Genomic DNA, 288,358 nt, shown 5'->3' on the forward strand with positions numbered 1-288,358 from the left:
TTTTTTTCAGGAGATAATCCAGATTATGTAATTAAACTTCATGGGTGCCAATAACAATGAGCAGGACTGTATGCTTAGGTGACAAACCGCACACCATTGCAGAGTTATTGAAAGCTGTAACAGAGAAGGCAGATCTGTAGCTCTCACCGCTGAACCTACAGCCAGGCATGGTCATGTGTGACAATGGTCGGAACCTGGTGGCGGCTCAGAAGCTAGGCAATCTCGCATACGTACCATGCCTGTCCCATGTGCTCAACTTAGTGGTTCAGCGGTTTCTCAAAACCTACCCGGATCTGCCAGAGCGGCTTGTGAAAGTATGCTGCGTGTGTGCCCATTTCAGAAAGTCAGCTACAACTTCTGCCACCCTGGCAGTGCTTCAGCAGCATTTGCAGCTTTCAGCTCACCAACTGGTGTGCGATGTGACCACGCGTTGGAAATCAACGTTGTAGATGTTTGGAATGATTTGTGAGCAGCAGAGGGCAGTTGTTGAGTACCAGCTTCAACACGCCCGTCGGCATTCAGGTCTGCTTCCGCACATAAGAGCTGATGAGTGGGCATGGATGTCTGACATCTGTGCCGTCCTCCAAAACTTTGAGGACTCCACCAAGATGGTGAGCGGCGCTGACGCCATAATTAGCGTCACCATCCCACTTCTCTGCCTACTGAAACGCTCGCTGCTCACAATTAAAAAGGAGGCACTGCAGGCGGAGCAAGGAACTGTACAGGGTGATGCTAATCAGACCAGCCTCATCTCAACGCGGATTGGGTGATAATGAGGAGGAGGAGGAGGAGAAAAAGAACATGGACAGTCATCCTCTTGCTGAGGACAGGGAAGTCTTGCCTGTTGGCAGTCTGGCCCACATGGCTGACTATATGTTCCGCTGCCTTTACCGTGACCCTCGCATTGTACGCATTTTGGGCATTACAGAAAACTGTTGCGGCAAGAGAGAAGTCTTGGAGGTGGAGGTATGAGGTTCCGATTAAGGAGGATGTTAGTCTTAGATCAGGTGCAGAACGGAGGCCACATGAGGAGTGATACACAGAAATGAAGGATGAGATATAGGCAGGTGCAGAACTGTGGACAGCTTGGTGGGTGAAAGAGATGAGTTTGTATTGTATTCTGTAGTGAATGGGTAACCTAACCAATGCAACGACTGGCACAAGGTAGAGGCGTTGGTGAAGCGGCTTGATAGAAATACGACCCTGGCTGCTGCATTCAGAATGGATTGGAGAAGAGAAAGATTGTTTACACGGAGACCGATTAGAAGAGAGTTGCAGTAGTGAATAAGAGTGACAGTAAGAGTTTTTGCAGTATCAAAGGTGAGAAAAGTTTGGATTTTGGAGATGTTTTTAAGGTGCAGGTGATATGAGCAAGTGAGTGATTTTCCATGGGGAATAAAGGAAAGCTCTGTGTCAAATATGACTCCAAGACAAAAGGCGTGCCAAGTGGCTGTTATGGTGGCAGCACCTAAAGGAAATTGCAAAGTCAGGTAAAGGTAGGTTAGTAAAAGTCAGGTATAGGTAGGTTAGTAAAAGTCAGGTATAGGTAGGTTAGTAGAGGGAGGAAAAAGAAGAAGTTCATTTTTGGAGATATTCAGTTCAGGCTCTTGTTGAAGAATTATAAAAAAATAAAAAAAAAATCCCATCTGACAGCGCTGGCGGCAGAGGTCACAGACAGTTCATTGGACAACCAAGGAGTACAGGCGAGGAAGACACAAACCAGATGCGGCAGAGGCAGGGGCACGCTGTCAAAGGTCTGGGACAGTTTTCTCAGACCCTTCCAGTGCCCAGACCCTGAAACACGGGGTACTCTGACAAGGAAGGAAAAGTTTTGGAAGATGCTGAAGGACTAACTTGGTGACCCTACCAGCGTCCTCTATGATTACTCTCTATGCATTACAACTGTTGCGTATCCAAGCTGGACATGTGGAATGAACTGTCTCTGTATGCCTTGGAGGTCATGACCGCTAGAGTTTTGTCAGAGATGGTTTGTAGTGCTGCCGGGAGCATTATAACTGATAGGTGCCTCTGCCTGTCAACTGACAATGCTGACAGGCTGACTCTTATCAAAATGAACAAGAGCTGGATTGGGCCAGACTTCTCACCACCACCAGATGACAGAATCGGAACATAAACTCAAACTCAAAGCCAATGTTTGTTTTTTTTGGGAGGGGGGGGGGGATCTATTGCTATGCACCCCTTCACACCCAGACATGGGTATACGCTTCAGGAATTCTTCTATGTTATGACGCCCTCCTCCTTCTCCTCATCCTCCACCACCATATCACCAGGGTGACCATCATGCCATGCCTACATAATTTTTTAAGGGTGTTTATGATTAGAGACAAGCAGATATTTCAATATTTGTTTCAGATTACGATCGCCGGTTTTGCAATATTCACTGATGTATTTGTCGAATATTCCCCGAACATTGCCGAACGTCATTGGATTCAATAAGGGGCAAAGCCAAATGCATACACAACACCTTCAAATGGGCCAAACAGCTGTCAAAACACATCAAATTAGGGGCAGACACCAGGAAAGTGCCATCAATTGACCCAGAGTACAATTAGTATAATTATTATTTATTATTATAGCACCATTTATTCCATGGCGCTTTACATGTGAAAAGAGGTCACCAACTGGTACAAGAGGAGAGAGGACCCTGCCCGTGAGGGTGCACACAGTGTCAGTCTATAAGGAATGGGTGAGGATACAGTAGGTCAGGGTAGAGCTGGTCGTGTGGTGGTATGGTGGAGTGAGGGTTGCTGCAGGTTGTACGCTTGTCGGGAGAGGTGGGTCTTCAGCTTCCTTTTGAAGGTTTCAACAGTAGGTGAGAATCTGATATGTTGGGGTACAGAGTTCACAAGTAGGGGGGATGCACCGGAGAAATCTTGTATGCGATTGTGGGAACAGAAGGTGAGAGGAGTAGAGAAGGAGATCCTGTGAGGATCGGAGGTTGCATGCCGGTATGTACCAGAAGACCAGGTCACAGATATATGGAGGAGACAAATTGTGGATAGCTTTGTATGCCATGGTTAGGATTTTGAACTGCAGTCTCTGAGCAATGGGGAGTCAGTGAAGGAATTGACAGAGAGGAGAGGCCGGGGAATAGCGAGGGGGACAGGAGGATTAGCTGGGCAGCAGAGTTTAGGATAGATTGGAGGGGTGCAAGAGTGTTAGAAGGGAGGCCATAGAGCAGGAGGCTGCAGTAGTCGAGGCGGGAGATGATGAGGGCGTGCACTAGTGTTTTTGCAGATTCATGGTTGAGGAATGTGCGGATCCGGGAGATATTTTTGAGTTGGAGGCGTCAGGAAGTGGAAATGGGTTGGATATGTGGTTTGAAGGAGAGATTAGAGTCCAGGGTTACCCCAAGGCAGCGAGCTTGAGGGAATGGGGAAAGTGGACAGCCATTGACGTTGATAGATAGGTGAGGAATGAGATGGTGGAAAAATGATGAATTTTGTTTTATCCATGTTAAGTTTTAGCAATCTCACAGAGAAGGATGAAATAGCGGACAGACATTGTGGGATTTTGGTTAGTAGTACCTGATCCTCTCCTTCCTCTCACCATGCCGAGTGCCCGGAGACAACTCATCCCACACTTAGACACTCCGAATTGCTGTTCACTTTTCCATTTATAGATTTGGGCCTCTCGCCCTGCCCGCTTCAAGCAGGGCAACAGAAGATCGCATGCAGTGATGCTCAAATATTTGAGCAGCCATGGTCACCCGAAGGTGACGGTGGGAAAGTGCAATTACTGTCGCCAGAGGTGGATGATGATGATACACAATAGACAGAAAGTCAGGAGGAGGACCAGGGTGCAGCCTCCATCCATGATGTAGGCGAAAATGCCTCCCACCCTGCACCTGTCATTGCACATTTGCAACCATCACTATCAGCAACCACATCCACATCCTTGTCCCAGCGCAGTGTACAGTTGTCCCTACCCCAGTCCTTTGAACGCAAGTGCAAATACGCAGCCAAACACCCACAGGCCACAATACTAAAGTACCATATTTCTCAACTGCTTGCACTAGAAATTTTGCCTTTTAGGCTCGTGGAGGCGGAAGCTTTCCGCAACCTCATGGTGGCGGCTGTCCCTCGGTACTCGGTCCCCAGCCACCGCTATTTGTCCCGGTGTCGTCCCTGCCTTATACAAGCACGGATCCCAGAACATTTACCATACCCTCACCAGCGCAGTTAGTGGGAAAGACCGTCTAACCACAGACACGTGGACAAATGCTTGTGACCAGGGATGGTATATCTCACTGACGCATCACTGGGTTAATATTGTGGAAGCCGGGACCCAGTCAGACCCTGGGACGGAACACGTCTTCCTGACGCATAGGATTGAGGGCCCTGGGTCAATCAAGCTTCAACACAATGTTCACAAGGTAGACAGCAGCAGTGGTCGGTCTCCTAGACAACGAGCAAATTATTCATGATGATAGAGGCCACCATCTCCTTAGCTTTCTGGTACTTTTCTGTAGGAATGAGCTTGTCTCCAAACAGCCAGGAATATTCCAGTGAATTATGGCACACCATGGTATTAGCAGTGCACCCAGTACCAGAAGCGAAGCCATCCACAATTTCCTTCTCAGGAATTTTATTTAGTAGACAGAGTGGCTGCCCAAACATTAGTTTCTCACAAAGGAGCTGAAGACACTAAGTGGCAGGTGGTGCAATTTTCTCCAGCATGACCTGTTTGTTATTGTTAGATATCGGAGAACAGAATTGGGCTTTGCCAAGGTGCTATTTTGCATCTTAAGTCTTATAGACCTTGCCCTTGCTGGCTTACATTCTTCAGGATGGTGGGGAAGGATACAGTAGGTTGGGGGGTTGCAGTAGCTCCGGTGGTGTTGAGGTGGCAGCGAGGTAATGGCAGGCTGTAGGCTGTCTTGAAGAGATGGGTTTTCAGGTTCCATCTGAGGATCTGAATGTGGTGGCTAATCGGACGTGTTGAGGCACAGAATTCTAGAGGACGGGGCATATTTGGGAGACATCTTGGAGGCGATTGGGTGAGGAATGAATAAGTGTGGAGGTGAGAAGGGGGTCTTGGGAGGACCGGAGATTATGTAAGGGAATATATCGGGAGATTAGTTCAGAGATATATGGAGGAGAAATGGATGGCTTTGTAGTTTGTTAGTAGTTTGAACTGAATTCGCTAGGCAATTGGGAGCCAGTGAAGGGATCTTAAAGATTGCAATCTTATTGATTGCTGGAGTCAATCCACACTAAAACAGCCATACATTGTCCGGGAACCATCACACAGACGTTTCTTAGCCAGGGCTGCTTCTTGGCGAGAGTTGTATTTCACCACAGCCATATTCTTTAGGGCGGATGAAAGGACTGGCATAGAGGGAAACAGTATCTACTGCGGCTGTCATTTCTCCACCACCAGGTTCCAGCCATTGTCACACACGACCATGCCTTGCTGTATGCTCAGTGGTGAGAGGATCTGCCTGCTCTGTTACAGCTTTCAACAACTCTGCAGCGGTGTGCAGTTTGTCACCTAAGAATAGCATATTAGCTTCAGCACAGCCTGCTGCCGCTTGGCTGAGGCAGTGCTGCAGTGCTTCCAGCTTGCGTCTGATGTGGTCATTTCAGAGATGGAGGCCGAAGAGGAGGAGGATGTGGTGCAGGAGCTGTACAATATGATTACATTGAGGCTACATTGGCAAGAATGGTTTTTATTCTAAAGATCCTGCTGTGTTTTTATTTTTTACGTCTCTTCAAATGCGTATTGGAGTTTGTCCTAATTTTTGCCAGCCCTTCTAATTGCTGCATATACAGAATAACAGTAAAGGAGACCCACTCTTCTATAATGGGAAGGACAATTCAAATAGATTCTATATTCTAGAATATTACCTGTCTTATCTGAAATTTGTTTACAGATGAGGTATCGCAGCATGAATAGCGTATTATACCGATCCAGCCAGGTATTATTGCCTTACACTGCGTGTTGCTGGTGCTGCCGAAAAAAAAATAAAAATCTATTCTATTCCCGATTGATAACGCTGTTAGATTTACAGTAGGGACAGGTGCTAGGTGGTATCATTATCTCGATATGAGTGTTCATTCTGGTCGCATAAATCTCTTCCACAGTCAATAACTTTTTTTTTTATTATGTCTATGGCCCTATATACAAGTCGCTACCCTGGAAAGAATGTTTCTTAACATCTTTTCCAGGAAAATCCATTTTATCTTGGTTTTTGTATGTTTTATTGTCAGTCCATAAAAGTGGCTTAATACTCTGACAACATTGTTCACAGATATGCTATTTGTCAGCGTCCAACTGTTCCAATTGTGAATAGGTTTGAACACACAACTGCCATACTTTAAATGGAGTATAATATCTGACACGTTCCCAAAAATTTCTGTATTATTACGGCAGTAATATGGGATCATGTCTCATGGCCATTGTGATGAATGGCACCAGAGAGATCCCACAGAATCCCACCGCTGCCACCACTTGTAACGAATCCACACCTCGCCACCCGCCTGACGTCACAATTACGTCAGAAGGATTACATGATATGGATCTGCCTTTTGCACCAACGTGATGTTACACATCCCCTCGGGGACGCGTAAGGTCAGATTGGTACAGCTCTACACAGACGCCCCCTGTCCACATGGGTACAGGAAGGCACAGGGAGTGAGAAGAGGTGGCCCACTCAGTCACTGATGTGGCACCACACTCGCTCCCACCCCTGACAGGCTGAGAGATCCCTTCACTAGCCCCAGTGATACAGAACCTTGTCAGCCTGGTAGAGCTGCCACCAGTTCCTATTAAATATAATTCCCGCTAGCAGACCGAGGGATTATATCGGGCCAGGAACCAGCCCCGGTAGCGTGTTCGTTGGACCGAACAATGGACGTAAGAGTTCGTGAATCGAGAGCAGCCCAAGGTTAAATTATATATTTAATCGCCTTAAGGGCACACTAGACAATACACTATGTACATAAGGGTTATACATACATAAGGGTCAGAGATGCAAACACAATAGTAGTGGTACAAAAGATATAAGCAGTTATTGAGAGTCAGTTACCAGTCAGATGGAAGTCCTGGCTTGCGAGGGAGGGGCTGCCACATGGGAGGCTGGTGGTCCCCTTTGTTGCAGGACTTCTCCCACACGATGTGTCGTCGCGACCTCCCAGGGGAAAAAGACACTGGGCTATAGCTGCTGGAGCTCTTAACCCCTCTGGGTCACTCTCCCTCCTGCCCACTGGCTGGACCTAAATCTCCACCCCTGGTCTCTCTCAACTAAAAACTCTAAACACTAAAATGGGCTATACTTCCTTAATGGACGGTCCTAGAGAGCCAGTTTTGGTGTCATCGGATCCAGCCGGGTCCCTGCTACGTGGGGAGACCAAACACAATGGGATGTATCATATTCCGATAACTCAGTATTGAATTATACTTGTCTGACACAAAGGACATGCTGCATGGCTGGGGTCCACAGGGGGTCTTCCTGTGACAGCTCCAGAGCAGAAGGTGGGAGTTTTGTAACTCACTGTCCCTCATTACCCCTCCCTTCTTGTTTAAGTGCAAAATTGTCCAGTTACAGCTGTACATTGTACACCTCTATAATCCCCTGCAAGGGCACAATGATCGACATTGGATTATATCTTCAATATTCTTCACAGCCATGGTTTCAGTCAGTCGCCTAATAGTATTGTATCTGTCAGCGACCAAGTGTCAGCAGGTTAAACAAAACACAGCTGGCTGACTTTAAATGGAGTGTAATATTTGACACGCTCCACAAAATGTCTGTATTATTACAGCAGTAATAAGGGATCACGTCTGATGGCCACGGTTTCAGTCAGTCGCCTAATACTATGGTATATGTCAGAGACCAAGTGTCAATAGTTTGGAACAACATACACCTGGCAGACTTTAAATGGAGTGTAATATCTGACACGTTCCCAAAACTTTCTGTATTATTACGGCAGTAATATGGGATCACATCTGATGACCATGGTTTCAGTCAGTCGCCTAATAGCATGGTATTTATCAGGGACCAAGTGTCAATAGGTTAAAAAAAAACACAGCTGGCTGACTTTAAGTGGAGTGTAATATTTGGCACGCAACACAAAATGTCTGCATTATTACAGCAGTAATATGGGATCACGTCTGATCATGGAAAAGTTTCTATGCTTCCACAATACAGTAATGCGAATATAATAAAAAGTCTGTCTGTACTCTGCTAACAAGCAAATGGTGCAGTAAAATGGTGTACTCTGGATTGCTTTTTAAGCAAATAATCAGGATTAAGAGCGAAAAAAAAAAAAAATAGCCCAGATACATAGGGCTATATGGATATCCGTAACAGCAGCAACAGACAGAACATGCAATGGACCTTATTGCGCTGTATTCACTGTCACAAACTCTGCCTGCCTAACTCCTGCTATCAGGATTAATATATGCAGCTGGATTAGTTTTCAGAAGGACTGTTAGTTCAGATGGATATTAGTGATGAGCTAGCGTGTTCAATTAACCCTTTCGGTGAGCACGCTTAGGTGCTTGCCGAGTATTTTGGCATGCTCGGCATTTCTTTTCCTGTCTGACAGGCTCTCTCTGCATGTGTCACAGCTGTCAAACAGCCGTGACACTTGCAGGCGCGGTGACATTAAAAGAAATGCCGAGCATGCCAAAATACTTGGTGAGCACCCGAGCGTGCTCGCCGAAAGAGTTAATAGAACATGCTCGCTCATCACTAATGGATATATATCTTGCTGTGGAATACCTATACCCAACTAATAAACTGCCAATTCTCTCCCTAGCTCAGCAGCATCTCGTCCTACTCTGCCTTAGACTGTCACGAGCATAGGACCACCAGGTCTTATATACAGTGGGTAAGGAAAGTATTCAGACCCCTTTAAATTTTTCACTCTGTTTCATTGCAGCCATTTGGTAAATTATAAAAAGTTCATTTTTTTTTCTCATTAAAGTACACTCTACACCCCATCTTGACTGAAAAAAAAAAACAAATGTAGAAATTTTTGCAAATTTATTAAAAAAGAAAAACTGAAATATCGCATGGTCATAAGTATTCAGACCCTTTGCTCAGACACTCATATTTAAGTCGCATGCTGTCCATTTCCTTGTGATCCTCCTTGAGATGGTTCTACTCCTTCATTGGAGTCCAGCTGTATTTAATTAAACTGATAGAACTTGATTTGGAAAGGCACACACCTGCCTATATAAGACCTCACAGCTCACAGTGCATGTCAGACCAAATGAGAATCATGAGCTCAAAGGAACTACCCAAGGAGCTCAGAGACAGAATTGTGGCAAGGCACAGATCTGGCCAAGGTTACAAAGGAATTTATGCACTATTCAAGGTTCCTCAGAGCACAGTGGTCTCCATAATCCTTAAATGGAAGACGTTTGGGACAACCAGAAGTCTTCCTAGACCTGGCTGTCCAGCCAAACTGAGCAATCGTGGGTGAAGAGCCTTGATGAGAGAGGTAAAGAAGAACCCCAAGATCACTGTGGCTGAGCTCCAGAGATGCAGTAGGGAGATGGGAGAAAGTTCCATGAAGTCAACTATCACTGCAGCCCTTCACCAGTCGGGCCTTTACGGCAGAGTGGCCCGAAGAAAGCCTCTCCTCAGTGCAAGACATATGAAAGCCTGCATAGAGTTTTCTCAAAAACACACGAAAGACTCCCAGACTATGAGAAATAAGATTCTCTGGTCTGATGAAACGAAGATAGAACTTTTTGGTGATAATTCTAAGCGGTATGTGTGGAGAAAACGAGGCACTGCTCATCACCTGCCCAATACAATCCCAACAGTGAAACATGGAGGTGGCAGCATCATTTTATGGGGGTGTTTTTCAGCTGCAGGGACAGGACGACTGGTTGGAATTGAAGGAAACATGAATGCGGCCAAGTGCAGAGATATCCTGGATGAAAACCTCTTCCAGAGTGCTCTTGGCCTCAGACTTGGCCGAAGGTTCACCTTCCAACAAGACAATGACCCTAAGCACATAACTAAAATAACAAAGGAGTGGCTTCAGAACAACTCTGTGACCATTCTTGACTGGCCCAGCCAGAGCCCTGACCTAAACCAAATTGAGCATCTCTGGAGAGACCTGAAAATGGCTGTCCACCAAAGTTCACCAACCAACCTGACGGAACTGGAGAGGATCTGCAAGGAAGAATGGCAGAGGATCCCCAAATCCAGGTGTGAAAAACTTGTTGCATCATTCCCAAGAAGACTCATGGCTGTACTAGCTCAAAAGGGTGCTTCTACTCAATACTGAGCAAAGGGTCTGAATACTTATGACTATGTGATATTTCAGTTTTTCTTTTTTAATAAATTTGCAAATATGTCTATGACGCGCCCCCTGGGCCAGTGCTGTTTGGGGATACCCGGAACCGGATCAGATGGGGGTTGTAGTCTCCGAGTGGCGGCGACCCGGTCCGTGCCCAGGGTGTCAAACTCAGTGTGTGGCAGTCTTGATAGATGTTATTGGTGTTCTTAGTGTCGACTACGCCACCCGTTGATTTGCGGTCAAAAGGCCGCCGCTGCAGAAGGGTCCGCTGAGGCTGGTGGTGTGTGTGCAGCTGTGATAGTATAACCCCCAACGGGAGGGGTATTAGCCTCAGGGGGTCAGATGTAGAGGATGGTGGTTGTGAAGGTGCAGGATGAATCAGCAAGAAGACTCAGAGTCGGGCTGTGCAGTTCAGGGGTTTTTACTTACGGGTGTTCTTATGGTCACTCTGGCCTGAAGCGACCACCCGAGCCGTGCTGCGTCCACCAGGTCCTGGACTCGGCCAACCCTCAAGTAATTCTGGAGCGTGGTCCTGAGCTCCCTTTCTGACTTTCCCTCTCTTCTGGCCGTTCTCACTAGGGGTCCACTTATGTCCGGCTCCCTCGGGTCTCTTGGTGGGTACACCTCTTCTGGGTTCCCTGACCCTATACTTGGTATGCCTTCCTAGTGGATTTAATGAGGGTCGTGGCAGATCCTGCCCACAACCTCCGGTCTCTGGCTAAGGTGTGCTTTTCTCTCTGCCAGCTTGGGATCCGGTACCCTGGGTGCCAACCCTTCACCCTGCTGTTTGTATTCTGGGGTCTTGGGGTTCCTTCTTCTTCTCTCTGGGTCCTTCTGACTCCTCTCTCTCTCTCTGACTTGGCCTTGGAGCTGGGCCCAGCCGGAACCACAACTCCCTGTCAGCCCTTCTGGATGAGCTTCTTTGCTCTGCTCCTCTGACTCTACAAAGGCTGACTCACTCTACAAAAGACCCTGTCCTAAGATGGTGCCCACCTTATATACTCCCTCTATGTGTGAGCTCAGGTGACCAGCACCCAATGAGCTCCTAGCATTACCCAGACTGCTCCCCCTATCTGCCCCTACACTACTGGGATGTTCCACCCCCCTCCCACTCCAGCCAGGGACAGACACTATCGTACCTGCACATATATTGGTGGGAGTACCGTCGATCTGTCCCCCGGAAATGGGATGTATGTAGTGCATGCAGCTATCTGAGCCCAGTTCCACACTCCATCCTTACCCGGGAGTGGAATACCACACCTCTGGCTTGAGGTGTAATACCCCTGTAGCAGCCGAGTCCTCAGGGTGCTACATCTACATTTCTGTTTTTTTTTCAGTCAAGATGAACTTTTTAGAATTTACCAAATGGCAGCAATGAAACAAAGAGTGAAAATGTAAAGGATTCTGAATACTTTCCGGACCCACTGTAGACCCGATGACGCTATGCGGTCTTCCAATCACTGTAATGCTACAAACAACATGGCTACGGCATTACAGTGCATGGCAAGCAATCCCTGCATGTTAATTGGTTCTCTAAAGAGTGCCAAACATGCAGGGCGGGGATCAGAGCTCCCGCCCGAATATCCCGGAAATACTCTAGGAGCGCCGAGCATGTCGAGCAGTGAGATGCTCAGGCGAGTACCGAGCATGCTCAGTTTATCACCCGGACTTCTAACAAGTCATCTGTGAAGCAGGTCTACACTGGCTTACAGCCAAACTCTAGAGAGGCGTGGACAGAAATGCATAGCCATCATCAGAGGTGGAAGAACTAAAGGATGCAGCGCCTTACCGGAGAAAAAGGAATTCTAGTGATTGAAGTGATCAGGCTCCTTGCATCCTCTCGCCCTACTATCTGCACCAGTGACCCTATTCCCTCACATCTTCTTCAGTCCCTTTCCCTGGCTGTCACCACTCACCTAACTAAAATATTTAACCTCTCTCTCATCTGGTATCTTTCCCTCCTCATTTAAACACTCTAGTATACATCAATTACTTAAAAAACTATATCTCTAAACCAAAATTGTGCTGCTAACTGCAGACCTGTGTATAATCTTCCATTCATCTCTAAACTCCTGGAATGCTTGGTCTCCTCCTGTCTAATCCGCTTTCTCTCAGCTAACTCTCTTCTTGACCCTCTACAATCTGGTTTTTGCTCTTTACACCCCACTGAAACTGCCCTTACTAAAGTCTCTAATGATCTACTAACAGCTAAATCCAATGGTCACTACTCCCTGCTGATTCTCCTGGATCTCTCGGCAGCATTCGACACTGTGGATCACCAGATCCTCCTCACAATGTTCCGGTCTATCGGGCTCAAGGACACCGTTCTCTCCTGGTTTTCCTCCTATCTGACCGCTCCTTCACTATCTTTTGCTGGCTCCTCTTCCTCTCCTTTTCCCCTTACTGTCGGGATTCCTTAAAGGTTCCATCCTAAGCCCCCTCCTCTTCTCCTTATACACCACCCCTATTGGACAAACAATCAGTAGATTTGGTTTTCAGTACCATCTCTATGCTGATGACACCCAATTATACACATCAGCTCCTGACCTCACCCCTGAATTATTACAAAACAGCACCAGTGATTGTCTTTCCGCTGTCTCTAACATCATGTCTTCCCTCTGTCTTAAACTGAACCTGTCAAAAACTGAACTCCTTGTGTTTCCTCCCTCCACTAACCTACCCATGCCTGATACTGCCATTTACGTGTGTGGCTCCACCATTAGTCCCCAGCAACATGCACGCTGTCTTGGGGTCATACTTGATTCAGATCTTTCATTCACTCCTAACATCCGATCACTCTCTCGCTCATGTCATCTACACCTCAAAAACATTTCTAGAATTCAACCTTTTCCTACCTTTGACTCTGCAAAAACCCTTACTATCGCTCTGATTCATTCTTGGCTGGACTGCTGCAACTCTCTACTAATTAGTCTCCCGCTTACTAAACTCTCCCCTTTCCAATCTGTCCTAAATGCAGCAGCCAGGATGATATTCCTCGCCAACCGCTAGCTCCAACCTGTGCCAGTCATTGCACTGGTTACCCATTCGCTACAGACTTCAATATAAACTCATCACCCTCACCCACAAAGCGCTCCATGCTTCAGAACCACCCTACATCTTCTCCCTTGTCTCAGTCTACCAACCTACCCGTGCCCTCCACTCTGCTAATGACCTAAGATTAACATCCTCAATCATCCAAACCTCCCACTGCCGTCTCCAATAATTTTTGCGTGCTGCGCCAATTCTTTGGTATGCACTCCACAGGACACTTCAATTAATCCCCAATACCCACAATTTTAAGCGTGCCCTAAAAACGCATTCCTTTAGACTGGCCTCTTGCCTTACCTAACTATCCCTGTTTTTTCCATACAAAATTCCTTGCAAATAAAGGACCCTCGTATCATCTGTTCATAAACCCCCTTAATAAACCTCTATGTCTGTATTTATTCACATACTGGTTGGTGACTTGTTCATTCAGCTTTATGTGATTACCCTATTTATTACATTGATGGTTGACCGTACAATACAAGCAATTGTTACCATCCACCTTTCGGGTCTCCCCTATTTCCTCATAGATTGTAAGCTTGCGAGCAGGACCCTCTCTCCTCCTGGTATCTGTTAATTTATGTGACTACTGTTATTCTGTAATGTATTTTATTGTCTCTACAAGTTCCTCTAAAACAGTGGTCCCCAACCTTTTTTGCACCAGGGACCGGCTTGAAGCAAGATCATTTTTCCATGGCCCAGCAAGGAGGGGGGGTGGGTGGGCGGGGCTTTGGTCATATGGGGGCAGGGTAATGGAGGGATTTGGAGTTTAGTGCATACTTATCATATAGTGTAGACCAGGTCCCCGCCAGGAGCTATGCCAGGAGCCCCACATAATGTGCTGTGCCAGGAGCCGCATCACTGAGGCCCCATCACGCCCTGCAGCAGGACAGGGCAGCTGTCCTGACAGCTGCTGTTCAGCTGCATTTACTTCATCCCAGGGGCGGACACAGACTGTAGTGGGCCCCTGTGCAAGAAATTTTTGGGGGCCCCCCCCGCCCTTCATAAGGCAACAAAGTTATGTAAACATAACCCCCCCATGTGCATCTCTCACCCCCCCATGTGAAGCTCACCCCCGTGCATCTCTCATCCCCCTCCGTGCATCTCTCATCCACCCCCCGTGCATCTCTCATCCACCCCCCGTGCATCTCTCATCCCCTCCGTGCATCTCTCATCCACCCCCCGTGCATCTCTCATCCACCCCCCGTGCATCTCTCATCCCCTCCGTGCATCTCTCATCCCCCTCCGTGCATCTCTCATCCACCCCCCGTGCATCTCTCATCCACCCCCCGTGCATCTCTCATCCCCCCCGTGCATCTCTCATCCCCTCCGTGCATCTCTCATCCCCCCCGTGCATCTCTCATCCCCCCCGTGCATCTCTCACCCCCCGTGCATCTCTCATCCCCTCCGTGCATCTCTCATCCCCCCGTGCATCTCTCATCCCCCCCCGTGCATCTCTCACCCCCCCCGCGCATCTCTCATCCACCCCCCGTGCATCTCTCACCCCCCCGTGCATCTCTCACCCCCCCGTGCATCTCTCATCTCTCCCCTCCCCCCATGTGCATCTCATCTCTCCCCTCCCTCCCATGTGCATCTCTCATCTCTCCCCTCCCTCCCATGTGCATCTCTCATCTCTCCCCTCCCCCCCATGTGGATCTCTCATCTCTCCCCTCCCCCATGTGCATCTCTCATCTCTCCCCTCCCCCCATGTGCATCTCCCATTCCCCCCACTCCTAGTTAATTGTATTTAAAAAAAAATAAAACTTGTTATACTTACCCCCATGCGATCCCTGCAGAATCCTGGCGCTCGTCCAAATCGCTGACACCAGGTTCTCCTGACTTCCGGCCATGTGACGGCGCCGTCACATGACCGGAAGTCAGGGGAATCATGAAGGTGCTGCCGCAGCAGCGCAGCGCTAAGATGTCCCGGACCCGGCGCTTAGCATGCGGCCGGGGGCCCCATGAGGAGAGAGACGCACAAGAGGGGGGCTCCGAGGGGGCTCCTACCGGCCGGGCCCCATACTGGAGTCAGGGCAGTCATGCCCTGATGGCGGCCCTGCTGGAGGCTGGAGGGGCCCCCTCTCCCCGCGGACCGGCTGAAAAACCCCAAAGGCACGGTACTGGTCCGCGGACCGGCGCTTGGGGACCTCTGCTCTAAAACGTTAAGTGCTACGGAATATGTTGGCGCTATAGAAATAAAAATGGTTATTCTTCTAGTTGCCAAAATTAAAGGGACGGAATCTTGGTCGTGTGAGTGCTGGTCTGGTTAAAGGGACAGAAACTCAGTCGTGAGAGCGGAGGCCTGGTTAAAGGGATGAAGTCTCGATCGAGCGGTCTCTTAAGAATTGAGGACAACTAGAACATGTCAGTGACAGAAGGAACCGTCTGCTGCCTACAGTACGAGACTTGCGGCTTAGCAGGAGCGGGTAGTGTGGCTCCTGTGTCTAGAGCGGTAACCGCTATTGCAAAGTAAAGAGGCCAGGAGGAGGCCCCTACAGATTCTTCTTGGACTGACAATTAACGGGTCGGTGTATTTTTGTTTAGTGTATAATACTGCCAGATTTCATAGATTGTGAATTATGACAGACAGTGGTTTTCAGAAGCTACTGTTCATCTGGCTCCAGGGGCACGGGTGGGTTGCGACGCACATCTTTGTGAAGGGAACATTCCTGGAGCTCCACAGCCGTCAGAACAAAATGGCAGTGCAGCTCCAGGGGAGCTCCCTCCACCTTTTTGTGACGTGCTGGTGACGGCGCCTACGCAATAATGTCATCACACAGGTGTCGGCATGTACATGCTGGATACCAGAAGTGGAGCTGCAGAGGATCAGATGAGAGGTAGCTTTGATAAACTTTTTTTTTTAATAAAATGAATTAAATGGGTGTGGGGAGAGCAAATGATGAATTGAGGGTGGGGACAGGGGACAATAAATGATGATGTATTAACGTGGGGAAGCGCAAATAAAGATGAATTTGTGGTGGGGGGAGCAGATTTATTGAAGGTGGAGGATGAGGAACAGCAAATGATGAATTGAAGGTAGGGGGTGGGGAGAGCAAATGATGAATTGATGGTGGGGGACAGCAAATGATGAATTGAAGGTGGGGGTTGGGGAGACCAAATAATGATTGAGGGTGAAAGGAGAGTAAAGGATTATGTCTTCAAGATGAGGGAGAGAAAATAATGCTGTATTGAGGGTGGGGTTGGGGAAATGATTATGAATTGAGATTGGGGGGTGGAAAACAGCAAATGATGATGACTTAAGGGTGGGGGAGAGTAAATGATGATGAATTGAGGGTGGGGGAAAGCAAATAATGATGAAACGGGGTTCGGGGTGGAGGAGAGTAAATGATATATTGAAGGTGAGGGATAGCAAATGATGCTGTATTGGGGATGGGGAACAGCAAATTATGATGAATTGAGGGTGGGGGAGCTCAAATAATGATGAATTTAGGGTGGGGGAGCTCAAATAATGATGAATTGGGGCTAAGGGAGTGCAAATGATGATGAATTGAAGGTGGGGGAGAGCAACTGATGAATTGAGTGGTGGGGTCCTGTTACTATGCAGGGCTGCACTATGTCGCATTTTTCTTTATCTGACTGTGTAGATGTGGCGCCCCTGAGGGTTCAGTCACCACAGAGGTACTGCACCTCAGCCTGAAGTGTGGTGTCTCCCTTCTCTCAGGTAAGGAGGGAGTGCTTCACGGAACCCCAACACCTACATCCAACACTACACTACCTCAGGCCAGCAGGAGGGGCAAGAAGCAATGTAGTTTTCTGCTGAGCCCTGACCCTGGCTGGGGTGGGGGGAACCCAAAGGTAGGGGGAACCAGTAGTGGGTGTGGGTGGAGGAAGTAGTTTATGGGAGCACTTATACAGTAGATATATAAAAGGTAGACATCTTAACAGTAATAGGTTGTTGAGTAGGGACAGTTCAGAGGAACAGTCTGGGAGCAGAGTCTCTGTAGGAGCTCTGCTCCACTACAAGGGTCCAGGACTGAGGCCCAGGAGGGGAGCAGGGAGTAAGCTCCGTTCTACAGAAGGGATCCTAGGGGAGTACGGCGAGTGCAGGCGGCACCCGTACACCCCGAACCTGCCAAGTGTCAGGAGGATCTAGGCCGCAAGAAGGGGACTGGCCCCTGGCCCAGTCGTGCAGCTTCAGGCCTCGGCTGGAAAAACCGGAGGCTTCTGACTTCTACAGCCAGAAGCCAAACCCCCCACTCCAATCCAAGTAAGGTCAAGCAGGTCTGTGCAACTCTGACGGACAGGGGGGACCTCGCAGCACCCGAACAGGATTCACAGTGGGAAGCGCAGGGTAGGAGGGAGTAAGACCCAGAATGAAGTCGGTCTAGAGAGGTACATAAGAAAGTGGGGTTCTGCCAGGTACACCCGAGCTGCCTGAGGAAGGACTGAACCCCTGCCCGGTGAACGCAGTGCAACGCGGGAGCTTGCACCAGTACAGTGCACCTGTGGACTGTCTAAGTACTGTGAGTAAATCTTGGATGACTGCACTGAGCTGCCTCCGCTCCTTTATTTCGCCGGTGCCATTTCCCTCCCTGCACTACAACGCCCAGCGCACCTCCTCCATTATTTACACTGCCCTGAGGCCTACTCCACCTGTGGGGAGCCGTTCCATCTCAAGCTGCCCTATCATCTGCCTCAGAGGACTGTTGCAGCGCTGGTGATCCTCACCAGACACCACAGGTGGCGTCACGAATAATCCCAAAAATCCCATATAATAGAAGTTTCCCCTTTTCACTGACCGCCCTTTGTCACGGACCAGGCCAGCCAATGTGATATTCCCTGGCAACCAGAGGCCCGGCTGCCGAGTACCCCACAGCCCTGGGGGCGCGTCATAGAAGTTGGGGAAAAAGTGGGGAATGTGCTCTGGAAGTGGTGCTCTAGACAACTGTGTGTTATTTTCTGCAGAGACGAGTCCTGGCTGAAAGAAGTGATGGCGGTCTGCTCTGGATGAAAAGAGAAGATGAAGGACTTTAACTAGAGACGTCACTCGTGAGTCAGTGTGTTACCTGTATGCCGACACTATATACTATGGTCAGAGCTGCTGTGTATAATATCACTGATGAGTCACTGTATTACCTGTACACTAACACTATATACTATGTACAGAGTTACTGTGTATAATGGCACTTATGGTAATATTAGTATTGTGTTTTTTTTTTTATTAATGATTAGTATTGTAGTATTCGGTCACTATGTGGGGGTAATATCTAGTCTGGTCACGGTGTGATGGTATTTCTCCCCTGTATGTGGTATTTGTTCCTTGTATGTGCTATTATTTGGTCACTGTGTGGTGGTAATATGTAGTCTGGCCATGGTGTGGTGGTATTTGTTCCTAGTATGTGTTATTATTCGGTCACTATGTGGTGGTAATATGTGGTCCAGCCATGGTGGTACTTGCTCCTTGTATGTGGTATTATTCAGTCACTATGTGGTGGTAATACATGGTCCGACCATGGTGTGACGATATTTGTTCCTTGTATGTGGTATTATTGGTCATTTTAAAAAATGTATGTGACACATTCCCTTAAAGAAAAATAAATAAAAATATAGCTAAAAAGAGTATTTATTATCTGTATTGAAGTATAATGGATATACCTATAAAAACCTTGCTTTATCACTTCTACACTGCTTGAGAAAGGTTCTCAATAGAACCGAAGCGTTGCGGAGCCTCAATGGGCCATTAAATCACAGCTTTTCCTAAAATCTTGATGGAGTGCTGCTTTTATTTTTTTGAGCTATAAAAAGAGTATTGGATGTTTTAACTAATTTTTAATAGGTTAGAGTAGAGTAGAATTTTAACCCCTGCCAAAAGAGTCTACCTTGTCATGGAGGCAGGCTTAAATTTTTTTTTTGACCAAAACAAAAGCTGATGGCTATGTATGTGATGTGATGTTCGATGGGAACTGTTAATGTCTGATCGGTGAGGATGTGGTGCAGAAGTGGAGTTTTTCCAAGAGTGGGCGATGGGACTGTGGAAAGTTCGAGGGGTTGAGTTGGAGCTGGGGGTGGAGCCTTGGTAGAGCCTCAAGGGGGCCCGAAAAATTTGCCAGTATGGGGCACTGAAATTCCTGGTGGCAGCCCTGTCTGTGTTGGGGAAAGTTAAGGAAACGTAGTCGAAGAGTAGCCTATCAGTGATACACTTCTAAGTGCGGTAGCACCAGATTTATTATTTTATACGGCAGTGGTTAAGGTAGCAAGAACAGAGTTCGAGACAGATGGTAGCCATTCGGTAAACTAAGAATTGTGTTTTATTTTTTTGTCATTGTCAAAGATGTATATGCTGCCCCAGCCGGCCGCTGCAGTCATTGTATTGGTGCAGGGCGGTCCGAGTGCCGGTTAAGTCCGACCGGGGGCGCGCGCTAGTCTTTGTCAATTGTGGGGTTAATAATAAAAAGTTTTGTGATGCCAGTTGGGATGTTCGGCCTAGTATGACCGGGCACTGATGAAGGTCCCTGGGAGTTAGGTGGTGATGAACAGTGCCAGATGATTAACCCTGCCCAACCAGGGCTGGCTCCCAGGGGAGTTTGAACAGGAATGGTGCAGCAGAGAATAATCAGCATTAGATGAGGTAATAATCAGTATACATACAACTCACACAAAGGGTTTTGCTCGGACCTGCACGGTGAGGGTTCAGTTTCTATGCTGTTATATAATGTACCCTTCCTGCTGCTAATTATACTTCTGGTAAAAGATTCCTTGGACCCCAGGGATTCAGGATAGACAGGTTCTGGATCAGCGATCCCTTCCAGTGAGCAGACTGCTTGAATCTTGTGGAAAACACTTACTTTCTCTTGCAGCAGTGTCCCTGATTCAATGCGCTGCTGAGCTTCGGGGCAATGCACTTCACTGATCGTTATATGAAGACCGAGCAGTCTCTCAGTTTCACCACGGATTCTGGAAGTCTCTGTGGCTCTAGGGACTGACACCTTGCCTCATGAAGCTGGTCTTTGAAGAGAGCACACTGCCCATCTTTATCCGGACCTCCATGTTGCTACCTCTCCTCACATCTTCAGTGCTCAGAAGCACCTCTTCTCTCCCGAGGGATTGTCAACACTTCCTAGATCAGGCAAAAGTGCACAATCCTTCAGTAAGGAATCAGGTACAATGTGTGGATGCAGTTTTCCCAGCACAGAAACTAGCCCTCACCATAGCTGGCAATATATATTAAAGTATATCACACATGCAGGCATTTTGTGGCGCTACACACACGGGCGCCACATGTACGAATTGCCATCTTATTGGTTTTGCACCTTGTCTGGCTAAACTGGTATATAGTTAATAAATAGCTTGTTTTACTGTATCACTGAGTCTGCATTCTCTGTGCCGCAGCATCCTCAGACCCGTTTACACTGGACCCTGGCAGAGAAATTAAGTTCAGTATAATTGCTTCTGGGAGCCGTTATTTAAAAATTTCTGGGAGAGTGGAAAACTAATTTATGGGGAAATGCTTAAAGGGTTGCTCTGGCACCAAAAGTGTATTTTCTAACACTCTATCTTTACACCCTAATCACTTTTGTAATTTCCTTTATTACACTTCTCCCTATCTAGCTGATCTTTAAATGTGTTTTTTTTACTGTACTTCCTGTGACATTTTAACACCAGTCACAGACGGGATGTCAGAGGAGGCTGGGTCTGCACTCATTTCCCTGTACTCATCTCTCCTAGAACAGGGCATCACAGCGCTGCAGTTGCTCACTAGTTTCTTGTATTGCTGCCATAGGCGGATTATAATGAGGGCAATCTGGGCTATTGCCCGGGGCACGAGGCTCCTGGGGGGCACATGGCCTGATTGCCCTCATAATATGTGCGGCGCCAACGCGGCACATACCGGCAGGCAGAGGTGGGGGGTCCCCGGATCGCTCCCCCAGCAGCTGCACAGGGCCGCTGCTTCTTCTTCGGCCAGGCCAGCACTGCACCTGTTAACTTCCCTGTGTGCTGGCCCAGCCGCATCACAGCTAGGAGACACGGCCCTGTGTACGGCCGTGTCTGCTGGCATGACGTCATGCATTGTGCGCCCTGCACTGCTGCAGCGGAGAGGAGCTGGACGACTGGAGCCGAGGGATGGTGTGTGATTGTATGTGTGAGTGTGTGCAGGCAGATATTGTGTGATGTCTGTTTATATGTATTTTTGTGTTTCAAATGTGTTTATGCGTGTATGTATATGTGTGTGCGCGTGACTATGTGCGGCCTCCCACGGTCTCTGGGGGGGCGCCGTGCGGCTTCCCGATGTATCTGGGGGGGGAGCTGTGCGGCGTCCCGCTGTATCTGGGGGCGCCGTGTGGCCTCCCGCTGTGTATTGATGGCGCTGTGCGGCCTCCCGCTGTGTACAGATGGCGCCGTGCGGCCTCCCGCTGTGTACAGATGGCTACGTGCGGCCTCCCGCTGTGTACAGATGGCTACGTGCGGCCTCCCGCTGTGTACAGATGGCTACGTGCGGCCTCTCGCTGTGTACAGATGGCTACGTGCGGCCTCCCGCTGTGTACAGATGGCTACGTGCGGCGTCCCGCTGTGTACAGATGGCTACGTGCGGCCTCCCGCTGTGTACAGATGGCTACGTGCGGCCTCCCGCTGTGTACAGATGGCTACGTGCGGCCTCCCGCTGTGTACAGATGGCGCCCCGCTGCCCCCCGCTGTGTATAGATTACACTATAGCCACCATAAACTGTTTTATTAAGTGTTCATTTGTATATAATCTTTAATGCATAACTCCTGCCTTACCAAACTAGTACAGAGAGACGAAGAGATCCATAAATATAAGAATTAATTTTATTTCATTAACAACTCAAATCAATACATACAATACTAAAAAACATGTAAAGCTAAAAAGCAGAGTGCACACTAGGAGGACAGTCTCCTAACAGAGGGTCCACAAGTAGTATAGGCTCAACAATAATTATTGATAGCCTCGTATAATGAAATACACTTATAAACCCCAAACTCCCATTAAAACACATTCCCAAATTTAGTATTAGTAAATAGACGGCTTTCAATAATGTAGAGGATATTATATGATAATCTTATAATGGGCTAGAAATAGACCCCAAGAATAGATCCAAATATCTTATGCCTCAACAAATTAAGACATAGTAAAAATGGTAACAATAAACAGCAGATGTTGGAATGATAGTAAGTACCTGGTAAGCAGTTAGTGTGAGGAGGGGAGCCAGGAAGGAAAATCAATGACCCAGAGTAGGACGCCATCTCCCTTCACCCCGACACGCATTTCGCCCGCTTACTTCTTCCGGGGGCGTCCTGGAACATCTATCATTCCACCATCTGCTGTTTGTTACCATTTTTACTATGGCTTAATTTGTTGAGGCATAAGATATTTGGATCTATTTTAGGGTCTATTTCTAGCCCTTTCTAAGATCATATATCCGCTACGTTACTGAAAGCAGTTTATTTACCAATACTACATTTGGGAATGTGTTTTAATGGGAGTTTTAGTGTTTATAAGTGTATTTCATTATACTAGGCTATCAATAATTATTGTTGAGCCTATACTACTTGTGGACCCTCTGTTAGGAGGCTGTCCCCCTACTGGACACTGTTTTTTGGCTTTACATGTTTTTAGTATTGCATGTATTGATTTTAGCTACTGAGGACATAAAATTAATTAATTTTTATATTTATGGATCTCTTCGTCTCTCTGCACTAGCTTGGTAAGGCAGGAGTTATGCATTATGGATTTGCTTGAAGTGCCATATATACTTAATCCAGTTTTGATACTACATTTGCATATAATGTAAGGATAGGGATGTTAAACATTTTTGTAATATACTTAATTAGGAAAAATGTTTTTGTCAGCAGTGAAAGACGAGTCCTGATGTTCCTGAGCTCCCGCCTTTCTCCTGCCCCTGATTTACAAGGTTTTTTGTTTAATACTGAATTAGCAGCCGCGGACGGAGAAAGTCAGGAACTCATGAATATTCAGGACTCATCATTATGTGCTGAAGCTGTCCGATACAAGATTTTGGTACAACATGTATAATTTTCACTTTGATCACTGGTCTCATACACTGCAGTACTCGTGTAATGCAGTGTACGAGACGGTCAGTGTCTCATTGACTCAGCCTGTGAGACCCAGCTTATAGCTGGACTTCACAGGCCACTGTACCATGGGGTCATCACCTCAGGATACCATGGTAACCATCTGGACCCACGATTCTCCTCGCGGGGGTCCGATGGTTACTAAGGGGGTCTTGTAACCACCTTATAACAACTTAAATATCACTGTCACGACTGATAGCCGTATTTAAGGGTTTAATCGGCCCCGATCTGCTTCAAAACTGGCCGGAGCTGATACTACAGAGTGCCAGCTGTTATATACAGCTGACAATGGCCAGAAATTCGGCCTCGGGGTGGCGCTATACTATTATTCCTCAGGGCCGTTATACAGCGGCTCTGTGGAATAAGTGTCCTTAACGACTGCCATGAAAAGGCGTATTGGCGGTCGTTAAGTGGTTAAAAAAAAACCCACAACACCTCTCCGTGACCAATACGGTCGCCCTCCTTTTCAATAACAGTTGCCCGTCATCCATGGAGTCTGGCAGTTTCTTAATCTTCTGGGCAGCACCAACCACAGCCCCCAAGACATTGATCACAGACTGGTTTCTTTAAGGCCTTTAATGACAGCTGAGCAGTGGAGACCTCGATGCTGCAATGGAACTTTGTCCTGCATAAAAAACAGTTTTCTTGAAAGATGCAGACTTTTTCCGGTCATAGGGCTTGGAGAAACAAACTGGCAGTAAGTTTGGGAGTTGATTTTTGAGTCCACTTCAACCCCAAAAGATCCAACTAGCTCATCATTAATAATACCAGTTCCCCACCTCGACCTTGATGGCATCTGTCTGAAAGTGGAGGTCTGTGCCTGTTACTGATCCAGCCACCGGCCCATCCATGTGGTCCATCAAGAGTCACTGTCAACTCATCAGTCCATAAAACCTTTTCAAAAACCTGTTTTCAGATATTCCTTGGCTGGATCTTGACGTTTCCACTTCTGTGACTTGTTCAGAGGTGGTCGGGTCTCCGCCTCCCTTACCTCTGCCATGTATCGGAGCACTGAACACCTTGTACTTCTGGGCACTCCTGAGAGGTTCTGGAATATGACAGCACTGTAGGATAATGGCCTCCTAGTTCCTTCAGATTTGATTCTTCTCCTATATTTAGCAGTTCATCTGCTGCTTTATTTCTCAACATGTCTTTGGTGACCCTGTTGACTATTTGCAACAGAACTTCTGATGATTCTGTAGAGGGGAGCACACGGGGCTGATAACATCACGTTGGGTGCCGGAACTATCTTTTCTTCGCCCAATGCCCCCTCTACTATTAAGGACTGAGACTGGAGTGTGTGCTGCATTGGAGGATTTGCTGTACTCACTGTTACGCCATTCATGGACTGGACACAGAGTTCAAGCAAGATAGGAGATCGTAGATCCAGATTAACAGACTCACTTTTACTGTGCAATTCTTCCATACACAACTGCAGTATACAAATCAAGACAAATTCTTTGGTTAGTGAAGTCCCCTTGGTAATGTGCCTTTCCAGTGTTTGCCCTCATCCCTTCCTGAGACGCAACATCTTGCACCTCTTCTGGGACCCGGCTGAGAATCTCCCCTCTAGGGATACAGAGGCTTTGCCTTGAGCACCTCTAACAGGCCATGAGCCTAGGACTGTGCCGGCATCCAGATTTTTTCTCAAATGTATCCTCATTCTGTTCTGATAACTTGTACAAGTAAAATACTTCTCCACAGCTGATGGAGTCTGCTTTCCTATCTGTTCAGTCATTCTCCACACTCTGTCTCTCTCTGTATATGGAACAGAACCTACCTCGGTTCTGTACACTCGGGTCTTGAACCCAGGACTTGGGTGACCTGACACAGGCCTCTCCTGATGGCAGGCGTACTCTGCCTAATGCTCCTCACTGTTCACTCTCCCCTCCTAGACTGTCTGTAACCAGGAAATGATTTTCTATAAAACTGCTTTAATGCTGTAACTCCTCCCAGCTAATGATGTAACCCCTGTCTCAACTCTCTGGTGTCTAAGCAGTGTAGTGCAGCTGAATCCCATTCTATTGTATAGTTCCCCCTCTGGGCAGACCTCCCGCATCCCAGGGTTGGCCTTAGGCAAAACCTATGGGAAAACCGGCATACAATAATCGGCCATAGGGATTTCACAGCAAACCCTAACATAACCACATAAACATAAATCTAAAACACTTAACAGCCCTCTTGTTGCCTCGGCGTCTTCAACCCTCCTACAATTCTGTGATCACAACCCAATATCTTAGCAATTTCAGGACTGTTGCATCCTTCTGTATGACTTTTCAGTCAGTGAGGTCTCTTTTTTAGTATAATCTCTTTTTATTGAAATAATAAAAGACATAAACATACAAAATCAACATCAGTAGGAGCCAGTGCTCAGTCTCGACGATCAAAATATTATATATTCACATATCTACTATTTTTCTTATAAGACTGAGGCACCTTTATCCAGCAATATAAGCTTACTTTTGTCTGTTCCAACAATGGAACCAAGAGCATATATCAAATATCAACAATGCCAAAACGAGAGAAAAGAAGAAAGAAAGAGAAAAAAAAAAAAAAAAAGGGGGGGGGGAGGGGGGAGAGCAGGAGAAGAAGTAATAAGAAAGTGAAAATAGGAAAGGAGAGAAGGATTTAAGGAATGGGAACGGGGCAGGGGAATCTGAGCTAAGGTTCTATTTTAATTTCACTAATCATCTCCAGCACCAATCCGGATCCAATTCGCCTAACCATCAGTTTTTACCCAAATAGCCCGTGGAACTCCGACAAGTCTTGAAACAAGATCCAAACACTCCAGATCTTCATGAATTTATCCGCACAATCATTGAAATCAGCAGAAAGCTCCTCCATTCTGCAGATATTAGCCATTTCATTATACGACTCTGAGAATGGGGGGATTTGAGGTGACCTCCAATAACGTGGAATCACCGCACGAGCTGCCGTTAAACAAAATCTTAAAATATCTTTTTTTGGGATCTAATCGATGAAGGCAGAATGGAAAGTAGGGCTATCTCAGGGCAGTTCTCAACCCTATTTCCAGTAATTAGGTTATAGTTAGAGAATATTTTATCCCACAGAGGTTTGATCCGACTACATTCCCACCAGATGTGGAGCATAGATCCCTTTTCCACTCCACATCGCCAACACATGTCTGAAGTTGCCGGAAACATGGAGTGGAGTTTCACAGGATACCGATACCATCTTGCCATAATTTTGAAATTTTTCTCCTGCGCATAATTTGCACCTGACATTTTGTGTGTAAACAAGAAACTTTTTTCCCAGTCTGATGAGGGTATGACATGTCCCAATTCCTGTTCCCACTTATGTTGAAAATTAAGCTTTCCTGAGATATTTACCCCCATCAGACAATTATAAAGCATGGATATTACATGGTTGGGAGGAGCTTCCTGCAAAAACAGTCTCTCAAAGGAAGATGGTGTACACTGGAGCAGGGACACTGCCCCCCTGGACGATAAAAACGATTGTAACTGTAGATATTCCAACCACTGGAGTTTTCTAGACGGATATCTGTCTTGTATTGTATTAAATGACGGAAATCTACCATTTTCGAATATCTGCAGAAGGCGAACATCCTCCCTAGCTCTCCATCCCATAAAAGAATCCCTCAAATATCCAGGAGGGAAGGAGGGATTGGAGAATAATGGCATAAGAGGGCTGATTGTACTAGAGGAAAAGTATTTTTTCATAATTGCATGCCAAATTTTGATTGTACCCCTAGTCAATTCAGACAAACCTCCAATTGAGGAAACATCTGAGGCGAAGAGCCAAGGAAGGTGCTTCAAAGGAACAACTACTCCCTCCTGCTCAACAGTGACCCATTGCTTTGTCAAATAATTATAGTGCCAGTCTAGAAGGCGACCCAAAGCAGAGGCTTGAAAGTATGTTTTAAAATTCGGAAATCCAGCTCCACCAGCTGCCTTAGGGCGGTTCAAAGTCTGCATACTTATCCTAGGTCTACCTTTACCCCACACAAACCTAGTTAATACTGTACGTAATCTGCTGAAAAAGCTGCATGGGGGAGAGATAGGGACAGTTTGAAAAATATATAAAAAGCGGGGAAGTATATCCATTTTTACGGCATTCATTTTGCCAAACCAGGACATTCTCAGTTTACTGTAATTTAGTAAATCTTTACATGTACGGTCCAAGAGACACTGGTAGTTTAGCGCATACATTTTTGACAAGTCAGAAGAAACGAGCACTCCCAAGTATTTTATCGCCTCTGATTTCCACTTAAAAGGGAAGTTGTCCATCACCTGTCTAACCTCTCTCTGTGGCAACGATATGTTTAATGCCTCCGATTTTGAGTAATTAACTTTGAAATTACTCAGGAACCCAAATCTGTCAAACTCCTTCATTAATGAAGGAAGAGATGTCTGAGGTTGAGATACATAGAGGAGGAGATCATCTGCATATAGTGCTGTCTTATAAGTCCTTGTACCTATTTTAACCCCTTGAATACTACTATTTTTCCTTATAGCGTTGGCCAGGTGTTCCATCACTATCACGTACAGAAGGGGGGACAGAGGGCACCCCTGTCTAGTCCCATTTTGTATCTTAAAGGGTGAGGACAGGGCTCCATTAACTAACTCTGGCAGTAGGACCTGAATACAAGGAGAAAATCAACTGTAAAAATCGTGGTCCAATGCCTATTTGGTTTAGTGCTTCCTTCATAAATTGCCAATGAACCCTATCAAAAGACTTCTCTGCATCAACAGATAGAAGGCCCATAGATACGGAATTGCTTTTAGCTTTGGAGATTAGCAACATAGTCTTAATGGTGTTATCTCTTGCCTCTCGGCCCTGAATAAATCCTACTTGATCTGTGTTTATAAGGGAGGGTAACAATGGGGCCAGTCTCTCTGCTAGAATTTTGGAGAGTATTTTAATGTCTACGTTTATTAATGATATGGGTCTATAATTAGCCGTGTTTGTAAGATCTTTACCCTGTTTAGGAAGGATACTAATATGGGCTTCCAATGATTGGGGGACGAAACACGTCTTATCATTTAGTGAGTTAAATGTTTTATGCATAATAGGGGATAGTTGAGTTTTAAGGGACTTCTAGAATGCTGGGGTAAATCCGTCTGGACCAGGACTTTTACCAGATGGTGTAGATTGAATAGCAAGATTGACCTCCTCCTCCGTGATGTCTTTTTCCAGTTCCCCAGAGACCTGGCTATCTAAGGATGGTAAAGAAGTATCCTGTATATACTCTTTAATTCGGGCAGTTAGGTCACAGGGAGAGAGATCAGAATATTGCCCTTTAATATTATATAATTTCTCATAGTATGAGCGAAATATCTCGATAATTTCTGAAGGGTTATGGGCATCCTCCCCATTCTGTTTCTTGATATATGGAACGTATGTTGCCACAGAACGAGGATGAAGCAATCCTGAGAGTGCCCGTCCACATTTATCTGACGATTCATAAAAAAAACTTTTAGTTTGCTCCCTATGTCTTAGATACTTTTGCTCAAGCAAGATCTTAAGATCATTCCTTTTTTTTGATAGTTCTGCAAGTGTATTAGGTGACAATGTATGTTTGTGCGATGTCTCCAATATGTGTATCTGTCTCAACAGGTCATTCACCCTCTGTGTTCTTTCTTTTTTGAGTCTTGAACCATGTTTAATCAACACGCCTCTCATGACACATTTTAGAGTTTCCCATTGCAGAGGAGTTGAGGTCTGATCTGTTTTTTGAATTTGCATAAAAGAATCAACAGAATCTTTTAATTCCGTCATGCAGGTACTATCCTTGAGAAGGTGATCATTCATTTTCCATGTCCACGAGCGTCGGACAGAGGAAGGAATAGATAGGGATAGAAAAATTGGAGCATGATCAGACCACAACATGTCGCCTATTGTGGCAGATGGGTTTAAAGAAAGAGCGTGATGACTCAACAGGAAGAAATCAATGCGACTATATGAACCATGCGCAGGAGAAAAATATGTGTAATCCTTACCCTGAGGATTTAAGATTCGCCAAACGTCTGTCAATCTGAGGGCGTGGATGGCCCGCTTCAGTGATCGGAGCCTTCTTGAAGGGACAACACCCCTTCCTGAGGATGAATCTAGCGCGGGATTCCATGTGAAGTTAAAGTCTCCACCTGCAATCAGAATACCTTCTGCGAATTCAGAGAGGGATGTTAGAAAGGACCTACACGTGGGGATCTGATCTTTGTTAGGGAGGTACCAATTTGCTATTGTATATATTGATTCCGCTATTTTAAGTTTTAAAAACACATATCTGCCTTTATCATCAATGAGGGAATCTATGAAGGTGTAAGCCAACGATTTGTGTATGGCTATGGATACACCCTTAGAGCGTGAATCCGGATTAGTGCTGTGAAACCATCGAGAATAATACCTATCGCCAAGAACAGGCACATGCCCCATTTTAAAATGCGTTTCTTGTAACATAAGAACCTGAACTTTTTGTTTGTGCATAGAGTATAAAATTTGAGAACGTTTCTGTGGGACATTAAAGCCTCTTACATTCAATGAACCTACTTTAATAGATGACATGATTACCAATGGTGAGGAAGGGGGTGGGGTAAGATGGGAGACGGAAATATAAAGAAAGGGACGAGAAAGTGAAAGGGGAACAAAAAATAAAATTAGAATAAAGAAAACAGTCTGATGAGGGGAGATGAGTCTATTTTACACCTGCCAGCAGTGTGTAAACCCCTTGAGAGAATGGGCTTTCTACAGAGGAGCCGTCCCCCCCAAGCCCAAACAACAGGCCAAACCTTTTGTACTAAAACTTTGATATAAAGGCAGCCAAAAACTGACATAGATTAACATCTGCTTATCGCTATATTAAATCTCAAATCAATATATCGCATAACCTTGTGAGAAAATATCTGCACCTCCCAAGAACTGAATACCATTGACACAATACAATTAGTTTTGTCACTGATATCCAGTCACATATGTGAGGTATTCAAAACATCAACTACGTTGAGAACATTTTAGAGGAATATAACATTCTAATGTCTTTCACCAACATTTTAGAGGAACATAACATTCTAATTTCTTTCACCAGCTTGACTAGCACTGAGGGCTAGAGAATTGACCACAGATCCTTTTTGTGAGAGATGTTTCAATCTGGGGGATACGAAACGTGTTTCCTATTGATCTCTCTTCTAGATTCTTCTCTGGCTTTGTTTCTTGTCACTTTTTGTGATTGTGGGTTGAGATCCGACTTGGGGCCTCCTGGGAGACTTGGCCAATCCTCGGATGATATAGATACGTGGGGGATCCCCAAGCCCTTAACAAAAGCCGGGATGTCTCCAGGGCAGCGTACCACATGTAAAACCCCAGAATGGCGGACTTGTAGGCGGAAAGGGAAACCCCAAGAATATAATATGTTCTGCTTAATCTGCTTAAGATTAATAGGGTGCCCAAACTTTTTCATATAACTGTATATGTTGCATAGAGTCAACAAACTTCTGGCACCTGTTACCTGTTATTTCAGCCCAGGATGCTTTGACTACATCCCAAAATTTTTTGGCATTTGTTGGCTTTGCCTCAGAAACTGCATTTTTGATGTCACCCCACAGGTGATCTATCTGATTAAGGTCCGGGGATTGGGCTGGCCACTCTATAACCTCAATTTTCTTCCTCTTCAACATAAGACATGACCTCTTCAAGTATTTTAAAATAAGCAAACTGGTCCATGATCCCTGGTATGCGGTAAATAGGTCCGGCACCATAGTAAGAGAAACATGCCCATATCATGATGCTTGCACCACCATGCTTCACCGTCTTCAGAGTATACTGACGCTTCAATGAAGAGTTTGGGGGTCGTCTGACAAACTGTCTGCGGCCTTTGGACCCAAAAAGAAAAATTTTAATTCTATCAGTCCACAAAATGTTTCTCAATTTCTCTTTAGGCCAGTTGATGTGTTCTTTGGCAAATTGTATCCGCTTCAGTACTTTTTTTTTTTTTTTTTAAAACAGTGGTACTTTGTGGGGACATCTTGCTAAGAGATTAGTTTCACACAGGAGTCTAACTGTAACAGTACTCACAGGTAACTTGAGACTGTCTTTGATCATTCTTTAGCTGATCATTGCCTGAGCCTTTGCCATTCTGGCTATTCTTCGATCCATTCGAATGGTAGTATTCCGTTTACTTCCACATCTCTCTGGTTTAGCTTTCCATTTTAAAGCATTGGAGATCATTTTAGCTGAACAGCCTATTGTCTGCACTTCTTTAAAAAGTTGATTGGATGGTAAAACTTATAATCAAAGTACGCTGTTCTTCTGAACAATGTCTCAAACTACTCATTTTTCTCAGGCTTTCAAGGAGAAATGCATGTACAACATGTGCTGGCTTCACCATTAAATAAGGGCCACCTGATTCACACCTGTTTCTTCACAGAATGATTGACCTCACCAATTCAACTCCACACTTCTATTATTTTGAACTCACCCCCTTCCAACTAATTGTTCAAATACACAGACTCAAAAGCATGCAGATCATGAATGCTGAGTCTGTTGGCTTTCTTAGAATCTACTGCACCAACTGGAAAATTGTTTGACATGTGGTAATATAATTTATACCAAAAACAATGATTAATCTTGTTACTCATATTGGACTGCTATTATTTTGTACTCTACTGTATATGCTCCTAATACAGCCCAAATCAAATTTCTTAAACGAGTTATGCTTAAGATTTCACGTCTCCCACCTGCAGCCATAATCTTAGGAGGGGATTTTAACATGATGTTCTCTGAAACTATGGACAGATCTGCCTTGTCTGGTAACCCACCATCTCCATCCCAAATTCATATTTCTAGGGAATTTTGTAAGCTCATTAGGAAATACTCTTTATATGACTTATGGAGAATCAATCATCCAGGGGACAGGTCTTTCTCCTTTTTTTCACCACCTTATAGTATCCATACACGTATAGATTACTTTTCGGGAACACCCCTTTGCTTCGTATACTGACAGGTGCGGGAATGGGTCCCATAACATGGTCCGACCATGCCCCAATAAAAATTTCACTGAAGAGCTCCTCACTATATACCTGCTCCTGCCACTGGAGACTTAAGACGTTATTGAAAAAGCCTCATCTCAGATAGGGGCTTCGCCTTCATTTAAAAGAATACTTTGAACTTAATGTAGGATCAGTTTCATCAGAAGCAATGTTATGGGAAGCTCACAAAGCAATCTTGAGAGGACAATGTATAGCCATGAGCTGACTATAAATTGAAATGAGAAGCTTTGACTTCAGAATTAAAGCTTCTCGAAGCAAATATAAATCTCTAACCCTTCCAGAATAACCCTTAAATGACTTATAGACGTTAGGGCTCAGTTAAAAAACTTCGCTTTGAAATGTGTAGACAAGCTTCTTCTCTATACTCAAAGATATTATGAGAAAGCCAATAAGCCCCACACGTTACTAGCTAAACAACTTCAGAGATCATACAGAACAGACTACCCCTCATGCCTTACATAATAAAAATAATCAAAATTACACTTAACCCTAAAGAAATTGAAGACATTTTTCATGACTATTTCTCAAAACTTTACTTGCTCTCTTCGACTCTCCCATCTAACCCACTAGCCAGAAGTAATCTTATTGGTTCTTTCTTGGACTCTTGTAAATTGCCTTCTCTTTCTTCAGAAGCAATGGAATCATCAAATGACGTAATTACTGAAGAGGAAATTAAGGATGTAATCCATAACCTTCCAAATAGGAAGACCCCAGGACCTGATGGTCTTTCCTACTTATACTACAAGACCTTCCAAGATGAATGTCTCTCCGCATTAATTCCCCTTTTCAATTCTTTTGTAAAGGGAGCCCCGATCCCTAATTCCATGCTACACTCATTCAGAACATTGATTCCCAAACCAGGCAAAGATAGACTAGACTGTAAAAACTATAGACCAATTGCCCTTCTCAATTCAGATGTTAAAATATTTACAAAAATGTTAGCAATACGTCTGAATCAATCGTTGCCTTATATGATCCAAAGACCAAGTGGGATTTGTCCTTTTTAGACAAGGCGGTGACAACACCAGAAGGGTAGTTGATCTCATAGAAATAGTCAAAAAATCTGGAGAACCTACTTTCCTCCTAAGTTTGGACTCTGAGAAGGCGTTTGATTGCCTCAGTTGGGCTTTTATGCTTAAAGCCCTTGGGACATATGGCATAGAGGACCCTTTTTTAAAAGCTGTTGAGGGATTGCACTCTAGTCCTTCAGCAATGATATATCTTCCTCATAGCTCCTCTAAACCAATTAAGATTAAAAACAGCACCAGACAGGGTTGCCCGCTTTTCCCCCTACTTTTCGTCCAGTCTATTGAGCCTTTTGCTGCTGCTATCAGAGCATCATCAGACATTAAAGGGAGTCCGGGTTAAAGAAAAAGAATTTAAATTATCCCTTTTTGCTGAGGATATCCTCCTAACACTCACAAAACCTCATATATCACTTCCCAACCTCCATTCACTGCTTTTAAAATATGACCAATTGTCAGGGTATAAAACAAATACAACTAAAACTGAAGCCCTCCACTTAACATAAATGATCTCCGTCTAGATCACCTCCAGAGGTGGCTATTGCTCCGGGGACCCACCACAAACGACGCGTATTTCTCACTGAAATGCTTCGTCCCGGGGTCCCTAAATGACCCCTGCACGAAGCATTTCAGTGCAAAACGCGCATCGGGTGTGGTGGGTACCCGGAGCAATAATTGAGGTAAAGTGTGCTGTACACTTACGTATGTCTACTTAGACTTATTCATTACTTGTATCCATCCTATACTATGTATATGGAGGATACTGTGTAATTTTGTTTTCTATTCCTGTTTACTTAAGGTAGATAAATTGTACTTAGTGATTGCAATTGATATGTTGTAAATCAACTACTTAGCACATTTTTACATTGTACTACTATCCGGGTACACCTACCCTGTGCCTTATGTGTATCATGTCTCACATTTTTTATGTAAACTAAGGGAAATCTTTCTAAATTAAACAAAGAAATTGAGCCTCTAAAAATTTCATTAAAGGAACAGTTTGGCAAAAGCACCTATGACAAAACTATGCAACAAATACATACAAGTCTCTAAACTGGAGGAAACTATTACCACCAGAAAGAAAGCTAAATTCATTAGAGACAGTAATGACTTCCAGCTGGACCAAGTTTACGAATGGGGTAGATGAGAGAAAACGTATACTCCTAGATCTATACTAAAACGTGCTCCAACATATGAAAAATCTCCCCACATTTCTGACAATACTACAAATGATTCAGGTTCCAGTCATTTCCATAAGGATTTCTCCTATTACCAAAAAATAAAAAAACGCAGAAGAAACACAATAAACGAAGTGGACGCAAGCCCACCAGGTACATCAAGAATGCCTATTCGCCATAGGAAGTAACACATAATGAACAATCCAAATGCAACGTTTTGAATTTATCTAAATGTATTCTTGCACATGAATACACTCAAGTTTTATCATACGGTTTGAATTTCGCACCTGATAAAAAGTTTGATCTTTTTAACACCTTAATGGATATCAACAGATTTGTGAGAAACCTTACGGTTAAAAGACACTTTTTTTTAGCGATACTGCGGAAGAACGAGATACTTTTGAATTGGAATCTCCACCTAATGAATACCGGACACTCAATTTTCAGAAACAATCAGCCTTAATAAATCTACAAGATGATGATATTGCTTCTCAATTTTCCACCAATTTAGCCCATTCCTTTGCATTCTATAACCCCTTTTTCTACCCTGTACAATCGAGAACTGAAGCGATGGATACATTTCAGGACATTATTCAGGATGAATTAAAATCTCTGCATACACAGGTAGAAGTGGGTCACTCAAACAATTTAAATAAAAAACAGTAGGGCTCTCCAAGAACTTAAAAAAATGGATGACATTGTAATTAAGATGTCAGACAAGGGAGGCCTTGCGCTTGTTAAGGATATAGATGCATATCACAATTAGATGTTAGAATTATTATCGGATACAACCACTTATAAAGTAAATACCATCCAATTCATTAACAGCATACAAAACGACTACTCATTCCATCATACAAGAAGGTTGTGCATTAGGTGTCATAACTGAAAAACAAAGAAATGTCTTAATTATTGATCATCCTATGTTACCATGTTTCTATGGGCAACCTAAGACCCACAAAGGCATTAATCCACCACCAACGAGGCCAATCATCTCTAGTATTAATTCTGTCACGGAACATCTTGGAAATTGGCTGGACACTTTATTACAACCTTTAATGCAAAGATCTGCCGGCTTTCTGAAGGATTCACTAGATGTACTGGATCAACTGGCTTATAGTACTTGGAATAAGGACTTTGTGTGGCTAAGTTGTGACGTGGTATCAATACATGCCAGCATCCCTTATGAAGTCGCATTACAAGTGCTTAACTTTCATCTTACAAAATATAGTAATTATACTTCTAATTTAACTAATTATATTATCTGTCCCTCAATATTTGAAGCCTCACAATTTTTTTTATGTATAGAAAGGAATTTTATCTTCAGTGCAGGGGTCTTGATGGTAGCCAGGTATTCGCCGTCTCTTGCCAATGTGGTAATGTCCCATTGGGAACATGATATGCTATATACTTCTGCAAGTCTCAAACTGTTCTGGAATGGCAGATACATAGACTATCTGATTTTCATCTGGCGGGCGATGCATCTGCCATACCAGAATTTGTTATTTGAACAATAATACATTCAGTCTGTCATTTACTCATTTCTGCCATCTTACTTGCATATCGTTTTTGGATCTCAAGCTTGAGATATTTGATGGTTACACTGTCACTTTTGCATTCTCCAAGCCAGGCAATACTATACTGCATGCTGCGAGTGGACACCAGGCAGCATACAATTAGGGCAATACCAGTTGGTGAATTTACTAGGATCAAACGCAATTGCAGTACTACAGATAAATTAGGTGATTAGTTGACAAAATGTAAAACTAGATTAAAATCAAGGGGATATCCATCTTGGACGCTCAAAAGAGCTGAAAAAATAGTAGATAATAAAAATAGATCTGACTTGATTAAAATACCGATTGATAGAGTGAATAAAAATACAGCTCTAAATAAGAAGAAAAAAATGGATATGAAAAAAACAGTAATCTCTTTAAAATCTAGTGCTCAATTTCACCAAATTAAGCATATAATTCTAAAGTATCTTCCTATTTTACATGAAGACGTTATATTATTCAAAATTCTAGATCTTGAAGTTTTAGTGGTTGCTAAAAGAGCTCAAACATTAGGGGATCTATTGTCTCCCGGTTTTCCTAATCCCATCCAGAAACGTCATACTTGGCTTGACTGTAAAGGTTTCTCCAGGTGCGGCTTCAACCGTTGCGGCATGTGCCGCTATGTTAAAACTACAAAAAAGTTTACTAACACCAACAAATCACAGGAACATGATATACAAAGTTATATTAATTGTAATAGCGACCACGTAGTTTACATAATAAAATGCACAATATGTGATGCACTATGTAGGTTGCACTATACGGAAAATGAAGAAAAGTATTGCAGAACATTTGGGCGATATCCACAATGTAACTTATAATATATCTTGTGCTTCTAGGCATTTTATCCAGTCGCATAATAGAGACATCCTCTTTTCAGGTGTACAGTATTGAAAAACTGACCGTAAATCCAAGAAGCAGTGAATCAGAAGGCGCCTACTAGATAGAGAAGCATTTTGGATGTATCACCTAAATACATATCATCCGGATAGTCTTAACTTGCGGAGAAAATTACCTTTTTCACTACACTTAGTTAATGTTCAGTAGCCATGTCTCTTTCATTAGATGATTTTGTGTATGTTTTTATCTGTAGTTTTCATTGTTTTATGTATATATGCGTGACTTTGTACCACATGATTTATTCACATGATTTTATTGGTGGACATGTATATATATAGCATGTGGAAATCATTTAGAAGCCAGTCTTGATAAAGAACGCAAGTGTTTTATCAAAGAATATATTTGGCCTTTTGTAAAGTTTTCTTTTTTTGGTGAGGTTTATGCTATTCTTGCCTTATAGCCCCATATTTAGTATAATTTTTGGTGTATTTATCTTTACATACTTGAAAATGTTTAACTGAATGTTAAAGTATTACTATAGTATAAGATTGGTTGACAACCTATAAATGATTGTGAAAAGTCAGATTTTGGTGAGAACTTACCTGTAAAATCCTTTTCAGCAAAGGAAGGAAGGGAGACACAAATCCATTACTAGTGGGTAGGCGGAGCCCCACAGGATAGTTCACCTCAGATTAGAAAAAGTGACGACCGGCCCCTCCAGTATAAAGGCTCCTCCTACTCCCATGTCCTTCAGTCCGTACACAAGCTAAGGAAGAGCAGACCAACCAGCAGAACAACACATCCCCTTCTGAAATTTCAGAAATGAGAGAAAACAGGTTATGTAATAGAAACACACAGTCCTAGGCATACCTCACTGGACCTGACAACTGTGTAGAGCTGGCGATACTGGAAGGAGAGCCGTAGATCGCTAAACCCAGTCCAGATGATCGTCATCAGGAAGGAGACGCGCTGCAACTAGAAACACAAAAAAAACACTTTTGCCATGGGAGGGTGCTGTGTCTCCCTTCCTTCCTTCGCTGAAAAGGATTTTACAGTAAGTTCTTACCAAAATCCGACTTTCAGCAGCAGAAGGGAAGGAAGGTAGACACAAATCCATTACTTAGTGGGACGTCCTAAAGCAGTACCTCACTTAAGGGTGGGAAATAGTGGCAGAATCTCCAACACCCCAACAACTTAGGCAAGAGCGCAAACCGCGCTGAATAAAGAAAAAATAAACAATAAAGAGATAACTTTAACTACCGCCGCCTGCAGTACCCTGCGTCCCAAGGCCGCATCAGCGGAAGCACTCACGTCCACTTTATAAAACTTAGTAAAGGTGTGAACGGAGCGCCAGGTGGCCGCCCGGCAGAGCTGCGCTGCCGAGGCACCCTGACGAAAAGCCCACGATGAGCCAATGGCTCTCGTGGAATGAGCTTGAACTTTAACCGGACAAGGCTCACCCTTGAGCCGGTACGCTTCCAGGATAGCTTAACGGATCCACCGAGCTATCGTGTCCTTGGAAGCACGTTGACCACGCCGACGACCAGCCGGAATCACAAAAAGAGAGTCCCACTTCCGAAAACCTTGTGTGATTATAAGATAGAACTTAAATGCCTGCACTAAGTCCAACGAGTGCAAGGCCCGCTCCCTTTGATTCTTAGGTTTTGGACAAAGAGAAGGCAACACAATGTCCTGATCAATGTGGAATTGTGACACTACCTTAGGTAAAAAATCTTCACGGGTATGAAGCACCACGCAATCCGGAAGGAATTCCAGAAAAGGAGGCGAGCAAGATAGTGCCGCCAACTCCGACACCCTTCTCAAAGAGGTGACTGCCACCAAGAAGGCCACCTTCCAAGAAAGTGACGAAAGTTTAGCAGAATCCATAGGCTCAAAAGGCCTATGCTGAAGGGCTTCCAGGACTAGATTAAGCCGCCACGGAGCCACAACTGCCCTCCGCGGCGGAATCTGACGTGCGACTCCGCGAAAAAAAGAACGCACATCCCTGCGTGAGGCAATAGCCCTTCTAAAAAGTGCGGAAAGTGCAGATACCTGACCCCGCACAGTACTAACCGCTAGACCCCTGGCCAAACTATATTGCAAAAAAGCCAAGAAGTTGGGGATGGAAAAAACCCTCGGGTTTCTTGAAGATCCAGAACACCATGAATAGAAAGATTCCCAAGTTCTGTGATAAATCCTAGTCGTAGCTGGACCCCTGGCTGCCCGCAAGGTAGCAAGGACCTCGGGCGAAAACCCGCGACGGGTCAGGATCTCGGTCTCAAGAGCCACGCCGTCAAACAAAGTGACCTCAGGTCCGGATGACGAATGGGCCCCTGGCTTAACAAGTCCGAGCGAAGGGGTAGTGGAAACGGAAGTGATACCAGCGTCGAATACCACGCTCTTCGTGGCCAATCCGGTGCTACTAAGATTACTGATACTCGTTCGAGTTTGATCCGTCGGATTACCAGAGGAAGTAAGGATATCGGCGGAAATACATAGACCAGCTCGAACTGGTCCCACGGGGCTAATAGAGCATCTACAGCCACAGCCTCCGGATCCCTGTACCTGGACATGAATGTCGTAACCCTGGCATTCAGCCTGGACGCCATCAAGTCCACCTGAGGAGTCCCCCAACGGGAACACAGCAGAGAAAAAACATCTGGATGGAGACTCCATTCCCCAGGATCCACCTGCTCGCGACTGAGGAAGTCCGCCGAGATATTCAGCACACCTGGGATGTGGATCGCAGAGATTGCTGGAATCCTGGACTCGGCCCAAACCAAGATCCGAGAGACCTCCATCATGAGTCTGGAACTTCTCGTCCCGCCCTGATGGTTGATATACGCGACTGCTGTCGCATTGTCCGACTGAATCCGGACCGGTAGACCGTTCAAAAGGACCGTCCAATGTTGGAGGCAGAGAAATATCGCTCTCAACTCCAAAATGTTGATCGGGAGAGATGACTCCTCTGACGACCAGACCCCCTGAACCCAGAGGTCGTTCCAAACTCCCCCCCAACCAGTCAGGCTGGCGTCGGTGGTAATCACCGACCACCTCGGGAGAAGGAAGGATTTCCCCAGGGATAGAGTCTCTGGACGTAACCACCATCCAAGAGACTCTCGCACCCTGTGGGAGATAACGACCGAGCGATCCAGAGAAGTCAGAGATCGATCCCAATGTGTCAGAATAAGATTTTGGAGATCCCGGGAATGAAATTGTGCAAACGGTACTGCTTCCATAGCTGCCACCATTTGACCCAGAAGGCGCATGCATTCCCGAAGGGACATTGACAACGCCGACCTCATAGCCTGGACCAGAAGCCGAAGGTTCGCCTGTTTGACAGGAGGCAGAGACACAACTGCCCGAACTGTATCGAAATGCATCCCCAGGAACAGAATGGACTGCGCTGGTTCCAATGACGACTTCTTCCAATTGATCAGCCACCCGAAGTCAATTAGGTACTGAAGGGAGAGGTCGCGAGCTGTTATCGCCTCCTCCGCTGTGGGCGACACTATGAACAGGTCGTCCAGGTAGGGGAGGAACGTAACCCCTTGTCTTCGAAGAAGCGCCATGAGAGGAGCCAGAACCTTTGTAAAAACCCTGGGTGCCGAGGCCAACCCGAATGGTAGGGCCACAAACTGGTAATGGGTTTGACCTATGGCGAAACGCTGGTGAGCCCTGCCGATAGGGATATGCAAATAGGCATCGCGGATGTCGATAGACACCAAGAAATCGTACTGCGACAGGGTCGCTATCACCGAACGGAGAGACTCCATGCGGAACTTCCGTGTTCGGACGTAAATGTTCAAATCTCTGAGATCCAGTACCGGGCGAAACTTGTCCTCCTTTTTGGGGACCACAAAAAGGTTGGAGTAAAAACCCCTTCCCTGGTCTTCCGGAGGAACCTGAACCACCACACCCTGCTGCAGGAGAGAGTCGACCTCCTGTAACAGTGCAGCAGCCAGCCTTGGCACGGATGGAATGCATGTCTGACGAAACCTGTATGGAGGTGGAAAATGAAACCATGAAATAGCCTGCCAACATAACCCGCGCCACCCAGGCGTCCGATATGTGGGATGCCCAAATTGACCCGAATTGTAGCAGACGACCTCCCACCCGAGAACCCTCGGGGGGATCCCTGGCGTCAATTAGCCTTAGCGGATCTTTTGTCAACCTCTCGTCTGTCCTGACGGGACTGTTGCTTCCAAGGAGTACGAGATTTCTAGGAGGATCTGCCGGAGGACGAAGGACGACCTGATCTCCAAGAAGGCGAACCGAATCATCCCCTGGTCCGAAAGGACCGATGACCTCTACCGGGCCCTGACCTGCCAGATGTGGATGCCGCTGCCTTCTTTAGAGGCAGGGAAACATCCTTGTCCTTGGCCTTGGCAATCAGCTCCGAAAGGTCCGAACCAAAAAGCTGACCGCCCATATATGCAAGACTAAGCAAACCTTGCTTGGATACTGTATCTCCGGTTCACTGCTTAAGCCACAGTGCTCTTCTAACTGTGATGGCCGAAGCTTGAGCCTTGGACAAAATTGAAGTAGTGTCCAGTACTGCATCCCTGCCATAACACATGGCTTTTTCCATCAACTGAAAAAGCCTTTCCACTTCTGAACGCGGAGTCCCATCTTGCCATGCCGTTCGCAGCTGATCCAACCACCGCAGGGAAGCCTCACCGGCCCACATGGCCCCTAAGGCCGCTTGGAAACCATGACCTGAGGCTTCATAGATGGATTTCGCCGCTGACTCCGATCTCCTGTCCAGAGGATCCTGAAGATTGGCTTTCCCTTTAACCGGAAGCAAGGAGGACTTGCTCAACTGAGACAGAGATATATCCACCTCGGGAGAAGGAACCCAATCAGTGACCATCTCCTTAGCGCAGGGATACAGAGCATCAAAAAACCGCATCCCCTGGAACCGTTTATCCGGACACCGGCGCTCCTTCTCCACTGCCTCGTTAAGTTCCTCATGCGCAGGCAACGTTGGACGAGCACGGCGCGTTTCCTGATATAGCCGGGCAGACTTAGACGGTCTTGCCGGCTCTTCAGACAGCTGTAACACTTCCCGCATGTCCTTAATAAGCACATCTACGCGGCCTGAAAGTGAAATAGAGCGACCTCGCCGATCCTCTTCCTCGGAATCAAAGATTTCCTCAACCGAACTCGTTGGTGAATCCGAAACCTCTGATGCGCTGTGTGAGGGAGATAGTGCCACAGTCCTGCGGCGCTTTTTTCCTCGTGGCGACGGATGGGATCTGGCTGACACCCACTGACCCAGGAGGCTAGAAAGACTATCAATGGAGCGAGTGAGCGCTTCCACCTTAACATCACTAAGAGTCGAACTTGACGTCATGGAAGGCCTGGGTGTATCAGAAGAATGCGACCGAACTTGGAACGGATCAGGAGAGCGGTTCGCACTCCCAGGCCCCTGATCCGACATGCCCCCCACACCAGATGCCAGGATGTTACAATAAGGATGGCAAATAAAAGTATGAAAATTGCACAGCCTGTTTTCAAAAACTTTTTTTTTTGTATGCCTCAAGCTCTGAAGGGTTAAAGCTCACCCTTAGAGAGAGCTACCCCAGAGCTGCAGAGCAAATAATTTAACTTAATCAACTGGGAGAAGCACCCTCAAACACAAGGTGTTTCCCCAGGAAAAGAAAAAACAACCCTAAAGAACCATTCTGTTCAGAAGGGGTTAATATCACTGCAACTAAAATACTACACTGCCTACTAAGGTCAGTGAAGTAAATAGTTTCAAAAGAGAAGCGGTAGCGCTCACTATGTCTCCCTAGCAGGTTAGCCAAAGTGAAAAACGCTGTCAGGGAACCTCTGCCAAAGGCAGAGGGAACTCACCGATACCGCGGCGACCGCTCCTCCTGAGTGTGTGGCGGTGGACGAGGAGCAGAGAGCAGGAGGTGCCCGATGGAACACGGAAGCCAGAGGAGAAGCAGGGACTGACACAGCGCGCACCCAAACCAAGAGCTTCCTGCCTGAGATATGACGGCAGGAAGCCAGGAGACGCTAAGCCACGCCCCCGCTAAGCCACGCCCCTGACAGAGCCCGTGCTATTCAAGCAAAAAGCGCGCTAGACAGAGAGCTTCCTGCCTCTATGAAGGCAGGAAGCAAGAAAAGAAAAAGCGTGCGCTAATAAAGAGAGCTTCCTGCCCCAATGATGGCAGGAAGCCAAAAACTTAAAGAAAAAATGTGCGCTTATACAAAAACCAATGTGGGGCCACATATAAACATTACTGGCCTCCATCTCTGCTCCCCCCAGTAAAGGCAGCATCTGCAATAGACAAAAACACACAGGCAGTCACACTTATAAAAACGGCGGCTGCTGCCGCAGCCGTTAAGTCACTCTTGTACAGAAGAGCACTTACCCGGCTGAACGCCACAGAGATCCTCAGGGATGTGTGGCGCCGTGGCCCTTTGCTCCCCCCTACGGCGGAACACGCAGGGACCCCCAGATGTGGTGTGCGCCTCCGCCAGGGAGCGCCCTGTATCCCCCGGGGCCGGCAGGCTTCTGTGGGGACCTCCTCAAGGGGTACAAAGAGCCGCCAGGGGAGGGTCAGGGGTCTCAGTAGAGACCCCCTGAGACCTCTAGACCACGGGGGGTCCAGGTCTCGCTGGATATAAAAACAAAAAAACAAACTCTTCTGAGGAGCAGCCGAGGCAGCGACTATCCTCTGAGACCTCAGATAAAAGACTGGAGAACATAGGAGTAGGAGGAGCCTTTATACTGGAGGGGCCGGTCGTCACTTTTTCTAATCTGAGGTGAACTATCCTATGGGGCTCCGCCTACCCACTAAATAATGGATTTGTGTCTCCCTTCCTTCCCTTCTGCTGCTGAAAAATAATTAGCCATTTTAGATTTTTCTTTTCCTGTAAAAATTGAAAAATGTATTTCAATAATAAAATACAATTTAAAAAATAAATCAGGTTTATTAACATTTTGGATTGACCGACAGTACTGGAGTTACTCAATAATTAATCTTTAAAAATACAAATTGCCTAATTGTGTCCACAGTCTATTGCAATAGAAAGTATTGCAGTAAATAGTATAAATCATGGTCTCCCTTGAAACTAAGCTTAGAGCTGAGCTTCAGAAAAGTACAGATGGCGACAGGCGCTGGCTGGAAAATTTTGGTCTAGGCGGGTAAGCACACAGCAGTGGTCAATAAGCAGTGGACAATCTTCATTGTTACCTCTGGCTGCTTCATAGATTACAAAGCTTTATAGAAGTCACACAGCGATATAACTCGGACGAGGATAACAACGCAATGCTCGGACAGGCCGGCAGCTCTACCAACGCAAGAGCAATAGCTGCATAAAAATACATGCTTTCATGCTTCGGTCGAGAAAGCGGACGGCCAATCCGAGCTTTGCAATTCTCGTCCGACATACGGCCATGTAGCTCTTTCCTTAAAGGGGTTGTGCACTACTAGGACAACCCCTTCTCATTTACCATGCTTGACCAAGTTAAAATAAAAAAAACTCCTATACTCACTTCCGGCACAATTTCAGGGTGTTGGCACTCGCGTTTCTGGGGCTCAGGTGAGGTTGTCATGTCACGTGAGCCCTGTGCCCAATCAGCGCTGGCATGACTGTCCCAGCCTTTGGCCGTATAAGTATGGTGGGCTACAATTCTCACATACCCCCAGACTTAAGAACAGACAAGATGGAGGTGTCGATCTGCTCCGGTACCGTTACTTATGTTTCCACACCGTTAAGACTCTTCAAAGCCTTCTCCCAGCGAGTGGCGGCGGTTGTGCATCGCCATCCGGGCTCCTCCTGTCAGTTTCTGGATCACTTTGCCATCTGGCTTCCACACTTTCTATCCTGTGACATTCCCACTCTCATCATGGGGGACTTTAATATCCCCATTGAGAAGCCGCTCTCCCCATCTGCCACTCATCTTTCTCTAACCTACTCCTTCAGCCTTTCACAGCTAACTCTCCTACGCATGAAGACGGGAATACGCTAGACCTGGTCTTCTCCCAGCTCTGCTTAGTGCATGACGTTACTAAACTCCCCTCTCCCGCTCTTGGATCACAACCTTCTTTCCATCTCTGTCAAGAACTGTCTCCACACCCCGGACACCCCCACTTATCACACAAAAATCTATGTGGCATCAATACCCAGCACCTTATGAACAATATACAAGTCATCTTTAGCTCCCATCTCCTGTCCAGACTTAGCATTGTCAAATTATAACAATACATTGCAGAGGGCCCTGGAAGAAGCAGCACCGGCTACACGCAGAAAGACCCAACACAGACAACAGCACACACTGCAAACATGTTTTCTCCAGGGCTGCTCAAGGTGTGCCAAGCGTCTGTGGAGAAAATCACTTTCAGCAGACGACTTCATCCACTATAAGTTCATGCTCAAAACTTAAATCTCTGCTCTCCATCTGGCCAAACAAGTCTACTTTACCTCCCTCATCACTAACCAACAATCCAAAACCACTCTTCAAAATCTTCCACTTCCTCCTGAGCCCTAAAGTACCAGCCTCGGCCACCAACCTCAGCGCTGACGATCAGGATACTTATTGCTCAGAAAAAAAAAAAATCTACCACATCCATCAGGACATTTTTGCACAATCCCCTCCCCTCCCCACACCTCAAGCTCATTTTTCATCTTTGAGGAGGTCACAGAAGTGACCAGGTTCCTTGTTTCTTCTCGCCCGACAACCTGCATCGGTGACCCCATTACCTCAAATCTCTTCCAGTCCCTCTCTCCAGCAGTCACTACCTACCTAAAATATGTAACCTCTATTTCGGTATTTTTCCCAGTTCAAACACGCCATCATAACCCCTTTACTTAAAAACAAAACAAACAAAAAAAAAAACCACATCCCTTGACCAGAACTGCGCTGCTAACCACAAACCGGTCTCTAATCTTTAGGAACGCTTGGTCCACTCATCTAATTTGTTGGTTTCTGCTCTTCACACTCTACTGAAACTGCCCTCACTAAAGTCTCTAATGGCCTATTAACAGCAAAATCCAATGGCTACTACTTCCTGCTGTTTCTCTTGGATCTGTCTGAGGAATTTGACACTGTGGAGCACCAGCTCCTGCTCAATATGCTCCATTTTATCGGTCTCAAGGACATCATTCTCTCCTGGTTTTCCTCCTACCTCTCTGACCGCTTCTTCACTGTATTTTGCCAGTTACTCTTCCCCTTACTTTCGGTGTTCCTCAAGCCTCAGTCCTAGGCCCCCTCCTCTTCTCTCTATACATTGCCCCTATTGGACAAACAAATCAATTTGGTTTCCAGTGTCACCTCTATGCTGATAACACCCAATTATACCCCTCTTCTCCTGACATCACACCCAACTTAATACAAAATACCAGGGATTGTTTGTCAGCTGTCTATATCATGTTCTCCCTCTATCTCAAACTGAAGCTCTCCAAAACTGAACTTCGTGTTTCCCCTCTCTACTAACCTACCTATACCCGATATTGCAATTACCTTGGGTGGTTCAACCATAACTTCCAAGCGGCACGCTCAACATCTTGGGGTCATATTTGACACAAAACTTTAAGTATATTCCATCATTCACTCACTCGCTCATGTCACCTGCATCTTAAAAACATCTCCAGAATCCGACCTTTTCTCGCCTTTAAAACTGCAAAAACTGTGTTACTCTTATTCATTCTCGTTTGGATTACTGCAACTCTCTACTGATCGGTCTCCTCTAACCAAATTTTCTCCACTCAAATCTGTCCTGAATGCGGCAGCCAGGGTCGTATTTCTGTCCGGCCGCTTCACCGATGCATCCACCTTGTGCCAGTTGTTGCACTGGTTGCCCATTCGCTACAGAATACAATACAAAAGTATCTCTCTCACTCACAAAACTCTCCCCAGTTCTGCACCATCTCATCCCTCATTTCTATCACCCTACCCATGCCCCCCGTTCGGCAACTGATCTGAGACTAACATGCTCCATAATCTGAACCTTGCACTTCCGTCTCAAAAACTTCTCTTGCGCTGCACTAGTGTTCTAGAATGCACTACCCCAAACAATCTGACTAATATCTAGCCCCATGTTTTTAAGCGTGCTTTAAAAACAGCTCTTTAGACAAGCCTATCACCTCAACTCACTAACCTAACTTTCCCCTCCTAAATGTTAATCATAATTCTGCTCCCTCCTATTCACCTGTGGTGTCCACATCCTCCGTGTACCCAATAGCACTTGGTAACTGCACTTAACACAGATCCTGGCTGATGATCGGATCACGCAGCTTTATATGAAAACCCTTATTATAATGATGGCTGGACCATACATAACAAGCATTGTCCCTTCCTCCATTTCCTTATAGATTGTAAGCAGGTCCCTCACTCCTCCTGTAACTGTTGAAATGTGTTAAAAACAAGACAATGTGTCTGTACATGTCCATGCTTAATTGTAAAGTGGTGCGGAAAATGTTGGTGCCATATAAATAATAATTTTATCATTAAATGCAGACTAGATTCTCATCCACTAATGTGTGCTACCTCGAGACCTGGCTGAGATTAGTTGACACATGACCACATATATGCAAATTGCATACTTTTGGTCACTACGTTGATGAGAGAGGAATCATGACAGTGCGCACGATCACGATTTAGCAATCTGCAGTGACAGACTACAGAAATTGTACTGCACAGATACAATAACAGAACCAAGTTTACTACCACTACTTGCTTTACTACTGATAGATACTGTAACTGAAGCAACAATACGGCAAAGGTACTTGTAAAATGAAAAAAAAAAAGTGTGCGGCTGGTAAATTGCATGCTGTCCTCACAGAATTCATTCTGATGAGAATAAATATCACCTATATTGCAAAATAGACAAAACAGTCGACTTAATGAAGCCTCCCATTAACTTTTCTCCCCCCTAAACCTGTGTATATATCTGTATGTAGTGTCAGTGTGTTAATATACTCACTTACCGTGGTTTTCTCCAGTATTCAGCACCATTCTGCTTCTCTTCCGAGTCACGAGATGGCGATTCAGACTCTCCAGCTCTCTGTGAGCTAGAAGAGGTTTTTACAATGTAAGTGTATGGAGAGCCAGAACGAGGCACCTTAGGCTTACATTATAAAAGCCACTTCCGGCTCACACAGAGCGATCCGGAGAGTCGGAAGAGCAGGGACATCATTCAGAAGGGGATCCTGGATCGCGATGAAGCCGGCCTACAGCAAGTCCCCAGGTGCACTGGTAACCTATCAGACCCTCGCAACCATGTCACGGTGGATCAGTGTGCACTGTATTAAAATGCCTCTCTCAAAGATTAACAGTGGCAATTGTGGCCAGCACTGATTGTGGTTAGAGGCACATACCGGCTATGTATTACAGCGGGTATCTGCCCAGTATAGAGCCGGTACAGCTCCCGACCCTGCTCCATACATGTCTGGCAGGGTGCGAAAAGGGATAAATAAGCAATATATCAAGAGAAAATAATCTTACCATTCACCCATGCCAAATATCAAGTCATTACACAAAAAAAGCATATGGACCAAGTATTGCAGCACTTACTAGACAGCAGATTCCTAAAAATGTTATTGACCACAAACTCCGTTATGGTGGGCAAAAAATGAAAAGTGCTCTTGCCGACCAAAAAACAGATACACAAGAAATTGGTTTTAATTACTAGAAAAACCAAAGTATTCAAGAAAATTTCAAGGTGTTTTTTCCCCCTTCGTTATGTTCAGTAACAAGATTCTTGAAGTGTGAAGCCTTTTACATATACCGGTATGTATACCCTTACCAGGTCTTCTTGCTGTTAGGTTTCGTAAAGTGACAAAATTACATTTGCTTTCTTCCGATCACACATGCCCCTGCAGATGCACAATGTCTATGGTAAGGGTTTACTATACAATGTGTAAACTCTTATAATCACATCAATATTCCCCTTTCACAATATAGATTTTACATCGTTTTTAGAATTCAGGTAATAACATCTTTTAGTTAAAATAAACTTCTCTCATTCACTAACCAGAAAAGATCTGTTTAACTAACACTCCCCTCCTTGGTAAAAATATTTTCAAAGGATTATCACTATGTTATACAGCAATGGCATATGGTTAGAGTGCGCCATGATATTATGACTGCAAAGGTCAAACCCCAATGATTTTGTCCGCACACCAGAGTCCTATTCAGTGGTGTTCTTTGCAATGTATGCGCCTCTTTCACAAAAGTGCAGCAATTCCTTTACTGAGAAATCAGTGTATGAATTAATATGCAAATTGCTATGTTAGCTCTCAAGCCTCTGTCACTCCAGCTCTATTCCCCACCCAGCACCACCTCCTCTTGCTTGGCTGACAGCCTCTATGCTGTGCGACTTCAGGTAATGGAGTAGTTGGTGAAGTAGGAAGCGGCGGCGCTAGGTGGGGAATAGAGCTGGAGTCACAGAGACTTCAGATCTACCATATCAAATTGCATATTAATTCAAACAATGGTTTCTCAGTAACAGGGAACATAATGGCCATGTAAAGGTATTACTGGTTTTATCTTTGAAAGATCTACATGCACAAATATTTTTTTGGGGGGTGAAATATTGCTGACAGATTGCCTTCAAGTTCCTCAAATACATTAGCCTCAAGTCGGTCGATATCTGCAGACTAATGCGTATGGGGACCTCCTGACTCCCCAACGACAGATGATGTAGAGGGAGAGAGGGATGGTCACATTGGATTTCCAACGGGCAAACCATCTGGTCCCCCAGGAGATAAGTTGCCACCAGTGGAATCTGGCAGCGGCTCTCTTATAAAGAACACAAGAGTGCTTGTGTTCTTTATAAGAGAACATACAACTTACAAATGTTTTCATTATCAAAGTTCCATTCTTGACAGATGAGGGGGGCCTTCTGTGTCGACAAATGATTAGTGATGTCTGAGGGCTACTGGCTGAGGGGCTCATTTCAACAGCTAAACCAAGCCCCATCTCTGTCAAAGCTGATTCACAGATGCCCACTGCCTTACCTATTGAAATAATCCAGCCCCCTTGACACACAACCCCATGTAAAAGCTGCATAGATTAGAGCTGGAAGTGGGACATTTGCAAAGCGTTGATAATGAAAGTCTTAGTATGAGTTCTTGTCTAGGACTGCTTTAATGCGAGACAAGATATAAGAAAATTTGGCACTCAAATGTGATCAAAATAGATGACATTTTTATTTGTGGTATAATCCAGACAGACGTTTCAGTCTACAACTTATCCCTCAATCCAGCGGATTAATGAAGGTGAACTGCTTGGACAGCGCAAGGCAGAGTTATGTGGTATGTACCGCTATGCAGGAGAGCGCTCTCCTGCATAGTGGTAGATGCCGCATAGATCTGTCTCACGCTGTCCAAGCAGTTATCTCTCAGTCCAGAGGACTGATGAAGGTCAAGTTGTAGACGGAAACATCTTTGTCTGGATTATACCACAAATAAAAATTTAATCTCTATTGATCACATTTGAGTGCCAAGTTTTCTTACATCAGTTGATGGGATTGTATCCTACTTGTGCACAACTCACCAGAAGTGCCGTGTCTTCTTCTAACTTAATGCAAGGTTACACTAACAGTTTTCCATGGCTATGAACCAGAACTTCTCATTAAATTGCAGCGCATGACAGTCCTAAATGTGGGGCTCAGTTAATATGTTCGTAGATGACAATTATGATATCATGTGAATACAGCACTGAAGGATGGCTCCATTTAGACAATGTATGTCCAGATGTGTTTAATAAATGACAGACATTCGGAATCACTTATGGACAGTTTCCTTCCTCAAATGATAATCACAAATCAAATCACTTGAGAACATACACATAAAAAAGGAAAGAAACTGATCAGATATAATGTATGACATTATATTCCCATACAAGACAATACTCCATATGCGGATTTTCATTAACTGTCATAATCTTCAAGACAACAAGGACTTAAAAGAATAAAATAAAGGAAAAGCTGATGAAACTTTCCCAGACTTGCTTTATTTGGACATGGTTTTCTCTTCTATGGGAGAGCGTGAGAATTTAATACTCAACAGGACTCGATGGACAGCACACCAAGCAAAGCCATCAGTTTATTAAGTGGTTATCAAACAAATCAACATCACAGATTTGATTTGTAATGGTAATAGGAAAGAAATGGAATAAACTCAAGGGTTAAAAATCCACTTAATCAGCATTCATGAATTCATTCTAATAAATAGGAAATGTCCTGCTATTATGGCAATACAACCCAGAAATCCACCAATAATCCCCTGCTCAACAGAAAATTTTATCTGGAATTTAAAGAGCTTAGTCTTTTAGTGTTATATCAATATATGGTTCTAGTAGGGCGTCTTCCTAATGCGGTCCAGTAACACAGAAGTGCTGGAGCAATGTGCTGTACTTATACCTAGAACCACCAACACGTCATTTATAGGGAGGGTAAAGGGGGTAATGTGCAGAACTGAAGTCAAACGGGGATAGGTCGGAAATGGAGGTAAAATCGTGTAGGCAAAACACTCATTTCATACGGGAAAAAAAAAACAGATGTTTAAAGCAAGTTTTGCTCAAGTCGAGAGCTCATGGGCTGCTACTAGGCAAAAGCAAACAAAACGAACCATACTGTGAAGTGCTGCTAATTAATGCAAAAAAGATGACGGTGCGGCAAACGGAAATTACTCGGACATTAAAATTCTGGCATAACACTACTGATTATCAATTATCCTGCAGAAAACAATATTTATTCTATGGTCTTCAACCTAAACACCGTTACCTGTACTTCGGAGGAGGGGTAAAATACTATTTCTTGGTATTCAGAGGCACAGTGAAAAGGAAGCAGACACCAAAATTCATAGATGCTGCTAATACAGGGTTGCCACAAAAGATGTAAGAAACAGGGACATTCTGTGGTAGTAGCAAGATGATGCCATTTTTGACCCATCACCCCCCATCATCACCATTACAAACTCAATGATCCCACAGCCTGTTATAATAGGAAAGGGTTGGTGGTACTAGTCACAGCTTGTGCTGATAGATTCGGGATCACTGGTTGTGTCACCAACTGCTGCGGTGGCATCATAGCAGGCAAGCTCATGGGAGGAACACCTGGAGGCACTGCAGCAACTGGAAAGCCCCCCACTCCAGCCACAGGCTGCATTCCAACCATTGGGGACACGCTGGCTAGAGGGATTCCTGGGGCCATAGGGGACACCGACACCATGGGTGACACAGAACTATATGGAATTGCTGCAGGGGTCTGTCCAGCAGGTGTAACTTGCTGTCCCATTGACATCACAGGGCTGGAACGAAGTTGATTCAATGTAAGAGATGATTGTTGGTTGGGCTGGAATGGATTTGTTGTAGTCGAACTGGTCCCTCCTAAAATAAAACATACGGATATGTAAAGATCACAAAGTTGCTTTTCACATACAATATATTAATTGGGTTGTCAAGTGAAACCTCACATCGTGCGCACTGCGCTGTGAGGATTCTCTGATGCCGGGAGTGTGACCTCAAGTATGCGACTTGCATACATGCGGTCACGTGCCGACTAGAAGTGTGCAGCCTCGGTCAATACAAGTGTAATGAGCGGGGCCAGACAATTCTAGTTGGAATGTGGCCAGAAGTATGCAAATCGCATAATTGCGGTTACATGACCACCCGTCGCTCTCTGAGAATTCTCACAGTGTGCAGTGTTTTATGAGACAGAGCTGCTAAGAAGAAGTGGCTCTTACACTACTTGGCATTAGCAGCCATATACTATACTTCAGGGCATGCTGGGATTTATAGAGCATGCCTGGATGTGAAGCCCTATTACAGGACATTATATATACATAAATACACAGAGGCGAGTATTCAGCAACAGGTCCGGGAGAGCGTGATTAAAAACAAAAAAAATTATAAATTCATTAAAAGGCAAAAGGAAAAACCCTGGACAGTCCTTGGGAACGGTACCCAGATACTCCAGTAGATATGATGCGTTTCAAACTCTGTAGTTCTTATTCATATTCTGGCATGGTTCCATGTTACAAGTAAATGCCTTAAATAGTATTAAAAAAAAAAAGGGAAATTATGTACCAAACTCGTGGGTGGTGGTGAGGGTGGGTGTGGCGGGAGGCAGTGGAAAGAAAGAAGAAAATGTAAAAGATTCAATAAACACTGGTGTATATACACTGCTCAAAAAAATAAAGGGAACACTCAAAGAACACAATGTAACTCCAAGTCAATAACACTTCTGTGAAATCTACCTGTCCAGTTAAGAAGCAACACTGATTGTGAATCAATTTCTTCTGCTGTTGTGCAAATGGAACAGACAACTGGTAGAAATGATAGGCAATTAGAAAGATACCCTCTATAAAGGAGTGGTTCTGCAGGTGGTGACCACGGACCATTTCTCTGTTCTCATCCTTTTTGGCTGCTGTTTGTCACTTTTTCATTTTGCCATTGCTCTCATCCCTAGAGGTACAGTAGCATGAGGAGATGTCTACAGTACAACCCACAGAAGTTGCTCAGGTAGTGCAGTTCATCCAGGATGGCACATCAGTGTGAGCTGTGGCAAGAAGGGTAGCTGTGTGTCAGCACAGTGTCCAGAGCATGGAACAGATACCAGGAGATGTGGAGGGAGCCATAGGAGGGCAACAACCCAGTAGCAGAACAGTTACCTCCTCCTTTGTGCAAGGAGGAACAGGAGGAGCACTGCCAGAGCCCTGCAAAATGACTTCCAGCAGGTCACAAATGGTTAGAAACCGACTACATGAGGGTGGTATGAGGGCCCGACGTCCACAGATGGGGGTTGTGCAGGACGCTTTGCATTTGCCACAGTCGCCACTGGCGCCCTGTGCTCTTCACAGATGAAAGCAGGTTCACACTGAGCACATGTGACAGAGGTGACAAGAGTCTGGAGACGCCGTGGAGAGCGATCTGCAGCCAGCAACATCCTTCAGCATAACCGGTTTGGCAGTGGGTCAGTAATGGTGTGGGGTGGCATTTCTTTGGAGGGCCGCACAGTCCTCCATGTGCTCGCCAGAGGTAGCCTGACTGCCATTAGGTACCGAGATGAGATCCTCAGACCCCTTGTGAGACCATATGCTGGTGCGGTTGGCCCTGGGTTCCTCCTAATGCAGGACAATGCCAGACCTCATGTGGCTGGAGTGTGTCAGCACTTCCTGCAAGATGAAGGCATTGAAGCTATGGACTGGCCCTCCCGTTCCCCAGACCTGAATCTGATTGAGCACATCTGGGACATCATGTCTTGCTCCATCCACCAATGTCATGTTGCACCGCAGACTGTCCAGGAGTTGGCGGATGCTTTAGTCCAGGTCTGGGAGGAGATCCCACAGGAGACCATCCACAACCTCATCAGGAGCATGCCCAGGCGTTGTAGGGAGGTCATACAGGCACGTGGAGGCCACACACAATACTGAGCCTTATTTTGACTTGTTTTAAGGAAATTACATCAAAGTTGGATCAGCCTGTAGTGTGTTTTTCCACTTTAATTTTGGGGGTGACTCCAAATCCAGGCCTCCATTGGTTAATACATTTGATTTCCATAGATGATTTTTGTGTGATTTTGTTGTCAGCACATTCAACTTTGTACAGAACAAAGTATTCAATGAGAATATTTCATTCATTGAGAATATTTCATTCATTCAGATCTAGGATGTAGTCTTCCCTTTATTTTTTTGAGCAGTATATACAGGGTGGTCCAAAAGTAGGTGGACAGAAAGTGTAATAAGGTTATGAAGGGGGAGATTTATCAAACCTGGTGTAAAGTGAAACTGGCTCAGTTGCCCTTAGCAACCAATCAGATTCCACTTTTCATACACATACACACACACACACACACACACACACACACACACACACACACACACACACACACACTGGGGGAAATAAGTATTTGATCCCTTGCTGTTTTTGTAAGTTTGCCCACTGACAAAGACATGAACAGTCAATAATTTTAAGGGTAGGTTAATTTTAACATTGAGAGATAGAATATCCCAAAAAAAAAATCAAGAAAATCACATTGTATAAATTAGATATTTTTTTTTTCATTTTGCAGTAAGAAATAAGTATTTGATCCCTCTGGCAAACAACACTTAATATTTGGTGGCAAAACCGTTTTGGCAAGCACAGCAGTCAGGCGTTGTTTGCAGTTGATGATGAGGGTTGCGCACATGTCGGGAGGAATTTTGGTCCACTCCTCTTTGCAGATCATCTCTAAATTATTACGATTTTGAGTCTGTCGCTTGGCAACTCGGAGCTTCAACTCCCTCCATAAATTTTCTATGGGATTAAGGTCTGGAGACTGACGAGGCCTAGGCTGCTCCAGCAGCAGTCCACTCCTTGTGAATCTCCCCCAAAATTTTGATGGCCTTTTCTTAATCCTTTCAAGGCAGCAGTTATCCCAGGTGCTTGTGCACCTTTTTCTACCACACTTTTTCCTTCCACTAAACTTTCCATTAATATGCTTGGATACAGCACTTTGTGAACAACCAGCTTCTTTAGCAATGATGTTTTATGGCTTACCCTCCTTGTGGAGTGTCAATTACTGCCTTCTGGACATCTGTCAAGTCAGCAGGCTTCTCCATGATTGTGGAGCCTACTGAAACAGACTAAGGGAACTTTTTAAATGCTTAGGAAGCTTTTGCAGGTGTGTTTTGTTAATTATTTGAATTTACTGAGATAATGACTTGTGTGTTTTCTTTGGCTGTAAGCCATAATCATCAACATTAACAGAAATAAACACTTGATATAGACCTGTTTGTAATGACTTTATACGAGTTTCACTTTTTGTATTGAAGAACTAAAATAAATTAACCGATATACTAATTTTGTGAGATGCACCTGTACATCTACACACACACAATATTATATATGTATATTATAGATACATACATATATTCAATTCAACTTAATTCAAAGAAGCTTTATTGGCAGGACCAAATAAACATTAGTTCTGCCAAAGCAAGTGTACAGTAGGATATAGGGTTTGGGACTGCAGGGATGATGGACGGGGGCACATTCAGGGTGGGGGCTATGGAAGTCCATGAAGTATCATAGTTCTCTTTGTCGCAGCCTATGGCATGCGCTGACATACTGCGCTGCCCTCTCCACCACTCTCTCTTCTTCCCCCAGCAGGATAAATAAATGTTTTCTCTTCCTCCTTCATTGATCTTAAGTTTGGGAAGAGATCAGAGTCTCCTCAAGTCCCTCACTGCTGAGTATTTGGTGCAGTGTAGCAAGAAGTGGAGGTCATCCTCCAGGTCACAGTGTGGCCACAGTCTGTCCTCCCTGGGCTTGTAGCTTTGTCTCTGCCGGCCAACCTTGATGGGCAGATTGTGGGCACTGAGTCTATAGGCTCAAGATCTGGCGGTCTCTGGGGTCCGGGAGTTTCTCCAGATATGGAGCCAGTCTGTAGTCTGTCTGTAGACTCTGGTACAGGGTCAGTTTCTGTGAGTCATTGATATTGTTCCTCCAGTCACTGACAAACCTGTCCTGGCCTTCTACTACCATCTTCCGGATTCTGGCTTTTGTCAGTCTGCTGTGGTTGTTTCGGTCAGGTTGGGTTTGGGTGAGTTGCTCCGGGGGTCCTGGTTTGTTTGACCCCCTTACATGTAGCAGGGCTTTATAGTGATGGGAGCTTGGACTGCTACTATGTAGGTGAGCCTGGAAGGTCAGCACCCTCTTCAGGACTGCTAGGTGCAGTGGGAATCTGCCCAGCTCAGCCTGACAGGCACTGTTGGTGGTTCTCCGATGGACCTGGAGAAGTTGCTTACAGAATTCCAGGTGTAATATTTCTGTTGGGCTGGAATCCCACCTTGACCAGTCAGGGTATCTGTGAGGAGCCCAGACTTCGCTGCCGTACAGGATTGGGGTGATGATGGCATTGAAGAGTTTTAGCCAGACCCTCACTGTGGCTTCAGATGGTAGTGCTTCCTATGGATGGCATAGAAGGTTTTGCAGGCCTTGTCCTTCAGGGTCTCTATGTCGGGTTTGAAGCTCCCTGACCGGTGAATTTCCAGGCCTAGGTAGGTGTACTTGTCCATTTCTGTGAGAGCACAGTTGTTTAGCACAAATGAAGGGTGCTGGTCCAATCTTGTCTTTCTCTTCTGGAACACCATGATGTTGGTTTTATTTGGGTTGATGGGTAATGCCCATGTGGAGCTGAATTTCTCCAAGATTTTCAAGTGGTCTTAGAGACCTTTCTCGGTTGGTGACAGCAGCAGTAGGTTATCTGCATCCAGCAGGAATTTCACCTGGGCGTCATGGAGTGTGAGACCTGGTGCCACAGAAGATTCCAGGACAGTGGCCAGCTCATTGATGTAGACATTGAAGAACATTGGACTTGGGCTGCAGCCATGTCTGACTCCTTGGCTCTGCTGGGAATCAGCCATTCTTTTCCCGATCACCCTCACGCTGCAGCGATTGTAGCTGGTGTAGGAGCTTTTGATGACATCATAGGTCTTAACTCCTATTCCGCTCTCCAGCAGTTTCAGGACCAGGCCTGGGTACCATATTGAGTCAAAGGCCTTTTTAAAATCTACAAAACAAGCGTATATCTTCCCGTGCTTTGTGTTGTGGACGTGACTCTGAATCAGACTATGCAGGGTGTAGATGTGGTCGGTGGTTAGGCATGAACCCTGCTTGGCTTTAGCTGAGGACGTTGTGTTGTGTTCGGTGAGGAAACTGGGGATCCTCTTGTTTAGGATACTGTTGAACAGTTTTCTCAGGTTGCTGCTGACGCATATGCCTCTGTAGTTGGCAGGGTTATACCTGTCTCCACTCTTGTGAATGGGTGAGATAAGGCCTTGGTTCCAGGTGTGAGGGAAGTAGCCAGCGCGCAGCACGATATTGAACAGATTAGCCATCGCAGCCTGTATTTCTGGTGGGCTGTATTTCAGCATTTCCAGCGGGGTTTCATCTAGGCCACTGGCTTTTCTACACCTTATGGAAGACATTGTCTCTGAAACTTCCTGTAATGTGATTGGTGTATCCAGAGGGTTTTGGAAATTTGTTACTTTTTCCTCCATTGCGTTTAATTTTGCCATTATGTTTTCCTGTTCTTGGCTTAGTCCTTCCTTTGGGATGTCTTTGTATAGGGCTCTGAAGTACTGGAGCCAGATGTTGCCGTTTTGGATATGGATGTTGCTTTTCTTGCTTTTTGTGCCCATGTGGTTCCATAGTTCCCAGAAGGAGTGGTCTTGGAGGGAATCTTGGAGTTGGTTACGTTTAGTGGAGATGTAACTCTGCTTCTTCCTCCTGAGGATGGTTTTGTATTGCCTTTGTATGGTGTTGTAGGCATCTGAGATCTGGGTTGTTGGTGTCTGTGTTTCTTGTTTGAGGCTGTTCTCAGGCTCTTCCGAACTGCTTTACAGTCTCTGTCAAACCACCCGTAGATCTGTTTTTCTTTTGGCCTCTTGTAGTTGACTTTTTCAAGGTTGGACAATTCGGCCATAGTGTAGAATAGATCACTGAGGTCTTTTGCAGCTTGACTCACTCCTTCTAGGTTTGACTTGCACTCGTAGTTGTAGAAGTGGTGGAGCATCTCCTGTATTTCGGGGCTGTTTGGAACCTCTTTATGTTTTGTTGCCAATGCCTTGGACCATTTATAGGATGGAGACAGGCTGAGGAGGCCATTCAGCTGGGGCTTTTCTGTTGATGATTTCATGAATAGAAGAAGTTAGCTGTGATTTGTCAGGTGCGTTTGTGGGGTGACAAAGGCTCCGATATTTGCCGGGTCCATGTCTGTAATGGCATAGTCAACAACACTCCTTCCTACGTGGGAGTTTAATGTATATCTTCCTAGAGAGTCTCCTTTAGTACCTCCATTGAGTATATGAAGTCCTAAACATCTGCATAAGTTCAGGAGCTTTTATACACACACATTATCTATATATATAATTGTCTAATTCTGTTTGTTAGTCTGTAACGGAAATCCTGCGTCGCTGATTGGTCGCGCCAGCCTCCCGCGACCAATCAGCGACGGGCGCAGTCCGGCACGGGATTTGAACCACGCTTCACTGATTGATGGCGGTATATATATATTATATATACATACACATATACATACACACACACATATACATACACACAGACAAAAAGTTTGGACACACCTCATTTAAAGATTTTTCAGTATTTTCATGACTATGAAAAAATTTGACATTTACACTGAAGGCATCAAAACTATGAATTAACACATGTGGAATTATATAGTTATCAAAACAGTGTCAAACAACTGAAAATATGTCTTATATTCTAGGTTCTTCAAAGTAGCCACCTTTTGCTTTGATGACTGCTTTGCACAGTCTTGGCTTTCTCTTGATGAGCTTCAAGAGGTAGTTACCAGAAATGGTCATCCAACAATCTTGAAGGAGTTCCCAGAGATGCTTAGCACTTGTTGGCCCTTTTGCCTTCACTCTGCGGTCCAGCTCACCCTAAACCATCTCGATTGGGTTCAGGGTCTGGTGACTGGAGGCCAGGTCATCTGGCGTAGCACCCCATCACTCTCCTTCTTGGTCAAATAGCCCTTACACAGCCTGGAGGTGTGTTTGGGGTCATTGTCCTGTTGAAAAATAAATGATAGCCCAACCGGATGGAATAGCATGCCACTGCAAGATGCTGTGGTAGCCAAGCTGGTTCAGCAAGCCATCAATTTTGAATAAATCCCGAACAGTGTCACCAGCAAAGCACCCCCACACCATCACACCTCCTCCTCCATGCTTCACGGTGGGAACCAGGCATGTAGAGTCCATCCGTTCACCTTTTCTGCGTCGCACAAAGACACGGTGGTTGGAACCAAAGATCTCAAATTTGGACTCATTAGACCAAAGCACAGATTTCCACTGGTCTAATGTCCATTCCTTGTGTTCTTTAGCCCAAACAAGTCTCTTCTGCTTGTTGCCTGTCCTTAGCAGTGGTTTCCTAGCAGCTATTTTACCATGAAGGCCTGCTGCAAAGTCTCCTCTTAACAGTTGTTAAAGAGATGTGTCTGCTGCTAGAACTCTGTGTGGCATTGACCTGGTCTCTAATCTGAGCTGCTGTTAACCTGCGATTTCTGAGGCTGGTGACTCGGATAAACTTATCCTTAGAAGCAGAGGTGACTCGTGGTCTTCCTTTCCTGGGGCGGTCCTCATGTGAGCCAGTTTCTTTGAAGCGCTTGATGGTTTTAGCAACTGCACTTGGGGACACTTTCAAAGTTTGCCCAATTTTTCGGACTGACTGACCTTCATTTCTTAAAGTAATGAAGGCCACTCGTTTTTCTTTACTTAGAATTTGTATTATGGTAAGAAAAGCCTTAGTTACTTACCGGTAATGGGAGTTTTCGGAGCCCATGACAGCACCACGAGAGAGAGAGGATCCGCCCATCAAGGACAGGAAACCTACAGGTTAAAAAGGGCGGCACCTCTCTCTCGCCTCAGTTTAGTTAACAGAGCATGAGAGGACCGCCAAGGTTAGTTACAATAAACACATCATTACATTAAGTACATTACTTTCACCAACTTCTCCCAAAGGTGCACAAAACAATGGAAAGCCAACTTTACGGGAGTGCAAAACACCAGTGAAGGGAGGGAATATACAGGTGCTGTCATGGGCTCCGAAAAATCCCGTTACCGGTAAGTAACTAAGGCTTTATTCGTTCTCCCATGACAGCACCACGAGAGAATTACAGAGACGAAAGGAAATTAGGGAGGGATCACCGCTTGAAGCACCATTCTCCCAATGGTGAGATCAGCAGAGACACCCAGGTCCAATCTATAATGCCTATAAAAGGTAGAAGGAGAAGACCAAGTGGCAGCCTTACATATCTCTTCGATGGAAAGCCCCGTTTTCGCCGCCCAGGAGGTTGCTATCGCTCTGGTGGAATGAGCTCTCAACCCCTCCGGAACCTCCTTATTCCCTGAGGAGTAGGCGAGGGATATGGCCTCTCTAATCCATCTTGCAATTGTAGACTTTGAGGCCTTACAACCCTTTCTAGCCCCCTGATGGCATATAAATAGGGAATTATCCTTCCTAAAACTGCGTGAAATCTGTAGGTATTTGAGTACGCACTTCCTCACGTCTAAAGTGTGTAGCCTCTCCTCTTTTTGATTTTTGGGGGGAAAGCAAAAGGTTGGGAGAACTACGTCCTAAGTTCTATGGAACCGAGTGACTACTTTTGGAAGAAAGGCTGGGTCAGGTTTTAATACAATCCTATCATCCAGAATCTGAGTAAATGGCGGACAGATGGAAAGAGCCTGTATGTCACTCACTCTTCTGGCTGAAGTCAGGGCCACTAACAGGGCTGCTTTTAGGACAATAATTTTTGGGGAGGCTAAATCTAGGGGCTCAAAGGGAGGATTAGTTAAGGTCTCTAGGACCAAATTCAAATCCCAGGGAGAGGATTTTGCTTTGATAATGGGTCTATACCTAAAGGAAGCTTTCATAAATCGCGCTATCCAATAATTAGCTGCAATATCGGAAGAAAACAAAGCTCCCAAAGCAGACACCTGTACTTTTAAGGTACTAGTGGTAAGCCTCAATTCTAAGCCTCGCTGCAGAAACTCTAGTATTTTGCCAATAGGGGGCCCCTCCCCTGGTTTAAATTCAGTAAATGATAAAAACTTCCTCCAGGTCCTAGCATAAATGCGGATGGTAAAGGGTTTTCTGCTAGACAAGAGAGTATTTACTACATTTGCGGGGAATCCCTTGTTGGTCAACAGCACCCTCTCAAATTCCACGCCGTCAAATGGAGACTCGAGGCTGGAGGATGGGAAACTGGACCCTGAGTGAGAAGGTCCGGAATCTCCGGAAGGATCTAGGGATCTGATATGGACATTTTTCGGAGACAAGGGAACCACGGTCTTTTGGGCCAAAAGGGGTATTACTCTGGCCTTGTCTGCCCTGATCTTCCTTATAACTGCTGGAAGCAGGATCATGGTAGGAAATGCATATGCCAGAGGGAATTTCCAGGGAACCATAAAGGCATCCACTGTCAGGGGTTCTTCTCTGGGGTCTAGGGAACAGAATGTTGTCACCTTCCGGTTGGATTTTGTCACAAATAAGTCCACCGTCGGAAGACCCCACATTGCCACAATTCTGGAGAAGATTTGAGGATTCAAGGACCATTCTCCCTCTTTTATGGAAGTACGGCTTAGGAAATCCGCTGTGACGTTTTCTTTCCCTGTTAGATGAATACCGAAAGGGAGAGACAATGATCTTCTGCCTTCTGAAGAAGTCTGTCCGCTACCCTCATTAAGTCTCTTGAGCGGGTTCCCCCTTGGTGATTTATATAAGCTACCAAAACTTGATTGTCCGAGAGTATACAGACATGCCGGCCCTGTAAATATATAAGGAACTTGTTGAACGCATAATCCACCGCCAAAAGCTCCTTAACATTTGATGACAACTGTATCTCACTCCTTGACCAGGTCCCCTGAACTAAGTTCCCATTGAAGTGAGCTCCCCAACCTGCAGCACTCGCATCTGTAGTTAAGACTGCCGTCAGCTTACACTCCCAGGGGACCCCCCTAGAAAGATTATCGTGTCGTAACCACCAATGAAGGGAATGTATGGCCAGAGGACACAGGGTAAACTCACGGTCTAAATGTCCCTCTAGGACTGAGTTGTTATACAATACATCCCAATGAAGAGCCCTTGAATGAAATTGTGACTAACGAACTGCGGAAAAACTCGAGGTTAAGGTCCCTAATAGCGACATGGCTTTACGGAGTGACAGAGGGTTTATCCATACACTGTCTTACCAAACCCTGGATTCTTGTAATTTTTTCTTCAGATAAATAACTGTTTTTTAGAATCTAACATGACCCCCAGATACTGCTGAGCTTTGAGTGGAGTTGATCTAGATTTTTCCAAATTTAGAAACCACCCCAAGCCCTCCAAGACAGACATGGTCACCCAAAGGTGGGCCTCGCATTGAACAAAAGAGTTTCCCACTATCAGGAGATCATCTAGGTAAGGGATTATTAGAATGTCTCTTTCTCTTATATGGGCCATAACCTCTGCCATTAATTTGGTGAAAATTCGCGGGGCTATTGCTAACCCAAAGGGAAGTGCAGTGTACTGAAAGTGTTTAACCACCCCCTCAATTTCAATGGCCAGCCTCAGGTATTTCTGATAGTAACTATGAATGAAAATATGGTAATATGCATCCTTGACATCGAGAACTACCATATAACAGTGGGGAAAAAGCAAGTTTATTACTGTTTTCAAGGATTCCATTTTGAAAGTGTCTACTTTAAGGAAGCTATTTTAAGATTTTAGATTTATAATTGTCCTGAAACTCCCATCCGGTTTTGGGACCAAGAAGAGCGATGAATAGAATCCGAGACCCTTTTCTGAATCCGGAACCTCAATCAGGACGTTTTTCCTTATTAAAGACTTGAAATTTCCGATGCGAGGGCAGTCTGGCGTTCTGGGGAGGAACTAGAGGGAACAATCATGAATCTCTTGTGAGGAAAAGCTTGAAATTGAAATTTTAGACCATATTTAATCAGGCTCAAAATCCAATTACTATGAGAAATCTGTTTCCAAGCTGGGAAAAATAATGACAATCTCCCTCCCACCTGGGCTGATTGTGCATTCCCTGGCTTCTGCTCATTTTTTGGAGATGAACCAAAGAGAAGGCCTCTACCTTTTCGACCTCTTTCTTCGGACTTGTCCGGTTCCCTGAAGAATCTTCTTCGGATGAATTTTCTTTTCCGAAACGATCTCTTAAAGGAGGGTAGAGGTACTGATGGAAAACCCTTCTTAGGATCTCCGGCCTTCTCCAATAATTCGTCCATAGTCTGGCCAAAGAGATATTCCCCTTCGCAAGGGATTGTACACAGCCTGGACTTTGTCTGTACATCCCCAGGCCAGCATTTAATCCATAGCGCTCGTCGAGTCGCATTTGACAGAGCTGATGACTTTGCTGCCAATCTGACCAAGTCCGCAGACGCATCAGCAAGAAAGGCCGCTGCACCCTGAACCAGTGGAAGGGAAGAAATAATCTCCTTCCTTACAGACACCATCCCTTAGCTGACTGTTCAACTGTTCCAGCCAAACCATCAGGGCTCTAGATGTGCAGGTGGCTGCTACTGCTGGTCTCAGTGCTCCTGCAGCTGTCTCCCATGCACCTTTTAAGAAGGTATCGGCTCGTCTGTCCAGGGGGTCTTTTAATGCTCCCATGTCATCAAACGGGAGGGAAGTCTTTTTTGCCGCTTTAGCGACAGCAACGTCCAGCTTTGGTGCTTTTGACCAAGAGGAACATATGGCATCCTCAAATGGGTACCTCCTCTTAAAAGATGGAGGAACACTGCCCTTCCTGTCGGGTTTCTTCCACTCTCTATCAATGAGGTCTTTAACTCTTGTATTCACGGGAAAACCTTTTCTCTTTTTCTGACCTAATCCACCAAACATTACGTCCTCCACAGATTTTTCTGCCCTCATGTCTACATGCCCATGGTAGACCGGATAGCTTTTACCAAGGCATCAACCTCCTGCAGAGGAAAAACACTGTCTATCCGATTCACTATCAGAAGAAGAGAGAGCGGAGGAGGAAATGTCAGATATGTCAGAGTCTGAACCCGGCTGAGGGTCCCGAGAAATATGAGTAGATTCTGAGCCTTGCAAAGCCTTGCCTATTTCCTCTCTAATTAAAGTCTTTAGGCCCAGGGAAAACCCCGGGGTTTCCTCCACAATTACTTTGTTAATACACAGCTGGCACAATTTCTTATTATATGCATCTGGGAGCGGATTGCTGCATAAGGCACATTCTTTATGTTTCGTTTTAGCTGAACATTTCTTGCTCTGAAAGAGGAGTTTATAGAAAGAAAAAAGGAGGAGGAAACTATTAGTAGAACTTCCACGAAGATTCCACTTACCCCACAGAAAATCTGGTACCGTAGAAGCAGAAGAATCCATCATAACCGGTGGGGAATCACGCTGAACCGGACTATTTTTTCTGCTCTTAGTGGTGAACTTCCTAGCTGAACGACTAGACCCAGACCGGGAATGACGTTGCACCACCAGTTGTGAGGGCTCCCCAGAGGGCTGCTCTTGCAGCAGTTGTTCTTGCTGAGGTGAAAGCTGCTCCTGTGAATCTCCCATGTCTACCAAGGTAACAATGGGCTGGGAAGCACCTCTGTATGTTGCCAGGACTCTTTTATACTAGCCATACCAGGTACCATGTGTGGGTTGCTTTTTTTTTTCCCGAACCCAGGAGGGAGTTAATTGTTCCCACGTGGTTCCCCTCCCCCCAGGTGGGCTCACCGCCGCCTGCCCAGCTGAAGTTGTCCTCCTCGTGGCTTCGGCGTCCTCATGCTCTCGCGCACTTCCTGGCTGCGTGCGAGCTCCGCCCACTTCCGGTGACGTCCCCGACGCACCGGAAATACATCCCAGGGCCGCGCCTGTCACGTGCCCCGCCGGCGCGGCCCGGATCTCCTGCCTCGTACAGCGGGAGGGAGGGGGGGGGGGGGGCGTACGTCCGCTAGCGGCTCCACACATGGCGGACATCTACCTCCCGCCTGCCGCAACGCACACGGAGGTGCCCCAATGAGCCCTGCCCTCCAGAGGCCCAGGACCGACAGCTTCATCCAGCGCCCTGTGGCTCCCTCTGGGGCAAGAGACCATCTTCTGCAGGTAAGCCTGCGAGGTCTCCCATCATGGACAGGAAACCTAAACTGAGGCGAGAGAGAGGTGCCGCCCTTTTTAACCTGTAGGTTTCCTGTCCTTGATGGGCGGATCCTCTCTCTCTCGTGGTGCGGTCATGGGAGAAAGAATAAAAAGCAGTTAACAGTCTATTCAGTAGGACTATCAGCTGTGTATCCACCAGCCTTTTGCACAACACAACTGATGGTCCCAACCCCATTTATAAGGCAAGAAATCCCACTTATTAAACCTGACAGGGCACACCTGTGAAGTGAAAACCATTTCCGGTGACTACCTCTTGAAGCTCATCAAGAGAATGCCAAGAGTGTGCAAAGCAGTCATCAAAGCAAAAGGTAGCTACTTTGAAGAACCTAGAATATAAGACATTTTCAGTTGTTTCACACTTTTTTGTCAAGTATATGATTCCACATGTGTTAATTCATAGTTTTGATGCCTTCAGTGTGAATGGACAATTTTCATAATCACGAAAATACCGAAAAATCTTAAAATGAGAAGGTGTGTCCAAACTTTTGGTCTGTACTGTATATGCATACAAAAATGAATGAGCAATGTCACTTAGCGCAATATTGTATACAAGATGTCTGTATATAGGTAAGTAAAGGGATAAGTCTCAGTGCATGCATAGAGCTCACAGGAGACGCTCACAGGAGACGCTCACAGGAGACGCTCACGATTCAAATACAGGTAAGCACAGAGTAATATTGGCAAAAATGTTTCTTGACAAAAATAAAGGTAAAGGAGACAAACCAGTGTGGATGTTTAGCCAGAAGAACAACCCTGACACATTTTGCATTCATCTTCATCCGAGGACCACACACAAACATAATATATATTATACATACAGTACACACACACACATAATTCACATACACTGCTCAAAAAAATAAAAGGAACACTTAAACAACACAATGAAACTCCAAGTCGATCACGCTTCTGTGAAATCTACCTGTCCAGTTATGAAGCAACACTGATAGGCAATTAGCAAAACTCCCCCTATAAAGGAGCGGTTCTGCAGGTGGTGACCACAAACGATTTCTCTGTTCTCATCCTTTTTGGTTGTTGTTTTGGTCATTTATGCATTTTGTCATTGCTCTCACCCCTAGAGGTACAGTAGCATGAGGTGGTGTCTACAGTACAACCCACAGAAGTTGCTCAGGTAGTGCAGCTCACCCAGGATGGCACATCAATGAGAGCTATAAGGGAAGAAGGGTATCTGTCTGCACAGTGTCCAGAGCAACAAAGGGAAGATTAGAACCGAGTATATGGTTGCTTTGCAAAAATATCATAAATAACTGTATAATTTCCATATTGCAACCAACTCATAAAACCATATATCACGGGCCATTCGTGGGAAAAACATATAGAACGAGGTGCCTAAGCAAGGGAAACCACGAATATATAGCCAATGTAGTAGAAAAATAGAAAATTGCTTTATTTGAAAAATTTATATAGGAAAAATACTACAAGTCATACGGGACTCCAGTGGCAAAACATATGACACAAAATCACATATAGAAAATTAAAACATAATTAAAAACAAACAACAGGTGTCACCATAGGGTGCAGATTCCAAATCCATCATGTAACATTATCTTTTATTGCCTTTCCCTCACAAAAACCAAAAGAGGGGAGTGGGTTGAATATATGTATATGTATAGATGGGCGTGGAAGAAGGATGTCATAATACGATATACATGGCCACAAACAAGGCCTCACACATCATAACCTATACTTCCATCGACTCCCCAGCATCAATACTATCAGCCCAAACAAAAAAAAAGAAAAGACATATTACAAGCAACGAAAAAGAAACATGATTCACCTTATAGGATGAAGAAGCTGCACACCGTGTGGCTCCCCGACACACGTTTCAGCGCTCCTGCCTTTTTCAAGGGGATGACTGAGACTGGATATGTGCGGCCCTTAAATACACCCACCACAATAGATGTCAGGATAACCTACACCTGTCTATAGGGGCGGGACCATAAAGACACGTGACCAACCTCAGAGGTACATGGTCATGTGATCATTACCATGGTAGCGTACATCGCTACCAATAATATACCGCGACCCGGAAGTAACTGTGTAAACTATGCATTCACATCCCCTTAGATACGGGAACGTGAGAACACGTAAATGCTGCCATGGCGATGCTCCACGACACCTGCCGGCCCTAGTAATTGGTTATAACCGGGAGGCAGGAACTGTACAGTCACGTGACGATCACCAGGGAAACACAACGTCACATGACCGTTACCCTGGCAATGCCCACGCTACCCATAGTGCATCATGACCCGGAAATGACGCGGCAATGCGTCCCTGCAACCCCGCAACCGACCACATCGGCGTCGCGGCAACAAAGTGCCCAGGGACACCGAGGGAGTCAGATGCCAAGTCCCGCATGACTTGTAGTATTTTTCCTATATAAATTTTTCAAATAAAGCAATTTTCTATTTTTCTACTACATTGGCTATATATTCGTGGTTTCCCTTGCTTAGTGTCCAGAGCAAGGAGCAGATTACCAGGACACAGAACAGTAAACCAGGAGACGTGGAGGGGGCTGTAGGAGGGCAACAACCCAGCAGCAGGACCACTACCTCCTCCTTTGTGCAAGGAGGAACAGGAGGAGCACTGCCAGAGCCCTGCAAAATGACCTCCAGAAGGCCACTAACATCCATGTGTCTGCTCAAACTCAGAAAGACTCCATGAGAGCAGTATGAGGGTCCGACGTCCACAAGTGGATGTTGTGCTTACAGCCCAACACTGTGCAGGGCGATTGGCATATTCCACATTGCCGCCCTGTGCTCTTCACGGATGAGAGCAGGTTCACACTGAGAAGACGTGACAGAGTCTGAAGACGCCGTGGAGAGAGTACTGCTGCCTGCAACATCCTCCAGCATGACCGGTTTGGCAGTGGTCAGTAATGGTGTGGGGAGGGCCGCACAGACCTTCATATGCTAGGCAGAGGTAGCCTGACTGTCATTAGGTACCGGGAAGAGATCCTTAGACCCATTGTGAGACAATATGCAGGTGCAGTGGGTCCTGGGTTCCTTCTGATGCAAGACAATGCTAGGCCTCATGTGGCTGAATTGTGTCAGCAGTGACTGCATGATGAAGGCATTGATGCTTTGGACTGGCCTGCCTCTCTCGCTCTCGATATAGTGTGAGGGGGGCAGTAGCCAGGGCTGTGGAGTCGGTAAGCATACCAGGATCGGGGATGAGGGGTGCCATGCATACCAGGATCGGGGATGAGGGGTGCCATGCATACCAGGATCGGGGATGAGGGGTGCCATGCATACCAGGATCGGGGATGAGGGGTGCCATGGATACCAGGATCGGGGATGAGGGGTGCCATGCATACCAGGATCGGGGATGAGGGGTGCCATGCATACCAGGATCGGGGATGAGGGGTGCCATGCATACCAGGATCGGGGATGAGGGGTGCCATGCATACCAGGATCGGGGATGAGGGGTGCCATGCATACCAGGATCGGGGATGAGGGGTGCCATGCATACCAGGATCGGGGATGAGGGGTGCCATGCATACCAGGATAGGGGATGAGGGGTGCCATGCATACCAGGATAGGGGATGAGGGGTGCCATGCATACCAGGATCGGGGATGAGGGGTGCCATGCATACCAGGATCGGGGATGAGGGGTGCCATGCATACCAGGATAGGGGATGAGGGGTGCCATGCATACCAGGATAAGGATGAGGGGTGCCATGCATACCAGGATAAGGATGAGGGGTGCCATGCATACCAGGATAGGGATGAGATGTGCCATGCATACCAGGATAAGGATGAGGGTTGTCATGCATATCAGGATGGAGTGGTGCCATGCATCAGGATGGAGTGGCACCATGCATATCAGGATAGGGATGGGGGACATTACCCCTATACTAGTGTCAGCACCAGACCCCCTCCCCCTTAACAGCGCACCGTGACCACATTTTTTGCTTACATTTTTTTTCCATTTTCCTCCTCTAAAACCTAGGTGTGTCATACAGCATGAAAAATACAATAGTGATATAGATATATATATACATACACGTGTGTGTTTTGTATATTTTTGTGTTCTGCGTGTATGTATTTTTGCATATATATCTACATACACACACAAAACTATACTAAACACACACGTGTATGTATGCGTTTTGTGTGTGTGTATATATATATATATATATATATATATATATATATATATATATATATATATATATATATATATATACACACACACATACATATACACACATACAGTAGATAGAGATATATAGATCGAGATATATATATATACACACACACACGCGTCTATCTATTACACCCCTAACCATTGATACGTAGGGAAAGACGTGGAGTTATGGAAGTCACAGGATGGATAGACAAGTTAATGATATGCAAATAATGAAAGAACAGTGACAACATTTTCCAACCATCTTGAAACATTCAGGGTGCCAATGGGTTGCTATAGTCTGCTGAAAACCCCCTATTCTGTGGTTGGGCTTCATTCAACAAATGAGACCATGAGTTTTCGTATATACAGCAATAAAGAAGTATTGCTTAAATATAGTATTTGTGATAAGACAATTGCAGGTTTAAAAAAAAATAGTTCAAAAAAAGTTACAAAAATTAAAAAAGCATAACAATTCTAATCATTGCTTATTAAAGAAGGAATATAAAGTAGTGGACAATCCCTTTAAAAAGTTTAAAAAAATTAAAATACACATACATTACTGCGTCCATGAAAGTCCATCAAAATACTGAAATAAACCTGACCCGTAAACAGAAAAAAATAAAAATGCCAAAATTGTGGGAGTTTTTTGGCTGCTGTAATAAAATGAAAAAAACATATAAATAAATATCATTATATCTATCCCAAAATAATAGAAAATGGAGAAGTTTGATATTGCGATAATCATACTAACCTGGGGAATCTTGATGCCAGGTCATTTTAACCGCACAATGAATGCCATAAAAGTAAAACACAAAAACATTGTCGGAATTGTGGTTTTCCCCGTTTTGCTAAAATGATTAATATAAACTCAAAAATACAACTCATCTGGCAAAAAAACAAGACATCATATGTCTATATAGATGGAAAAAAACAAAAAATAAATTATGGCTTTTGGAAAAAGGAGAAAAACAAAAATAAAAATGGTCTGTGGTGTGAAGGAGTTAATGGTTGTCTGAGGAAGGTTCTGCACTTGAGCAAATCATCAAGATCTGCTGCTGGCAGCTCTCTGTGCAATTGCCGATCAATGACGTCACAGATGTGCTCGATGGGAGACAAGTCCAGAGACTCTGCAGGCCAAGGTAGTACGCTTAAGGCCACTCAGGCTGCACACAGCAGCACAAGCAACACGTGGCCTGGCATTGTTGTGTAGAAAAACTGCTCCTGGCAAACACACATTTCCTTTGTGAAGGATTCTAAATGTGGTTGTCCACATTCTCCAGATCAATCTCTGGATAACACTGCATTGAAGACAAATGCAGGACTCCTTGCTGAAGAGGACAGGCTTCCATTCCAGCCTTCATAGCAGTCTTGCTCTGCACCATTATAGCCTTTGAAAACTGTGGTGTGAGGTTGGTATGTGACGAATTTGACAAGATTCATGTGTTCAATACCATTAGGGGGGCCTTCACACCAGTCCTACTCCAGGAATTATGGTGTTGAGTAGTGTAATGTACAGTAGCCAGAGCCTTCATTCCAGACACTAACAGCTCGGCGTTACATTGATTTGGTTGTACAATAAGTGGTGTGACCATTTCTTCAAAGTGTCCCAGGAGCCATTTTTCAACACAAACATCATGTTCCTCGTGCTTATGTGAGCAGCCTGGGTGGCCTAAAAGTGCTACCATGGCTTGCAGCATCTCTGGACTTGTCTCCCATTCAGCACATGTTATTAATCCTTAATTGTACAGGGAGCTGCCAGCAGCGGATCTTGATGATTTTGATGCCCAAGTGCATTCAGTGGCAGAACATTTCTCAGACAACCATTAAGAACCTCATTGATAGCAGCCAAGGCTGTAAGTGCGAGGATTTCTGTATGTGGCACTCATACTGAATAAATTGAGAGGTTCTGAAAATTATATTTTTGCATATCTTTAACACATCTTTCATCCTGTGATTTCCATAATGCCACGACTTTTCCTTCCTGGTGTTGTAATTTCAATGTTGAGGAGCGTTTATTATAAAAGGAATAGAGAAGAATACAGTGTGTGTGAGTGTATACTAGGACATACAGTTGTGGCTTTGGTGTTTTTAGATCCTTTAGGCAGATGTTTCTATGGTCACTGGAGTACAATTATCAACATTTCGTAAGTTTTCACACTTTCATTGACAAATACATCAAGTTTATACACAGACTCAATATTTACATCGTCATACAGGTTTAAAAAGACATAAATCCAACCTTTTGACATCGCTAGATTATTTATAACCCACAATGCCATTTGTTGTGAGAAAACCATCCAGCCCTTTATAAATGCTGTTATAGTATCTGCCATTACTAACCATTGTGGTCAGGCATGCCACAGTCTAAGAGCTCGTGCAGACATCCATACAAAGTGAACCAAATCCAATAAGAGGTAGAAATACGAACTAAAAAAGACAATATTCAATGTATCAAATACATTTTATTAATTCAATTGTAGCATAAAAACAACACAAGACAAAAAGACACATTAAAAAGAAGTATAAAAACAGCTCAAGAGGGGGGAAGGGTATGTCACCATAATACTAAATTTATAGATTTGTAATATTAAATAATATAAGAACCTTCTCATGAATAGTACTATGGAGATCATATATTTGAAAGATATCAAATGGCCCAAGATGTTATAAGTATGGACTAATTCATCTACTAGGGTCCCCTAGATTAAATTCATACATATAGTACAGAGGACAAACTATGTCCTATATAAAGTGCAAGAAGAAAATAGAATATAACTAAAATCAGAAATTGAAGCAGGAGCGAAACAGCGTTGGAGTGGTGTGAGGCAGTTGTGGTATGTCTCCATTATACCTTCTTGGTGATTAAGCTTTTAATATGAGATCATGGTATATATCAGTGTTTATCATGTTACTAGCAGCCTGAGTTCCGTTTCGGAAGCTAGAAAAGTGTGCTCTTCACTTTCAGCCTTTTTACACGATAAACAAAGTTGTCATAATTAATTAATTAGTAAATGGCATTACGGAAAACAAAAATACAATTTAGAATATTACAGAGACGTTCGCTAATTCAAAAGTGAATTGCCCGGGGCAGATGGCGTGGATAGCTCTCTGTATGCCTTATCACCTTCAGCTGATCCTGTTAAAATTTCAGCCTCAAGAACATTTCTATTCAATGATGTTACAACTAACTGTGTACCATTGCAGAGTCCTCGTTTTGTATTCAAATTTCTCAACATCATAATGCTGCCCACCTTAAGGCTAAGGCAATGACTTGGCATGTCTGATGGGGATAAGCCATTTAAAAATTCAATAGGAAAATGTTCCCTTTCACCGTCTTCATCTACAACAACAGAGTCATCGCTCCAACGTCAGCTGATGTTTTTCTCGGACTCACCTCAACATTAAGCTTTTTATGTAGTAAGATATGTTTGCCCTAATCATGTTATGGTCTAGTCCATTCATTGGTGATTTACAGTTATATGAAAAAGTTTGGGCACCCTATTAATCTTAATGTTTTATAAAAATTGGTGTTTTTGCAACAGCTATTTCGGTTTGATATATGTAATAACTGTTGGACACAGTAATGTTTCTGCCTTGAAATGAGGTTTATTGTACTAACAGAAAATGTGCAATCTGCATTCAAACAAAATTTGACAGGTGCATAAGTATGGGCACCTCACCAGAAAAGTGACATTAATATTTAGTAGATCCTCCTTTTGCAAATATAACAGCCTCTAGTCGCTTCCTGTAGCTTTTAATTATTTCTTGGATCCTGGATGAAGGTATTTTTGACCATTCCTCTTTACAAAACAATTCCAGTTCAGTTAAGTTTGATGGTCGCCGAGCATGGACAGCCCTCTTCAAATGATCCCACAGATGTTCAATGATATTCAGGTCTGGGGACTGGGATGGCCATTCCAGAACATTGTAATTGTTCCTCTGCATGAATGCCTGAGTAGATTTGGAGCGGTGTTTTGGATCATTGTCTTGCTGAAAGATCCATCCCCTGCATAACTTCAACTTTGTCACTGATTCTTGAACATTATTGTCAAGAATCTGCTGATACTGAGTGGAATCCATGCGTCCCTCAACTTTAACAAGATTCCCGGTGCCGGCATTGGCCACACAGCCCCAAAGCATGATGGAACCTCCACCAAATTTTACTGTGGGTAGCAAGTGTTTTTTCTTGGAATGCTGTGTTTTTTTGCCACCATGCATAATGCCTTTTTGTATGACCAAACAACTCAATCTTGGTTTCATCAGTCCACAGAACCTTCTTCCAAAAAGAAATTGGCTTCTCCTAATGTGCTTTTGCATACCTCAGCCGACTGTTTGTGGCATGCTTGCAGAAACGGCTTCTTTCGCATCACTCTCCCATACAGCTTCTCCTTGTGCAAAGTGCGTTGTATAGTTGACCGATGCACAGTGACACCATCTGCAGCAAGTTGATGCTGCAGCTCTCTGGAGGTGGTCTGAGGATTGTCCTTGACTGATCTCACCATTCTTCTTCTCTGCCTTTCTGATGTTTTTCTTGGCCTCCCACTTCTGGTCTTAACAAGAACTGTCCCTGTGTTCTTCCATTTCCTTACTATGTTCCTCACAGTGGAAACTGACAGGTTAAATCTCTGAGACCGCTTTTTGTATCCTTCCCCTGAACAACTATGTTGAATAATCTTTGTTTTCAGATCATTTGGCAGTTGTTTTTAGGAGCCCATGATGCCACTCTTCAAAGGAGATTCAAACAGGAGAACAACTTGCAAGTGGCCACTTTAAGTATCTTTTCTCATGATTGCATACACCTGGCTATGAAGTTCAAAGCTCAATGAGGTTACAAAACCAAAAAAAGTGCTTTAGTAAGTCAGTAAAAAGTAGGTAAGAGTATTTAAAACAAGAAAATGATAAGGGTGCCCATACTTATGCACCTGTCAAATTTTGTTTGAATGCAGATTGCACATTTTCTGTTAGTACAATAAACCTCATTTCAAGGCAGAAACATTACTGTGTCCAACAGTTATTACATATATCAAACCGAAATAGCTGCTGCAAAAACACCAATTTTTATAAAACATTAAGCTTAAGATTAATAGGGGTGCCCAAACGTTTTCATATAACTGTATTTATTGGATTAGTTTGCTCAATTTATGAATTTAGTTATATCATATTTTCTTGTTGCACTTGCACCTTATATAGGACATCATTTGTCTTCTGTACTGTAAGTATGAATTTAATCTAGGGGACCCTAGTAGATGTATTAGTCCATTAATATGTTACACCCTTCTCTCTCTTGAGCTGTTTTTATACTTTTTAATGTGTCTTTTTGTCTTGTGTTGTTTTTATGTTACAATTGAATAAAATTTATTTGATACATTGAATATTGTCTTTTTTAGTTCCCATTTATACCTCTTATTGGATTTGGTTCTTGTTGGTTAGGTATTTTTGGGCTTATTATTTCATTTTTGGTATTTCCTTCTTTCTATAGGATTTATTTATATCCATGCAAATTGGTCTGATCTCAGACCGCAATGCATGGACTGGCCACAGCTCTCCCGAATAAGCGTGACAGCCTCATAGAAATATATGAAGCAATGATGCTTGTTTTGGGGGAGCCGCAGCCAGTTCGTGCTTTGAGGTCCAAGATCACACTGATTTGCAAGGACGTCTGTATGAGTACTAACTGCTCTAACTGAAAAAAAAGCCTTTTCACTACAAGTAATAAATGTCCCTGGTCCTTTGTAGAATGTGTGTTGACTCTTATTTCTCAAGACTTCTTTCCTTCCCCCAAACAACCTCCAGCCTTAACATCAACAACTGTACCTGCAAGTTCCCGGCATGGGCACCCATGGCAGAGCAGCTGCGTACAAGCTCAATGCCAGGACAACGTTACCTATAGGCCCTGTAGTGTGACTACTGTAAATTTTGACAGAAGGGATAATGCAATGGGCCTTTTTTCAGGGGTTGGCATAGGTTCCCATGGTTCCAGTAAAGAGAAATCTTAATGCTTCAGCAAAAAAGAAATTTTGGACAATTATATACTTCCAACTTTGTGGGAACAGTGCGGGGAAGGAACTTTTCTGTTCCCTATGACTGTACACAAAAGCAAAGTCCACAAAGGCATGGTAGGGAGAGTTTGGTGTGAGCCCTGACCTCAACCCCATTGAAAAGTTTAGGGATTAACTAAAACAGAAATTGTGAGGACGGCCCTCTCCTCCAACATCAGCAGCTGAAGACAAATGCCCTTCTGGATTAATAGGCCAAAACTCCCAAAATACACCTCCAAAATCTTGCAGAAAAGCTCTCCAAAAGAGTGGTAGCTGTTATATCTGCAAAGTGGGGAATAACTGTATTCATACCTATGAATTTAGAACTGGATGTGAAAAAAAACTCATGAAGGTGTAATATGTAGGGTTCCCATTACTTTGTCCATGTAGTTTATGTTGCATATATGTTGATAAGCCATAAATGTCACAGATCAGATCCCACCTAAGGGAGCACATCTACAAGTTGCATTTTATGTGCTCTATGGCTAGGTAGGCTTATTGTCATTATCACTCACCTGTAACTAGGAAGGGGTTTGAGGTTTTTGTGTTTTGTAGGGTGGGTTTTGAAATAAGAGAGTCCAAGTCTACAAGGGCTGCATTAGGCCCCAGAAATGACTCGGGTGTTTTCCTTGTAGGCCTGGAGCTTTCAGAAAGTGATCCACTCATTGCTGCCATGTCAAAGGCATCCGGACTCTTTGATCCAAGCGAGCGAGACATTGGAACTTCTCCAGCTAGAAGATCCAGCTCACCTGCAGGAATAAACAAAGAAAGACAATAAGGGAAATAAGTACACCTGTGATTATACATAGGTAACTAAAATGTGTGATCAAAATGGCCAGCCAACAATGAAGAACAGCATGAAAGAAGCAAAGAACTTGAGAACTTTTTCAAGAAAAAGTAAATTAAAAAAAAGTGAAGGCCGAGAATAATTTGAAACTGCAGCAAAAAACACAAGTGAACACAGTCTTAAAATGGCATTTATAGTACTTTTCTGCAGATATAATGGTAACTAACCAGCAATATTCTTTTCTATCCCAGTTCAATGGCCTTCCACATTTTGAACCCTTCTAATAGGCAGCTTTGGGATGTGATAACCAATCTGACTATCAGTTCACTGCATGCTCTCCTATGTAGATACAGTGGCTTGTGAAAGTATTCATCCCACTTGGCATTTCTCGTGCTTTGCTACCTCACAAACTGGAATTTTACAATTTTTTTATGGTTTGCATCAGTTCATGTAAAGAACATGACTACAACTGTGAACATTTGGTTTTCTTTTTATTGTGAAGCAAACAACAAATAGGACAAAATAACTGAAAACTTCACCGTGCATAACTATTCATCCCCTTAAAGTCAGTACTTTGTAGAGTCTCCTTCTGCAGAAATTACAGCTGCAAGTCGCTTTGGATAAGTCTCGGAGATTTCCACATCGTGCCACTGGGATTTGTGTCTATTCCTCAAGGCAAAACTGCTCCAGCTCCTTCAAGTTAGATGGTTTTCCCTGGTGAACAGCAATCTTCAAGTCTGACCACAGATTCTCAATTTGATTAGGGTCTGGACTTTGACTAGGCCACTCCAAAACATTTACACGTTTCCCCTTAAACCACTCGAGTGTTGCTTTAGCAGTATGCTTTGGGCCATTGTCTTGCTGGAAGGTGAACCTTCGTCCCAGTCTCAAATCATGCAAATTGTCTCATCAAAGAGGAAGAAGACTAGAACGCTAGTGCCACCTATAGGAAGTAGCAATCCTAAAAGTCAATATCGACTCTCTAATGAGCCTTATCACACAAATTAGGATAAAAGCCAAAACCAAAATCTCAATTTGCAGTGTGTTTCGGGGTACTGCCCCTCGTCAGTGCAAGGTGTGACATCTAGTTTGGCTGGGTGGGTCTCAAATCACTGAGACTGAAACAGGTTTTGCTCAAGAATATCCCTGTATTTCACACCATCCATCTTCCCTGTCCCTGATGCCGATAAAGATCCCCACAGCATAATGCTGCCACCATGTTTCACTGTGGGGATGGTGTTCTTGGGGTGAGGAGCGGTGCTGGTTTGGCACCAGACCTTGCTGTTATCTGTGGCCAAAAAGCTCAATTTTGGTCTCATCTGATAACAGCCCCTTTCTCCATACATTTGAGGAGTCTCCCACATGCCTTTTGGCAAACTCAAAATGAGCCTTACAATTTGTGCGTGTAAGTAAAGGCTTTTTTCTGCCCACTCGTCCATAAAAGCCACCTCTATGGAGTGTATGGCTTATTGTGGCCGTATGGATAGATACTCCAGTCTTTGCTTGGGAACTCTGCAGTTCCTTCAGGGTTACCTTTGGTCTCTGTGCTGCCTCACTGATTAATGCCCTCCTTGCCCATGCTGAGAATTTTGGTGGGCAGCCCTCTCTTGGCAGATTATTTGTTGTACCATTTTCTTTCCATTTGATAATGGATTTGATGGTGCTCTGGGGGATCATAAGACATTAGGTTTTTTTTTTTTTTTTTTTTTTTAAATAACCCAACCCTGACTTGGGTCAACAACTTTGTCCCTGACTTGTTTGGAGATCTCCTTAGTCTTCATGGTGTTTGGTTAGTGGTGCCTCTAGCTTAATGGCATTGCAGCCTCTGTAGCCTTTCAGAAAAGGTAAAGTGTACAGTTGTGCTCAAAAGTTTACATACCCCAGTAGAATTTTTCCGTTCTTGGCCTTGTTTCAGAGAATATGAATGATAACAAAAAAAAACCTTTTTCTCCACTCATGGTTATTGGTTGGGTGAAGCCATTTATTGTCAAACTACTATGTTTTCTCTTTTTAAATCTTAATGACAACCAAAAACATCCAAATGACCCTGATCAAAAGTTCACATACCCTGGTGATATTGGCCTGATAACATGCACAGAATTTGACACGAATGGGTTTGAATGGCTACTAAAGGTAACATCCTCACATGTGACCTGTTTGCTTTGTAATCAGTGTGTGTGCATAAAAGCTGAGTGAGTTTCTGGGATCCAGACAGACTCCTGCATCTTTCATCTAGCCACTGACGTTTCTGGATTGTGAGTCATGGGGAAAGCAAAAGAATTATCAACGGATCAACGGGAAAAGGTAGTTGAACTGTATAACACAGGAAAGGGATACAAAAAGATATCCAAGGAATTGAAAATGCCAGTCAGCAGCGTTCAAATAGTGATTGACAAATGGAAAATCAGGGGCTCTGTAAAAACCAAACCACGGTCAGGTAGACCAACAAATATTTTGGCCACAAGTGCCAGGAAAATTGTTCGGGATGCAAAGAAAAACTCACAAACAACATCAGCTGAAATTCAGGACTCTCTGAAAACTAGCGGTGTGGCTGTTTCAAGATGCACAATAAGGAGGAACTTGAAGAAAAATAAGCTACATGGTCGAGTCGCCAGAAGAAAGCCATTACTGCGCAAATGCCACAAAGTATCTCGCCTACAATACGCCAAACAGCACAGAGACAAGCCTCAAAACTTCTGGAACAAGGTAATTTGGAGTGATGAGACCAAAATTGAACTTTTTGGCCACAACCATAAATGTTACATTTGGAGAGAGGTCAACAATTCCTATAATGAAAGGAACACCATTCCTACAGTAAAGCACGGAGGTGGATGACTGATGTTTTGGGGATGTGTGAGCTACAAAGGCACAGGAAACTTGGTAAAAGTTGAAAGAAAGATGAATGCAGCATGTTATCAGCAAATACTGGAGGCAAATTTGCACTCATCAGCCCGGAAGCAGCGCATGGGACGTACTTGGACGCTCCAACATGACAACGATCCAAAACACAAGGCCAAGTCGACCTGTCATTGGCTACAGCAGAACAAAGTGAAGCTTCTGGAGTGGCCATCTCAGTCTCCTGACCTCAATATCATTGAACCACTCTGGGGAGATCTCAAGCGTGCAGTTCATGCTGGACAGCCCAAGAATTTACAGAAACTGGAGGCTTTTTGCCAAGAAAAATGGGCAGCTTTACCATCTGAGAAAATAAAGAACCTCATCCACAACTACCACAAAAGACTTCCAGCTGTCATTGATGTTAGAGGGGGCAATACACGATATTAAGAACTGGGGTATGTGAACTTTTGATCAGGGTCATTTGGATGCTTTTGGTTGTCATTAAGATTTAAAAAGAGAAAACACAGTAGTTTGACAATAAATGGCTTCACCCAACCAATAACCATGAGTGGAGAAAAAGGTTTTTGTTATCATTCATATTCTCTGAAACAAGGCCAAGAAAGCAAACATTCTGCCGGGGTATGTAAACTTTGGAGCACAACTGTACATACTGACAGACATGTGACACTTAGATTGCACACAGGTGGACTTCCTATCACTAAGCATGGGACTTATGAAGGTAATTGCTTACACCAGAAATCTTTAGGGGCTTCCTAGCAGGGCTATGGAGTCTGTGTCCATTTTGGTGGAGTCGGAATAAAATGGACCAACTGACTCCTAAAATATATGATAAATTGGGTACAGTAGTTCAGTGCAGAATGTGCTGAAAAAGTTTTCAGAAGAATTTGGGAAAGTTAGGAAATGTCCTATAAATGTCTGTTCTGTTGCTGATCTAAGGTTCTCTGCTTTTAGTGGAGATGAATCTGTGCAGCACTTTATGTACACGCTCAGTAGTGAGATGAATCTGTGCAGCACTTTATGTACACGCTCAGTAGTGAGGTGAATCTGTGCTGTACTTTAGGTACACGCTCAGTAGTGAGATGAATCTGTGCAGCACTTTATGTACACGCTCAGTAGTGAGATGAATCTGTGCAGCACTTTATGTACACGCTCAGTAGTGAGGTGAATCTGTGCTGTACTTTAGGTACACGCTCAGTAGTGAGATGAATCTGTGCTGCACTTTAGGTACACGCTCAGTAGTGAGGTGAATCTGTGCTGCACTTTATGTACACGCTCAGTAGTGAGGTGAATCTGTGCTGCACTTTATGTACACGCTCAGTAGTGAGGCAGTGAGATGAATCTGTGCTGCACTTTATGTACACGCTCAGTAGTGAGATGAATCTGTGCTGCACTTTATGTACACGCTCAGTAGTGAGGTGAATCTGTGCTGCACTTTATGTACACGCTCAGTAGTGAGGTGAATCTGTGCTGCACTTTATGTACACGCTCAGTAGTGAGGCAGTGAGATGAATCTGTGCTGCACTTTATGTACACGCTCAGTAGTGAGATGAATCTGTGCTGCACTTTATGTACACGCTCAGTAGTGAGATGAATCTGTGCAGCACTTTATGTACACGCTCAGTAGTGAGATGAATCTGTGCAGCACTTTATGTACACGCTCAGTAGTGAGGTGAATCTGTGCTGTACTTTAGGTACACGCTCAGTAGTGAGATGAATCTGTGCTGCACTTTAGGTACACGCTCAGTAGTGAGGTGAATCTGTGCTGCACTTTATGTACACGCTCAGTAGTGAGGTGAATCTGTGCTGCACTTTATGTACACGCTCAGTAGTGAGGCAGTGAGATGAATCTGTGCTGCACTTTATGTACACGCTCAGTAGTGAGATGAATCTGTGCTGCACTTTATGTACACGCTCAGTAGTGAGGTGAATCTGTGCTGCACTTTATGTACACGCTCAGTAGTGAGGTGAATCTGTGCTGCACTTTATGTACACGCTCAGTAGTGAGGCAGTGAGATGAATCTGTGCTGCACTTTATGTACACGCTCAGTAGTGAGATGAATCTGTGCTGCACTTTAGGTACACGCTCAGTAGTGAGGCAGTGAGATGAATCTGTGCTGCACTTTATGTACACGCTCAGTAGTGAGGTGAATCTGTGCTGCACTTTATGTACACGCTCAGTAGTGAGGTGAATCTGTGCTGCACTTTATGTACACGCTCAGTAGTGAGGTGAATCTGTGCTGCACTTTATGTACACGCTCAGTAGTGAGATGAATCTGTGCTGCACTTTATGTACACGCTCAGTAGTGAGATGAATCTGTGCTGCACTTTATGTACACGCTCAGTAGTGAGATGAATCTGTGCTGCACTTTAGGTACACGCTCAGTAGTGAGATGAATCTGTGCTGCACTTTATGTACACGCTCAGTAGTGAGATGAATCTGTGCTGCACTTTATGTACACGCTCAGTAGTGAGATGAATCTGTGCTGCACTTTATGTACACGCTCAGTAGTGAGATGAATCTGTGCTGCACTTTAGGTACACGCTCAGTAGTGAGATGAATCTGTGCTGCACTTTATGTACACGCTCAGTAGTGAGATGAATCTGTGCTGCACTTTATGTACACGCTCAGTAGTGAGATGAATCTGTGCTGCACTTTATGTACACGCTCAGTAGTGAGATGAATCTGTGCTGCACTTTATGTACACGCTCAGTAGTGAGATGAATCTGTGCTGCACTTTAGGTACACGCTCAGTAGTGAGATGAATCTGTGCTGCACTTTATGTACACGCTCAGTAGTGAGATGAATCTGTGCTGCACTTTATGTACACGCTCAGTAGTGAGATGAATCTGTGCTGCACTTTAGGTACACGCTCAGTAGTGAGATGAATCTGTGCTGCACTTTATGTACACGCTCAGTAGTGAGATGAATCTGTGCTGCACTTTATGTACACGCTCAGTAGTGAGATGAATCTGTGCTGCACTTTAGGTACACGCTCAGTAGTGAGATGAATCTGTGCTGCACTTTATGTACACGCTCAGTAGTGAGATGAATCTGTGCTGCACTTTATGTACACGCTCAGTAGTGAGGCAGCGCTGTGGAGTCGGCGTTGGAACTCATGGAAATTGAGGAGTCGGAGGTTTGGCTTACAGACTCCACAGCCCTGCTTCATAACAAAAGGGGTGAATACATATGCCAATTTTAAGTTATTTGATCCCATAAATGTAATTTATGCCTAGATTTTTCTCACTTCACTAACTTAGACTATGTAGCGCTGATACATCACACACAAACTGGATTAAAAAAAATATTTAACCTCAGTTGTAATGTAACAAAATAGGTAAAAAGCCAAGGGGGGTGAATACTTTAGCAAGCCACTGTAGGGGGTCTGTCTAGGACTAAAGCCAGCCTTACACATTAGATGGCTGTCTGTTGACCGATGCTTCGGACGATCACGCGGCCGACAGCCATCTTGGCCAGAACTCCTATGCACATTCGGCCAAGCATTCGTGTGTTCTCTATGAAAACGCCTGGCGATGGCTTATCTCTGAGACAACAAAACGATCGGCAATCCGAAATTGGACTTCCTGATCAACATTTTCCCAAACAATCCAGTCAATATCGGCAGATTAGGCAAATATTAATCTAATGTGTATGGGAGGAAAATACCCAAACTGACTGTCTGACTCTCCAGTGCATTCCAATGAGATGAAGCTTTACATTCATCCCACTGACTCCTGCTTGTAAATGTGAAGTGGATATATCTATTACAAGCAGGACGCAGGGGAGAAAGGGTGGAGTTGACCATCATAGGAATGTGTGTTGAGACTCTAGTGTCAGGGTGCAGAGGTTCTGTGTCGCTGATCAGATATGAAATAGTGTGGGCTTCAGGATACAGTGCTTTAAGCTCAGATTCCATAATATATCTCCATAGTGTAGGTACAAAAAAAAATTAAACAAAAACCATCCTAACTAAATCTGTTCTTTTTCATATATTAAAACGACAATTGAGAAACATAAGATATCTTCTCCATGTATCCCAAGAACTCAGCCATTTCCTCCTCTACAACATCCTGCGTGTGGCTGTAAGACAACTGGACTGTAGCTAAAGGACAAAAGATGGCTAAGCCATGCCACCATAACTAAGGAGGTGGGAATTCAGTTGACCACCAGCTGTAGAAAGAACTAATTAGTAGAAGATTAACCACTCTGTCTCCTTCAGGGTTTCTACAAGGCTGATCATTTTAGAATCAAGCAAAGAATGCTGCAGAATAACAGTGATGTTAACTATTTTTTGCCTAACATGCATGCAAATAGCCTCTTCAGAGAGGAAGAGGACATGACCGCTAGCGCCACCTATTGAATGCATGGATGCAGCAGTCCTGAAAGTCAATATCAACCCTTTAATGAGCTTTGTCATGTGACTTAGGATAAGAAGCCAAAACAGAAACTCCATTTTCTGACATGTTTCAGGGTGTTTGCCTCTCATCAGTACAAAGCAGGAGGTCTGATTTGGATAGGTGAGAGGATTCTGAAATGGGGCCTAAGGGGGAACAATTATTTTTGTGGAGAGTGCCAAGCCAGTGTAAAGAAACTTATAGGTCATGCAATGTTCCTCTGGGAATTTAAATATGCAAATACTCTCTTCGGGGAGGGATAGGACTAGAACTCTAGCACCAACTACTGGATGCAGCAATCTACAAGTCAATATCGACACTTTAAATAGCCTTACCACATGACTATGGATAAGAATCCAAAAAAGAAACTAGTCATTTTCAGGTTTAGTGTTCCTTTAAAAAAATAAAAATAAAAAAAGAAGATCAGCCCCAATTCACCAAAGTGTTAACACCAGAAATCTGTTGTAAAAAGATTTGAAAAGTCTCAACATTTTGGCGCAACTCGAGGCCGCGATAAACACTGCGACTTTTGGAACTCATGCAATTTTCATGCAGCTCTGACAAAGTAGGCGGTGTTGCTGGGACAGGGGGCATGAGTACCGCCACTTGTGAAATTCATGATGAGCGGAGGTGTTCACTATTCCACAAATCTTACTCCAGCAGGGACTGGAGTAAGACTTGAGGCAAGGAGCACAGAGATGCTCGCCCCTTTGTGCCTCACCAAGAGACATGCGCCTCCTAATGAATCAGGAGCATTGCATTTCACCTTGTCCCCTTCACCAAGACTGGTGTGAAGATCACTAGTCTTAAGGAATTCTGGCGTTTTTTTCTACATTTCGCTTAAATTTGACTAATTCTTTCAAATAATCCATTTCTATCATTTTGTTTTTAACTGAGCTTCCAGTTCCAATCTGTACGCTGATCACACCCAGATCTACCTCTCTGGCCCAGACGTCGCCTCTCTGCTGTCCAGAATCCCAGCGTGTCGATCAGCCATATCCTCCTTCTTCTCCTCTCGCTTCCCCAAGCTCAATGTGGACAAAACTGAACTCATCATCTTTCCCCCATCTCACATACCATCCCCACCTGATCTTTTTATCACAATAAATGACATTACACTTTCCCATGTACCGGCAATCCGCTGCCTTGGAGTAACCCTTGACTCTGCCCTGTCCTTCAAACCCCACATCCAAGCTCTCGCCACCTCCTGTCGTCTCCAGCTCAAAAATATTTCCAGAATCCGTCCTTTCCTCAACCATCAATCTACTAAACTGCTTGTGCATGTCCTCATCATCTCCCGCCTTGACTACTGCAACATTCTCCTCTGTGGCCTACCTGCTAACACTCTCGCACCCCTCCAGTCCATCCTTAACTCTGCTGCATGACTGGTTCATCTCTCGCCTCGCTACTCCTCTTCTACCCCCCTTTTGCAAATCACTTCACTGGCTCCCAATTGCCCAGCGTATCCAGTTCAAACTACTAACACTGACCTACAAAGCCATCCATAACCTTTCTTCTCCATACATCTCTGAACTAATCTCCCGATATATTCCCTTACGTAATCTCTGGTCCTCCCAAGACCTCCTTCTCTCCTCCACACTTATTCGTTCCTCACCCAATCGCCTCTAAGACTTCTCCCGAATATCCCCCATCCTCTGGAATTCTGTGCCTCGACACGTCCGATTATTCACCACATTCGGATCCTTCAGACGGAACATGAAAACCCATCTCTTCAAACAAGCCTACAGCCTGCCATGACCGTGCTTGCTGCCAACTCAACAACACCGAAGCTACTGAAACCCCCCAACCTACTGTCTCTTTCCCTGTTTCTGTAGAATTTAAGCCCGCAAGGGCAGGGTCCTCTTCCCTCTGTATCAGTCAATCATTGTTAGTTTGTTTACTGTAAGTGATATCTGTATTTGGTATGTAACCTCTTCTTATCTACAGCGCCATGGAATCAATGGTGCTATATAAATAAACTAGATGGTGGCCCGATTCTAACGCATCGGGTATTCTAGAATAGGTATGCGGCCGACCGGGCGCAATCAGCAGAGCGGTATTTAAATTTGGCGCCAAAATCGCTGATTGGTCGTGGCCGGCGGTCGCGACCAATCAGCAGAGCGTTATTTAAGTTTGGCGCCAATAATGGTGATTGGTCACAGCCGCGACTAATCAGCAGAGCGGTGTTTAAATTTGTCGCCAATAATGCTGGTTATTCGTGACCGGTAACCGCGACCAATGAGCAGAGCGGTGTTTAAATTTGGCGCCAATACTGCTGATTGGTCGCGGCCGGCGACCGCGAGCAATCAGCAGGGCGTTGTTTAAATTTGTCACCAAAATTGCTGATTGGTCGCGGTCGCCGGCGACCATGACTAATCAGCAGAGCGTTGTTTACATTTGGCGCCAATCTCGCTCATTGGTCGCGGTTGGAAGGCCACCGCGACCAATCAGCAGAGCGGCGTTTAAATTTGCCGCCCATCTCGCTCATTGGTCGCGGTGGCCGGCCGCAATTAATCAGCAGAGCAGCGATTAAATTTGCCACCCATCTCGCTGATTGGTCGCGGCTGGCCACCGCGACCAATCAGCGTCGTATTAGTGTGGGCCCGGGAGCGCCGCTGCTTGTGCGGCTCCGTATTAGCGAGGACCGGGGAGCGGCGCTGCCTGTGCGGCTCCTTCTGCTGCGAGAAGCCGGGAGATGAGCGGCTGCTCGCAGCAGAAGCATCCCGACCGGCGGCGCCGCTCCCCGGTCCTCCGTTCACACTTGCTGTCGGGAGATCAGCGGGCCAAACCGCTGATCTTCCGACGTTAGCCGCATGGAGGTCAGCGGCGCCGGTCGGGGTAGTTGTGCTGCTAGTGCTCATCTCCCCGCTGCATCGGCGCTGACCTCCGTCCGCCAGATGAGCCGCTAATGGCCGCCATCTTTTTTTCAGAAATCCCGCGGCGCTGATTGGCCGCTGCCGGACCAATGAGCGACGCGAGATTTCCAAGACAGACAGACAGACAGACAGACAGACAGACAGACAGACGGGATAAGACAATTATATAGTAGATAATAATAATCAGAGGCGGAATGGTGAGGATTACGCCAGAAATATACTTCTAAAGGAAGTACAAAACAAAGTGAACACAGACTTAAATAGCTGTCAGCCACTGCTTCTTGAGCAAGCAGCTATTCGTCTGGAGTCCCCCACACATATGGATGGTCATCTCAGGATGACAGACTCTTATATCTCTTATACTAAAAGCCAAGAACTCTCAGAAAGCTGGTCCCCCTCAAAGTTATGGGAGGACGGGGAAAAAAAGTCAGTGGCTGCTTCCCTATAAATGTACATACTTCAAAGGACCTTAAAAATTATGAGTGTTATAGATCAGCAAAGAGCTGGAAATGTCATTTGCTGGGATGCCATTTATACGTGTACTAGTTTTAATTAGTAAATAAACAATAACTGTCAATTGGACAGTAAAACCTGGTGCTCCCACCCAGGTGTATGCAACAAGGGATCCGCCAAACCTATGCCAATAGGGATACAAAAAATGCAATGTACGCTGTGGTCCCACCTCTATAACTCTGGATATAGAAGCTGAGTATACTGGTTATTAAATGTCCCACCTAACAGTATGGAATTCAAATTGTCCAAAAAGTGAGTGAATGAATGAATCCGTGCTGCAGAGTATCTCAACGCTCACTGACCATCCTGCTGTGACTTGCTGGTATTTGTGCAAATGGTCCAGAAATGATAGAGCAATTGGAGTAAAATGTATCCGATACTCCATGTAGAAACTTTCAGTGTAGCTTGGAAAGCTGTCTGTGGAATTTAAAAATTGGTCACCGTTGCCTGAGTGCCGCTCAGATATTGGGGGCTATATGACTAATTTTTCAGTTCCACAGACAGCTTTCCAAGCTACACAGCAGCCCACAGCAGGATTGTCAGTGAGTGTGTTGAGATACTCTGCAGTATGGATACCAGCAGCCCACAGCAGGATTGTCAGTAAGTGTTGAGATACTCTGCAGTACAATTACCAGCAGCCCACAGCAGGATGATCAGTAAGTGTGTTGAGCTACTCTGCAGTATGGATACCAGCAGCTCACAGCAGGATTGTCAGTGAGTGTGTGGAGCTACTCTGCAGTATGGATACCAGCACCTCACAGCAGTATTGTCAGTGAATGTTGAGATACTCTGCAGTATGCATACCAGCAGCCCACAGCAGGATTGTCAGTGAGTGTTGAGATACTATGCAGTATGGATAAAAGCAGCCCACAGCAGGATTGTGAATGTTGAGACACTCTGCAGTACGGATTGATTCACTCACTTTTTGGGCAATATGAACTCCTGACTACTAAGCTAGTATGTTGGACTCGTAATAACAAGCATACTCAGCTTTTATTTTCAGAGATAAAGAGGTGGGACCACAGCGGACATTGCAATTTTTATTTATTAGCTTTAATCTTAACAGCTTACGCTGGCCATAGATTCTATAATAAAAGTTGGAAGTCTCCGTAAATAGGTTTCCCCCTAATTCTTCCTAATTAAGTAGCTAGTGGTGTATAAGTGTATTAGAATACTTACTGACCAATGGTTTCCATGATTCCAGTGCCGCTCCAGTCCTCTTTTGGCCCTTGAGATCTGAGAGCAGACTCACTGGGATTCACACAGGGGTTTAGGTGAGAAGCAGTAGTCGCTTTCTCATTGTAAGTCTATGAAGCCTTGCTTTGGTTCCTGTAGACTTACATTGTAGAAGGAGGACCCCTGCGCACTGCGAGCAGGGAAAGCTGGACAGCGGTCACTCACATGGGCCAGAAGAGGACAGGAGCAGCGCTGGAAACTTGGGAAGACTGATGGGTAAGTAGTTCAATACACTTGCACTACATCCTGTACATAGGTAAGAGGTTTAACGGAAAACATTTTTTACTGAGATTTCTCCTTTAGCAAATCTAATGTAAATGATAATTTGACTATTATATTTTCTTTATTGTTATGAAACATGTCCTGGTTCAATAAGAGTGCATTCACACTGCACAATCCTAGGAATGCTCGTTTCCAGACAATTGTGCAGTGTAAACTTGCTGATGATCACTAGATGAACAAGCACAATGCTCGTTCATCACATTAATTAACTTTAGGCTAACTTAAAAAAAAGAAATAGTGCTGCGGAGAACAATGGCTGCCTACATGCACTGAGCGATTACAGATTGCTCTATGTGCAGGAAGAGGAGGTCTGCCTGTATAACAGGCTAAGCCACGGGAATAAGCCAGACCAGCTGCTATACGTGCAATGTGTAAGAGCATGTTCACACAGCAGCCATTCAACAGACAAAATGAGCATATACCCCGTAGTAAGTAAATAACAGTAATAGTACACGTAAATAACACAGGGTACTTCTGTAATACTAAGGTGAGGTTTTAATACTAGAGGTTAGGACCATCCCCTGTTGGGTACACCTTGTCGTGGTTGGATGGCTTTTACGCTTTTTTTGATCAAAATAGTGTTATATCCAAGTCCCCTATGTTATTTACATGCACTATTACTACAGGGCATATGCTCATTGTGTTTTTATGCTGGGTTTTGTGCAAACAAGCTATTAAACGATCGTTGATTGGCAAATATGTAGTCCATGGGCGACCGTTTAATGGCACAAATATGCCAGTGTGAACGCAGCTTAAAGTTTGTGTTATGTTCATTTAGTAACAAACATGCTGATAAGAACCGCAGGCCCCATGGCTGTCTCAGACAAGTGGCGCCATCTACGGCCAGCTGCACAAATAGACGATGAGGATGATTGTGGGAGTAATAGCTGGTTTCATCATTTGCAAAGAAGGAAAAAAAATAATGGAGCAGAAAATGTTTAATTTTTTTAATAGTTACTTCTTTGCCTCCAATAACATTTTGAAGAAAAAACATTATTAGTACCGAGACACACAGAACAGCAACATGTGCAAAAGACAAAGCAAAAAGCGGAGGGGAAATGGATTCACAGTAAGCAAGCAGGTAGGAAAGAGAGCACTTCCAAACCTGTGCTGCTTCCTGAATGGGGAAGGGTGGTCCTCAGGTTGTCAAAATCGGAAAACTCATCTTTATCTGCAGAACTGATGAACTGGTCAAAGGTGGTACTGGCTAATGAGGCAGGTGGGGCAGACAGACAGGCACATATACAAAGACAAACAGATTAAAAACAGGACAAGTCCCACAAAAGACAGGCAAAATAATGAAGCATTATTAAAAGAATGAGGCCCGATTAGCAAAAACCTGGAATAACGCAAATTCTGCAACAAAAAAGGAAAAAAGTCTTAGAAATAAAGCAAGTACATTAAGTCCATGACTGATGTACCAATAGTTTGGATATGCACCATATAATTTCTTGGAAACCTTATGTCATAATCCAGTAAAGAGGCAGAGCAGAAGAAAAGTCATGGGCAGCAGGCAGGCTGTAAACACTGGCCAGCATTCTGAAGAATAGCCAGCAAGTGCTGAGGAACAAGGAAAGTCATGGGCAGCAGGCAGGCTGTAAACACTGGCCAGCATTCTAAAGAATAGCCAGCAAGTGCTGAGGAACAAGGAAAGTCATGGGCAGCAGGCAGGCTGTAAACACTGGCCAGCATTCTGAAGAATAGCCAGCAAGTGCTGAGGAACAAGGAAAGTCATGGGCAGCAGGCAGGCTGTAAACACTGGCCAGCATTCTAAAGAATAGCCAGCAAGTGCTGAGGAACAAGGAAAGTCATGGGCAGCAGGCAGGCTGTAAACACTGGCCAGCATTCTGAAGAATAGCCAGCAAGTGCTGAGGAACAAGGAAAGTCATGGGCAGCAGGCAGGCTGTAAACACTGGCCAGCATTCTGAAGAATAGCCAGCAAGTGCTGAGGAACAAGGAAAGTCATGGGCAGCAGGCAGGCTGTAAAACACTGGCCAGCATTCTGCAGAATAGCCAGCAAGTGCTGAGGAACAAGGAAAGTCATGGGCAGCAGGCAGGCTGTAAAAGACTGGCCAGCATTCTGCAGAATAGCCAGCAAGTGCTGAGGAGCGGGATCTCCATAAGTCCCCACTGCTCCACTATCCGGGGGAATGCAGAACAGTGATATAAGAGGAGAATAGAAATAGAAGAAAACACAGCTAGTAACACTGCTTAGCAGTTTATCAAAAGGAAATCTCACATGAGACATTTATGGCTTGTCTGATGCAGGCCCACCTCAGGAGCCCACATACTAATTCAAAATGATATCAAGTATAAGGTAAATGGGGGATGGCCGTGCATGAGGGCAGCTCTTCAAATTCACTTCCATGTGATCTTTGTGACTGCCCTAGAAGTTAATGGAGAGACCCACCCAAACATCTGATCACTTGATCAAAAGCTTGAGGTTGCACTACTGAAAGCAGCTGGTCTTCAGAGCAGTGTTCTCAAAGAACTTGGAGTATAACCTCTAACAATCACATATTGGCAGTCTGTTCTAACATTTCACCATAAGCAAATTTAAGACCTACCCACAGTCCCATTTGTACTTGGTCTAGAAGGAGACCCTCCCCAGGGATCAGAGAAGGTTGCTGCAGGAGCCCATGGGTCCGTCGCCTGCTTAGCTGCCATAGAAGGACTTGAAGACCAAGGGTCATTGCTATGAGCGCCAACAGTAGGAGCAGAACCTAAAAAAAACAAACAAAAAAAAAACACACAGAAGGAACAATGAAGCTGGTACTCCAATATGTTTTTAAAGAAGTACTCCCACTAAGCTTTCTATTGATCAAATGTGTGTATATGTGCATGTAATGTTACTGCCGCTCTCTCCAATGTCCAACGCAGTTCTTCAGCTCTTTTGAGTGACGTCACCACAAGCGAGACTCTCCGGCTTATTCTACACTCTATGCGTGAGCAGGAAGTCTCTTGAAGGGTTCGATCACAACTGAGTATATAAAGTAGCTGAGATTCTTAGCCAGAAGAGTTGGAGTGTCATGCGCTTTTTTTTTTTCTCATCTAGCATCCGTATGCCATGCCTATGCAATGTGTTTTTAAGATCAGCTTCTACATACATTAATTTGCTGTAATTTCAAGCTAGTTTTCTAACTGACGAAGCAGCAGGGAAACGCGCGTTGGAGTAGGTGGAGGGGGATGTGGTAAGCGCCATATGGTCAGTATACAGGATTCTTATGGATCTCTCTGGGCATATATTCTCTATATGGAGTGTCACTGATGTTCTATTTGGGCAGCATGGAACAATTTAATATCTAACGGCACAATTGTACTTCTTGCCCACTTTGGGGATATATATATATATATTCAACACTTGCTGCAATTCATCATACTAATATATAAATTTGAATATATTGTCCGTTCATAGTGATGATTTTTGATTAGGATTTCATGATTTAATATTCATTTTATTAGAATAATTTTCTAGGGCTTGTGCAATACTTATAATGAATTTTGATAATGAATTTATGATTTAATAAGTTATTTTACTTGAATAATCTTTTCAGAAATAGTGCTGCGGAGAACAATTGCTGCCGAAAATGCACTGAGCGATTACAGATCTATCTATGTGCAGGAAGAGGAGGTCTGCCTGTGTAACAGGCTAAGCCACGGGAATAAGCCAGACCAGCTGCTATACGTGCAATGTGTAAGAGCATGTTCACACAGCAGCCATTCAATAGACAAAACCCAAGATAAGAACAAAATGAGCATATACCCCGTAGCAAGTAAATAACAGTAATAGTACACGTAAATAACAGAGGGTACTTCGGTAATACTAAGATGAGGTTTTAATACTAGAGGTTAGGACCGTCCCCTGTTGGGTACACCTTGTCGTGGTTGGATGGCTTTTACGCTTTTTTTTTATCAAATAGTGTTATATCCAAGTCCCCTGTGTTATTTACATGCACTATTACTACAGGGCATATGCTCATTGTGTTTTTATGCTGGGTTTTGTGCAAACAAGCTATTAAACGATCGTTGATTGGCAAATATGTAGTCCATTGGCAAATATGTAGCGCTCTCACACCACTGTCCGTGTGTTCTGGCTGGCGTGCAGAGCGGTCGCATTACTCATGTCACCGCTCAACACACCATCCAGATGTAGTAGACTTGGGGATCGTTGTAGGACGTGAATTTATGGCAGACCACTTTGGAATATTTGAGGCTTTCAAGTTAATAAATGAACAAGAGTGTCGTAAATGTTTTGTTCAAATAAAGGACTTTGATCTGTGTGTTTTTTTTTTATTTAAACTTACAGGGTTAGTAATGGGGGTGTCTTATAGATGCCTCTCCATTACTAAACCCCTGGGCTTTATGTCATTCGACATTACAAAGCTGACTTCAACCAAAAACCATTACCATGCTTGCCAATGAACTAGGGGAGCGCCGAGGCTAAGCGCCAGAATTGGTGCATCTAATGGATGCGCCATTTCTGGGGCAGCTGAGGGCTGATGTTATTAGTCTGGGAGGGGGCAAATAGCCTTGTTCTGATGCTCCACAGACTTACATTGTAAGTCACAGTCTGCAGAGCACAGAGTGACCCGGACAGTCTGCAGAAGGGTGACATCACGGAGAAGAATGTTGCTGGACACCAGAAAGAGCACCGAAAGGTGAGTATACTAACACACTCACACTGCATTACATGCACATACACACATTTAATCAATAAAAAAGTTAGGGGGAATGCTTCTTTAAATTTCAATAAACCAGTGACAGTGTTTTCAGTAAAACATAACATTGAAAAATGTGTGAGAGAAAAATCTTTAATAGTTGGTTTGAGGCCTAATGTACACCTTTCAACTCACCTTCTGGATTCCATGGGTCAGACACAGACTTGGCATCTATTGAAGAAACAGCTGGTGTCCCCACCCAGGGGTCACTGGGAGCACTGTTGGTCTGCACCCCAGCACCCCATGGGTCTGTACTTGCTCCTGTGGCCACTGGAGGCCCTCCCCAGGGATCGGTCACGGCTGACACTGTTGAAGAGTTCACGCCACCAGACCAAGGATCAGAAGAAGGTGCAGCTGAGGAGCCCCATGGATCTGACGCAGGTACAGCAGGAGCAGGTGAACTAAACACATCTGCTAAATCCATCAGGGAAGACTAATGGAAAACCAATTCATAATGCACATAATTAACAGAACGTAAACTTGTGTTTAGTATAAATATACTACACGTTACACATACAGCAATGAAAAAAAGCAATTATCATCCAGAAAAAGTGTAAATGAGAGAAATGATCAATGATGAAAATATCACTCTTCACAGACCAAAAGTAAAAGCCACATATGGATATATTAAGAATGTGTGGAGGGGTTGTCCACCTTTGGGAATTTTTTTATATATCATTTCTTTTCCCGTTTTACAGTACATTGCATGATAAAATGAATTGTTTCATATCGATGGGGAAAAAAAATTAGGCCTCTTGGAAAAAAGGGGAGGAAAAAATTAATGTGCAAAAACAGAAAATTGGAACACTTTAATAAGCATCCTGAATGGGACCTGTGCACAATATATACCCTATGGGAATAAACAAGCCAGAAATAGGAGGAAACCACTACAGCTAAATAAAGCTGTAAGGGGCGCAATAAGTGACAAAAAGAAAGTGTTTCCAGAATTAAAGTAAGAAGGTAGTGACAAGGCATTAAATCATTCTAGAGAAAAAAATAAAACTGTGCAAAAAGCAAATCAAGGCAGCAATGATTTAGGCAGAGAGGCTTATTGCCAAAGAAAGTAAAAATGAAAAATACTCTACATGAACAATAAGAAACTCTAAAATGAGAGTGGTGATCCCCCCTCAAAAATAATCTGGATAAAATGGTGAAGAGGATGAGGGAAAAACCAATCTACTAAATGCCTTCTTCTCTACAGTATTTACTCAAGAAAATCCCAGGACAGACATGATCAGGGATACTAGAAATTCTCCATTAAATGATATCTGATTAACCCAGCAGGAGGTAAGGAGCTGCCTCAAAAACCCTAAAGTAGACAAAGCAAAAGAGAATAATGGAGCTATGGGCAAATATGTGTAACTGGGTTAATAACTGGTTCAGAGATAGGATGGCATACACCCGAGTACTGCAGGATTTAAAGGGGTTATCTGGAGAGATCGGCGGAGGGAAGAATGGACAGGCAGGGCCTGTTTTAGACAAAGTGGGGTCCTGGGCAAAAGTTTAAAGTGGGGCCCTAGATGCTAACATTTAGGTTACATTTACACAGGCTGGCTTCAGGCGTTAAACAAGTGCGATCAACATTATTGAAGTTGTTCGGAGCTTGTTTCCCGGCCTCTTTACACCGGCTGAGGAAGAATGATGGGCACAAGACGATCACTAATAGATCAATCTGTCCCCATACAGTATCATCCTATCAGCAGCAGATCTGCAGTTTACATCGGGAGATGTGCTGCTGAGAACAAGGATTTTTGTTCCGCCATAAACAATCCAATCATCTGATCAGCAGCATTTCATTTTGCTTGTTAGTTGGGCGATTGTTAACATGTTTAAACTCATGAACTTTCGTCAATGCCGCTGGGATTTATAAATGGATGCAACATTCACAGCCAGTATGTGACACAAACACATTTATACACAGAGCACCTTCATACAAACCCATGCATACAAAGCGCACATACATACAGACATATATACCTACCAGAGCAAATCCATTCCAATGTCTTAACTAAGTTATACCACCAGGAGCCAATATATTCTGACATCTTCACTAATATATACCTACCAGGAGCCCACACATTCTGCTGTCTTCACTAATATATACCACCAGGAGCCCACACATTGATCTCTTCAGAATGAGTGGGTATATATTACTGAAGACATCAAAATTTATGGGCTCCTGGTGGGTACATTTTAGTGATGTCCTCACTAATATATATCACCAGGAGCTCGTACATTATGAGGTCATCACTAATGTATACCTAACGGGAGCCCATACATTCTAGGCTCAACCACATGCGGACATACACAGACAATAAAGGACTTACCCCCAGTTCTCCTTCTCTTCAGTTGTTCTGACTGAGTACAGGAGCTGTGGTTACATCACGGTCACATGATCGTGATATCACCAAAGGTCCGAAAGCATACTCCACATCGGAAGCTAGAATGATAATGCTATTATCAACAGAACTCCTGCTGTAGACGCTGGGGGTCCACAAGAGGGTGGGAGTCCTGGGCAATTGTTCAGTGTTCCCCACCCTCCCCCACCAATGACCCATAGTAAAAAAAAAAAAAAAAGTTGTGGATAACCCCTTTAAGTACTGTGATAGACACACCATTATTTTTAATAATCACAGATTCAATAATAACAGGGTCTGCAGCACAGAACAGGCATATTGCAAATGTGGTCCCAATATTTAAATAGGGGACAAAATTGGAGTCTGAAAATTATAGACCGGTAAATTTAACCTCTACAATGGGTAATATCTAGTGTTGAGCGAGTATGTTCTATTAACCCTTTCGCCAAGTATGCGCGGGCCGAGCTCCGAGTATTAGCAGCTGCTCGGTGATATGGTTGAATCGCTCCCGTGTGCATGATTTGCGACTGTTGGACAGTTTTACTACATGTGAGGAATGTCTATTTCTTACACATTCCTCCCATGTAATAAAGCTGTCAAACAGTTGCTAATCATGCACACGGGAGCGATTCAACCATATCACCGAGCAGCTGTAACTACTCGGAGCTCGCCCGAGCATACTCGGAACAGAACATACTCGCTTAACACTAGTAATATCCTGGAGGTTTTTCTAAGAGATGCTATCGTGGAGTATCTCAATAAGGTTAGCCTCATGACCCAACATAGGTTTATGAGGGATCGGTCCTGTCAAACTAATCTGATCAGCTTCTATGAGGAGGTAAGTTCCAGATTGGACCAGGGTAATACTGTGGATGTTATCTATCTGGACTTTTTAGAGGCGTTGGACACTGTGCCACATAAAATGATGGTACATGAAAGGAATGTGACTGGGGGAAGATGTGTGTAATCACTGGCTGAGTAATCGGAAACAAAAATTGGGTCACAGTTAAAAATAAGGTATCACATGGGGTCAGTATTGGGCCCTCTTTTTAATTTATTAATGACCATAAAGAGGGCATTCAGAATAGATTTTCAATATTTGCAGATGATGCTAAACTCTGCAAGGTAATTGACACAGAAATACATCTAACATTACCAAAAGTTTTATATTATCTGGAGGCTTGGAATGAAAAATGGCAATTGAAGTTTAATGTAGATATATAGAAGGTCATGCACTTGGGCCAATTATGTACTAAATGAGTCAAACTGGTCACTGAAAGACTTGTGTGGATAGGTTAACAGCAAACTCAACCTTAGAGACCAGTACCAGGCAGCTGCTTGCCAAGTCAATAAAATTATATTATACATTAAAAGAGGTATAGTTGATCATGACAAGAACATAGTTTTGCCTCTATACAAGTCGCTACTGTGGCCACACTTAGAATAAGTTGTACAATTCTAGAATAGTGTGTAAGGAGGATATAGCTGAACTAGAGTACATTGATCCAGGGAACTCGTATGATTGCCGTATATGGAGTTTGGAAGGAATTTTCCCCCTAATTTAGGACAATTAGCATCCGCCTCATGGGGTTTTTGTCTTCCTGTAAATCAGCATGTTAGGCTATAGGCTGAACTTGATGGACTTATGTCTTCTCTCAACCTTAAATCTATGAAAGAAAAATTGCTCTGGTGCCAGGCGAGAAGAGAGATACTTTACCTCTTCCTGTTTTGATGGTGCTTCCTTCCTGCTTTCCTCAATGGCCATTTGCAGTCTGAGGTCATCTCCTCTCCTGATCCGCTCCTCCTAATCAGAAAATGGAATTATCAATATCAGAAAACCATTTATAATCTAAATTACAAGGAGGATAATAGGGTGAATTATAAAACAAGGGCATTAGCAGTTTATGACAATGTGGAGATTTAATTAGATCAGGATGTTTTGGTGACAAGAGGATGCAGCAATCCTACTCAGAAGATACAATGGGATACGGATCATTTCTGACACAGAACCATATTTTAAATGCAAAAGATGCAAAAATCAGCAAGTGCCAGAAGAAAGTAGTAATAATGACTTACTACGTAAGCCAAATCTTCACTTGTGCTGGGTTTGTATTCGGAGGATTTGTGCCATCAGGCCAACTCTTTGTAATGAAGCCATCCCAACGCTTCACCGTAAGCTCCAGGGAGAGCAGAGGGCAGAGCTTCTCAATATTTCTACACCGTCTATGTGCTGCTATTACAACCACAGTGAAAGTGCCCCCATTAGTCATGTGGTATGTCCCCCTTGATGTACACAGATGTTTGGTGCTAAACCATAAAGTCTGTGTGACTGTAGGGCACGCAGCAGATTTAATGCATTGTAACCCATTCAAATTTCACACAATATCTGCAGCAGCAATATCCACTGTGTGTGAACAAAACCTACATAACCTCCTGTGCTGATACAGATTCAAGGTCCCTATAACAGCAGCTTTCAATAGAAGTGACTGATTTGCAGTTAAAAAGCATGTGCCTCATCTAATGTGTCTACCATAAATGAGTGCCGGATAGGACCCCCTCCCCACCGCATCTATCAAGGTAACACTGTAGGATTTCTGCATGGCTATAATGGAGACGTTCCCTGCAGTGACCGCCTAGCGCGCCATGCTCAGCTTTCTGGAACCCTCAATCTTTAGAAAAGGCCACATTCATGTGCAGCCCTTGCTCCCGACTTTAATAAAATGATTGGTTAAAAACAAGCAAAAAACACCATATGCCCCCATTTTCTCTACAGGCAGGGTACAAGGACATACCCTTTAACACGAAGGGGGTAATAATGTTCAATAATACTGGTGGATACGTTTTCATTTTGAGACTCGGTACCCATGAAAACTAAAGACGCACTGGACTACCGGCGTATACCATGTACCTGTTATGTGAATAAAGTCCATAGTGCCAGGAATCTATGACATTGATGAGCATGTCACAGAAGAAACGCTCAACCAAGCAGAAACCAGAAATTCAGGAGATTCAAGAGGGTAAACGTGCAGAAAATGGTTCTGTCTCAGAATTCATCCTCTCATCGTCTCGTTAGAGAAACACTCGTGGCTGAACTGGAAATGTAACTTTGCCTCCGTGCAGAAGGTTTGGGGATTTGAGGAGTCTTCTGTCGGCGTGAGCTGAGAACACGTGGCTGTACAGTACAGCACAAGCAGCCCTGTAACCTGTACAATACCTGCCCGTCCTCTAGGACGCACATGATGGCATCATTAGGCCAGAAATACATAGAAAGTGATGACCGCAGATCTCCAAAATGGCCAACTCATGGGTCAAGATCAAACATTGCACAGCACTGAATTAATGCCCAGCGTCAGTAGAGGTGATGATCCCAACTCATTACATCCAGTAAGATTGCTGCGTTACCAGGTAAAAGGAGTTGAAATGATGGGTGACAAACTGACCCCCCAGCTCTGGAAGAAGACATCTTAAGATTGCCTAGAAAAGTGTGGAGCCGACACACAGCCGGTCGCAAGCCACCATACAGCCGCTCGCAAGCCGCCACACAGCCGCTCGCAAGCCTCCATACAGCCGTTCGCAAGCAGCCACACAGCCGCTCGCAAGCAGCCACACAGCCGCTCGCAAGCCGCCACACAGCCGCTCGCAAGCCGCCACACAGCCGCTCGCAAGCCGCCACACAGCCGCTCGCAAGCCGCCACACAGCCGCTCGCAAGCCGCCACACAGCCGCTCGCAAGCTGCCACACAGCCGCTCACTGCTTTAACAGGCGAAACATTTTTAAAACGTTTCAATTGTAAAAATCTCATTGCAAGCCTGTGGTGCCTTGTGGTAAAATGCATGCTTTTATTCTTCAGCACGGCACAATACCGTAAGCTGTGAACCAGGTCTAAATGTTACCAATGGAGAAAATATTAATAAATGGCGACTAATGAGAGGTGAAGCAGCTGAAACTGTACATTACCTGGACACAAAGCAATGTGCAATCATTTTCTCCAAGACATTAGCAGATTGTGTCTTGGCTGTGGACACTGCGGGCTTTTTAGTATAAGAGCATAGTAGCTGGATAAAATACACTAAATACCCATTGCTTTGTGCCAGGACAGACACTGATGGCGACAATCACCAGTAAGGCAAGCCATACACTGGGGGGGTGGTAGGTATGTACACATCTCCGTCTTTACAGTGCTCTTCTACAGTCCTGCACAGCGGACTGCGGGAGTTCCGATCATGCACATCATTTACCACAAACACAAGAGTCCTCTTATAAGAAGGGAGAACTTCGAGAACCAGAGCAGGAAACTTGCTAACAATATCCCAAAGGCAAGAGGAGAACTTTGTGAGCAAACTGAATGGCTCTATTCCTAGCAGTGATAGTAGGAGCACTCCTGATGGAGGCCGCCCTTAACGCACCATAAAGGCTTCTTACCTGCCGACCACTGTGCGCTGGGGAACATCATACACTCATACTTACATTGTAATACCAATTCTTCCAGAATAAAAAAACCAAAATTTAAAAGCACAATTTCAAGATTACTTCAGTAAATCATTTTTTTGTTAAAGGTTTGAAATCAATGTTACATTGTAGGGAGTAGCATGAACGCAAAGGAAATGATCACATTAGTTACCTAGAAATACTGCGGGAAGGTCGGCATGCACTTGTGTTAGTGAGAAAAGACTAGTATAGTCCGAGAATGGCACATTCAGGAGTGTGTACAGGAGCCCAGCAAGAGAATAGCTATGGATGGTTCACAATAGAAATGCATAGAACTTACTAATATCCTTACAGAGGGGGATTCAAGCCAGCCACCGGCTCCATCCCAGACACTACACAGCCAGCCAGCCACCGGCTCCTTCCCAGACACTACACAGCCAGCCCCCTGCTCCATCCCAGACAAAACACAACCAGCCAGCCCCCTGCTCCATCCCAGACACTACACAACCAGCCCCCTGCTCCATCCCAGACACTACACAGCCAGCCAGCCCCCTGCTCCATCCCAGACACTACACAACCAGCCAGCCCCCTGCTCCATCCCAGACACTACACAGCCAGCCAGGCCCCTGCTCCATCCCAGACATTACACAGCCAGCCCCCTGCTCCATCCCAGACACTACACAGCCAGCCAGGCCCCTGCTCCATCCCAGACACTACACAGCCAGCCAGCCCCCTGCTCCATCCCAGAAACTACACAGCCAGCCCCCTGCTCCATCCCAGACACTACACAACCAGCCCCCTGCTCCATCCCAGACACTACACAAACAGCCAGCCCCCTCCTCCAGCACAGACACTACACAACCAGCCCCCTGCTCCATCCCAGACACTACACAGCCAGCCAGCCCCCTGTTCCATCCCAGACACTACACAACCAGCCAGCCCCCTGTTCCATCCCAGACACTACACAACCAGCCAGCCCCCTGCTCCATCCCAGACACTACACAACCAGCCAGCCCCCTGCTCCATCCCAGACACTACACAACCAGCCAGCCCCCTGCTCCATTCCAGACACTACACAGCCAGCCAGCCCCCTGCTCCATCCCAGAAACTACACAGCCAGCCCCCTGCTCCATCCCAGACACTACACAGCCAGCCCCCTGCTCCATCCCAGACACTACACAACCAGCCCCCTGCTCCATCCCAGACACTACACAGACAGCCAGCCCCCTGCTCCAGCACAGACACTACACAACCAGCCCCCTGCTCCATCCCAGACACTACACAGCCAGCCAGCCCCCTGCTCCATCCCAGACACTACACAACCAGCCAGCCCCCTGCTCCATCCCAGACACTACACAGCCAGCCAGGCCCCTGCTCCATCCCAGACACTACACAGCCAGCCAGCCCCCTGCTCCATCCCAGAAACTACACAGCCAGCCCCCTGCTCCATCCCAGACACTACACAACCAGCCCCCTGCTCCATCCCAGACACTACACAAACAGCCAGCCCCCTCCTCCATCCCAGACACTACACAGCCAGCCAGCCCCCTGTTCCATCCCAGACACTACACAGCCAGCCAGCCCCCTGTTCCATCCCAGACACTACACAACCAGCCAGCCCCCTGCTCCATCCCAGACACTACACAACCAGCCAGCCCCCTGCTCCATCCCAGACACTACACAGCCAGCCAGCCCCCTGCTCCATCCCAGACACTACACAGCCAGCCAGCCCCCTGCTCCATCCCAGACACTACACAGCCAGCCAGCCCCCTGCTCCATCCCAGACACTACACAGCCAGCCAGCCCCCTGCTCCATCCCAGACACTACACAGCCAGCCAGGCCCCTGCTCCATCCCAGACACTACACAGCCAGCCAGCCCCCTGCTCCATCCCAGACACTACACAGCCAGCCAGCCCCCTGCTCCATCCCAGACACTACACAGCCAGCCAGCCCCCTGCTCCATCCCAGACACTACACAGCCAGCCAGCCCCCTGCTCCATCCCAGACACTACACAGCCAGCCAGCCCCCTGCTCCATCCCAGACACTACACAACCAGCCAGCCCCCTGCTCCATTCCAGACACTACACAACCAGCCAGCCCCCTGCTCCATCCCAGACACTACACAGCCAGCCAGCCCCCTGCTCCATCCCAGACACTACACAGCCAGCCAGCCCCCTGCTCCATCCCAGACACTACACAGCCAGCCAGGCCCCTGCTCCATCCCAGACACTACACAGCCAGCCAGGCCCCTGCTCCATCCCAGACACAGCCAGCCAGCCCCCTGCTCCATCCCAGACACAGCCAGCCCCCTGCTCCATCACAGACATTACACAGCCAGCCCGCTGCTCCATCACAGACAGCACAGTCAGCCAGCCCCCTGCTCCATCACAGACAGCCAGCCCCCTGCTCCAGCACAGACAGCACAGTCAGCCAGCACCCTTCATACACAGCAATGATTATATGCCAACACCGGAAACTCTCTCGTGTTGAGCTCAAGCTGAATATGGAGCTACCCAGGATGAAACTTTAATCCTGAGATAAGGGAACCTTCCCTAAGCTGGCCATAAACATTGGATGGCTGTCGGCCAATCATTCAGATGACAGCCATCTCTCCCAGCTGCAATATACATAGAACCATTCGGCTGTTGCACATCTCTTTGCCACACACAAAAAGATTGGGCAACTGAATCCTAACTGCCCGATCCTTACATCCCGAACACAATCTGCTGTCCTAACCACTGGGTGGTCATCTGCCCCCACAGAAATCACAGGGTTCGGCTATCTTACCTAAGGAGCATGGGGTTTTAATTAAAAGTATATTAGTTAATTGTATACATTTCTACTGTAAATCCACCTACAGATATTGTTCTACAGCTGGACAGTCTGGTAAAAGCAGAACATGTCAGCGTGCACCCGGGTGTGAGCTTGTATTCCAGCAGGTGTGATCTGGATCACCAGCTCCCCTGTCTGATGCCGGGAGGCAGCCGCTGAGCACGGACGCCCCACAGTCACAGGGGTTTTATTAAGTGGAGACCTGCTGTTTTACTGGACTGAGGTGAGTGATTACATGTGTGGAATAAAAACACTTCATCCTGTCATAAAAAAATAAAATGTGCATTAAAGGCTTTAAGATTGACACCCACTAAGTAAGGACATGTGTGGCTCACGCTAGAGACTAACCAGCCTACTAGGGTAGTAGATGATGACGATTCCTAACAGTGTGACGTCATCGTACACCAGGGAGTGGCGCTGACGGGTCTCACTCCAGGAGATAAGCGGAAGGAAGCAGAAGGTTAGTGTCATTAGTTACACTGCGCCTACATCCACGATCTCATACACTGCAGCAGAGGTATCGGGACGGACTGATTAACTGGCACAAGGGCTATTGTCATTGGGTTTTGGTAGAAAAAGTGGTCAGCTCTACCTTGTCATGTTCCTCTTTGCTCAAGCTAAGTGCAAGCTGAAGCTGCAATTCCTCTTCGGACACAGGAGGAGGGGGCTGGGAAAGAAAAACAAAATAAAAGCACACGACACCAGCAAGGTGGGGAAAAGGGTAAAAAACACAATGGAATGAAAGCAGATGAAGACAGGTGAGATAAAAGACCACGTACTGACATATATACCCCAGCTTCAGGTCTGCCCGTAGCACACAGCACAGGACTTCATCTAACAATGGGAGACATTGAATTTGCCTAAAAACGTGTAGAATCCAGAAAAATAAAAGGACTGAAGCTGAGTATATTGTGGCACAAAACTAAAAAACCAAATAAAAGAATATACAGATGTATAAATGTAACAGAACTGTAAAACAAATCAGCAAAATAGGCACATGCTGGTAATGGTAGATAAGGAGAAAAAAGAAAGTTATAATGAAACTGGGGAGGGACAGCACTATCTGGTCTATGGTCCAGAGCAGGAATTGGAAGGGTGCTCCTCTCCTTAGGGCAGAACCACGGCTGATCCTGTCAGATATAGGTGGGCTGCAAGGTACAGATCACAGCTGGCTTTATACGGACAAGTCGAGATTCTGACCTTCACCTGGAGCTACTGTATGGTAATCATCTGTAGAAAACCTTCACACAGAAGAAATACAGATTTCATTAAAATATTGCTTGTAGCTCTGGATTGCTCAATGATTTAATGAAGCATCACAAGAACAGTTCTGCTGGTACCGGAGAACCCTAATGTACTTGTTGTATGGAGACTTAGTGGGGATGCTGGCCAGGACACAACAGGCACACGTCAAAAGGTTTCTGCTTCTTTTCATCACCGTGGTGCCATATATTTCCAGAAAATTTCATAAGTGAATGAAACACTTTCACACTTTGTAATATACACTCTGGAGTTTTATTATAGTATAAATTCATACGGATTTTTCTCCTTTTCAGAAGAGGACTTTTGGATGTGTTCATAATAGGATTATAAAGAAACTGGTATACTCCGAGAATATACTAATGCCTCAAGTGTCAGCTGAGGGATTTATTAGCCAAGCCAGCCCCCTTCTGTCATGGCTACTGTATAGAGAAGCACTTCAAGCACAGCTCTGAGGATACAATGACACAAGAATCATTCCTGTGTCAGGAATAGGCCACAAAGGCGGGCTCTTGAACGCGGGCCTGAGGTTGGATGCAGAATATTACAGAACCATGTCAAAATAAAACTTAAGTAATAAGTTCTTTCAAATAATATTATGAACACATCAAAAATGTGGGTGAGTGTACTGCCCAGGACAGGCAGAAGGTGCACCAAAAGTCTGCACACACCACCTCATGGTGACTTACTTTAGGCCAATCATTTGCTCCATAATGTGTCAGGAATTTGGAGCATTTTAAAACTCTTCTGTGTCGATCTCTTTTCTAGTCACTTTTCTATGTTGTCTGGTTGGGTGTAAAAAGTGACGGAAACGAATGATAAATCTGGTGCCAGGGATGTCCAGAAGTTTATTAGCACAAACTCAGCCAGAATTTTGGAGCGCTTCGTAAATCTCCCCCTACATTATGTAGGGTGCAGGAGGGAGCCCTGTATCCCAATGTGCTGCCACATGGAGGGTGGGCGTCCAGAGATCCCAATGGACGGATGGCAGCCACGACATGTAGAGTGGAGGAGGGAGCCCTGTATCCCAATGTGCAGCCGCATGGAGGGTGGGCATCCATAGGTCCCAATGGATGGATGGCAGCCAGGACATGTAGAGTGGCGGAGGGAGCCCTGTATCCCAATGTGCTGCCGCATGGAGGGTGGGCATCCAGACATCCCAATGGATGGATGGCAGCCAGGACATGTAGAGTGGAGGAGGGAGCCCTGTATCCCAATGTGCTGCCGCATGGAGGGTGGGCATCCATAGATCCCAATGGATGGATGGCAGCTAAGACATGTAGAGTGGAGGAGGGAGCCCTGTATCCCAATGTGCTGCCACATGGAGGGCGGGCGTCCATAGATCCCAATGGCAGCCAGGACATGTAGAGTGGAGGAGGGAGCCCTGTATCCCAATGTGCTGCCACATGGAGGGTGGGCATCCAGAGATCCCAGTGGATGGATGGCAGCCAGGACATGTAGAGTGGCGGAGGGAGCCCTGTATCCCAATGTGCTGCCGCATGGAGGGTGGGCATCCATAGATCCCAATGGATGGATGGCAGCCAGGACATGCAGAGTGGAGGAGGGAGCCCTGTATCCCAACGCGCTGCCGCATGGAGGGTGGGCGTTCATAGATCCCAATGAACAGATGGTAGCCAGGACATGTAGCGTGGAGGAGGGAGAGCCCTGTATCCCAATGTGCAGCCGCATGGAGGGTGGGCGCCCATAGATCCCAATGGATGGATGGCAGCCAGGACAAGTAGAGTGGAGTGGAGGAGGGAGCCCTGTATCCCAATGTGCTGCCGCATGGAGGGTGGGCGTCCATAGATCCCAATGGATGGATGGCAGCCAGGACATGTAGAGTGGAGGAGGGAGCCCTGTATCCCAATGTGCTGCCGCATGGAGGGTGGGCGTCCATAGATCCCAATGGATAGATGGCAGCCAGGACAAGTAGAGTGGAGTGGAGTGGAGGAGGGAGCCCTGTATCCCAATGTGCTGCCGCATGGAGGGTGGGCGTCCATAGATCCCAATTAACGGATGGCAGACAGGACATGCAGAGTGGAGGAGGGAGCCCTGTATCCCAACGCGCTGCCACATGGAGGGTGGGCGTTCATAGATCCCAATGAATAGATGGTAGCCAGGACATGTAGAGTGGAGGAGGGAGAGCCCTGTGTCCCAATGTGCTGCCGCATGGAGGGTGGCGTCTATAGATCCCAATGGACAGATGGCAGCCAGGACAAGTAGCGTGGAGGAGGGAGAGCCCTGTATCCCAATGTGCAGCCGCATGGAGGGTGGGCGTCTATAGTTCCCAATCTACCTGAGGAAGATTGCGTCTGCTATCGAAACGCGTCGTGGCGTTAGAGAGCGTACTAAACAATAAAAGGTTTGTGTGTTATAACCTAATCCACTGTCTAGTTGTTCTAGCGCTTCACTAACACCGCAGAATTCCTTCTTTCTTTATAGTTCCCAATGGACAGATAGCAGCCAGGACATGTAGAGTGACCAGATGCATCTAACATTGCTTTTATCAGTCTTACATGTGTTACTAGACATATCCTACGCTGCTTCCATCATTCTTTAACACCAGAAGACCTTGGCCGGTGTGCACTTGCTCCTTATACACATGGATTACATAGAAATGTCAATGAGGCCCAGAAACTATTACCTGAGCAAGCTTAAAAGTAAAGCTTCATTATTAGGTTAACTCAGATATGAGGAATTATGAGCAAATTCTTATAATGGTAATGTTATAATTGTCTTGAATCCCCCCTAACAAGTGCTGTACAGCAGCTATTACCACTCCATTTTACAGGGGTCCATTTAAAGGCGTTGTCTGAGACGTCAATATTGAAGGTGTATTTCTGGTGAGTGCCACATCCCCTTTACGGCTGACCAGTCACAGCTCCACTGATTCTGTAGAGGCAGTGTCTGGTACTACAGCTCTCCGTAGCTCAGTCCCATTGAACTGAATTGGGCAAAGATGTGATATCCGGTACAGCAACTACAAAATACACTGAGCAATGGCTGGTAAATAACGAGTGGTCTGCTGACCAAGGGTCTACTGGGGGTCACTCATGTGGATATGATAAGAGGTTGTCAAATCTAAGAAAATCCCCTGTAGAGAGAACCGGTCAGCAGGTTTTTGCCATCTAATCTGAGAGCACCATTTCAAGAACCTTGATTCCAGCGATGTGTCACTTATTGGGCTGCTCAGTGTGGTTTTTATATAATCACTGTTTTATCAGCAGGAGATTATCACTAGATGACTACTTGACCTGCTGCCATGTAGTCCACCACCGCCCACCTGAGTTCAGCTTTCTGCCTATCCACATTGGCAGTTTTCTGTGTACAATGTGCATAGGCATAAAGCTGCCAATCAGTGATGTGGGCAGAGTTAAGGGCTCAGCATTCAGAGAACTGCTAGAGCTGCAGCAGAGAAGTCAGGGATTTTATCAAAATGACAGCAATGAGCCCAGTAAGTAACATCGCTGGAATCAGGGTCTCTGTCCCTACATCATGATGCTCTCAAATGGGTATCAAACACCTGGTGACAGATTACCTTTAATGCATTCATCAAATCTTGCTCAATTTTTACTTTTCAAAATGGTTTGTGAATCTTCTTTACTAAAAGACTTTCTCCTCCAACCTAATAAATAAATCAATCATGCAAACGTGTAACACTATTCCAAGTTATAACCCCTATCCACCAAACAGAAATACGAAACACCAATAGTAGAGGAAAACGTGGTCTCCAAGGCATGTGTACTGCAGGTATTTTCCCACTCGTGCCTTGGAAAAAGTGAGGCAACCGGATACAGAAGATCTTGGTTCTCAGCTGGAAGTATATAGTAAAATGTAAAGGTTTACTAGAGTAATATTACCCCAAGAGCCCCCCGTTTGGATTTACCTTTGCTCTTACCTGCTCGGCCTCTTCTTTGCTCATGGCCAGAGCGAGCTGGAGCTGCAGTTCTTCCTCCCCGCTGCTCTGAGGCCAGGCCTGCTCGGCTTCTGTTGCTGGGTTCAGTGTTGATGAAGCAGACGACGCTGTAAAGATATATTAAGTATATTTATGAATCCAACTCTATATATGTATACGCGCGTCCTTATAGCAAAGATGTTACATCAAGTTTTGGTGTGCCTGGTACTAATCAGCAAAGCTAGAACAAAAGGTTTAATAATATGGACCTGAAGGCTTCCGATTCCCTGACATTAAAAGTTCTATGTCGGTTTATGTGCTGGTGGAGCGGATGCACACAGGTGACAGAAAAGACCGCGCAATCAACAACTAAAAATGCCACAATTTGGGGTTTGAGCCTTCATCACTATATGCAGAAAAACTGTTTAAAGGGGTGGTCCGGCACCTAAAATGTCCTTTATAAATACCTCTTTAAGCCTTAACCACTTTTGTAATTAGCTTTACTATAAAATACCTAAGCTTCTCCCCATCGAGCTAAATGTGTTTTACTGCACTTCCTATGAAGTTTCGTTTGAGAGGAGTCTCAAACAGGACGTTACAGGAGGCCAGGGCTTCACACACTTCCCTACCGTGTCCATCATCCATCCTGGAACAATACATCATCAGGGGGCACTGCAGTTAATACTTATTCTTGCATTGCCGCACCCTCTGAACATGTCCTGGATCAATGATGATAGATGCTGCGGGAGAGGAAAGTGCAGCACCAGCATGTCTACAGTCTGTGAAACTAGATATTAGCAGAGGGCGGAGATGGAAGCAATGGGTGCCACTTGACGATTCGTTTGAGGGCACTGCTAGAAGCTGTGGGGCAGCGCTGGTGTCAGTCACTGCTTTTATCTCCGCCCCCAGACAATGTCTTTCATAGTTAGAAGATGCAGCGGCAGAGACAGAAGCAGAATGCGAGCGCTGCACTCACCTCTCCCATAGCATCCATCATCATGGATCCAGGACATCTTCAGAGGGCAGCGATGAAAAACTGCAGTTAGTAACAGCGGCACAGCCCCCTGAAGACGTCCAGTTCCAGGAGGGGTGATAGCCACTGTTAGCATTGAGTGCAGCCCCAGCCTCACGCGTTGTGGTGTTTTGAGAGTCCTCTCAAAAAAACATCATGGCAAATGCGATGAAAACACATGCAAGTAGATAGGGAGAAGTTGTTAAGTAATAGAGCTAATTATAAAAGTGGTTAGATGGATAAAGCTAATTATAAAAGAAGTTAGGGCAAAGATAGATATTTAGAAAGAACATTTTATAAGCCAGACCACCCCTTTAAGGTTTCCTTATACCTAGAAATGTGGACATATGCTCGTGTTTACATCAAGTTGAAATAAAACTGTTTTGGAGTTCATATAATGTGTTAAAAAAAAATTCTATCCACAGTGATGTGTGAGTTTTTGCTTTTTTTGAGGGACGAGTTTTACTTTTCATTGACACCACTTTACCACATAGTGTACTGGAAAATGGGAAAAAAATTCTACGTGCGGTGATATTGCAGAAAAAAAATGCAATTCTGACTTTAAGAAATGTTTTTACAGCATACATTGTGTGGTATATGTGACCTGGCAACATGATTCTTCTCATCAGTAAGATTATGGCGATACCACATATGTCCATTCATTATTATAATGGTGAAAAATTAAATCAGAAATTTGTATAAAAAAAATAAAATATCCAAAATGATTCTTGATTGTTGCGAGATAACGTTTTATTGATACCATTTTGGGGGGATACAATATTTTAATAGCTTCTTGCTGCACTTTTTTTTCCGCCAATTTGGTCTTTTACAACTTCTGTGTATGGCATTTATTGACCGGGTTAATTAATTTCATGTTTTGATAGATCGGATGTTCATGGACACAGATGGGTTTCAATGGCATTCTGTGATGACAGGCGTGGAGTTCTTTAACAGGCAGTCACCGATGGGCGCATAGACTGATGCTTCCCCATGCTGGCGCTCTGTTAATGTCGTTGAGAGATTGATGGCGGCATTTAACAGGTTAACAGTTGCGGTCGGAGTTCCGCTCCCCTCGCGTCTGTTAGGGTGCGTTCCCACGTTCAGGATTTTCTGTGGTTTTGAAGCTGAATATTTATGCAGCATCCAAAAAGCAGTGGGCAGGTGTTACAGCATAGTGGATGGATTTATAGAAATCACATGTCCACTATGCGTCTCCGTGCTCCTGCGGATCACCCGCGGACACTGACATGCTGCGCGTCTTGAAGATCTGCAGCAAGTCAATTTTGGGTCCACAAGAGGATTTTCCCCATAGGATTGCATCAATGAGGAAAATCCGCATGTGTAAAAAACTAGAAATGCGTGTCCGCTAATTTACATAATAGGTGAGGATGTTCTGCAGCGTCGGGGCCGCAGTGGGTCCTGAACATTGGAATGTATCCTTAAAAGGCAGATCCTGGCTGTGTATCACAGCCATTATCTGCCAAGTACGGGGTGAAAATGTACCCCACAGTTTGTTGTGCCATTTCTCCGCAGTACAACATACAGGTGCTTCTCACAAAAGAAGAAGATCAAAAAGTTAATTTATTTCAGTTCTTCAATACAAAAAGTGAAACTCATATTATATAGAGTCATTATAAACAGTGATCTATTTCAAGTGTTTATTTTTGTTAATGTTTATTATGGCTTACAGCCAATGAAAACACAAAAGTCATTAGCTCAGTAAATTAGAATACTTTATAACAGCTTGAAAAATTATTTTAAAATCCAAAATGTTGTTTTTAAGCCAGGTATTGGTACTTTTGGCAGTGTGGACAGGTGCCAAGTCCTGCTGGAGAATGAAATTTCCATCTCCAAAAAGCTTGTCGGCAGAGGAAAGCATGAAGTGCTCTAAAATGTCCTGGTAGACTGCTGCGCTGACTTTGGTCTTGATAAAACCCAGTGGACCTATACCAGCAGATGACATGGCTCCCCAAACCATCACTGATTGTGGAGACTTCACACTAGACCTCAAGCAGCTTGGATTGTGGCCTCTACACTCTTCCTCGAGACTCTGGGACCTTGATTTCCAAATGAAATGCAAAATTTACTTTCATCTGAAAACAACACCTTGGACCACTGAGCAACAGTCCAGGTCTTTTTCTCTTTGGCCCAGGTAAGACGCTTCTGGCGTTGTCTATTGGTCATGAGTGGCTTGACACAATGAATGTGACACTTGTAGCCCATGTCTTGGATAGGTCTGTGTGTGGTGGCTCTTGAAGCAATGACTCCAGCAGCAGTCCATTCCTTGTGAAGCCCAAATATTTGAATGGCCTTTTCTTAATCCTTTCAAGGCTGCGGTTATCCCGGCTGCTTGTGCACCTTTTTCTACCACACTTTTTCCTTCAACTCAACTTTCCATTAATATGCTTGGGTACAGCCCTCTGTGAATAGCCACCTTTTAGCAATGACCTTTTGTGGCTTACCCTCCCTTGTGGAGTGTGCTAATGACTGCCTTCTGGATATCTGTCAAGTCAGCAGTCTTGCCCATGATTGTGGAGCCTACTGAAACAGACTAAGGGACCTTTTTAAACGCGTAGGAAGCCTTTGCAGGTGTTTTTTTGTTAATTATTCTAATTTACTGAGATGATGACTTTTGTTTTCATTGGCTGTGAGCCATAATCATCAACATTAACAGAAATAAACACTTGAAATAGATCACTCTGTAATGACTATATAATATAGGAGTTTCACTTTTTGTATTGAAGAACTGAAAAATTAACTTTTTGATGATATTCTAATTTAGTGAGAAGCACCTGTACACATGGTCAGAATCTACTGTTTGGGCACACGGCAGGGCTTGGAAGGGAAGGAGCGCCAATTGACCTTTGCAGTACAAATTTGGCTTGAATAAACTGCAGATGCCATGTCACACTTGCAGAGCCAACAAGGTATCAAAAAAGCCATAAAACCTCCACAAGTGACCCCATTTTGAGAACTACACCTCAGAGAATTCATCTAAAATGTATTTTTTTAACAATGGTCTGTGAAAATGAAAACACTTTTTTTTTTTTTAAACACAAATATTTATTTAGCCCCAAATGTATAATTTTCACAATGGGTAATAGGTGAAAACAGACCACCATTTTTTATGCAATTTCCCCTGAGTACACCAAAACCCATATGTGGTCAGAAACTACTGTTTGGGCACACTGCAAAGCTCAGAAAAGGAGGAGCGCTATTTTGGAGTGTAGATTTAGCTGGAATGGTTTCAGAGTGTTATGACGCATTGACATTGCCCCTGAGGTGCCAGAACAGCAGAACCCCCCACTCGACAATAAATGACCCCATTTTACAAAACTACATGTCAGCCATTTGACTCTTGGAGCACAGATCTTCCTAGAATAGTTTGCAAACGCCATTTTGAGACCCCCCTAAGTGTCAGAATAATAGAAACCCTCAATAAAGGGATCCCATTTCATAATTACATGTTAATGGGAAATCATCCAAGGGTGTAGTGACAGTTTTGACTCCATAGTTGTTTCCAGCAACAATAGTACAGTTGGTGCAGTAGAGTGAAAATGCCACTATGCCATTGTAGTGCCCAATACATTGTAGTGCCCAGCTTGTGCTTCTGGAAACACAAGTGGGCTCTCCCCACTACAGTGATGCCAATCATGGGAATGCTAACTGTGGTTTAGGCACACTGTGGGGCTCAGCAGGAAGGAGGTGGGCACACGGAGTCCAAAATGTCTCCACTTGTTCTAGTGAGTGGTTTTGTATGAATCCTGTTTTTCGGAGATTTAGATGGAAACCCTGGGGTCAGTTCTTATATACAGTCATGGCCAAAAGTTTTGAGAATGACACCAAAATTATATTTTCACATGATCTGCTGGCCTCTGGTTTTTACTAGTGTTTGTCTGATGTTTATATCACATACAGAAATATAATTGCAATCATATTATGAGTACCAATAGGTTATATTGACAGTTAGAATGAGTTAATGCAGCAAGTCAATATTTGCAGTGTTGCCCCTTCTTCTTCAAGACCTCTGTAATTCTCCCTGGCATGCTCTCAATCAACTTTTGGACCAAATCCTGACTGATAGCAGTCCATTCTTGCATAAACAATGCTTGCATTTTGCCAGAATTTGTTTGTTTTTGTTTGTCCGCCCGTCTCTTGATGATTGACCACAAGTTCTCAATGGGATTAAGATCTGGGGAGTTTCCAGGCCATGGACCCAAAATCTCTATGTTTTGTTCCATGAGCCATTTAGTTATCACCTTTGCTTTATGGCAAGGTGCTCCATCAAGGCCTTGTTGGGCACCAAACTGCTCTTGGACGGTTGGGAGAAGTTGCTCTTGGAGGACATTCTGGTACCATTCTTTATTCATGGCTGTGTTTTTAGGCAAGACTGTGAGTGAGCCGATTCCCTTGGCTGAGAAGCAACCCCACACATGAATGGTTTCAGGATGCTTTACAGTTGGCATGAGACAAGACTGGTGGTAGCGCTCACCTCTTCTTCTCCGAATAAGCTGTTTTCCAGATGTCCCAAACAATCGAAAAGGGGATTCATCAGAGAAAATGACTTTGCCCCAGTCCTCAGCAGTCCACTCCCTGTACCTTTTGCAGAATATCAGTCGGTCCCTGATGTTTTTTCTGGAGAGAAGTGGCTTCTTTGCTGCCCTCCTTGAAACCAGCCCTTGCTCAAAGAGTCTCCGCCTCACAGTGCGTGCAGAAGCACTCACACCAGCCTGCTGCCATTCCTGAGCAAGCTCGGCACTGCTGGTAGTCCGATCCCGCAGCTGAAACAGTTTTAAGATACGGTCCTGGTGCTTGCTGGTCTTTCTTGGGCGCCCTGGAGCCTTTTTGACAACAATGGAAGCTCTCTCCTTGAAGTTCTTGATGATGCGATAGATTGTTGACTGAGGTGCAATCTTTGTAGCTGTGATACTCTTCCCTGTTAGGCCATTTTTGCGCAGTGCAATGATGGCTGCACATGTTTCTTTAGAGATAACCATGGTTAACTGAAGAGAAACAATGATACCAATAACCAGCCTCCTTTTAAAGTGTCCAGTGATGTCATTCTTACTTAATCATGACTGATTGATCGCCAGCCCTGTCCTCATCAACACCCACACCTGTGTTAATGGATCAATCACTAAAACGATGTTAGCTGCTCCTTTTAAGGCAGGACTGCAATGATGTTGAAATGTGTTTTGGGGGGTTAAAGTTCATTTTCTGGGCAAATATTGACTTTGCAAGTACAGTAATTGCTGTTAAGCTGATCACTCTTTGACATTCAGGAGTATATGCAAATTGCCATTACAAAAAATGAAGCAGTAAACTTTGGAAAAATTACTATTTGTCTCATTCTCAATACTTTTGGCCAGGACTGTAGAGCACAGGATAAATGTGAACAGCTTTTTTTACATAACAAAAATGTTTTGGCATCTACATTTTGAGAGTTATTTTTCTGCCAACATTGCTGTATGTGGGTTTGTTTTTTTGGGGTACAAAGTTAAAGTCTTTATTGGTATCATTTTGAGGTACAATTTTTTTTGTATCTTTTTCCATTTTGATTTTTGAGAGGCAGAATGAATAAAGAAAAACAACAGCAATTCAGGATTTTTTTTTTTTTTTTATCATGCAGTAAAACTGATAAGACAACTATTCTTCGGGTCACTAGGATCACAGTGATACCACATTTATATAGATTTTTTAGGTTTTGCACACGAAAATCAATTTAGTAGGAAAAAATGTTTATATATTAACAGATTCAGAGTTACAAGCATTTTTCCTCTTCCGCTGACAGTGATGAGGGGGGCTCATTATTTGCAAGATGAGATGATGTTCTCAGTGATACTGTTTACACATGATTTTTTCATGGTATTTTATTCCACTTTTTGTGTGGCAGAAAGATGAAAACAGTGTTTTTGTTGTGTTTTTTTTTTTACATGAAAAGGGGTTAAAAATTCAAGGTCCTGACCTAAATGCCACAATATCATATTGCCTGAAGGAAAAGAAAAATCATTACACAAGAAAGGAATGAAGAGACAAAAATGAGCAAGTCTGCAATAGTAACAACTATAACGTACAGCGGCAATAACTTGGTAAATGTGAGGTGGCCCCGCATACATGGCCGCAGCGCCCAACCTCCACAACGCGAGAGATTTCCATGAGGCAACAAAGAATTCCGAGATAAGATGAAGGGTAAAGGTCTTCTTATAGGTGAGGCCAAAAGGGATTCCTGTTAATATTTACTCCACAGGTAACGTTTATGACTAATTCCCAGGCACGATAAAGAAAAATTTCCACCCAGGATCCAACTGGTTCCTAAACTGGTGCTAGACCCCATACACGGACGTCTCTGAAGCAATGGAGCCGGCGCCCCCGTGTGCACCTGTGGCCATGACACACTAAAATATTGCAGGGCAGGAGGTTAGCTGGTATTGAAAAAAAAGCCCCAAGCTTCAGGCTACACTTCCTATCCCCGTTACTAGCGTTAGATTTTTCTCATGTAGAGGTTCACCTTCCAACACCTGCACCAGCGCTCATGTCGTAGCAGCTTCATTCTAGCCCAGGGCTGATCTGTCTCCTTCCTGCTGACAGAGGTGGATGCTGCGCAATGTGTGGTTCCCTCTCCCTGCAGATTCGGCTTTCCTTCCTATCTTATGGCCTGATATATTCCCTCTTCCCTCCAGAATGTCGCTCCTATTTCCTGTGCATCACTATGGCGGAGCAGCCCCTCTTAGCAGAGGGAGATGTGCTCCCAGACAGAGGAAGCCCAGTCCGGAAACAAGCCTGTGCCTCTGACCAGACTGCCCGGTAAGAAGCGATCTCTACAGGTGCGCCCCATTGTGAGGCTCCATGGCAAGACTGAAAACGGCAGGACTAAAAAAATAAAGAAAATTAAATATAGAAAATGGAAAATAAAGTTAAAAAAAAACCACACACAAAACACATAGAAAGCAGAAGAAGAAAACCCTGCTTAGAAGAATGGATGATTTTTGACAATAGATTCCCTTCTGAGAGCCAACAAAGTAAAACACTGTATGGCAACACTGGTCATGATACAATTGATGTACCATTTCAGGAAAGGTCCACGGAAACTTTTTGCTCCCTCCTTCGGGTGTTTCAACTTTTGGGAAATTTAGAGTGAACCCCTGCTGAAGCACACAGTACAATGAGACAAACAAATGGACATAGTTTGTGCTTTTTCCTGGGGGCGTCCTCCATTTCAGACTGCACTACCCAAATCCCAGAATAACAGGACTCAGAGGGTACACCAGAAGGAAAAGGCAAAGAGTCATGTGGATGGGATGGCCCTTATGTGTAACCGAGGAACAATTCTAACAGGTATTTTTGCACAGACTCCTCTAGTGTAGGTGGAAGGAAAACCGAAGGCCTAAACACAAGGACAATGAAACAATTATTCTTGTACTTAGACCTAATGATATGCGAGTGGTGCGCCCGAATGTTTGCTTTGTGGAGATCGCCATAAGGTATAGCTGAAAATAGCACAAGTGGGAAATGTTACTGCCATCTGCGCCCCACTGAGCGACACACAAAGTGTAAGCGGAAAGTATGAACAAGGCGCATGCGTGGAGAAACTATTCAAGAAGTCCTGATGTGGGGGAGAGCAAGATGGGGGGGGGCAGAGGGGAGGGGAGGAGCAGAAGAGCAAGAGGGGGGGTGGGAGGGGCAAAGAGCCAGAGGGGGGGTAGGGGGAAAAGTGGAGGGGGGGGGGGCAAAGAGCCAGAGGGGGGTAGGCGGAAAAGAGCCTGGGGGGGGGGGGAGGCGTATCAAGGACAAGTGTGCAAAGTGTAAAGACAGAAATGTGTTTGCCAGAAGTATGACCACTCATTTGTACAATCTCAGTAGCAAAGCTGTGATTGGCAGCTTCTGAAAGGGGTGAAAGCGCACACCCCAGAGAAAGCTCAGAAGTGCCCAGCTGGTCTACAAGCAGAGATTTCACATACTGTTCTCCTAAAGCCACAAATGTGAATATCTCTGCAATGGAGTGACAGCACAAAACTGGAAAAAAGCCCTAGACTCAGGGATTCCTACACGTTATTTAACTCATTTTTTGGGAGCAAGTGACAGGCTTTCTGTAAAAGATGCCAGTGGTCCCAATTTTCTCAGTTTACTTTGCTGCAACGCAGTGATCTAATGACTGCTGCAGCCAAATAAAGAGACCAGCGGGACCTCTGGAGAATATATACACATTTTTTTTAATTTGTTTTCATACAAATTCTATTATGGTACAAGAAAATGTAAATCTTTCAAAATGCCTCCTATAGGCGCAGCTATGAAGAGTAAGGCCGAATCATCAGAGCTATTACACCAGAATTCTGTGGGAAATGGCTTTAAAAAGCCCCAAATTTTTGTGCAATTGTCCAAAACATTTTCAACCTTGGCGTAACACCACAACTAGTCTACTTCATGACGAGCAGCTGCGTGCCTTACACCAGAAGTCTTACTCCAATCCCTAACTGGAGCAATACTGGTAGTGAGAAGCATGGAGGCGCATGCTACTATTAGGGTACGTGCACACAGAGAGGAGAAAAACTGCACCAAAAACAAGCAGTTTTGGGTGGAGTTTTTTTACTTTTTAATTTGTTAGAATGGGTGAAAAACACTGCAAAAACATGGAAAGAATTGACATGTTGCAGATTTGAAACAACTTCATATATGCAGGGAAAAATAAACAACATGTGCACGAGTCTACTCAAATCTCATTCACCTTGTCGGATGAATAAAATGCTGTTTATTTTTGCAGCAAAAATGCTCGGAAAAACAAGGCAAAAACATGATGTGTGAACATACCCTTAAAAGGGAATACGTCAGGTTTTTGATATGTAATCTGAGAGCAGCATGAGGAAGAGACCATGATCCCAGTGATGTGTCACTTACTAAGCTGTGTGTTGTGATTTTAATCAAATCAGTGATTTATCAGCAGGAGATTATCACTGCAGGACTAGTTGTCTCCTGATATGTAGTCGCCCTGTTCTGTGTAACACCTCCCTCACCACTGATTGACAGCTTTCTGCCTAAGCACAGTGTACATAGAAAGCTGCCAATCAGTGAAGTGAGCAGGGTTACACACAGCTCAGCATTCAGAGAACTGATAGATCTGCAGCATAGAAAAAAGGGATTCTATCAAAACAGGAGCAAGCAGCTCAGTAAGTGACACATTGCTGGAACGAGGGTCTCTGCCCCCACACCATACTGTTCTCAGATCACATAGCAAACACCTGCTGACAGATTTCCTATAGGATGCACTGGATTCTTTAGCAGGTGTTCACCTCCTAATCAAGAGCATCTGACTCCACGTGCCTCTTCATTAACACTGATGTGAAGAATGCCGCTCTTGATGAATCGGGGTCTAGCTGTATTTACTGAAGGAAGTCTCCATGAAGTCCTGTGCCTTACTAGGGAATAAGGCTAAGGTTTGCCTTGGAGGAGAACCGCTAAACTACCTATGCCTGTACCAATAAAAATCACGAGAGAAATTTTGTGGCATGTAAATGTGCTTGTACATACACGTGGAGGTCTGTGCCAGCTTCTCCTTCGTCTTCAGGGCATGCGCCCTTTCTTCCTTTAGCCTTTCGTCATCCTTCAGTAGAGACACCAGTTGCTTGGCCTTCTCACGGACATTCACACCTTGGTCTTTCCCATCTCGATCCACATACTGGAAATCCTTCAGTGTCTGAATAGCATATATGTTTTCTTTGCACTGCTGTGCCACCCGCTCTGAGCCAGTTTTTATTAGATACTCCATTAGAGTCATAGCCTGCAAAGGAAAGCAAATCCCACATCACACCGAGGTTCTGTACAGTCAGACCGCTGCACGAGCAGAAGGGAGGAGACATACTCAGGAAAGCAAATCCCCCATCACACTGAGGTCCTGTACAGTCAGACCGCTGCACGAGCAGAAGGGAGGAGACATACTCAGGAAAGCAAATCCCCCATCACACGGAGGTTCTGTACAGTCAGACCGCTGCACGAGCAGAAGGGAGGAGACATACTCAGGAAAGCAAATCCCCCATCACACGGAGGTCCTGTACAGTCAGACCGCTGCACGAGCAGAAGGGAGGAGACATACTCAGGAAAGCAAATCCCCCATCACACTGAGGTTCTGTACAGTCAGACCGCTGCACGAGCAGAAGGGAGGAGACCATCAGGAAAACAATTCCCCGATCACACCGAGGTTCTGTACAGTCAGACCGCTGCACGAGCAGAAGGGAGGAGACAATCAGGAAAGCAAATCTCACATCACACCGAGGTTCTGTACAGTCCGACCGCTGCACGAGCAGAGGGGAGGAGACCATCAGGAAAGCAAATCCCACATCACACCGAGGTTCTGTACAGTCAGACCGCTGCACGAGCAGAAGGGAGGAGACATACTCAGGAAAGCAAATCTCCCATCACACCGAGGTTCTGTACAGTCAGACCGCTGCATGAGCAGAAGGGAGGAGACACACTCAGGAAAGCAAATCTCCCATCACACCGAGGTTCTGTACAGTCCGACCGCTGCACGAGCAGAAGGGAAGAGACAATCAGGAAAGCAAATACCACATCACACCGAGGTTCTGTACAGTCAGACCGCTGCACGAGCAGAAGGGAGGAGACAATCAGGAAAGCAATTCCCCCATCACACCGAGGTTCTGTACAGTCCGACCGCTGCACGAGCAGAAGGGAGGAGACAATCAGGAAAGCAATTCCCCCATCACACCGAGGTTCTGTACAGTCCGACCGCTGCACGAGCAGAAGGGAGGAGACAATCAGGAAAGCAAATCCCCCCCATCACACCGAGGTTCTGTACAGTCACACCGCTGCACGAGCAGAAGGGAGGAGACATACTCAGGAAAGCAAATCCCCCCATCACACCGAGGTTCTGTACAGTCAGACCGCTGCACGAGCAGAAGGGAGGAGACAATCAGGAAAGCAAATCCCCCCCATCACACCGAGATTCTGTACAGTCACACCGCTGCACGAGCAGAAGGGAGGAGACATACTCAGGAAAGCAAATCCCCCCATCACACCGAGGTTCTGTACAGTCAGACCGCTGCACGAGCAGAAGGGAGGAGACACTCAGGAAAGCAAATCCCCCATCACACTGAGGTTCTGTACAGTCAGACCGCTGCACGAGCAGAAGGGAGGAGACATACTCAGGAAAGCAAATCCCCCATCACACTGAGGTTCTGTACAGTCAGACCGCTGCACGAGCAGAAGGGAGGAGACAATCAGGAAAGCAAATCCCCATCACACCGAGGTTCTGTACAGTCAGACCGCTGCACGAGCAGAAGGGAGGAGACAATCAGGAAAGCAAATCCCACATCACACCGCCGTTCTGTACAGTCAGACCGCTGCATGAGCAGAAGGGAGGAGACCATCAGGAAAGCAAATACCACATCACACCGCCGTTCTGTACAGTCAGACCGCTGCACGAGCAGAGGGGAGGAGACAATCAGGAAAGCAAATCTCACATCACACCGAGGTTCTGTACAGTCCGACCGCTGCACGAGCAGAAGGGAGGAGACCATCAGGAAAGCAAATCCCACATCACACCGCCGTTCTGTACAGTCAGACCGCTGCATGAGCAGAAGGGAGGAGACACACTCAGGAAAGCAAATCTCCCATCACACCGAGGTTCTGTACAGTCCGACCGCTGCACGAGCAGAAGGGAAAAGACAATCAAGAAAGCAAATACCACATCACACCGAGGTTCTGTACAGTCAGACCGCTGCACGAGCAGAAGGGAGGAGACAATCAGGAAAGCAAATCCCCCCCATCACACCGAGGTTCTGTACAGTCACACCGCTGCACGAGCAGAAGGGAGGAGACATACTCAGGAAAGCAAATCCCCCCATCACACCGAGGTTCTGTACAGTCAGACCGCTGCACGAGCAGAAGGGAGGAGACAATCAGGAAAGCAATTCCCCCATCACACCGAGGTTCTGTACAGTCCGACCGCTGCACGAGCAGAAGGGAGGAGACAATCAGGAAAGCAAATCTCACATCACACCGAGGTTCTGTACAGTCCGACCGCTGCACGAGCAGAAGGGAGGAGACCATCAGGAAAGCAAATCCCACATCACACCGCCGTTCTGTACAGTCACACCGCTGCATGAGCAGAAGGGAGGAGACACACTCAGGAAAGCAAATCTCCCATCACACCGAGGTTCTGTACAGTCCGACCGCTGCACGAGCAGAAGGGAAGAGACAATCAGGAAAGCAAATACCACATCACACCGAGGTTCTGTACAGTCAGACCGCTGCATGAGCAGAAGGGAGGAGACAATCAGGAAAGCAATTCCCCCATCACACCGAGGTTCTGTACAGTCCGACCGCTGCACGAGCAGAAGGGAGGAGACAATCAGGAAAGCAATTCCCCCATCACACCGAGGTTCTGTACAGTCAGACCGCTGCACGAGCAGAAGGGAGGAGACAATCAGGAAAGCAAATCCCCCCCCCATCACACCGAGGTTCTGTACAGTCACACCGCTGCACGAGCAGAAGGGAGGAGACAATCAGGAAAGCAATTCCCCCATCACACCGAGGTTCTGTACAGTCCGACCGCTGCACGAGCAGAAGGGAGGAGACCATCAGGAAAGCAAATCCCACATCACACCGAGGTTCTGTACAGTCCGACCGCTGCATGAGCAGAGGGGAGGAGACCATCAGGAAAGCAAATCCCACATCACACCGCCGTTCTGTACAGTCAGACCGCTGCATGAGCAGAAGGGAGGAGACACACTCAGGAAAGCAAATCTCCCATCACACCGAGGTTCTGTACAGTCACACCGCTGCACGAGCAGAAGGGAGGAGACATACTCAGGAAAGCAAATCCCCCCATCACACCGAGGTTCTGTACAGTCAGACCGCTGCACGAGCAGAAGGGAGGAGACACTCAGGAAAGCAAATCCCCCATCACACCGAGGTTCTGTACAGTCAGACCGCTGCACGAGCAGAAGGGAGGAGACCATCAGGAAAGCAAATCCCACATCACACCGCCGTTCTGTACAGTCAGACCGCTGCATGAGCAGAAGGGAGGAGACCATCAGGAAAGCAAATCCCACATCACACCGCCGTTCTGTACAGTCAGACCGCTGCACGAGCAGAGGGGAGGAGACAATCAGGAAAGCAAATCTCACATCACACCGAGGTTCTGTACAGTCCGACCGCTGCACGAGCAGAAGGGAGGAGACCATCAGGAAAGCAAATCCCACATCACACCGCCGTTCTGTACAGTCAGACCGCTGCACGAGCAGAGGGGAGGAGACAATCAGGAAAGCAAATACCACATCACACAGAGGTTCTGTACAGTCAGACCGCTGCACGAGCAGAAGGGAGGAGACAATCAGGAAAGCAATTCCCCCATCACACCGAGGTTCTGTACAGTCCGACCGCTGCACGAGCAGAAGGGAGGAGACAATCAGGAAAGCAATTCCCCCATCACACCGAGGTTCTGTACAGTCCGACCGCTGCACGAGCAGAGGGGAGGAGACAATCAGGAAAGCAAATCCCACATCACACCGCCGTTCTGTACAGTCAGACCGCTGCATGAGCAGAAGGGAGGAGACACACTCAGGAAAGCAAATCTCCCATCACACCGAGGTTCTGTACAGTCCGACCGCTGCACGAGCAGAAGGGAAGAGACAATCAGGAAAGCAAATACCACATCACACCGAGGTTCTGTACAGTCAGACCGCTGCATGAGCAGAAGGGAGGAGACAATCAGGAAAGCAAATCCCCCCCATCACACCGAGGTTCTGTACAGTCACACCGCTGCACGAGCAGAAGGGAGGAGACATACTCAGGAAAGCAAATCCCCCCATCACACCGAGGTTCTGTACAGTCAGACCGCTGCACGAGAAGAAGGGAGGAGACACTCAGGAAAGCAAATCCCCCATCACACCGAGGTTCTGTACAATCAGACCGCTGTACGAGCAGAGGGGAGGAGACAATCAGGAAAGCAAATCTCACATCACACCGAGGTTCTGTACAGTCCGACCGCTGCACGAGCAGAAGGGAGGAGACCATCAGGAAAGCAAATCCCACATCACACCGCCGTTCTGTACAGTCAGCCCGCTGCATGAGCAGAAGGGAGGAGACCATCAGGAAAGCAAATCCCACATCACACCGCCGTTCTGTACAGTCAGCCCGCTGCATGAGCAGAAGGGAGGAGACCATCAGGAAAGCAAATCTCACATCACACCGAGGTTCTGTACAGTCCGACCGCTGCACGAGCAGAAGGGAGGAGACCATCAGGAAAGCAAATCCCACATCACACCGCCGTTCTGTACAGTCAGACCGCTGCACGAGCAGAGGGGAGGAGACAATCAGGAAAGCAAATCTCACATCACACCGAGGTTCTGTACAGTCCGACCGCTGCACGAGCAGAAGGGAGGAGACCATCAGGAAAGCAAATCCCACATCACACCGCCGTTCTGTACAGTCAGACCGCTGCACGAGCAGAGGGGAGGAGACAATCAGGAAAGCAAATCCCCCCCATCACACCGAGGTTCTGTACAGTCACACCGCGGCACTAGCAGAAGGGAGGAGACATACTCAGGAAAGCAAATCCCCCATCACACCGAGGTTCTGTACAGTCAGACCGCTGCATGAGCAGAAGGGAGGAGACAATCAGGAAAGCAATTCCCCCATCACACCGAGGTTCTGTACAGTCCGACCGCTGCACGAGCAGAAGGGAGGAGACAATCAGGAAAGCAAATCCCACATCACACCGCCGTTCTGTACAGTCAGACCGCTGCACGAGCAGAGGGGAGGAGACAATCAGGAAAGCAAATCCCCCATCACACCGAGGTTCTGTACAGTCAGACCGCTGCATGAGCAGAAGGGAGGAGACAATCAGGAAAGCAATTCCCCGATCACACCGAGGTTCTGTACAGTCAGACCGCTGCACGAGCAGAAGGGAGGAGACAATCAGGAAAGCAATTCCCCGATCACACCGAGGTTCTGTACAGTCAGACCGCTGCACGAGCAGAAGGGAGGAGACAATCAGGAAAGCAAATCTCACATCACACCGAGGTTCTGTACAGTCCGACCGCTGCACGAGCAGAGGGGAGGAGACCATCAGGAAAGCAAATCCCACATCACACCGCCGTTCTGTACAGTCAGACCGCTGCATGAGCAGAAGGGAGGAGACACACTCAGGAAAGCAAATCTCCCATCACACCGAGGTTCTGTACAGTCCGACCGCTGCACGAGCAGAAGGGAAGAGACAATCAGGAAAGCAAATACCACATCACACCGAGGTTCTGTACAGTCAGACCGCTGCACGAGCAGAAGGGAGGAGACAATCAGGAAAGCAATTCCCCCATCACACCGAGGTTCTGTACAGTCCGACCGCTGCACGAGCAGAAGGGAGGAGACAATCAGGAAAGCAATTCCCCCATCACACCGAGGTTCTGTACAGTCCGACCGCTGCACGAGCAGAAGGGAGGAGACAATCAGGAAAGCAAATCCCCCCATCACACCGAGGTTCTGTACAGTCACACCGCTGCACGAGCAGAAGGGAGGAGACATACTCAGGAAAGCAAATCCCCCCATCACACCGAGGTTCTGTACGGTCAGACCGCTGCACGAGCAGAAGGGAGGAGACAATCAGGAAAGCAAATCCCCCCCATCACACCGAGATTCTGTACAGTCACACCGCTGCACGAGCAGAAGGGAGGAGACATACTCAGGAAAGCAAATCCCCCCATCACACCGAGGTTCTGTACAGTCAGACCGCTGCACGAGCAGAAGGGAGGAGACACTCAGGAAAGCAAATCCCCCATCACACTGAGGTTCTGTACAGTCAGACCGCTGCACGAGCAGAAGGGAGGAGACAATCAGGAAAGCAAATCCCCATCACACCGAGGTTCTGTACAGTCAGACCGCTGCACGAGCAGAAGGGAGGAGACAATCAGGAAAGCAAATCCCACATCACACCGCCGTTCTGTACAGTCAGACCGCTGCATGAGCAGAAGGGAGGAGACCATCAGGAAAGCAAATCCCACATCAAACCGCCGTTCTGTACAGTCAGACCGCTGCACGAGCAGAGGGGAGGAGACAATCAGGAAAGCAAATCTCACATCACACCGAGGTTCTGTACAGTCCGACCGCTGCACGAGCAGAAGGGAGGAGACCATCAGGAAAGCAAATCCCACATCACACCGCCGTTCTGTACAGTCAGACCGCTGCATGAGCAGAAGGGAGGAGACACACTCAGGAAAGCAAATCTCCCATCACACCGAGCTTCTGTACAGTCCGACCGCTGCACGAGCAGAAGGGAAAAGACAATCAAGAAAGCAAATACCACATCACACCGAGGTTCTGTACAGTCAGACCGCTGCACGAGCAGAAGGGAGGAGACAATCAGGAAAGCAAATCCCCCCCATCACACCGAGGTTCTGTACAGTCACACCGCTGCACGAGCAGAAGGGAGGAGACAATCAGGAAAGCAATTCCCCCATCACACCGAGGTTCTGTACAGTCCGACCGCTGCACGAGCAGAAGGGAGGAGACAATCAGGAAAGCAAATCTCACATCACACCGAGGTTCTGTACAGTCCGACCGCTGCACGAGCAGAAGGGAGGAGACAATCAGGAAAGCAAATCCCACATCACACCGCCGTTCTGTACAGTCAGACCGCTGCATGAGCAGAAGGGAGGAGACACACTCAGGAAAGCAAATCTCCCATCACACCGAGGTTCTGTACAGTCCGACCGCTGCACGAGCAGAAGGGAAGAGACAATCAGGAAAGCAAATACCACATCACACCGAGGTTCTGTACAGTCAGACCGCTGCATGAGCAGAAGGGAGGAGACAATCAGGAAAGCAATTCCCCCATCACACCGAGGTTCTGTACAGTCCGACCGCTGCACGAGCAGAAGGGAGGAGACAATCAGGAAAGCAATTCCCCCATCACACCGAGGTTCTGTACAGTACGACCGCTGCACGAGCAGAAGGGAGGAGACAATCAGGAAAGCAAATCCCCCCCCATCACACCGAGGTTCTGTACAGTCACACCGCTGCACGAGCAGAAGGGAGGAGACCATCAGGAAAGCAAATCCCACATCACACCGAGGTTCTGTACAGTCCGACCACTGCATGAGCAGAGGGGAGGAGACCATCAGGAAAGCAAATCCCACATCACACCGCCGTTCTGTACAGTCAGACCGCTGCATGAGCAGAAGGGAGGAGACACACTCAGGAAAGCAAATCTCCCATCACACCGAGGTTCTGTACAGTCACACCGCTGCACGAGCAGAAGGGAGGAGACATACTCAGGAAAGCAAATCCCCCCATCACACCGAGGTTCTGTACAGTCAGACCGCTGCACGAGCAGAAGGGAGGAGACACTCAGGAAAGCAAATCCCCCATCACACCGAGGTTCTGTACAGTCAGACCGCTGCACGAGCAGAAGGGAGGAGACACTCAGGAAAGCAAATCCCCCATCACACCGAGGTTCTGTACAATCAGACCGCTGCACGAGCAGAGGGGAGGAGACAATCAGGAAAGCAAATCTCACATCACACCGAGGTTCTGTACAGTCCGACCGCTGCACGAGCAGAAGGGAGGAGACCATCAGGAAAGCAAATCCCACATCACACCGCCGTTCTGTACAGTCAGACCGCTGCATGAGCAGAAGGGAGGAGACCATCAGGAAAGCAAATCCCACATCACACCGCCGTTCTGTACAGTCAGACCGCTGCACGAGCAGAGGGGAGGAGACAATCAGGAAAGCAAATCTCACATCACACCGAGGTTCTGTACAGTCCGACCGCTGCACGAGCAGAAGGGAGGAGACCATCAGGAAAGCAAATCCCACATCACACCGCCGTTCTGTACAGTCAGACCGCTGCACGAGCAGAGGGGAGGAGACAATCAGGAAAGCAAATACCACATCACACAGAGGTTCTGTACAGTCAGACCGCTGCACGAGCAGAAGGGAGGAGACAATCAGGAAAGCAATTCCCCCATCACACCGAGGTTCTGTACAGTCCGACCGCTGCACGAGCAGAAGGGAGGAGACAATCAGGAAAGCAATTCCCCCATCACACCGAGGTTCTGTACAGTCCGACCGCTGCACGAGCAGAGGGGAGGAGACAATCAGGAAAGCAAATCCCACATCACACCGCCGTTCTGTACAGTCAGACCGCTGCATGAGCAGAAGGGAGGAGACACACTCAGGAAAGCAAATCTCCCATCACACCGAGGTTCTGTACAGTCCGACCGCTGCACGAGCAGAAGGGAAGAGACAATCAGGAAAGCAAATACCACATCACACCGAGGTTCTGTACAGTCAGACCGCTGCATGAGCAGAAGGGAGGAGACAATCAGGAAAGCAATTCCCCCATCACACCGAGGTTCTGTACAGTCCGACCGCTGCACGAGCAGAAGGGAGGAGACAATCAGGAAAGCAAATCCCCCCCATCACACCGAGGTTCTGTACAGTCACACCGCTGCACGAGCAGAAGGGAGGAGACATACTCAGGAAAGCAAATCCCCCCATCACACCGAGGTTCTGTACAATCAGACCGCTGTACGAGCAGAGGGGAGGAGACAATCAGGAAAGCAAATCTCACATCACACCGAGGTTCTGTACAGTCCGACCGCTGCACGAGCAGAAGGGAGGAGACCATCAGGAAAGCAAATCCCACATCACACCGCCGTTCTGTACAGTCAGCCCGCTGCATGAGCAGAAGGGAGGAGACCATCAGGAAAGCAAATCCCACATCACACCGCCGTTCTGTACAGTCAGCCCGCTGCATGAGCAGAAGGGAGGAGACCATCAGGAAAGCAAATCTCACATCACACCGAGGTTCTGTACAGTCCGACCGCTGCACGAGCAGAAGGGAGGAGACCATCAGGAAAGCAAATCCCACATCACACCGCCGTTCTGTACAGTCAGACCGCTGCACGAGCAGAGGGGAGGAGACAATCAGGAAAGCAAATCTCACATCACACCGAGGTTCTGTACAGTCCGACCGCTGCACGAGCAGAAGGGAGGAGACCATCAGGAAAGCAAATCCCACATCACACCGCCGTTCTGTACAGTCAGACCGCTGCACGAGCAGAGGGGAGGAGACAATCAGGAAAGCAAATCCCCCCCATCACACCGAGGTTCTGTACAGTCACACCGCTGCACGAGCAGAAGGGAGGAGACATACTCAGGAAAGCAAATCCCCCATCACACCGAGGTTCTGTACAGTCAGACCGCTGCATGAGCAGAAGGGAGGAGACAATCAGGAAAGCAATTCCCCCATCACACCGAGGTTCTGTACAGTCCGACCGCTGCACGAGCAGAAGGGAGGAGACAATCAGGAAAGCAAATCCCACATCACACCGCCGTTCTGTACAGTCAGACCGCTGCACGAGCAGAGGGGAGGAGACAATCAGGAAAGCAAATCCCCCATCACACCGAGGTTCTGTACAGTCAGACCGCTGCATGAGCAGAAGGGAGGAGACAATCAGGAAAGCAATTCCCCCATCACACCGAGGTTCTGTACAGTCCGACCGCTGCACGAGCAGAAGGGAGGAGACCATCAGGAAAGCAAATCCCACATCACACCGCCGTTCTGTACAGTCAGACCGCTGCACGAGCAGAGGGGAGGAGACAATCAGGAAAGCAAATCTCACATCACACCGAGGTTCTGTACAGTCAGACCGCTGCATGAGCAGAAGGGAGGAGACCATCAGGAAAGCAAATCCCACATCACACCGCCGTTCTGTACAGTCAGACCGCTGCACGAGCAGAGGGGAGGAGACAATCAGGAAAGCAAATCTCACATCACACCGAGGTTCTGTACAGTCCGACCGCTGCACGAGCAGAAGGGAGGAGACCATCAGGAAAGCAAATCCCACATCACACCGCCGTTCTGTACAGTCAGACCGCTGCATGAGCAGATGGGAGGAGACACACTCAGGAAAGCAAATCTCCCATCACACCGAGGTTCTGTACAGTCAGACCGCTGCATGAGCAGAAGGGAGGAGACAATCAGGAAAGCAAATCCCCCATCACACCGAGGTTCTGTACAGTCAGACCGCTGCATGAGCAGAAGGGAGGAGACAATCAGGAAAGCAATTCCCCCATCACACCGAGGTTCTGTACAGTCCGACCGCTGCACGAGCAGAAGGGAGGAGACAATCAGGAAAGCAATTCCCCCATCACACCGAGGTTCTGTACAGTCCGACCGCTGCACGAGCAGAAGGGAGGAGACAATCAGGAAAGCAAATCCCCCCCATCACACCGAGGTTCTGTACAGTCCGACCGCTGCACGAGCAGAAGGGAGGAGACATACTCAGGAAAGCAAATCCCCCATCACACTGAGGTTCTGTACAGTCAGACCGCTGCACGAGCAGAAGGGAGGAGACAATCAGGAAAGCAAATCCCCATCACACCGAGGTTCTGTACAGTCAGACCGCTACACGAGCAGAAGGGAGGAGACCATCAGGAAAACAATTCCCCGATCACACCGAGGTTCTGTACAGTCAGACCGCTGCACGATCAGAGGGGAGGAGACAATCAGGAAAGCAAATCCCACATCACACCGCCGTTCTGTACAGTCAGACCGCTGCATGAGCAGAAGGGAGGAGACAATCAGGAAAGCAAATCTCACATCACACCGAGGTTCTGTACAGTCCGACCGCTGCACGAGCAGAAGGGAGGAGACCATCAGGAAAGCAAATCCCACATCACACCGAGGTTCTGTACAGTCCGACCGCTGCACGAGCAGAAGGGAGGAGACAATCAGGAAAGCAAATCCCCCCATCACACCGAGGTTCTGTACAGTCCGACCGCTGCACGAGCAGAAGGGAGGAGACAATCAGGAAAGCAATTCCCCCATCACACCGAGGTTCTGTACAGTCCGACCGCTGCACGAACAGAAGGGAGGAGACAATCAGGAAAGCAAATCCCCCCCATCACACCGAGGTTCTGTACAGTCAGACCGCTGCACGAGCAGAAGGGAGGAGACATACTCAGGAAAGCAAATCCCTCCATCACACCAAGGTTCTGTACAGTCAGACCGCTGCACGAGCAGAAGGGAGGAGACACTCAGGAAAGCAAATCCCCCATCACACCGAGGTTCTGTACAGTCAGACCGCTGCATGAGCAGAAGGGAGGAGACACACTCAGGAAAGCAATTCCCCCATCACACCGAGGTTCTGTACAGTCCGACCGCTGCACGAGCAGAAGGGAGGAGACAATCAGGAAAGCAAATCCCCCCCCATCACACCGAGGTTCTGTACAGTCACACCGCTGCACGAGCAGAAGGGAGGAGACATACTCAGGAAAGCAAATCTCCCATCACACCGAGGTTCTGTACAGTCAGACCGCTGCACAAGCAGTAAGAAGGAGACAATCAGGAAAGCAAATCCCACATCACACCGAGGTTCTGTACAGTCCGACCGCTGCACGAGCAGAAGGGAGGAGACAATCAGGAAAGCAAATCCCCCCATCACACCGAGGTTCTGTACAGTCAGACCGCTGCATGAGCAGAAGGGAGGAGACACACTCAGGAAAGCAATTCCCCCATCACACCGAGGTTCTGTACAGTCCGACCGCTGCACGAGCAGAAGGGAGGAGACAATCAGGAAAGCAAATCCCCCATCACACCGAGGTTCTGTACAGTCAGACCGCTGCACGAGCAGAAAGGAGGAGACACACTCAGGAAAGCAAATCCCCCATCACACCGAGGTTCTGTACAGTCAGACCGCTGCACGAGCAGAAAGGTGGAGACAATCAGGAAAGCAAATCCCCCATCACACCGAGGTTCTGTACAGTCAGACCGCTGCACAAGCAGAAGGGAGGAGACAATCAGGAAAGCAAATCCCCCATCACACCGAGGTTCTGTACAGTCAGACCGCTGCATGAGCAGAAGGGAGGAGACAATCAGGAAAGCAATTCCCCCATCACACCGCCGTTCTGTACAGTCAGACCGCTGCACGAGCAGAAGGGAGGAGACATACTCAGGAAAGCAAATCTCCCATCACACCGAGGTTCTGTACAGTCAGACCGTTGCACGAGCAGAAGGGAGGAGACATACTCAGGAAAGCAAATCTCCCATCACACCGAGGTTCTGTACAGTCAGACCGCTGCACGAGCAGTAAGAAGGAGACAATCAGGAAAGCAAATCCCACATCACACCGAGGTTCTGTACAGTCCGACCGCTGCACGAGCAGAAGGGAGGAGACAATCAGGAAAGCAAATCCCCCCATCACACCGAGGTTCTGTACAGTCAGACCGCTGCACGAGCAGAAAGGAGGAGACACACTCAGGAAAGCAAATCCCCCATCACACCGAGGTTCTGTACAGTCAGACCGCTGCACGAGCAGAAAGGTGGAGACAATCAGGAAAGCAAATCCCCCATCACACCGAGGTTCTGTACAGTCAGACCGCTGCACAAGCAGAAGGGAGGAGACAATCAGGAAAGCAAATCCCACATCACACCGAGGTTCTGTACAGTCAGACCGCTGCACGAGCAGAAGGGAGGAGACCATCAGGAAAGCAAATCCCACATCACACCGAGGTTCTGTACAGTCAGACCGCTGCACGAGCAGAAGGGAGGAGACAATCAGCAAAGCAATTCCCCCATCACACCGCCGTTCTGTACAATCAGACCGCTGCACGAGCAGAAGGGAGGAGACAATCAGGAAAGCAAATCCCACATCACACCGAGGTTCTGTACAGTCAGACCGCTGCACGAGCAGAAGGGAGGAGACAATCAGGAAAGCAAATCCAGCAGAAAGGAGGAGACATACTCAGGCGGCAAAGATCTACACAAAAGGCCTACATTTACCAAAAATTGAGTCACTTGCACCAAACTTAGTGCAACCATTTCAGCTACACCACTCCATAATTATCAAGTCACATTGTAATGATAATAAAGATAAAAAAAACAGCCAAAGCAACTTTATAAGCCTGGTAGTCCACATCCTAATTCACACAACCGCATGAGTGTGGCCATCTGAGAGAAACAAAATGTGAGAAACAAACTGATTTTTTCCTCAGCTGTCATCCTGGTTGCTTTTGGTTATTTGTTTTTTTCTTTTTTTTTTACTACTAAAGAGATGTGCCCACTTCCAAGCCAATATAAACCCCTGGAAGGTCACAAGTTTTTATTCAGATTTATCTGAGCAACAGATGTAGGAGACACAGATGCACATTGGAAGCTTCCTGACTTGCGTCCATGTCTCTTAGTTCTCCACAGACTGGAATGGCAGAGTCTGATCTACGTCAGATAATAGGACCTGCGTTCTCACAGATCTCACCCTCTGATCCGTCATTTTAATGGATATTTGACTACATCTACTCTAATCTATGGGCCCGAGTGCTGAGAAAGACACAGGGCGGCATGCAGGCGTGTCACACAGAGGTGTGAATGCAGCCTTCCATGAGAGCAGCGTGGCAATACTTCAATTAATGTAAAACCTCGTACAAATTGGGACTTTTTATGCTAAAAATGGTGGTAATAAATATATTTGTTATATGACTTTAGAAAATCCTGACAACAGGTAAGAAGTGGCCAGATCGTGCCCTTATTTTATTCCCACTGTCTCCGAGTATTACACTTTGCGTCTTTGGTTGTTTTTTTTCGTAAATTTTCCACATGGATCCAGAGATCTGGGCCTTTATATGTGCTGCCATTTCTTCTGGTCTTTATCTAGAGAGAGTGTGGTGTACAGAGTAATGCCCCATTGGGAAAGACCACAAAGAGAAGCACTAAATAACAGGCCACATCTCAGGATCTGTATAGCAGGGCAGCAGCAGGAATACAACAGGAGCAGCAATCGTCCACCTGATCTGGTGACCTGTCTACATGAAGCTTTTTTGAGACTTTTACATATAAATGAATTCATAGATCTGTTGTAAAACGTTAAAAGAAAGACTCAGTATAACCTGTGATTTCATCACTTAAAGGGGCTGTCCACTGCTTGGCCTACCCCTTCTCATTCCTCATGTTTGGCTCCATTAAACTAAGAATACTCTTAGGCCATATTCACACATTTAGTATTTGGTCAGTATTTTAACTCAGAATTTGTATCCAAAACCAGGAGTGGGTGATAAATACAGTGACGTGTTTCTCTTATACTTTTCCTCTGATTGTTCCACTCCTGGTTTTGGCTACAAAAAAATACTGACCAAATACTGAGAGTGTGAATGTGGCCTGATTCGCCTCCTGTGCTGGCGCTGCCCCAGCGTTGTGGGCACTCGAGGTCCCGGGGCTCCCATGCGGTTGTTACATCACATAAGCCCTGCGCCCAATCAGCGCTGGCGTCACTGTCCTCGCATTCGGACGTACAGAACATCAACAGGAAGTACGGGCTGCGGCTGATCTATGACTTCCTCCTGATGTTCAATGGCGGAGACAGTGACGCCAGCGCTGATTGGGCAGCGGGCTTATGTAACGTAACAACCGCACGGGAGCCTCGGGACCACGAGTGCTGCCGGTACGGGAGGGGAGTACAAGAGTTTTTATTTTAACATGACGAATGAGAAGGAGTTCTCTAACCAGTAAACAACCCCTTTAAACCTCTGCTCTTACTGGGATTTTGGGTCCAGTGGGCGCTCCATCAGTGACTGACAGCACATCAGTGTACATGCAGATACAGCTGTCTGTCACTGACAGGACCTCACATTGGACCAAAGATCCCAGAAAGAGCAGAGAATGATGAAATTACAGGTTATACGGGATCTTTGCTCACACCTATGTATCAGTCCGCTCCCCTGCTCTATAACACCGTGCCTGCAGATTGGACGGCATTTTCCTGGTGACCAGCTCCCTTTACCTGCGCTCCCTTTCCTCGCCATTTTTAAGTTTTGGTGTATGTATTGTTATATAGATTATATTAAATGGTGTAAAGCACGGATACATTTGGCATAGGCAATTCTGATAATAAAATGTAGCAAAGTGCGCAATAAATTGGGCACAAATACAATGATAAATATCTTTCACAGCGTGCACATGGTTTTATCTCATTCTCTAATCAGAAGTGCTGTAGAAAATGCCCCAGTAATCCCTGTACTAAGAGAATGAACTCCCCCCCCCCCCCCCCCCATGGTTTTCCCATTTTCAAAATAGCATACTGCAACAAAAATCAGCATGTGATCCATTGGCACAAAGGAAACCTTATCTAGATCTGTTATGTTACATCCACCAATAAGAAACAGCTAACAAATGACAGAAAAGTACATAAAAAATCCTAAATTGTGCAACAGCGACGATGAATGAAATGTAAGGTACATGCCGACACATGGCTATAGCGGAGCAGATACATACAATGCTGCAGGACTACATGAAGAACGGAAGCAGCTTACTTTATACACGTGTCTCCAGTTTTTCCCATGGTCATTTAGTCGCTTCCATATCATGCTCATGATCTCAGAGAACGCTACCACATTGTAGGTGAGATCTGCAATCTCAGACATGAGAGAGCTAGACGGGCCCCACGGATCGTTCGATGTGGCTTCTCGGACTTTGATTTCAGCTTCAGAGTAATTATGGACAATGTTTTTCATCTGGCGGCGGAGTGAGGAGGTAGACATGTTGACTGATTTACTGACCAGTGACAAGAATTAATACGATTACAATTACACTAAATATATATATATTAGTTAGAGAGCAACTTTCTGTCTGCAGCAACAATAAAGGCCCAAGAACTGGTCACGTTTTTCAGGGCATCCAAGAGAAACACCACCTCCTTTTTCCAGTGGGCTAAGATGTCCTGATGTATTCTCCAACACTGACGGCTCTTGGCATGGTGAATGCACTACAGCCACATCTGTAATGAGAAATTGTACGACATTAGGTCTTCACACAAACAGTATAGACTGGCAATGACCGATACACAACAGGGGGCATAGATACATGAGAAGAGAAGATGTGCTCCCACATACTACCCAAAGCCGCTTCATAGAAATGGGAGCACTTCTAGGAATCCCTGTACAGACACAGGAATTATCACATATTAATGATTACAGCTCTGGAGCCAGCAACACTAACTACAGCTCTTACATGACATTCTGTACCTGAGAGCATGCAATTTCAACTTTTATTGTACAATTAATTCTATATGTAAGCAACTAAATAAAAAGTTGAAAGGGAATTTGTCACCAGGTTTTGCCATGTAATCTGAGAGCAGCATGATGTAGGAGCAGAGATCCCGATTCCAGTGATGCGTCACTTACTTGGCTGTATTTTGCGGTTTCAATAATATCAGTGTTTTATCAGCAGTAGATTATCACTACTGGACAAGCTGCCTCGTGGTCCAATGTACACAGATAGCTGTGGTGAGTGCCGGTGGTATACACAGCTCAACAACTGAACTCTGCTATATCTGCAGCACAGAAAACAGACTGATTGACTGCTAGAAGGAGATGCTGGAAATCCTGGGATAGTTCACTACTGAGGTTCATGCACACTTGTTCCTGGGGCTTGCACATTCGCTAATCCCTAATTTTATGCATCAACATATTTAGCTGTAAAGCTCAAGAAAAGTCCCATGGAGACCACTTCCTCCCCCCGGTTCTTTATAATCTCAGCACAACCCACAGTACTAGGGAAGCTGCAGGATGCAAAGGACGGGAGAATGTGGTGCAGTCTAGAGACCGGCAACCTGCTCCTTCCTTCCACATTGCTGCGTTTTGCAATTTCACTATTAAGTCGCTTACTCCACAAAGTTACAAATGATTTTAACCTGAGCTTGGTTGACCTGGCTACAAAACAAATTTGTAATAACTTTATATATCTCAGCATGTACTAAGAAAACTGTAATAAGGACAGGAACTTACTTGGAATATCTGAAAAAACAGATTTATAAAAAAAAAAAAAAAAAAAAAAAAACACACTCAAAGGCTATGTTCACACACGTATTTTTTTCTGCTACATATCGGCTAACTTTTCTCTGGCAGGAAAACAGCTGCGTAAAAAATGCAGGTTTTGTTGTGTTTTTTTGCTGCATATTTCTGACCACCCAATACTTCCTATGGGTGAAAAAAAGCAGCAAATAAGCAGCAAAAACGCAGGTGCATTTTCTGCTGCAGAGACGCTGGAAGAAGTGACATGCTGTATTTTCCAGATACGCAACCAAGGCAGAAAATACCCAGCAAACAAAAAGCAACATGTGTGACCAGACAATTCTGGTTTCTCATAGACTTTGCTGATACTGCAAAACGCAGCTGAAAATTTGCATAAAAATCTGCTGCAAAATAAGCAGCAAAACACAATGTGTGTGAACAAAGCCAAAAGAGGGGCGGCCCCATCCATAATCTCTCCTCGTCTTAGACAGGTCACTGCGCTGTGCTGTGATAGCACTCAGCAGAGTAGTATCATTAAATAGTCACAGTCATTTCAGCAAGCTGCATAAATCAATAGCACAAGCCAATGTAAGAAGCTTTGTAATATATCTTATCTGAGAAACAGGCTTCTTTCTCCACCTATGAGCCACTGTGCCTGACTCCTGCCTGCTGAGCTAATCATTCACTGTGAAATCAAGCTCAAATCCGTGTTGGTTAAAGCCAGATAGGTGGCTAGCACAGTGAGGTGTCAGGTTACAACCCCTATTATATATACTCTATGGAGAGTGGAGAAGGAATGAGGAGCAGAGTGAGAAAACAAGCAGAGGCAGGCAGATCATGCTATGGTTAGTAAATGATTTATCTTATCCTAGGGCTGGATTCACATGAACACAGCTCAGTACTGTTGTACAATGTCATACATAATGATATTGTAATTTATGAACATGTTCTAACCAAAGAAAGTAGTATGCGACACAATAGTCTCCACCCATTAGCTCAGAGAGAACTGAGAGAAACTTAGAGAAAGAACCTAGAGAGGAGAAAACTGTTGAAAGCTTCAGGACAGGAGCCTATAATAGCCAGAAGTGATGTTCTTCTTTGTGTAAACACATAACAGCTTATTCTGAAACATTACCTGAAATGACATGTCTGTTTTAATTACTAATAGTAAGTCTTCCACTGTTACTTTTTTTATTTTACATTTTTGTTATAACAGAATATTCATGCATTTTGTTTCTTAGTCTCAGACCTAGGGCTCATCACACTTGTCCTGTTTCTGGGTGGACCGCTTTTGTCAAACATGCTAGTGATCATCAGACGAACAAACTTGAGACTATCACTGGACTATCACACTTGAGAAATGGGTCTGCCCCAAAATGTAGCAAGTGTCTTCGCACTCCAGCTCTGCTTTATCATTGTAGGCCTGTGATGCCCTACCTATGCTTATAGTCATGGATTGCTCTAAAGATTCAGGTCATCTATGCTTTCCCAGCACATGAAAGAAAGCGTAAGGAATGTTGTAATTGCACAGCACAGACATAGGACTTGTCTTGGTACAGTCTGAAATGTTATACTTCGGTTGAGCATGCCATACATGACATATCCTTGACTCTGAAATGATGCCAAAAGGAAGCTTTTGAAAGTATTCATTGCCCACAAGTGTGTGTCAGGTATTGGGATCACCCTTGCAGGGTTTGTACTACGAAAGGCTATGGAGTTGATTATACGTCTACATTTAAAAGAAAGCAGAAATTAGGTCTTGAGTATACAAGCTGGCACACAACACCAAGAATTTACATAAAGAGAACCTCTCATTAAGTATTCCCCTTGCAAACCATTGCCAAGTTCTGAAATATTTAATTCTACCTCTGCAGCACCATATTCCTCAGAAAATGATCTGTAAAAGGAATCTTACTCCACAAATGCCATTTACCTGCAGATACATAGGCTTATGTTATGTCTGAAAACAGCGGCTAAAGGGAGAAAATGGAGTTATATTCTCCCTGCAGCGGCTCACTTCCAGTCATAACTCACTACACAGAGTTATGACTGGAAGTGAGCAGCTGCAGTGAGAATATAACTCCATTCTGCAATCACAGCCCAGCACATTGATTGACAGCCTGCTCTGCACACACCCACTGCATGCATACAATGCGGAGCAGACCGTCAGTCAGGGTGCAGGAAAGAGATTACAGTGCACTCACTGTTTAGCAAGCAGTGACTGCAGCAGCTCCCTGCACTGCCCTGATGACCGCGGATGCAGTGAGGATGTATCTTCATTTTCTTCCTTTAGCAGCTCTTCCAGTAAGCATGCCAGACATGATTTAAATGTCATTTACCTGCACATCACCAGTATATCTGTGGCTATAGTGTTTTTTGGAGGCGACAAGTTCCCTTTAACATCTCCTGTAACATGCACTATCTGGCGCAGAGCTGGGCAGTATACTAATGAGTGCAATCGCAGAGGGGCCGGCATCGCAGAGGGGCTGGCCACAAATTCCCATTGATTAAATAGTTTTATATTCAGTATCTCTGGCACACCTCTCAAGGTTTTTGCAGTGGCCAGGCTGTTTTTTGCTCTGTGCCATTGAAATGGCCATCTCAGTAAGACAACCCGTTTTCATAGATACTAATAGGGCACATGGATATAATATGGGGAGGTCTTTTAAGACTCTCACCTAAAGTGCAGAGAACAGCAACAGCATTCACAGTGGTAAAAAGTATCTTTATTAATACATCATACAGTGGTTGCAAAAGTATTCACCCCTTGGGATTTTTCGTATTTTGCTACCACATAACCGGGAATTTCACTGTTTTTTTTGGAGGGTTTGCATCAGTTCATGTAAAGAACATGACTACAACTGTGAACATTTGGTTTTCTTTTGATTGTGAAGCAAACAACAAAGTAGGACAAAATAACTGTAAACTTCAGTGTGCATAACTACTCACCCCCCTAAAGTCAGTGCTTTATAGAGCCTCCTTTTACGGCAATTACAGCTGCAAGTCGCATGGATGAGTCTCTAGGAGCTTTCCACATCTTGCCACTGGAATTTATGTCCATTCCTCAAGGCAAAACTGCTCCAGCTCCTTCAAGTTAGATGGTTTCCCCTGGTGAACAGCAATCCAAGTCTGACCACAGATTCGCACTTGGATTAAGGTCTGGGCTTTGACTAGGCCACTCCAAAACATTTACAGTTTCCCCTTAAACCACTCGAGTGTTGCTTTAGCGGTATAGTTTGGGTCATTGTCTTGTTGGAAGATGAACCTCCGTCCCCAGTCACAAATCACTGACAGACTGATAAAGGTTTTGCTCAAGAATATCCCTATATTTTGCACCATCCATCGTCTCCTCGACTCGGACCATTTTCCCTGTCCTTGCATCTGAAAAACATACCTACAGTCTGATGCTGCCACCACTATGTTTCACTGTGGGGATGGTGTTCTTGCGGTGATGAGTTGTGTTCGTTTAGTGCCAGACAGTTTACCTTGGTGGCCAAGATGTTCAATTTTGGTCTCATCTGCCCATAGCAACTTCCTCCATACATTTGGGGAGTCTCCCACGACCTTTGGCAAATTCAAAAAAGCCTTACAATTTGTGAGTGTAAGGCTTTTTTCAGCCCACTCTACAAATAAAGACCACCTCAATGGAGTGTAAGGCTTATTGTAAGAAAAAAAGAAATGTGGTCTTCCAGCGGATCTTCGATAAAATTAAGCTTTTATTGGAAACATATAAAAGCAGCCATGTCACAAGGACAATACACGGGATACAAGACATGATAGTCCCAACGCGTTTCAGCTAAGTATTAGCCTTAATCCCATGATTAAGGCTAATACTTAGCTGAAACGCGTTGGGACTATCATGTCTTGTGTCCTTGTATCCCGTGTATTGTCCTTGTGACATGGCTGCTTTTATATGTTTCCAATAAAAGCTTAATTTTATTGAAGATCCGCTGGAAGACCACATTTTTTTTTTCTTGTTCTAAAAGAGTGCCTGGAACCAGGGCTATTCCGCTGTCGGATCAACTCACACAGAGCCTCCAGCTGTTAATGATCGGGTGAGCTGATTTTTTTCTCCCCTTCTCCCTTTCCTTGTTTGTCAAGACTACTAAGGCTTATTGTAGTCATATGGACAGATACTCCAGTCTCTGCTTAGGAGTTATGCAGCTCCTTCAGGTCTACCTTTGGTCTCTGTGCTGCCTCTCTGATTAATGCCCTCCTTGCCCGGGCCGAGAGTTTTTGTGGCGGCCCTCTCTTTGCAGGTTTGTTGTGGTACAATGTTCTTTCCATTTGATGATAATGGGTTTGATAGTGTTCCAGGGAATCATCAGAGATTGGGATATATTTTTTTTTTTTATAACCCAATGCTGACTTGTACTTCTCAACAACTTTGACCCTGACTTGTTTGGAGATTTCCTTGGTCTTCATGGTGTTTGGTTAGTGGTGCTTCTTGCTTAATGGTGTTGCAGCCTCTGTAGCCTTTGAGAAAAGGTAAAGTGTATATACTGACAGACATGTGACATTAGATTGCTCACAGGTGGACGTCCTGTCACTAAGCATGGGACTAATGAAGGGAATTGCCTGCACCAGAAATTTTCAGGTGCTTCATAGCAAAAGGGGTGAATACTAGTGTTGAGCGAGTATGTTCTGTTAACCCTTTCGCCGAGTATGCTCAGGCCGAGCTCCGAGTAGTTACAGCTGCTCGGTGATATGGTTGAATCGCTCCCGTGTGCTTGATTTGCGACTGTTTGACAGCTTTATTACATGTGAGGAATGATTGTTTCTTTTGCATTCCTCAAATGTAATAAAGCTGTCAAACAGTTGCAAATCAAGCACACGGGAGCGATTCAACCATATCACCGAGCAGCTGTAACTACTCGGAGCTCGGCCCGAGCATACTCGGAACAGAACATACTCGCTCAACACTAGTGAATACATATGCACATGCCAATTTTTAGTTATTTGATCCCATAAATGTAATTTATGCCTAGATTTTTCTCACTTCACCAACTTCGACTATTTAGTGCTGATGTATCACACATCAGATTACAAAAATATTTAAAAGGCAGATTGTAATGTAACAAAAAATAAGTAAAAAGCCAAGGGGGGGGGTGATCACTTTTGCGAGCCTACGTATAATCAGCTCACATACATCTCTCAGTATTTTGTGATGCAATAATAAAGATACTTTTTTGCTACAGTGGAAGCTGCCGCTCTCTTCACTCTTGGATCTTATGGAGGATTGGGATCGTCCTCTTTTTGGCATACTTGCATACTACATATCAATTCCTTTGTTGTGAGGTGCTGCCTGACACTTGCCATTTGCCTGGAGCTGGAGACCTGGCCACTTATTACATGGCCATTATCATTACACAGTAGAGATGTATGGCTAGCTGCAACTAACCCTATAACGTCAGGACTAGAAATCAGCTGAATACACCATTACAGAAGGGGTTCCTATGAAGGCAGAGCTATAGCACCAGTGCAATGTATTATCAGTGTGATGGGCCTCATGTTCTGTTACCAGAAGTAAGGGCAGGCCAGTACCTGGGTACGAGAACGGGCGTGAGGGTAATAGCTAATCCCTGTAATGCCACGCTTCCCTCTTCAGGGTCACAGTACAGTATACAGTGTATAATGAGATAAAGGTCACAGCAGAGGACAGACGTACAGTACAGGCTATAAATAGGAGTATTCCTATACTTCACCGTCCGTGCTCTCACCTCTTACAATGTAAGACTTGCATCTTCCTCCAAACCCTTCACAAGTGGTACAGTTCTCCATGGCTGAGTAATAGCATTTCCGCTCCCATCAGCCCAGCAGGAGGACCCTTCCTATGCCCTAAAGAATGTTTCCCTTCCCCCAGCATTAGCACAAATACAGCACCTCTTCTCATTACCTCCTCCCTTAAAGGTGTCTGCAAGTTACGCCTTCTAATTGAAGAGATCAGTCTATTGGCACTCGTTTTTACATGGGCCCATGTGAAATGTATAGGGCAAACGATCATGAGCAGGACTGTACAACCCCATCCATCTGTATGCTGCTGGCAGCACATGCACTGCTTACATGGCGACATCTTCAGCCACCAACAATTATCATTTAGGCCACATAAAAGATGCCATCAGCCAAAGGAAGAACTTTTTTCTCACTTCTAGACACCATGTTTACACAGGTTCATTAGGCTCATGCAAGCAGGCCCTACACCTTACAAGGCTGACAATCATTCGGCCAGCAGCCATCTCGGCCGACTCCGCCATACACAGGAGCGCTCGTGTTCTCCGTTAGAGAGCAGTCATTAGACATGTCTGCCAGCGGCTCATCTCCGGGAGAACAAAGCCAGCAGCAGTCTAAAATCAGACAGGCCTGACCAACATCTCCCCCTACATTCAGCTGTCTGGGGCTCCCATGCACATTAGACTGTCGGCTGAATCTGTGGATTTCAGTGGGTTCGGACGACAGTATTCTAATGTGTATCGGGGGCCTTGACCCTAGTGTCCACCCTACCTACCCAGCTCTATGTAATTATTTCTCACATACACATTAGGTCCAATTTAATAGTGTTCATTAGAGCACGTAAAGAACAATGATCTAATAGTCTTGCCTCTTTTGCACCCTACACAGTAGCTGGCCATACACCTTGGAAAGCGGTCGGCTGCATGTTCTTTCAATGTCAGAGCGTAATAAACTGCTGCTAGGTCACGTAATCTGTATGGAAGCAGCTTATCCTCCGCAGGAATAAAGAATTGGACCAGTTGCTTGACTCTTATTTCTCCCCTCCACCCAGACAAACAGAACTGGTCAAAACTTTGGACACACCTGTTCACGGAATGGTTTTCCATGTTCTTCTGGGAATGATTACATTGTAGATACAGACATAAGGCAAAAAGAAAACATGAAGAAACATGTATGGAACCAATGAGTAAAGAAAAAGCGTGAAACAAACCAGAGTATGTATTAAACCTAAACCTCAGATTACTCAATTTACCCCCTTTTACATCATCTCATTCAGCTTCATCAGGCAGTCACTTGGAATGACTTTTCAACACTGCAGGAGATTCCAGAGGAGCTGAGCACTTGTTTGCTGCTTTGCCTTCACTTTGAGTCCAACTCAATCCAAACCATCTCAGTTGGGTTGTAGTTCGGCGATTGTGGAGGACATGTCATCAGAAGCAGCAACACAAATGGTACTATTAAGAACCAACCAGATGGGATGTGTTATGCGCTTCTAAAAAGGGACCCAAAAGACTGGCACCGAACCAGCAAAGGCGCAGCCACAAACACACTTGGCACAAGCTGCCCAACTAGGAGAGCCCTTGAGGGCCATGAATACTCTTCACCCAGCTCCCATGAAATGGAAGGGGGACTTTTAGCAGACCCCTTCCCAGGCCCGCTGTCGCCAGACAGCTGGCAACTGGTGATGCGGCTGGAGCTCCGTCTAGGACCAAGTGAATACCTCTGCTGGAACCCCAGAAAGCATACCCAAAAAAGGAAAATGAGAAAACCCTTCTCAAATAACAAAATCTAATGTTAACACCACAAAACCACCAAGCACATGGAAACTGCAATAAACAGCAAAGTATTGAGCAGGGAGCAGGATTATATAGCCGGCCTAAAAATCAGGTGTTTGCCTACTTCTCAATCATCCCCAGAAAGCCGCTCCCTGCTAGCTTCAACCTCAGACTGAACAAAATCCCACCATTGCTCATTGTCAAACAAAGCAACATCCTGCGTTGCTTGGCAACCAGGGAAGACATCGTCCCATCTACCCTGGGCAGAGAAATCAGTGAGGGACAAGGAGTCTCACGTACTCACACATCCCACAACACCAGAACTAGAAGCCACACCAGACGGCGACAGATTCCCTGCACGTGTGGTAACTCTGCCTCCCGGGTCAGGACAATAGCTGGCATGCGACCGAAGATGTGCCATACTGGACCTGCTCAATTACCAGGTGGGAGCACGGAACAATGATTCGTAACAGGATGGCATGTGGTAACAGAATGCTGTGGGAGCCATGCAGCACACTTGGTGATTTATTAAAAATTCAAGGCACAAGTGTCACCAAAGCACCCCCACACCATCACACCTGTCCCTCCATGCTGCATAGTGGGCACCACACATCAGACTACAGTGCAGATTTTCACTGATCTATTCTCCAGACCTTGTGTTTCTTGTTTGATGTCCGCAGTTTTAGTATGGCTGCAAAAATATAATCATAAAGTCCTGCTTTTTGCAGTCTCCTTTGAACAGCTGATGTTGAGATGTGTCTACAAATTGGTGTGTGTGCATCATTTATTATTAGGGCTGTTATCCAAGGTGCAGTTTGTGATGCTGGTAAGTCTGATGAACTTATCCTATGCAGCAGAAGTAATTCTTGGTTTTCCTATCCTAAGCCTGTAATCATGAGAACCAGTTTTATCATTGTGATTGATGGTTTTCAAGACTTCACTTGAGGTTCTAGCAGTTTTCCAGACTAATTGACCTTCATGTCTTAAAGTAAAGTAATGATGGACTGTCGTTTGTCTTTTAGTGAAGTGGTTGTTGCCGTATTCTGGCTTAGAACAGTTGCATGAACTGTGCGCCAGCACTGCATGAACTGTGCGCCAGCACTGCATGAACTGTGCGCCAGCACTGCATGAACTGTGCGCCAGCACTGCATGAACTGTGCGCCAGCACTGCCTTTGCAAAACCCACAAGATGGTTGCAAACACCTTTTGAAGGCCACGGAATCCATATTTGAACTCTTGACGGGGCGTAACTGTTCACTGGAAGCCATTCCAGGTGACAAACTGATTAAGCTTCTTAAGAGACTGCCAACGGTCATCAGTGGAAAAGGGGGGTACTTTGAGGTATCTAATGTCTAACACATTCTGGGTTGTTTCACATATGTTTCTTTTTTCCTTATTTCATATGTATCCCTTCATGGTGTTGCTGCCTTTAGTCTGAATCTACATAGCATATTCCAATAAAAACAAGGAAAACCATTGAATGAACAGGTGTCCCAACTTTTGACCAGTAAAGTACATCATTGCAAAACTCTGATGCCTAAATTACACTAACATTGAGGGTTAAGAGTAACCGGCATTTTAACTTTTATTATTTTTATTTCATAAGTCAATAGCACACAGGAAAATCAGCAACTGTGTAATATATCTTATCAGAGAGATCTGCTTCTTTCTCCTCTCGGACTGATCATTCACTCTCAGTTCATGACCAAATTCGTAAAATGTGTATTCAGTGAAGACAGATTTTCCCATTACTGAGGTAGGTGATGACAAGAGCAGCAGACAGACATTCTGCAAGTTCCCCTGAAATGTCACTGACAGTTCTTGATAGAACTTTATGAGCACCAGCTGTCATCTCCTATCTCCTTAATGGGAAGGTATATATTTAATGAAGACAGATTATATCCATGAATTGAGAAGTTTGGAATGAATAATCACGAATCAGTCCAGGAGGGAAAAGATAGTAGAGGAGGACAATATCACGTTAAACGGGCTGCGCTGCAGTAAATCAGGAGCCTTTTGTGATCCAAAATAATTTTGTCCCGATCAACTATCAAGTGTGTTTCTAACATCGAGAAAGGCGCCGGTCCAGCGCCAAAATGCATTGGATGAATAAAGAACTATTTTGGAACACAAAAGCTTCTCATTTACTGCAGCGCAGCCCGTCCAACTTGTTATGGTCCTTGTCTACTATTATTCATCTGGAAGAAGTTTTTTTCCTAAAGCCATGGGACTGCAGCAGCAGTTACATGCATCTACAGGTGTGGCTCCTTCACACCACCAGGTGAGAGCATACTGCTGCCTTTCAATGTGTGTGCGTGTTTTTGTCCCCCAAACAGTTCTTCAGGAGGAGAAAGAAGCAGATTTCTCTGATATGATAACACAAAATGTATTTTCTTGTGTACTAGTTCTGAAAAACGTACTGCAAGTAGAAGGTGAGAGGGGAGGGAGAGTCCGCTCACTGGAGATGTGAAGACTGGACACAGGTGATGATTCCGCACGGAGTGGTCTGGGATCCAACCAGGCATCACATAGAGAAAAGAGAAGATTCCAGTGGAAAAAATGGTAAATAAAATCTATTTATTAGAAAAAGGTATTGCCATAGCCTTTTTAACATGTCCAGCAGGCACACTGACAAACCAATGCGTTTCAGCTTTATGAAGCCTCATGGTTTGTCAGTGTGCCTGCTGGACATGTTAAAAAGGCTATGGCAATACCTTTTTCTAATAAATAGATTTTATTTACTATTTTTTCCGCTGGAATCTGCTCTCTTTTGCCAAGTTTTGAAAAATAAAACAAGCAATGGCTGCTCTTTAAATGTGTTTCACAGGATTGGCATTGAAGTCTGCAATCCCCATGTGACTGCAGACTAGTAACTTCTCACATCGCGCGTAGGGTGTGCTGTCAGGATTTTCAGGTGCAGAGACACAAGTTTGCGATACACATACTTACGGCCACCATCTGGTTAGATGTCACAGCCTCACGCAATTCATTTGTATTGAGCGAGACTGCGTACACATAGTCGGAGTAAGGCCAGGAGTATGCATACAGCAAACTTGCAGTCACAAGACTGCTCACGAAAGGCATCAGAAAATCCTAACAGTGCGAACTGTACGCAATGTGAAGATTCACAAGTCTGCAGTCACATGAGCAACTGCAGACTTTTGTGCCAAACATGAAAAATCCCTTTAAGTCATTTTATAAAATGTCCATCTTTATTCTCACCCATTCTAGCACATATCTGGACCTTCAGTTATTTCCCCTGAGCAGCATACACAGCCACTTCTCTCTCCACCCTACTGCCTATCGCAGCACTTTACCTGGAGCAACTATATGTGAATACATAATAATGTACTGTTGTGTGAATCTGCAGAGAAAACATACTTAAATTCAACACAATAAAAATGACTCAAAGTCAGGAGACTAATGCCGCCCACCATCATCACCTCCTCACTGTGCAGTACTGGGGGAACATGAACATTAGAGATAAAAGGTCATGAAAGCAGAGGAATCTGCCCAGACTTGGTTTCTAAATCACTAGCAGAACATTTTACGCCAGCGAACAGCACGAATAACATGAATGTTCCTTTTGGCATAAGACCGTACAACAGACGGTCCCCATCATCCTTACACCCCGGAATCACTACAGAATCAGCATCCCATCATCTCTAACAATGGAGAAGTGATGAAGGGTTAACTGAAGAGGCAGGAAGAGAGCGAGCACTGCACAGCCCAGGGAGGAAATATGGGCTTATTCTACAAGGCCTTAATAAACCCAGAAGTAAATGATTACACCCAGCAGCTTATTACATCTCAGTTTATAATTAGCTTACAGCAGATTGCCTCAATGTCAATGAGGAGCCAGGCGCAAAGGGCCACATCATATGGAATACTACCCTGCTGCTGTATGACTGCAAAAGCATATCTGTGCAAACCATATTCCATATGTACAAATATATATATATTATATAAATATATATATTTGTACATATGGAATATGGTTTGCATAGATATGCTTTTGCAGTCATAGTGGCAGGGTAATATTGCATATAATATTCACTGGGCTCGGAGGATGTTCATTCAGTTGTTTAATGTTGTTGAAAAAAAGCAGATCACAGACATGGCACAAAACTAAAGTCATTTCAAATGGCAACTTTATGACTTTAAGAAACACAAAGAAATCAAGATAAAAAATGTGGTACTCAGTAAGGGTAATTTTTTTCAGACCAAGCAGAGGGAAAAAATTATGGAATCACTCAATTCTGAGGAAAAAATTGTGGAATCACCCTGTAAATTTTCATTTCCAAAACTAACACCTGCATCAAATTAAATCTGCTCGTTAGTCTGCATCTAAAAAAAGAGAGATCACACATTGGAGAGCTGTTGCACCAAGTGGACAGACATGAATCATGGCTCCAACACGAGAGATGTCAATTGAAACAAAGAAGAGGATTTGTCAAACTCTTAAAAGAAGGTAAATCATCACGCAATGTTGCAAAAGATGTTGGTTGTTCAGTCAGCTGTGTCTAAAATTTGGACCAAATACAAACAACATGGGAAGGTTGATAAAGGCAAACATACTGGTAGACCAAGGAAGACATCAAAGAGTCAAAACCGGAAACTTAAAGCAATATGTCTCCAAAACAGGAAATGCACAACAAAACAAATGAGGAACAAATGGGAGGAAACTGGAGTCAATGTCTGTTACCGAACTGTAAGAAACCGCCTAAAGGAAATGGGATTTACATACAGAAAAGCTAAACATAAGCCATCATTAACACCTAAACAGAAAAAAACAAGGTTACAATGGGCTAAGGAAAAGCAATCGTGGACTGTGGATGACTGGATGAAAGTCATTCAGTGATGAATCGTGAATCTGCATTGGGCAAGGTGATGATGCTGGAACTTTTGTTTGGTGCCGTTCCAATGAGATTTATATAGATGACTGCATGAGAGAACATGCAAATTTCCACAGTCATTGATGATATGGGGCTGCATGTCAGATAAAGGCACTGGGGAGATGGCTGTCATTACATCTTCAATAAAGGCCCAAGTTTACATTGATATTTTGGACAGTTTTCTTATCCCATCAATTGAAAGGATATTTGGGGATGATGACTTCATTTTTCAAGATGATAATGCATCCTGCCATAGAGCAAAAACTGTGAAAACATTCCCTGAAAGAAGACACATAAGGTCAATGTCATGGCCTGCAAATAGTCCGGATCTCAATCCAATTGAAAATCTTTGGTGGAAGTTGAAGAAAATGGTCCATGACAAGGCTCCAACCTGCAAAGCTGATCTGGCAACAGCAATCAGAGAAAGTTGGAGCCAGATTGATGAAGAGTACTGTTTGTCACTCATTAAGTCCATGCCTCAGAGACTGCAAGCTGTTATTAATGCTAGAGGTGGTGCAACAAAATACTAGTGATGTATTGGAGTGTTCTTTTGTGTGTTTGTTTCTCATAATTCCATATTTTTTTCCTCAGAATTAAGTGATTCCATAATTTTTTCCCTCTGCTTGGTCTGAAAAAAATTACCCTTACTGAGTACCACATTTTTTATCTTGATTTCTGTAAGGCTATGTGCCCACGATGCAGAAATGCTGCATATTTTTTCCGCTTCTCCCTGGCAGGAAAAACGCATGCGGATTTTACATGCGTTTTTCCCGCCAGGTAGAAGCGTTTGTCAAGCGTTTTTGCATGCGGGTTATCAAGCGCTTTTCCCAAGCGATTTTAGCATCACTTGGAAAAGTGCTTGACAACTTGTTCACACTATATAAATCCATGCAACCGGCATGGATTTATATAGTGTGACCAAGAAATAGTTAAAAAAAAAAAAGAAAAAAAAAGAATAAGAATGGTAAAAAATAAAAAATAAAGATTATACTTACCTTCCGATGTCCTCCCGGTGTTTTCTCCGCTCCATCCGGTGTTTTGGGTGGCTCACGGTGGTGTGAAGGACCTGCGGTGACGTCAATGAGTCACGTGTCAGGTCACATGACTCAATAACGTCATGGCAGGTCCTTCACAACACCGCGACCCATACAGCAGACCAGACGGAGGGGAGAAAACACCGGGAGGACATCGGAAGGCAAGTATAAATGTTTATTTTTTATTTTACTTTTTTTCTTTTTTTTACAGTTTCTATGGTACCCAGGTATGGAGGAGAGTCTCTTCTTCTGCAGACCTGGGTACCACCCGCATATTGAACCGTGTGATATCCGCTTGTGCAGATGCAGTGATGCGGATGTCACGTGGTCCAATGCAAGTTAATGGCGGCGATTACACTGCGTGTCTGCAAAATTAATGGACATGCTGCGGATTTTTCCTCAGTGATAATCCGCAGCGGAAATTTCCGCAGCATGTGTACAGCACATGCGGATCATCATTGGGGAACATGGGGCACGTATTACCATGCGGTTTTTAAGCGTTTTCGCTGCTGAAATTCCGTGGCAAAAATGATTGAAAACCGCATAGTGGGCACGCAGCCTTAGTGTTTCTTAAAGTCATAAAGTTGCCATTTGAAATGACTTTAGTTTTGTGCCATGTCTGTGATCTGCTTTTTTTCAACAACATTAACCCCTTAAGCCCCGCGGGTGGTTTGCACGTTAATGACCGGGCCAATTTTTACAATTCTGACCACTGTCACTTTATGAGGTAATTACTCTCGAACGCTTCAACGGATCCCCCTGATTCTGAGATTGTTTTTTCGTGACATATTGTACTTCATGATTGTGGAAAAATTTCTTCGATATCACTTGCGTTTATTTGTGAAAAAAACGGAAATTTGGCGAAAATTTTGAAAATTTTGCAATTTTCAAAATTTGAATTTTTAAGCCCTGAAATCAGAGCGATATGTCACACAAAAGAGTTAATAAATAACATTTCCCACATGTCTACTTTACATCAGCACAATTTTGGAACCAAAATTTTTTTTTGTTAGGGAGCTATAAGGGTTAAAAGTTGACCAGCGATTTCTCATTTTTCCAACAAAATTTACAAAACCATTTTTTTAGGGACCACATCACATTTGAAGTCACTTTGAGAGGTCTTTATGACAGAAAATACCCAAAAGTGACACCATTCTAAAAACTGCACCCCTCAAGGTGCTCAAAACCACATTCAAGAACTTTATTAACCCTTCAGGTGCTTCACAGGAATTTTTTGAATGTGGAAGAAAAAAATGAACATTTAACTTTTTTCACAAAAATGTTAATTTAGACCCAATTTTTTTTATTTTCACAGGGGTAACAAGAAAAAATGGACCCCAAAATTTGTTGTGCAATTTCCCCTGGGCACGCAGATACCCAATATTTGGGGAAAAAATACTGTTTGGGCGCACGGCAGGGCTCGGAAGGGAAGGAGCGCTATTTGACTTTTTGATTGTAAAATTTGCTTGAATAATTAGCGGACGCCATGTTGTGTTTGGAGAGCCCATGTGTGCCCAAACTTTGGAGCTCCCCCACAAGTGACCCCATTTTGGAAACTAGACCCCCCAAGGCACCTTTCTAGATGCATAGTGAGCACTTGGAACCCCCAGGTGCTTCACAAATTGATTCGTAACAATGAAAAAGTGAAAAAAAAAAAACACTTTTTCATTTTTATGAATCAATTTGTGAAGCACCTGAGTGTTCCAAGTGCTCACAATGCATCTAGATAGGTGCCTTGGGGGGTCTAGTTTCCAAAATGGGGTCACTTGTGGGGGAGCTCCAATGTTTGGGCACACAGCGGCTCTCCAAACGCAACATGGTGTCGCTAACAATTTGAGCCGATTTTCCGTTAAATTTGTTAGAGGACACCATGTTGCATTTAGAGAGTCCCTGTGTGCCCAAACATTGGAGCTCCCCCACAAGTGACCCCATTTTGGAAACTAGACCCCCCAAGGCACCTATCTAGATGCATAGTGAGCACTTGGAACCCCCAGGTGCTTCACAAATTGATTCGTAACAATGAAAAAGTGAAAAAAAAAACACTTTTTCATTTGTATGAATCAATTTGTGAAGCACCTGAGGGTTCCAAGTGCTCACTATGCATCTAGATAGGTGCCTTGGGTGGTCTAGTTTCCAAAATGGGGTCACTTGTGGGGGAGCTCCAATATTTGGGCACACAGCGGCTCTCTAAATGCAACATGGTGTCCGCTAACAAATTTAACGCAAAATTGGCTCAAATTGTTAGCGACACCATGTTGCGTTTGGAGAGCTGCTGTGTGCCCAAACATTGGAGCTCCCCCACAAGTGACCCCATTTTGGAAACTAGACCCCCCAAGGCACCTATCTAGATGCATAGTGAGCACTTGGAACCCCCAGGTGCTTCACAAATTGATTCGTAACAATGAAAAAGTGAAAAAAAAAACACTTTTTCATTTTTATGAATCAATTTGTGAAGCACCTGGGGGTTCCAACTGCTCACTATGCATCTAGATAGGTGCCTTGGGGGGTCTAGTTTCAAAAATGGGGTCACTTGTGGGAGAGCTCCAATGTTTGGGCACACAGGGACTCTCTAAATGCAACATGGTATCCGCTAACAAATTGAATGGAAAATCGGCTCAAATTGTTAGCGGACGCCACATTGCGTTTGGAGAGCCCCTCTGTGCCCAAACTTTGGAGCTCCCCCACAAGTGACCCCATTTTGGAAACTAGACCCCCCAAGGCACCTTTCTAGATGCATAGTGAGCACTTGGAACCCCCAGGTGCTTCACAAATTGATTCGTAATAATGAAAAAGTGAAAAACAAAAACACTTTTTCATTTTTACGAATTAATTTGTGAAGCACCTAGGGGTTCCAAGTGCTCACTATGCATCTAGATAGGTGCCTTGGGGGGTCTAGTTTCCAAAATGGGGTCACTTGTGGAGGAGCTCCAATGTTTGGGCACACAGGGACTCTCCAAATGCAACATGATATCCGCTAACAATTTGAGCCGACAATTTGTTAGCGGATATCATGTTGCATTTGGAGAGTCCCTGTGTGCCCAAACATTGGAGCTCCCCCACAAGTGACCCCATTTTGGAAACTAGACCCCCCAAGGCACCTATCTAGATTCATAGTGAGCACTTGGAACCCCAGGTGCTTCACAAATTGATTCATAAAAATGAAAAAGTGTTTTTTTTTTCACTTTTTCATTTTTACGAATCAATTTGTGAAGCACCTGGGGGTTCCAAGTGCTCACTATGCATCTAGAAAGGTGCCTTGGGGGGTCTAGTTTCCAAAATGGGGTCACTTGTGGGGGAGCTCCAAAGTTTGGGCACAGAGGGGCTCTCCAAACGCAATGTGGTGTCCGCTAACAATTTGAGCCGATTTTCCATTTAATTTGTTAGCGGATACCATGTTGCATTTAGAGAGTCCCTGTGTGCCCAAACATTGGAGCTCCCGCACAAGTGACCCCATTTTGGAAACTAGACCCCCCAAGGCACCTATCTAGATTCATAGTGAGCACTTGGAACCCCAGGTGCTTCACAAATTGATTCATAAAAATGAAAAAGTGTTTTTTTTTTCACTTTTTCATTTTTACGAATCAATTTGTGAAGCACCTGGGGGATCCAAGTGCTCACTATGCATCTAGAAAGGTGCCTTGGGGGGTCTAGTTTCCAAAATGGGGTCACTTGTGGGGGAGCTCCAAAGTTTGGGCACAGAGGGGCTCTCCAAACGCAATGTGGTGTCCGCTAACAATTTGAGCCGATTTTCCATTCAATTTGTTAGCGGATACCATGTTGCATTTAGAGAGTCCCTGTGTGCCCAAACATTGGAGCTCCCCCACAAGTGACCCCATTTTGGAAACTAGACCCCCCAAGGCACCTATCTAGATGCATAGTGAGCACTTGGAACCCCAGGTGCTTCACAAATTGATTCATAAAAATGAAAAAGTGTTTTATTTTCACTTTTTCATTTTTACGAATCAATTTGTGAAGCACCTGGGGGTTCTAAGTGCTCACTATGCATCTAGATAGGTGCCTTGGGGGGTCTAGTTTCCAAAATGGGGTCACTTATGGGGGAGCTCCAATGTTTGGACACACAGGGGCTCTCCAAACGCAACATGGCGTCCGCTAACAATTTGAGCCGATTTTCCATTCAATTTGTTAGCGGACACCATGTCGCGTTTGGAGAGCCCGTGATGTGCCTAAACAGTGGAGCTCCCCCACAAGTGTCCCCATTTTGGAAACTATACCCCTCAAAGATTTTATTAAGGTGTATAGTGAACATTTTGAACCCAGAGGTACGGCACATTATTTGTTTACATTAGGTCATCATATTGAATAAGTTTTCATTATTCTTGAGCGCAAGTGCTCGCTACTTGAGTTTGCATCGGGTACTCAGGTATGCACCATGTACAGCGTGTGCTCGAGTGACATGCTCGAGTCCCTGCTCCGCATGTTTCACGGTTATTAGACACCCAAAAAAAAACATGCGGGGATCGCTCGTGCATGGCAGGCAATCCCCGTAAAGTTTTTTGGCCGCGAAGCATATGGGGCAGAGACTCGAGCATGTCACTCAAATACCCACGATACTAAATGCATACCAGAGCACCCGATGCAAACTCAAGTAGCGAGCACTTGCTCTCAACACTAGTCGCCATATCGTCATCTTTTTTTCTTACTTTTGAAAAAAATCCCAACCCCAGCCCTAACCCTAGCACAACCCTAGCCCCAGCACAACCCTAGCCCCAGCACAACCCTAGCCCCAGCACAACCCTAGCCCCAGCACAACCCTAACCCTAGCCCAATCCTAACTCAAGAGTTTATTTTTGACGCCGTTCCTTGTGCGGTATAAGTGATTAGACGACTTTATTCTTCGGGTCGGTGTGATTACAGCAATGCCAGAATCATATGGGGTTTTTATGACTGACAGCTGTCACACACTAAAAGACGCATTTTTTGTAAAATCTAGTTTTTGCATCGCCATATTTTGAGAGCTATAATTTTTCCAAATTTTGGCAGACAGTCATGTGACGGCTCGTTTTTTGCGGGATGACTTGACGTTGTTATTGGTGCCATTTTCAGGCACGTGACATTTTTTGATCGCTTTCTATTCCGATTTTTGGGAGGCAGAATAAACAAAAACCAACAATTCAGGAATTGTTTTTTTTTTTTTTTTTTTTTTTATTCTGTTCCGCGTGTGGTAAAATTGATGAGGCAGCTTTACTCTTCGGGTCAGTACGTTTACAGCGGTACCACATTTGTATAATTTTTCTATGTTTTGGCGCTTATACACAATAAAAGCTATTTTATAGAAAAAAATATTTTTTAGTATCGCTTTATTCTGAGAGCTATAACTTTTTTATTTTTCCGGCTGATGGAGCTATATGGCGGCTTGTTTTTTGCGGGACGAGATGACGTTTTCAGCGGTATCATTTTTATTTATATGCGTCTTTTTGATCGCGTGTTATTCCACTTTTTGTTTGGCGGTATGGTGATAAAGCATTGTTTTTTGCTTGGTTTTTTTTTTTTTTTTTTTTACCGTGTTCACTGAAGGGGTTAACTAGTGGGACAGTTTTATAGGTCAGGTTGTTCCGGACGCGGCGATACCAAATATGTGTACTTTTATTGTTTTTTTTTTTATTTTTTTTATAATAATATTTATTGATGGGTACATTATATTTTTATTTTTGGTGTATTATTTTTTTTATTTTTTTATAATATTTTTGCACATTTTTTTTTTTTTTTTTTTTTTTTTCCACTTTCACACAGTTTATACACTTTATTACTTTGTCCCACTCTGGGACTTTCACTTTTTTTTTTCTGATCGCCTGCATGGCACAGGAATGGAGCACCATCCCTATGCCATGAAGGCTGTCAGAAGTGCACAGTGTGAAGATTGCTTGGAGATGCACTGCGCATGTCCAAGCAATCTTCCTGCTCTCTGGTGACCCGGATGTTGTCATGACGACATCGGGTCGTCATGGCAACACCCGGGAAGCCTTTGCAGACTGCGCTGGAAGCCGGAAGAGGAGGTGAGTATCTGCGATCACCTCCCCTTGCCCCCGCAATCGACTTCGATCGACTTCGATCGCAGCATCGCGGGGGTTAATGTGCTGGGAGCGGTGCGTGACCGCTCCCTGCACATAGTACCGGGTGTCAGCTGTGACAATCAGCTGACACCCGGCGACGATCGCGCCCGCACAGCCTGTGTGCGCGCGCGATCGCCATGACGTACTAATACGGGTCTGGCTCTTAAGTCCCAGGGCACAGACGCGTATTAGTACGTCAGATGTTATTAAGGGGTTAAACAACTGAATGAACATCCTCCAAGCCCGGTGACTCCATAATTTTTGCCAGGGGTTGTACACACATATATATGGAATACTACCCTGCCAGTGTATGACTGTAAAAGCATATCTGTGCAAACCATATTAAATGCCATGAATACATATTCACATACACACACCCCTCTTGGCTTTTCACCTATTTTATTACATTACAATCTGTGTTTAAATATTTTTGGAATCTGATGTGTGATGTATCAGCACTAAAACAGTCTAAGTTGGTGAAGTGAGAAAAATATAGGCATAAATTTAATTTATTGGATCAAATAACTAAAAATTGTCATGTGCATATGTATTCACCCCTTTTGCTATGAAGCCCCTAAACATTTGTAGTGCAAGCAATTCCCCTCATTAGTCCCATGCTTAGTGACAGGACGTCCACCTGTGAGCAATCTAATGTCACATGTCTGTGCATATATACACTTTACCTTTTCTGAAAGGCCACAGAGGCTGCAACACCATTAACAAGAGGCAGCACTAACCAAACACCATGAAGACCACGGAGATCTCCAAACAAGTCAGGGACAAAGTTGTTGAGAAGTACAAGTCAGAGCTGGGTTATAAAAAAATATCCTAATCACTGATGATACCCAGAGCACCGTCAATCCCATTATCAAATGGAAAGAACATGGTACCACAACAAACCTACCAAGAGAGGGCCGTCCACCAAAACTCTCCGCCCAGGCAAGGAGGGCATTAATCGGAGAGGCAGCACAGAGACCAAACATAACCGTGAAGAAGCTGTAGTGTTCCCAAGCAGAGACTGGAGTATCTTTGCATACGACCAGAATAAGTCGCACACTACATTTAGGTGGCCTTTATGGAAGAGTGGGCAGAAAAAGTCTTTACTTACAAACAAAAATTTTAAGGCTCGTTTTGAGTTTGCCAAAAGATATGCGGGAGACTCCTCAAATGTATGGAGGAAGGTGCTGTGGTCAGATGAGGCCACAATTGAACTTTTTGGCCACCAATGTAAACAAACACTTTGTTAGGGGCCAAACCAACATAGATCATCACCCCAAGAACACCATCCCCACAGTAAAACATGGTGGTGGCAGCATCATGCTGTGCGGATGTTTTTCGGCAGCAGAGACAGGGAAAATAGTCCCGAGTTGAGGGGAAGGTGGATTGTGCAAAATACAGATATACTCTTGTGCAAAACCAATTTCAGTCTGTCAGTGAATTGAGACTGGGAAGGAGGTTCACCTTCCAACTAGACAATGACCAAAAGCATACTGCTAAAGCAACACTCGAGAGGCTGAAGGGGAAGTGTGTACATGTTTTGGAGTGGCCTACTCAAAGCTCAGACCTTAATCTAATTGAGAAACTGTGGTGAGTCTTGAAGATTGCTGCGACTTGCAGCTGTAATTGCTACAAAAGGAGGCTCTAAAAAGTACTGACTTTAGGGGGGGGGGTGATTAGTTGTGCACACTGAAGTTTTCAGTTATTTTGTCCAATTTGTTGTTCACAGTTGTAGGCATGTTATTTACATGAGCTGATGCAAACCCTCCCAAAAAAAAAAAAAAAGTGAAATTCCAGGTTGTGATGTAGCAAAACACAAGAAATGCCAAAGGGGGGTTAATACTTTTGCAAAACACTGTATATACATACACACACAGAATATTACCCTGCTCACTGTATGACAGCATAATCATATCTATTCTTTACCACATTCATTGCCAGAAGTGCAACTATATACATACACACAATCCTTTGCTCAGATGAGAAGACTGGATATTCTAAACTATTGTCATCTTTTGCTCTTTGTTATAAAGGATATTGAGCTGAAATAGAGAAATTACATTTAATAAGTGACATTACTATTACCGCCTGCAGCAGGGTGAAACCTGAGCACTCACCTCTTTATAGGAGGGTTGCATCTTCCGCTGAATACTGTGTCATGATATCTTACGTCTCCATCTAGATCCTGACTTATACAGGATACGGTAGCGGCCAACACACTGCAAACTTCCACCAGAACTTTAATTTCAGTAGTTGAAGGCTATGAATAAATGTTAACTCCTCGTGGCGATTGCAAGGTCTCAATGTCTAAAAGGGAAAAAAAAAGATTATTCTTAATAAATCAGGTGACGCTGTGACAATGTGTAATACGTAAGCCAAGAGTCATTGCAGGCCCAATAAGATCTTTCATAAGGTGCCACACTGCTCAGAAAACTACCACTTACACTAAAGAAAAAAACACAATTTGAGCTTGGTTTAAGATGGTATACATGCAGCAGATAAATGCATGTTTCACAATGGCCATGAATCAGAAAAACCTTCAAGAAGCAAAATGAACAAACGCTGTAAATAAACAAAAAGCAAATGCATTTAAATACAATAGGGTTATTAGTAACATGTTTTTTGATCAAAATAGTACAAAAGCTATCCCACCAGCGACAAGGTGAACAAGTTTTTTTCACTTACACTAAAGGCAACAATGCCTGAGGTGGTGACAACTGCCCGCACATTACAGATGGGGGCTGCTTACATCTAACAGCTTCCATCGCAGATCCGACCAACAAGCCAGCCCAGCATTCTGCACAATTTTGCCTGAAGAAATTAAGGACCCTATATCAGAACCCAGGTTTGGGGGGGGTCCCACTGAAGTCATGTGGGTCTGCAGGTACCGTCTGTGTTGGTCATATGAAGGATCTGGTACTCCTGTTAATTTATAAAAGCAGAAAAATAGAAATAACACCAAAAACAACGTAGGTGTGAACATACCCCTACTTGTTCACGCATAAAAAGCTGCACGTTAGCTCCTCTTTAAATATTACTGTATAAATTATTTGACATGACAAAATATACATTAATATAGACGGACTGCTTTTTAATAGGATTATAATTGGTGAAAGCCCTTAGACAAGGGCCAGGGCATTCGTTAGGCTGCGATCACCTTGTGGTCACGCTTGGCTGCTCTCAGCCACAATGTGTGAACACAGCCTGAGAAGACGCTCTCTCAAGTGTTGGCTTGTCCATGTTTACATGGGGCGATGAAGGAGTAACCCACATATGTGGGCTGATGATTGCGGGCAGGGCATCCTCCTGCATGCTGCTGACAATCTGCTGTACGGGATTGATTGTTCTGGCCCCACTGGTAATGAAATGTTAGCAAGTGACCACTTCAGATCACTCACTCACCAGCAACCTTATCTTATCTAGTCACTTTGAACTTTGTCTTGTAAAGTACATACCAGGAGAAAGCCTTTCCTAATAAAGCTATTTCCTGCACATGGAAAGCAAAGTATTGTTATTCTTCCCGCGCTGTGCTTCAGGTATAGAGAATATTTTCTATGAGAACAAACCCTTATTGTGCTTTAAAGGGGCTGAGAATTGGTGAATGAATAGTCCAAAGCTGGCAGCCCGTGTAAACACATCAAAGACATGCATCTGTCAGGTAATGATCATTTATATCAGAAGCACATGGACCCATGTAAACAGGATAGTGAATAACATGATACACGACAGTGGAAACGACCACTCTGCTCCCATCGGTGTTCCTCATCCTGTAGAAACAGGACAGTAAACGAGCGCCCATCAACATGTATGTATTGTATCGGTGTTGGTTAATGGCCGAGGGCGGATCAATGAAATGCACCTTCAAGGTATATGCACACAGCAGATTTCTAATCTGAGCGACCATCAGCAGATTGTATGGGCAGGTGAGGTTGGGCCTCCAATGAGCGTCACATCACAACTGCTCACACCCGTGAACGAGTCACAACAGACTGACACAGGGCTGTGCCATCACCAAGCCAAAATCCGAAGTCTTATTTTCCACACTGATTCATTCACCCCGATTCATCAAGTCTGGCAGTTTGTATAAGGGTCTTTATTTATCCAAGGTGAAGTGAAGTAGGATGGACCACTCATTAAGTGGGGTGCAGCTCTTATTGAAGTTGATGCAATCTTTCTGACCCCATGCACAAGACAAGACAGTATTAAGGATCGATTCATCAAAGCTTTCCTGCTGGGAAACGCTTTACAAAGTCACAGTTGTAGCACAATGCATATGCAACACCAGTCTTAGTGATTCGGTCCCATAGGGTCCAATTCATTATTGAGTTTCCTCCCCTTTTTGTCTGGTTTTTGTTGTTTTTCTTTAACGCCTTTTTTTAGGTCTTTTTTTTCTTTTATGATCACCATTGTGGTTAGGCTTTAGCATTTCTAAAGGTTTTTAGTTGATTAATTGCACCTTCTTTTTTTTTTTTAAATTAGCAAAATAATAAATGCAAACGTACACTAGTTCCCCCTGATTTTCTGTAAATATTCTTCTCAAAAAAGGTTAAAGACGACTTAAATTAAAAGCATTTATAATTTCATGCAAAATTCATAAACCACGTTTTGCAGAATTTTGTAAAGAAAAAAAATAATCAAGAAATACAAGATGAAAAATATCCCGCACAACTACTGAATTTGTATAATGTAAAAAAGCTGATGCTGTTTATGCCAAAACCAGAGTGAATCCCAATCCATCCAGTGGTCAGACCGGAGTCAGCTCCATTATGTATCAGAACAAGAGCACAAACAGATGCATTGCCCCCATCAGGTATCAATGCTCGCTGCCCCTTTCTGAATATTTCTGCACTCCCTGATCCACTTTCCATCCTCTGAAGACAATTATCATTTGTAACGCCAAAAAAGTCTAATCACATGCAGCAAGTTGGAAACATTTCAGCAACTAACCCATTCATCTTGTTGAAATTCATTTATCAGCGCCCCGGTAGCAGCCCCGTTCACATGTATGGGATAGACTGTGCAGACTCAGAAATTAGTAAGATGAATCTGCTGCACACGAACATACCCTAAGGGAAAGCACGTCGTCACTGCTAACAGGTCTGTGCCACCCAGACCACGGACAGCATGGAATCTACACAGGTGTCCTGACAAGCTGCTGCCAGGGCTCCCTGCAGCTTCACCCTGCCACACTGCATGACTGACAGGCAGAGGACACCATGTGGTAGTCCCCGGATCGCCACACACAACGTTATGTTCTTCATTAATAGTTATTAATAGCATAGTCTACGGCCCATGTGTCAAACTCCGGTCAGTGGGCCAAATTTGGTCCCCCGATACCAGTACTGCCACCCTTATGTGGGGCCCATTATTCTGTAAAGAGGACAGTGAGGGGGCCCATTATACTGTATGGAGGACTGTGAGGGTCCCATTATACTGTATGGAGGACTGTGAGGGTCCCATTATACTGTATGGAGCACTACGTGGGCCCATTATACTGTAAAGAGGACTACGTGGGGCCATTATACTGTATGGAGGACTACGTGGGGCCATTATACTGTATGGAGGACTACGTGGGGCCATTATACTGTATGGAGGACTACGTGGGGCCATTATACTGTATGGAGGACTACGTGGGGCCATTATACTGTATGGAGGACTACGTGGGGCCATTATACTGTATGGAGGACTAAGTGGGGCCATTATACTGTATGGAGGACTACGTGGGGCCATTATACTGTATGGAGGACTACGTGGGCCCATTATACTGTATGGAGCACTATGTGGGGCCATTATACTGTATGGAAGACTACGTGGGGCCATTATACTGTATGGAAGACTACGTGGGGCCATTATACTGTATGGAAGACTATGTGGGGCCCATTATACTGTATGGAGAACCATGTGGGGCCATTATTCTGTAAAGAGGACTATATAATGGCCCCACATAGTCCTCCATACAGTATAATGGCCCCACACTGTATGGAGGACTATGTGGGGCCCATTATACTGTATGGAGCACTATGTGGGGCCCATTATACTGTATGGAGGACTATGTGGGGCCCATTATACTGTATGGAGGACTATGTGGGGCCCATTATACTGTATGGAGGACTATGTGGGGCCCATTGCATTACTAACAATGCTATGGGGGCAGTGTAGATAGTAGCTAGGACGTGACCGGTTCCCTTTAAGAACAAGACATCCATATCAGATAGGCGAGGGTCTGACTAACAACCCTGTTATTAGTGACTTCTTTACATAGACTTGCAGGTTAGTTTGTACTTTCATTCACTTTTTTTATTAGCAGCTGTGCAAGATTATCGCAGAGTTGTTCCATTGAAGTTAAGGGAAAATATTGAAAATTATTGAACGGCCTTAAAGCGCACCTGTCAGTAGGAATGTGCTCAGTAAACCACATACACTGTCAGGTTGGCGCCGTTACACTGAGTAAAATGATACCTTTGTTGATGAAATCCGTCCAGTGGCTCTTTTATAATCTTTATTTTCATTTCTGACATAATGATCTGCTGGTGCTTCGGTGCGGCGATCTATCTGGTGCTCTGCTTATATAATTAATTTCTCTGCCTTCTGACAGGTCACTGTGCCTTCAGTCACCAGCCTACTATTTTAAAAGCTGCAAATGTGTAATTTGTGTGTCAAACCTCAAATTTACATGCCCCAAAATGGCCCCCGCCGCCCGTGCATGCGCAGTAACATCTCTGTTGCCGAGAAATGCTGCTGCGCAAGCGCGGAAGCCATATTGCTGCAGGCAAATTTATTTTTCCTCCAGCAAAACGGAGCTGCTAGCAGCGCTTGCGCAGTAGCATATCTCGGCAGGGAAGATATACTACTGCACACGCGTGGGCGCCATTTTGCTGGAAGAAAAAGAAATTTGCCTGCAGCAATATGGCCCCCACACTTGCACAGCAGGATTTCTCGGCAACAGAGATGCTACTGCGCATGCACGGACGGCGGGGGCCATTTTGGGGCATGTAAATTTCAGGTTTGGCACACAAATTACACATTTGCAGCATTTAAAATAGTAGGCAGGTGACTGAAGGCACAGTGACTTATCAGAGGGCAGACATAGGAATATACACTGCTCAAAAAAATAAAGGAAACACTCAAATAACACATCCTAGATCTGAATGAATGAAATTCTCATTGAATACTTTGTTCTGTACAAAGTTGAATGTGCTGACAACAAAATCACACAAAAATCATCAATGGAAATCAAATTTATTAACCAATGGAGGCCTGGATTTGGAGTCACCCCCAAAATTAAAGTGGAAAAAACACACTACAGGCTGATCCAACTTTGATGTAATGTCCTCAAAACAAGTCAAAATGAGGCTCAGTATTGTGTGTGGCCTCCACGTGCCTGTATGACCTCCCTACAACACCTGGGCATGCTCCTGATGAGGTGGCGGATGGTCTCCTGTGGGATCTCCTCCCAGACCTGTACCAAAGCATCCGCCAACTCCTGGACAGTCTGTGGTGCAACGTGACGTTGGTGGATGGAGTAAGACATGATGTCCCAGATGTGCTCAATCAGATTCAGGTCTGGGGAACAGGCGGGCCAGTCCATAGCTTCAATGACTTCATCTTGCAGGAACTGCTGACACACTCCAGCCACGAGGTCTGGCACTGTCCTGCATTAGGAGGAACACAGGGCCAACCGCCCCAGCATATGGTCTCACAAGAGGTCTGAGGATCTCATCTCGGTACCTAATGGCAGTCAGGCTACCTCTGGCGAGCACATGAAGGGCTGTGCGGCCCTACAAAGAAATGCCACCCCACACCATTACTGACTCACTGCCAAACCGGTCATGCTGAAGGATGTTGCAGGCAGCAGATCGCTCTCCATGGCGTCTCCAGACTCTGTCACGTCTGTCACATGTGATCAGTGTGAACCTGCTTTCATCTGTGAAGAGCACAGGGCGCCACTGGCGACTTTGCCAATCCTGGTGTTCTGTGGCAAATGCCAAGTGTCCTGCACGGTGTTGGGCTGTGAGCACAACCCCCCCATCTGTGGACGTCGGGCCCTCATAGAGTCGGTTTCTAACTGTTTGTGCAGACACATGCACATTTGTGGCCTGCTCGAGGTCATTTTGCAGGGCTCTGGCAGTGCTCCTCCTGTTCCTCCTTGCACAAAGGCGGAGGTAGCGGTCCTGCTGCTGGGCTGTTGCCCTCCTAGTCTCCTGGTGTACTGGCCTGTCTCCTGTTAGCGCTTCCAGCCTCTGGACACTACGCTTACAGACACAGCAAACCTTCTTGCCACAGCTCGCATTGATGTGCCATCCTGGATGAGCTGCACTACCCGAGCAACTTCTGTGGGTTGTAGAGTCCGTCTCATGCTACCATGAGTGTGAAAGCACAACCAACATTCAAAAGTGACCAAAACATCAGCCAGAAAGCATTGGTACTGAGATGTGGTCTGTGGTCCCCACCTGCAGAACCACTCCTTTATTGAGGGTGTCTTGATAATTGCCAATAATTTCCATCTATTGTCTATTCCATTTGTACAACAGCATGTGAAATTGATTGTCAGTGTTGCTTCCTAAGTGGACAGCTTGATTTCACAGAAGTTTGATTCACTTGGAGTTATATTCTGTTGTTTAAGTGTTCCCTTTATTTTTTTGAGCAGTGTATAAGCAAAGCACCAGATAGAGCGCCCCCCACAGGCCGCCCTGAAGCACGAGCATCTCATGTCACAAATGAAAGTAAAGATTATAAAAGAACCACAGGACGGATTTCATCAACAAAAGGTATCATTTTACTCAGTGTAACGGTGCCCACCTGACAGTGTATGTGGTTTACTAAGTACAATCCTGCTGACCGTTGCGCTTTAAAAACAAAAACCACATATAGCAAATGCAGCTATGAACCAGCCTCCAAGCAGATGTAGACACAGAGGAAGTCTCACCGCTGATCAGTAGGTGTCTCAATAGTCCGTCATATACAATCTATTGACAGCTTAACTTAGTTATAAGCTAGCAATTGAACAACTTGACAACCCCCTAAGAACGCTGTATATCTTTGCATTTTCTTCCTAAATTTAAAAAAAAAAAATATCCTACAATTTTGTTGCCGACTAGTCTGTGCAACTTCTTCACACAGCCGGCAGCGAGTGCTGCAGCTTCTGACACAGACACTGACAGCAAACACCTACTGGGTACTGCTCTGGGCTATCAATTTGCTTATTGAGATCGTGATAATTTTGAATACCTTAAAGTTCAACGCAGGACAATAGAGGACGAGGAAGTGGAGGAAGAGAAGTACAGTTGTGACCAAAACTTTAAGACTGATAAAATTTTGGTTCTCACATAATTTGGTTTACACAAAATGTTCTGCTTTAGTTCTTATAGTGGTAATTTGCAAAAAAAAAAAAAAATTTGCCATGAAACTTGACTTAATCACAAAAACCCCATTGGCACTGAATTTCAGCCCGGCTGTGAAGAAGGCTTCAGGATGCCCAAAAAAGTACAGCAAGCGGGCCCTGGAACTGCACTGAGCTCAGTGAGTGACAGGACACCGCTTTCTGAACGCAGCCCCGGAGCCCGCTCGCTGCAGGAGTCATTCTCCCCAGTTCCTCTGCTGAGTGGTCGCATTGTTTACAGCGGGGGAAACTTAGGACAGGTGAGTATATGGATTTTTTTTATTTTATTCTTATTTTTACAGGTGGAGACACAAGGAGCAGACTACAACTCATCATTATCCCCTGCTGGTGCCGATTGCAGCAAGAGCAAGGAACAATGCTGAGGGCGGCGTTCAGCACTTGGCTCTTGGGAACAGCGCTAACTGTACACTGATTCAAAAACCACGGTAGTGTCACATGGAAGGCTTCAGTGTGTGGTACGTGTTTACACAGACCCAATAACTTGAATGAGTCCGTGTGATCCGTGCTGCCGGCCAAAAATGGACATGACAGCGTGTGGAGCACATGGACACACAGTCCATGGAAACACATTGACATGTGCGTAGACCAATTCGTTTGAATACGTCTGCGTGTGTATGTGTCTCCGGTACATGTGGAAACTGTCACAACACGTACTAGAAATACTGGTGTGTGAAAGAGCCCTGAGGGGAAGGCTTTTGGAGGCTGGCCTGGTGTTAGGGAAGGCAGCAAAGAAGTCACTTCTCTCCAAGAAAAAAAATAAATAATCACGGACAGACTGACATTCTGCAGGAAGTTCAGGGATTGGACTGCAGACGACCGCAGTAGTTATTTTCTCTGATGAAATCTTCAGATTGTTTGGGACATCTTGAAGAATGATTATCATAAGAAGAAAAGGTGAGTCCTGTGTCATGCCTACAGCAATTCATCCTGAGACCACCCCATTTGTGGGGCCTTTTTATCCATAGAGTGGGCTTTTTAATAACAATTTTGCTTAAGAACCCTGCCATGAATAAAGAAAGATGTAAACATCTTCCAAAAGCAATTTCTCCCAACAATGCAGGAGCAATTTGGTGATAATTAGTGATGATCGAGCATGCTCGGGTGGGCACCTATTATCTTCAGCGTGCTCAGGCGTTAAGTTTTCATCGCTCCGTGAACATGATTTGCGACTGTTTGACAACTTTAATACATGTGAGGAATGCCTGTTTACAGCATCCCACAATTACTATCTAAATATTTGTGTCCTCCTGCTGTCTGGCTCTCTTGGCGGTACGCAATCTACTCTAAGGCTGAGTGTCCACGTAGCGTTTTTCAAGCGTTTATGCTGCGGAATTTCCGCAGCGGAAACTCTTGTAAAATGCTAGGTAATCCGCACCCCATGGTCCCCAAGGGGATTCCGCATGTTCTATGCACATGCTGCGGATTTTTCCGCAGCGTTTATGCTACGTACAAAAATCCGCAGCATGTCATTTAATTTTGCGGAAGTGCAGCGGAACTCCCGCCATTGACTTGCATTGAAACGCATAGAAACCGCGACTGTACATTTTTACAAGCGGCTTCTATGCGTCTCTATGTGCGGATGGTACCCAGTTCTGGAGGAGAGGAGACTCTCATCCAGACCTGGGTACCATTGTACCTGTAAAAAAAGAATAAAACAACAAATAAAGTTTATACTCACCTGTCCGGCGGCTTCTCTCTGAATGCCAGCAGCGCTGAAGGACCTTCGGTGACGTCACAGTCATGTGACCGCAGGCCCTTCACCGCTCTGTCTCGCGATATGCCGGCAGCCGGGAACCAGCCAGGAAGCAGCGCTGCAGCCTCGCCGGGGCCTCCGGGGTGAGTATAGCTTTATTTGTTTTAATTTTTACGGTTCACACTGTATAAATCCATGCTGTTTGCATGGATTTATACAGTGTGACCTAGTTGTCAAGCACTTTCCAAGTGATGCTATCGCCTGGAAAGTGCTTGTCAATCTGCATGCGGAAACGCATGTGAACCCGCATGTGGATCCGCATGTATTCTGCAGGAAAAACGCATGCACAATCTGCATGTACAATCTGCATGCGTTTTTTTCTGCCAGGGAGATGCAGAAATGCTGCAGAAATTTTCTGCATCGTGGGCACATAGCCTTAGTCCCAAAGCGAATTCTGAGAATAGCATCTCTGATTTAAGGAGAAAGGCAAGAAGCAGCCTCATTCCCTCCTTGTCTATGGCTATACATCGTACAACCCTCTAGAGAGATCCATTTATACTTCAAGATCATCTAGAAGTGAGCATTCCTACAAACGCTAGTTCAAGGCAATCTTGTAATCTAAACTGGCTGCTACTCCCCAACAAACGACCACAAAAGATCATCATTCTAGGCAGTACATCATCCTGTGTAAACAGGACTCGCTGCCAAAGTAATAGCAGGCTATCCACATTATCATACATCATTCAGCGAGCACAGCAAGGCCCCCTTCACACGCCCTGATGTATCCGGTACTGGAAAAACAATATCGGCGGTGTCTGTGTGTATAATCCGTGTGCCACCTACTGGAATAGAACTGACTGATGTTTAGGTGTTAGATGTGCAAAGATAAGAGGATAGATAGAAATATATTGGTGATATATGTAATCAGTGCTTTGCGTGTGTAGTTTTCTGTACTTGTATTTAGCACAAAAAAATACATAACTGAAAAAAAAAAAGTGTGGTGTCCCCATTATTTTTAATAACCAGCTTAGGGGAAGATGACAGCTGGTCTTATTAGTCTGGGAAGGGGCCAATATCCATGGAACTTCCTAGCCTATTAAATATCAGCTCACAGATGTCTGTTTAGACTTTACTGGTTATTAAAAAGAGTGGACTCCCCTATTTTTAATAACCAGCAAAGGCTAAGCAGACAGCTGTGGGCTGATATATAATAAGACCAGCCTTCAGCTGCTCCAGAAATGGTGCATCCATTAGATGCACCAATTCTGGCGCTTAGCCTCAGCTCTTCCCGATAGCTCTGGTGCAGTGACAATCGGGGTAATGGTTTTGGGCTTGATGTCAGCTGTGTAATGTCCGCTCACATCAAGCCCTATCAGACACCCCCCAATACTAATCCCGTGGTCAAAAGAAAAAACACACACAGAAAATTCCTCCCCAACAATTACCCTCTTTTACCCATTTATTACCAAAAATAAAAGTAATAAACAGTGTCTGCCGAAGTCCATATGTGAACACACGGACATGTGCGCAGCCCCATATATTTTTACATGCAAGTTTCTCCAGTACGTGTGAAAACTGTCACCATACATACTGAAGAAACTGATGTGTGAAGTAGGCCTTAAAAGTCTGCCTGTAACAAGTAGATGATGGGTGGTCATTCAGTGCCCCTGGTCTGATCATGTAAATGGAAATGACCTCAAACCTCATTTTTAAAGTCTTCCCTATCAAGACATAACCCGATGAGCGCCTTATCTTCGGCTCCCTCTGCCATTTCTTGCTGTAGAACAGGATGATGAAACAATACAGCGATGAAGCTGTGCCAATACTTGAAAGCTGATCTCTCATACCCAGCAATACAAAAGGTAAAACTATGATCAAGTTTTTTTTAACGGAAATCTGTCACCAGATTTTTACTCCATCTGAGAGCAGTATGATGTAGAGGCAGAGACCCAAATTCCAGTGATGTGTCACTTACTGGGCTGCTTGCTTCAGCTTGGATAAAATCAGTTTTGTCTGCTGCAGATCTAGCAGAGCTCTGAATGCTTAGCCCTGTATAACCCCACCCATACCACTGATTGGCAGCTGTGTACAATGTGCATAGGCAGAAAGCTGTCAATCAGTGGTGTTGATGGGATTATACAGAGCTCATGAATATGGAGGACTACATGGCAGCAGGTTTACTAGTCATCTAGTGATAAAAATCACTGTTTTATCAGCAGGAGATTATCAAAACTACAGCAACCAGCCAAGTAAGTGACATCACTGGAATCATTGTCTCTGTCGCTATTATGCTGCTCTCAGATTAGTTGGCAAAACCTGGTGACAGATTCCCTTTAAATACATTAACCCCACAACATAAAAAATTTCCTGGTCAAAAGGTGTCCTTGGTCTTTAAATCATACAAATGGCACATTGTTATCGGAGAGAGCCTAGATATGTCTACTGTATACAGTAACAGATGACAGTAGTTCACAGCGTGGCCAGCATAGGTAGGCATGAGCGCGGCCAGCATAGGTAGGCATGAGCGCGGCCAGCATAGGTAGGCATGAGCGCGGCCAGCATAGGTAGGCATGTGGCCCTTGTGCTACGTCCATTGTAGACCTCACCCTGGTGTCAGCTGCTTGAACAACGGACACTTTCGTTTCCATCTCCTGATTTTGCTGTATCATCTCCTCAGCTATTCTGTGTAATTCCGTTTGCACAATCTGACGTTTCCTAATCTAGTGGCTAATCTCCTACAAACGTCTATACATGTGTAAAACATGGGTCACAAACACGGCCAAACCAGTGCCTCCTTACAGGATACAGTGACCACTCTAGTAATACGTTTTCAGTCTTCAGACGCGGAGTGCTGCAGTGTCCTGTCAGCGGAGGAGAGGATCTCAGTGAGGATCTCAGCGCATACTGACGCTCTGGTACTATAACATGATGATTTTCCTCCTCCTGTCATTGGGAGCTCACGTACATCATCTCCATGCACCTTTCATTCTCAAGCACCAGGGTTTCCCCTACTAAGTATTTCTGAAGAGGCCATGGGTGGGGTAATGAAAAAATGCTATACTCCGCTCTGGTGCTGGCAGCGCGCCTCCACTGAGCCGCAGGTATACAGCGAGGTTGTCATGTGACTGCTGCAGCCAATGAACAGCTGCCGCCTTCACATAACACTGCTGCATGACTGGCGGGGGACACAGCGGCACGTGTGGAGGAGCGGCACTGGCCTGAGAGGTGAATACAGCAGGTTTTTCTAATATAATTCCAGCCTAGGCCCATTCAGAAATTTTTCTGAAGTAGGGGAAAAGTCTTAGTTACTTACCGGTAACGTGATTTTTCGGAGACCATGACAGCACCACCAAGGACAGGAAATCTATAAGCTTAAAAGGGGCAGTCCTCCCTCTCGCCTCAGTTATGTTAACAGAGCATGAGAGAACCGCCAATGTTAGGAAGAACAAAACATCAAAAGGTATACAAAACAAAAGAACACCTACTTTTTTTTTTTTTTTAACTTCTTTATTCAAGAAAAAAAGAGGCAGCAACCAAATACCTATGTATCCATACAATCACCCACTCCAAAACACCTTATAAGACTGACTGAATTTCCAACTAAAAGGGAGTGCTGCCACAAACGTGAAGGGAGAGATTATAAGGGTGCTGTCATGGGCTCCAAAAAAATCACGTTACCGGTAGGACTTTATTCGTTCCACCATGACAGCACCACAAGAGAATTACAGAGAATGGAGATTCTAGTGGTGGGGGGGGGGGGGATCTGGGACGGACACAGCCTGGAGCACCCTTCTCCCAAAGGTGAGGTCAGAAGAGCCACCCATATGCAACCTATAGTGTTTGAAAAAGGTATTTGGAGAGGACCAGGTAGCGGCCATACATATCTCCTCCTACATATGGAGACGCCTGTTTTCTCTGCCCAGGAGGACGCCATGGCCCGAGTAGAATGGGCCCTCAGACCCTCTGGTATTTCTTTCCCACTTGACGAATAGGCCAGAGCAATAGCGTCCCTAATCAAACGAGCAATGGTGGGTTTTTGAGGCCCTACAACCTTTTTTAACCCCCTGGTGACAAACAAAAAGGGATCTCTCCTTCCTAAAACCTTCAGTGACAGACAGGTATTTGATTATGCACTTTCTAACATCTAGGGCAGGGGTCTCAAACACGCGGCCCCTGAGGCTGCTTTATGCGGCCCGCAGGCACAGACCCCTTGATGATCCCGACCTTGTCCAGGAGGAGCCGCCGACAGCAGCGCTGCATTGCCGCACAGAGACTGTTTCCCAGCACTGCATTTCCAATGCCAGCCGCCGGCCAATCAGAGGCCAGCAGCTGATATCTGCGTGTCGTCGCAGCGAGTATGACGTCATTGCCATATGCAGATGTCAGCTGCTGGCCTCTGATTGGCCGGCGGCTGACATTGGAAATGCTGTGCTGGGAGACAGTCTCTGTGCGGCAATGCAGCGCTGCTGTCGGCGGCTCCTCCTGGACCAGGTCGGGATCGTCAAGGGGTCGGACTCTGTGGTGCCTGCGGGCCACATCTGCAGGAAGGACGTCGAGGGAACGGAGGACAGGTGAGAATCATCTTTTTTTTCTATTTTATGTGTGTGAAGAACAGCACAGGGGGCACAGAGCCACAGGACGGGGACCTGGATGGGGCACATAGCCACAGGACGGGGACCTGGATGGGGCACATAGCCACAGGACGGGGACCTGGATGGGGCACATAGCCACAGGACGGGGACCTGGATGGGGCACATAGCCACAGGACGGGGACCTGGATGGGGCACATAGCCACAGGACGGGGACCTGGATGGGGCACATAGCCACAGGACGGGGACCTGGATGGGGCACATAGCCACAGGACGGGGACCTGGATGGGGCACATAGCCACAGGACGGGGACCTGGATGGGGCACATAGCCACAGGACGGGGACCTGGATGGGGCACATAGCCACAGGACGGGGACCTGGATGGGGCACATAGCCACAGGACGGGGACCTGGATGGGGCACATAGCCACAGGACGGGGACCTGGATGGGGCACATAGCCACAGGACGGGGACCTGGATGGGGCACATAGCCACAGGACGGGGACCTGGATGGGGCACATAGCCACAGGACGGGGACCTGGATGGGGCACATAGCCACAGGACGGGGACCTGGATGGGGCACATAGCCACAGGACGGGGACCTGGATGGGGCACATAGCCACAGGACGGGGACCTGGATGGGGCACATAGCCACAGGACGGGGACCTGGATGGGGCACATAGCCACAGGACGGGGACCTGGATGGGGCACATAGCCACAGGACGGGGACCTGGATGGGGCACATAGCCACAGGACGGGGACCTGGATGGGGCACATAGCCACAAGAGGGGACCTGGATGGGGCACATAGCCACAAGAGGGGACCTGGATGAGGCACATAGCCACAAGATGGGGACCTGGATGAGGCACATAGCCACAAGATGGGGACCTGGATGAGGCACATTAGTACAAGATGGGCGCCAGGATGGGGAACATTGCCAAAAGATGGGGACCTGGATGGAGCACATAGACACAAGATGGGGACCTGGATCGGGAACATTGCCACAGGATGGGGATCTGGATGGGGCAAATAGCCACAGGATGGGGACCTGGATGGGGTACATAGCCACAAGATGGGGACCTGGATGGGGTACATAGCCACAGGATGGGGACCTGGATGGGGCACATAGCCACAGGATGGGGACCTGGATGGGGCACATAGCCACAGGATGGGGACCTGGATGGGGCACATAGCCACAGGATGGGGACCTGGATGGGGCACATAGCCACAGGATGGGGACCTGGATGGGGCACATAGCCACAGGATGGGGACCTGGATGGGGCACATAGCCACAGGATGGGGACCTGGATGGGGCACATAGCCACAGGATGGGGACCTGGATGGGGTACATAGCCACAGGATGGGGACCTGGATGGGGTACATAGCCACAAGATGGGGACCTGGATGGGGTACATAGCCACAAGATGGGGACCTGGATGGGGCACATAGCCACAAGAGGGGACCTGGATGGGGCACATAGCCACAAGATGGGGACCTGGATGAAGCACATTAGTACAAGATGGGGACTTGGATGGGGAACATTACTACAAGATGTTTTCCATTATTACTATATGATGCTAATTGTAAGACAATATTACTGTATGTGGCCAATTGGGGGAAATAAAATTGTAAAAAAAATAAAAAATAAAATAAAAGCATGAAAAAATATTGGGCACTAAAAATGCTGTTTTATATGTAAACTAAAGTAAACACAAAAAAGTGCACGTTTATTATCGCCACATCCATAACGACCCAAGCAATAAAAAATAAACACGGCAAAAATGTTCAAAAGGTGTATACAAAAAAAATGGTATCACTAAAAATGTCACATTGAACAAAGAATGCGGCCCCCCAAATTCAAATTTTTTCCATGTGCGGCCCATATACCCAGCCGAGTTTGAGACCCCTGATCTAGGGTGTATAGCTTGTTCTCTACAGACAGGATTTTGGGGGTTGGGGTAAAAGGATGGTGGAATAATTTCCTGGGTTCTGTGGAAGCAGCTAGCTACCTTAGGGAGGCATGTCGGATCTGGTTTGAATACTACTCTATCCTCCAGAATCTGAGTATAGGGTGGAACCGAGGAGAGGCTCTGGATATCACTTACTCTCCTAGCCGAGGTCAGTGCGACCAGAAGAGCTGTTTTGAAGGAAATGTCCTTTAGGGAGGCCGAATCTAAGGGCTCGAAGGGAGGGCCAGATAATGCTGTTAAAACGATATTTAGGTACCAAGGCATCAAGTTAGATCCTGAGATGGGTCTAGACCTAAAATATGCCCTAATTAACCGAGAAATCCAAAAAATTTTCGCTAGACCACAGCTAAATAAGGTGCCGAGCACTGACACCTGTACCTTTAGGGTACTTGTGGATAAACTCATCTCTAGCCCCTTCTGAAGGAATTCCAGAAAACCTTCTCTGGAGCTAAAGTAGAGGATAGGGCCCCTGTGCGAGGTAAATAATTTTTTGCAGTTTCTCACATGTGTGTGTGGTGACTGCTTTTCTGCTACGTAAGAGGGTGTCTACTAAATTTCATGAGAAACCTCTTCTTTTCAATAATGCCCTCTCAAATTCCACAAAGTCAGGTGTAAATTCAGAGCATGAGAATGGAAAACCGGCCCAGTGAGAGGAGATCCGGAATCTCTGGAAGGACCCAAGGATCTGAAATTGACTTCTACCTCAGGCAGGAGAACCAAGGCTTCTTGGGCCAGAAGGGGGCTATCAGTACCACTCTGGCGGCCCTGATTTTCCTGATGACAGTTGGAAGGGATAACGGGAGGGAAGGCATAACCCAAACTGAAGTTCCACAGGATTAGGAAGGAGTCTACTACTAGAGGATCGTCCCTCGGGTTCAGGGAACATAAAACTTCTAGTTTTCGATTCTGTCTTGTGGCGAACAGATCCACCACAGGGAGTCCCCAACTCTGGGCAATCCGAAAAAAGACCCTTTGATTGAGAACCCATTCTCCTTCTTTTAGCGTGTTTCGCATCAGAAAGTCCGCCTTGGCATTCTCTTTTCCCTTTATATGCAAGGCAGTAAGGGAGAGATGTCTTTCTGCCAACTGTAGCAACATGTCTGAAACCTTCATTAAAGTTTTTGATCTGGTGCCCGCTTGGTGGTTTAAGTACACCACAGCATGGTTGTAAGACAAAACCTTGACATCCTGGCCCTGCAAGGACACAAGGAAGCCGCTTACAGCTCGTTCCACAGCTAACAACTCTTTGGTCAAGGGATGAAAGAAATCTTTCCTCTAATGTTAGACACCCTGGATTATATCTTCCCCTAGATGGGCTCCCCAACCTGTGGTACTTGCATCCAGATGCCCCCTGAGGACAAACTCATTGTGCAGAACCTCCCACTGCAGGGTCCTAGAATGGTACTGTGCCCATAAAACTGCTGGGAAACATGAGGTTAAAGTTCCCAACAGGGACATTGCCCTTCTGAGAGATATGGATAGGTTCTGAATAGCCGCCTCCACCTGGATCTTCCTAATCTTTGAGTCTGGAAGACAGGACTCCTGTAGCCTTGAGTCCAGCACGACACCCACATACTGCTGGGTCTTCATGGGCATAAGTCTAGATTTTTGGAAGTTTAGTAACCAACCAAGGTCTTTCAGAGGGACTGTTACTTGCTCCAAATGTGTACTACAATGAAGGAAGGAATTTCCCACCACTAGGAGATCATCCAGGTAGGGAATGATGAGCACATCTTTCTCCCGAAGAGGTGCCATAACCTTGGTAAAAATTCTAGGAGCAACCGCCTGACCAAAAGGAATGGCCGTATACTGGAAGTGTCTTACTACGCTCTGTAATCTAACTGCCACCCTGAGGTATTTCTGATATCCCTCATGAATGGGTATGTAGTAATATGCATCCTTAAGGTCCAGGATCGCCATGTAACACTCATGAAAAATAAGTTTTATTGTGGAATTTAAAGACTCCGTTTTAAACGAAGGCACTCTCAAATACTTATTTAGGGCTTTCAAATTTATAATCGTTCTAAAGGAACCATCGGGCTTTGAGATCAAAAAGAGAGGGGAGTAGAACCCCTTCTCTTTTTCTGGACCCGGAACCTCCCGCAAGACAGACTTCAGTATGAGTTCCTGGACTTCTGATTCCAGTGCTAACTGCTGCACGGGGGAGGAACGAGAGGGGGTTACCATAACTCTCTGTGGGGGTGCATATTGGAAATCCAATCTTAACCCCGATTTGACCAGACCTAGGATCCAACTACTGTTGGAAATACGTTCCCAGATGGGAAAAAAAGGATGACAGCCTTCCCCCCCACCTGGGGAACGAGTCATTGTCCTTTCTTCCAGGGTCCCTGGAAGGAGGGACCAAATAATAGCCCTCTACCTTTCCCCCTGTGGAGCTCGTATCTATCCTGTTCTTTAGCTGACTTTCTCTGGACGAATTTTTTCTTCTGGAAAGAACGCTTATATGATGGCATGGAAACTGAAGGAAAGCCTTTTTTAGTGTCCCCTGCCTTTTCCAGTATTTCCATTGACGAGCCAGAAGATAACCCCCCTCACAAGGGATGGAGCAAAGTCTCGCCTTAGCTTGGAGATTCCCCGGCCAACATTTTAGCCATAAGGCCCTGCGAGCCACGTTGGACAAGGCCGCTGACCTGGCCGCTAACCTCACCGCATCTGCAGAGGCATCTGCCAAGAAGGCCGCTGCGCCCTGGATTAAAGGGAAGTTAGATAGGTTTTTAGGAAGGATATCCTTAGTCTTTAGCTGGGTCTCCAACTGTTGCAGCCAGACCATGAGAGATCTGGAGGTACACGTTAATGCTACCGCCGTTCTTAGGGTTCCTGCAGCCGTCTCCCAAGCCCCCTTGAGGAAGGCATCCACCTTTCTATCAAGCGGGTTCTTTAGAGCTCCTATGTCATCAAATGGTAAAGAGGATGACTTAGAGGCCTTGGCAATGGCAGCGTCCAGCTTTGGGGGTTTATCCCGCAAAGAGGAAGATGATTCGTCGAAGGGATACTTTCCTTTAAGCAAAGGTGGAAAGGAACCCTTTTTCTCTGGCCTTTTCCACTCCTTCTGCACTAACCCATGGACTTTATCAACCAATGGAAAGCATCTCCTCTTTCTCTGGTCCAGGCCCCTAAACATCAGGTCCTGTACCGATCTCTCCATCCTCATATTCACAATGCCCATTGTAGAGCCGACTGCTTTCACTAAGGCGTCCACCTCATTCAGGGGAAAGCAATGGTGACTTGAGCCTTTGTCTGAAGAGGATGCTGACTCAGATGAAGCCCCTGAGCTAACCTCAGCCTCTGAAGCCGGGGAACTGTCTGAAGGGGAGCCCACCAGACTTTTTCTGCTTGCGAGGGCTTTAGAGATTTCCGATTTAACAAGGGATTTTTAACTCCGTTGACAGGTTGGGGGGGGTGGTGGTGGGGGGGGGGTCTCTTCAGTCACCATTTCTTTAATACATGACTGACAAGCCTCTTGGGGTAGGTGTCTGGTAATGGGACTCTACATAAATCGCACTCCTTGGGCTTTACTTTTGAGGCGCACTTCCCCTGAAAGATAGCGCCCCCTTCTTTTCCTATTACCCAGTGAACTTTCACGAAGATCACTTGTCCCACCAACAGGTTAGTACCGGGATGGACAAAAGATCTTTCGCAGCCAAGGGTTCTTCCCTAGAGGCTGCCGAATCTTCCCGTCTGATGGAGCTCCACTGGCTGCCCCCAGGCATGACTCCAAATTGGTCGCTCCGACTGCCAGAGCAAGGGCGACGGTTTGCCGAGCCCTCGTGGTGCTTCGCAGAAAGCAGCTGATGCCGGAGCTGCTCTTGTTGCTTGTGCTCCTGCTGCACGTGCTCTGCCTGCACATCCATACTCATGGCAGACGAACAGGAAGCACTCCCACAGTGGACCCGGCTAATCATATACCAGGCACTGAAGTCTTCCGGGTCATGTGACAGCGTCCCAAACCCCACCCCTCTGCCCCTGCCGACGCGCTCAAGGGGCTTCTTCCTGGTATACTGCCGCAGACAGACACTGCTGTCACTTGCAAGGGCTTTGGAGGATGCAGACCCATCCCCGGAGGTGCCTCAGCCGAGGCCATGCCTCCGGACCTGCGTCCCGCGTTACCGGCCTGGGGGGGGGGGGGGTCAGGGAGAACACAGACAGCCTCGTGACGAGCTCCGGGTCAGCAGGGGTGGCTGGGCTGCGCCGGATTTTCTCCTCCCAGGCAGGGAGAGCAGCTCCCGGGCCACGCGCACACGGTGCAGACCCCCTTGAGTCCACCGTGACACTAACTACCTGAACCAGCCGGAATGGAGAAGGCATCCGCACTAGAACCTGGCCAGCCAGGCAAGGCATCATGATCTTCAGGTAAGCATGAAAGGTTATTCCCATTAAGGACAGGAAACCAAAACTGAGGCGAGAGGGAGGACCGCCCCTTTTAAGCCTGTAGGTTTCCTGTCATTGGTGGGCAGATCCCCTCTCTTGTGGTGTTATCATGGGGGAACAAACAAGACTCCTTAACCCCTTTACGATCTTGGGCGTATGAGTATGTCATAGGTCGTCTCCCCCTCAAAATCCAACAGCAGCATTTAACATGGCCACACCGAAAGCATGTCATAAAAGCCGCCCATTGTTGCACCCGTCACATGATGGGTTGACATAACAACCCAGGGTCGGCAGAAGACCCCTGTGGTTGTCATAGCCGAACTGCTATGAGCGCTGCCCAGTGGCCAGCACTCATAGCAGATGAGCATTTTTGTTACACAGAGCAGGGCTGAAGCCCTGCTATGTGTAGCACAGGCGATCAGATGATCGCAGCTTCTAGTCTCCCATAGAGACTATTGAAGCCAATGAAAAGTGAAATATTAAAAAAAAAAAAAAAGTTTAAATCACGACCCTTTTGCCCCATTCAAAATAAAACAATTAAAAAAAAACAAAAAACAAATATACACATTTGGTATCACTGCGTTCAGAATCACTTGATCTATCAATATGTAAAAAGAAATAATCTGATTAGTAAATAGAATAATAAGAAAAAAAATCAAAATGCCACAATTACATTTTTTGGTTGCCACAACATTGCAATAACTGGCGATCAAAACATCGTATCTACCCCAAAATGGTATCAATAAAAATGTAAGCTTGGCTTGCAAAAAATAAGCTCTTACCCGGACCCAGATCCAGAAAAATGGAGACGTTACAGGTCTCGGAAAATGGCGCCATTTACATTTTTACAAACTTCGTATTTTTTTCACCACTTAAATCAAAAAGAACCTATACATGTTTGGTGTCTGCAAACTCGTAATGACCTGGAGAATCATAATGGAAGGACAGTTTTAGCATTTATTGAAAATGGCAAAAAAAAAAAAAATAGATAAATTCATCGTACTTGGGAGTTTTATTCCATTTTCCAGTTCATAAAATGGTAAAACCAATGGTGTCATTCAAAAGTACAACTCATCCCACAAAAAACAAACTCTCACATGGCCATACTGACAAAAAAAATAAAATAAGTTATGGCTCTGGGTAGAAGGGGAGCAAAAAAAGAAAAAATGGAAAATCTCAAGGTGGTGAAGGCACACATACACATTAGTCACAATGCTGGGAGCCTGGCTAACCAGCTAATGGGTGCAGGACCTCCCAACTGCCTGCACAGATGAAGCAATATAAAGCTCAAGGCTTTGGAAAAGCTCAGACTATTTGGCTGGTGCCCATACATTTCAGAGCAGTGATGGCCCACCGACCATCGTACGTGTGGGAAATCCTCACTAGGACCTGACTGATGATGTTGGAGCGAAAGGAAGGATCAGGCGTTTTCAATCCTTTTGTAGCCCGGTAGATACGCAGACGGGATATAGCAGGGGCTGACCCTGCGCTCTTCATAAAAGAAAACACATGTACACCAGCTGATGTGAACATGCATGTATGTGGCAGGTGGGCCGACCACACATGTACAGCAGCTGATGTGAACATGTATGTATGTATGTACAGTACAGACTAAAAGTTTGGACACCTTCTCATTTAAAGATTTTTATGTATTTTCAGGACTATGAAAATTGTCCATTCACACTGAAGGCATCAAAACTATGAATTAACACATGTGGAATTATATACTTAACAAAAATGTGTGAAACAACCGCAAATATGTCTTATATTCTAGGTTCTTCAAAGTAGCCACCTTTTGCTTTGATGACTGCTTTGCACACTCTTGGCATTCTCTTGATGAGCTTCAAGAGGTAGTCACCAGAAATGGTCTTCCAACAATCTTGAAGGAGTTCCCAGAGATGCTTAGCACTTGATGGCCCTTTTGCCTTCACTCTGCGGTCCAGCTCACCCCAAACCATCTCGATTGGGTTCAGGTCTGGTGACTGTGGAGGCCAGGTCCACTCTCCTTCTGGGTCAAATAGCCCTTACACAGCCTGGAGGTGTGTTTGGGGTCACTGTCCTGTTGAAAAATAAATGATGGTCCAACTAAATGCAAACCGATTGGAATAGCATGCCGCTGCAAGATGCTGTGGTAGCCATGCTGGTTCAGTATGCCTTCAATTTTGAATAAATCCACAACAGTGTCACCATCAAAGCACCCCCACACCATCACACCTCCTCCTCCATGCTTCACCATGCTTCACGGTGGGAACCAGGCATGTAGATTCCATCCGTTCACCTTTTCTGAGTCGCACAAAGACCTGGTGGTTGGAACCAAAGATCTCAAATTTGGACTCCTCAGACCAAAGCACAGATTTCCACTGGTCTAATGTCCATACCTTGTGTTCTTTAGCCCAAACAAGTCTCTTCTGCTTGTTGCCTGTCCTTAGCAGTGGTTTCCTAGCAGCTATTTTACCATGAAGGGCTGCTGCACAAAGTCTCCTCTTAACAGTTGTTGAAGAGATGTGTCTGCTGCTAGAACTCTGTGTGGCATTGACCTGGTCTCTAATCTGAGCTGCTGTTAACCTGCGATTTCTGAGGCTGGTGACTCGGATAAACTTATCCTCAGAAGCAGAGGTGACTCTTGGTCTTCCTTTCCTGGGGCGCTCCTCATGTGAGCCAGTTTCTTTGTAGCGCTTGATGGTTTTTGCAACTGCACTTCGGGACACTTTCAAAGTTTGCCCAATTTTTCGGACTGACTGTCCTTCATTTCTTAATGTGATGATGGCCACTCGTTTTTCTTTACTTAGAATTTGTATTATGGCAAGAAAAAAGCAGCTAACAGTCTATTCAGTAGGACTATCACCTGTGTATCTACCTGACTTCTGCACAACACAACTGATGGTCCAAACCCCATTTATAAGGCAAGAAATCCAACTTATTAAACCTGACAGGGCACACCTGTGAAGTGAAAACCATTTCCAGTGACTACCTCTTGAAGCTCATCAAGAGAAAGCCAAGACTGTGCAAAGCAGTCATCAAAGCAAAAGGTGGCTACTTTGAAGAACCTAGAATATAAGACATATTTTCAGTTGTTTCACACTTTTTTGTTAAGTATATAATTCCACATGTGTTAATTCATAGTTTTGATGCCTTCAGTGTGAATGGACAATTTTCATAGTCATGAAAATGTAGAAAAATCTATAAATGAGAAGGTGCGTCCAAACTTTTGGTCTGTACTGTATGTATGTAGCAGGTGGGCCAACCACACATGCACACCAGCTGATCTGAATATGTATGTATGCATGCATGCATGCAAGTACCCTATATTTCATATGCAACTTTGCTTTACAGTTATATATAATAATGGTAGGGTATGTGATATATTTTTTTGTCTTTTGTAGGTTTTGTATCTTTTTGCTAGTCTGAACATGCTCCTATTTCTTGCATGTGTACCATCTTAGACTTCAGTTCACATTGCTTGGTTGTATGTACGTAGTTAGTAGGTGGGCAGACTACCATCTCAGGTCAGGAGAGCTTTACCATTCCTCGGTGTGTGCACCATTCTATTTCCCACTGCCAGACCATATGTGCATTTGAGTTTTAACATGGCCTCAGTCAGAGAACAGCTAATAGCATATACACTCAGTGTGAAACCCCATAGACAGGCATTAAATACGTGATCCTACAGATGTGCACGGAAACACCGGTGTATAACTGGCTTATCTGACGTTGGCTCGCTGACTGAACGTGCTGCAGACTGTAGTCAACAACATGTCTAATAGCAGGAGCAAAGCGAGAGATAATGGACCTCCTACATAAATGAAGAACACCATAAATCACTCAGGAGTCGTCAGTCAGCGCCCGGAGAATGAACAATTCAGCTGCCGTGAACATTAGGATTTACAATGGGAAGCACAATGTCTACATTACATGCACATCTATAGATATACACATGTACACAACATAGGAAACGAGAAGCTGCCTTGTAGGTCATCTGTGAGTACATGAAAACCTCTCCAGCACCTCCCCATCTACAGCAGATCCCCCTGTGACAGACCACCAATTCCCCCATCTTTTGGGAATTTACACTACACTCTTCAGCCGGCTTCTCACATCCTTGATTCTCTGTCCGACTAGACTGCGATTTCTGGACTGGCAACCGCTCTCCTGAGCCAAACGCAACGGAGCTCAAGTCAGACTTCTGGCCAGACTAAACCTTTATCCGTACTCAGACTGAATCACAGGTATGAGAAGTTGGCTCTAGGCTATGTGCACACCGAACCTTTTTTGCTGAGTTTCTGGAGCAGAAAGAGCAAAAACTGTAAGGTTTTGAGGACTTTTGAGATTTGGAAAGTTTCCACTGAGATGCTGTTCCAAAAACTAGAAAAACTCTGTGCTGTTATCCTTAGGTGGGCATCTCATATAACACATACACTGGGGCCATACAAAGGCGATCTAAACCACCCTCCCAAATGGCATAACACCTTCGCATTCCAATGTTTCACACTATAGAGGAAAACTTTGTAAAACATTTTTTTTTCTCCTCGCACCAATGCAAGTCTGCACCACCTCTACACTCACAGGGACATTATTCAATAGTCAACCGAATGCAACAGATACAAGAATTTATAGCAAAGACAAGCTGGTGCGTAGAAAAACCGGCTATAGCAAACAACAAAGGCCTGCTACCCTTACTAACGGGGGGCACTCCTAGCGGCAGACTCATTAAGACTGGCATTGTGCATGCTTTTCTTAATGAAGGGGCTCACAGGAGTATGATGAGCCCAAGTCATTAAAAGGCGCATGGCCCTTAAAGAATTAGGCACCTTTCTTAACGGATGTGTGCCGCCGCCAGAAATGTACTCCAGTCTCAGACTGGAGTTATCTCTGGTGTAAGTGGTGTCACTTTTCATGATCTTTACGAGTGAGTGTAGCCATGTCCCACCCATGCTACTCCCATATTGGTAAATCTGTCTGAGAATGGCGTGTAAACGCCAAATGTCACAATAATTGTGCTACTTCCAAGAGCAGAAATATCGTGCCTTAAGTTAACAGCAGAATTTGGGTGTAAACAGATTAATAAATTGGCCCAATAGTGTCCCAAATACTGCAGCAGCCTTACCGACTTACACTATGTTCCCATGATGATATTCGGTGTGGTTTTTCTGATGCACATTTCTGAGTGTAAAAATTGCAGCGATTTACAGTCCCAGCAGAGCGGATGCGATACACAGAAGTCTCACGCCCACTCTGCTTTGGACGTTGTGGAAACAGATTTTTGGTACAATTTTGAAATCCACCACATGTCCTTCTCCCTTGAGGTAAATATATATGTTATTTGCAGATTCTCCTAATAGAGTTCAATGAGATGAGGAAAACCTGCAGATAAAAAGCACAAATGCATTCTTGTGTTTCCACATTAGAAACGCAATTAAAATGCATGTAATCTGCACATGGCTTTATGAGTCAAGTTTTAAGAAGTAACTTAAGCACAGCAGCTTTAAAGTAACATGACATACAAAGAAGAAGAAACGCACGCTGAAAAGAAAAAACACTAAAAACTGCTAGCAACCCAATGTAGCCAATTGGTGCAAAAATGCTGCAGCATCAAAAACGTAACACATACTCATTGTGCGCCCACGATCAGGAGCCGCTGTGTGTTTATACAGCGTCATACCCGCAGTGTCCACATATTACAGCATAGTGGATGGATGTCTAGAAATCCCATGTCCACTATGCGTATCTGTGCACCTGCGGATCACTTGTGGATACTGACATGCGGCGCGTCTTTCAGGACCACAGCATGTCAATTTCTCTTGCGGAGTCGCTAGTCTCCGCAACAGAAGTTTTACCACTAAAAAAGTATTGAATGCGGTAAATCCACATGGTTCAGTGAACAAATGCAGATTTACCTTCATTCAATAGAACGCAGAAAAAATATACTGCATCCAAATCGCCGCTACGTCTGGATCATGTGCACATAGCCGAAGGGGTCCAAAACTCTAAATAAGGATTCTAAAAAAAAAAAAAAAAACACTTTTATATTAATGCAGTTTTAAAAAGTTTACACCTTTAAAAAAAAATTGTCTTGTGTTGTCACTTCCTAGGAACCATAACATTTGTAGTTTTCTGTCATCTGACCTGTATGAGGGCTTATTTTATTAGAACATACAACTTTTTAAGCTTACAGCATTTTTTGTGGAGGTGAGGTTACAAAAAGAAAACATGATCATTCCGGCATTTTTTATGGTACTTTACAAGCTCTCATACATCTCAAATGACAGAAAAATAAAAAGGTTGTGTCCTAGAAAATGGCAACACAATTTTTTTTACTTTGAAGATCTGTTGGGAACCATAAATCACTGATCGTTTTTACCATCAGTTTTGAGACCAAATACTGAAGAAAATCAGATCAAAAATACTGCTAAACAAGGGTATGTGTATTTATGTATGAGAAAAATGACGGACATCTGAATTAAGCCTTCAGATTAGCAGAAAATTTTAAAGGGTAATAGTCTGGTGTTTTCAATCAATGAGATGATAATAAGGAGCGAGTGGGCGGACAGTTTTATTTAAAGAACAGGTTTCTATAAAAGTGTGATCTTCACAACACATGTTTGCGGTAGTGTATAATGACATCAAGAAAGAAGATTTCTGAGGAACTCAGAAGAAGAGTTCTTGATGCTCACAAGGTCAGTAAAAGGTTACAAAACCATCTTTAAAAAGTTTGGAATCCACCAATCCATAGTCAGACAGATTAAGCAGAAAGGATGGAATTGCAATACTATAATAGGAGTGGCTGATCAACAAAGATCACTCAAAGTTAAATAATAGTCCGTGAAGTCACAAAGGAACCCAAGGAAACCTCTAAGCAACTAAAGGTCTCTCACATTAGCTAATGTTAATATTCATGAGTATCATCAAATGACTACAATAGTGTGCATTGCAGGATTGCAAGAAGAAAGTAGGTACAGTAAAAAAAAAAATAAATAAAAAAGCATTGCTGCCCGGCTGCACTTTGCAAGAGACCACATGAACAAGCCAGATGGCTATTGCAATGTGTTGTGGACAGATGAAACCAAAATAGAGCCTTTTTGTTTTAAATTGAGTCTTTGCTTCTAGTAATCTATCCTTTCTAGGTCACACAGAAATACGGCTAACACCCTCTGACACAGCCTCTCCTTGCTGCGCTGTCTTAGGCCGGTTTCACACGTCCGTATATCTCCGGTACCAGAAAAACAGGTATCCATGTCCCGTGTGTGTCACACGTGTGGCAACCGTGTTCCACATCAGGATCACACAGACCAGCGCCTGGGAATCAGTGCTACAGTTAGCGCTGTTCCCAAGGGCCGGGTGCTGAACGCGGCCCTCCTCATGGTTCCCTGCTGGCGCTGTGATCAGCACCAGCTGGGACAGTGATGAGGGTAGTAGTAGTCTGCTCCTGCAGTGTCCATCTGTGTAAAAATAAAAGAATAAAATAAAAAATCCTTATACTCACCTGTCCGAAGTGTCCCCTGCTGTAATCCATGTGACCGATCAGCAGGGGACCTGGGGAGAATGAAGCGCTGCAGCGAGCAGCTCCAGATCTCAGGAGCGGTGTCATGTCACGGAGCGCAGCTCCGGAGCAGCTTGCTGTAGAGCTTCATTCTCAGCTCCTGTTAATTACGTAAATGAATGAAGGCAGAGACCGTGATGCCAGTGTCACGTGTCACAATAAAAGCACGGCAGCCCCGGGAATGCGAGTGCCGAGACCGCTGGAATGGTACCAGCACGGGAGGAGAGTATAAGCTTTTTTTTTTTATTTTATCAGGGCCAAGCGAGGGGTATTAAAAGGGGTTGTCCGAGTAGTGGACAACTTCTTTAAAGGGAATCTGTCACCCTGTGGGCAATATCAGACCTCTCCTATGGCCTAACAGGGTATAGAAAAGTAAATCTATACATACCTGTATGGCCCATAGTAGAGGTCTGATTGCAGAGAAAAGCACTTTAATCAATTCTTTTTCCCACAGGTTTGGTGTCCGGGGGACGGGAAGAAATCCCTGCCTATGTGCTTATTATTCCCCTAAATCCCCACCTCTCTGCTTAATTATCATATCCCCCCCCCTCAGCCGCACGTCACAGGGTCCTATGACGTGCACTGTGCTCCCTGACTTCCGGGCATGCACAAAGCACCGCTCACAGAGCGTGCTTTGCTTCATCCCGGCCCCGTCTGCCTGTGCACTGTGCCACAAGTTTCTATTGTGCAGGCGCCAGAAAGTGACAGTGACCCACCCCCCACGGCGCCTGCACAATAGAACCCTGCAGTGCAGTGCACAGACGGGGCTGGGATGAAGTACAGCGTGCTCTATGTGAGCGGCGCTTTGTGCATGCCCGGAAGTCAGGGAGCACAGTGCACGTCATAGGGCCTGTCACAGGACCCTGTGACATACAGGGCAGGGGGGGGATATGATAATTAAGCAGAGGCGAAGAGATTTAGGGGAATAATAAGCACATATGCAGGGATTTCTTCCCGTCCCCCGGATGCCAAGCCTGTGGAAAAAAGAATTGATTAAAGTGCTTTTCTCTGCATTCAGACCTCTGCTATGGGCCATACAGGTATGTATAGATTTACTTTTCTATCATCTGTATGGCCATAGTAGAGGTCTGGTATCGCCCAGGGGGTGAGATTCCCTTTAACTCCCCTACCAGACCCATCCATCACTATAAATGAGATCACGCCTTCTCCTGTATTACAAGTTCGCTGCCTTGGTCTCACTTTTGACTCTGCCCAGTCATTCAAACCAAACATCCAAGACCTTACCACCTCAAACTCAAAAATATTTCCAGAATTAATCATTTTTTCAATACCAAATGTACTAAAATGTTAATACATGCCCTCATCTCACGCCTCACTATTGCAACATCCTCCTGTTGCCTCTCATCTAACACTCTCGCAACTCAACTCTACAGTCTGTGTCTAACTCCGCTGCCTAATTAATCCACTATCACATAGCTACTCCTCCGCCAATCCCTTCCTTGGCTTCCAATTCCTTGACAAATCCAGTTCAAACTACTAACAATGACTTACAAGGCTGTCCATAATCTGTGTCCTACATACATCTCCAAACTTATCTAGCGATACCTCCCCACACCTAATCTCTGGTCCTCACAAGACCTCTATCTCTACTCCACGCTCACATGTTCCTCACCCAATCACCTCCAAGACTTCCCGCTGGTTATACCTCACAGGGATGAGTAGTCAGAGTCGGTGCCCATTTTGGTGGAGTTGTAGTCAGTATCAAATAGACCAACTCTGACAATATATAATGAATTGGTACAGCAGTAAAGTACATGATGTGCTGTAAATTATTCCATAAGAATTTGGGAAAGTTATGAAATGTTCTATAAATATCTGTTCTGTTCCTGATCTAAGGATCTCGGCTTTTAGTGAGATGAATCTGTGCTGCACTTTATGTACATGATCAGTAGTGAGGCAGCGCTGTGGAGTTGAGAGTCAGGGAAATTGAGGAGTTGTAGGTTTGGCTTACTGACTCCGCAGCCCTGATACCTCATCCTCTAATTCAGTGCCTCCGCATGTATAATTGTCTCCCACATTTGTAACCTTCAGGCACAACCTGTAAACTCATGTCTTCAGGAAAGTCTATAACCTGCAATGACTGCTGACACTGCTCCAACCTCCTGTCTCCTTCCCAATTGTAGATTGTAAGCCATGGAATCAAAGCTGCATTAAAAATAAATAAAAATGAGAAGTGTTATGAAAAAAAACACTGCATCACAGCATAAAAACCTCATACCATCTGTGACACAGAGATGGTGGTGGTCTCATGGTTCGGGCCTATTTTGCTGAATCTAGGGCAGGACAGCTTGCCACCACTGACAGAACAATGAATTTTAATTTTTTTTCATCAGTTTCTGAAGTAAAATGTCAGGACATCTGTCCATGGTCTGAATCTCAAGAGAATGTGGGTCATGCAGCAAGACAACGACCCAAAGCACAAAAAACTTTCTACAGAAGAATGGTTAAAAAAGAAAAAAGTTAAAGTCCTGATGTTATTCCTACAGAAATGTTGTGGAAGAGCTTGAAGTTAGCAGATCAAGGGAGAAAAAACACCAATATAATAGCGTTGAAGCCCTTTTGTAGGGAATAATGGGCTAAAATTCCTCCAAGATGATGTGCAGGACTAATAATTACCAGAAGCGTTTAGCTGCAGTTATTGCTGCACCAGGGAGGGGATGGTCACACCAGATACTAAAAGAAAAGGTTCACATACTTTTGCCACTCACAGACATGTGATATTGTATCTCTGTCCTCATTTAAAAAACGTCGAAGTCTAATATTTTTGACTCCTTTGTGTGATTTGGCTCTATCTACATTCAGGATTTGGATGAAAATCTGATAATTTTAAGTAATTACATTTATTCAAAAAGTGGAAAATTCTGAAGGATTCTAAGACTTTCTAGCCCGGACATATACATTAGTTCTACGAAATCGTGCACACAACACATCAAAATCAAGTGGCCGCATCCCTTTAGGGTTCCCATACAATTTAAAGGAAAGTCATCCAAACATGCAGATATTGGCGGGAGCAGATGGCCATCTTATATTTATGAGGTCCTCCAGACAGTAGTCTAAATCAGGGTTCCCCAACTCCAGTCCTCCAGGCCCACCAACAGGCCATGCTTTCAGGATTTCCTCAGTATTATACAGGTGATAATTCCATCAGCTGCACAGGCAATAATCCCATCACCTGAGCAATACTAAGAAAATCCTGAAAGAATGGCCTGTTGGTGGACCTGGAGGACTGGAGTTGGGGGGGGAACACTGCTCTAAATGATGTTGGGGAAAAAAGGATCAGGTACACTGAGTATCATCACAGATGCCTTCATTCCTATTGGAGCTAAGCCGCTTTTCTTGAGAACACTTGCATGCTCGGCTGAACTGATCATGCATGTGTACAGAGATGTTGTGAGGAAGTGCCATCAGATGAACAAGCGCTCGGCCAAACACTACTGAAGCTATATGACCATCTTAAGGCCTGCTTTGGATGTTCCTGGCTCATGGTCCGAGTATGGACCACCATGGACGGACTCGCCACAGGTCTCTCGCATGACAGCCTCATATATGGCCATGAGGCCATCAGGTTTGGTTCAGGGGACCTGCAGCCAGTTTGTGCATGATGGTCCGTCCTCAGAGACTGAGATACAGGAAATATATAGGAAACATTGACCCACACCATTACTCACTTTTGAGCCCCTTGCTGCACATTCATTTTATATCTGCCTTTCCATGACCTAATATACCATCAAATATAGATGAAAAGCTTCAGCGTTACCAAGGAGACCAACAAAATGGGTTCTTATCTAGCTGTGGATACAAAGCTGTACGGTGCCACTATTGTAAATGAGTATCATCAAAATGTGAGGCACCATTAGTGACTGACCAGTCCTCATACACATGGGACACCCACCACCAGCATGTGCTGACCGAATGTCCGGGGCCCGCACAGAATGACATCTCAGCCAGTATGTGGCGCTGAGCTGGCAGACTCCGCACCCCTGCTGGAGGGGCTGTACTAATCTATCAGATTTATGTCATTTCTCTGCCATTCATTGCAGCTGCCATACAGCACATGTACAACAATACACCGAAAGGAAGTATATGGCCGCCCCAGGGAAAGTATAAGAATAGAGGCATCTAAAAAGTCAACATTAAGGTGTATTGCTTCCAGTGGTCTCAGACAACCATCACGTAATTTCTGATAAGCGAGGATTAGTCACAGGGCCGGCCCAATAGCACCAAAAAGGTGCTAGCCCGAGACGGAAAATGGCTTGAAGGGGACCTGTCAGGCGATTCCTGCTGGCAGCACAAATCTCTGCCTGGTGGCACCACCGCAGCCAGATATACTGTTCTCAGAAATACTTTGAAGATCTGCTTGGGAACCGTAGCTGGAGACCAGACCAATCCTGCGCTGCACCGGTCGGCTCATCCCAGCACCGCTACAGGCGTTTCACAGGTCCCGCCCTAGCACGTACATAAGGAGCGAGCTGTCAATCACCTGGAGCATTTCAGAGAATAATTTAACGGGCTGAAATTGTGCAGCCAGATGTGATTCACACTGTCCGCAGTTTGGGCAGCAAAAATCAACTACAGATGTAGTCAGAAATGAAGGTAAAGACAATGTCCTACACTGGCCTACATGCTTGTAGGAAGACAAACTCCTTGAAAGGGGTTTCCACTACTGGACAGTAACTTACTAATCAGCCGAGAGAGGTTAAACACATTAGAATAAAAAAAAAAGGATATGCACCTGTAGAAGGCGCCCTCCCCACCACCGTGTGCACATATTGTGCAAGTGGAAGAAACAGGGTTTATTCTGCTCAGACAGAAGAACTCTGCAGCTGATGAACGGCCGATGGGCAGAGAACGGAAAGGGAGTATTCATTTATCATTTTAGATTTGTTTTTAACCTGGGCCCATTAATCAGGGCACATCCAGTAACGGACAACCGTTAAGGGTTTGTTCGAACCAAGTACTTAGATGAGGATTTTTATGGCTGGAAAATCTTTACAAAAAAAGCTTAAATATATTTTAAATTACATGAGGAGCTTATACAAAGAAGCTAAGCGGTCTCTGTGGATCTTGTAGCAGAATTCACGCTAAAATCCACATAGAAAACTCTGTGTGAACATGTACTTAGGGCTCATACAGATGTCCATGCAAATCATTCAGATTTCAGACCGCAATGCAAGGACTGGATCAGAGGACGATCCACCATCATTGAAGGGTCCCAGGATCAGCAGGCCACCGTGATCCGCTGGGGGACATAATATGTGAACCAGAAAGCTCTAAAGTTTAAAACTCACGTACTGACATCAAATAGGGAAATATTCTAAGAACGGGGAGGCAGAACTGACATTATGCCGCCTGATCTGGAAAACTACAGGAGCCACAGTCATTCACTTCTTATAGTATTTGCTCCAAGTCTAAACCTTCCGATGTACCGCCAGTCCAGTAGAATGGTTGTAACCAGCTGTAGAGGCAGCGGCTCCGTCCCCGGGCTGTGTACCTGGCAGTACAGCCCCCAAACATACACACAGCATACATACAGGAACATGTCAGCTGAGGTGCATGACCCCTGAAACATAGCTACACTTGTCGTCCTCTGCTGCTCTTTCCTGTGAACCTTTATTCTGCTGAGCAATGAATTGCTGGAAACAATATCTAGAGGCCGCAACAGAAACCAGGGGCTGCGATTTAGGACAAAATTACAGGTGTAATGTGAAGTCACATATCTACAGTGACATCTCCCATCTGCTGCAGCGCCATTCCACTGCGTCATCACCGTCCCGCCAATCCACTACAGGCTCGCCACCCCGCCGCAGCACCATTCCACTACAGGCTTGCCACCCCGCCGCAGCACCATTCCACTACAGGCTTGCCACCCCGAAGCAGCACCATTCCACTACAGGCTCGCCGCCACAGCGCCATTCCCCTACAGGCTCGCCGCCCCGCCACAGCGCCATTCCCCTACAGGCTCGCCGCCCTGCCACAGCGCCATTCCCCTACAGGCTCGACTCGCCGCCCCACCACAGCGCCATTCCCCTACAGGCTCGACTCGCCGCCCCACCACAGCGCCATTCCACTACAGGCTCGACTCGCCGCCCCGCCACAGCGCCATTCCACTACAGGCTCGACTCGCCGCCCCGCCACAGCGCCATTCCACTGTGAAGTCACCACCCTGCAGCCCCAGCCCCCTGACAGGAGTTGCCCACAGAGCCCCCTGGCAGCCTGGGCAGAGTCCCCCCGCCCTCCTCCGGGCAGGCTCGGTGCAGTACGGAGCAGAGATCAGGCCACCGCACCCCCAGGACTGGCACAGATGCCAGCGTGCAGCTCGGGGGCACAGGAGCGGCACTACTCCAGCCCGGCTGCTGCCCGCTGTGGGCAGAGAGGCACGCAGCAGGCAGAGCGGGGCACAAGGTGCACAATGGCACCGACCGTCAGAGATGCCGGGGTGTCAGCACTGGCAGAGATGTCACAGCCCGCACACGTCACAGCAGTCCCGCTGCCCTGCGCCCGCAGCATCACGCACCTCTCCGCTGAGCTCCCCGCGGCGGCCGCTGCACACTCTAGGATGGCGTCCCTCCTCCCAATAATGGAGGTTTCCTCATTCGACCGAGGCCTCCCTCCTGGTGTCTCCGCTACACGGCCAGCGAACAGCAGTATACGCCCCAGAGCCTGCGCCCTTTGACCCCGGAAGTAGAACAAGAGAAAAAAAAGACACATTCCTGGCAGCATTACACAACACTGCGCCGCTTCCGCCCTCAGCGTGACGTCACTTCTACCGCACCCACAACATGGAAAGCTTTATTAACAAGGCGCGGCTTCTCCCCGAATTCATACCTTGCGTTAGTCTGCGGTTGTTTTTGTGGTTTAACCTGCACTGGTTATATGGAAATGCCTGTATGAGCGTTTTGAGCCGTTTGCCATCGTTTTTTAACCCATTCTTTCTGAACCGCTATAGTGTTTTTCATATGGATGGATCTGGGGATGATAACTTATCTACATATAATCAAAAGCTGCAGAGAAGCCTGACGGTGTATGAGCAGATACCGGACTGCAGCAGCGAGACACAGGCGAACAACAGTATATTTCTTTTATTTAACAACTAATTGTAATTATAAAACACGTATTATACGGTAACAATGTCTTTACAACGTTTGACAGTCAAATAAGCAGGAAATCACATAACAGAAGGATGAGAATACACTAGAATTCAGGGGCTGGTAGTTTAAAATGATCTACTGGAGGGAAGGGGAACTAGATTAACTATACCGGACAAGGGGCAATGTTTTAAAGGGAATCTGTCCCCCCCTTGGGACTTATCTGACCTCTAATATGGGCACACATGTGATAGAAATGTGAATTTATACCTACCTGTATGGCCCATATTAGAGGTCTGGTTGCTGTAAAATGTCTTTAATCCTACAAGTTTCTGATGTGTTCCAGTCCCGCAAGAAATCCCCGCCTCCTGTGTGAATTATAATGTTTCGCCCCTCCCCTGCATGTCACAGTGACTCACCTGTGCACAAGATCCCTGCATACTATGACCAAAGACTGTAGGAAGAAGTCCGCCTTCTGTAAAAAGTGAAGTGCGCAGGCTCGGGATTTGGCTGCCACAAATGTATATCACAGGGCCCTGTGACATGCAGGGGAGGGGGGAAAGATTGTAATTCACACAGGAGGCGGGGATTTCTTATGGGCCCCGGGACTAGAACACTTCAGTATCCAGACTAAATAAAAAGACATTTCACAACAACAAGACCTCTAATATGAGGCATTCAGGTATGAATAGATTTACATTTCTATCACCTGTATGTTCATATTAGTAGGTCAGATAAGCCCCAGGGAGTGACAGATTCCTTTTAAGCCTTGGCAATACTCTGTTCTATCACAACTTGCTGCCCATTTTCCCCATCACTCTATCCACTTTTGCGATGCCCGACGTCTGAGCTGGGAACCTTGACCATCGGCTTCTGGGCTGGGCACTGTTCTTCCTGACAGGAGCTCCGGATGCTGCTGTCGCTCCTCCCGGCTCTCCTCTGTGCCAGAATCACCTCAGAACTCGCACACACGTTGTTTTTCTCCAGAGCTGGTTTCCCTGACAACACTGTACCCGGGAGTCCTGATCAAAATCTTCCCCTGTCCCATGCCCCCTCGCTGTTGTGGTTCCACAGTGTCTTGTCGTCTTACATTCCTCCCTTCTTTTATCTTGCCAGTCTCTGGGCGAGGGAAGTTTACAAGTGTGTGAGTCTTCTGTTGGATTTGCATCCAGACTAACTCATCTTGTGTGTACCACCTAGGAGGGATGACGGCATTAGATCATTCTGTCCTGCACGGTTCTCCCAATAGGGGTTCTTCTGAGAGATCCGAGGTTCCAGTCATTCAGTTCCCGGTAGTTCCATCGGTACATTGACCCTTCGTCACCGCCGGTTCAGTAACTACTTCTAGTGGGGTCTTCAGGGGGAGCACTTTCTCCCGTTTTTCCGCCTCAGAAAGGCATGGACAAAGCATATTTCTATACAACACTCAAGTCGGGGCACTCTCTTCACCTTCCGGTCGAACTTCATAAACCGGGCTATTTGGGTGGACTCTCCTCACAATTCGATATGGCACTTCCTCCCACCGGTATTCAAACTTATTCCTGGGTCGCTTGGCTCATAGTAACTCCCACTCTCCTTCCTGAAGGGGTTCTTCCTGTGATGAACTTTTGATGGGGTATTCTATCTTCTTAAATGTCTGTTCCACCAAGCTTCTCATCATTTGAAGTCGATGACGATGGCCCCGAACCCAGATAGTTGGGTAACTATAGTCCTAATTCGGTAATTTCTCGATCACCTCGCCCAAACGGTAATGTGTAGGGTGTGTATTCAGTGGTCGCATGAACCCAATTGTTATACACCCACACCAGCTCGGAGACAAACTCAGGCCACCTCATCTTCTGATCTTCCAGTGTCCGTAGCATTTGTAACAGAGTTCTATTGAAGCGTTCGCAAGCTCCATTTCCCTGTGGGTGGTATGACATGGTCCGGGATTTGTCTATACCGTAGAGATGGTGCACTTCCTTGATTATCTTCCCTTGGAAGCAGGCCCCTTTATCTGAATGAATTCTCTTCGGACATCCATACCACTGAATGGCCCGTTGTTTATGTCCCCCAGCTGATCCTGTCAGAAGCTCGTGGAACGGGGTTGCTATTTTGGCAAAATCTTTGATGAATCTTTGATAGTAACCTGCCAGGCCCAGGAAATCTCTTAGCTTTCTTATATTAGTTGGAATTGGCCACTTCTGTACAGCCGACACTTTTTCAGGTGTGGGGTGGACCCCAGCACTGGAGACGGTGTGCCCCAAATATTCAGTCTCCCTCTGGAACAAGTGACATTTCCAAGGTTTAATCATCAGCCCATGCTTTTGAAGCCTCTCTGGCACTTGTTCTAACCTACTGAGATGTTCCTCGAAGGTGGAGGAGAATACTACAATGTCCAGATAGATTAAGGTCTCTTCGAAATTGAGATCCCCAAGGCATCTCTCCATCAAATTTTGAAACGTTCCAAGTGCGTTAGTTATTCCAAAGGGCATCCAGTTGAACTTGAATAAACCCATGGGGAGGATGAAGGCTGTCTTCGACCGATCCTTATCGGCCATAGGAACTTGCCAGTAGCCGCTAGCGATATCGAGGGAGGAGAAATATTTAGCTTTTCGTAAAGCAAACAGGGACTCTTCAAACCGCACCAGGGGATTGGAATCCCGCACCGTGCCAGCATTCAACTGCCGGTAATCTACAGAGAACCTCAAGGTCCCATCCTTCTTCCGAGCTTCATAGTACAATGGGTGTGGCCCAAGGGCTCTGACTTTCTGGAATCACTGTATTTTGTAACATACGGGACAAGAGGTCTTTCACTTCTTGACACATTTGCGGCGGAATCTGACGGTATCTCTCTCTAATCCTCCGTAGGGATTGATCTTATGCCGGATAGCCTCAGTGCACCCGAAATCGTCTTCATAACAAGCGAACACCCCATGATAATGCTGCAGTAGGCCCTCAATTTGTTCTACTTGCTCGGGGGAAAATTCTGTAAGGTCAGCCTTCATCTGTTCCAAGAGAGAGCGACCAACGTGTGATCCACCTTCTTTCACTCTCGTAACGAGAGACACTGTTAAGGTCCATGGATCTCCTTCCAGGGATGTCAACTCAATGGAGTCGGGTTTAGGAAGATCCTCTGGCATTACGTTCACCTAGGCGATTTCTTTCCGAGGGTTCAACTGTAAATTTATTTCTCTCAGGTTAACGCAGTGTACCGGCACAAACCCGTGCCGCACCGTGGCGAGAGTTTGGGCAACCAGGAGCCCAGGGATGATTTTGTCTCCTTCTATGGGCTCAATTTGCACCTCCACCCCCTCGATTGGTACACAGACCCTTATAGGGAGGGTGAGTATGGTTTGTCCAATTGGTCGAGTTGCAGCCTCCGGAGGTATAATAACTTTGCCAAGAAGCTGAGAGGTGTCTGGTAACTTCTGGACCTGATTCACTCGGATGAGTTATTGAAAAACCCTTCGTCTAGCATGACGCCTGATCACGCGATTCCGGTTGCCTGTTTGTGGTTTACCAATCAGGAACTCCCCTACTTCCTTCAGGATATTCATTCCCAACGTCACTATGGGCCCGGAGCTTATCGGGCCTTTTACCAACACAATCCCTTTCTTTCCTAATTCTCGTCCGCACATGACACGGACAGTCATCCACACCACCCCAGCCACTGGAATGGGGAGCTGGTTGGCAGCTACTAGTTTAATATTTGGCCCCTTGTTGGACCAGTCGATCGCAAGGACGTGAGCGTGGAAGTATTCTTTGGGCATAGCAATCAACTGAGACCCCTTGTCCATTAAACATTGAGTGGGTTTCCCATCAAATTCAGCCCAACTCATGGGCCTTTTGGAGACAAATTTTTCAGAGCCTTCCTCCTCTTCTTTTGGTACATGATACCCCACGGTGTGCTCCTCATCCGTGGGGCTCCTTAGTTAAAAGGATGCCCCGTTCTTCCTTGACTCCGGATTGGGACTCTCGGGATATATGTCCTTGGCCACCACAGTTCCAACATTCAACTCTTCGATCTTCCGTCCGGCGACAGGTCTGAGATGTCGAATTCTGGGGTATAGGATCCTCTCCTTGGTTCCTCTCCTTATATCTAGCTGAAAAGCTGTCTCTTGGCAAGTTACTAGAGGCTCCTTTGACATTGCGTAACTCTCCGCGAATGTCTCTAATCTCCTGACGTAATTCTCGTGCCCAGTCAGGTTTCCTGCCGGCGGCTTCCAAGGCAGTAGCTACCTGGTGATTCCAAACCATGCCCATCAAGGCAGGTGTCTCTTTTTCTCGGACTCGTGCCTCAGCCCCGGTTTCCAAGAAACTCATGTCCGGGTTAATCTGTAACCGCTCCTTCAGAGCCTGCCACAGGTAGGGGTCCCTTAGTCCAGCAACAAATTGATCCTGCAGTACTTCATCTAAGGATCGCATCCCTCGACATTCCTCTTGAGTCTTCTTGGCGATATGGACCGTCACCTCCTGCAGAGCATTGACATACTGCGCAATAGTCTCACCTTCCCCTTGAACTCATTTAAATAAGCACATACTTAAATTACCAAGGTCAGTAGTGTCACCGTGCATATCTTCCAAAATCCCAATCACTTTTTCTATTGTGTCACGGTTCTTAGGTTGTCGGTACATAACAGTTTGTTGTACCTCCCCATTAAGAGTCAGTAAGGCTAGCTCCGCCTACAAGGCTGGGGTCATATGGTACATCCTGACCATGCTCCGCAGTCTCTCCACCTAATCCCACAACTGTAAATTATTCCCCATGAATTTTGGGAGGTTACTGAGCTTGGCCCCCAGGGGATACTTTCCCTGACAAGCCCGCCATCACCCTGTTCCGCCATTTCCACACTGGAATGTTGCATCCTGCCGACTACGCCAAGTATAAGCCGGTACCAGAATGCAGCAGCGGAGACACAGGCGGAACAACAGTATATTTCTTTTATTTAACAACTACCGTATATAATTAAGCAGAAAAAAGAAAGCCATAAGTGTTTCAAACACCCCAAATAACATAATTTAGACACAATGTGATGACTAAAAAGATTCCATAATTTATTAAATATATTCAGAAAAACACATTGTATAAGTTCCATATAATATAAGACATAACATGGGCAGGTGAGGCAAAGGAGGGTAGATAGAGACACAGTTGGTGTCAGATTTTGACCAAACCTACAACACATAAGGTCACATAGCTTACCCAATACAATTAATTGGTAACAACAGATGTGTGTTGATATAGTCACAATAACATTAATCATATAATCTAGCATATACACTGTGTTCCAAATTATTATGCAAATAATATTTTCTCAGATTTTCCCAAATTACCTATATGAATTGCAGTCATTGTAATTTTCCAGTCAAATAACTATTAGAGTACAATTGAAAGGTTTTTGTACAAACTGCCTATGATAACAGTATATTTTTAAAAAAATAAAAAACTCAAACTGCACTCAAAATGCATGTTCCAAATTATTATGCACAGCAGAGTTTTCAACCTTTTCATTTTAATAAAGAACAAAAAAAAATGGTCATTTGAGAAATTATAAGCATTATCAGGTTATTACAAACTGAAATCAAACAGTTTTCAACTCAAAACTTTATTCTAGGTGATGTTACATTTGCACATAGGACCCCTTGTTCGAAAGGAGCTTCTGAACTCTCTCGTCCATTGAATTTGTCAGGTCTTGGATGGTTTCTGCTTTAATTGTTTTGCATGAGGACAGAATACCCTCGCAGAGCTGTTGCTTAGATGTAAACTGCCTCCCGCCATCATAGACACTCCTTTTGATGATGCTCCAGAGGTTCTCAATGGGGTTGAGGTCAGGGGAGCCTGGGTGCCACACCATAAGTTTGTCCCCTTTTATGCCCATAGCAGCCAGAGATGCAGATGTGTTATGTGCAGCATGAGACGGGGCATTATCATGCATGAAATGATCTCGATGGTCCAGATGGATGGAGTGGAGGATGGCTGGTTGATGGACACCCCATGCAAACACGGCTACAGCGCTAACAAGGAGGAGGTGGAGTAATGTTTTGGGCTGGAATCATGGGGAGAGAGATTGTTGGCCCTTTTAGGATCCCTGAAGGGGTAAAGATGAATTCCATAATGTATGTTGAGTTTCTCAAACAGCACTTCCTTCCATGGTTCAAGAAGAAGAACCGTGCATTCCGCAGCAAGATCATTTTCATGCATGATAATATACTGTTATCATAGGCAGTTTGTACAAAAACCTTTCAATTGTACTCTAATAGTTATTTGACTGGAAAATTACAATGACTGCAATTCATATAGGTAATTTGGGAAAATCTGAGAAAATATTATTTGCATAATAATTTGGAACACAGTGTATATATAAGGTCAATACAAACGGCCATAAGTCATACACAACAACACAATAGTGAAAATATCACATGGATAAAGCTAAATATGACATACTTAGTGAGAGGTTGGAGATAACCAACAGTGTCAAGGGAGGGGGGCCATACATACCAGGATTGGGGATGAGGGAGCCATGCATACCAGGATTAGGGAGGAGGGGGCCATACATAGTAGGATTGGGGATGAGGGGGGCCATGCATAGCAAGATTGGGGATGAGGGGTGCCATACATAGCAGGATTGAGGATGAGGATGCCATACATAGCAGGATTGGGGATGAGGAGGCCATACATAGCAGGATTGGGGATGAGGGGGCCATGCATATCAGGATTGGGGATGAGGGGTGCCATACATAGCAGGATTGGGGATGAGGATGCCATACATAGCAGGATTTGGGATGAGGGGGCCATGCATACCAGGATTGGGGATGAGGATGCCATACATATTAGGATTGGGGATGAGGGGTGCCATACATACCAGGATTGGAGATGAGGGGGGCCATATATAGCAGGATTGGAGATGAGGTGGCCATACATAGCAGGATTGGGGCTGAGGTGGCCATACATATCAGGATTGGGGATGAGGATGCCATATATAACAAGATTGTGGATGAGGTGGCCATACATAGTAGGATTGGGGATGAGGATGCCATACATAGCAGGATTGGAGATGAGGTGGCCATACATACCAGGATTGGGCATGATGATGCCATACATAGCAGGATTGGGGATGAGGTGGCCATACATAGCAGGACTGGGGATGAGGATGCCATACATACCAGGATTGGGGATGAGGGGGCCATACATACCAGGATTGGGGATGAGGGAGCAATGCGTACCAAGATGGGGAAATTTACCAGTAGCTGCTGCATTTCCCAGCCTAGGCTTATACTCGAGTCAGTAAGTTTTCTCATTTTTTGTGGTAAAATTAGGTATCTTGGCTTACACTCGGATCGGCTTATACTCAAGAATATATCATAATATTAATTATAAAACACATATTATATGGTAACAATTTCTTTACAATGTATGACAGTAAAATAAGCAGGAAATCACATAACAGAATAAATTATCAGAATACACTAGAATTCAGGGGCTGATAGTTTAAAATGATCTACTGTAGAGAAAGGGAACTAGATTGTCATTAACTATACTGGGCACAGGGCAGTCTTTTAAAGCCTTGGCAATATTTTGTTCCTATCACAACTCGGTGCCCGTCACTATCCACTTTCGCGATGCCGCTGTGGCGTCTGCTGGTCCTCATCTGACTACTGTCTTGACCTCTATCCGTGTCCGGTACCATATGTCCCTGTCAGAGGTAACGGCCCCTCTCGCGCATCCTTCCTGGTCGCCGGCCCGACTGTGAATCTCTGATCTGACACCTCCGGAGCTTCTGCAACGTCCTGTCGCTGACGAACACGTCTGAGAACCGTGCCGCCGCAACCTGCTTCCGTCCTGTTGACCAATGTCACCCGGGTGAGGAGCCTTGACTGGCATCGCTCGGATCTTCGGGGCTTGGCCATTGACATCTGGGCTGGGAACCTTGACTGGCGTCGCTCAGACCTTGGGGGCTTGACCGTCGACTTCTGGGCTGGGCGCATACACGGAACTTTTCTTCCGGACAGGAGCTCCGGAGGCTGCTGTCGCTCCTCCTGTGTCTCTCCTCTGTGCCAGAATCACTTCAGAACATGCGCACACGCTGTTTTTCTCCTGAACTGGTTTCCCTGACAACACTGTACCCGGAGTCATAATCAAAATCCTCTCCTCTGCCACGCCTCCTCTCTGTTCTGATTCAACAATGTTTTGTCTCCTTACAGGTGCACCAGCAGAGGAGCAGGGTCTTTATAACCCCTTACTGCTGTGGGAAATATGTGGTATTCTGATAGATTTCAGTTTTGTAGACGTGGCGATACCACATACTGTATGTCTATTTTTTTATTTCTTTATTTTTGTATTGGAAAAAGGACAGTGACCCACTGTCACGGGTGTGTCAGAGGTGACAGACAGTCACCTTGCAGTTGGTTGCAGGAGATCTCTACGTTTGGCATTACAGACATCTTCTTAGAGGCAGGCTGTCTCTAGGACCCAGCGGCTACCTCCCTCTGGCTAATTAGCACCCTGGCCTGGGTGTATAAATACCTGGTGTGTCTGAGAGGGAGGTGCCGGCAATATTCATTACTACTTGTGAGGCTTTAGCAAAAGCAGTACTTCGTCCTCTCTGGAGCTTGAGGCCGTGTGCGCACTTGTTTGGAGTCGTCTAAAGCTAAGTGTAGCGCCGGCGTCCCTGCCCTCTGCTAGGCAGGGACGCTGTTCCCCTCACCTCCCTGCTCCGTGCCCGGCGTCCTCCTCCCGCTCTGCTGGCAGCGCGCGCTCCTTCCCGGCCACTGTGCTTAGGGCGCGCGCGCGCGCTCTCCCTCCCTCTTAAAGGGGCCGCGCGCGCCGTCCTAAGGAGTCCCCGGCCAATGGCCGGAGGACTTCACCATATATAAGGCACCTCCTCCAAAATGGAGGTGCCCGAGCAATGTTGTTGCACTGTTTACTACTCTGCTTCAGCCCTCAGGTCCCGTTGCCAGTTACCTGCCAGTTACCTGCCAGATTCCTGCCTGATTATCTGCTACCTGCCTGCTAGTCTGAGGTCCGACGGTCTGCCTTACTACTCCTGTCAGTCTGTCTAAGGACCAGTCTGCCCGCTCACCTGGGAGCGCACATCAGCCACCTGCCTGCTTGCCCGAGGTCCGACGGTCTGCCTTCCAACTCCTGTCAGTCTGTCTATGGACCAGCTTGCCCGCTCACCTGGGAGCACACACCTGCTACCTGCCTGCTAGTCTACCTGGAGGCTCCGCCGTCACGTGCTGTGACCACCTGCCTGTCCAGTGACTCCTGCTCGCTCACCTGGGAGCGCTCATCTGCTGCCTGTCTGCTAGCCTACCTGGAGGCTCTGCCGTCACGTGCTGTGACCACCCGCCTTTCCAGAGACTTCTGCCCGCTCACCTGGGAGTGCTCATCTGCCGCCTGTCTGTTGGTCTTCCTGGAGGCTCCGCCGTCACATGCTGTGACCACCCGTTCATCCACAGACTCTCGCCTGCTCACCTGGGAGCTCACGTCTATCATCAGCCGCCACAGGTCGTACCAACCCTTTACCTAGAGACTGCCCCGGTCACTTGCCGTGACCATCTGCCCGTTCATCCAGAGACTGCCCCGGTCACTTGCCGTGACCATCTGCCCGTTCATTCAGAGACTGCCCCGGTCACTTGCCGTGACCATCAGCCCGTTCATCCAGAGACTGCCCCGGTCACTTGCCGTGACCTCCAGCCCGTTCACTCAGAGACTGTCCCGGTCACCTGCTGTGACCTCCTGCCCGTCTTCCCTGGTCGCCACCCGCTCCCTTACAAGGACTGCCCCCTTGTATAGTAGCCCAGAGGTTCCGCCTCCCAGACCCATTACAGTTTGCTCGGGCCATGGAACCCGGTGGCACCCAAGCTCCCTCGCTCTCGGACCTGTGTCATGAACTGTCCCGTCAAAGGTCCCAACAGGAGTCCATCCTGGGTCACCTGCGGAATGTCAATACTCGCCTGGACACTCTGACTGCTCCACCAGCAACCTCCGCCAGTGCCATGTCTCGCAATCCGGCAGCTCCGCTGCCCACTAACACCATGGTATCCTACCCCGGACCCCGGCTTTCTGCACCCCCTCGCTTCGGAGGCCACTCCGCCCAGGCTCGGGGCTTCATAAATCAGTGCACCCTGCACTTTGAACTATTGTCCCACCAGTTTAACTCCGACCGGGCCAAAATTGCATTCATCATGTCCCATCTCACCGGGGAGGCCCTGGCCTGGCTAAATCCTCTATGGGAGAGAGGAGACCCCCTGGTGTCCAACTTGCCTGCTTTTCTCACGGCTTTCCGGAAAGTCTTCGACGAACCCGGACGGAAGACCTCATCCGCATCATCACTGCTACGCCTCCGTCAGGGAAGTCTCACCGTGGGCCAATATGCCATACGGTTCCGTACCCTTGCCTCGGAGCTGGCCTGGGATAACGACGCTCTGGTATCCGTCTTCTGGGAGGGTCTGTCCGGCCGTATTAAAGATGAACTTGCCGGTCGGGACATTCCTACCACTCTCGATGACCTAATAACTCTTGCCACCCGGATTGACCTATGGTTCCAGGAGCGTGCCAAAGAGGTCACCCGTGAGAGGAGGTTACCATGTCTAGCTCCTACTTTTCAGAAACCCGTCACTCCCTCCGTCTCTACCCAGGTACACTCTCCTGAGTCTATGCAGGTCGACCAGACCAAGATGGTCAAAACCCGTCAGGACTTACGCCGTGCCGAGGGGAGCTGCTTCTACTGTGGCAGTAAGGAGCACCGGATCCGTGCCTGCCCGGAGAGGTCGGGAAACGCCTGTGTCTAGGTTCGCTCAGAGAGGTCAACCTAGACAAGAAGAAATCCTCTCCATCTCTGCTGCTGTCAGTCTCAATCGTCTGCGGGGAGAACCGTTATTTCGAACTAGCCCAACTTGACTCTGGAGCAGCCGGGATTCTTATTTCACAGTCCCTGGTAGAGAAATACCGCATCCCCACCAAACCTCTGGCTGTACCCTTGTCTGTTGCTGCCGTGGATGGGGGCCTCTTACCACGCCCCATCCAACTCATCACCGAATCCATTACTCTGCAGGTGGGAATGCTGCATTCTGAGAGTATCTCCTTTCATGTTCTGCCTGGACTCTCTCACGCCCTCTTGCTAGGCCTACCTTGGCTCCAGAGACATGCACCCGTGCTTGACTGGCAGACCGGAGAAGTCCTTCGCTGGGGACAGGACTGCCATAAGACCTGTCTGGTTCCCGTCCATCCCGTCCGTCCTTCTCCTACCCCAGCTAATCTACCTGGACTTCCGATTCCTTATTGATCTTATGCTGATGTCTTTAATAAAAAGGAAGCAGAGACACTACCTCCTCATAGACCATACGACTGCCCTATCGACCTGTTACCTGGTACTACTCCTCCCCGTGGGCGTATTTATCCTTTATCCGCTGCTGAGACCCGGTCGATGTCCGAATATATTGAGGAGAATCTGGCCAGGGGATTCATCCGGAAATCTACCTTCCCGGCGGGAGCAGGCTTCTTTTTCGTCAAAAAGAAGGACGGCTCTCTCCGTCCCTGTATAGACTATAGAGGCCTTAACCAGATCACGGTGAAGAATAAGTACCCCCTTCCGCTCATTCCGGAGTTATTTGATCGTCTGAGGGGGGCTAGAATCTTCACCAAACTGGACCTCCGTGGGGCGTACAACCTGGTTCGTATCCGTCAGGGGGATGAATGGAAGACGGCATTCAACACCCGGGACGGCCACTATGAATATCTGGTAATGCCCTTTGGTCTCTGTAACGCTCCTGCCGTCTTTCAAGAGTTGGTCAATGACATCTTCCGGGACCTTCTCTACTCCTGCGTAGTGGTGTACCTGGACGACATCTTGGTCTTCTCTCCGGATCTCCAGACTCACCGGAGGGACGTTCGTCAGGTCCTGCTCAGGCTCAGGCAGAATCACCTCTTCGCTAAATACGAGAAGTGCCTCTTTGAGCAGACCTCGCTTCCGTTTTTGGGCTACATTATTTCTCAGACCGGCCTACGAATGGATCCAGAGAAACTGTCTGCCATCGAGAAATGGCCTCGACCGGAGGGGTTGAAGGCCATTCAGCGATTCCTGGGCTTCGCCAACTACTACCGCCTCTTCATACCACACTTCTCTTCCCGGACTGCCCCAATTTCCGATCTCACCCGTAAGGGTACTAATCCCAAAGAGTGGCCGCCCGAAGCAGAGGAGGCCTTTCTTTCCCTAAAACAGGCCTTCTCTTCCGCCCCGGTGCTGCATCGCCCGGACGGCAACAAGCAGTTCTTCCTGGAAGTTGACGCCTCCTCCTCTGGAGCCGGAGCGGTACTTACTCAAAAATCATCTTCCGGGAGAATGGTAACTTGTGGCTTCTTCTCCAAACTCTTCTCCTCTTCTGAGCGCAACTATTCCATAGGAGACCGAGAGTTATTGGCCATCAAACTGGCATTGGAGGAGTGGCGTTACCTACTCGAGGGGGCTCTTCACCCGGTAATAATTTACACTGACCACAAGAACTTGGCTTACCTCCAGCATGCCCAGAGACTTAACCTGCGCCAAGCCCGGTGGTCCTTGTTTTTTGCTCGCTTTGATTTTGTTCTTCATTTTCGCCCGGCTGACAAAAACGTCAAAGCAGATGCCTTGTCCCGATCCTTTTTGGTGTCCGATCTCGAGGAAGAACCTAAACATATCATCGATCCCGCCAGAGTAATGCAGGTGGCTCCCGTGAGCCTAAATCGTCTCCCTCCCGGTAAGACGTTCGTATCAGTACCTGATCGGGAGAAGATCCTACACTGGGGTCACTCGTCTAAACTAGCTGGCCACGCCGGTCAGAAAAAGACCCTCCAGCTTATTGCCCGGCACTACTGGTGGCCTACCCTGCACAAGGACGTAATAGACTTTGTTTCTGCCTGTGTGTCCTGCGCCCGCAACAAAGTCCCGAGACACCTGCCAGCCGGTCGCCTTCTTCCGCTTCCTGTGCCTGCTGCCCCCTGGCAGCATATTGCTATGGACTTCATAACTGATCTCCCCGTCTCTGCCGGTTGTACGGTCATTTGGGTGGTCGCTGACCGCTTTTCCAAGATGGCTCACTTTATTCCCCTGCCTGGCCTCCCGTCTGCACCCGAGCTGGCTAAAGACTTTATCCGCCACATCTTCCGTCTTCATGGCCTGCCCCTCCACATCGTGTCGGATCGTGGGGTACAGTTCACCTCACGTTTCTGGAGAGCCACTTGTAAACTGCTAGACGTCACCCTGAACTTCTCTTCCGCTTACCACCCACAGTCCAATGGTCAAGTGGAGCGGATCAATCAGAACCTGACCAGTTACCTCCGGCACTTCGTTAATGCCCATCATTCTGACTGGGTGGATCTCCTACCATGGGCCGAGTTCTCCTATAACAATCACGAGAGCGAATCCTCCTCCAAATCCCCGTTTTTTGTAGTCTTCGGTCAGCATCCTCGGATTCCTTTTCCTGTCTCCACCTCTGTGGACAACCCGGCTGCGGAATCTCTCGTTAGCAAATTTTCCTCCATTTGGGAGAGTACCTGATCCGCACTCCTTCAGTCGTCCGAACGGATGAAAAGACACGCTGACAAAAAACGCCTGGATCCTCCACAATTTCGTCCTGGAGATAAAGTCTGGCTCTCGTCTAAATATGTCCGACTCAAGATACCTTCTTACAAGTTAGGGCCTCGGTTCATCGGTCCTCTGGAGGTCATCAGTCAGATCAACCCGGTGGCCTATAAATTAAAACTCCCGGCCAACTTACGGATCCCTAACTCCTTCCATGTATCTCTCCTCAAACCTGTGGTACTTAACTCTTTTTCCAAGTCTACAGGTACGCCTCCTGCTCCGGTTTCTGCTGAGGACGAGTTTGAGGTAGAGAACATTCTTGCCACCAAAAGGGTAAGAGGAAAGACCTTTTTTCTAGTAGATTGCAGGGGGTTTGGTCCTGAGGAGAGAACGTGGGAGCCCCGGGAGAACATCCATGCCCCTCTTATCCTAGCTAAATTTCTGTCTGGCCTAAAAAAGGGGGGGACTAAAGGGGGGGGGTACTGTAGCGCCGGCGTCCCTGCCCTCTGCTAGGCAGGGACGCTGTTCCCCTCACCTCCCTGCTCCGTGCCCGGCGTCCTCCTCCCGCTCTGCTGGCAGCGCGCGCTCCTTCCCGGCCACTGTGCTTATGGCGCGCGCGCGCGCTCTCCCTCCCTCTTAAAGGGGCCGCGCGCGCCGTCCTAAGGAGTCCCCGGCCAATGGCCGGAGGACTTCACCATATATAAGGCACCTCCTCCAAAATGGAGGTGCCCGAGCAATGTTGTTGCACTGTTTACTACTCTGCTTCAGCCCTCAGGTCCCGTTGCCAGTTACCTGCCAGTTACCTGCCAGATTCCTGCCTGATTATCTGCTACCTGCCTGCTAGTCTGAGGTCCGACGGTCTGCCTTACTACTCCTGTCAGTCTGTCTAAGGACCAGTCTGCCCGCTCACCTGGGAGCGCACATCAGCCACCTGCCTGCTTGCCCGAGGTCCGACGGTCTGCCTTCCAACTCCTGTCAGTCTGTCTATGGACCAGCTTGCCCGCTCACCTGGGAGCACACACCTGCTACCTGCCTGCTAGTCTACCTGGAGGCTCTGCCGTCACGTGCTGTGACCACCCACCTGTCCAGAGACTTCTGCCCGCTCACCTGGGAGCGCTCATCTGCCGCCTGTCTGTTGGTCTTCCTGGAGGCTCCGCCGTCACATGCTGTGACCATCCGTTCATCCAGAGACTCTCGCCTGCTCACCTGGGAGCTCACGTCTATCATCATATCATCATCGTACCAACCCTTTACCTAGAGACTGCCCCGGTCACTTGCCGTGACCATCTGCCCGTTCATTCAGAGACTGCCCCGGTCACTTGCCGTGACCATCAGCCCGTTCATCCAGAGACTGCCCCGGTCACTTGCCGTGACCTCCAGCCCGTTCACTCAGAGACTGTCCCGGTCACCTGCTGTGACCTCCTGCCCGTCTTCCCTGGTCGCCACCCGCTCCCTTACAAGGACTGCCCCCTTGTATAGTAGCCCAGAGGTTCCGCCTCCCAGACCCGTTACACTAAGCAATTCCCCCCTATTTGTCTACCCTTGTTATCTATAGGGTTTAGTGAAGATCGACTAGTGCTCATCTCCTTACTTCCCTAGCCTTAGCCATACACCAGGAAAAGTCAGGACGAGGCACGCGTGCGGCGATTTGTGAAGAGCCAATATAGGGACGGTAGTTGAGACAGGATGACACTAGACCAGACTACGAGGTCTCCACTCCCTCCTTACCCTAGTGTATGGCCTCCTTTTCCCTCTTCCCTCTGTGTTGCACTAAGTCTTTCCCACACCTTGCGTGACACCCACACTCTTTTTTTTGTATTTAAATTGTCTTTTATTTATTTTTTATTTTTTTCTTCTTTTTTTTTACTCCAAAATTTTGGAGGAATGTGGGGGGTGCATCTTATAGTCGCACCCCACATGGGACTGCGTGCGTGGGGAGCAGTGACCATTCATTCTCCCTAATAGCGCGCACACTTTAGCTGCAGAGCAGCTCCTGCTGCGCTCAGCTGTCCGTGTGCCCGCAATTAAAGGCCATGAATATTCACCACTCCCATTGGTGTGGTGATTATTCATGGCCTTTAATAGCGGGCATGCTGACTGCCCAGCGCAGCAGCGACTACAACGTGCACGCTATTAGGGAGCATGAATGGCCACTGCTCCATACGCATGCAGTCCTGGCGTGGGGAGCACTGACTATTCCGGCACAGAGCAAGACACAGCGCTGGAGGAGAGAGGAGGTGAGTATGATTGTTTATTTTTTTTCTGTGCAGTGTGTCGGGGATCAGGGGGTGCCAAGCATACCTGGATGAGGGGGCCATACATACAGGGATCAAGGGGGCCATGCATACAAGGATGAGGGGGGCCATGCATACAGGGATGAGGCATGAGGGGGCCATGCATTCAGGGACGAGGCATGAGGGGGGCCATGCATACAGGGAAGAGGCATCAAGGGGGCCATACATAAAGGGATGAGGCATGAGGGGGGCCATACATACAGGGATGAAGGGGGCCACACATACAGGGATGAAGAGGGTCATACATACCAGAATGAGGGGGGCCATACAGGGATGAAGAGTGCCATACATACCAGGAAGAGGAATGAAGGTACCATACATACAAAGAAGAGGGATGAAGGTGCCATACATACCAGGATGGGTGTGAGGGGGGGCCATACATACCAGGATGAAGGGTGCCATACATACCTGGAAGAGGGATGAAGGGGCCATACATACCAGGATGGGGGATTGGGGTGCCATGCATACCAGGATGGTGGATTGGGGTGCCATGCATATCAGGATGGGGATGAGGGCCACATACAGTACAGACCAAAAGTTTGGACACACCTTCTCATTTAAAGATTTTTCTGTATATTCATGACTATGAAAATTGTACATTCACACTGAAGGCATCAAAACTATGAATTAACACATGTGGAATTATATACTTAACAAAAAAGTGTGAAACAACTGAAAATATGTCTTATATTCTAAGTTCTTCAAAGTAGCCACCTTTTGCTTTGATGACTGCTTTGTACACTCTTGGCATTCTCTTGATGAGCTTCAAGAGGTAGTCACCGGAAATGGTCTTCCAACAATCTTGAAGGAGTTCCCAGAGATGCTTAGCACTTGTTGGCCCTTTTGCCTTCACTCTGCGGTCCAGCTCACCCCAAACCATCTCGATTGGGTTCAGGTCTGGTGACTGTGGAGGCCAGGTCATCTGGCGTAGCACCCCATCACTCTCCTTCTTGGTTAAATAGCCCTTACACAGCCTGGAGGTGTGCTTGGGGTCATTGTCCTGTTGAAAAATAAATGATTGTCCAACTAAACGCAAACCGGATGGAATTGCATGCCGCTGTAAGATGCTGTGGTAGCCATGCTGGTTCAGTATGTCTTCAATTTTGAATAAATCCCCAACAGCGTCACCAGCAAAGCACCCCCACACCATCACACCTCCTCCTCCATGCTTCACGGTGGGAACCAGGCATGTAGAGTCCATCCGTTCACCTTTTCTGCGTCGCACAAAGACACGGTGGTTGGAACCAAAGATCTCAAATTTGGACTCATAAGACCAAATCACAGATTTCCACTGGTCTAATGTCCATTCCTTGTGTTCTTTAGCTCAAACAAGTCTCTTCTGCTTGTTGCCTGTCCTTAGCAGTGGTTTCCTAGCAGCTATTTTACCATGAAGGCCTGCTGCACAAAGTCTCCTCTTAACAGTTGTTGTAGAGATGTGTCTGCTGCTAGAACTCTGTGTGGCATTGACCTGGTCTCTAATCTGAGCTGCTGTTAACCTGCGATTTCTGAGGCTGGTGACTTGGATAAACTTATCCTCAGAAGCAGAGGTGACTCTTGGTCTTCCTTTCCTGGGGCGGTCCTCATGTGAGCCAGTTTCTTTGTAGCGCTTGATGGTTTTTGCAACTGCACTTGGGGACACATTCAAAGTTTGCCCAATTTTTCGCACTGACTGACCTTCATTTCTTAAAGTAATGATGGCCACTCATTTTTCTTTACTTAGAATTTGTATTATGGCAAGAAAAAAGCAGCTAACAGTCTATTCAGTAGGACTATCAGCTGTGTATCCATCAGACTTCTGCACAACACAACTGAGGGTCCCAACCCCATGTATAAGGAAAGAAATCCCAATTATTAAACCTGACAGGGCACACCTGTGAAGTGAAAACCATTTCCGTTGACTACCTCTTGAAGCTCATCAAGAGAATGCCAAGAGTGTGCAAAGCAGTCATCAAAGAAAAAGGTGGCTACTTTGAAGAACTTGGAATATAAGACATATTTTCAGGTGTCTCACACTTTTTTGTTAAGTATATAATTCCACATGTGTTAATTCATAGTTTTGATGCCTTCAGTGTGAATGTACAATTTTCAAAGTCATGAAAATACAGAAAAATCTTTAAATGAGAAGGTGTGTCCAAACTTTTGGTCTGTACTGTATAACTGGAAGGAGGGGGCCATATATACCAGGATGGGGGATATTAACAGAATTGGGGGACAATAACCCCACAGTGTCAGCAGTAGACCCCCTCCCCCTTAACAGGGCATTATGGCCACATTTTTGGCTTAAATTTTTTTTCTATTTTCTTCCTCTAAAACCGAGGTGCGTCTTATGGTCCGGTGCGTCTTATGGTCCGGTGCGTCTTATAGACCGAAAAATATGGTAATTCACACAGCGCATTAATATTTTCTATGGGGCAATTTTACTATCTAAACGGCATAAAGGAGGCATTTTACTATGTACAGAGGAGCACTGCTTTTGTGTCATACTGAAAGTGCAGTAATAGGGAAACAGTGCAGCAGTGACTCAGTATTGGGGTGACAATAGGATGAGGAATTTGTGCAGGTTGGTAATAGATGGGGACAGTGCTGGAAATGTGAGAAGTCAAATATGTCTTTGTTGTAAACTCTGCAGATGAGTCCTGGCTGGAAGAAGTTGTCTTGGTGGTCTGGGTCAAAGGGAAATCCATCAGAAAAAAGTCACCTGTAAAGTACTATCAATAACTGTATTGATTTTCATCTTTGTATAGAGATTTATTTTGAGTAATATCATAGTCATCTACTGAGGTTCACCTGTACACACTATTAGGGTGCACCACCGTAGTTATAAACATGGTTACCTGGTTAGGGGCCCACTCTGAAGTTTTGCCCTCTTCCCAAAGCTGAACCTCTAGCTAAGCCTTTGTTCTCTACAGTATTTACGCAAGAAAATTCCATGACAGATGACATGATTGGGCATACCTTAAATCCTTCATTAAATATCACCTGCCTAACCCAGCAGGAAGTACGGTGTACTAACACTAAAGTAGACAAGTAGCGTACACCCTCGAGTATTGCAGGAATTAAGTACCGTGATAGGCAGACCATTATTTTTACTATTCACAGATTCCGCAATATCAGGGTCTGTACCACAGTACTGGAGCATAGCAATTGTGGTGCCAATATTTAAAACAGGTAAAAAAATCTGAGCCTGGGAATTATAGGCCGGTAAATTTAACCTCTACTGTGGGTAAAATCCTTGGGGATCTCCTAATGGATGCTATCCTGGAGAATTAGGGTTCGCTCTCATCTGCGTATAAATCAGACGAGTGCAATCCAATAAAAATTATATGTATATTATACTGTATATATATGCCCTCTGTGTGACCCGGAATAACTAATGAGCGATAACTTTAATGACGTCATCGTTATTCAGAGCCGCTGGGTCTCGCGGAGCGCAGCGTGAACCAGGAGAGGCTGCTTCTAAAGCCTATGGAACCTCAGAACGAGGCTTTGCACGACGGATGCGGGAAACGTCGTTGGAAGCGCTGGACTACAGTGCAGACCAAAAGTTTGGACACACCTTCTCATTTAAAGATTTTTCTGTATTTTCATGACTATGAAAATTGTACATTCACACTGAAGGCATCAAAACTATGAATTAACACATGTGGAATTATATACTTAACAAAAAAGTGTGAAACAACTGAAAATATGTCTTATATTCTAGGTTCTTCAAAGTAGCCACCTTTTGCTTTGATGACTGCTTTGCACACTCTTGGCATTCTCTTGATGAGCTTCAAGAGGTAGTCACCGGAAATGGTCTTCCAACAATCTTAAAGGAGTTCCCAGAGATGCTTAGCACTTGTTGGCTCTTTTGCCTTCACTCTGCGGTCCAGCTCACCCCAAACCATCTCGATTGGGTTCAGGTCTGGTGACTGTGGAGGCCAGGTCGTCTGGCGTAGCACCCCATCACTCTCCCCCTTGGTCAAATAGCCCTTACACAGCCTGGAGGTGTGTTTGGGGTCATTGTCCTGTTGAAAAATAAATGATGGTCCAACTAAACGCAAACCGGATGGAATAGCATGCCGCTGCAAGATGCTGTGGTAGCCATGCTGGTTCAGTATGCCTTCAATTTTGAATAAATCCCCAACAGTGTCACCAGCAAAGCACCCCCACACCATCACACCTCCTCCTCCATGCTTCACGGTGGGAACCAGGCATGTAGAGTCCATCCGTTCACCTTTTCTGCATCGCACAAAGACACGGTGGTTGGAACCAAAGATCTCAAATTTGGACTCATCAGACCAAAGCACAGATTTCCACTGGTCTAATGTCCATTCCTTGTGTTCTTTAGCCCAAATAAGTCTTCTGCTTGTTGCCTGTCCTTAGCAGTGGTTTCCTAGCAGCTATTTTACCATGAAGGCCTGCTGCACAAAGTCTCCTCTTAACAGTTGTTGTAGAGATGTGTCTGCTGCTAGAACTCTGTGTGGCATTGACCTGGTCTCTAATCTGAGCTGTTGTTAACCTGCGATTTCTGAGGCTGGTGACTCGGATAAACTTATCCTCAGAAGCAGAGGTGACTCTTGGTCTTCCTTTCCTGGGGCGGTCCTCATGTAAGCCAGTTTCTTTGTAGCGCTTAATGGTTTTTGCAACTGCACTTGGGGACACTTTCAAAGTTTGCCCAATTGTGCTCAGTAAACTACATACACTGTCAGGTGGGTGACATTACACTGATTAAAATGATACCTTGGTTGATGAAATCCGTTCTATGGTCCTTGTGTAATCTTTACTTTCAGTTTGGAGATAATGATATGCTCGTGCTTCGAGGCGGTACTGTGGGGTGGGCTCTATCTGGTGCTCTGCTTACATATTCAGCTATATGCTCTTATGACAGCTCACTGTCCCTTCACTGACCTGCCTCCTATTTTACTTAGCCCTGCAACACTACTAGATGCATTATGTAAAATAGAAGGCAGGTCAGTGAAGGCACAATGAGCTATCATAAGAGCATTCAGATGAATATGTAAGCAGAGCACCAGTTAGAGTGCCCCCCACAGTCCGCCCCGAAGCACGAGCATATCATTATCTCCAATCTGAAACTAAAGATTACACAAGAACCACAGGATGGATTTCATCAACCATGGTATCATTTTAATCAGTGTAATGTCACCCACTTGACAGTGTATGTGGTTTACTGAGCACAATCCTGCTAACAGGTGCGCTTTAAGTTACATAAAGTTTTATAGTATATAAAAGATGATGTCAAAAACACATTGCATAAGGATGTCATAGGGATGCCAGGTGTGAACAGGTTACTTGGATTCAACAGCGCAGACAATGAGGAGACAGTGGCACTTAACTAACACTATTTATTTGACTAACACAAAGAAAATATATCTATAAGTACATATACAGGTGCTTCTCACAAAATTAGAATATCATGAAAAAGTTAATTTACTTCAGTTCTTCAGTACAAAAAGTGAAGCTCATATATTATATGGAGACATTACAAACAGAGTGATCTATTTCAAGTGTTTATTTCTGTTAATGTTGATGATTATGGCTTACAACCAATGAAAACACAACAGTCATTATCTCAGTAAATTAGAATAATTAACAAAAAACACTTGCAAAGGCTTCTTTGGCGTTTAAAAAGATCCTTTAGTCTGTTTCAGTAGGCTGCACAATCATGGGGAAGACTGCTGACTTGACAGATGTCCAGAAGGCAGTCACTGAAACACTCCACAAGGAGGGTAAGCCACAAATGGTCATTGCTAAAGAAGCTGGCTGATCACAGAGTGCTGTATCCAAGCATATTAATGGAATGTTTAGTGGAAGGAAAAAGTGTGGTAGAAAAAGGTGCACAAGCAACCGGGATAACTGCAGCCTTGAAAGGATTGTTAAGAAAAGGCCATTCAAAAATTTGGGGGAGATTCACAAGGAGTGGACTGCTGCTGGAGTCATTGCTTCAAGAGACACCACACACAGACCTATCCAAGACATGGGCTACAAGTGTCGCATTCCTTGTGTCAAGCCACTCATGACCAATAGACAACACCAGAAACGTCTTACCTGGGCCAAGGAGAAAAGGACCTGGACTGTTGCTCAGTGGTCCAAGGTGTTGTTTTCAGATGAAAGTAAATTTTGCATTTCATTTGGAAATCAAGGTCCCAGAGTCTGTAGGAAGAGTGGAGAGGCACGCAATCCAAGCTGCTTGAGGTCTAGTGGGAAGTTTCCTCAATCAGTGATGGTTTGGGGAGCCATGTCATCTGCTGGTGTAGGTCCACTGTGTTTAATCAAGACCAAAGTCAGCACAGCCGTTTACCAGGAAATTTTAGTGCACTTCATGCTTCCCTCTACCGACAAGCTTTTTGGAGATGGAAATTTCATTCTCCAGCAGGACTTGGCACCTGTCCACACTGCCAAAAGTACCAATACCTGATTTAAAAACAACAGTATCACTGTGCTTGATTTGTCAGCAAATTCGCCTGACCTTAACCCCATATAGAATCTATGGGTTATTGTCAAGAGGAAGATGAGAGACACCAGACCCAACAATGCAGACGAGCTGAAGCCTGCTATCAAAGCAACCTTGGCTTCCATAACACCTCAGCAGTGCCACAGGCTGATCGCCTCCATGCCACGCCGCATTGATGCAGTAATTGATGCAAAAGGAGCCCCGACCAAGTATTGAGTGCATTTACTGAACATACATTTCAGTAGGCCAACATTTCGGATTTTAAAATAATTTTTCAAGCTGTTGTTATAAAGTATTCTAATTTACTGAGATAATGACTGTTGTGTTTTCATTGGCTGTAAGCCATAATCATCAACATTAACAGAAATAAACACTTGAAATAGATCACTATGTTTGTAATGACTCTATATAATATATGAGTTTCACTTTTTGTATTGAAGAACTGAAATAAATTAACTTTTTGATGATATTCTAATTTTGTGAAAAGCACCTATAGATAGATTTTCTTTCTGTGTTAGTCAAATAAATAGTATTGGTATCCTACTGTCTCCTCATTGTCTGCGCAGTTGCATCTGACGCGCCCCCTGGGGGCGTGGGGTACTCGGTAGCCGGGCCGGTCGATGCTGGGGATGTCACGGTGGCAGTGACCCGGTCCGTGACCCAGGGCGGTCAATTAAAGGGAAACTAAAAGGGGAATAAAGTTTTTATAGAGATCATGTTCGTGACGCCACCTGTGGTATGCGTCTATATGGGGCCGCCGCTACGGTGCAGATCCACTGGAGCTGATGGTGACGCAACAGAGTTGGTTCAGCTCTCCACAGGCAGAGCTAAGCTCCAGGGCAGTATATGAAGAATTGTGGAAGTTGAGTTGTTGGTGCCGTGTAATGCAGGTGATGGCACAGATAATGACCAGTCAACAGATTAATGGCGGTTTCCTCTATCTTTACTTGCGGTTTGTCAGAGCAGACTGGGGCACGGGTACTAGCGGCCTGGAAGCAAGTTGGGGATCCACCTCGCCAGGCAGAGTTGTAGGCTTTCCCTCTGCGCTATTCTCTTTGGCCCTGCTGCTTGAAACTATGCTGCGGCCCTCGTCCCTGAGTAAAACGTCTCTTCTTCACTCGTATAGCAGGCACCTCGGGCCTTCCTCAAGTGTCGCTCCCATGTGGCGGTTCTGGGCCCTATGATGCTGCTGAGCCACCGGGTGTTTGGTGGAGCCAGGAGACCTGCAGTCTCCTGCCCTCTGGATTTACCTGCTGGGCCTTCAGTGCCCCACAACCACAGACTCCAGTGTCTGGTTTCCTTGCGCTTCTCTCTGGGGCGAGCTTGTTCACAGCTCCCTTCCCCAGGTCCTTCCTCATCGTTCACCTGTCTTCAACCCCTCTCAACTCACTCTTACTAACCCCGCCTCCAGATTCCAGTTTGAAGGGGAGGAGCTCCCCTTTCTGGTCTGGAGCCAGGAAAGTGTTGGATGCTGGTATACCTGATTAGGGGACCCCTCCTTGCTTCTAGGCATGGCATCACCCTCTGTGAGGGAGGCAATGCCACTGTGGCAACAGGACCCCTGGGGTGCCACATTCCCCCCTAGTTAAATTCAGTACTCTTGGACTGAGGACACCTTTTAGAGTTAAACAATTAACAACAATAACGATTCATATTACAAATAGTTTACAAAGTCTCAAAAAGGCAAAAATTGCAGAATAACAAAAAAACAAACTAGAACTGGGAGCAGTTAATGCGGTTCTTAGTCTTTACGCCACTATCTGGGAATTGTCTTTTACCGGGCTCTTGAAGGTTGGTTGGCGGGAACTGCCTCAACCCACTTCGTGTATCGTCCCTGGGCGTGGCTTTAGGGCACTCTGTCGGTGGGCCTGGTTTTCGGCCACTCCTGTGGTTTATTTTCAAGGCCAACAATTAACTTTATTCAACATTGTCCTGACCACACCTAGTCCAGTGGTCCATTTGTCCATCAATTTAATAACTATATACACTCACGATTACTTAAAAGTTCTTACAGGAAGTCTCTGTAGTTTCTCATACTTAACGGTTGCAACTATATAACATATACTATTACTTTACTACTTTTTAGTCCCTATAATGGGCAGGGAGCTGTCCTATGGTACTACGGGTTGATCTATGCAGTACAGTGGTTGCCAATGACCTACCTGGGTCTCTAGTGTCTACCGCTGGTGTGGTGGACTCAGTGTGGACTACACTACGGTTAGTCTGAGGTAACATGAACAGCTTGCCCTTCTCCTTCCACAACTGTTGGGTCTCCTGTGGAGCATCTGGACCAGGGTGCGAGTCAGCTTGTGTCAGCAACTCCTTTACTAGTAGGACAGTCGGGTCACTATCCTGCATCTCTGCCCATCCATGGTGGGGCAATGGGTTAAATGTGGCCTCTCTGTTGGCAGAGCGCTTGTTCCTCACACAGTGACAATGGAAAGCAGGTAGCTCTATCTCCTCCAGCTCTTCCGGGTGTTTTCCCCCATCTGGCAAGTTAGGCATCCTGGACAGCGCATCAGCATTAGCGTTTTTATGCCCCGCCCGATACTTGATTGTAAACTCGTAGTTGGAAAGCCGGCCATCCATCGCTGCTCCAGCGCACCTAGCTTCGCCGTTTCAAGGTGGGTCAGCGGATTATTGTCTGTGAAGATTGTAAACTGAAGCCAGGTAGTGTTTGAAGCGCTCTGTTACTGCCCAGACTATGGCTAAAAACTCCAACTTAAAGGAACACTAGTGTCGGGGTTTCTTTCCATGGGACGGAGCTTCCTGCTGGCGTAGGCAATCACTCTCTCTCTGCCCTGCTGTACCTGGGACAGCACCGCTCCCAATCCCACGTTGCTGCCATCCGTATAGAGTACAAAGGGTTGGACATAGTCGGGGTAGGCCAGGACTTTGTCTCCCGTAATGGCCACTTTCAGTCGAGTGAAGGATTCTTCTTCTGTTTTACTCCGCTTGAACAGAGGATTCGGGTTCTTGGCCTTCCTGGACTGGCCTACTTAGAGGTCCTGCATGGGTGCCGCTATCTTGGTGAAACCCTTGATGAATCTCCTGTAGTAGCTTACCAGCCTGAGGAACTGCCGCACTTCTTTGATAGTGGAGGGTCTTGGCCAGTCCTTGATCACGGTGACTTTTTCAGGGTCTGGTGCTACACCTTCGGCGCTTACCACATGACCTAGGTACTGCACCTTGGGCTTCAACAGGTGGCACTTGGACGGCTTTACTTTCAGGCCATAACTAAATAGGGCTTCGAACACGTCGGCCAGATGCTCCAGGTGGTCTTCGTATGTTTTTGAGTAGACGATTACGTCGTCTAGGTACAGCAGAACGGTTTCGAAGTTTTTGTGTCCTAGGCAACACTCCATTAACTGCTGGAAAGTTCCCGGGGCGTTGCAGAGCCCGAATGGCATGCAGTTAAACTCGCAGAGGCCCATTGGTGTCGTAAACGCGGTCTTCTCTTTGTCTGCCTCTGCCATGGGAACCTGCCAATACCCACTGGTGAGGTCCAAAGTGGAGAAATAGTTAACGGATCTTAGTGCAGCTAATGATTCCTCAATTCTGGGTAATAGGTAGGCCTCCTTTTGTGTAATGCGGTTAATCTGCCTATAATCAACACACATCCTCATTGTACCATCTTTCTTTCTAACGAGGACTAATGGAGCTGCCCAGGGGCTACAACTATCTCTGATCACCCCAGCCTCCTCGATCTCCCGTAACATTCCATTGGCACATTGATAGTGAGCTGGGGGTACAGGCCGGTACCTCTCTTTAATGGGCGGATGATCTCCTGTGGGGATATGATGCTGGACCCCTTTTACCTGCCAAAGTCTGGTGGGTGTTTGCTAAAGGCTCGCTCATATTCTTGGACCACCCGGTACACCCCATGCTTTTGGTGCAAAGGGGTGGAATCGGTGCCTTCTTGTAGCTTCTGACACCAATCCTCCACTTGCCCCTTGGGGCCATTATCCTCCGCCTGTTTGGACGGAGGCAAGGGTTCCACTGTCTTTATTGCTTTGTTACTGACAGTGAACAGCTTAGCAAGGGTGGCAAACCAGGGTAAATGGACCTCTTTCTTCCCACAATTCAGGATGCGTATCAGTACTCTCCCCTTGCGGACATCGACCACCCCCCTGGCCGTCAAGATGGTGGGTCTACTAGCAGAGTACACGGGTTCTACCAGGGCCTGATAATCTTGACCCCTGAGACCTATTGCTGCCAGACACCATATTAACATTTCCCTCCTAAGGGGCATTGCAATGGGGAATGGCTCACTCATTCTAACACTGCCGACTTCTCCACCAGACAGCTCTACCTGTTGTCTTTGCATCAGGGCTTTGATCTTCTTCTGCAGAACCCGATGCTGATCGGAACTGGCAGTCTCTGCGACCTGTTGCAACAAAACAATAATTTCCCCAAGACAATTCTCTATCACATTGGTGCCCAAGGTTATCATAGGATGGCTTTCTCTGCGATCAATATCAACAATAATCATCCCTTGCGATGGCAGTTCTACTCGGCCAACCTTTATGGTCACCTGTTTATACCCCACCTGAGGCAAGGTCTGACCATTGCTGGCAAAGATGTTAATATGTTCATCTGGACTGCGGGTAATGTCTGATTCAGTTCAGTATCATTTGAAAAGGATATATGGCATTGTTGTCACCTGGGAACCAGTGTCCAGTAACGCGTTCATCGGGATGCCATCAAGCACGACAGGTAGGACCGGTCGTCTTCCCATTTACTTGTCTCGCCAGCTCTGTGGGCCTGGTCGTCTTACTCCTGGGGGTTGGCCCTCTGCCCCAGGGGTTGCTCATTTAAATCACAGAATCTTGCGAGGTGCTCCGCCTATTGACAGCGGCGGCAGATAGGTTGTCCGTCCTGGTCGTAGCTGTGACGAAATGGACCCCTTTTATATACAACATAGGATGATTTCTTATTTATCCGGACAATTTGGTATTTTGTGGAGAACTCGTAATATGCCACTCTTGGGTTAAGTTCTTACAATCTAGCTGGACACTTTTTTGTATGCCCATTGTTTCTAGAGTCTTGTTGATGTTGGTGATGTTAACCTAGGCAATGCAATTATCTCTCTTCTGTAAAGTCAGAGGAATTTAATCCTGTTAGAATGCCATTGTATTACCATGTGGATTGTTTACTCTATGTAAATTGCCTCAGCCACCATTGTTCTAATGTCATAACTTGCAAACTGAATGTCTCCTACTAGCATTCCATTGTAGGACTATATCAATCAGTATGTGGCTCTCCCTTGCCTGGACTGCAATATGACCAAAAATGGTTATATGGGACTTGACATCCAGCCAATGAAAAGACAGTCTTATTCCACCAATCGTGAAGTCCCCGGTATCTTGCAATGAGGGCTGAGGGTATATCAGGAGGACTGTTCAGTTGACCGAGAGATTTTTGTCTACTGCCCTCAGCCTAGGGATGTCGGTCCCGACTGCAGGTGCACTAGCTTGAAGACAGGCAGCTAATTTAGGATCTTCGGATTCGAATGGGAGAACAACGACCGCCTAGGACGCCACCCAGGTTGGGACATTTCTGTCACCTGGTTACAGACTTTGCCGTGCTGTCTCAGTTCCAAACTCCGGCATTATTTCTTTCTGGGCGGGTGCCTGCCAAAAGAAGGGGACCACTGGTTTGGAGTGCATAGTCCTAGAAGATCTGAGATATGAAGAATCTAAAATCCTGATGAGCCAGCGGAAGGGTGAGACTCTGTTGCCTGTTACAATTTGTAATATTGTGATTCTCTCACCCTGTGTTGTCTGAGTAGTGTTCCGCCCACGGTTGAGGAGTTAGGGCGTTCAGTTGGGGATGAGCCCTGGTGTAACATACCTGGTGGCGTCCTTGCATGGTGGTCCATCTCCCACTGTGCAAGAGCGCGCACTTGATCTCCTGTCCAGAATGTCTCTCTGGCTTCCCTCCATGCTGTCTGTTTGTGTCTGTTTCTGCTGCTTAAGGGCGGCGCCCGATCACTTCCTGCCTTTTGTACCTGCTGTGGGTCACACCCCTTGTGCGTCCTCAGCCTATTGCTGTCTGTCACTTGGTATATAGCTCAGCAGCTCCCTTCTATCCCTGCCTGAGCATAGTGTTTCCTTCAGTGTGTGCTTGCACTCTGAAGGTGCCAGGTCCCGTCTCTTGTCTCCTGCTTTTTGTATCTGTTCCCGTGTCTGAACTGAGTCCTGTATGTCTCCTGCCTTGCGGTATCAGCTCCCGTGTCTGAACTGAGTCCTTTCTGTGTTCTCTTGTCTGTCCTGTCTGAACACGCTCCTAGCCTGTTCCTCCTGCCTTCTAGGGGCCGATTACCTAGACCCGTTCCTGTATCTTGTCTGACCTGTCTGAACTCGCTCCTAGCCTGTTCCTCTCGCCTTCTAGTGGCCGATTTCCTAGACCCGCTCCTGTGTCTGGTCTGTCCTGTCTGAACACGCTCCTTGCCTGTTCGTTCCGCCTCTCTGGGGGCCGTATTCCCAGACCCGCTCCTGTATCCCTCTGCAGTGTCGGTCTCCTCTGTACACTCAGTTCCAGTCTGAACTCTCTCCTGTCCTTTACCTGTTTTGCCTCTATGTCCGTTCCCTTCCTTTTTCTGCAGAGTCTGAACTCGTACCTAACTCCTGCTTGTTGTCTCTGCTGTTAGAACCTTGCTGTTAGGTTTTTTTTCCTTTGCTGGTCACATGACTTTGTTGGCCTATTTAATCCTGCTCCGCCCTTCTGGCTTTGCTGGACTTCATTGTATATCTACTTTCTAGCTAGCCTGTGCTCTGTATCTAACTCTGTTAGTTTGCTTGGTCTACGGACCTCTATGTTCTATCTATTTTGTTTGTTCGTCTGTCTGCTACTATTTCTGTTAGGAGGTGTCCCATATTCCTCCCAGTCCTTAGTACTTGTAGGGATTCCCTCCCCACATCTATAGGTCTTCGTACAGACTAGATCAGGACTTTAGCAGGTCTGATCGCAGGATCAGGTTCCCTGTTACATCGTAGGGATTCAGCTGAGTCTTATAGTAGGGACAGATCTCCTCTCTTTCCTTATCTTTGGTAGCAGAACATAACAGTAAGTCCAGCCTGCAAATTCTCTAAGGAAAGATTTTTCTGTTCCATCATGGTGTCGGTTCAGGATTTGGCTCATCGCCTGCAGGGACTCTCTCTGGAGGTGGCCGAGCTCCGTCAGCACGTGAGTAACTGTCCTGGAGCACATTTCTTGGAGCCTAAGGTATGTTTGCCGGATTTATTTTTTGGTGAACACCGAGAATTTTTTTCATTTAAAAATGCTTGCTTATTGTATTTTCGTTTGAGACCTAAGTCCTCTGGGGATGAATCCCAGCGCGTAGGGTTCATAATGTCACTTTTGCGCAAAGAGCCTCAGGAGTGGGCCTTTTCTTTGCAACCTAGTGATTCATGCTTCAGATCAGTGGATAGTTTTTTTTCTGCTTTGGGACTATTATATGATGATCCTGACCGTGTCGCATCAGCTGAGACTGAGTTGAGACGTCTAAAACAAGGATCGGGTAATGTGGAAAAATATTGTACACATTTTCGTCGTTGGTCCACTCAAACAGGGTGGAACGATTCTGCTCTGAAAAGTCTATTTCTTGCTGGGCTCAGTGAAAGGGTTAAAGACCTGCTAATTGCTTATCCTACACCTGAGGATTTGCAACAGGCTATGCAATTAGCTATACGGGTGGATAGAAGACTGCGTGCTAGGGTTAATGAGAGCAAATCCTCTGCTATGTCAGTTTCTGGTTATGATAATGTGTGTACTAACAGTGGTGAACCGATGGAGATTGGATCGGTGGCACCTCGCTCTCAAGAAAAAGACCGTCGTTTTTCGGAAGGCTTGTGCTACTATTGCGGAAAATCTGGTCATTTGATTAAAGGCTGTGAGCTTCGGATGAAGAAAGAAAAAAAAATGGTCAGTCACGCCCGTATTGCCTGTTTAAATTCCAAGGGTATATTTTTGGCTGCTTCCACGATTGCTCAGGAAAAATTAATGGAATTTCGGGTGTTTGTTGATTGCGGGTCTACACTGAATGTAATTGATGGGGGATTCGTGGAAAAACTCAATTTAAAACCTGAACCTTTATCATCCCCCATTGCTGTGGTTTCTGTGGATGGCTCCCCTTTGAAGAATATTACTCTCAAGGTCAGTGAATTTCCTCTCACTATTAATGGTGTTCACCATGAGAAATTGGATTTGGTAGTGTTGAATAACTTGCCTTCTCCAGTAATATTGGGTTTGCCCTGGTTAAAATTTCACAATCCTGTACTGGATTGGTCTACCAGTGAAATTAAATCCTGGAGCCATAAATGTTATGACAAGTGTTGTAATGGGCGTATTGCAGCTTTGGATAGGGGAGAATTGCCTGTTCCTATTCAGGATTTTTGGAGAGTTTTTTCTGAGAAGGAATCGCAGGTTTTGCCTCCCCATAGAGACTATGATTGTTCTATTGAATTTGTCCCTGGAGCGACTCTTCCTAAAAGTCGTTTATTTAACCTTACTATTCCTGAGAGGAAGGCTTTGGAGGAATACATACAGACAAGTTTGGCCGCCGGTCACATTAGGCCCTCTAAGTCTCCTGTGGCGGTTGGATTTTTTTTTGTAAAAAAAAAGGACGGCGGTTTACGTCCTTGTCTGGATTTTCGTGAGATTAACAAAATTACGGTACGCAATCCTTACCCACTGCCATTGATTCCTGATCTGTTTAACCAGTTATTGGGGGCCAAGTGGTTCTCTAAAATTGACCTTAAGGGGGCATACAATCTGTTGCGCATGAAGGAGGGTGATGAATGGAAGACTGCTTTTAACACTCCTGTGGGTCATTTTGAGAATCTGGTTATGCCTTTTGGTCTTACTAATGCTCCTGCATTTTTTCAGAATCTGATTAATGACATCCTTAGACCTTTGATCGGTAAAAATGTGGTTGTGTATTTGGATGACATTTTGATTTATTCGCCAGATCTGGAGTCTCATTGGCGGAGCGTGCGTGAGGTATTACAGTTATTAATGGACAATTCGCTTTTTGCTAAGCTGGAGAAATGTGAGTTTGCTGTACAGAGAATTAGTTTTTTGGGCTACATTATCTCCAGCAAAGGTTTTGAGATGGATCCGGTTAAGGTTCAGGCTGTGCAGGAATGGCCTAGGCCTATTGGTTTGAAATCGATACAGAGGTTTTTGGGTTTCGCCAATTACTACAGAAAATTCATAAAAAATTTTTCTAGTATTGTCAAACCTCTGACTGATCTCACCAGGAAAGGTGCTGATGCGGTTCAGTGGTCTTCTGAGGCCATTGAAGCTTTTGTGTATCTCAAGGAGAGGTTCACCTCTGCTCCCATCCTTATGCAGCCTGATGTTACTAGGCCGTTTTTGGTTGAGGTTGATGCTTCCTCTGTGGGGGTTGGCGCAGTATTGTCTCAGGATAACGGGGATGGATTACATCCCTGTGCCTTTTTTTTCAAAAAAAATTTCGGAGACTGAACTGAATTACGATATTGGTAATCGGGAATTATTGGCTATTAAACTCGCATTTGAACACTGGCGCCACTTCTTGGAAGGTGCGGAATTTCCCGTTCAGGTTCTTACGGATCATAAAAATCTGATATATCTTGATGCTGCCAAGCGCCTGAATGCCCGTCAGGCTAGGTGGGCACTGTTTTTCTCGCGGTTTAATTTCTCCGTTACTTACATCCCTGGTACTAAGAATGTTAAGGCGGATGCCTTATCTCGCAGTTTTTCTCCCATAGTCGGTGCTGAGAAAGAGGAAAACATTTTACAAGAAGGTGTTGTGATAGCTGCTTTAGACTCCGTTTTGGAAGATGAGATTCTTAAAGCTCAGGAGAATGCCCCATCTAACACTCCTCATGGGAGGTTGTTTGTGCCTGGGACCTTTAGGAGAGATTTGTTTGTTGAGTGTCACGAATCTCGGTTGGCAGGTCATCCCGGAATCTCTGAGACCAAGAGACTGGTGGGTCGCAGTTTTTGGTGGCCTGGATGGCAGAAGGAAGTCATTAAGTGGGTGCGCCAATGTACTATATGTGCTAGATCTAAGTCCTCACATACTCCTGCTGCGGGGTTGCTTTGTCCTTTGGAGGTCCCCAGTGCTCCTTGGACACATTTGGCTATGGACTTTATAACTGACCTTCCCCCCTCTGAGGGTTTTACTGTCATCTGGGTGGTCGTGGACCGTTTTAGCAAGATGTGTCACTTGGTTCCCTTCGTCAAACTGCCCTGCGCTAAAGCTCTCGCTAAGGCCTTTGTCAAGGAAATTGTCAGACTTCATGGCGTTCCTACTGACATTGTTTCTGATAGGGGTCCTCAGTTCGTGGCTCGTTTTTGGCGTGCCTTTTGTGACAGGTTGGGAATTCATTTGTCGTTTTCGTCCGGATATCATCCTGAATCTAATGGCCAGACAGAAAGGAAAAACCAGGATGTTGAGCAGTTCTTGCGTTGTTTTGTGGCAGACAATCAAGAGGGGTGGTCTGAGTTTCTGCCACTTGCCGAATTTGCTCTGAACAATCATACATCTTCTTCTGCTGGTTGTTCGCCTTTTTTTTGTTGTTCTGGGAGACATCCGTCGTTTGGGTCGTTCTCCAAGTTGGGATCTGCCGTGCCTGAGGAGGAGAATTTTTCCGGTGATTTGGAAAGAGTTTGGACGGATGTGCGTGGTAATCTTCAGGAGGCCAACAGAAAATCTAAAGACTACTTTGATAGGAAACGACAGGAGGTTTTGTTCGCTGTTGGTGACATGGTTTGGTTGTCCTCTAGGAATCTGCGGTTGAGGATTCCTTCTAAGAAATTGGGTCCCAAGTTTGTAGGGCCCTTTAAGGTGCTTCAGGTTGTCAACCAATCTGCTGTTAGGTTGGAGGTTCCTACCTCCTGGAGAATTAATCCGGTCTTTCATGTCTCTCTGTTAAAAAAAGCTGTTGTGTCGGATGGTGACGCCTCTGCCTCTGTTCCTCCGGTGGTGGAGGACGGGGAATATGAAATTTCTCGCATCCTTGACTCTAGACGGTATAGAGGTAGTTTGCAGTATCTTGTGGCCTGGAAAGGTTTCGGACCCGAGGATAACTCTTGGGTGAGGTCAGATGATGTTTCCGCGTCCAGACTTATCAGAGCGTTTCACAGGAGATTTCCTGATAAGCCTGGTCCTAGGGGATCCTGAGGATCCTCTTAGAAGGGGGGGTACTGTTAGAACCTTGCTGTTAGGTTTTTTTTCCTTTGCTGGTCACATGACTTTGTTGGCCTATTTAATCCTGCTCCGCCCTTCTGGCTTTGCTGGACTTCATTGTATATCTACTTTCTAGCTAGCCTGTGCTCTGTATCTAACTCTGTTAGTTTGCTTGGTCTACGGACCTCTATGTTCTATCTATTTTGTTTGTTCGTCTGTCTGCTACTATTTCTGTTAGGAGGTGTCCCATATTCCTCCCAGTCCTTAGTACTTGTAGGGATTCCCTCCCCACATCTATAGGTCTTCGTACAGACTAGATCAGGACTTTAGCAGGTCTGATCGCAGGATCAGGTTCCCTGTTACATCGTAGGGATTCAGCTGAGTCTTATAGTAGGGACAGATCTCCTCTCTTTCCTTATCTTTGGTAGCAGAACATAACATCTGCAAGTACTGTGTGAGTATCTGGCTCTGTCTTTCCCTTCCTGTCTGTTCCGTGTGAACAGAGCCCTGTCCTCCCTGCTCAGCCTTGTCTGCACTCTAGCTGTGCTTGCCTGTAACCCTCTGCCTGTATTGTTCCTGAGTCCCGGTGTGTACTGGGTCCTATCCCGCCTGTGTTCCTACCTGCTAGTGCCTCCCTGTCTGCACTCTAGCTGTGCTTGCCTTTACCCCCCTGCCTGCATACCCGCCTGCCTGCATACCAGTCGTGCCTGCCTATACCCACCAGTCTGTGTGCCAGCCTACCAGCCTGTTCCTGTATTCCCCTGTGTGGGTCAACAGCCGTGTCCGGGGTCTGTCCTGGAGTAGCACCTGGTCCCTCTGCTCGGTTCCTCCTTGGTGCACTGGCGTCGTATGCCGTCGTGCGACCCTGGTCGGATCGGGTGAATACTTAGTCACGCCCCTCCAGGCATTCACTCTCCGGCACGGTCCAGTGGAATCACTACCAATCACACGCACACGCCGCTTAGCCCGGGCGTGTGCATAACAGCATGCTCAGGCCATGGTTCCCGTTGAGCCCCACGGCCTTCGCTCTTTGAGAAGTTTTTCCAGCGAATACATGCATTAAAATAAATAAATAATTTTTTTTTCCCCCTTTAGCTGAGTTCCAGGCGAATTACGCACCCGTCCAGATGGATCTATCAGCCCTCGTTCCTGCGGATCCGCCACGTTACTATGGGGATCCAAGACAGTGTCGTGCATTTGTGGAGCAATGCATGCTACACTTTAAGGCCTACCCTCTCTATTTTCCTTCCGATTGGGCTAAAGTGGCCTTTATGATTGACTACCTAGCGGGTGATGCCTTGAAATGGGTCACCCCCCTATGGGAAGCATGGGATCCTGTCATCCTTGACCTGCAGGCCTTCCTGGTGGCCTTTCGTATGGTCTTCGAGGACCCTAACTCTGAAGCCCCTGCTGAAGCTTCACTTCCCAATATCCCGGAGCAGCCCCGACGGGTAATGTGTGTGGGTAGCGCAATAGTCCTCCAGCCCAATGAGACTACTGCCCACCCAGAATCCTCACAGGGTGACTACGCTTTCCGGAATACTTCTCTCAACCTCAAGAGGCAGTCCAGACGTGCTAGACTTAGAGGCAAGCCGTCACGCCAGGGTCTGTCCTCCCTGAGACCTCCTGACCCCAACCTTGAAGTCCCTACTGAAGCTTCATCTCCCTGTATCCCGGAGAAACCCCAATGGGTAATGTGCGTGGGTAGTGCACCAGTTCTCCTGGCCGAAGAGACTTCTGCCCATCCAGACTCCACACAGGAGAACTTCCTGCACCCGGCATCAGATGCTTCTTTCTCTTTAACCGGTGTGCATGTCCAAGGATGCTCCAAAGCTGTGGTTACCTCAGAGTCTGTGCACCTCTACTACCTGGCGGAGGATCCCCTGTTGCCTCCTGAACCCTCCGGGATACCACTCGATGACAAATGGAGAGAGACTTCTCTACACCCGGTACTCAATACCTTGTCCGCTTCGTCCTGTGAGCCTGACAATGGGTACCCCAAAGTGGTAGTTACCTCCGAGTCTCTACACCCCTCCGACCAGGCGGAGGATCTCCAGTTGTCTCCTGAACCCTTCGGGGTGCTACCTGGTAGCGAAAGGACAGAGACTCTCCTATACTCTGTACCTGATACCTCGCTCGCTTCGTCCAGTGAGTCCAACCTAGTGTACTCCGAAGCAGAGGTTACTCCTGAGTCTCTACACCCCTCCGACCAGGCGGAGGACCTCCAGTTGTGTTCAGAATCCTTCGGGGTGCCACCTGGTGGTGAATGGACAGAGACTTTCCTATATCCTGTACCTGATACCTCGCTCGCTTCGTCCAGTGAGTCCAACCTAGTGTACTCCGAAGCAGAGGTTACTCCTGAGTCTCTACACCCCTCCGACCAGGCGGAGGACCTCCAGTTGTGTTCAGAATCCTTCGGGGTGCCACCTGGTGGTGAATGGACAGAGACTTTCCTATATCCTGGATCTGATACCTCGCTTGCTTCGTCCAGTGAGTCCGACCTAGTGTACTCTGAAGCAGAGGTTACCCGTGAGTCTCTACACCCCTCTGACCAGGCGGAGGACCGCCAGCTGTCTCCAGAACCCTTCGGGGTGCCACCTGGTGGTGAATGGACAGAGACTTTCCTATACTCGGTACCCGATACCTCGCCTGCTTCCTCCAGTGAGTCCGACCTAGTGTACTCTGAAGCAGTTGTTTTCTCTGAGCCTCTGCACTCTTCTGACCCGGCGGAGGACCTCCAGTTGTTTCCTGAATCCTCCGGGATACCACCAGATAACAAAGAGACAGTGACTTTTCCTCATTATGTACCTGATAACCCGTCTATTTCTTCCTGTGAGCTTGACAAGATGTACCTCGAAGCAGAGATTACCCTTAAGTCTCTGTCCCCCTCCAACCCAGTGAACGACTGGTCCTCGAATTCCCTGCGGAAGATTCTGGCAGGCCTGAAGAAGAGGGGGCGTAAGGGGGGAGGTACTGTAACATACCTGGCGGCGTCCTTGCATGGTGGTCCATCTCCCACTGTGCAAGAGCGCGCACTTGATCTCCTGTCCAGAATGTCTCTCTGGCTTCCCTCCATGCTGTCTGTTTGTGTCTGTTTCTGCTGCTTAAGGGCGGCGCCCGATCACTTCCTGCCTTTTGTACCTGCTGTGGGTCACACCCCTTGTGCGTCCTCAGCCTATTGCTGTCTGTCACTTGGTATATAGCTCAGCAGCTCCCTTCTATCCCTGCCTGAGCATAGTGTTTCCTTCAGTGTGTGCTTGCACTCTGAAGGTACCAGGTCCCGTCTCTTGTCTCCTGCTTTTTGTATCAGTTCCCGTGTCTGAACTGAGTCCTGTATGTCTCCTGCCTTGCGGTATCAGCTCCCGTGTCTGAACTGAGTCCTTTCTGTGTTCTCTTGTCTGTCCTGTCTGAACACGCTCCTAGCCTGTTCCTCCTGCCTTCTAGGGGCCGATTACCTAGACCCGTTCCTGTATCTTGTCTGACCTGTCTGAACTCGCTCCTAGCCTGTTCCTCTCGCCTTCTAGTGGCCGATTTCCTAGACCCGCTCCTGTGTCTGGTCTGTCCTGTCTGAACACGCTCCTTGCCTGTTCGTTCCGCCTCTCTGGGGGCCGTATTCCCAGACCCGCTCCTGTATCCCTCTGCAGTGTCGGTCTCCTCCGTACACTCAGTTCCAGTCTGAACTCTCTCCTGTCCTTTACCTGTTTTGCCTCTATGTCCGTTCCCTTCCTTTTTCTGCAGAGTCTGAACTCGTACCTAACTCCTGCTTGTTGTCTCTGCAAGTACTGTGTGAGTATCTGGCTCTGTCTTTCCCTTCCTGTCTGTTCCGTGTGAACAGAGCCCTGTCCTCCCTGCTCAGCCTTGTCTGCACTCTAGCTGTGCTTGCCTGTAACCCTCTGCCTGTATTGTTCCTGAGTCCCGGTGTGTACTGGGTCCTATCCCGCCTGTGTTCCTACCTGCTAGTGCCTCCCTGTCTGCACTCTAGCTGTGCTTGCCTTTACCCCCCTGCCTGCATACCCGCCTGCCTGCATACCAGTCGTGCCTGCCTATACCCACCAGTCTGTGTGCCAGCCTACCAGCCTGTTCCTGTATTCCCCTGTGTGGGTCAACAGCCGTGTCCGGGGTCTGTCCTGGAGTAGCACCTGGTCCCTCTGCTCGGTTCCTCCTTGGTGCACTGGCGTCGTATGCCGTCGTGCGACCCTGGTCGGATCGGGTGAATACTTAGTCACGCCCCTCCAGGCATTCACTCTCCGGCACGGTCCAGTGGAATCACTACCAATCACACGCACACGCCGCTTAGCCCGGGCGTGTGCATAACACCTGGTCCACGTTGTCTTTCTAAAGGCGGCTGGGCCAGCGGACGAGAGCACCCACTGACCCTGTGTCTTTACAATTGGTGGAAGTGGTGGGACACTACTCAGCCTGGTTTATCCAGGAAAGCTGCAGGGGACTGGTGTTCGTGGACACCGTCCAGGGGCTCAGCAACCAGGGAAGCATATAAGCATACCCAGCAAGCCATAGGTGAGGCATTCAGGTTTCGGACACTACCATGTCCAACCCCACCAGCTCAGCCATGGGACAAGGGCCGGAGAGGAGATACGACGGCAGCAGTAAATGGATGCTACAGGATATGTGCCAGAGACGAAATGTTGAACACAGGAGCGCTGAAACTCGGGCGGCTTTGATCCAGAAATTGGTCCATTGGGAGATCCAGAATGAGGTGGAGGACGATGAGGACCCCATCGACGTTGTACCCGAGGATGTCCACCATGTATCTCATCCTGGGTCCCGTGACAATCTGGAAACCACCCAATCCCCAGCAGAACAAGCCAAGGAATGGTTGGCTGCCTTGGGGCCTGAAGCTTCAAGAGAAGAAAGGGCTGGTGTTTTACAAGCAGTGCTTGGAGGTCCAATTTCCTTACCACCAGCGCCCACCTCCACAATAGACTGTCACCAAGGAATTCATCTTCACTACAGTGACGTACCAGTGATGAATGAATCCAGCACGGAGATTGATGAACACTTGCAAAACTTTGAGGTGATGATGAGTATGCACAGGGTGCCCACAGCTGAGTGGCCCAGATGCCTGTGGACAAGTTTGCCTGGTCGGGCCCAGGAGGCTGCCCGATCACTTGGGCCTCAGGATTGTTTGGACTATGGAATTATTAAGGACAATCTGTTGAACCTTTTTGCCATAACCCCTGAGAGATATCGCATTAAGTTCCGGACTATGCCTCGCCAGGGTGTCTCCTACGTCGAATTTGGCAGTCAGCTCCGACGACACTGTAACCGCTGGCTCGATGGTCGGGTTACCCACTCTGCTGCTGCCCACCGGGACATGATAGTACTCGAACAGCTTATGGAAAAGATGGACCTGGAAATACGAGAATGGGTGGCGGACGGAAGCCTGACACCCCCGAGCAAGCAGCCCGATTGGCTGACGAATTTACAGCCAACTGGAGACCCAATAGACCCATCGATCCCAGGAGGTTCCTGAACCATGTATCCCAGCGACCTCCAGACTCCCGTGCTGGACTAACTCACTATGCCACAGAAGCCCCAACAGGGCAAAGGCTTACCAACAGGGCCTGTGATTTGCCTAACCCACGACGCTGTTATACGTGTGGGTGCCTTGGACACATGGCCAAAGAGTGTCTTCAAAACCGGGACCCCATGCCTGCAGCCCGTCTGCCAGCTCAGCCAGTCAACATATGCAGAGATGAACCAGCGAGGCCTGGAGGATACTACCCCCACGAAACACCAGCAGCTGAGGAGGTGATTTACCCGAACCACACCTTGCGGCAGGCCGGACACCGTACACCAGCCAACCTCAATCGCCACATACAGACGGTCAAGGTTGGTGGAATACCGGCTCAGGAACTTCGAGACACTGGATCCTCAATCACCCTGGTTAGCCCAGATATTGTTCCCGCTGAACATCATTTACCAGGCCGCCAAGTGACCATCTCCCTTGCTGGGGGCCAGCGATCAAACATCCCTCTGGCACGAGTGCAGTTGGACTGGGGAACTGACCAGGGAGAGGTTGAAGTGGGGCTCATGGACGGCCTCCCAACCCTTGTCCTTTTGGGGAACGACCTAGGACAAGGATTATCCAGCCAGTTCGTGACCGCCATCACCCGCAGCCAAGCCAAGAATCAACCATGTGCAGATCTTTCTACCAACCCATCTGAGGATAACCCACCCCCGCCTTCTTCAGCCTCCTCTTCCGAGCCAACAAATGTGAGTACATCAAACCAAACTGTGGCCATTGACTGGGGGGGAGATAGATCATAAGGAGTTCAGGGAAGCCCAAGTGACAGACCACACCCTAGAGAGTATCCGTAGTGTGGCTGCCCAACCTGGGGGAGGAAATCAGGGGGAGGTGTATAGATGGGAAAGAGGCCTTTTATATCGGGAAAAGCCCGCATCCTGCCCAGAAAGACCTTGGACCCATGTACATCAGCTTGTGGTACCCCAGCAATACCGACCCCAACTACTGCGCTTAGCTCATGATGTTCCCGCAGCTGGGCACATGGGGACCAAAAAGACCAGGGCCCGCCTGTTTCGTAGTTTTTTTTGGCCAAGGGTCACTCAAGAAGTGAAGAACTACAGAGCCTCTTGTCCAGTGTGTCAACGTATGGGCGGAGCCCCATGTCGGGCTCCACTCCAACCCATGCCTTTGATAGGGGAGCCGTTCCAGAGAGTTGCCATTGATTTAGTAGGCCCCTTAGCCATCCCCAGCCACAGCGGGAAAAGATTCATTCTCACCCTGGTAGACTTTGCCACCCGCTACCCAGAAGCCACTGCCTTGACTTCCATAGATGCAGAACATGTGGCTCAAGCTTTACTGGACATCTGTAGGGTATCCACAGGAAGTATTAACTGACCAGGGGCCACAGTTCCAAAGCGAACTGATTCAGACCCTCTGGGAGAAACATGTAGTCCGCCCCATGCGCACAACCCCCTACCACCCTGAAACTAATGGATTGTGTGAGCGCTTCAATGGAACCCTGAAACAGCTCATTAGCCGTTATGTAGAGGCCGAGGGAGGGGACTGGGAGAAAAACCTGCAGCAGCTCCTTTTTGCTTACCGGGAGGTGCCGCAGGACTCCACTGGGTTCTCCCCCTTCGAATTGCTGTACGGCCGAAAAGTACGGGGCCCCTTAGAGCTGGTACGAGAAAGTTGGGAGGGCACCTTCCCCAGAGAAGAGGTTCCCATCCTAGATTATGTTCAAAAATTTAGGGAAAGGATGAGGCACCTAATGGCATTAGCCCACGGGAACTTAGAAGTGGCTCAGGAAAGGCAAAAACGATGTTATGACTGCACTGCCTGACTCCGAGAATTTGCCTGTGGACAGAAGGTCCTAGTACTCGTACCGGTACGAAAAAAAAAACTGCAAGTCATGTGGGCGGGTCCATTTACCATTACCAGGAAATGTGGCAATACTGACTACACCGTGGCCTTGGACTGAGCAGGGGTTCGTGAGTGTACCTACCATGTTAACAGGCTAAAAGCTTTTGAGGAGAGAGAGGTCACCAACTTAGCAGTTTGTTGTCCCGATTTAGATGACCCTGATATAGACCAGATCCCAGACCTATTAGTGGACTTCAAAAGGGACATGGGGGTAAAAGATGTATCACTGGGGGAACAGCTGTGTCCATCACAGAAGCAACAGTTATCAGACGTACTCAGCCCATATGAATCCCTGTTCACGAGCTTGCCCGGTCGAACACCTCTGGTCCGGCATCATGTCAACACAGGGGCATCCACTCCACTACGCCAACCCGCCTACCGAGTGACACCACCGGTGTTGGCAATGATGAAGGCCGAGGTGGATGACATGTTAAACATGGGAGTCATAGTCCCCTCCCAAAGCCCATGGGCTGCCAGTGTTGTGCTGGTGCCAAAAAAGGACAAGAGTACTCGTTTCTGTGTGGACTATAGAGGGCTCAATGAGATCACAGTTACGGATGCCTACCCCATGCTCCGGGTGGATGAACTACTAGATCGGTTGGGGGAATCTCGGTTTATATCCACCCTCGATCTGAGCAAGGGATACTGGCAGATCCCACTCACAAGAGAGGCTCAGGAGAAATCAGCTTTTATAACCCCTTTTGGCCTATATGAGTTCACCAGCATGCCTTTTGGGATGAAGAATGCCCCGGCTACCTTCCAAAGGATGGTGGACCATTTACTAGAAGGATGTCAGGGGTATGCCCAGGCCTATTTGGATGACATCGCTATCTTCAGCGACACATCTTATACCTGGGACATCGGGTGAGAAGTGGGTGCATTCGTCCAGAACCAGCAAAAGTAGAAGCAATTACCCAGTGGCCGCGCCCAGTCAGCCAAAAACAGGTCCACGTGTTTTTGGGCACCGCAAACTATTATAGAAAATTTATCCCCAATTACAGCACCGTAGCAAAACCGCTCTCCGACCTCACAACCAAAAGATTTGCCCGCAACCTTATCTGGACCCCATAATGTGAAGCTGCGTTCCTCCAGTTGAAAGACCGGCTAGCCCAGAGCCCAGTTCTGACTGCGCCTGACTTCCGACATAGATTCATTGTCCAAACCGATGCATCAGACACAGGACTAGGAGCGGTACTTAGCCAAGTAGGGGCTGACGGCGAGGAACATCCGATAGCTTATCTCTCCCGGAAACTGCTGGACCGAGAGAGGGCCTACGCCACCATAGAAAAGGAATGCCTGGCCATAGTCGGGGCCCTAAAAAAATTGCAGCCCTACCTCTATGGCAATGAATTTACAGTCCTCACTGACCACAATCCATTGAGTTGGCTAAACCGCACTGCTGCTGAGCTGCCGGGCGTCTGGTGCAGCCAGGAGACCTGCAGTCTCCTGCCCTCCGGATTTAGATGCTGGGCCTTCATTGCCCCACAACCATGGACTCCGGTGTCTGGTTCCTTTGCGCTTCTCTCTGTGGCGAGCTTGTTCACAGCTCCCTTCCCCAGGTCCTTCCTCGTCGTTCTCCTGTCTTCATCCCCTCTCAACTTACTCTTACTAACCCCGCCTCCAGGTTCCAGTTTGAAGGGGAGGAGCTCCCCTTTCTGGTCTGGAGCCAGGAAAGTGTTGGATGCTGGTATACCTGATCAGGGGATCCCTCCTTGCTTCTAGGCATGGCATCACCCCCTGTGAGGGAGGCAATGCCACTGTGGCAACCGGACCCCTGGGGTGCCACACATCCAAGTAACCTGTTTACATTTGTCGTAGTCGGCCGGATGCAACACTTCAGAAATGGCGGATCACAGGGGGCAGCCTTCCCCTCAAAGCTATGCTTAGCAACATACCAAAATTTACGGGTCACAATTTAATTATGTGGGACTGGGTTGAACGCCTAAAACTTATGTTATGTATGCACCCTATGACACCTGCCTTAAAATGGCGGAGATAGCCCTGCTGACGTTGGACGGAGAGGCTTGACTGATGGTCATGTTCAGACAACCACGAAATTGTGACACTGTAGATAAAGTGATCAAGATTCTAGAGGACATGTGTAACGGGTCTGGGAGGCGGAACCTCAGAGCTACTATACAAGGGGGCGGTCCTTGTAAGGGAGCGGGTGGCGACCAGGCAGGCAGTCACAGCTGGTGACCGGGACAGTCTCTGGGTGTACGGGCAGGAGGTCAAGGCAAGTGACCGGGACAGTCTCTGGAAGAACGGGCTGGAGGTCACGGCAAGTGACCGGGACAGTCTCTGGGTGAACGGGCTGGAGGTCACGGCAAGTGACCGGGGCAGTCTCTGGGTGAACGGGCTGGAGGTCACGGCAAGTGACCGGGGCAGTCTCTGGGTGAACGGGCTGGAGGTCACGGCAAGTGACCGGGGCAGTCTCTAGGTAAAGGGTAGGTACGACCTGTGATGGCTGAACCTCCAGGTAGGCTAGCAAGGCAGATGGTGGATGTGTGCTCCCAGGTGAGCAAGCGAGAGTCTCTGGAATAGCAGGTGGTCACAGCACGTGACGGCGAGGCCTCCAGGTAGGCAAGCAGGCAGATAGCGGAGAAGCGCTCCCAGGTGAGCGGGCAAGAGTCTCTGGAATAGCTGGTGGTCACAGCACGTGACGGCGGAGCCTCCGGGGAGGCAAGCAGGCAGGTAGCGGAGAAGCGCTCCCAGGTGAGCGGGCAAGAGTCTCTGGAATAGCTGGTGGTCACAGCACGTGACGGCGGAGCCTCCGGGCAGGCAAGCAGGCAGGTAGCGGAGGAGCGCTCCCAGGTGAGCGGGCAAGCTGGTCCTTAGACAGACTGACAGGAGTTGTAAGGCAGACCGTCGGACCTCAGGCTAGCAAGCAGGTAGCAGGAATAACAGGCAGGAAACAGACAGCAAACTGGCAGGACTCTGGCAGGAATCAGGCAGGTAACTGGCAGGTAACTGGCAACGGGACCTGAGGGCTGAAGCAGAGTAGAACAGTGCAACAACATTGCTCGGGCACCTCCATTTTGGAGGAGGTGCCTTATATATGGTGAAGTCCTCCGGCCATTGGCCGGGGACTCCTTAGGACGGCGCGCGCGGCCCCTTTAAGAGGGAGGGAGAGCGCGCGCGCGCCCTAAGCACAGTGGCCGGGAAGGAGCGCGCGCTGCCAGCAGAGCGGGAGGAGGACGCCGGGCACGGAGCAGGGAGGTGAGGGGAACAGCGTCCCTGCCTAACAGAGGGCAGGGACGCCGGCGCTACAGTACCCCCCCCCCTTTAGGCCCCCCCTTTTTTAGGCCAGACAGAAATTTAGCAAGGATGAGAGGGGCATGGATGTTCTCCCGGGGCTCCCACGTTCTCTCCTCAGGACCAAACCCCTTCCAATCTACTAGAAAAAAGGTCTTTCCTCTTACCCTTTTGGTGGCAAGAATGTTCTCTACCTCAAACTCGTCCTCAGCAGAAACCGGAGCGGGAGGCGTACCTGTAGACTTGGAAAAAGAGTTAAGTACCACAGGTTTGAGGAGAGATACATGGAAGGAGTTAGGGATCCGTAAGTTGGCTGGGAGTTTCAATTTATAGGCCACCGGACTGATCTGACTGATGACCTCCAGGGGGCCGATGAACCGAGGCCCTAACTTGTAAGAAGGTATCTTGAGTCGGACATATTTAGATGAGAGCCAGACTTTATCTCCGGGACGAAATTGTGGAGGATCCAGGCGTTTTTTGTCAGCGTGTCTTTTCATCCGTTCGGACGACTGAAGGAGTGCGGATCGGGTACTCTCCCAAATGGAGGAAAATTTGCTAACGAGAGATTCCGCAGCCGGGTTGTCCACAGAGGTGGAGACAGGAAAAGGAATCCGAGGATGCTGACCGAAGACTACAAAAAACGGGGATTTGGAGGAGGATTCGCTCTCGTGATTGTTATAAGAGAACTCGGCCCATGGTAGGAGATCCACCCAGTCTGAATGATGGGCATTAACGAAGTGCCGGAGGTAACTGGTCAGGTTCTGATTGATCCGCTCCACTTGACCATTGGACTGTGGGTGGTAAGCGGAAGAGTAGTCCAGGGTGACGTCTAGCAGTTTACAAGTGGCTCTCCAGAAGCGTGAGGTGAACTGTACCCCACGATCCGACACGATGTGGAGGGGCAGGCCATGAAGACGGAAGATGTGACGAATAAAGTCTTTAGCTAGCTCGGGTGCAGACGGGAGGCCTGGCAGGGGAACGAAATGAGCCATCTTGGAGAAGCGGTCAGTGACCACCCAAATGACCGTACAACCGGCAGAGACTGGGAGGTCTGTTATAAAGTCCATTGCTATATGCTGCCAGGGGGCAGCAGGTACTGGGAGCGGAAGGAGGCGACCGGCTGGCAGATGTCTCGGAACCTTGTTGCGGGCGCAGGACACACAGGCAGAAACAAAGTCCATTACGTCCTTGTGCAGGGTAGGCCACCAGTAGTGCCGGGTAATAAGCTGGAGGGTCTTTTTCTGACCGGCATGGCCAGCCAGTTTAGACGAGTGACCCCAGTGAAGGATCTTCTCCCGATCAGGTACTGATACGAACGTCTTTCCGGGAGGGAGACGATTTAGACTCACGGGAGCCACCTGCATTACTCTGGCGGGATCGATGATGTGTTTCGGATCTTCCTCGAGATCAGACACCAGAAAGGATCGAGACAAGGCGTCCGCCTTGACGTTTTTGTCAGCCGGGCGAAAATGAAGAACAAAATCAAAGCGAGCAAAAAACAAGGACCACCGGGCTTGGCGCGGGTTAAGTCTCTGGGCATGCTGGAGGTAAGCCAAGTTCTTGTGGTCAGTGTAAATTATTACCGGGTGAAGAGCCCCCTCGAGCAGGTAACGCCACTCCTCCAATGCCAGTTTGATGGCCAATAACTCTCGGTCTCCTATGGAATAATTGCGTTCTGAGGAGGAGAAGAGTTTAGAGAAGAAGCCGCAAGTTACCATCCTCCCGGAAGATGATTTTTGAGTAAGTACCGCTCCGGCTCCAGAGGAGGAGGCGTCAACTTCCAGGAAGAACTGCTTGTTGCCGTCCGGGCGATGCAGCACCGGGGCGGAAGAGAAGGCCTGTTTTAAGGAAAGAAAGGCCTCCTCTGCTTCGGGCGGCCACTCTTTGGGATTAGTACCCTTACGGGTGAGCGCGGAAATTGGGGCAGTCCGGGAAGAGAAGTGTGGTATGAAGAGGCGGTAGTAGTTGGCGAAGCCCAGGAACCGCTGAATGGCCTTCAACCCCTCCGGTCGAGGCCATTTCTCGATGGCAGACAGTTTCTCTGGATCCATTCGTAGGCCGGTCTGAGAAATAATGTAGCCCAAAAACGGAAGTGAGGTCTGCTCAAAGAGGCACTTCTCGTATTTAGCGAAGAGGTGATTCTGCCTGAGCCTGAGCAGGACCTGACGAACGTCCCTCCAGTGAGTCTGGAGATCCGGAGAGAAGACCAAGATGTCGTCCAGGTACACCACTACGCAAGAGTAGAGAAGGTCCCGGAAGATGTCATTGACCAACTCTTGAAAGACGGCAGGAGCGTTACAGAGACCAAAGGGCATTACCAGATATTCATAGTGGCCGTCCCGGGTGTTGAATGCCATCTTCCATTCATCCCCCTGACGGATACGAACCAGGTTGTACGCCCCACGGAGGTCCAGTTTGGTGAAGATTCTAGCCCCTCTCAGACGATCAAATAACTCCGGAATGAGCGGAAGGGGGTACTTATTCTTTACCGTGATTTGGTTTAGGCCTCTATAGTCTATACAGGGACGGAGAGAGCCGTCCTTCTTTTTTACGAAGAAGAAGCCTGCTCCCGCCGGGGAGGTAGATTTCCGGATGAATCCCCTGGCCAGATTCTCCTCAATATATTCGGACATCGACCGGGTCTCAGCAGCGGATAATGGATAAATACGCCCACGGGGAGGAGTAGTACCGGGTAACAGGTCGATAGGGCAGTCGTATGGTCTATGAGGGGGAAGTGTCTCTGCTTCCTTTTTATTAAAGACATCAGCATAACACCAATAAGGAATCGGAAGTCCAGGTAGATTAGCTGGGGTAGGAGAAGGACGGACGGGATGGACGGGAACCAGACAGGTCTTATGGCAGTCCTGTCCCCAGCGAAGGACTTCTCCGGTCTGCCAGTCAAGCACGGGTGCATGTCTCTGGAGCCAAGGTAGACCTAGCAAGAGGGCGTGAGAGAGTCCAGGCAGAACATGAAAGGAGATACTCTCAGAATGCAGCATTCCCACCTGTAGAGTAATGGACTCGGTGATGAGTTGGATGGGGCGTGGTAAGAGACCCCCATCCACGGCAGCAACAGACAAGGGTACAGCCAGAGGTTTGGTGGGGATGCGGTATTTCTCTACCAGGGACTGTGAAATAAGATTCCCGGCTGCTCCAGAGTCCAGTTGGGCTAGTTTGAAATAACGGTTCTCCCCGCAGACAATTGAAACTGACAGCAGCAGAGATGGAGAGGATTTATTCTTGTCTAGGTCGACCTCTCTGAGCGAACCTAGACACAGGCGTTTCCCGACCTCTCTGGGCAGGCACGGATCCGGTGCTCCTTACTGCCACAGTAGAAGCAGCTCCCCTCGGCACGGCGTAAGTCCTGACGGGTTTTGACCATCTTGGTCTGGTCGACCTGCATAGACTCAGGAGAGTGTACCTGGGGAGAGACGGAGGGAGTGACGGGTCTCTGAAAGGTAGGAGCTAGACGTGGAAACCTCCTCTCACGGGTGACCTCTTTGGCACGCTCCTGGAACCGTAGGTCAATCCGGGTGGCAAGAGTTATTAGGTCATCGAGAGTGGTAGGAATGTCCCGACCGGCAAGTTCATCTTTAATACGGCCGGACAGACCCTCCCAGAAGACGGATACCAGAGCGTCGTTATCCCAGGCCAGCTCCGAGGCAAGGGTACGGAACCGTATGGCATATTGGCCCACGGTGAGACTTCCCTGACGGAGGCGTAGCAGAGATGATGCGGATGAGGTCTTCCGTCCGGGTTCGTCGAAGACTTTCCGGAAAGCCGTGAGGAAGGCAGGCAAGTCGGACACCAGGGGGTCTCCTCTCTCCCATAGAGGATTTAGCCAGGCCAGGGCCTCCCCGGTGAGATGGGACATGATGAAGGCAATTTTGGCCCGGTCGGAGTTAAACTGGTGGGACAATAGTTCAAAGTGCAGGGTGCACTGATTTATGAAGCCCCGAGCCTGGGCGGGGTCGCCTCCGAAGCGAGGAGGTGCAGAAAGCCGGGGTCCAGGGTAGGATACCATGGTATTGGTGGGCAGCGGAGCTGCCGGGTTGCGAGTCATGGCACTGGCAGTGGTTGCTGGTGGAGCAGTCAGAGTATCCAGGCGAGAATTGACATTCCGCAGGTGACCCAGGATGGACTCCTGTTGGGACCTCTGACGGGACAGTTCATGACAGAGGTCCGAGAGCGAGGGAGCTTGGGTGCCACCGGGTTCCATGGCCCGAGCAAACTGTAACGGGTCTGGGAGGCGGAACCTCAGAGCTACTATACAAGGGGGCGGTCCTTGTAAGGGAGCGGGTGGCGACCAGGCAGGCAGTCACAGCTGGTGACCGGGACAGTCTCTGGGTGTACGGGCAGGAGGTCAAGGCAAGTGACCGGGACAGTCTCTGGAAGAACGGGCTGGAGGTCACGGCAAGTGACCGGGACAGTCTCTGGGTGAACGGGCTGGAGGTCACGGCAAGTGACCGGGGCAGTCTCTGGGTGAACGGGCTGGAGGTCACGGCAAGTGACCGAGGCAGTCTCTGGGTGAACGGGCTGGAGGTCACGGCAAGTGACCGGGGCAGTCTCTAGGTAAAGGGTAGGTACGACCTGTGATGGCTGAACCTCCAGGTAGGCTAGCAAGGCAGATGGTGGATGTGTGCTCCCAGGTGAGCAAGCGAGAGTCTCTGGAATAGCAGGTGGTCACAGCACGTGACGGCGAGGCCTCCAGGTAGGCAAGCAGGCAGATAGCGGAGAAGCGCTCCCAGGTGAGCGGGCAAGAGTCTCTGGAATAGCTGGTGGTCACAGCACGTGACGGCGGAGCCTCCGGGCAGGCAAGCAGGCAGGTAGCGGAGAAGCGCTCCCAGGTGAGCGGGCAAGAGTCTCTGGAATAGCTGGTGGTCACAGCACGTGACGGCGGAGCCTCCGGGCAGGCAAGCAGGCAGGTAGCGGAGGAGCGCTCCCAGGTGAGCGGGCAAGCTGGTCCTTAGACAGACTGACAGGAGTTGTAAGGCAGACCGTCGGACCTCAGGCTAGCAAGCAGGTAGCAGGAATAACAGGCAGGAAACAGACAGCAAACTGGCAGGACTCTGGCAGGAATCAGGCAGGTAACTGGCAACGGGACCTGAGGGCTGAAGCAGAGTAGAAAAGTGCAACAACATTGCTCGGGCACCTCCATTTTGGAGGAGGTGCCTTATATATGGTGAAGTCCTCCGGCCATTGGCCGGGGACTCCTTAGGACGGCGCGCGCGGCCCCTTTAAGAGGGAGGGAGAGCGTGAGCGCGCGCCCTAAGCACAGTGGCCGGGAAGGAGCGCGCGCTGCCAGCAGAGCGGGAGGAGGACGCCGGGCACGGAGCAGGGAGGTGAGGGGAACAGCGTCCCTGCCTAGCAGAGGGCAGGGACGCCGGCGCTACAACATGCACCGTGACACGACTGATTTAGGTAATTTGCACATTCTCCTCTTTTGTCGGGTCCAGAGAAAGGGAGACACAGTTACCCAATACGTGAATACGTGCTGGAAGTAACGGCTCACATCACCAAGAAAACGACCGCGAATATAGAGGATCAGGCCCCCTGGACGAAGTACTGATAGATCAGATGGTCGCAGGCCTGAGAGACACTTACCCGATTCAAATCTGAATCCTTCCTCAGTACAACCACATGAGGTTGTCCTGAGGAAGGAGTCGGATTTGACTCTGAAACACGTTAACAATAACGACCTTAAATTATGTTGTCTTTTGATCCTTTTTTTTAAATCAGCAGTGCACTTGAAGTCTACTTGTCCTGGCTCTTCACACATTGCAAACGAGCTGAAGGCTGCTATCAAAGCAACCTGGGCTTCCATAACACCTTAGCAGTGCCACAGGCTGATCGCCTCCATGCCATGCTGCATTGATGCAGTAATTGATGCAAAAGGAGCCAAGACCAAGTATTGAGTGCACTTACTGAACATACATTTCAGTAGGCCAACAATTCGGATTTTAAAATCATTTTCAAGCTGTTGTTATAAAGTATTCTAATTTACTGAGATAATGTCATTTGTGTCTTCATTGGCTGTAAGCCATAATCATCAACATTAACAGAAATAAACACTTGAAATAGATCACTCTCTTTGTAATGACTGTATATAATATATGAGTTTCACTTTTTGTATTGAAGAACTGAAATGAATTAACTTTTTGATGATATTCTAATTTTGTGAGAAGCACCTGTTTAAGTACTGTGGTAGATTGACTCACTTGGATGCGTAAAAAGGTAGTCACTGAGACACTTTCTGTTTAAGTTTTCATCTTGTTTATTGAAACCGTACTGCATAAACCAGTCCAAAAATAGGTAAAAAAACACGGTCCTTCTGGCATAACGGGAAAAACAAAATAGCATACAGTACAGTCTATGTAGCTGATGGGATCCGCCCCCTCAGAAGAACAAAAGCAAGGTTCAATTCTCATTAACATGAGCACAGCTCTGGAGCTCTCATCTCCAGACTGTTACGATACTGGCGTAGTACTGTTGGAAACCAGTGGCCGAAGGAGGACAAGCAGGAACAGCAAGTGGTAGTAGAAATTCTTGGAGATAGCAAGGAGTTGTAGGAAACAATCCACAGATGAATTAGAACAGTCTGGGTAAGACTATTCAGGAGCTGGAGACTGTAGTTAAACTAATAGCTAGACACAATACTCAAGCAATGAGTGAGAGATCCATGCGGCTTTAAGTAGGCCCAAACAGGAATCAAGATGGATTCCATAGATTCAGAATCCGCCATCTTGGAAAAGGGCAATTGTAGAACACAACAGCAGCCTCCAGTGGTAAGGAGTGAAACTGCAGCACAATTATTAAAGTGAACAATAGGGGCCACTAGTGGTCAAACAGTGGAAGGCAACAGAATTCCTGACACAGACACACCGAACACTGAATGAGTCCCACGACTAAATATTTACCTTCTGGACCACGCCTTGGGGTGGAGATATGGTGAACAGCCTCCCACCCACTCTTCAGCTGTTCACAAAAGCCCACCCCTTAATATGTCCAATTAACCCCTCTCAGCACTTAGTATACTGGAGCATTTTTCCAGGTTCATATCACTGAGGTTAACATCCTGATTGACACATATCTCCCTTCCAGTATCTTACCAGTGACCTTGTCACATATCCCTCCCTCTGCCCAAAGCCGGGGGTTTTGGCACCTTCAGTCACTAAACAAGGAAGTCTTGACAGGGCATCTGCGTTACCATATAGTTTCCTGGGCCTATGCTCCACATGGAAGCTGAAGTCCTGGAGCTCTAGAAACCACCTAGTCACCCGTGCATTCTTCCCCTTCCTTTCTCTCATCTATCTCAGGGTTGCATGGTCTGACACTAGCCTGAACTCTCTGCCTAGCAGGTAGTACTGCAGAGCGTCAGTTGTTCATTTGATGGACAAGCATTCTTTCTCCACGATAACATAATTCTTTTCACAGAAGGAGAGTTTCCTACTTAAATATAGGATTGGATGTTCCTTACCATTTATTTCCTGGGAAAACACGGCTCCCGACCTCTCAGGCATCTGTCTGGACCACAAATTCCTTATTTAAGTCAGGTGTGACCGGCTGTTTACACAGGGTGAGCTCCAACTCTTGGAACGCCATGTCTGCTTTGGAAGACCACTTGGCCATCAACATCTTCGTGCCCTTAAGGAGGTCAGTCAGGGGTGTGGCTATCATGGCGAAATCGGTATAAATCGCCGATAGTATCCCACAATTCCCAGAAACACCCTAACCTTTTTCTTAAAGATCGGTTGCACCCAATTTTGGATCGCCTCTACTTTGTTCACTTGCGGCTTTATTTTGCCCCTCCCTTTTTGATATAGTCCGAGTATTTCGCCTCCTTTTTCCCCATGGCGCACTTCTTTTGGTTTATAGCAAACCCCGACTTCCTCAGCGCATCCAGTACCACCTGGATCTTCTGCAGATGACTTCCCCAATCCGGGCTGAAGATCACAATATTGTCCAGGTAAGCAGCGGCATACGTCTTGTGAGGGGCTAGGATTCGGTCCGTGGCCCTTTGGAAGGTGGCTGGGGCTCCCTGTAGCTCAAAAGGCATTCTGTTGTATTGGAAGCAACTGTCAGATGTAGAGAAGGCCATCTCTTGGCACTTTGGGACAGACAAATTTGCCAGTACTCTTTGGTTAGGTCAAGTGTGGTAATGTGTCTGGCTGACCCTAGCCTCTCAATACGCCACTTGGACACCTCATTCAGCTTTCTATTCTTAATTGTGCTTCAGCACAAGGACAATGGGGCTGGACCAGACGCTCTTTGACACCTAAGTGACGCCCAGGCTCAACATTCTCCTCACCTCCTTCGAAATCACCAGCAGGCAGGCTTCAGGAATTCAATATGGCTTTAGGTTTACCCGCACATGTGGTTTTGCCAGAATTTCATGCTTGACAACCTGCGTACATCCGAGCAACTCTGAAAACAGGTCTTGGTTCTGCTGAATCAGTTTTTGACACTGCTGTTTCTGGGCCGATCACAGTGTTTCTGCCACAGTGACACCCTCGACCTTGGCTTTGGGATTGGCCCCCAGGCACGTAGCTTCCACCAGCAGGTTGACGGGATACACCTGGTACGGTGTTCTTCTCCCTGGCTGATGGACCTTGTAGTTGACTTCACCCAGCTTTTTGACCACTTCTTATAGCCCCTGCCACTTGGCTAGAAATGTACTTTTGACCGTGGAAATCAGCACTATCACCCGATCTCCAGGGCTAGACTGTCTCAGCCTTGCCGACCGATTGTAGACTCTTGCTTGGGCCTCTTGTGCCTGAAGGAGGATCTCACTCACAATTGGCATCACCTTCGCAATCCTTTACTCCATCTAGGCCACATGCTTGATGATGCTCCAGTGGGGTGTAACCTCTGTTTCCCAGGTCTTCTTTGCAATATCCAGAAGTCCACGAGGGTGCCGGCTCTACAACAACTCAAATGGAGAAAACCCTGTGAGGCCTGTGTGACTTCTCTAATGTAAAACAGCAGATATGGGAGTAGGCAATCCCGGTCTCAGCCATCCTACTCCATGACCTCATGACCTTCTTGAGCATTGACTTCAAGGTTTTGTTGAATCTCTCCACCAGGTCGTTCATCTGTGGATGGTACACCGATGTCTTGAGTTGGGTAATCTGGAGGGCTTTACACAACTCCTTCATCACTTTAGACATGAAAGGAGTTCCCTGGTTTGTCAGGATCTCCTTTGGCAGGCCTGTCCGGGAAAAATATGGACTAGTTCTCAAGCTATACTCTGGGTGGAGGAGCTTCTCAGTGGTACCGCCTTCGGGTACCGTGATGTGTAGTCCATGACCACCAGGATATATTGGTGACTTCTGGCAGACTTAACTCCGCCAAGATCCATAACAGTGCAGTCAAATGGGACCTCTATAATGGGTAATGGCACTAGGGGACAATGGAAGTGGGAGACTGGAGCTGTTAGCTGACAGGTGGGATAGGACCGGTAATAGTTAACAATCTCAGTGACATCCAGGCCAGTAGAACCTCTGAAGGATCAGCTCTTGGGTTGTGTCTACGCCCAGATGCTCCGCTAAGACATGAGAATGGGCCAGGTCTAACACCCTATGCCTATAGGGTCCCGGTACTAAAAGTTACTCTATTGCCTCCCCCTCAGTTTAGTAACTCGGTATAGCAAATCCTCATTTACTGCAAAGTATGGAAACCTGATGTTGGCCCCTGTCTCTTGAACGACCTCATTTAGAATAGTAACATTATCAAACACCCCTTTTAATATAAGGTCCTTTATCTGAACAGTCCCAAAATTTTCACCGTTCACCCCTAACTCAGGAATACCAGCCTAATGGGACATTACCTCCTCATCCCCAACAAGGACACAGTAGGGAAACCCATCAGACTCTGGGGGTTGTGACACTTCTTTAGGGGTGACCCATCTCTTAACTGAGTAACTGAGCCCTGTCTCCTTCCCCCACAAGTCCCAAAACAAACAAAAGTCCCGGTCTATGATAATTGGGTGCAATAAGTCCTGGACCACGTTGACCTCGTGGGACTCAGTACCATGGGCTGTTTCAATGTCCACTCTGGTCACTGGATAGTCCATAGCATCCCCGTGGATACAGCGGACACCAACCTTCTTCCCAGGGATCAGCTGGAGAAGAAGTGTGGCACTCACAAGGGTCACCAAACTCCCTGAGTCTAGTAGCAGTCCAGTCACTTTCAGACCATTCACCTTTATGGGACAACCTTGTGGCCCCTCAATGGGTGAACCTTTGACACTGCAGGCCGGATACGCATAGTATGAACAATGGCGTACCAGGCTACAGTCCATGTGCTCGGAGGATAGGGGACAACGGCCAGCTATATGGCCTGGGCCGTGACATTTCCAGTATATAATATCACCAGCTGGGACCGGCACTACCTCTCCTGTCCCTTTGGATCTTGGACATCCCACCTCCTTTTGGGACTTTAACCCCTGTTGGAACCCCCAGTATGGAGTTGGTTGCCTCCCTAAGGAACCCTCGATCCCCTATACCTTTCAACTAGTCCGACCAAGTCATCGGTGTTTCGGGGATCTGTGCAGGGGTAGAGTATTCTGGCTGTAACCATTTTTGGACCAGATGCAGCAGATTTAACATAGTAACCTAGGTTGAATAAAGACCTAGGTGCATCAAGTTCAACCTTCCTCCTCCAGTTATACATGTTGTCTAATTTAACTGTAACTCACAATGTTATGTGTATCGAGGAAATCATCCAGCCCTTTTTTGAAAGCTGGTATAGTGTCTGCCATTACTACCTCTTGTGGTCGGCATTCCACAGCCTGACTGCTCTGATTGTAAAGAACCCTTTCCTGTTTAGGTACCGGAATTGGTAATGTGTGCCCCCTGGTCCTTAGTATGGTCTTTGGTAAGCAATAAGTCATGTGCTAGTCCTTTGTACTGACCTCACATATATTCCATACATATTATATAGCTGTAAATTAGATCCCCTCCGAGGCGTTGTTTATCTAAGCTAAACAAGCTCAATTTTCTTAACCTCTCATCATATGAGAGGCCCTCCATCCCTTGTAATAATCAAGTTGCCCACCTTTGAACTGACTCTGACTTCTGAATATTCTTTTTATAATGTGGAGCCCAAAACTGGATCCCATATTCCAGATGTGGCCTCACCAGTGATTTATAAAGGGGCAACAGTATGTTGGGATCGCGGGATTTTAGTACTCTTTTTATACATCCTAAAATCTTGTTTGCTTTTGCGGCAGCTGCTTGACATTGAATACTGCTGCTCAGCTTACTTGTAAACAGAATACCCAAGTCCTTCTCCAGTTCTGTAGTCCCGAGTATACTCCTATTCAGCAATAGGATTACTCTGTCCTAAGTGCATTACTCTACATTTATTTACATTAAACCCCATCTGCCAAATGTTTGCCCATTCAGTCATCTTATCCAGATCGTTCTGCAATATCGTAATGCCAAGATCAAATTTTAATATCCTACATAGTTTGGTGTCGTCAACCAAGACTGACACTTTACTCTCTATCCCATCCACAAGGTCATTAATGAAGAGGTTAAAAAGAATTGGTCCTAGCACAGATCCCTGCAGTCCCCACTGCTGACTATATCCCATTTACAGAATGTACCATTTATTATGACTCTTTGTTTCCTATCTTTTAGCTAATTCCTTACCTATCTGCATACAGTTCCCCCAAGTCCTTGATTCTCTAGCTTCAGTATAAGGCTGTTATGTGGTACAGTATCAAATGCCTTTGCAAAGTCCAGATAAATCACATCAGCTGCATTACCAACATCCAGATTTGCACTTACTTCATAGAACCACAACATGTTGGTTAGACACGACCTATTTTTCATGATTCCATGCTGATTATCATTTATTATATTATTCTCTGCTATATAACTGCAGGTCATCTCTGATGATGCCCTCAAAAACTTTGCACACTACTGATGCCAGACTTATTGGATGGTAGTTACCCTGATCCACCTTCTTACCTTTCTTAAATATCGGTCCCACATCGACTATCCTTCAATCCTGTGGCACTACCCCTTTTACAAGAGAGTCTAACAGTATGAGATTCAGCTGTCTGTCAATTACTGAGCTCAATTCCCTCAGTATCCGTGGATGAATACCATCTGGGCCAGGCGATTTGTCAATGTTTAATTTACTCAGACGCAGGCTTACTTCTTTTTGTGTTAAACTAGTTATATCAGGTGGTGAACTTTGATTTTTGCCCGGTTGAAATATCCCTGGAACAGACGGGAGTGAGGGAGTTTGTCACGGTGATATGCCCAGTGGTGGACTCGTTGTGCCCTGACAGTCATTGTCACCTTCAAGCGCGTCAAAATTTCAGTTTTCAGTTTCATATATTTTGTGGAATTTTGTAAGGCTAAGTCATAGTAGGTTTTCTGGGGCTCCCCCGTTAAGTATGGCGCCGGCACTTCCGCCCATTGCTCTGGCAGGAGTTTCTCCCTGTCGGTGACCCTTTCAAAAATGGACAAAAAGGCCTCTATGTCGTCACCCGGGGTCATTTTCTGCAGCGCTCTCCTTACCGTCTTCCAGATAGAAAAATCATCAGCTGACGTTGGAGTAGGAGCCTCCGCCATGCCACGAACCGCCTCTGTGAGCAATTCAATCTGCTGCTGTTTCTGAATCTGCTGCTGGTGCTGCTGCTGTTGCTGGAGCTGTTGCATAAGTATTTTACTTGTCTCCTGTTGTACCAGCTGTTGCTGCTCTAGCTGTTGCTGCTGCAGCTGTTGCTGGAGCTGCTGTTGGGCGTGCACCAGGTGTTTAATTAGGTCCTCCATGTTTTCTGGCATTGCTTGCTGACTTATGGCCGCCTTCACCCAGGACATGCAGTATCTCTGTAGTAGTTACACGTATTCCCTGAGAATGCTGCCCACACTTATAACACCAACTGTGGTAGATCGACTCACTCGGCTGCTTAAAAAGGTAGTCATAGGAACACTTTCCGTTTAAGTTTTCAAATGGTTTATTAAAACTATTCTGCATAAACCAGTCCAAAATTAGGTAAACAAATACGGCTCTTCTGGCATAATGGGAAAAAGAAAATAGCATACAGTACAGTCTGTGTAGCTGCAGGGATCCGCCTGCTCAGGGGAACAAAAACAAGGTTCAGTTCTCTTTAACAGGAGCACAGCTGTGGAGCTCTCATCTCCAGATGCTCCAAACACTGAGCAAGTCTCCCAAGGCTCCATATTTACCTTCTCGACCACACCCTGGGGTGGAGATATGGTGAACAGCCTCCAACCAACTCTTCAGCTGTTTACAAAAACCCAGCCTCTAACATGGCAGATTAACCCCTCTCAGCACTTAGTATACTAGAGCATTTTTCCAGGTTCATATCACTGAGGTTAACATCCTGAGTGACACATATCTCCCCTCCAGTATCTTACCAGTGACCTTCTCACATATGACCCCCCCTGCCCAAAGCAGGAGGTTTTCGGGCACCTTCATTCACAAAACAGGGAAGGCTTGACAGGGCATCTGCGTTACCGTGTAGTAGTTTCACAGGGAAGCTGAAGCACTTAGTGTGCTGGAGCACTTTTCAGGTTCATATCACTGAAGCTAACATTCTAAGTGACACATATCTCCCCTCCATTTATTTTCCAGTGACCTTCTCACAGCATATATATACAGTATATGTAAGCACTATATTGGGGGTAACAGTAGCAAGGTCACTACAGTATATTATGATGCCATTAGAACACTGTGATACTTGATACGATACCTATTCAACGTTCTATTTATATACACTGTCTTTATTCTGTAGCAGTTAAATGACGGTTGATGAGTAATGATTAGCCTTTATGTCTCAGCTTAACGGGCGTCACTCTCGGTACTAGGCCCAACCCCGTTGTAGTCTCTGTAAGCACCTCTGATCGTTACACTGGCCTAGAGGGGGTCATCAGTATTTCCCTCTAGGTCGCAAGTCCTAGATATGTGAGTCACTTTGTATACAGTGTGCTCGTCACACTGTCCGTTTCCGTTCCCTAAAGCATGGCCCCAACCCACACCCTGTACCATATGTCTATGCTGGAAGCAACGGCCCATAGGAGCTCTCCTCTGCTACAGCAGGATCATCTCCCGAGCCTGGTTCAGATCTGGTCACAGTCTTCTTCTGACGCTGCTTACTGCCTTCTACTGGTGCTGCTTGCAGTGTTCTACTGGTGCTGGTCACAAATCTTCCTCACAGCTCAGGCCTTCTCCGGCATCTGACCGCTCTCTGACCTTGTTGTGAAAATGGTGGCTGTAAGCCCACCTCGCAGCCACATGACTTGTCCTGGTACAGGTTCTGGCATCAACTTCCCCCTTCTCAACTCGACCAGGCCCTTAATAATTTGTATCTGCGACACAGGTGTCACCTGACCTGGTGTCGTCTTCAATCTCTTCCCTGGGAACATGCACTTCCACTCTTGGGGTATCTATTACTATAATTATGTCTTTACATTCACTTTTGCCTTTGACCAGCAGATGGCGGTGTTTCCTTGCAGCTACTCAGGCATCAACTGTACTTGTCTTTTCTCTTGTCCACCCCCATATATAGGTAAGAAAAAAAAAGCACATGCGCATAGCACTCACATGACATATGGAATGACATACGCATGACACTCACAAGGAGAAAAAACACACTGCATATAGATGTGCACATCTCATGTAATATACAATACAAACAAGTTTATTGAAATCACAGAAAACAACATTAAAAACATTTAAAAACCAACAAATGGTACATTGAGCATCCCCAAGCCACATTTATCCACATAATATATTGCAGCTTCCATGAGCCAATAATATACACTGCTCAAAAAAAATAAAGGGAACACTTAAACGAATATAACGCCAAGTAAATCAAACTTCTGTGAAATCAAACTGTCCACTTAGGAAGCAACACTGATTGACAATCAATTTCACATGCTGTTGTGCAAATGGAATAGACAATAGATGGAAATTATTGGCAATTATCAAGACCCACTCTATAAAGGAATGGTTCTGCAGGTGGGGACCACAGACCACATCTCAGTACCAATGCTTTCTGGCTGATGTTTTGGTCACTTTTGAATGTTGGTTGTGCTTTCACACTCGTGGTAGCATGAGACGGACTCTACAATCCACAGAAGTTGCTCAGGTAGTGCAGCTCATCCAGGATGGCACATCAATGCGAGCTGTGGCATGAAGGTTTGCTGTGTCTGTCAGCGTAGTGTCCAGAGGCTGGAGGCGCTACCAAAAGACAGGCCAGTACACCAGGAGACGTGGAGGGGGCCGTAGGAGGTCAACAACCCAGCAGCAGGACCGCTACCTCTGCCTTTGTGCAAGGAGTAAAAGGAGGAGCACTGCCAGAGCCCTTCAAAATGACCTCCAACAGGCCCCAAATGTGCATGTGTCTGCACAAACGGTTAGAAACCGACTCCATAAGGGTGGTATGAGGGCCCAACGTCCACAGATGGGGGTTGTGCTCACAGCCCAACTCCGTGCAGGACGCTTGGCATTTGCCACAGAACACCAGGATTGGCCAAGTCGCCACTGGCGCCCTGTGCTCTTCACAGATGAAAGCAGGTTCACACTGAGCACATGTGACAGACGTGACAGAGTCTGGAGACGCCGTGGAGAGCGATCTACTGCCTGCAACATCCTTCAGCATGACCGGTTTGGCAGTGGGTCAGTAATGGTGTGGGGTGGCATTTCTTTGGAGGGCCGCACAGCCCTCCATGTGCTCGCCAGAGGTAGACTGACTGCCATTAGGTACCGAGGTGAGATCCTCAGACCCCTTGTGAGGCCTTATGCTGGTGCGGTTGGCCCTGGGTTCCTCCTAATGCAGGACAATGCCAGACCTCATGTGGCTGGAGTGTGTCAGCAGTTCCTGCAAGATGAAGGCATTGAAGCTATGGACTGGCCCGCCCGTTCCCCAGACCTGAATCCGATTGAGCACATCTGGGCCATTATGTCTCACTCCATCCACCAACGTCACGTTGCACCACAGACTGTCCAGGAGTTGGCGGATGCTTTAGTCCAGGTCTGGGAGGAGATCCCACAGGAGACCATCCGCAACCTCATCAGGAGCATGCCCAGGCGTTGTAGGGAGGTCATACAGGTACGTGGAGGCCACACACAATACCGAGCCTCATTTTGACTTGTTTTAAGGACATTACATCAAAGTTGGATCAGCCTGTAGTGTGTTTTTCCACTTTAATTTTGGGGGTGACTCCAAATCCAGGCCTCCATTGGTTAATAAATTTGATTTCCATTGATGATTTTTATGGATTTTGTTGTCAGCACATTCAACTTTGTACAGAACAAAGTATTCAATGAGAATATTTCATTCATTCAGATCTAGGATGTGTTATTTGAGTGTTCCCTCTATTTTTTTGTGCAGTGTAGTAAGTAGAGATCCCAGCTATGTAGACATATGAACAACAATGGTTATTGTATCACCATGGAATAAAGCAGATGTGTTGCAGGAATGGACACAGTGTCTGCTATAGCCACATTAATCCACCAAATATATTGCAGCCTCCATAAGCCAATAATGTGGTGCACAGAGATCCCATCCGAAAATTGGATGTATGCATTCATACAGCATTTGATTTTTACGGATATATTTCCATTATTTATGTAGGAAACAACTGTATTTGTTTATGTAAACTTTATTAACTGCTGATGTATAAAAACAGCTGCCACATGGATGTAAAAAATGGGCATAAGGATGACAATGCAGATGAAAAATCATCTAGTATTTTTCTCGATGAGGCAAATCACCAACGAACAAATAGAGGAAGTCTTACAGATAGGCTCTAGGCTTTTTTTAAAGATTGGCTATAGCAATCAATAAGCATCCTAAGTTTGGAACGTGTGTCAATCATCAAATATTGTGTTTCCTTTCTTGAATTGTTATGCCAGGACTTTTTAGCAGCTGTGTTCGGGTTTGACAGACGTAATTCTAATGTGTATGGGCATCTCTGGTCCACTTGTGTATATTTAAGAACTATCAGACTGTATACATACCAGCTGAAGTCATCTGCATTTGCACACTGTAATGATGATTAAACACAGAGAGTAATCAGAAAATTTGAATGATTCTTTTCCTTTGTTTGAGTTGGATCTTGATTTTCATGCCTTTGCTTCATCCCTATTGGTCCCAGCTTATTCTAAAGATATAATGACAATGACAAATGGACATATAGTCACTCTAATATTTACAAGGAAAGCACATAAATATTTGACATAGACCAGACTCTGATGTCATTACTTCCAGTCATACCGTTATTGAAGGTTCTCACTTTTCATGTTTAATTAAATGTATTATTTACAACCCAGTGGTAAAGGCTATTGTTTCTAGAAAAAATAAAAGTGTTACGTTGCACATAATATTTGACGAACAGGCTACAAATATCCGATGAAGCTGTGGTGCACTCAAAAATCACACAAGGCAGATCCTGGTACTGGATCCAATCTCCAGGGGCACAATCTAGGGGGGCAGGCAGGGCATTAGACTGACAGCCTGCATGGAAAACATATAACAGGCCGGCTCCCTGCACTCAATTATTTTGGCATACATGATTAGGTTTACTTGGCACTATGCACTTTAACTCTTTATTACCATCTTGTTAACTGAAATATGCACAATGCATTTTATAAATAATAAATGGTATATTGGGTTGAACATTTTTTGTAATATTTAAATTATTTGGCCTAATACATATTTCATACAAATGTTATACAGGTGTTGGTAATGCATCTGATTATTGTTGGCTGGTTTACACCTAAGCATTAGGGTTAAGGCTAAGATATATTTGTGTCTCCTGTCTATTGGAAATCCTCCTCCCTCTTTACCCCCATTTTTATTCTTGTTTTTAATTATTTTTGTTGTTCCATTGTGTTTAATAAATGAAATATATTTGCATAATTTTGTGAGCTGGAGTCACTTTTTATCCCTGGGCCTATCATGTGGATCTAAGGTATAATATGTTAATCCAAAGTGTTTAGGAATTGATTTCCTTCTGCTTTCTTGGACATTGATTAACCATTTCACCGATTGGCAGCTTTCCGCCAATGTACAATGTACACAGAAAGCTGCAAATCAGAGATGGGGACGGAGTTATACAGAGGTCATGAATATGGAGGACTTTGTGGCAGCAGGTTTACTAGTCCTCTAGTGTTCATTTTCTGCTGATAAAACAGAGATTTTATCAAAACAGGAAGCAGCCCAGTAAGTAATGCATCACTGGAATCAGGGTCTCTGCCTCTACATTATGCTGCGCTCAGATTAGGTGGCCAGTATGGAGAGGGGACTGCCTGGAGAGGGGACACTTAATCCCCAAATACTATTAACCTGTAGATATAGGGTTAATCTGCAGCTTAATCATGTTCTAAAGCTGCCTGGCCGCCTCAGTGAAAATGCATATAGAGAGAGGAAACCAACCTTATTCCCCCCACAGGGTCCATGTTTTCCCGGTATCTGTGTCTTCAGTGTGGAGTCCGGGAAGCTTTAGAACCCTGTATCTGCAGGGTAATTACATTTAGAGACATAATATGTTCCCTTTAAGATAGAAACATTGTGGTGCTTATAGCTAATAAAGTCAGGCAGTGTGGCAGTAATAAACTATAACAACCACTGTCCAGCCTTATTAGCTATAAGGGTGGACATTGTAGAGGCAATATTTTATAGGAGAGGACAGTTGTGGAGGCCATGTACAATAAGAGGAGCAGTATGGGGATCATATTTTGTGCAATGAGCGCAGTGAGAGGTAGATATTTATTCAGGGGTGCAGCACAGGGCAGATATTTTTATTCAGGAGCATTATAATAATGCTGTTATTTTTAAGGGCATTGTGTCAGTATGAGCTGCAGAAGAACAGGAAAAATGGAAGTCTGCAGAGACGAGCTGTGGATTTGAAGAGTCACCATGGAGTCTGGATAAGGAGGAGAAGAAAAGAAAGAGAAAGACTCCAATCAGAAAAGATTTCACCTATAATGAATCTGGATGTAAAGGTTAACTTTTGATACTGCCTGCGTATCATCCGCATTGTCGTTATAGTCTGCAATCTGATGATGTTTGTTAACTACAACTCCCAGTATCTCCTTATCATTGTTAAGGACATACTGAGAGTTGTAGGTTCAATCAATAAAATTGTATATGGGGCTGACATGACATTACAATTGATGTTTTTATTCGTCGCTCTTTTCTCAATGGCAAGGGTCATGGTGGATAGTAATTTGTAATTTTAGGTAGCAAGAATTGTTGATTCTTGTTTTGTTCACCGTTCCCTTCAGTACCTGGTGCATTGGAAGGGTTATGCTCTAGAGGAGAGAATGTGGGTACCAGCGTCGGAAGTAACTTCCAATAGGTTGGTTCATTCTTTCCATGCAGCTCATCCGGATAAACTTGGTTCTGAGGGTCCAGAGGTCCCTCGTAGAAGGGGGGGTACTGGCACGAATGTGACATGCCCCCTGGGCCGTGGGGTACTCGACAGCCGGGCCTCTGTGGATGCCGGTGGGGAATATCACGGTGGCTGGCCCGGTCCTTGACCCAGGGCAGTCAGTAAAAAGGGGGATATTTATAGGGGATTTGGAAAGTTCGTGATGCCACCTGTGGAATGCGGCTAAAGGGAGCCGCCGCTGCGGAGCAGTCCTCTGGAGCTGGTGTTACGTCAGCATGGATGGTGTGCTCTCCACAGGTAGAGCTAGCTCCAGGGCATTATAGGGGTAGATGGTGGATGCTGGGGAGAGACGGCAGGACGGTCCCGAGAAAAGACGGACACTCACACGAGGGTAAGTTTCAGTACCTTTACTGGTGATGGCGCAGGCACGGTCCAGGGTACTCCTGGCGAAGGGCGCACTTTTGGACTCTCCCCAGTGAGCGGGTATTGGGCCTCCTTATCCGTTGCTTTATTTTCTAAGCTTCTGGCCTGCCTGGAACTAGGCCTTGCTTGGTTACTGTCTCTCTTTGCACCTGCTGACCTGGTGGTAGGGCCTTTTCATGGAGATCACTCTCCCTGGATGCTGGGGCCTCCATGACTCCTATCCCTGGTACTGTAGTCAGCGTTTGGTAAACCTGGGACCTGTAGTCCTCCAGGGGTTCCCGTGGTTCCTACTGGGTGTAAAGGGTCCCTGTAGGCGCGGACCCGGTGTCCGGTATATATATCTCGGGGTGAGTCTGGTATGCTGCTCTGCCCCCTCGCTACTTCTTCCTTCTCCTCTTGCCTTCGGCCACACTCAGGACCCTCACATGTGCTGTAGGCCTTGGCTCGCCTAAGCACAGCAGCCAGCATGCTGCTTCTTCGCTGCTCTCTGAGCGTCAGCACGCTCTCTGCTCAACTCTAAGCTCTGTCCCTCTCTGTGTCTGAGAGACTAACTCCAACTGAAACTGAGCTGCCTGTCTCCACCCTTCCTATATATATCCCTAACGGGCTCCCTCTGCTGGTCTGAGGTGGTAGGGTGGAGGCAGGCAGGAGAAGTTCATCCATGCACCCTTCTGGGTTCTGTGGCACAAATGCGCAGCAGGGCGCCACAAATGTGTCGCATCCTTCTGAGACCTTTGGGATATCTGTGATCAGAAGGTCTCAGCGATTTGCAGATCGCAGGTCCTCTTTGGAGTCCACTTGGCGATGAACTTGAGTGGAGTGGATTGATTTTCACTTAGTGGTGAAGGGGTTAAGAGTTCCTTTTTGATCCTGCTGGGATTCCATATGGCTCTTATCTCAGCTAATTAAAACAGACAAAAAAAGAGAGAGGGGAGCAATAGTAATCACCACTTTGCCAAATCCACAAATCAAGGAATGAAAAACAGCATATAAAGTGGACCTAAAACGTAACTTTTAATATTCTAAAGATTAAAACTTGGCAATCCTAAATGTGATGTATATTGACAAACATGACATAACATATTTTAAAACAACACATAACACTAACAAGTTCTGCCCGTGTCCCTGTACAGGATCAAAAACTGACAATAGTCAGTGGATAGGGCAGTAACATCAAATAATGTCCTACTTCATATATAAAGCACGCTTGATACTTCACACCTGAAAATCAGTGCTCGTCAAACATTATAACAAGGCAAAAAAGAAAAGGAATGATCTCACCAGTTTCATGGGTCAAAGAGTACCTCCAATATATTCTTCCAAATGCCCCTTCCAAAAGAGTCCTGGTGGTCGACTATCCTTGTCAGTCCCTATTAAGTGGAGCTGACACTGAGAACCCAAGACTCCTGCCCTTACAAGAGCAGTCCACAGCTTGCCCTGACATAGCTAGCCAGCCCTGGACTGATCCTGTGTGTCTCCCGACGCGTTTCTTCAATACTTTGAATCATCAGGGGAATGGCACATACGTCTCAAAAACAGGAACACAGGGCTTAGCACCCTTTACTTAGGATGCACCATTCCTTTTCTTTTTTGCCTTGTTATAATGTATGACGAGCACTGATTTTCAGGCCTTGAGGCCTTGTAGTATCAAGCGTGCTTTATATATGAAGTAGGACATTGTTTGATGTTACTGCCCTATCCACTGACCATTGTCAGTTTTTGATCCTGTACAGGGACACGGGCAGAACTTGTTAGTCTTATGTGATGTTTTAAAATATGTTATGTCATGTTTGTCAATGTACGTCACATTTAGGATTTCCTCTTATCTCAGCTGCTGCATTTTGCTGCCACTCCCTTCCTTTATTTAAACTCACTCCTACCTCTCTCCTGTGCCGGTTATAGGCTGACCTCCTTGGAGAAGTTGTTCCAGTTGAAAGCGAACCTGTCAGCAGGATTTTGCTAAGTAAACTACAGACAGTGTCATGTTGGGACTGTTGCACTGATTAATATGATACCTGAGGTGAAATAATCCGTCTTGTGGTTCTTGTGAAATTAGTGTTTGCAGTTTTAAGTTAATGATATACCCGTGCTCCGGGGTGGGACTGTAGGCAGGGTCTTATCCTGGTGCTCTAGGCCAGATCAGCAAGAAAATACCTGCCTACAGGCCACCCCTGTCTCTCTGTCTGGCTGTCTCTATGATGAGGAACATACTTGTGCTTTGGTGGGGGCCAATATTCCTGGTGATTTTAGTAAACCGGAAGCAAATGGTTGTCAGATATAAGGATGAAAATTGTGTTTGACATTGTTTTATCCCTTGTAGGGTTTGATACTCACTCAGCTGCTTTTGAGGTAGGCACAGAAGTCAGTTTCTTAAAAATGTCAAAGACAGGTTTATTCAGGCCTCATATGCCACACTTGCAGGGTAAACAAAAGACAGCCTTGTCCAGCACAAAGTAACAAAACAGGAAAATAACTAGTCCATACAATACTATGGGTTCACTGCTCACAGTCAGTGTCCTGTAGCACAGACACGCTGGAGGTCTCCACACCTCCAGCCACAGACACTGAATGAGACACTCAGTCTCCATTTTATACAGACACCCTGGGGTGGAGATATGTGACCTGCCAACCCCTCCCGTCTCTTATGACTTCTCGTAAAAACCGGCCCTGATACGCCCTATTAACCTTCTCAGCACTATGTGTGCGGGAGCATGCTTTCCCGGTTTTACATCACTGAAGCTACCAACCTCAGCAATGCATATCTTCCCTCAAGGACATGTCCAGCAGCCATCTTACATCCTTTATGTGTTAGTTTTCAACATTTGCTGGGCCAAATGTTTTGCATATTTTGTCATGGGTAGTCGAATTTTGCCTAAAATTGCTTTATTTATTTTTGTATGTGTGTATTTTTAGGTTAAAACATGGCAAAGACAAATTAAAATTTATCACCAGATGTCAGGAAGCTTATTATTCTGAGAGTGAAATCAGGCAAAAGCCAAAAAGAGGTAGCTATGCAATTCAAGAGTAAAGTATACTGTATATTAAAGAACGAAAAAGAAGATTATGGAACAGCTGACAAGCCTAGAAGTGGACGACCACGGAAAACTTCCTCCAGAGTTGATCACATTCTTAAGAAAAAGTCAGTATCTGATGTCCATAAAAGTGCTGTACAGATTTCGCATGAAATGAGCCAAGAATATGGAGTCAAAGTGAGTCGCCAAACTGTGGTGCGATGGCTAAGAGCAGTAGGGTTGAATGCACGAGTTCCAGTCAAAAAGCCTTTCATCTCTGCAAAGAACCGGAATGTCCAACTTGAGTTTTCCAAAGACCACAGCCAATGGAAAGAGACAGATTGGTCTAAGGTGTTGTGGTCCGATGAATCCAAGTTCAATCTGTTTGGTAGTGATTATAAACACAGAATAGGATGCACAGCCATTATACTACTATAGCGTGCTCCATTACGTATAAACACAAGACCATAATTGAAGAACAGAGATACACTAACAATGTGCACACCTAAATATTATAAACTAAATTTTATTCAACAAATAACATATGTGACATGATTAAAATCCACATAAAACCAGTAAAATTATAGCAGACCAATTATGCTGGCAATGCATTGCATGGTGGGGCTGTTAACAAAAGGCAACACTATTATTGCACTTGACCCAAAGTAAACATATAGCAATGTTGTATAAGATTATAGATATACACTGTGTTCCAAATTATTATGCAAATAATATTTTCTCAGATTTTCCCAAATTACCTATATGAATTGCAATCATTGTAATTTTCCAGTCAAATAACTATTAGAGTACAATTGAAAGGTTTTTGTACAAACTGCCTATGATAACAGTATATTTTTTAAAAAATAAAACACTCAAACTGCACTCAAAATGCATGTTCCTAATTATTATGCACTGCAGAGTTTTCAACCTTTTCATTTTAATAAAGAACAAAAAATGGTCATTTTTGAAATTATAAGCATTATCAGGTTATTACAAACTGAAATCAAACAGTTTTCAACTCAAAACTTTATTCTAGGTGATGTTACATTTGTACATAGGACCGCTTGTATGAAAGGAGCTTCTGAACTCTCTCGTCCATTGAATTTGTCAGGTTTTGGATGGTTTCTGCTTCAATTGTTTTGCATGAGGACAGAATACCCTCCCAGAGCTGTTGCTTAGATGTGAACTGCCTCCCACCATCATAGACACTCCTTTTGATGATGCTCCAGAGGTTCTCAATGGGGTTGAGGTCAGGGGAGCATGGGTGCCACACCATAAGTTTGTCCCCTTTTATGCCCATAGCAGCCAGAGATGCAGATGTGTTATGTGCAGTATGAGACGGTGCATTATCATGCATGAAAATTATCTTGTTGTGGAATACACGGTTCTTCTTCTTGAACCATGGCAGGAAGTGCTGTTTGAGATACTCAACATACATTATGGAGTTCATCTTTACCTCTTCAGGGATCCTAAAGGGGCCGACAATCTCTCTTCCCATGATTCCAGCCCAAAACATTACTCCACCTCCTCCTTGTTGGCGCCGTAGCCGTGTTTGCATGGGGTGTCCATCAACCAGCCATCCTCCACTCCATCCATCTGGTCCATCGAGCGTTGCACGGCACTCATCGGTGAACAAAACAGTTTTGAAGTCAGTCTTCATGTATTGTTTGGACCACTGGAGCCGTTTCTGCTTGTGTGCAGTGGATAGAGGAGGTCGACAGGATGGCTTACGCACAGCTGCAAGCCTCTGAAGGACCCTGCATCTAGTTGTTCGAGGGACGTTGGAGGCACCAGCAGCTTCAAAAACTTGTCTGCTGCTATAACAAGGCTTTTTTGCCGCTGCTCTTTTAACCTGACGTAATTGCCTGTAGGAAAGAGTCCTCAATTTTCCCTTATCAGCACGCACACGTGTGTACTGTGAATCAGCTGCATACTTCTTGATTGTGCGATGATCAGGATGAAGTGTCTTGGCAATGTTGATTGTAGTCATGCCTTGACCTAAACACTCCACAATTTGTTGCTTCTCAGCAGCCGACACATCCTTTTTCTTTCCCATTTTGGCAAAAAATGAAGGCTGCTTAATAATGTGGGACAGCCTTCTTAAGTAGTCCTGCCTTTCATTGGACACACCTGCCAAACTAATTAGCACTGGTGTCTGCAATTGCTTACAGTGATATAAAGAGCCCTGACACACATCACCATCAATGAGTTTAACTGACAAACAAAAAAATTCTTACCTTATCACTCCTAAACACTTTTTGCATAATAATTTGGAACACAGTGTAAGGTGTAGGTCCAATAGTGTATACAACCATACAGGTGCATCTCATTAAATTAGAATATTATCAAAAAGTTCATTTATTTCAGTTCTTCAATACAACAAGTGAAACTCCTATATTACAGTTAGGTCCATATATATTTGGACAGAGACAACATTTTTCTAATTTTGGTTCTAGACATTACCACAATGAATTTTAACCAAAACAATTCCGATGCAGTTGAAGTTCAGACTTTCAGCTTTCATTTGAGGGTATCCACATTAAAATTGGATGAAGGGTTTAGGAGTTTCAGCTCCTTAACATGTGCCACCCTGTTTTTAAAGGGACCAAAAGTAATTGGACAAATTAAATAATTGTAAATAAAATGTTCATTTCTAGTACTTGGTTGAAAACCCTTTGTTGGCAATGACTGCCTGAAGTGTTGAACCACATGTTTACTTCACAGCAAAACAATCCAAATGCAAGCACCACACCTCAAATCAACTCCAGGCCTTTTATCTGCTTAATTGAGAATTACATAACGAAGGGATTGCCCACACCTGTCCATGAAATAGCCTTGGAGTCAATTGTCCAATTAGTTTTGGTCCCTTTAAAAACAGGATGGCACATGTTAAGGAGCTGAAACTCCTAAACCCTTCATCCAATTTTAATGTGGATACCCTCAAATGAAAGCTGAAAGTCTGAACTTCAACTGCATCTGAATTGTTTTGTTTAAAATTCATTGTGGTAATGTCTAGAACAAAAATTAGAAAAATGTTGTCTCTGTCCAAATATATATGGACCTAACTGTATATAGAGTCATTACAAACAGAGTGATCTATTTCAAGTATTTATTTCTGTTAATGTTGATGATTATGGCTTACAGCCAATGAACACACAAAAGTCATTATCTCACTAAATTAGAATACTTTATAACACCAGCTTGAAAAATGATTTTAAAATCCAAAATGTTGGCCTACTGAAATGTATGCTTAGTAAATGCACTCAGTACTTGGTCGCAGCTCCTTTTGCATCAATTACCGCATCAATGTGGCTTTGCGTGGAGGCGATCAGCCTGTGGCACTGCTGAGGTGTTATGGAAGCCCATGATGACAACTTCATGCACTTTCAATTCATCACCAGGTAAATGGCATCACAACAACCAGTCAGAAGTAATCACTCTTTTAAAAAAAATTAGGAAACTTTAGGTCACCACTGTATATATATATATATATATATATATATATATATATATATATATATATATACAGTATATATACAGTGCATTGTGTAAGTATTTGGCCCCCTTGAACTTTTCTACCTTTTGCTACATTTCTGGCTTCTAACATAAAGATATAAAATTCTAATTTTGGGGGGAAGAATCAGCAACAAGTGGGACACAATCGTGAAGTGGAACTAAATTTATTGGATATTTTAAACTCTTTAAAAAAATTAAAAAATGAAAAGTGGGGCGTGCGATATTATTCGGCCCCTTTACTTTCAGTGCAGCAAACTCACTCCAGAAGTTCAGTGAGGATCTGAATGATCCAATGTTGTTCTAAATGACTGGTAATGATAAATAGAATCCACCTGTGTGTAATCAAGTCTCTGTATAAATGCACCTGCTCTGTGATAGTCTCAGGGTTCTGTTTCAAGTGCAGAGAGCATCATGAAGACCAAGGAACACACCAGGCAGGTCCGAGATACTGTTGTGGCGAAGTTTAAAGCTGGATTTAGATACAAAAAGATTTCCCAAGTTTTAAACATCTCAAGGAGCACTGTGCAAGCGATAATATTGAAATGGAAGGAGTATCAGACCACTGTAAATCTACCAAGACCCGGCCGTCCCTCTAAACTTTCATCTCGAACAAGGAGAAGACTGATCAGAGATGCAGCCAAAAGGCCCAAGATCACTCTGGATTAACTGCAGAGATCTACAGCTGAGGTGGGAGAGTCTGTTCATAGGACAACAATCAGTCGTACACTGCACAAATCTGGCCTTTATGGAAGAGTGGCAAGAAGAAAGCCATTTCTCAAAGATATCCATAAAAAGTCTCGCTTGAAGTTTGCCACAAGCCACCTGGGAGACACACCAAACATGTGGAATAAGGTGCTCTGGTCAGATGAAACCAAAATCAAACTTTTTGGCCACAGTGCAAAACTATATGTTTGGCGTAAAAGCAACACAGCTCATCACCCTCAAAACACCATCCCCACTGTCAAACATGGTGGTGGCAGCATCATGGTTTGGGCCTGCTTTTCTTCAGCAGGGACAGGGAAGATGGTTAAAATTGATGGGAAGATGGACGGAGCCAAATATAGGACCATTCTGGAAGAAAACCTGTTGGAGTCTGCGAAAGACCTGAGACTGGGACGAAGATTCCAACAAGACAATGATCCCAAACATAAAGCAAAATGTACAATGGAATGGTTCAAAAATAAACGTATCCAGGTGTTAGAATGGCCAAGTCAAAGTCCAGACCTGAATCCAATCGAGAATCTGTGGAAAGAGCTGAAAACTGTTGTTCACAAACGCTCTCCATCCAACCTCAATGAGCTCGAGCTGTTTTGCAAGGAATGATGGGCAAGAATTTCAGCCTTTCGATGTGCAAAACTGATAGAGACATACCCCAAGCGACTTGCAGCTGTAATCGCAGCAAAAGGTGGCGCTACAAAGTAATAACTCAAGAGGGCTGAATAATATTGCCAGCCCTACTTTTCAGTTTTTAATTTGTTAAAAAAGTTTAAAATATCCAATAAATTTTGTTCCAATTCATGATTGTGTCCCACTTGTTGTTGATTCTTCCCCCAAAAATTAGAATTTTATATCGTTATGCTTGAAGCCAGAAATGTGTCAAAAGTTAGAAAAGTTCAAGGGGCCAAATACTTTCACAATTCACTGTATATATATATACAGGGTGGGCCATTTATATGGATACACCTAACTTAAATGGGAATGGTTGGTGATATCAACTTCCTGTTTGTGGCACATTAGTATATGGGAGGGGCAAAAACCTTTCCAGTTGGGTGGTGACCATGGTGGCCATTTTTAAGTCGACCATTTTGGATCCAACTTTAGTTTTTTCAATGGGAAGAGGGTCATGTGACACATCAAACTTGTTGAGAATTTCATAAGAAAAACAATGGTGTGCTTGGTTTTAACGTAACTTTATTCTTTCATGAGATTTTTACAAGTTTATGACCACTTATAAAATGTGTTCAAAGTGATGCCCATTGTGTTGGATTGTCAATGCAACCCTCTTCTCCCACTCTTGACTCACTGATAGCAACACCGCAGAAGAAATGCTAGCACAGGCTTCCAGTATCCACTGTTTCAGATGCTGCACATCTCTTATCTTAATGGTATGGTGTTGTATATGGGGTACAAAGATAGTGGGGCCATTCTTGATCAGTGGAAACCTCAATGCCACTGGATATCTGAAATTGCTACATGATGATGTGTTGCCCTCTTTATGCACAGAAGATGGCATGTTCCCTAAGTTTTTCCAACAAGATGATGCACCACCACATTATGGGTGTCAGGTCCAAGCATTCCTACATGAACAGTTTCCTGGAAAGTGGATTGGTCGTCGTGGGCCAGTTGAATGGCCATGAAGGTCTCCCGATCTGTTCCCCTTAGACTTTTATCTTTGGGGTCATCTGAAGGCAATTGTCTATGCTGTGAAGATACGAGATGTGCAGCATCTGAAACAAAGGATACTGGAAGCCTGTGCTAGCATTTCTTCTGCGGTGTTGCTATCAGTGTGTGAAGAGTTGGAGAAGAAGTTTGCATTGACAATCCTACACAATGGGCAGCACTTTGAACACATTTTATAAGTGGTCATAAACTTGTAAAAAACTCATGAAAGAATAAAGTTACGTTAAAACCAAGCACACCATTGTTTTTCTTATGAAATTCTCAATAAGTTTGATGTGTCACATGACCCTCTTCCTATTGAAAAAAATAAAGTTGGATCCAAAATGACCAACTTCAAAATGGCCGCCATGGTCACCACCCATTTGGAAAAGTTTTACCCCTCCCATATACTAATGTGCCACAAACTTGAAGTTGATATCACCAACCATTCCCATTTAATTTAGGTGTATGCATATAAATGGCCCATCCTATATATAGTGTAAGGTGGCTAATAGTCGATTGGAGGTATGTGTCACTGAGATGGCTGTCCTCTGTGATGTAACCCAGAGTGTTTCTCTAGTGCACATAAGCACTAAGAGGATCGTTTGGTGCACCTGGGAGCCGGGTTACAGGTAGTTGAGAGAGTTAGGCGGGTCCAGCAACCCACATACCTCACCTCTGGGTGTGGTTTACAACCTATAAAATGGAGGCTGTTGGTCTGTGTGTCTGGAGGGAGAAGGCCTGTGTGACCACAGTGCTGGCTAACCAGAGACTTTGCTAAACGGACTGTTTTCTTTGTTTTTGCCTGCACTAAAGGCTGTTTGTTTGCATTTTGCGTTTGACCGGTTTATGAAGCCAATAAACCATTATGGACATTTAAAGGAACATACCTCGTGTTTGCCTCCTATCGCACCAAAGTGGGTACAATCCCTACAATATATATATAATATTGGTGTAACGTTCATTCTCTGCTCTCTCCATGTGGGGAAATGCCGACATACTCACCGCCCCGGCCCCTTGGCATAGTTCCTGGCGTGTCTGTGTGTGTGCACAGCACCACTCGACAGTGCACCTAGTATGCGTGCTCCCCTGCTCTTAAAGGGGCATCGCTCACATATAGTAAATGCCCTCAGCCTGTAGCTGAGAGGCATTTAGTATAATTGTGCCCCTGCAAGATGGTTCCCAGCCAATATTTGTGAAGCATCTTGTATAAAAGACTCCCTCCCCTTTAGGGAGATGCCAAGCAACATATTCAGTTATTAGGTAGTGTGGTGTTCTACCAGTGCAGTTGTGAGGTCCCCTGGTCCCTATGTGGCCAGTATCCTGAAACCGAACCCCTGGTCCTGGTGTGGCCAGTGCCCTGAACCCGAACTCCTGGTCCCGGTGTGGCCAGTGTCCTGAACCCGAACCCCTGATCCCAGTGTGGCCAGTGTCCTGAACCCAAACCCCTGATCTCGGTGTGGTCAGTGTCCTGAACCCAAACCCCTGGTCCCGGTGTGGCCAGTGTCCTGAACCTGAACCCCTGGTCCCGGTGTGGCCAGCGTCCTGGACCCGAACACCTGGTCCCGGTGTGGTCAGTGTCCTGAGCCCAAACCCCTGGTCCCGGTGTGGCCAGTGTCCAGAACCCGAAGTCCCTGGTCCTGGTGTGGCCAGTCCTGAACTTGAAGTCCCTGGTCCTAGTGCAGCCAGTGCTTGAACCTTGTCCCCCAGTCCGTGTGCGGCCAGTGCCAAAACCAGTCTCCGAATCTGTCCAGTCTGAACGTATTCCGAATCTGTGTCAGTAACCGTTCTGTGGACGAGCCAGAATCTGGTAGTCTGAACGGAGCCCTAGTCCTTATCAGTGTCAGCGAACCTGACCTCTGGGGTCAGCAGCTGCAGTACCATGGACTGCCTAGGAGTGGTACCTCGCGGCTATCTGCAGCCTAGCCTGTCTCCACCATCAGGCGCTCCAGTGTACACCAGATAGCCGCTTAGCTACACCCCTTCCTAGACAAGCCCGGCCCTTTGGCGCAGTGGGTCCATGAACAATTGGTTTCATGAAAACATCATCTTCTCCTGCAAAAAATGTTAATGATATGGCTTTGTCAGCAAAATATTAAAAAGTTATTCCTAACAGAACATGGTAATGCAAAAACATATATTGTTTGCAAAAAAATTATTTTATATGTGTGCAAGAGAAGCAAAACATAAAAACATCTATATAAATGTTTTTTTTCAATGTGATTGTAGTGACCCAAAGAATAAAGTTTTCTTAACACTTTTACCACAGAGTGAACAGAATTAAAACAAAATAAAAGTAAATAAAATTAAAAACAATTTATGAATTTTCCTTTTTTTTGCTCACTGTGCAACTCAAAAATCCAAAGAAAGAGTGATAAAAATGTATGGTAATTAAGAATGGTAGCAATAAAAATTTCAACTCTTTGGTGGAAAAGTTAAAAAGTTATAGCTCTCAGAATATGCAAAAAAAACAATTTTGTACAAAAGTATTTTTAGTGTACAAAAATATCAAATTATAAAAATGCTGTATAACCCTGGCATCACTGTAATCATACTGACACAAAGTATAAAATTGTTTTATTACTTTTACCGCATGGAAAACAGTGTAAAGTGGCATAAAATAAATTCAAGACAGTTGCTGAATTGCTGTTTATTTTTTCATTCTGTTTCCCAAAAGTTGGAACAAAAAGTAATTAAAAAATGTTATGTACCTATAACATAAGCAATAAAAAACTCATCTCATTCCACAAAAAACAACCCCATACTCAGATCTGTTGTCTGTCCACAGAAAAATAGAGTTTGCCAATGTTCCATGTCACTGTAAAAGCGACATAACTCCAAAGAACCAATCCAGTAAAATACATGATTGGTAAACTAAATGTCCCCTCTTCTGAATCCTGCAGCATTCCCAAATCACAGTCAACGTTGCCATGTATGGCATTGCTGCATAGGGGACAACGCACTAATGAAAAGTCCTGGTGACCTGTTTAACAATCAATGCAGCAAGTGTCTCCAGAAGTACAAGCTGAGTACTATGTATTGGGAACTAAAATTACATATTTGCAATTTTCAGTCTGCAACTTCGACTGTGCACTAATTTCTGTAAACTGACAGTGAGGTCAAAATAGTCACTACAGGCCAATTCCGGACAAAAAAAGGAGCTGCAACTTCACAATTGCAACAGCCACAACATCAGCTGTTTCAGACTATGAGACTTCACAGCTCCAGAGAAGTGCTTCACAGATCCAGAGATGACCACTACAGCTTCAATGGACCCCCAGGACCAGGAGAGAAAGACCCTCCAGCCTCCTACTGGAATACCAGCGGCTGTTGAAAGGGGGAAAGTCCCCCTCAGCAACCGTTGCTGGTCCAAATAACAGGATGCGACTCCATAAGATCCATCTCCCCCTCGACATCCGCAATGTCATCCACAGTCCTCACAAACCCCCAGGATCCAAAGGGGAAGACCTTTCAATATCCTTCAGGACCACTGCGAGCTGTCAGGAGGAAGGAGACCAAGCAGAAAAATATAGCCGAGCTGACCGCCATAGGAACAGCGGGGACCGAAGTAAGTAAACTACCGCTACCTCAGCGCAACAACCCACGTCCCCGCTCTGATGTGCACTCTTGCACCACCTTTAAAACTCCAGGCAAAGACCCCCATACAGCCAGGGAACATCGCCCTTGGCTCTAAAGATTTCCCCCAAACATGTACAATGTCAAGGGATGACGATGCCTGCGCATCTCAGATGTGCAACTCATTAAGCTCAGCTATGCCGGCAAATCCCATTAACCCTTTCGCAACCTTGGGATTTTTCGTTTTTGCATTTTCGTTTTTTGCTCCCCTTGTTCCCAGAGCCATAGCTTTTTTATTTTTTGGTCAATATGGTCATGTGAGGGCTTATTTTTTGCGGCACGAGTTGTACTTTTCAACGCCATTACTAGTTTTACCATATCGTGTAATGGAAAATGGGAAAAAAATTCCAAGTGCGGTGAAATTGCAAAAAAAGTGCAATACCACAGTTGTTTTTTACTTATTTTTTTTACCACGTTCACTGAATGCTAAAACTGACCTGCCATTCTTATTCTCCAGGTCATTACGAGTTCGTGGACACCAAGTATGTATAGGTTCTTTCTTATTTAAGTGGTGAAAAAAAATTCCAAAATTTGGTAAAAAAAAAAAAAAATAGCGCCATTTTCTAAGACCTGTAGCGTCTCCATTTTTCGGGATCTGGGGCTGGGTGAGGGCTTATTTTTTGCGCGCTGGGCTGATGTTTTTATTGATAACATTTTGGGGTAGATCTGATGTTTTGATCACCCGTTATTGCATTTTATTGCAATTTTGCAGTGACCAAAAACATAATTCTGGCGTTTAGAATTTTTTTCTCGTTACGCTGTTTACTGATCGGATTAATTCTTTTTTTATATTGATAGATCGGGCGATTCTGAACACGGCGATACCAAATATGTCTATGTAGGGTTTTTTTTATTATTATTTTATTTTGAATGGGGCGAAACTTTTATATTTTTTTAATTTTTTTTATATTTTTAAAAACTTTTTTTTTTCACTTTATGCATGCTTCTATAGTCTCCATAGGAGACTAGAAGCAGCAACTGTCCAATCGCCTCTGCTACATACAGGGGATCAGCAGATCCCCTGTATGCAGCAGAAATGGTCCTGTGCTATGAGCGCCGACCACTAGGTGGCGCTCATAGCGACCAGCTCATGACAACCGCTGCAGACCCTGGGTTGTCATGCCCACCCATCGGTGACCCGCGATCACGTGATGGGTTCGCCGATGGGCGGGGCTTAGGACGCGCTTCCCGGAAGCGCGCGTTAAATGCCGCTGTCGGAGATTGACAACAGCGGCATTTAACATGTTAACCCCTTAAGCCCCGCGGGTGGTTTGCACGTTAATGACCGGGCCAATTTTTACAATTCTGACCACTGTCACTTTATGAAGTAATTACTCTGGAACGCTTCAACGTATCCCCCTGATTCTGAGACTGTTTTTTCGTGACATATTGTACTTCATGATTGTGGAAAAATTTCTTTGATATCACTTGCGTTTATTTGTGAAAAAAATGGAAATTTGGCGAAAATTTTGAAAATTTTGCAATTTTCAAAATTTGAATTTTTAAGCCCTGAAATCAGAGCGATATGTCACACAAAAGAGTTAATAAATAACATTTCCCACATGTCTACTTTACATCAGCACAATTTTGGAACCAAAATTTTTTTTTGTTAGGGAGCTATAAGGGTTAAAAGTTGACCAGCGATTTCTCATTTTTCCAACAAAATTTACAAAACCATTTTTTTAGGGACCACATCACATTTGAAGTCACTTGGAGAGGTCTTTTTGACAGAAAATACCCAAAAGTGACACCATTCTAAAAACTGCACCCCTCAAGGTGCTCAAAACCACATTCAAGAACTTTATTAACCCTTCAGGTGCTTCACAGGAATTTTTTGAATGTGGAAGAAAAAAATGAACATTTAACTTTTTTCACAAAAATGTTACTTTAGACCCAATTTTTTTTATTTTCACAGGGGTAACAAGAAAAAATGGACCCCAAAATTTGTTGTGCAATTTCCCCTGGGCACGCAGATACCCAATATTTGGGGAAAAAACACTGTTTGGGCGCACGGCAGGGCTCGGAAGGGAAGGAGCGCCATTTGACTTTTTGATTGTAAAATTTGCTTGAATAATTAGCGGACGCCATGTTGTGTTTGGAGAGCCCCTGTGTGCCCAAACTTTCTAGCTCCTCCACAAGTGACCCCATTTTGGAAACTAGACCCCCCAAGGCACCTTTATAGATGCATAGTGAGCACTTGGAACCCCCAGGTGCTTCACAAATTGATTCGTAAAAATGAAAAAGTGAAAAAAAAAAACACTTTTTCATTTTTACGAATCAATTTGTGAAGCACCTAGGGGTTCCAAGTGCTCACTATGCATATAGATAGGAGCCTTGGGGGGTCTAGTTTCCAAAATGGGGTCACTTGTGGGGGAGCTCCAATGTTTGGGCACACAGGGACTCTCTAAATGCAACATGGTATCCGCTAACAAATTGAATGGAAAATCGGCTCAAATTGTTAGCGGACACCACATTGCGTTTGGAGAGCCCCTCTGTGCCCAAACTTTGGAGCTCCCCCACAAGTGACCCCATTTTGGAAACTAGACCCCCCAAGGCACCTTTCTAGATGCATAGTGAGCACTTGGAACCCCCAGGTGCTTCACAAATTGATTCGTAAAAATGAAAAAGTGAAAAAAAAAACACTTTTTCATTTTTATGAATCAATTTGTGAAACACCTGGGGTTCCAAGTGCTCACTATGCATCTAGATAGGTGCCTTGGGGGGTCTTGTTTCCAAAATGGGGTCACTTGTGGGGGAGCTCCAATGTTTGGGCACACAGGGACTCTCCAAATGCAACATGATATCCGCTAACAAATTGAGCCGACAATTTGTTAGCGGATATCATGTTGCATTTGGAGAGTCCCTGTGTGCCCAAACATTGGAGCTCCCCCACAAGTGACCCCATTTTGGAAACTAGACCCCCCAAGGCACCTATCTAGATTCATAGTGAGCACTTGGAACCCCAGGTGCTTCACAAATTGATTCATAAAAATGAAAAAGTGTTTTTTTTTTTACTTTTTCATTTTTACGAATCAATTTGTGAAGCACCTGGGGGTTCCAAGTGCTCACTATGCATCTAGATAGGTGCCTTGGGGGGTCTAGTTTCCAAAATGGGGTCACTTGTGGGGGAGCTCCAATGTTTGGGCACACAGGGGCTCTCCAAACGCAACATGGCGTCCGCTAACAATTTGAGCCGATTTTCCATTCAATTTGTTAGCGGACACCATGTCGCGTTTGGAGAGCCCGTGATGTGCCTAAACAGTGGAGCTCCCCCACAAGTGTCCCCATTTTGGAAACTATACCCCTCAAGGATTTTATTAAGGTGTATAGTGAACATTTTGAACCCAGAGGTACGGCACAGAATTTGTTTACATTAGGTCATCATATTGAATAAGTTGTCATTATTCTTGAGCGCAAGTGCTCGCTACTTGAGTTTGCATCGAGTACTCAGGTATGCACCATGTACAGCGTGTGCTCGAGTGACATGCTCGAGTCCCTGCTCCGCATGTTTCACGGTTATTAGACACCCAAAAAAAAACATGCGGGGATCGCTCGTGCATGGCAGGCAATCCCCGTAAAGTTTTTTGGCCGCGAAGCATATGGGGCAGAGACTCGAGCATGTCACTCAAATACCCACGATACTCAATGCATACCAGAGCACCCGATGCAAACTCAAGTAGCGAGCACTTGCTCTCAACACTAGTCGCCATATCGTCATCTTTTTTTCTTACTTTTGAAAAAAATCCCAACCCCAGCCCTAACCCTAGCACAACCCTAGCCCTAGCACAACCCTAGCCCTAGCACAACCCTAGCCCCAGCACAACCCTAGCCCCAGCACAACCCTAGCCCCAGCACAACCCTAGCCCCAAACCCAGCCCTAACCCTAGCCCAATCCTAACCCAAGAGTTTATTTTTGACGCCGTTCCTTGTGCGGTATAAGTGATTAGACAACTTTATTTTTGACGCCGTTCCTTGTGCGGTATAAGTGATTAGACAACTTTATTCTTCGGGTCGGTGTGATTACAGCAATGCCAGAATCATATGGGGTTTTTATGACTGACAGCTGTCACACACTAAAAGACGCATTTTTTGTAAAATCTAGTTTTTGCATCGCCATATTTTGAGAGCTATAATTTTTCCAGATTTTGGCAGACAGTCATGTGACGGCTCGTTTTTTGCGGGATGACTTGTCGTTGTTATTGGTGCCATTTTCAGGCACGTGACATTTTTTGATCGCTTTCTATTCTGATTTTTGGGAGGCAGAATAAAGAAAAACCAACAATTCAGGAATTGTTTTTTTGTTTTTTTTTTATTCTGTTCCGCGTGTGGTAAAATTGATGAGGTAGCTTTATTCTTCGGGTCAGTACGTTTACAGCGGTACCACATTTGTATCATTTTTCTATGTTTTGGCGCTTATACACAATAAAAGCTATTTTATAGAAAAAAATATTTTTTAGCATCGCTTTATTCTGAGTGCTATAACTTTTTTATTTTTCGGCTGATGGAGCTGTATGGTGGCTTGTTTTTTGCGGGACGAGATGACGTTTTCAGCGGTATCATTTTTATTTATATGCATCTTTTTGATCGCGCGTTATTCCACTTTTTGTTTGGCGGTATGGTGATAAAGCATTGTTTTTTGCTTCGTTTTTTTTACCGTGTTCACTGAAGGGGTTAACTAGTGGGACAGTTTTATAGGTCAGGTTGTTCCGGACGCGGCGATACCAAATATGTGTACTTTTATTGTTTGTTTTTGTTTTTTTTATAATAATATTTATTGATGGTACATTATATTTTTATTTTTGGTGTATTATTTTTTTGATTTTTTTATAATATTTTTGCACATTTTTTTTTTTTTTTTCCACTTTCACACAGTTTATACACGTTATTACTTTGTCCCACTCTGGGACTTTCACTTTTTTTTTTCTGATCGCCTGCATGGCACAGGAATGAAGCACCATCCCTATGCCATGAAGGCTGTCAGAAGTGCACAGTGTGAAGATTGCTTGGAGATGCACTGCGCATGCCCAAGCAATCTTCCTGCTCTCTGGTGACCCGGATGTTGTCATGACGACATCGGGTCGTCATGGCAACACCCGGGAAGCCTTTGCAGACTGCGCTGGAAGCCGGAAGAGGAGGTGAGTATCGCCGATCACCTCCCCTTGCCCCCGCAATGCTGCGATCGACTTCGATCGCAGCATCGCGGGGGTTAATGTGCTGGGAGCGGTGCATGACCGCTCCCTGCACTTAGTACCGGGTGTCAGCTGTGACAATCAGCTGACACCCGGCGGCGATCGCGCCCGCACAGCCTGTGTGCCCGCGCACGATCGCCATGACGTACTAATACGGGTCTGGCTCTTAAGTCCCAGGGCACAGACGCGTATTAGTACGTCAGATGTTATTAAGGGGTTAACAGCCGCGGGTGGATTGCGATTCCACCCGTGGCTGTTGCGGGCACATGTCAGCTGTAATAATCAGCTGACATGTGCTTGGTTCAGTGCGGGCTCAGCGCCGGAGCCCTCACTGAACCGGGGGATTACAGCCTGTGCGTACTAAAACGTCCCAGGCTGTAAAGGGGTTAAATAGCTGCACAAAGCTCAAACAACTGGCTCTGCTGCTTCTTTTAAGAGGGATACCTCTGCTATATTAAAGGAACCTTCAAATATGGGGAAAGCCTATAAAGGGAAATCCCTTAACATAACTCAATCATCTCCTGTACAAAATAAGGAGTTAGCTCAGAAAGAGCTTTCATTAAAGAAGGAGTTAAAAAAACAAGGGAACTGATAAGGGAATATCTCCCTCTATGGACCTTAATTTATCCTTTATCTATGATAACAGAGGTACTTATAATAAAAGCAAGGACTGGGCTGACAACGAAAATAATAAATAAGTTTCTCATCATTTTACTGATACTGAAGAGGAGTTGGAAGATTCCTCCCCTAATATAACGCCATATAAACAAAAACCAAGGTTGGATGTTCAAACTCCACCTAATACATCCCATGCAAACCCTCCTACACAAAGTACAACTATGGATTTTCCAAATATCCACACAGAGAAACCTCCAACTACTTGTTACTATGGCTGTAAAAATATTTTCCTTAAATGTCAAAGGACTCAACAGTCCCATTAAAAGGTTTTCTGCATGAAAGGAAGCTAAATTGTCCAATTCTGATGTTATATCATTCCAGGAAACGAAATTTGCAGATTAAAATCCTCCAAATTTTACCCATAAGTCTTTCCCACAAACTTATAGATCATCCTCATCTGCTAAAAAAGCTGGAGTCCTTACCGCCATTCGAGATTCTATATCTTTCCAATTTATCAATGAAATCAATGAAATATATCTTGATTGAATAAAAAGACATTTCACAGCAACCAGACCTCTAATATGAGGCATACAGGACTGTACAGATTTACATTTCTATCACCTGTATGCTCATATTAGAGGTCAGATAAGTGCGAGAGGGTAACAGATTTCTTTTAATAATAGATTTGATTCTCACAGATATTTCTTCTACTCATAAATTTTCAGAGGTCTTAATAGGTAACATAACCTGGTCAGATAATGCCCCAGTTTCCTGTAAAATAAAAACATCAGTTTCCAAAAACAGCTTCAGGGAATGGAAGGTCAACTCCTTAATTTTATAGGAAAAGAAAATCCCGGCACTCTTTTCCTATAGACATTGTTTTCCACGTGCACCACCCTAGCTACACGGAGTGCCGACTATTCCTTCTTTATAACTCCTTAATTTTAAACTGTCCACTATACCAAATAAATTGAAGAGGCCATAGAACTTTACTTTAAAGAAAACTCCCTACCCGACACCTCTGCTTCCTGTTTGTGGAGTGCTCATAAGGCCGTTATTCGTGGTCTGCTTATACAAATTAACGCAATACACCAAATGAAAATGAGAGAAAAAATTCTAGAGATTTCTAGGAAAATCAATGATGACGAAATAAGACGACAAAACATACTACACTCACTCTACTCTCTTGAAATCAAGAACAGAATTTAAAGCCCTTCTTATCAACCCAATTCAAGGATTATGATACAATAATAAAAATCTCTAGAATGAATTACTATTATTCATTCAACAAAATGTCAAAATTGATGGCGAATAGAGTGAGGGAGCACCATAGTAAATCTAGATTGAAGGCTATTAGAACTGCAGACTCCACAGTTTATCATCCTCAGTGTATTGCAAATCAGTTTAAAAAATGTTATTCTATAATCTGAAAGATGACCCAAATACTCCACTACCCAACACTGATTATATCAATAAACTTCTCTCTTCCGTAAACATACCTCATCTTGACCCTAGACAATCCAACTCTTTAAATTCACCATTTGATAAGGATGTATGGAATGATATCAAAGGTGAATTCCCTTACTCTTGGGAAAATTCTAACATCACTTTTTTGGGCATTAAAATCACAAACCCTTTAAAGAATATTGTGGATGTAAATTTTGGAGAAATCATTTAAGAAATTCAATATATCCTTGATAAATATGATAACGTAAGTACCTCTTGGTTAGGTAGAGTAACCATTTATAAAATGATGATCCTCCCAAACACTGCTGTATGTGCTTAGATCTGTTCCTCTTTCTGCTCCCGCTATCGTGATTCAGAAATTCCATAAGCAATTGTCAAAATATATTTGGCAAAACAAACCTCCTAGAATCTCAAAAACTATTCTGTTCAAGAGTTGAAGCAGTGGAGGCATAGCCCTTCCAAATATCCAAGTGCATTATGAGGTGCAGCGTCGGCGTCCCTGCCTCCTGCTAGGCAGAGACGCCGTTCCTCTCACCTCCCTGCTCAGTCCTCGGCGCCCTCTTCCCGCGCTACTGGCAGCGCTCGCCGCTTCCCGGGCACTGTGCTTAGGGCGCGCGCGCGCTCCCTCTCTCTTAAAGGGGCCGCGCGTGCCGACCTAAGGAGTCCCCGGCCAATTGCCGGTGGAGCTCCCATATATAAGGCACCTCCTCCAAAATGGAGGTGCCCGAGCAAAGTTGTTGCAAAGCCTTTCACCTCTGCTTCAGCCCTCAGGTCCCGTTGCCAGTCTGTTTTCCAGCTCTGTCTACTTGCTTGCATTCCCTGCGGTCCGACAGTCTGTCTACCAGCATCCGCCAGTCTGTCTATGGACCAGTCCGCCTGCGGATCAGGAAACACCTGCCTGATACCTGCCCGATACCTGCCTGATACCTTCCTGATACCTGCCTGAGACCACCTGCCAGCCAGCCGAGAGACTCTTACCCTTTCACATGGTAGCGCTCAACTGCTACCCGCCAGCTAGCCTACCTGGAGGCTCTGCCGTCACTTGCCGTGACCACCTGCCAGCCAGCCGAGAGACTCTTACCCGCTCACCTGGGAGCGCTCACCTGCTACCCGCCTGCTAGCCTACCTGGAGGCTTTGCCGTCACTTGCCGTGACCACCTGCCTGTCTAGAGACTCTTACCCTGCTGTCACTTGCCGTGACCACCCGCCTGTCAAGAGACTTTCCCCGTCACTTGCCGTGACCACCTGCCCTTCTACCCAGAGACTGTTCCTGTCACTTGCCGAGCCTACCTGCCCGCCTCCCCTGGGAGCCACCCGCTTCCTTACAAGGATTGCCCCTTTGTATAGTAGCTCAGAGGTTCCACCTCCCAGACCCGTTACATGAGGCAAACATCATCCTACAGAGTAGAAACTGATTTGAGACAAATAATAAACCAAACTGGGTCTTTTTGGAAGAGGAATTATATGGAAACTCACCTTTGTAATCCCCTATTATGTTACACCTACTTGATTCTTCTCTTCCATTACCAGAACATCCAACACTATGCTCAACAATTCTCCATTGGAAAAAAACTCTATAAGTTGGTATCAAATAATTTGTCCATATTTCCCCAAAAGAAGGTTCCCATCACTATTTTTCACACAATTTTTCCAAAGTTTCCATTTGGAAAATTGATAAAACTAGTGATTAGTGATTGTTCCTTCTTAATATCAAGTCCCAATAAAGACTTCATCATAAACTTCCAAGCTTTAAAAGCTTCTTATGCTCTTCCTGATGAGGAACTTTTCAACCTATTGGATCTTAGAAAATATATAAGAAAAAATTCTCACTATCTTTAGCTCTCCCCGGAGCTATTATTACGAGGGTCAGTCAATAAGTAATGCCTCCTATTTTTTTTCTCCTTTTAATTGGCAAGAAATTCAAATGCAATTACATAGGTTGAAAACCACAACATTAACGATTAATTTGTCACTTTTCAATATAATCTCCATCCATCCCCACAGTCTTGGTCCACCGTTTAACATGGGCATGTATTACAGCATGGTAAAAAGCATTCTTGGGACCCACAGTGTACAAACTTTTCTGTATCCCAGTTGTCCAATAATTTTCATCACACTGCCTTTACTGAGGCAGATAATGCCACACAATTCATCTGCAGTCACCCGGCGGTCACCACGAATGATGTCATCAACTCGCTGAATGTTGCTTGGAGTCACTGCGGTTACTAGCCTGCCACTCCACATTTTGTCAGCCAACAGTGATGGCCCTTCAGCTGTGTTACAGCGACGAACCCATCGTCTAACAGTACTGACATCCACTGTTGCATCACCGTACACATTTTTCAGTCTCTCATGAATTTGAATGGACGTTTCACCTTCTGCATGCAAGAATTCAATCCCAGAACGTTGTCTAATACGAACATCGATGTCAGCCATTTTGCAAACGGATACAGTCCTGCCACCTGTTGGTGCAGGAAGTTGCAATTGCTGTGGATTGGAGAAGAAGGTTTGAGGAATTGTGCCAAATTCAAATATTTAACATAACTACCTTATTTTAGGGGAAAAATAATAGGAGGCATTACTTATTGACTGACCCTCGTACATTGTTAGAAAACCCCTCATCTGATTTAATTTAGAACATGAAAAATCTTTACATGTTCTTTAACTCAGATCTTGAGTTTAAAAAAAAAACTAAATCTATTATAAAATGACAAATAGACCTAGATAAAAAATTTTCTTCTTAAAATTGACAAGAAGCTTTTAAGCTAAAGTACAAATTTAACGATGCCAATATACATGAGAACTTCTTTCAGGCTGCGTGCCCACGATGCGTTTTTTATGCGTTTACGCTGCGGAATTTCCGCAGCAGAAACGCATCAAAAACGCATGGTAATCCGCACCCCATGGTCCCCAATGGCATTCCGCAATGTCAATGCACATGCTGCGGATTTTTCCGCAGCGTTTCTGCAGCGCTCATAAATCCGCAGCATGTTCATTAATTTTGCGGAAGCGCCGCCATTGACTTGCATTGAGACGCATAGAATCCGTGTCTGTACATTTCTACAAGCGGATTATATGCGTCTCTATGTGCGGATGGTACCCAGGTCTGGAGGAGAGAAGACTCTCATCCAGACCTGGGTACCATTGTACCTGTGAAAAAAAGAATAAAATAATAAATAAAGTTTATATTCACCTGTCCGGCGGCCCCTGCAGCGCTTCTCCTTCCAGGACCTGAGATAACGTCGCGGTCATGTGACTGCAGGCTGTCTCGCGAGATGCCGGCAACCAGGAAGGAACCAGGAAGGAGAGCGACAGCACACACGGCGGCATCGGAGGTAAGTATAGCTTTATTTTTTTATTTTTATGGTCACACTATATAAATCCATGCTGTTTGCATGGATTTATATAGTGTGACCTAGTTGTCAATCACTTTCCAAGTGATGCTATCGCCTGGAAAGCGCTTGTCAGTCCGCATGCGGAAACACATGCATTAACGCATGTGGATACGCATGTGAATCCGCATGTATTCTGCCAGAAAAACGCATGCACAATCTGCATGTACAATCCGCATGCGTTTTTTCTGCCAGGGAGATGCAGAAATGCTGCAGAAATTTTCTGCTTCATTTCTGCATCATGGGCACATATCCTAAAATACTCTTGTTGGCCTCTCACTCCTGTTAGACTTAAAGAAGCCTTCCCAACCTTGTCTGATCTATGTTGGAGAGAGGCATTCGGTAGTATTATACATATTTTTTGGTCTTGTCTGAAAACAAGGCCTTTATGGGAAGAGATCAATAATCTACTATTTAAAATAGGGAAAAGGAAGACACTTTATGTCTCTCCATATTTTTGCACCGTGTCTGCAAGTTGAGATTCTGATTTGGCTTTTATCCTAAGTCATATTGCACGACTCGTTAAAGGGTTGATTGTGACTTGTAGGATTACTGCTTCCAATAGGCGGCGTTATAGAGTACAAGTCCTGTTTTTCTCTGAAGAGGCAATTTGCTTATTTTTGCAGTAGCTAAACTGCTCATTGGAACCAAATGGAAATCTCCTGTTATCCCTACCATTAATGATATCATTGTTAGAGGCTCAACACATAACACTTTTGAACTAACCTTTGCCCTAAAAAACAATACTCTTCCAAAATATGAAGCCAGATGATCTCTATTTAACCTACTCTTTCCTTCGAATGTAAATTACCTTTCTTATGATAAATCCTAACTGTTAGGCTATGTGCCCACGATGTAGAAATGCTCCGGATTTTTCCTGTACCATGTATTGGTTATCAGCGCATTCAGTACAAATTGCTTAATAAATTCTTGGGTGTATTTTCTCTCTTTAGTGCTTGTGAAAATGAAAATCTTGAGGCAGAAGCAACATTTTGTTTGAATAAATGTAATTTTAAAATTGTGTAACTTTTGGTGGTTTTCTGACATATTGACTAGTGTTGAGCGAGCACTAAAATGCTCGGGTGCTCGAAGCTCGGGCCGAGCTCACTGTGATACTCGGGTGCTCGACCCGAGCAACGAGCCCAATGTTAGTCTATGGGAGACCCGAACATTTTTGCGGCGGCTCCCCCGGCAGTCTGTAGAAAGCCTAAAAAGTGCCCAAAACGATAGTGACAGTGCTCAAATGACATGGGGACAGCATGGGGATCGCCCCTGGAAGCATTTCTGACCCCCAGGTCACTGATGTCAACAACGTGGTCAGAGGTATTAAGCCACTTTTACAGGCTCACAATAAAACGTTCAAAAACGAAAGTGAAAGTGCTTTCCTGTGAAATATGTTAACCCCTTAATGACCATGGGTCTTTCTGTTTTTGTGTTTTCCTTTTTTGCTCCCCTTCTTCCCAGAGCCAGAACTTTTTTAATTTTCGTTCAATATGGCCATGTGAGGGCTTATTTTTTTGCGGGACGAGTTGTACTTTTAAACATCATCACTGGTTTTACCATATCGTGTGCTGGAAAATGGGAAAAAAATTCCAAGTGCAGTGAAACTGCAAAAAAAATGCAATTCCACAGTTGTTTTTTGGGTCCTTTTTTTACCACGTTCACAGATTGCTAAAACTGACCTGCCATCATTATTTTCCAGGTCGTTACGAGTTCATAGACACCAAACATGTATAGGTTCTTTTTTATTTAAGTGGTGAAAAAAAAATCCAAAGCTTGCTAAAAAAAAACAAAAAAAAATGACACCATTTTCCGAGACCCTTAGCTTCTCCAGTTTTCGGGATCTGGGGCCAGGTGAGGGCTTATTTTTTGCGTGCCGGGCTGACGTTTTTATTGATACCATTTTGGGGTAGATCCGATGTTTTGATCGCCCGTTATTGCATTTTATTGCAAAGTTGTAGCGACCAAAAAAACTTAATTCTGGCGTTTAAAATTTTTTTCTCGTTACGCCGTTTACTGATTGTATTAATTCTTCTTTTATATTGATAGATCGGGCGATTCTGAACGCGGCGATACCAAATATGTGTATGTGTTTTTTTTTTTATATATATATATATTTTATTTTGAATGGGGTGAAAGGGGGGTGACTTAAACTTTTATATATTTTTTATTTTTTTTATTTTTTTAAAAACTTTCTTTTTACACTTTCTGCTTGCTTCTATAGTCTCCAGAGGAGACTAGAAGCAGCAGTTGTCTGATTGCTTCTACTGCATACAAGCGATGAGCAGATCGCTTGTATGCAGGAGAAATGCTCACTTGCTATGAGCGCTGACCACTAGATGGCGCTCATAGCAATTGAGACATGACAACCACAGGCGTCTGCTGCAGACCCTGAGTTGTCATGCCCACCCATTGGTGACCCGCGATCACGTGACGGGGTCACTGATGGGCGGGGCTTAGGACTCCCGGAAGCGCGAGTTAAATGCCACTGTCAGATATTTAACATGTTAACAGCCGCGGGTGGATTGCGATTACAATAATCAGCTGACATGTGCTCGCTTCAGTGCGGGCTCACCGCCGGAGCCCCCGCTGAACCGGCCTTCCCGACCTGGTGCGTACTATTACTGACCAGGTCGGAAAGGGGTTAAGGAACATCCTTTCCAGGGTAAAGACTTGTGTATAAGGTAAAATAAATAACCAAAAACAAAAATACTCCTCCACACCTTGGGCTATGTTCACAAGTAGCATTTTTTATGCGTTTTTGCACGTTTGTATTGCTTTCAACCGTGACAAATGCATTCACCGGGAAATGTCATTTTAACATTTTACAACCTTATCTGGCCATGTGCTGTGTGACACATGCATACAGTGCTAAAAAGACATGGGAACAGCATGGGGAAGACCCCTGGAAGCATCTCTGACACCCAGGTCACTGCCTAAAAGTGTGCCCATCAGAAGTGATCCTTGCCGCATCAGAAGATGCAGACTTGCAACTATCCCCGTGCAAGTCCTTGTCCCAGGGCAGTGTTCAATTGTACCTCCCCCATAACTTGCAATACAAGCGCAAGTATGCAGCCTGCCACCCACCCACCCCCAGGCTGCAATACCATACTGCTAGCTTGCTTGCACTTGAAATTGGGCCTTTTAGGCATGTGGAGGTGGAATCTGGCCACCACGTCATGGCTGCGTCGGTAGCCTGGTATTCATACTCAGTCTCCAGCCGCCCGGCGGCCGGGTGTCCACGCTTGGTCCCCAGCCGCCAGGGGGCGGCCGGGTGTCCATACTCAGTCCCCAGCTGCCCCGCGGCCGGGTGCCCACACACAGTCCCCAGCCGCGTGGGGGTGGCCGGGTGTCCATAAACGGTCCCCTGCCGCCCCAATTTGTCCCGGTGCGCCTTATACACAAGCGCGCATACCAAAACATTACCTGTGCCCTCCCCAGTGCATTTAGTGGGAAGGACAGCCTAACCACAAACACGTGGACAAGTGAATGTGGCCAGGAATGGTCCATCTCACTGACGCCTTCACACTGGGTTAATATTGTGGAAGCCGGGACACAGTTGGACACTGGGATGCAACACGTCCTCCAGATATAGAGGATTGCGGGTCCTGGGCCAATCAGGCTTCAACACAAAGTTCAGAAGGTAGACAGCAGCAGTGGTCGGCCTCCTACACAACGAGTAAATTATTCATGATCATGAGGCCATCCACCTCCTTAGCTTTCTGTTCCTTGGAATGCAAGCGCATGTATGTAGTAGCAGCTAGGCCTGAGGTGGTCAGCGTTTTGGCGCATATTCTACCTCCTTCGAGGATTGCTGGATGTTTTCCTGCTACTATCCCAGTTCTATGACTCTTGTTAAAACAAAGCTTCAGGTGATGAATGATGGATGAGGTGGTGGCAAAGGAGAAAGAGCAGGAGGAACAGGGACCATTCACATCAATATCAGGCCAGCCAACCACACATGTCTTGTAGGATATGTTTCTGTACCAAAAGGAGCAGTTCAGCTACACAGTTATAAGGCATACAGTGAATGCAATGCCTACCAAAAATTTCGAGGCACTCCAATGCCCCTTGGAAGTGACATGGAGGTCAGAGGGCCTTAACTAAACCGTTTTTTCCATTTATAGCAACTGGGTCTCCTGTACACTGTTGGCCTAAGCAGGGAATAGAAGGCTTTCCAAAAATTATTAGGCACTGCAATGCCCCTTGAAACAGACGTGGATTACAGCGTATTAAAAACCTTCTACCCATTATTGGGGAGTGGGTCTCCCTTAGTGTTCGCCTATGCATTGAAAAGCAAAAGCTGACAAAAATTAGGAGGAAATGCAATGCCCGTTGCAAGAGTCGTGGAGGTTAGAGGTAATTAAAAACAACATGTCAATGCCCCTTGGAAGAGCTGTGGAGTTCAGAGTGGTTTAACAAGACGGTTTTAATGCCCCTTAGAAGAGACGTGGAGTTCAGAGTGGTTTAACAAGACAGTTTTAATGCCCCTTGGAAGAGATGTGGAGGTCACAGTAGCTTAACAAGATGGTTTTAATGCCCCTTGGAAGAGACGTGGAGTTCAGAGTGGTTTAACAAGACAGTTTTAATGCCCCTTGGAAGAGTGGTGGAGGTTACAGTGGAATAAAAAGACAATATCAATGCCCCGAGGAAGAGACGTGGAGGTCACAGTAGCTTAACAAGACGGTTTTAATGCCCCTTGGAAGAGTGGTGGAGGTCGCAGTGGAATAAAAAGACAATATCAATGCCCCTTGGAAGAGTGGTGGAGGTTACAGTGGAATAAAAAGACAATATCAACGCCCTGTGGAAGAGACGTGGAGGTCACAGTAGCTTAACAAGACGCTTTTAATGCCCCTTGGAAGAGTGGTGGAGGTCGCAGTGGAATAAAAAGACAATATTAACGACCCTTGGAAGAGACGTGGAGGTTACAGTAGCTTAACAAGACGATTTTAATGCCCCTTACAAGAGCCATGCAGTACAGCATATTAAAAACATTATTCCCATTATTGGGGAGTGGGTCTCCCATAGTCTTTGCCTATGCCTTCCAAGCAAAAGCTGCCAAAAATTAGGACAGAGGAACTTGCAATGCTGGCAACATGGACCACGGTCACCCTGGTGGTATAGTGGTCGTGGAGGCTGAGGATAAGGAGAAGAGCAAAAAACAGCCGAAATGAGGAAGCGTATACCCATGTGTGGGTGTGAAGCGATGCATGGGAATACACCTCCCGAAATAACACAGTGGATTTGACTTTATGTTACTCTGCTGTCATTTGGTGGTGATGAGAAGTCTGGCCCAATCCAGCCCTTGTTCATTTTGATAAGGGTCAGCTTGTCAGCATTGTCAGTTGACAGGCGAGTGCGCTTATCAGTTATAATTCCTCCAGCGGCACTAAAAACACGCTCCGATAACACGCTAGCAGCAGGGCAGGCCAGGACCTCCAAGGCATACAGAGTGAGTTCATTCCAAGTGTCCAGCTTGGATACCCAATAATTAAAAGGCACAGAGGAATCACGGAGGACGCTGGTACTCCCTCACCATCTTTTGAAACTTTCCACTCCTTGTGAGAATACCCTGCGCCTCAGGGCCTGTAAGCTGGGCAGATCTCTGAAAACTGTCCTAGAACATTGACAGTGTTCCCGTGCCTCTGCTGGATTGGAGTTGCGTCTCTCTCGCCTGTATGCCTTAGTTGGGCAGCGAACTGTGACCTCTGCCGCTAGCGTGTTCAGATGGGAATTTTTTTAATAGCTCTGCAGCAAGGGCCTTCTGGTACTGCCCCATTTTTGTAGACCTCTCCAACTCAGGAATAAGAGAGTGAAAGTTCTCCTTGTAGAGGGGGTCTAAAAGTGTCATCAACCAGTAATGACTGTCACCCAACATTTTGACAATGCGAGGGTCACGGTTAAGGCAGCGTAACATAAAGTCAGCCATGGGTGCCAGACTGCTAACGGGCAAGACTTCCGTGTCCTCACCAAGATGACGACTGAGAGTGTTGAGCGATCACTAAAATGCTCGGGTGCTCGAAGCTCGGGCCGAGCTTACCGTGATACTCGGGTGCTCGACCCGAGCAACGAGCCCAATGTTAGTCTATGAGAGACCCGAGCATTTTTGCGGCAGCACCCCCGGCAGTCTGTAGAAAGCCTAAAAAGTGCCCAAAACGATAGTGACAGTGCTCAAAAGACATGGGGGCAGCATGGGGATCGCCCCTGGAAGCATTTCTGACCCCCAGGTCACTGCTGTCAACAACATGGTCAGAGGTATTAAGCCACTTTTGCGTGCTCACAATAAAACGTTCAAAAACGAAACTGAAACGGTTTTCCTGTGAAATATGTTAAGGAATTTCCTTTCCAGGGTAAAAACTTGTGTATAAGGTAAAATAAATAACCAAAAACAAAAATACTCCTCCACACCTTGGGCTATGTTCACAAGTAGCATTTTTCATGCGTTTTTGCACTTTTGTATTGCTTTCAACCGTGACAAATGTGTTCACCGGGAAATGTCATTTTAACATTTTACAACCTTATCTGGCCATGTGCTGTGTGACACATGCATACAGTGCTGAAAAGACAAGGGATCAGCATGGGGAAGACCCCTGGAAGCATCTCTGACCCCCAGGTCACTGTCTAAAAGTGTGTCCATCAGAAGTGATCCTTGCCGCATCAGAAGATGCAGACTTGCAACTATCCCCGTACAAGTCCTTGTACCAGGGCAGTGTTGAATTGTACCTCCCCCATTCCTTGCAATGCAAGCGAAAATATGCAGCCAACCACCCACCCACCCGCAGGCTGCAATACCATACTGCTAGCTTTCACTTGAAATGGGGCCTTTTAGTTTGGAGGAGGCCGAAGCTGGCCACTACCTCATGGCCGCTTCGGCAGCGAGGTATCCATACTCTGTCCCCAGCCGCCCGGCGACCGGGTGTCCACGCTCGGTCCCCAGCCGCCAGGTGGCGGCCAGGTGTCCATACTCGGTCCCCAGCCGCCCTGATTTCTCCTGTCACCTTCCCGCACACTTTTCTTAGCCTGGCCTGCTTTAGGGCAGCATTGGACGAGCCCACCAGAGAACCAGACTCCTCCGGTGGGCCCTGGCTTCTCCATCAGGGGAGTTGAGAGTGCCTAGGTGAGGAGCATGATGATGATGATAGAAGTTAGCATCTGCTTTGTTTTCTTGGAATGCAAGCGCATGTATGTAGTAGCGGCTAGGCCTGAGGTGGTCCGCGTTTTGGCGCATATCCTACCTCCTCCGAGGATTGCTGGATGTTTTCCTGCTACTATCCCAGTTCTATGACTCCCGTTAAAACAAAGCTTCAGGTGATAAATGATGGATGAGGTGGTGGCAAAGGAGAAAGAGCAGGAGGAACAGGGACCATTCACATCAATATCAGGCCAGTCAACCAGATATGTCTTGTAGGATATGTTTCTGTAACAAAAGGAGCGGTTCGGCTACACAGTTATAGGGCATACAGTGAGTGCAATGCCTACCAAAAATTTTGAGCCACTCCAATGCACCTTGGAAATGACATGGAGGTCAGAGGGCGTTAACTAAACCTTTTTTTCGATTTATAGCAACTGGGTCTCCCGTGCACTGTTGGCCTAAGCAGTGAATGGAAGGCTTTCCAAAAATTATGAGGAACTGCAATGCCCCTTACAAGAGCCATGTGTGGCACCCCAGGGGTCTGGTCACCACAGTAATAGAGATATTACGTCGGAGAGCAAGTGGGAGGTTTCCTGGTCAGGATCCCTTAAACATGCAACATCCTCCTGCCCCAGTCCTGGGAGGGGAGAATTCTGCCCTTATAAACTGGATCTGGGGCGGAGTTGAGTGAGTCAGAGAACAGTCAGAGTCAGAGTGAGAGCAAGGGAAAGTAACAGCAAGGAGCTCTGTAGGAGCTAGGAGCTAAAGACCAGGGGCTGGAAGCTGAGCAGAGCTCGCCCTGGCAGAAGACAATAGAAACCGGACACAGGAGTCCGAAGCTGTGAGGACTTATATATCCAGCAGCAGAAACCAGCCGGCAGGGGATTTCAGGTCCTCTGGCCATAGAAGCCCGGAGACTCAGTCACAAGCAAGGGACCAGCACCGCCGTCGTGGAGCGGAGGCTAACAGAAGGCCCCAAGTCACCAGCCATACGGGTGAGCACTACACGGTACACTCAGGGACGTGGGCTACTTCTACCCGCTTACAGCAAGGTAGCCAGGAAGAGTGCAGACAGACGGGGAGGCCTACAACTCCACCTGGCCAGGGGAACTCATGCTTGCTCACAGACTGACCAGGCCTCTTATGCTAGCCAGTACTCCCGGGAGGGTCTACCTTATAATCATCAGTAAAGACCCTGAACTGCACTGCAAAGACTCTGAGTCGTTCCTGCTGCGCTCGTGCACCATCACCCCCATCATCCACACTCACTGCCCTGAGGCTATACTCCTCCCGAGGGGAGTTATCCCATTCTATGCTGCGCACACAACACCAGCCTCAGCGGTCTGCCTCGCAGCGGTGGTACTCCCTGACCGCAATCCACGGGTGGCGCAGTCGGACAAATAACCTCAAAACCTAAGAAAGACTGCCACTGGTTTGACCAGCCTGAGCCACGGGACCGGGTCACCGCCACGGAGACTACAGACCCCAGAGACCCGGCACCCGGTATCCCACACACGTGTACACACGGCCCAGGGGGCGCGTCACATGCAGTACAGCATATTACAAACATAAGTCCCATTATTGGGGAGTGGGTGTCCCATAGTATTTGCTTATGCTTTCCCAGCAAAAGCTGCCAAAAATTAGGACGGAGCAACTTGCAATGCCCCTTACAAGAGCCATGCAGTACAGCATATTACAAACATAAGTCCCATTATTGGGGAGTGGGTCTCCCATAGTATTTGCTTATGCTTTCCCAGCAAAAGCTGCCAAAAATTAGGACGGAGCAACTTGC

General features: G+C 46.1%; 1 protein-coding gene across 9 annotated transcripts; it reads right to left on the reverse strand.

Moving 5' to 3' along the window:
- Window positions 1-51,061: 51,061 nt before the first annotated feature.
- On the reverse strand, window positions 51,062-192,712 carry LOC141172403 (epsin-1-like). Of its 9 annotated transcripts, XM_073656577.1 has the most exons (13): window positions 191,717-191,911; window positions 158,290-158,526; window positions 157,722-157,911; window positions 134,624-135,087; window positions 118,834-119,083; window positions 108,291-108,427; window positions 103,737-103,811; window positions 97,600-97,686; window positions 93,661-93,958; window positions 91,375-91,530; window positions 89,913-90,014; window positions 76,375-76,608; window positions 51,062-52,373 (listed from the first exon to the last, which is right to left on the reverse strand). In XM_073656577.1, the coding sequence occupies exons 4-13, from the start codon at window positions 134,849-134,851 to the stop codon at window positions 51,982-51,984; spliced, it is 1,959 nt and encodes a 652-aa protein (XP_073512678.1). In that variant the 5' UTR covers window positions 134,852-135,087; window positions 157,722-157,911; window positions 158,290-158,526; window positions 191,717-191,911; the 3' UTR covers window positions 51,062-51,981. The 9 variants fall into 9 exon arrangements, with proteins under 9 accessions (XP_073512678.1, XP_073512677.1, XP_073512679.1 ...); XM_073656576.1 differs by lacking the exons at window positions 158,290-158,526; window positions 191,717-191,911 and adding an exon at window positions 192,562-192,712; XM_073656578.1 differs by lacking the exon at window positions 158,290-158,526 and having other exon boundaries at window positions 108,303-108,427.
- Window positions 192,713-288,358: the final 95,646 nt, after the last annotated feature.

The sequence above is a fragment of the Phyllobates terribilis genome, unplaced genomic scaffold (genome assembly GCF_046119375.1).
Source record: "Phyllobates terribilis strain yellow unplaced genomic scaffold, ASM4611937v1 Scaffold_12__6_contigs__length_324123572, whole genome shotgun sequence".
In the NCBI taxonomy this organism is placed as follows: domain Eukaryota; kingdom Metazoa; phylum Chordata; class Amphibia; order Anura; family Dendrobatidae; genus Phyllobates; species Phyllobates terribilis.

What these genes read in the sequence shown, in the direction of transcription:
- LOC141172403 (XM_073656576.1), bottom strand. Translation starts at nt 134,851, where the DNA reads ATGTCTACCTCCTCACTCCGCCGCCAGATGAAAAACATTGTCCATAAT. An exon ending in CCGAGCAGGTAAGAGCAAAG is followed by an intron (nt 103,812 to 108,290) that starts GTAAATCCAAAC and finishes TTTCTTTCCCAG; the next exon opens with CCCCCTCCTCCTGTGTCCGA. An exon ending in CCATTCAGGAAGCAGCACAG is followed by an intron (nt 76,609 to 89,912) that starts GTTTGGAAGTGC and finishes TTATTCCTGCAG; the next exon opens with GTGAGCTGGATCTTCTAGCT.